A 239343-nucleotide genomic window follows, 5' to 3' on the forward strand; every position below is an offset into this window, starting at 1 on the left:
ACGCGTGCACTCACAGACACACATGCTCACACACACGGGCACGTCCACTCTGACGTGCGCAGCGCCCGCGTTACCTGAGGGTCCCAGCTTTGTGCGCATGCGCCCTCACGCGTTCTCACCTTTACCTCTGCCCCAGGCTGCGCCCTCCCGTGTGGGACCCCAGCTCGAGTGGGCCTCTCAAGGAGCCCGAGGGATGAAGGCACCGGGGGCCTGGCTCCTGTGCCTGCTGCTGCTGGGCCTGGCCCACCCGCACTCCACGGAGCTCTGCAGTGAGTGCCCAGACCCCCGGCCTGCCCTCCCACCCCTCCGCCCCGGGGTCACGGTGGGGGCCCGGCCGCCTCCTGAGCTGGGGCACCATCCTTGCTAAGTGCCCCAGGACTGGGGGCTCGGCCTCCTGCTCACCAGACCTCTCCCCACAGTGTCCCTGACATCTGCTCCCAAGGGCCCCTGCCCGACGTTCGGGGGAGGGGTTCAGTCCTCACCACCAGGGCAGCCTGGGGCTGAGGCCACTTTGCCCATGAGAATGGGCTTGTGGGGACAGGAAGGGAAGGGGGAGTTTGAATTCCCATCTCCCGAAGCCACCGCGCCCCCCAGAAACGGCCTGACCAGGCCCTCTGGGCGCCCCTCCTGTGCGGGCGGGTCCCAGCAGGGCCTGGCGACTGGGCAGCAGTGAGCTGAGCGCTTGCACTGGGCCCTGCCACCGCGGTTGCACACACCAGGGCACGTGCATTCACACACTGCTCTCTCTCTTTCCAGCCCCTGATATCAATCCTGCCTGGTACACGGGCCGTGGAATCCGGCCTGTGGGCCGCTTTGGCCGGAGGAGAGCAGCCCTGGGGGATGGACCAAAGCCTGGCCTCCAGCGCCTGCCCGTCTGCTTCCCCCTGGCAGGAGGCCCTGAGCCCTCCCAGGGTGGCTGACAGCTCAGCTCCTCCAGGAATAGCCCCAGGAGCCTGCCTCCAGCCCCCCGCCCCCTCCTCCACAGGCTACGTCCCCTTCAGTCCCAATAAAAGCAGCTGGCCTTGTTTACAAGTGTCTGTGTGGGGACAAAGTGGGAGGTGCTTTCCCTTGTGGGACGTTAGCATAGAGGACCCTTAGAGCCCAGAGGCTCTAGGACTTGTTCAGGGGCGCCCAGCATGGAGAAGGGAGGCTGGGATGTCCTCGGTCGCTGCAGCTCCTACCACCCTCCCCCAAGCCGCCTTGAACGGCTGCTCAGGCTGTGCACTGCATGAGGCCACCACGCAGGAGGCCCCAGAGGAGGGCAGCCCCGCCCCCCGGCCTGCCCTGCCCTCTCTCTGCCCCAGGACTTTTCCCCTCCCTGTTGGTACTCAGGGGAGAAAAAGAAGCACGGGTGGCTTGTTTCCAGTACTCTTAGGTTCAAGTATTTCAACCCCAGCTTGCGTCCCTTTCAAATCGCACGGGGACGTCCCTGTGTCCTGTCTCAGAGGGAACTCGCTTTGGCTTCGGGGAACACACAGGCACAAACTGGATGACTGGGCCCAGCCGCTAACTTCTCGGAGCCCTGGTTCCCACGCCTGAACCTGGGGCTAGTAACCACCCCACCTCACTCCTGAGCTCAGGTTGGTGCAGCCAACAAGTGTGGATGCTCTGTGAGCGTAAACCCCCTTCTCCAAGGCGCACCCCCTAGTCCAGCACTGGGGTGGGGGGCAGGGCAGGTTTAACCAGTTGCTTCTGAACCCAGAGCTCAGGGCCCATCAGGCCTCTGCCTGCAGGGTCCCAGGAGCCTGCCCGGACCACGGGACTGCTTCTGTCCATCCACACTCAGGAGGGCTCGGGATGCAGAGCAAGCCCACAGGACCCCAGACACCAGCCATCCCTGCTCCAAATCAAGGAAGGCGGGACACACTCACTGGCCAGCTGGAGGAGGCTGAGCTGGCCCAGACCACCCAAATGGAGCTGCACCAGGGCTGCCCCCCTTCCCAGCCACAGGGAGGCCAGAGGGAGGCCGGAGGCCTGTCCCCTCCCAGGGGAGAGCTCCCGCAGCGTCGGCACCTCCCCAGGGTGGATGCACACGGGGGAACAGGAGGGCGGCCAGGTCTGCTTCCAGGGCAGGCAGGTGCTGGGCCAGGGCAGGCAGCGTGGAGAGCCCAGGAAAGCAGTTTGGCGGTTCTTCAAAAGTTAAACCTGGAGTTAGCACACGGCCCCTACCACTCGTGGGTACATACCCCAGAGAGCTGAGAACCGGTGTTCAGATAAATACTTGTACAGGAATGTTCATAGCAGCACAATTCACAACAGCCAAAAAGGTAGAAACAACCCAATACCCATCGATAGACGAATGGATAACAGAACATGGTCCATCCACACAATGGATTATTATTCAGCCATGAAAAGGAAGTTCTTTCAAATGCTACCACATGGATGAACCTTGAAAGCATGACGCAAAGTGAAAAGCCAGACACAAAAGGTCCCACAGTGGATGATTCCATTTATATGAAAGGTCCAGAGGAGGCAAATCCATAGAGACGGAAGTAGCTTGGTGGCTGCCAGGGGCTGGGGTCTGTTCCATGGGTACAGGGTTTCCTTGTGGGGATGAAAGTGTCTGGGAACTGGCCCGAGGTGGTGACTGTGCTAAACGCCACTCAATCATACACTTTAAACAAAAGAGTTCACAGCCCCACATGACGCAGACATGGAAACATCAGTGTGATGAAGGGCTCCAGATTCCAGCCACCCAGTGTGTGATACCCTGTCAGGGAAGCCCCAGGAAACAAATATATCTTCTGAGCCCAGAGAAGTAGAGAGGTGGAAGATGTTATGTTTTCTACAAATTCTTATTATGAAAGTTTTCAAACTTACAAGAAATCACAAAAATATTATGATGACGTCTAATACCTTGCACTAAATTCTGCAATTCTCACTGTATTTACTTTCTCTCCCCACCACCTCCCCTTCTCTCTCTCTAACGCTTGGAAGTAAGCTGTAGACATCATATTTCCCCTAGAAATCTCAGCATCTTTCTCCTCAAACTAAGGACAATCTCCTACGTAACCACAAAATTATCACCATGCCTAAAACATTTTGTAATAATTCCTTAATATCATCGAGTTTTTAGTCCATACTCAAAAATCCCCAAATAAGGCAAGAAAATCTTAGTTGTCTTTTCTTTTTTTTTTTTGGAAGCCAGGCTCCAATCTAATCTCAAGGTCACCCTTAGTTATTTCTCGTCACTCCCGGATCATCTCATTTTGTCACAACATTGACTTTCACAAAGGCCTGGATGTGTTACCTTGTAGAACGGATCCATACGTGTGACCTGTCAACTGCTCCCCCACGTGCTGTTACCCTGTTCTTCTGTCTCCCCCCGCCCCCCCCCACTGTATTTCCTGTCATCTGGGCGGCGGGTCTAGGGGCAGAACTGGACTCGGTTACCACTGAGGGCATGAATGCTGTGTGTCTGTCCTACAGCATCATACCTGATGGTGGGCTCTGGGCCCCGCTCTGACTGGTGCCAAGTCTGGCCCTTTACGGAGAGGATCTCTCAACTGTAAAAATCTCTCGGGTTCCCCGTCTGCTCAGTATGCGATCCGCAGAGGTCCTGGGGACTCATGGCACTAGCCTGTTTCCCAAAGAGCTCACGGCCAGTGATGTACACCTACGGAATACCTTCTCTGGGATCAACTGTTATATTATGGGTTGTACAATGGTGATTCTCTAATTCCTTCCACATGTATGAGCGGGGTTCTTCTAAAGGACATATTTCTCCTTTTTTCTCCTTTCCTCCCTTTTTTTTTCTTTTTTGTTCAGCAACTTACAAATCATTCTTTTTTTTTTTTTTTTTTTTTTTTTTTTTTTTTTTTTTTGCAGTACGTGGGCCTCTCACTGTTGTGGCCTCTCCCGTTGCGGAGCACAGGCTCTGGACATGCAGGCTCAGCAGCCACGGCTCACGGGCCCAGCCGCTCCGCGGCATGTGGGATCTTCCCGGACTGGGGCACGAACCCGTGTCCCCTGCATCGGCAGGCGGACTCTCAACCACTGCGCCACCAGGGAAGCCCTACAAATCATTCTTGATGCTCAAATTGTCCTAAGTTTGGCCACTGAGACCTTCAAAAAGGGAATACATTTTAAAAGAAAAAAAATGGGGCCTCCCTGGTGGCACAGCAGTTAAGAATCCGCCTGCCGATGCAGCGGACACGGGTTCGAGCCCTGACCTGGGAAGATCCCACGTGCCTAGAACCTGTGCTCCACAACAAGAGAAGCCACCATAATAAGCCCACGCACCGCAACAAAGAGTAGCCCCCGCTCGCCGCAACTAGAGAAAGACTGCGCGCAGCAACGAAGATCCAACGCAGACAAAAATAATTAATTATTTTTTTAAAAACGGTACCAAAGGGGCTTCCCTGGTGACGCAGTGGTTGAGAGTCTGCCTGCCGATGCAGGGGACACGGGTTCGTGCCCCGGTCCGGGAAGATCCCACATGCTGGGGAGCGGCTGGGCCCGTGAGCCATGGCCGCTGAGCCTGCACGTCTGGAGCCTGTGCTCCACAAAGGGAGAGGCCACAACAGTGAGAGGCCCACGTACCGCAAAAAAAAAAAAAAAAAAAGGTACCAAAAAAAAAAAAAAGAAAAAGAAAAAGAATGGATTCCTGAGTCAGCCCTCTGGGCACAGGGGGCTCTTCCAGGGAAGTTGGAGGAGGCATTAAAAGCAGAGGGGGATGGGAAGGGTCACGGCTACAGGCAGGACAGCAGGGCTGCGCCCAGATGCTGCTTCTCATCCTCTCTGTGCTTCCTGCCTCCATCATGAGCACACACACTCACACATGCGCACACGCACACCCACACACACGCACGCGCACACACACCCCGGCTCATGAGAAGGGTTGGAGCAGCTTCCCTGGATGCGGGCGGGACGGTGAGCTCACCCACCAGCCTCCCCTGAGCATCTGCAACCCCATGGGCTCATCGCCCCCCAGGCTGTACGCCCACGCCCCCTACCACCACCTCACGGTCCAGGACGGGCTGAGATCAGGTGGGAGAAGCACTGACACAGAGAGAGGCTTCCATAAACGTCTGCGGTGGCCGGGGTGGAGGCTGTTTGTAGAAGAACCTGCCTTTTCTTTACATCACTGGGAATATCGGCTCCTATCCTCTCTTGGACACATATTTGTTGAGTGCCTGGCATGTACCAGACATTGTACCAGGCACCTGGAGCCCCACGAGAGGAAGGACAGACAGAACCCCTGCCCTCATGGCAGAACACCCCCTTATCTGAATATTAGGTCACCAGGAGGGCTCAAAACTCCCGGGGCTCAAGCCGCCCTGCAGACGGATTTAACCAGGGCTTCTGGTGGGCACAGGGTTGCTGCCTGCAAAGGCTCCCAGGTGATTCCATTGCAGGGCTGAGCCCCACCTGCCTCGTGGGGGAGAATGGGAGGAAAAGGGGCAATCACATCCGGCAATGGGGAACCCAGCTCCAGGATCACAATGCACCCCATCCCATCTTGGGGGAAGGGAGGGAAGCGTGAAAGGATGCCAGGTGGCAAGGAGTCAAAGAACATGTTTTAATAATAAATTCTAGCACAGTGTTACTAGCCTGGCAAGACGGGAGAAAAACAATCAGAAATGTGGGCATCCTACAAATATCATTATTTCCCCACTTCCTATTTCATCATGGATGGGTTAGATACTCCTCTGAAAGCCGTACTGTCAGCAAAGCAGCACTCAGGACGCAAACACCAGGGGCAGTGGGGTTTGCCTTCGGCGATGCTGGCGCGCCATCTAGTGGCCAGGGGCCCCCTCAGCCTCCCGCCACCTCCGAAGTGGGTCCCGCCCTTTGCAGAAGGGGTCCCAGCCCTGCTCCCCCAGAGTGGGGGAACAGACGGCGTGAGGATACAGCCTTACACAGAGGGGCTCACACCTCACGTACTTCACTACGAGGGAACAGTCGCATACAGAGCTTCACTGCAGTCAGAAACCGCAGGGCACACAGCACCAAGCTGTCAGGTTTCACCTGGAAATTGTCTAGGAAAAAAAACGTGTGAGTGCTTTTGGGACGTCCAGGAGCTCAGCGTCAATGGGGAAGGACGCTTTACGTTTGTCCTTCTGTTGATATAGAAGTTACAGTTGATATAGTGAAGCCATCTTTTCAGGGGGATGACAATGTCGTCTTATTTAAAATTTCATACAGGAGGGCCATCGGGCCTCTCTAAAGGCAGGAACGAGGTGACCACATGAGGTGTCACCACCAGAAAGATGTCCTGTGCCCACCTCAGCCACAGCCCGCCGCCTGGGGCCCCTCAGTATTTACTCACCATGAGCCCTCCTAGAGGATGTGCAGGAACAGACCCCCAGCTTACAAACTCACCGAAGACCACGTGATATAAAGTTAACCCTAAAAATGCATTCCAATAGACAGTAGGTGCAGACAAATAGTGTGTGATTCCACTTACACGAGGTACGTAGAATAGCCAGATTCATAGAGTCAGAAAGTACATTGATAGATTCCAGGGTCAGGGGAGGGGAGGTGGGGCGGGGGAATGGGGACAGAGTTTCCGCTTAAGAAAGTGAAAACTTCAGGAGATGGATGATGTGAGAACTGCACGACAATGTGACTGTACTTAGTGCCCCCGAACTGTACAGTTAAATGTGGTTAAAATAGTATGTTTTATATTATGTGACTTTTACCACAATTAAAAAACATTTGGAAAAATAAAAAGGACCACATGACAGAAATCGGTTTACTTTTCGGAGAAAAACTCATACGCGGTACAAGTTGCACCTGGGCTCCAAGTCTGAGTCCTGGCGCGTGTTGCACAAGCACCACTTCGCGTTCACAGCAAGGAGCAGAGAGGAGGGGGCCTGACTCCGCCACCCCCATCCCCAGCTGCCCTCCGTCAGGCACCGTCCCTCGGGGAAGCCTCACAGAGATACGGTGACGATGGCCCCAGCCCCGTGATGGTCACGCCATCTCTCCCTGGCACTGCCCCCTGCGCTGGGCCTGCCGTCCCCTCTCCCGCCTCCCAGGAGCAGGGGGGCCCCAAGCCCCCGGGCAGCCCCCTGCCCAACACCAAGTGCGTGCTGGGTGATTTTCCGATCTTTATTTCCCCTCTGACCATTTCATTCTCCAGTGTCCGGTGGCCAGGCAGCTAAGGGCAGGGTCACGCGTGCCCACCCCCCAGGACATCCGGGATTCAGTCGGTATCTGGTGTCTGAGAGGTGGAGCTGACACCCTCTGGGAGCCTTGGACACGGGACCCTCTCCTGAATGATTCCCACCAGCTTGGGAGATGGTTATTCTATGGGGAGGAGGCCCTCTTCCAGAGCCTCTAGGACTCAGGAGCAAGCCAGCATCGACGGTGAATCAGGATAAGTACCACAATCGACATGGAGCTGGCGGTGGCTCGCCCTGCGGACCAGTGGGTTGTGGGCTGGGCGCATCCTCCCCACGGCTTTCCTGGAGTGGCCCCTTCTAGCGGGCGCAGCATCTGCCCCACCCCGGGGGCGTCTCATTCAGAGCCAGCCGTGCATCTCCCCGCTGCCTCTGGCCCTCCTTCTTCTCTTCTCTCTGCAAAAGCTCTCGGGCTGTGGACGACAGAAGGAGAAGGACGTGGCCTGGTTGGGAGGAAAGTCCCCCAACCCAGCCCAGCACTCGCCTTGCACACGTGGCATCCCCCAGGGTCCCACCCTCCCTGATGTTTTCCAGGAAGCAGGAAACACGGGCCCTTGACTCCTGCCCACTTTCCAGGCCCTGGGGATGTTCTGCTGGGTCCCAGGTCGCCAGAGAAGAAGACCTGTTGAAGACCCAGTGATGGTCCCCCCACCCCCTGCTCTGGGGTCGGAGGCTGGTCACTCACCGACAGCACTGAAGACTTCAGTCACCTGGTGGTTCAGTTTGGCCGAGGTTTCCATGAACAGCAACCCCTTGCTCTCTGCAAACTCCCTCCCTTCCTGACGGAAACGGCCACGGAAAGCCCACATTAATCATCAGAAATTTCCCACGAACACTTAGACGGCTTCTAACAGGAAGACCCAAGAAACACCGAGAAACAATTGCACCAGCAGAGAACGTCATTCCTCAAGCTCTGTTTCTGGGGCTCCCAGAGAAGGGGGCCCAGAGCAGGGAGCAGGGCAGGGCAGGGAGGGAGGGTGCTCGCTGGCAGGGGAGCCCGGCACCCCCAGCGGGGTCCAAGGATGCTTTCCTTGGCGAGGTTCCCGCCCCTACCACGGCTCTCTGGCACCGGTGGGCTCTGAAGCCAAGTGAGAACAGAGGCAACATGGAAGCGGAGTGGGGACAGCCTGGTGGGAGCCCGGCCCTTCTCTGGGTCCCCCACCACCCTCCCACAGGGGTCTGGCCTACGTGGAGCGAAGGGTGTACGGAGCAAGGGCGTCTGGGAAACACCAGGGCTGCTCGTGTGGCTGAGAAGCGGAGAAGCAAGCGTTCATGGGAAGGCGGTGGTGAAGGAGGACCTGGGGGCCTCCCCGTGCAGGCCCCTCGCCTCCAGACCCTCCCAGGAGGTGCAGTGCTCAGTGCCTGACATTGAGCCGGCCCCTGGGGGCTGGGCCGGCTGTGCCCACAGCATGGCACCCAGCGGTGTCTACTTCCCCCACCCCCAGCCTGGCCCGCAGAGCTTTGCTCTTCACCACCCCCCAATGAGTTTCTCAGCCCTTTCCCAGACACAGAGGGATGGGGACATTATTACTTGTATTTTAAAGGACAGGGCGACCTGGTACAGCTGAAGACTCGGTGATTTCAAGTAGCTCATATCTGGGTCACATGAATGAAACTCAAATATCCCCCTTTGCCCAACTAGCTTGGGGGTTCCAGATGGGGTCATTTTAGGGGTTTGTCCTCAGGTCCAATGAGCCTCTGGCCCCTAAATTGCAGGTCCCCAGCCCTCCGTCTGCCAGTTTGTCCTGGGGGTTCCCCAGGATGGGAGCCACGGTTACCTCACCCCCCGTGGAATGAGCACAGCCAGTGCACAGATCTTGACTCCTAAATTCATTCCCCGACACTAGGAACCAGGGCTCTTTGGGGAAATGATTGATTCCAGGGCTGGGGCCAAGAAAGGACAAGATGACCCTGCAACAACTTGGTGAGCCAGAAAGGAAGGAAGAGCTCAAAGAATAACAGGGCAGGGTGACAGGGCCAGTGGAGGAGAGCGCTCTCCACGGCCAGATCTAGGAGCAGGTTTCCCCGAACCAAGAGAAGGGCATTAGTGGGAAAAATGATAAAATCTGCACAAGATCTGTAAGGAAGTTTGAACGGTTGTTTCCCGATTTGCTCGTTGTTCTGAGCTTATGTGAGATGTTAACACTTGGGAAAGCTTGGAGAAGGGCAGACGGCAACTTTTTGTGCTATTTTTGCAACAATTTTTGTAATTCTGAAATTATTTTAAGATGAAAAGCCCCAAAATCAATGTAAAAGCTGCACTGGCCACAGGTCAGCTTGGCCTCTGCCCCAGCCGAGGCACCTGCGGCTCCGGGGTCTGCCCCCCGACCCCCCGCCCCCAAGGCCCAGCTCAGTGGGAGCTCAGAGGGAACAAGAAGCCAGGGTGGGGTCTGGGGGCCCAGGGTCTACAGCCCAGGCCCCAGGGTGGCAGCTTCTGTGCAGTCTAAGCCATGGGGTCCCCCTCCCGCAGGCAGGGGTCCTGGGAAAGCAGAGAGGAGGGCCCTCCCGCCCCTGAGATGGGCCCCCGGCTCCAATGGGTCTCCCCACCCAGGCCCCGTCTCCCAACTCGGCCTGACCTGGGCTCCATACGCTCTTCCTAAATCACCCATCAGTTCCCCACCCCAGGGACTCAAGGCTGCCCCGGAATAAAGCCCCCAATCCCAACACCAGCGCTGGGATCTCTGCCTCTGAGCCCCAGCGCCTGCTCAGCAGGGCCTCCTCTGGCCGCCCCCTGCCCCCAGACTCCCTCCCCCTCCTGCTCTCCCCTCATCTGCCCCTCCTCCCAGAGCCTCTCCTAAAACCCACACCCACATACACACACGCAGACACCACTGTACACACACGTCCTGTACACACACACACACATGCAGACACCACTGTACACAGTCCGGTACACACACACACACACATGCAGACACCACTGTACACACATGTCCTGTACACACACACACACACACACACACGAACCCCTTGCTCCCTGCTTGCTCCAGGCTCTCATCGCTTTACAAGCAACTGCCTAGAGTATTTATTCTGCTGTTGGTCATTTTACAGAAGAACTGCAGCTTTTGGGTTCTCTCTCCCTTGCTCATTTCCTAGCAAAAAATTTGGATTTGCCCCTCATTTTTGCGGTACTTGGGCCTCTCACTGTTGTGGCCTCTCCCGTGGTGGAGCACAGGCTCCGGACGCGCAGGCTCAGCGGCCATGGCTCACGGGCCCAGCCGCTCCACGGCATGTAGGATCTTCCCGGACCGGGGCACGAACCGGCGTCCCCCGCGTCAGCAGGCGGACTCTCAACCACTGCGCCACCAGGGAAGCCCAGGATTTGGGCCTTCTTGAGTAGTTTATTGAATACAAAGAGAGAGATCTGAAACCCGCATTACTCAAAGAAGGAGAGAGGGTGGGAAGGGTCGTGGTTTCCTCGTGGAAACCGTTCCCTGCACTGCGCCCGCCCCTGCCAGCCCTCGGGAGGCTGCGGTGATGCTCACAGCTCTCCCCGCAGCCAGGAGCAACCACCTCTGGCTCTGACCTTCCCAGGAGAGACCAGAAACCTCTGCCCAGGAGGGAAACTGAAGTGGTACGTGTGTGTGTGCGCGTGTAGGGTGTGTGTGTGTATGAGTGTGTGGGCAGGTGGACATGTGTGTCCGGGGCCCCTCCCTGCTCCTACACTGGGGACATAGTGACCATCCCCAGGCCCACCTCCAAGGTCACCTCCTGCACCGGGGACATAGTGACCATCCCCAGGCCCACCTCCAAGGTCACCTCCCGCTCCGGGGACATAGTGACCGTCCCCAGGCCCACCTCCAAGGTCACCTCCCGCTCCTGGTCGAGGTCTGTCTTGTTGCCGACCAGCATCACCACGACTTCTCCCGGGCGGAACTCCTCCTCCAGGTCCTTCAGCCACTGCTGCGCCTTGCAGAAGGAACCCTGATATAGGAAAACAAGACCATCAGGCAAACCCGGTGGTCTTCCTCTGCCGTCCCAGGAAAGACAAGGCAAGCGTCGGTGGCTACCCTGCGTAAAACACAGGATCCAAGTGACCCACCCAAGGAATCGTGAGGGATGGATGGGGGTGCACTGTTCTGGGTACTCCGGGAGGACCACGGAGGGGCGCAAACCCAACCATGCAGCAGGAAGCAGGGCTGTCAGGGAGGGCTTCCTGGAGGAGGTGACCAACTTTCACTGAAGGAATCTACTGGTTGTCACGATTTTAACATAAAACGGCACGTGATCCAACTGGCCTTATGTCGGGCCCCAAGGGCTGTTCTGCCCCTTGAGCAGGGGTGGCTGGTCTTCCTCTGGCCTCGGGTGGTCTGGGCCGAAGGCAGCTCTGTCCCCACCCGGCCAGCAGGAGGCTGGGGGCTGCAGGAGGTTCCGAGTCAGACCTGGAGCTCTAGAGGCCTCTGCTCCTGGATGCCCTCAAGGACCACTTTGTGGGGAAGTGGCTGTCACCCAAAACCCTGATCCTAACTGCAGTGCCCCACAGACCCGGGAACGGGGCCTCTGCCCTGGGTCCCATGCAGCCCCTCTCCCCAGCAGCCATGCTGACCCAGTAGGCCTGCTCTCAGCACTGCAGGGGCTCCGTGCACGGCACTCGACCTCCTTAATTCCACCAGCACTGCCCTCTGACCAGAACTCCCTTCCCCCCACCCCCACCCGCCGCTCACATGCCTACCGCCACCTCCCTGCCCGGCCCTGCCCAACAGGGCTAATCCTGCTTCTCCCAACGTCTCAGCTAGAGCCTTCCTGCAGGAAGTATGGTGCCCCTCCTGTTAAGTCCCATAGAACCCTACCCTTCCCTGCTAGTGCACTAAGCATCTGCTCACTTCTGTTTGGCCCGATGATATTCTGTAGAGTGGATATGCAGCCAGGGGCTGTATCCTGTTTTCATAACACCCCCCTCACCAGCTCAGTGGGCACCCAAGGAATCGTGAGTGGTGGATGGGGGTGCACTGTTCTGGGTACTCCAAGAGGACCACGGAGGTGCACAAACCTAACTGTGCATCAGGAAGAGGGGTTGTCAGGGAGGGCTTCCTGGAGGAGGTGACTGACTTTCACTGAAGGATTCTCCACTGGTGCTCACGATTTTAACATAAAGCACCAGCACAGGTCAGTCACATCATGCCTCCAGAAGGTTGCGTCCTGGGAGGGCGGGGACACACCCAGGTGAGCCTCACCTTCCTGGTGACATCATACACCAAAAGCGCAGCATTGGCACCCCTGAAGTAGAGGTGGCAGACGCTGTGGTACTTTTCCTGGCCAGCCGTGTCCCAGATCTCAAACTTCAGAGACGCAGCCCCCAAATCCACCACCTTTGTGAAGAACGCACCTGAAACAGAAGCCCAGAAGGAGTTTTACGTGGAGGACGAGGTCTTTATCCACGGCTCAGCCTGGACCAGCGTGAGTCCTGGGCTCAGCAAACCAGCCAGAGACAGCCAGCCCTGTGCTTCCTGTCACCCTCAGTGGGGAAGGCTCAGCAAACACCTCTTCTAGAAGATGGCATTTTCCAGAAAAAGCAAAGAGTTGTAAGGAATTTGCTGCAGACCTTTGCAGATTCCACAGAGGCTTTGGGTGGGAAGATAGACTCTCAGGGTCCTATTCAAATCCTCTGGGCTATGTGTGGCATGGAAGGGTCTCTGACAACCAGGGTCACCCCGTGGGTGTCCAGCGAGGTAGCTGGCATGCTGACGGTCACACCAGCTCCTCCCCTGCATCCTTCCTGGTCTCCTGCTAACTCCCCGGCCTGATCCACAGCTCTCCTTGCTGACCTCCCTTCTCCACTGACCTCTCTGCTTGGAATCCTTCCTCTTCCCCACCTCCCTACATGTCCACCGGGTCTTTGAGTGTGAGCCCTCGGGGCAGTGCTGTGGCCCCCTTCCCCGGGAGTGGTCTCTAGTAGCCCCCCTGTGCTCATCACTCACCCACTGCACAGATAGACTTCTGTGTTCTCACCTGTCACCCCTGGGGACAGTGAGCACCTGGAGGGCAAGTTCTTTTATACATTCTTATCCCTGCTTAGTAAGTACACACAACGAAAGATCCATCCCCAAACCATTCATTCAACATATTGGGCAATCCACCTTTCATTTGAAGACTGTTTTCCCCTTAGCATAGCTTTCCAAAGTGTTGTGACTTTAAGATAGTTATTTACTAACACCAGGATGTTCTGTCTCCAGAATATAAATTGGTGCAGCCACTATGGAAAACAGTATGAAGGTTCCTCAAAGAACTAATAAGAGTTGCCATATGATCCAGCGATCCCACTCCTAGGCATATATCCAAACAAAACTATAATTCAAAAAGATACATGCACCCCAATGTTCACAGCAGCGCTATTCACAATAGCCAAGACATGGAAACAACCTAATGTTCATTGACAGATGAATGGATAAAGATGTGGTACATATATACAATGGAACATTACTCAGTCATAAAAAGAATGAAATAATGTCATTTGCAGCAACATGGATGGACTTACAGATTATCATACTAAATGAAGTAGGCCAGAAAGAGAAAGACAAATACCATATATCACTTATATGTGGAATCTAAAACATGACACAAGTGAACTATTTACAAAACAGAAACAGACTCACAGACATAGAGAATAGACTTGTGGTTGCCAAGGGAGAGAGGAGGTGAGGGAGGGATGGATGCAAACTAGTATATATTGGATGGATAAACAACAAGGTCTTACTGTACAGCACAGGGAACTATATTCAATATCCTGTGATAAACCATAATGGAAAAGAATGAAAAAGAATATACATATGTATAACTGAGTCATTTGCTGTACAGCAGAAATCAACTATACTTCAGTAAAATAAATTTAAAAAAAGATGTTCTCCCCCATAGCGTATGGGGTATGTCATATACAGAACTAGACCAGGGACTGGGAGGGGCCAGGGGCAAGACTCCAGGCAAAGCTTCTGCCCTGCCCAGACCTGGGCTGGGTTGGAAGCTTGTTGGGAGATTCTGGTAAATGTAGCCACAGGCTTGAAGTTAAATTTTTCACTCCAAGGCCAGTGTGTTAGTGTCCTGGGGTTGTCATAACAAATAACCACACAAAGGGTGGCTAAAAACAGCAGACATTTACTCTTTCAGTTCTGGGGGCCAGAGGTCCAAAATCAAGGTGTTTCCAGTGTTGGTTCCTTCCAGAAGTTCTGAGAGGGAATCTGTTCCATGCCCCCTCCCGGGTCCTGGTGGGGACCAGCAACCATCATTGATTGGTCCCTGGCTTGTAGATGCATCTCTCCCATCTCTGCCTCTGTCTTCACATGGCTACACCCTCTGCATCTTTGTGTTCTCCTGTTATAGAGACACTGGTCATGGGATTCAGGGCTCACCTGAAATCCAGGAATATCCTTAACTAGTTACATCTGCAAACACCCTTTTTCCAAATAAAGCCACATTCACGGGCACTGGGAATTAGGAGGAGGACGAATCTTTTGGGGGACACAATTCAATCTGCTACAGACAGAGAATAAGAGACAAGTCTGGGCTGAGATTTTTAGCATAGAAAGGGTAAGATCATGATTCTCTCTCATGAGAATCTAGTTTGGGGTGACTCCTAAATGGAAACCGCTGACCCACCCTCTGCCTGCCCATCCTGCATTTTTCTGCTTGTCCACAAACTTGAAGTCAGATACACTTCCTAGGTGTTATGGACTGAATGATTGTATCCTCCCAAAATTCACATATAGAAGCCCTAACCCTCAGCATGATAGTATTTGGAGATGGAGCTTTAGGGAGGCGATTAGGCTTACATGAGGTCATGAGGGTGGGGCCCTCAGGGTGGGATTAGTGCCTCTGTAAGAATGCACTCCCTCTCTCTCACTGTCTCTCTCTCTGTCTTCTTCACTCTGTCTCCTCTCTCTCTCTGTCTCTGTCTGTCTGTCTGCTCTCTCTCTCTCTCTCTCCCCTCCCTTCCATGCAAACACAAAGAAGAGGCCATGTAAGCACACAGTCAGTTACCTAGATGGCAGCTACCCATAAGCCAAGAAAAGAGGGCTCAGGATGAAACCTACTTTGCCAACACCTCGCCTTTGGGCTTCCAGTCCCCAGGACTATGAGAATAAACCTCTGTCATTTAAGGCACCCAGTTTGTGGTGTTTGTTATGACAGCCCAGCAGAACACCACACCAGGTCAAACAAAGCTGCCGTCTTCAGCTCAACAGTAGGACTGACAGCTCCCAGCTCATACAGGGCTACTGTCAGGACTGAGCAGGACAGAAGCTCCATTAAGACTGTTGAGGTCATGAGGGTGAGGGCCACGCCTGGGCCTTGGAGGGAAGTCTATCAGCTGCAACAAACTCTGTCGACTTGCTTCAACCTTAGAGATCCCAGCCTCCTCCTTTACCAAGAGTCAATAGTGCCCTCTTCCCAGGGCGGTTGTCAAACCCAGGAGAAAAGAGACGAGGTACAGGGTGGGGCACCTGACGCCCCTTCCTCCCCTCCCTCTCCGCTCTCCCAGCTCATTGTCTGGGAACAGCAGCCTTTTATCCACACCCTTTGTCTGTTTGTTATCAGGTCAAATCACACTTCTGCGTGTGCGATTTTGGTTTCATCCTAAAAGTCATCACTGCCAGGTTACAGGTGGGCATAAAATTCAGGTTTGCCTCCTTTGCTTAACAATCTGAGCTTCTGATATTTTCCTTTTCTACTCTGAAAACGATGGCTGGTGGTTGAGTTTAAATCAATGTAAAATCCCAACCGGTTTCCAAGGAGCGCAGGGTTTTCACACGGAGCAATGACGTGGCATGAGTGGCTGTTGGATATTCACAGACCACAGCACCTCGTCTCCCCTGGAGAGAGACACAGACCCCCCAGGTGGGCCCCTGGGCTGGTATCCGAAGCAAACTTCCACCCCCTACCCCGTGAACTCCTGGCTCCAACCCACAAAAGAGCCCACATGTACTACCTTCCTTGTTCAGAAACCCACTGACCACATTTTCTACCTGTTCACAGCTAAAGCCAAAAAGTGATTAAAAAATAAACTTCCTAGATATTCAAACAGACTGGGAGATTTTTCCTGAAATGAAGTTGGCAACAAGCTGGGGTGTGGGAGCAGGACCGGGCCCAGAACCCGGAAGTGTCCACGTTTCTAGAATACGCTGGTGGAGATGACACACCGGCACATTTTTACCAGACGATACTCTGAACCGGGGCCACCTGGCACTGCTTTATATGGCGACACAGGGCTCCAGCCTCCTCTGGCCCCAGCACAGACCTCAACACAGGAGCCCCAGCGGTGGGGACACTTGGGGATGCTTCCGGCCCCCTCCCCAGCCTCTGGAAGCGGGTGTGCCTTCCACTTGCTGAGCTGAACGGACCCCCAGTGGGCAACGAATGACAAGAGAATTCACTGGGGGTTGTTCTTCAACTTGCATTCTGTTGCCCCCAATTAAAAGGTGTCTCAACTAAATGTTAACACAAGGAAATGTTTTGTTTTTTGACCTTTTTATTTAAATAAACGGCCAATCCTGCTCACTGAAGCCCTCTCCGCAGCGCTCTCTTTTCTGTAAAAGTCACGAGCTGCTTCCTGGTGGAAGGGAACACGACATGGGTGACTTCTCAGGGTCACCTGGGCTCCAGCAATGTTTCATTCAGCAGGGAAGGGAGGTGGGGAGAAATCCAGTACCTTGCGCACCTTCGCTGCCCCAGGCAAGGCCCAGCTGGTCCAAACTGGCTTCTGCCAGCAAATCCGAACACGAGCACTAGATGTCACCACCCCTCCAAAGATGTCACTAAACCATGCAGGGGAGGGAAATGGGCCAGAATGTCCCCTGCTGCTGCCCTCAAGATTCCAGGATGAGGGGTCCGCGGGAGCTCAGTGGGATCTTCGGAAGCTCTTGGTGCTCCAAGCCCCCAGCCACCATAAGCGCTTTGGGCAGCTGCCCACCTCCCCTGCCAGCCCCTCTCTCAGGTGGGCCTGGTGGGCTTTTTGGTGCTGGGGCAGCCAGGAGTTCAGGGGGTTCTGGTCTCCTCCCAGCAGGCCACGCCCTCGGGAGGCTGTGCTCAATTCTACCCTGGCTCTGCTTTGGGTACAAGAGTCTGTCACCGCCTGTCACAGTTACGGCTCCAGCTTCCTCTGGAAGGACAGGTCTTGCCGCAGGGCGGCTGGAACCCTGTCTTGGCCCAGGCGCTGTTCTGCAGAGCTGTGCCCAGTGCTTGTGTAACCCTCCACTGCGGGGCCACTCCACACACTCACCAACAGATCCAGACCCTCTGGAGGGGCCCAGGGACCCCCGCTCTTCCCCAGGGCTGGAGTGTCTTGCAGCTGGCCTGCGCTGAAGGCAGCACCACCAAAGACGTGCCAGGCCCTGGTCCCACCCCTGCGCTCGGGAGTGTGAGGGTGGCCGTCTGAGGAAAGGGGGCGGCAGGAAAGGGTGACAACTGAGGCCGAGCAGGACCCTGTGGGGCTCCTGGGCACGGACGCCTCTCCACGCCCCCCACTTTTGTTTGCAGGGAACAGACTCCAGCCCCCATGACCTTCCCTGAGTTCTAAAGCGCAGATTCGAACCGTTGCTAATCAGGGAAGGGAGGGGATGCAGAGACAAGGGAGGGGCAGCCAAGAAACAATAGAGCAGCCTTGGGGCAGGGCCCTGGTTCCGCCTCAAGGGTTACACATAGGGATTTCCCTGGTGGCACAGTGGTTAAGAACCCACCTGCCAATGCAGGGGACACGGGTTCGAGCCCTGGTCCGGGAAGATCCCACATGCTGCGGAGCAACTAAGCCCGTGCGCCACAACTACTGAGCCTGGGCTCTAGAGCCCGCGAGCCACAGCTATTGAAGCCCGTGGGCCTAGAGCCCGTGCTCCGCAACAAGAGAAGCCACCGCAATGAGAAGCACACGCACCACAACGAAGAGTAGCCCCCGCTTGCCGCAACTAGAGAAAGCCTGCGTGCGGCAACGAAGACCCAATGCAGCCCAAAATAAAATAAATAAATTTATTTTTTTAAAGGGATACATATAACAATATCTTTGAGCTCCTTACAGAACTAAAACCCCCAACAAATAGATGTCAGCATACTTCATTCCAGAGAAGATCACGGTTTGATAACCTCATCAAGAGACCACCTGAGGCCACATTAAAGGAGCGCAGGCCCTGCATACACCCTGATCCTCATCAGCAACCCTGGCCTTGAACCATTGTTATAAAACTCTTCACTAAATCTTCCCGGCTTGGGACTCGCAGTTTTTGAGGGCAGGAGCCTGCTCTCTCCCCCTTTGCCTGGCAAAGCAATAAAGCTATTCTTTTCTACTTCACCCCAAACTCTGTCTCTGAGATACAATTCAGCACTGGTGCACAGAGGTCGAGTTTTCAGCATCCCAACCCTAAGTCATAACGTGGTGACCCGTGACTTGACATCCTTGGTCAACCTTTCACAAAGCCCTCCCCCCCACAGAGAGGACTGTACATCCCATTTTACAGATGAAAGCATGGCGTTGAGAGCCTAGGCCCTTGCCCTCGGCCGTCCCCTGTCCGCTCGTTTGTAAGTTCAGCTCATATTTATCAAGGGCTTCCTGCAGGCCAAGCCCTGAGCAAGGCACCACCAACTTGTTCCCCCAGCTGCCCCTGGGGAGGAAGTGAGGGCCCTCATTCTTATCCCCCATAAAGCCAAGCCGTAGTGAGAAAGCAATGGGCGTGTCTGCCTTCAAAGGGTTTCTGTACAACACAGACTGTCTCCCTTAGATTAAAGGGATACTCGTGGTCCATTGCCTCCTCTGAAAATTCAGGGAACTTCCCTGGCAGTCCAGTGGTTAAGACTCCGCACTTCCAAAGCAGGGGGCGCAGGTTCGATCCCTGGTCAGGGAACTAAGATCCCACATGCTGTGCGGCGTGGCCAAAACAAAAAACAACCAAAAAAGGGAGGATGTCTGCTTTTATAATAATATAATAATTATCATAGCATAATAATTAATAAAATCACATAGAATATAATACGTGAATAAATATCATATTATAATAAATAATATTATTTATTTATTTCTATAATAATGTAATAATCCTTATAATATCCCCTGCAAAGGTCACAAGGTGTACAAGGCATGTGAAGTAGGCCCAGAGGTGTATGTGGCGGAGACCGTCATTCCCACAGGGGATTTAGCTCCTCAAAGCAAAGGAAGGCGAACTCATCTCTATGTCCCTTATATCCAGCTCAGTGGCTGGTACCTAGTAGGTGCTCAATAAATAGGCTGGTGGCTGATTGAAAAAAGGACTGCTAGACTCACCTAGAGGGCTGCGGGCCACAACACCCTCCCACGGCAGCCCAGGAAGCCAAGGCCTAGGGCACCAGCCCCAGGGCAGAGGCGGGGTCCTGGGGAGATGAGCCCCGGCCTGGGGGAGGGGCACGGGCAGGAGGAGGAGGGCCGGGGCCAGGCAGAGGACCAGGAGTGGAGAGGGCGCACCCTGGCCTGCCACCCAAGAAAAGGCCCCCCACCCTGACCCGAGCCCAGGCTCTGTGCACCCTCCTGACCCTCGTAGGACCCCTGAAGAGAGCAGGGTGACTTGGACAGCCTGGGGAGGGTGACAGCTTGGCCCCCGACTTGCTGGAGCTAAAGGAAGCAGTGGAGGTGACTGGGGTCGGGGAGACAGGGCACCCCACCCACCGCCCACAAGCTGCAGCGCGCCGGACCTGCGGGTTTTTCGCTTGGGAGAGTTAGCGAACTTGTCTGCGTTCCCCTTTCCCTCCCCAGAAATACAGAACGCCAGCACCGCCCGCAGGCTCAGCCTGGCTCTGTGTTTATGGGGCCTCTTCTGCCCCACAAGGTAGGTCAGAGTTGCAGGCCTCCCTGGGCCCACTGAGCTAAGTTCTCAGCTCACAGTGAGTCCCCAGGCCACTCCATGCCCGCTGGAGCCCACCCCCTGGCCGCCCACTGCCTCCCAGGATACTGGCTCTCAAGCAGGGGTCCTAAACTTTTGGGGGGAAGTTCCCTGTAGTAAACATTTTAGGTTTCGAGGGATATACTGTCACGGTTGCCAGCAATCAACTCAAAGCCGCCCTTCCAGAGGGAAAGCAGCCACAGAGGATACACAGGCATGAGCGGGGCTGTGTCCCCATAGAACCGTATTCGCAAACACAAGTGAGCCTGTGAGCCGTGGCCTCAGACCTCGGCCTTAGAGTGAGATCCAACCTGACAAACCGCCCGGTCTGGTCCCTGCAGTCTCCCTCCCCTGAGTTGGAATCCAGGTTCACACCCAGGCACACAGCCCTCGATATCCCAGCTTGGCCTGGCCCCCTTCTGTGGTCTCTGCTCTCAGCGAAACCCACCTTGAAGCCAGACTTGGCACTTTGTTGTATTTTTTTAAAGCCCAGTCTGATATCACGGGTGGGCGGTGTCAGCTTTCCCGCTGATGGAGAAGAGGTGGCCCTGCGTGCCCCTCAGCCGGCCTGGATCCACGGTCTTTACCGGCTCTGCCCGCGTTCCCGTCCTGGGGCCAGACCTTCACCCTCCCTCTGCCCTGCTCACTGCTATTGCTGGGGGCCTGGCCCTGGCAGATCCCTTCGGGCCCCATATTCCTCAGGGACTATGGTTCCTGTGAACCACCCTCCTGAGAGGATTGAGCGCCCCCAAGGAGTTAATACCGTTTGCTGAATTTTGTGCTTTGTTTCTATGTTGGTGTGTCTGCTTGGCATCTTAGAGAATCCTCCACACCTAATGTGGGCCTGCGACAGAGGCCACACCCAACAGATACTTGCTGAGTGAGTGAATGAATGGATGAGTGAATGAATGGATGGGTGACTGAATGAATGAATGAGTGGACACAGAGAAACGGAAGGCTTATCCATAGCGGAGTCCAAATTTCAAACAGAAGCTTTCGTTCCCAGTGAGGTGTCTCTTCCACCATGACGGCTGCCTCCTGAGAGGACTGGCACAAAGCACACTGGGTTTCCCTATTTTAGGGGGGAAGTGGGGCTTTTCACCCCCAGACAGGATGTGAAGGAGACCAGTTGTCCACAGATGCGCCAAAGCCCCTCCCCTCTGAAAGCCATGACTTGCTATCCTCTTTAAGCAGTGCAGTGAGAGGGGCCTCCCTCCCTGTCGTCCCTTCCTACAGCACCCACCCTATCCGCCAGCCCAGAGCAGGTGGGTAAGCCAAGTCCAGGCAGAAAGGGATCAGCGTTAGCAGCAGAGCAACCAGCCAGGGTGAGAGGCCGGCTTGTGTAGGGGGCTGAGTGGCAGAGCCTGGGGGCAGGTTCTTCTTCTGGGCTCCCCCCTCCACCAGCAGAAGCCCTCACACACCCAACTCTTTGGGGCCAGAAACTCTGTCCCTGATACACTACCCGCCCCCTCCCCGGTCCCCGCAGACTCCAGTTGAGCTGAAACCTGTCTGAGTTCTGGATTCCATGTGCATGCCTGCCTGGGGTGGACCTCATGCCCTCCCTGCACATGCCAGGCACTGCCCGAGGCTCCAGGAGAGCCTGGGAAATTCCCAGGTGGCCTCGTCCCCAGGTGCCCCACATGTGGGTCAGCAGCCCTGGCTTCCCCACCAGGAGATGAAGGAAGGGTGCCCTGTCCCGTTACTTACATCCCACAGTCGGCAGGATGCTCTTGAAGTCATTCTTCACATACCGGAGAGCCAAGCTGGACTTGCCCACAGAACCACTGCCCAGGAGAACTAGCTTGAAGATGCAGGGCTGGCCCAGGGCAGCCCTGGGCCGGGAGGCCCCATCCACCTGTGCCATGCCCTGCAGAGAGACAATGATGGACGGGGGCTGAATGTCAGATGCCAAATAATCTCAGCAAGGGCACCCCCAGGACGCTGCTGCCCTGGCTGAATACAGACAGCCTTGAATGGAATGGAGCTCCAAGTCAGAGGCACCTGGCTTGCCACTCTGCACCCCATCTCCCCTTCTGGAAAGTGGGGTGAACAATAGCTATAATATACGCCTGCTGTGAGTGACTGAATGGATGGGTGACTGAATGAATGAATGAGTGGACACAGAGAAACGGAAGGCTTATCCATAGCGGAGTCCAAATTTCACACCAAAGCTTTTGTTCCCAGTGTCTCTTCCACCAGGATGGCTGCCTCCCGAGAGGACTGGCACAAAGCACACACTGGGTTTCCCTATTTTAGGCGGGAAGTAGGGGTTTTCACCCCCAGACAGGGTGAAAGTGTTGTGAGGTGCTTGGAAAGCGAGTCCACGGTGCCCGGCAGGGGCCAATGCATATGAACGGCTTCGTATCTACAAAGTAGTGATTGTGTGCTAGTCATCATACTGGCTCACTGTCCTCTTTCCACCACCTCTCACTTTTGAAAAACCTATGACTTATTCCAAAAAGGTTCTGAAATACCTCAAAGGTACAGCACTCTCTCAGTTGTGGTTCATGGATTAAAATTGATGTTTCAAGAAAATCTGTTTACAAAAAAGCTTGGTGTTTCAAGGATCTCACAACATTGCAGTCCTTCCCACTGTATTGAAAGCCTCAGAACCCACAGTGATAGGCCCTGGAGAAAAATGGCTCTGTGATCAAAATTAATTGGGGCAAACGCTGCACATGTTTTCATTGTAGAAAATTTCAGGCATGCACCAGAACAGAGAGGAGGGAGGTCGTTCTGGTGGACCTCAGGTCTCCATCATCCACCTCCACAAGAATCAGCTGTAGCCAATCTTGTTTCACCCACATCCCCAAAGCCCCCTTCCTCCGAAGATTAGTTTGAGGGAATTCCTAGACATCCTATTAATTCTCCTGCAAATCTCAGTTTATGTACATGCATCCTCTTTTTCTCTGTAATTTATTTGTTGAAGAAATCAGATTGCCCTGTAGTTTCCAGTCTGGATTTTGCTGATTCCATCCCTATGTTGTCAATAAATGTGTTCCCTTGAACCCTGATTTTCTGTAGCTTGGTGGCTCAGAACAGAAATCTGATTGGATATAGGCTATCTTTTGGCAAGAATATTGTCGTGAGTGTGGTGTGCATTTCCTCAGGAGGCAAATAATGTCCGGTGGTCTCTTTGTGATGTTAGCAGCCATTGAAAACTGTCCCTATGTCCACTGTCTCATTAGGGGGCTGCAAACTGGTGGCATTCTACTGTTATCATTTTGTCTTTGTCTATTATCTGGATTGCATCTAGAGAAAAGCTTCCCCTGAAAAATACCCAAACCCACCTCAGAGCTAGCCCATCCAGTGAACAGAGCCTCTCCCACCTTACTGCAGTGGGTGGGAATGGAGGAAGGGAAGGAATTTTGAAGAGGGAGGGAGAAAAGAGAGAGCAGTAGGAAGCAGACCCTGTTCCCTCGCTGTCCCCAACAAGCAGCCACAGCCACAGACTGGTCTGGTCTGCCCTGCGGGGACAAAAGGAAAAGAATCGAGTTTGGGATCAAAGTTTAAAAACAAATAGGACTGAGTCCTAAATACCAACAAGACTTTCTAAACAGAAAGCAACTGGAGTTACAGGGTCTGGCAGAGAAGGGTTCACAGGCCCATCCACTCCCTGGCGAAAGGGACACAGCAGAGCTGAAAGGTTATTGGAAAGCATGTCTGGAACCCCATCTTCAATGGGATGCTCTCAAGTTTCACCATCGGGGATGATGCCTAATTGTGTCAACGGATGACATCCCGCCAGGGCACCCTGCAACTTCCTCTGCATCCTGCAGACCCACAGCTGTCCCGGGGGTTGGGGAATGGAGTTCTGCAGGGGTCAGTCCTCTCTCCAGAACCCACCACCCATGCAGGAATTCAAAGCAGTCTTTCTACAGATTTCTGATCCACTGGTAGAAATTAAACTCCAAGGCAAAATAAAATAAACACCAGGAACAAATGGGGGCGCCCCCCCAAAGTGGCTGGCCCTCCAGGGATAAAATGACAGCCTATGATTCAGCTCTACAGGCCAAAGGGCAAATCAGAGTCTGGAATGAGGATTGACACCGAAGGAAAGATAACAAAAAGTGGTTGGCTCAAAGTTCAGAGGTTGCTGGAGCTGCTTATCTGTCAACCCCACTGCCTAGTCATCTGGGGAATTTGCCTTAAGGTGAAGCTGCTACATCTGCTCTCTTCTCTCTGTTCACCTTGTTGCAAATCCCTCTCCCACCACAGCCTCCTCTCTGGTCTCACAGCTGCCACCCTTACCCCACTCCCTCATCCCCGATCGTGTGTCCAGTCCCCATAAATAGCAGTTCATAAAAGAGAGAAAAGTCTCTGCATCGTGGGGCCTACAGCTCCCTGTTCCTCTTCTTGATGGAAATGATCTGTTTCCAACTCTACCTTAATTCGTAGAATTATTTTTTTCTTGGTTCTCTCTCTCGCCGGGCTATAACTGCTCACGAAAGCAAGGACAGTATCGACTGAGATTACAGTAGGTGCTCAATAAATGTCTCGTGCATATCCGTGGGGATGGCCTAGCAAGTCATAGCCAGACAGACATGCTGTTTCCACCGCATAATTTGCACGGCCAGTCCAACCCCAGGGAGCTTGTCAAACAGTGGGCTGGGGGTTTCCCTGGTGGCGCAGTGGTTGAGAGTCCGTCTGCTGATGCAGGGGACGCGGGTTCGTGCCCCGGTCCGGGAAGATCCCACATGCCGCGGAGCGGCTGGGCCCGTGAGCCATGGCCGCTGGGCCTGCGCGTCCGGAGCCTGTGCTCCACAACGGGAGAGGCCGCAACAGTGAGAGGCCGGCGTACCACAAAAAAAAAAAAAGTGGGCTGGGATCTCTGCAGAAAGAGAGACCAGATGAGGGGCATCCAGCAGGTGCTGGGACCAGCTTCCTCCAGGCAGCTCAGCCCGAGTGACCAAGAAAAGCAGAAAGTTACAGGTTTAAAGGCAACCCCGCATTCAGATTCAGACAACGTATTCAGAGGAGGCTGCTGTAACAGCACGTAAAACCTTGACCAACTTAAAGTGGTTTTGCCTCCTTAAAGAGGTGGGTTGACTAATCAAACCCGGAGTTACTGTACAGAGACAGCACTGCGCATGCGCAAGGCGGGACCCCACGTCTCCAGGATGACCCCAGAGCCAAGAAGCTCCAGACTAGGGAACTCACAAAGAATAGAAATGTTGCCACCAGAGCCCTTTACGAAGGACAGGTCCTTTAATAAGGAAAATCTGGCTTCCAGGAGCGCACGCGTAGCTTATAGGGACTGATTCAAGACTAGCCAGTTCGCTTCCAAGTTTAAAATTCCCTGAAACCCTTAAATTTTGCCCCAAACGTGGATTGCAGAGACATGTTTGAGAGCCTTGCCGGTCGACCTCGAATTAAAGCTCTGTCTTTTCTCAAAAGCCAGTGCCATAGTGTTGGCTTCTATGCTTGTTGGGCAGGGAGCCCTTGCCCTACAACACTGCGGGGGAGGAGGGGACCAAGGCTAATGGACCCGCCATCTCCACCAAGGAGCAGGTGACCGTGCTCGGGGCCCCTGCACGGCTCGGCTGCACACAGGTTTCTACTGAAGCGGAGCAAGAAGCCTCCGGGGGTCCTGGCGTTACCCCACCCTACAGAGAGGCCCAGCAGCTTCTCTAAGAGAAAGATGCAGGAGTCCAAGCCAGAGCAGGCTCAAGGAGGAGGATGGGGGCTGGGGGAGAGATGGACTGGGAGCTTGGGATGAGCAGATGCAAACTATTATATATCGGATGGATAAACAACAAGGTCCTACTGTATAGCACAGGGAATTATATTCACTATCCCGGGATAAACCATAATGGAAAGGAGTATGAAAAGGAATGTGTATATATATATATATATATATATATATATATATATATATATATATATATAATTGAATCACTTTGCTGTACAGCAGAAATTCACACAACATTGTAAATCAACTATACTTCAATAAAACAAATTTAAAAAAAATTTTTTTTAAAAGCCAGAACAGGCTGCCTTCACGTCCACACTGGATTCACCAGGCACGAGCATCATTTCAGTCACTTACAGAGGCAGCGGGACCTGCGCTCCATCCACACCAAGAACCGCTGGTGCAATGAGCCTGCCGGGGAGCCGCTGGCCTGACCTCATTGTCCAAAAGACGGTCAGCTCAGTAGCAAGCCCTCACTTATAAACCACTTTTTTTTTTTTTTGGCCTAAAGTAGAGAAACAGAGAATAGAGTGGTGGTGACCAGAGGCTGGGGTGTGTGTGGGAAATGGGGTGATATTGGTAAAAGGGTGCAAACTTCAGTTGTAAGATTCACAAGTACTGGGGATCTCATGTACAGCATGATGATTAGAGCTAATACGGTATTATACACTCGAAAAGTATTAAGAGAGTAGATCTTAAGTGTTCTCACCACAAAAAAGAAATGGCAATTACGTGACAGGGTGGAGGTGTTTTTGCAATATGTAAATGTACCCAATCAACACGTAACATACCTTAAATTTATCCAATGTTTTATATATGTCAATTGTCTCAATAAAGCTGGAAAAAAGGAACACTTTTAAGAATGGAATTCCCCAGGTTTCTGTGCCACCCCAGGCTAATACCTTGTTTCTTGCGAAAGTACTTAAAGCACCTGCTTAGAAGCAGATATTCCACTGATTTGTGCTGTAATTTTACATAAAGAGAAAGTTCTAACACACCTACAGCAATTCTCAAGTATTTAAAGATACCCTTTTAACTTTTCCTTGCTATTTATGTGCACTAATTAATAAAACTCTCCTTAAGTCAAGAAAATCTTTAGCCCCAAACATGTCTGAATTAACCAAAATCGGTGGAGTATGAATAAACATACCATTACTATGATACCACATACAGGTGACACATCTCTTTATCTAAAAACATTATTTTTCAATAAATATAAACACATAATTGTCAATATGAAAAAAATGAAATTACCCATAATCCCACACCCTTAATACAACAAGGGATAGTATTTTGCCTACTTTCTTCTAGTTTTTTGTGTAAGAATCTTAAAAACAAACAAACCATCATTTTAACATAAAATTATGCATCCTACATTAAAAAAAAAAAGTAAGACATATCAAGGGCGGTTTTCCACATTACTGCCTATGTTGTAGATACATTCGACCTATGTGTGTTTAATGACCTCATAATACCCCTACAACGATTCCAATTTCCTGAACTATTTCTCTGTTACTGGATTTTTACTTGGCTTTAATTGCTTTTTCTCTGTAATAAATAAGACTGCAGTAAGCATTTTCATGTATGCGTTTTCGTGTGATTACACATTGATTAGAGGTTGAAGCCCTCTGTTCAGAGAGGGCTCCAACTGAAAAATGTGACTCCTGACTCGGCCCCTGGAATTTCATGAAGATAGGGTTACTGACGTGTCTCTAAACACAGAGATGATCTCAAGAATGCCACGTTCGTGATCGGGGCCAACAGAGACACCCTCCGGAGCATTTCGGTTTCGGGTTTTTCATTTCTGACAAGCTCATCTCCTTGCACCAAGGGAAAAAGGAGAGATTGCAAGTCCAAACCAGTCTTCCTGGGGGAGGGTCGCTCCAGGGAAGCATCTGATCTGCCGAGTCCTCCTCCAGCTCTCCCCGCCCACCCAGGCGTGTAAGGAACGCAGGGATTACTGTGCAGTTGTTTACTCTGAGGTCAGTCGGTAGCGTTGGGCATCGTGATCCGTTTGAAATGGATTCCTGTAAGGGCTCCTGTTCATTACGTTCAAGCCTTTAACTGGATTTTCCCAGAGGCCACTCTTTAAATAGGAATCTCCTTCCAGGACCCTGACCTAGCAAGCCATCGGGACAAGCAAGGACACCTCTGGTGCTCAGAACACACTCCTGGCTCTTCACTTCGCCCTTTTGATTCTGTGCACTGGGGCTCGTGCACAGACACACGTCAGACACAAAGGTGCAGGCACACATGACACACACGGATACACTGACACCCACAGATACACTCACACCCACATACATGCACACAGACACAAATACACACAGACACACAAACAGACACCCATCGATATTCGCACACACACACACACACACACACACTCGACAAAGCACGCAGAAGCTTAAACAATGACTCACCTGTTCCCCAGGCCTGGTCACTTCCAGTGAGCCTGACACCCTGTCATCACCGGGTCCCACAGGGCCCCTACGTGTGTCCCCTTTCTCCCCGCTTCTGGCCAGGGGAAAGTTTTGTTCCCTCAACAGGCGGGCTGGGGCGTGGCCGTGGCCCCGGGGCCAGGCAGAGGCTCACAGAAAACAGGTGAGAGGCCGCAGCCTCGGTCCAAGGCGATGCCCAGCCCCCTCCCCCAAGGTCAGGCCTCCTCCCTTCCCAAGAGGCTCTCAGGGCAAGGTCCGCCGTGGTCAGGTGGTCACCTGGGGCAGCGGGAGGCTGGACCTTAATGCAGGCGCTGCGGGTGCACCTGGGCACCTGCCGGAAGTCGCGCTCCATCCGGTCACCCAGCTCCACCTGAGTTTCTCAGTTTTGTTACGAGTCGCATTTCAATGCTCATTTATTTCCCTCTGCTTCTCCTTCGAGCTGTGGGGCTCTTTCTTGCGCTTGAAACTAGTAGCCCAGAAGAGAAGGAAGTATTTGGGTCAAATGAATTCATTCCTGCCACAAACAGCTGGGCGCCTGCTCTGGGGGCCCTGAGCCTGGAACCAGGGGCAAGGCAGGGTGTCCTGGTCCTGGGGTCAGACCAGCCCATCCTGCCTGGATGCTTCGGGGGGTGCTGTATTTCCCTGATGCCTTCTCCCAGCAACCTGACTGCATCTCCCCGGAGGTGGGAGGGTCTGGGCACAAGAGAGAGGGCAGGGGACTTTTTCCTGGTCCTTCCAAATTCTTCACACGACTCTAGTTGCGGAATTTCCCGCCTCAGCAATGATGGAATAGCCTCTTTGAGATGAGATTTTCAGAGTCTCCGAGCACTGGGGTAGGGGGAGCCAGATGCTGAGAAAGGTAGAAATTTGGCGGTCACGAATCTGTCTGCAGACGCAGTGTGCAGAAAGCTGGCTTTCTTTATGTTCTCATAACTCACCTTGATTTCAGTGAGACACGCTCTGTCAGCTCCGTGGTTCCCCCGTGCCCTGAGGGGTCCTGGGGTCTTCTGTGGGAGGGGACACCCGTGTAGGTTCCAGTGGGGACTCCCTCCCACCATCCCTCCAGGGCCAGCTTCTCTCGGCTGCACCCGCACCACCCTGGGGACAGGGGTTCTTCCCCCACACAGTCATTTCGTCCAGGGTGCAGCCACCTCCCCGGGTGCCAGCACATAACTGTCCTGTCACTTTGGAGACTGAGAACCTCTCTCCCCTTTTGAATGAGCTCCTCATCCCCGACCCGCAGACCGGGAACCAAAGGTCTGGGTGCTGACCCGCTGCTCTGCCCAGAGAACCCGTGTGACAGAGGGTCCAGCTCTGATGCAGGTGAAGGTGCTTTTCTCTCACGGGGATGGGCGTCCCCCCAGTTATCGTGAAGCATCCACCTTCCTGCAGGTTGATAGGGGCACAAAATGGGAGGGAGCTGTAAAGATCAGTTTTGTGGCAGGAATGCAAGAGACAAAATAGTCAATAACCAGCGTCTAACACCCCAAATGGGAGTTTTGCGCCCGCAGTCAGACAGTAGGTTTGAAAGCCAGACCCTGCTCAAAGAAGAGGTTTTGGGGTCCTTTCAAAAGCTCCCATGTGACTCTCCAGCTGCCATGGATCATGTTAGGGAGGGTCCCAGCTGGAGGGCAGCGGAGGAGATGGGGGGGGACGGGGACACACAGGCCCCCTGCTCACAGCCGCGCACACGCCCTCCCTGCCCACCCTCGAGGGCAGGGGCGTGCAAAGATCCTGGAGAGGTCTGGGGAGCCCAGATACGCCAGGGGGGCAGCTGGAAACCCCTAGAAGAGCCACTCGTGTCAGTCTTCTCTGCCCCCTCCCCCTCCCGACGCTGCCGTGAGGTCTCCGGTCACCCTGCCCAGCGAGGTCCCCAGCGCCCATCTCGCAGAGGAGCGGGAGTAGAAAGAAGACATCTGGGAGAGCGGGCATCTCACCCAAATCCTCTCTGTGACTGCGGGAGACCAATGTCCCTGCACTGGACACAAGTTGAGAAGCCCTCCCTCAATTTTCCAGCGGAAGAGGCCTCGCAGAGAACTTCTGGTTAATCGCTATGAAATAAAACTGCATTAAGAATTCTGTGACCTGTGGCCCCAGAACCCTCAGTGACCGCCCCAGGGGAGGACGTGTCACTCCCGGGCGCAGAGGAAAGAGCCCCAAGTTCATGACGCTCCCACCACAGCCTGGAGCAGAACCAACCCAGCACTCTGACAGCCTCGGGGTGGATGGGGGCTCGGGGCCCGGGTGCTTGTCTGTCAGCCTGTAACAGGCAACCACCAACACGGTCGCCTACGACCCACGCTTATTATCTCACAGTTCCCGTGGGTCAGGAATCTGGGCACAGCCTAATGGGTCCTGTGCTCAGGGTCTCACAGGCTGCGGTCAAGGTGTCGGCAGGGCTGCATCCCTTCTGGAGCCCAAGGTCCACTGCAAGTTCATGTAATCTTGGTGGAACCCAGTCCTTTGCTGTTGTAGGACTGAAGTCCCATTTTGCTACTGGCTGCCAGTCAGAGGGCACTCTCAGCTCTTAGAGGCCCCCATAAAAGCGACAAGCCCCCAGGCGCTCTCACACACGGCAGCTTGCTTCCTCGAGGCCATCAGGATCTCTCTCTGACTTCCAGACCCATGATCACAGGCCTCACCTGATTAGGTCAGGCCCACCGGGCACAATCTCCCTTTCCTTCACTCAGAGTCAGCTGATGAGGGACCTTAGTTACATCTGCAAAAAACCTCTTCCCCTTTGGCATGTACTATGACCTAATCTCAAGGTGGCATCATTGTATCCAGGCCCTGGGCACCCTCAAAGGAGGGGATTATCCAGCATGTGGACACCTGGGGTGGGAATCTCGGGAGCCATCTAGAATCCTGTCTGCCTCGGATCCGAGCCGGAGCACACAGAGGGAGGGCACTGCTTCCCCCACCAGGTGACGCAGAGGGAAAGCACACCACTGGCAGGTGGCGAGAACCACCCCCGGGGCCTGGACTCAGGCCAGTCCCAAACAGCCGACCTCTTCTCACCTCGAAAGGCCCAGGGGCACCATGAGAGGCCAGGACTCAGATACTCAGGAGGGCCTGGGGGCTGATTGCTTCTGTGGTCTTAGGGTCACCCTGCACAGCTGTCATTTGGGTGGGTTTTTCCCTGAAACCTGTGGGTTCCTCCTGCAGAGACCTTGGCAAGTCACTCCCCTCTCGACACCTGTTTTCTCACCTCTAAGGTGAGGGAGTTCCCTTCACCTCTGGCCTCTGTGATTTGGTCTCAGGGCACAGAGAGCAAAGCCAGGGGCACTCATGCTTAAATCAGAGGAGGCTTTCCCGTGAGGTTGTGTGAGTGAGGCTCGGGGACAAACGAAGTCCCTGGTGGGGAGGATGGAGACTTAGAACACAGACCTTCTCACCCCACTGAGACCTGCACCCCAGAATTATCACTGCTTATGGTGGAAATTAATCAAAGACGGTACATAAGCAGCTTGCTTACGTGACCAAAATTAATATTATTTTTATATGGCTGTACCAACTTTTAACTTTCTCTCTTGGCATTTGTCAACTTTCCTGTATTGACATTAACAGGAAGAATTTCCACCGCACCAATTAATCAGGCCACAGATTCAGACACGTACACTCATGGGCACATTCCCCCTTCAAAAGAAATGCAAAATTACAGAATTTTGGAGCTGAAGGGGCCCCTGGGGACTATCTGGCCTGAGCACCCAGTGGCTGAAGAACCCAGCAACAGCCCTGCTGACTCATGTCCCAGTCCCTGCTCAGATATCCACGGTGGATTCTAGATTCTAGGATTTGAAATCCTGAGACAGTTCAAACATCAGCCTTTTGTAACTTCCCGCCTGTTTGTCCTCCTGGGGTCACTTGGTGAATGCCTGACCCACTGCTGCATAAACATTTCTGAGATTTTTGAAGCTGTTATCAGGGCTTGTAACCAACACTGCCAACTGTCCGCCCAGACCTCCTTGTAAAAGGACCCCCCATGGCTCAGATGATCAACACAGCTTTCCAGTAGATGTGCCCAGTGACCCACTCTAGGGATTTGGGGGAAGAGGCGCCTCCTCTTCCTCCTTGAGGCCGCCTTGCTGGGCTGTAGCTAAGGATCGATCTCATAGTGTGATAGCTATCTGAGGTGCAGATCTTCCAGAATGTTCTTATCTCCTAAGGCCTTTGAGATAAGCAGGAATGACCTCCAGCCTTGCCCCGAAACCTGCACCCTCACTTATCTCAATGGAAAATTCCAGCAGGGGTTTCTGAACACCAAGTGAAATTCCTCAGCTCAACAATCAGTTCAGTGCATGGCTGCCAGCCAGACTGGGCAGAGCAGAGGGGAGGAAAGCAAATGAAGCAAAGCCCTGCCCCGGGGTGCCCAGGGCTGCAGGGATGGGACAGGGACCACACCGAGGAAGGGGGCTGCCCTGGTTCAGACACGGTCCACAGGGGCAGAGGGCGCAGGCAGAGGAGACACCCCGCTTGGCCGGAGGGAAGAGAGATGGGTATTTCCAGGGGGAAATACTGACACACAGATGGACAGACGGATGAGAAACTTATGCACTGGCCCAGAGAAGGAAAGGCTTTCCCAGCCCCAGAGGTAGTGTGAGCACAGCGCGAGCCCTAGAACCCCGCACTAGGGGGCGCTAGAGGAGACCGCCAGCGAGTGCAGTCTGGGGTGGGTAGCCGGGGTGAGGGTGGAGAGGCCTTGTCCAATTCCATAAAGACTATAAACATAGCAAACCAGCGTAGGTACTCTTTATTGAGCACAGACGATGCACCAACACTGTGCTAAGTCCTTAACTCAGAGTCTCTGATTTCATCCTCATCCTCACAGCAACCCCAGCCTGTAGGCCACTCCCCAGAGGGCCCTCTGCTGGCCTCCTTCCAGCCGTGCCTTCCTCATGGGAGCGGAGTCCATGGAACCAAGCGACATGACTACTTAAAACCCGTGCCCCTGACTTCTAGATTCTGAGATGGCAGAAGTCCCTAGTAGACCTAAGCCCACTTCCCTGCAGGCCTCGGGGCTGGGTCTGGCCCCGCAAAGCAAACCACGCCACCAGTGTGTGCACCCAGGCCAGGAGGCAGCGGCCGGTGGGCAGAGGGGTTGGAGATGCAGAAAGACTTGATACATAAAGAACTCAGTCTGCTCCCAGATCAGGGATTGACATCCTGAAGCTGACACTGCCCCTAACCCCACCTCATTCAGTTCAATGAGTTACCATTTCCTGAATATGCTTGATAAAACATGTAACAATCTAACTGTACATCATAGCCTGGGGCTTAAGAACCTAGGCGTCATTTCTTGTCTCAGGGGGACACTATGTTTTAACTTCCAAGTACACCACTTGTAAATAAATGTTTTGAGTGCAGCTGCCAACGGGCGGAACATTTATTAGTGTGAACACATTTCCCATCCCATCTTTCCCACTGTATACCTTAGAGCAGCGGTCCCCAAACTTTTTGGCACCAGGGACTGGTTACATGGAAGACAATTTTTCCATGGATGGTGGGGGGTTGTGGGGGGGATGGTTCAGGCGGTAATGCAAGTGATGCAGAGCCATGGGGAGCGGTGGGGAGCAATGGGGAGCGATGGGGAGCAATGGGGAGTGGTGGGGAGCGATGGGGAGCGATGGGGAGCGATGGGGAGCCATGGGGAGCCATGGGGAGTGATGGGAAGTGATGGGGAGCCATGGGGAGCCATGGGGAGCCGTGGGTAGCGATGGGGAGCAGTGGGGAGCGATGCGGAGCAATGGGGAGAGATGGGGAGCGATGGGGAGCGATGGGGAGAGATGGGGAGCAATGGGGAGCCATGGGGAGTGATGGGGAGTGATGGGGAGCAGTGAGGAGAGATGGGGAGCGATGGGGAGAGATGGGGAGCGATGGGAAGCGATGGGGAGTGATGGGGAGCGATGGGGAGCGATGGGGAGTGATGGGGAGCAGTGGGGAGCAATGGGCAGTGATGGGGAGTGGTGGGGAGCCATGGGGAGCCATGGGGAGCCATGGGGAGCAATGGGGAGTGATGGGGAGCAATGGGGAGCCATGGGGAGCCATGGGGAGCGATGGGGAGTGATGGGGAGCAATGGGGAGTGATGGGGAGAGGTGGGGAGCAATGGGGAGCCATGGAGAGTGATGGGGAGTGATGGGGAGCAATGGGGAAACATGGGGAGCCATGGGGAGCGATGGGGGGCGATGGGGAGCCATGGGGAGCCATGGGGAGCCGTGGGGAGCAGTGGGGAGAGATGGGGAGCGATGGGGAGAGATGGGGAGCAATAGGGAGCCATGGGGAGCCATGGGGGGCGATGGGGGGCGATGGGGAGCGATGGGGAGCGATGGGGAGTGATGGGGAGAGATGGGGAGCAGTGGGGAGAAATGGGGAGGATGGGGAGTGATGGGGAGCCATGGGGAGCGATGGGGAGCAATGGGGAGCAAGGGGGAGCAATGGGGAGCGATGGGGAGAGATGGAGAGGGATGGGGAGCCATGGGGAGCCATGGGGAGCGATGGGGAGCCATGGGGAGCAATGGGGAGCGATGGGGAGAGATGGAGAGGGATGGGGAGCCATGGGGAGCCATGGGGAGCGATGGGGAGCCATGGGGAGCCATGGGGAGAGATGGGGAGAGATGGAGAGCAGTGGGGAGTAGCTGTAAATACAGATGAAGCTTCGCTCACTCACCTGCCGCTCACCTCCTGCTGTGCAGCCTGGTTCCCAAGGCCATGGACCAGTCCTGGTCCTTGGCCCAGGCGTTGGGGACCCCTCCCTCAAAGGGAATTCTGTCTTTGCCTTCTCTGCTTCCTCCCTCACCCTGCCTTCCATGGAGCCTATTTCCGGGCCAGCCTGACTCCAGGCCTTACGGGGCTGACTTGGGAAAGTGGATAGTGAGGCATGGGACTCGCAAGGAAGGAAAGAGGTAGGGACCCACCCCCTGCAGGGCAAAGTGAGCCAATATATCTTTTCCATACTTTGATTTTCAGCCTGTCTTCATGCTTAAAGTATATCTCTTAGAAATATTATACAGAGCTGAGTATTAACTTTTTGATCCTGTCTGCCTTCCAGTTTAGCGTCTGGTCTGTCTACCTTTAATATAATTATTGATAGCGTTCTGCTTAAGTCTGCCATCTTGCCAGTTTGTTTTCTGTTTGTTTCCTCTGTTCTTTTTCCTCTGTCCTTCTCCTTTTGATTTAATCAAGTACTTTTACTATTCTATTCCATCTTCTTTACTGGTTTTTTAAGTACATTAGATTGTATTTTTCAGTTCTATGGTTTCCATTTGGTTCTTTTCTAGAATCTCTAAATCTCTCCTGAAATTCGCCACTTCTTCACTCACTATATGCATCCTTCCCTACAGGTTCTTTACCATGTTCACCATAGTATTTTAGACTCCTTATCTACTAATTCCAACATATGGTTAGTTTGTGGGTCTTTTCCTACTGATTGGTTGTTTTGTGTTTTTCTTGACCATGGGTCACATTTTCCTGATTCTCCATATGTCTGGGAATTGTTATAGTGTATCAGATATTGTGAATGGTGTGTTGCTGAGATTCTGGATTCTTTTCCTTTGAAAAGTGTTGAGCTGATTCTAGAAGCCAGTTAAATTACTGTGGATCATCTTGAACTTGTGGAAACTTTGCTTTACACCTTGTTGGGGAGCTTGGTTTGCCTTTAATCCTAGGGTGAATCTTACTGCTGGCACGTAGTCTTTGTTCCTAAGCTGAGGCCCTTCTGGGGTTTCAGTGGAAAGTCTGAGGGGTCCACCAGGCCCCTCTACTCTGCAGAACTTAAACTCTAAACTCACTCCCCCCTGCAGAAAGAGGGCAGCAGCTGAAATCTCTGCTCAGCTCTTTAAACCTTACAGGCATTGTTTTCCTCTGGGTTTCTTGAAGCCTCACCTGTGTATGAGCTCTTGAGGGGTCAGTTAAGGATTTGAGGAGCATTAATATGCAATATTTTGGACCTCCCTTCTTTTTAAGATTTCACCTCTGCATCCAACAACAGCAGAATACACATGTTTCTCAAGCTCACATGGAACGTTCACTGAGATAGACCACATTCTGGGTCATAAAACACATCTTAACAAATTTAACATAATAGAATTCATATAGTGTCTGCTCTCAGACCACAGTGGAATTAAAATAGACATTAATAACTGGAAAATCTCCAAATTCATAGAGATTAAACAACATACTGCTAAATAACACATGAGTCAAAGAAGAAATCACAATAGAAATTTCAAAAGATATTTAACAAGATGAAAATGAAAACACAGCTTATCAAAATTGTGGGGTGCAGTGAAAGTAGTGCTTAGAGGGAAATTTATAGAATTGAATGCATATATTAGAAAAGAAGACTGAAAATCGATAATCTAAGTTTCCACCTTAGAAACTAGAAAAAGAAGAGCAAATTGAATACAAAGTTAGCAGAAGAAACAATGAGAGCAGAAATCAATGAAATTGAAAATTAGAAATCAATAGAAAAAAGTCAAAGAAACCAAAAGCCTCTAGCCAGGCTGAGAAAAATGAAAGAACAAATAAGTCACTAATATTGGAAATGAAAGAGCGGACATCACTCAGATCCCATGGATATTTAACAATAATAAAAGAGTGCTATGAACGACTCTATGCCCACAAATTTGGTAACCTAGATGAAATGGACCAGTTCCTTGAAAAATCCAGTGTGCCAAAACTCACACAAGAAGAAATAAACAATCTAAATAGGCCTATAGTTATTATAAAGAAGTTGAATCAATAATTAATAATCTTGCAAAACAGAAAGCTCCAGGCCCAGATGCGTTCACTTGTAAATTCTACCAAGCATGTAAGGAAGAAATTATACCAATTCTCTACAATCTCTTTCAGAGGATAGAATCAGAGGAAGTACTTCCTAATTCATCCTATGAGGCCAGCATTATCCTAATACCAAAACCAAAGATATTACAAGAAAACTACAGACCAATATCTCTTCTGAACATAGATGCAAAAATCCTCACCAAAATATTCTCAAATGAAATCCAACAATGATAAAAAGAATTATACACCATGACCAAGTGGGATTTATCCCAGGTGTGCAAGGCTGGTTCAACATTCAAGAATCAGTTAATGTAATTCATCACATCAAGACGCTAAAAAAGAAAAATCGCATGATCATATCAGTAGATGCAGAAAAAGCATTTACAAATTCCAACTCCCATTCCTGACAAAAACTCTCAGTAAACCAAGATTTCACCCCTCATTTTCCAGCCACTCAGGCAGCCAAACTCCATCCTCCGACTTCTTAGACCTGTAAGTTCTAACTGCCCCTCCCTGAGCAGACCAGGAAGGGCCCTCCCCCTCTGAGGAACGTCCCATTCACATGGATCTCATCCAGATCAGTTCCCTTCCTTCAAGGGTCAAATCCCCTGCAGTTTTTGCTTCTCACATCACTCTCCAGTGTTCTGAAACAGTGTTTTACGTTTTATCCATTATCGTTGCTTTTGGGGGGAGATTAGTCCAGTAAAAGCTCCTGCACAGTTACTAGGACTGGAATTTCCCCTGGAGTCACTTTTTTTTTTTTTTTTTTTTTGGCAGTACGCGGGCCTCTCACTGCTGTGGCCTCTCCCGTTGCGGAGCACAGGCTCCGGACGCGCAGGCTCAGCGGCCGTGGCTCACGGGCCCAGGCGCTCCGCGGCATGTGGGATCTTCCCGGATCAGGGCACGAACCCGTGTCCCCTGCATCGGCAGGCGGACTCTCAACCACTGCGCCAACAGAGACGCCCTGGAATCACTTTTATAAGTACCTTTAGTTGTTGGATTGTATTTGTTTAAGGGGGAAACCAAGCTGTGATTGGGCCATGGGGTGCTGGGACTTAGGTAGGTTAAACACCTATTTATGGGGACTGGCTCCATACACAGACTCCTTCACTGAAGGAGAGTTGAGACACTTCCAGAAACTGCCACTGAGAACGTACGTTTTTCTGGGGAGTAAACTGGGAATATGTACCTATGGGCTGGACAATAATACAGCCTTTGACTCAGCTTCTTCCCCACACGCAGAAAGCACCTAGGACCCGGAGGGCAGAATTGAGGAAACGATTCAGTTCTTTAGTTCATCGGCTGATTTTAGCTACACTTCATGCTGACAGTAAAATTACTCACCCTCCTGCCCAGCCGGCTGTGATGCACACAAGGCAGCCTTGGGAAAACGCAAAGCTGACAGCGTAGGAAGTGTGGAGGAGGGGCAGGAATTCAGCTCGATTTAGATACACGTGTGAGACGTGAGCTCCTTATATCTAAGGGCTGTCTGAGCCCCAGGCTGTTGGGCTTCCTTTCCTTTTCCGGTGGTTCCTCAGCTTTCACTGAGATTCCCTGGCTGACCTCCCTAAGGAAGAGGCTCTGGAATAGACCTTCTCAGCACCCACTTACCCCTGACCCTCCCAAGCTCAGAGGCTCATTGGAGGGGTCACATTCTACTCCTGAGGAGCCTTGGGTGGTGTGACCAACAGCAGAGGCCACAGGCTGTTGTGCCCACGTTCTCAGCCAGGGCAAGCAAGCGGGCGAGGCAAGGGGGACTCAGCCAGGATGCTCTTGGTCATGTCCAGAGGCAGCCAGGCAGGAGTAAAGGAAGATCCAGACATTGGGAAAACGCATCTCCCATAAAAAGTGGAGAAATAGCACTTTGTCCACCCAACCTTTGTGTCGGCCGATCGGTTCCCTCTGAGGCTGAGAGAAGGAAGCTGTTTCAGGCCTCTCCCCTGCCTCGGGGGGCGTGCTGCAACCTTCGCCATTCTTTGGCTTGTATTATAGAAGCATCACCTCCATCTCTGGCTCCATCCTCAGGAGGCCTTCTCCCCGTGATTGTGTGTCTGTGTCCAAACTTCCCCTTTGATAAGGACACCTGTCATATGGGTCCATGGCCCACCCTAACGAACTCACCGCAACCTGATGACCTCTGTAAAGACCCTCTCTCCAAATGAGGTCACATTTTGAGGCGCTGGGGCTTAGGACTTCAACATTTGAATTCTTGAGGGACACAATTCAACTCATAACACCTTGGACGTCATAAATACTCATGAGAAGGTCAACCAACGTGCTTTTGTGTAGGTCTGTTTCTGTGAAAAGCAATTCGGGCATTTGCCCCAGGCCTGGTCCTTTGGGGGTTCCTGAATCAAGAAGAGGCCTTTGGACTCCAGACGACTGTACTGCGTTGAAGAGTGTCCCCCAAATTTGTGTCCAAGGAACATCAAGGATTCCCAGTAACCACCGGAAGCCAGGAGAGTGGCATGGAACAGATTGTCCTCAGAGCTTCCAGAAGGAACCAACCCTACCCACACCTTGACTTCCAAGCCTCCAGGACTGTGAGACCACAAATTTCTGTTGTTTTAAGCCCTCCAGTCTGTGGAGGTTTGTTACATCAGCCCCCGGACACCAGTACAGAACTTAGCCCAGTGCAGTACCCGTGCCCTTTGGGAGGTTAATAGTCCGACACAGAACATCAGGCCAGTCCTGGAGTCTTCCGGAGCACAGCCCTGAGTGTCTGCACAGGTCACACTCTGTGATACTAGCCCCCCGTTAGACCCCCACCTGGGCCCCAGGTGACAGAGGCTGTGCACAAAGTTTACCCAGCAGAGGTAATGCTGGTAACACGGATGCACACTCACTATGTTAGCTCCAAGTGACTAAGACAGTTTAGTCTCTGGTTAAGCATTTGGCCACAACAGCAGAAACCAAGAAGGCAGGCAGAGAGAAGGAAGAGGGCAGTGGAGTTGTGACAGAGCGGCACTCCAGAGAGGCGGCCGACTGTAATTTGGTCCCTGGAACGGCAGAGAACCCTGAATCACTTCAGTCCTGCTCCCATGAGATCTGCTGTGTGGCCAGCATTCCCTGCCACTGACATCTTCGTCACTCTTAACAGCTGAAGAATTGGCAACACAGAGTCCCTGCCCTGCTGGCTGAACGCGGAGTGGCGGGCGGTGGTGTAGGCTGAGCTGGTGCCGCAAAGCCCCGTGGGAGACAGGGGGCACCGGGCACCAGGCACCAGGCACCATGCACCGGGGACCGGGCACCAGGCACCAGGCAGGGGTCCTCGCCTGGAGATCACCTCCCCAACCTCCAGCAGGGGTGGGGCTCCCCATGGCCGCCCAGCTCCCTCCACCCACTCTGCGGACAGGGGAACCCCCGGAGCAGTGGGGCTCCCACCTCTCACCCCTGAAGCTGCAACCTCCCCCCGGTAGAGGCCAGTCTAGGGCCCACCTGTCCTCCGCCTGGCCCTCCCCACTGAGGAGAGAAAAATACAGCTCGGCAAGCACAGAGAGAGGTTCAGGGCATGGCCTTGGTGTCTGACAGACTGGGGTTGGCGATTGCTCTAACCTTTGCTGGTTGTGTGACTTTGGCAGGTCACATGAGCTCTCCGAACCTCAGTTCCTCCATCTGTAAAAGATGAATAGGTCCAGTGGTTAGGACTCCGTGCTTCCAATGCAGGGGGCAAGATTTCACACCCTGGTCGGGGAACTAAGATCCCACGTGCCGTGCACAGCGACCATAAATAAATTAATTAATTAAAGTGCTTATTCTTTAAAAAAAAAAAAAAAGAACAAAGTTGGGCCTTAGCCACAGGAAGTTGTGAGTACTGAAATATCAGGTTTGGATAAGACCCAGCACAGAGCCTAAAAAATGCACTCAAGAGGGGATTTTTTTTTTTTTTTTTTTTTTGCGGTACACGGGCCTCTCACTGTTGTGGCTTCTCCCATTGCGGAGCACAGGCTCCGGACGCGCAGGTTCAGTGGCCATGGCTCACGGGCCCAGCCGCTCCGCGGCATGTGAGATCTTCCTGGACTGGGGCACGAACCCGTGTCCCCTGCATCGGCAGGCGGACTCTCAACCACTGCGCCACAAGGGAAGCCTAAGAGGGGATTATTTTTTTTATATTTCTTTTTTTTTAATAAATTAATTTTATTTTATTTTATGTATTTATTATTTTTGGCTGCATTGGGTCTTTGTTGCTGCACGCGGGCTTTCTCTAGTTGTGGCGAGCGGGGACTACTCTTCATTGCGGAGCACGGGCTTCTCATAGCAGTGGCTTCTCTTGTTGCAGAGTACGGGCTCTAGGCATGCAGACTCAGTAGTTGTGGCACACAGGCTCAGTAGTTGCGGCACGCAGGCTCAGTAGTTGTGGCGCACGGGCTTAGTTGCTCCGCGGTATGTGGGATCTTCCCAGACCAGGGCTCGAACCCATGCCCCCTGAATTGGCAGGCGGCTCCTTAACCACTGTGCCACGAGGGAAGTCCCGAAAGGGGGTTTTGAAAACAGTTTTTTTGGTTGCAAGTTACCAAACCAATTCAAGCTAGCTGGAGTAAAAGGAATTTTATTAGATAGCTACTGAGGTTGTTCATGGAAGCGGAGGGCAGCCAGGCCTGGAACCAGTAAATGAAGAGCTGTCACCCCCAGGGGGTCCTCTCTGCATCCCCCATCTCTTGTCTGCTTCTCTGCACTCACAGCAGCCCGCGGTTCTGGAATTGACAAGGGACCAGCCCTGCCTGACCGTCAGTCTCTCCCCCTCTTCTTCCCAAAGTCCCACACGGTCACCCAGAGCCCATCAACGGTTGAGGAAGCTGGAGGAGGTGGATGAGGGTGGGGGACCGTGAACAAACATGGTGGAAGGAGGAAGCTCTGAGCAGAAGGGGGCCTCATGAGGAGGACGGGTCCCCTGCCGAGTGATGGCTGTCACATTAATAATTACCATTAAACTGCCCCACACGGCCTACAAACTCCAGAGCACAACAACCAATCTGCTCTCGTATTGTTTCATCTCCTCAGAGCAGGTGTGCCTAAAATGCATGCTGATTCCAGAGAGGAAATATGCCCGAGCCTGTCCAGAAAGCCACTGCTATGGACTAAATATCTGTACCCCCGTGAAAAATTCATGTGTTGAAACCTAATCCCCAGTGTGATGGTGTTGGGTGGTGGGGCCTTTGGGAAGGGATTAGGTCATGAGGGCGGAGGATTAGTGTCCTTATAAAAGAGGCCCCAGAGAGAGCGCCCATCCCCTCCACCCTGTGAGGACACAGTGAGAAGATGACGGTCTTTGAACCAGGAAGCGGACCCCACCAGCCACTACACCTGCCAGCACCATGATCTTGGACTTCCCAGCCTCCAGGACAGTGAAAAATAAATGCCTGTTGTCTATAAGTCACCCAGTCAGTGGTGTCCTCTTGCAGCCCGAATGGATGGAGGCAGCCACAGAAAGCTCCAGTGAGGCACCCAGCTCAGTGGATGAACCTCTCTGTTGCAAACTCTCAACTGGAAGAGCCCTTGGCCTCCGTCTTGTCAGACTGTACTCTGTTATCCCCAAAGTGGGCTCTGTGAATTCTAGACCTGTGATGTGTTTCCAGGGCAAGGGTCCAAGGTCAGATGGGTTTGGAATGACTATTCCCTGCAATCCCTTCTCGGAGACTCAATGCCATCTGTACACAGAAGACCCCGAGAAGCCCCTGTATTGCAACCTGTTCAACTTTGTTTAAACCAGCATTTCCCACATTTACTGGAGCCCATACACATTTTTCATGGAGCAGCTATTATCATGCCTCGGAATTAGTGGTCCATGAAACACACATGGGGGAAAACTCGCCCAGCCCCATACCAGCCCCTCCTCGGGGGGGAGAGGAGTCCTTTGGAGGCTCTCCATGCTGGCCAAGGTGTCCCTGTCCTCCCTTGGGGCCTGAGGCTGAGGAGGTCCTTCCTTCCTTCCATTGCACCCACTCCTGTTCCTCGGCCCCCTCGCCCCGGACAGTCCGCTCTGCTCAGCTTCCTCCCATCACGAAGTTCTCCCAGTTGCCTTCTGGATGCTTTGCCTGTGTCCCACTCAAGTTTACTTCCTGAACTAGACCAAACTCCCGAGAGCAGTCCGACCAACACAAGACGAAGCGGACACATCTCTTCTCTTACACAGTAGATCTCAAAACTTATCCTTCATTCTGTGCTTACCAAAAACCTTCCCGAGTCCCCAGAACTGTGTCAGAAACCTACAGGGTCACCAAGAAATACCCTCGGGGAGCTTCCTGTGTACTGAGGAGGCCAAAGAAAACTTCACAAAGTTCAACAACAATATAAAAAGTAAATTATTCATGTCAGCAGTACAATACAGGTTGCAATAAGAATAGAGGGGTATTCCTGTCCTGCCCCTAGGTCCTTGAGGATGTGGGGAGGGGGAAGGGTAAGCTGGGACGAAGTGAGAGAGTGGCATGGACATATAGACACTACCAAACGTAAGGTAGATAGCTAGTGGGAAGCAGCCGCATAGCACAGGGAGATCAGCTCGGTGCTTTGTGACCACCTAGAGGGTGGGATAGGGAGGGTGGGAGGGAGACGCAAGAGGGAGGAGATATGGGGATATATGTATACTAATAGCTGATTCACTTTGTTATACAGCAGAAACTAACACACCATTGCAAAGTAATTATACTCTAATAAAGATTAAAAAAAAAAAGAATAAATGGGTAAGGCCCCCAAGAGTATAAAAGATAATCAGAATCATCAAAAGCACACAGTGCCCACCTCCCCACCCCCATGAAAAGTGCAGCAGATACATTGGAACAGGTGCCAACACGGAAAGTCAGGCAGGGGAAGGCAGATGTCTGATCTGACTCCGTTTCTCTTTCTTCCTCCCCAGGTTTGCTGTGAAGGATTCTTCTCCCTAAATACTGCGGCCTGAGGACACGGTGAGTCTCCCCAGAACATGGCAGAGTACGGAAGACACCTTCCCAGGAGGCAGGATGGGGCGCAGAGGCTGCGGTGAGACTCCACAGCAGACGATTCTTTCCACCAGGAATGGTAGCCATGGAAACCCTGATAACCACAGGAGACGCTGTGATCGAGAGTGAGGAAGGGGGTCTCAAGGACACCGGAAAAGGACCGCCTCACCCTGGGCTCCACCACAGGATGGAGGGTTCCCGCTTGCCTGTTCCCAGGGGACATTCGATAAATACTTATCCAATTGGTGAGTGATGGAGTGAACGGTGGGTAAGTGAAAACCACAAAAGTCAGGCTTCCCCCCTGAAGCAAGGCCAAGCACAGAATTAAAGGGCCACGTGAATGAATGAATAAATGAATGAATGAATGCCCCATTGCCTTTAGGAAATGAAATAATTTGAATATGGAATACATTTTGATAATTTGAAATAAGTTGAATGGATGGTTTCCTCCCCAGCCAGTCTACCCAGAAAGACAAAAGCAAGTTCTTGCTCAAGCCTGGGAAGTGGGAAGTTGATGATGTACCTTCACACATACACACACACACACACACACACACACACACACACACACACACACTCTTACTCACACAAGCAGACCTGTGGACACGTGGCCCTGCTGGTCTCTTCTTTGTTCTCTCCCGGCTTCGCAGGGCCACATCTTTGTGCCCTTATCTGGGCCTGTTCTGGAGGCCTTCCCTCCTTCAGCGATTGGCCCCGACCCAATCCTCAGCCCTGTCCCGCCTCCTCCGGCCCTGCCCCTCCTGCCCATGGCCAGAGGCCTTCCTTCTGGGGAGCTGGCTTCTCATCTCTGTCCCATCAGGGCAGCCAGCGGCTTTGGTCAGCAGCTGAGGTCTGGTGCTGAGCAAGGATCCTGAGTCCCCTTCTCCGAGTAACAAGACGGCGGTCCCTGGAGAGAGACAGAGATGGCTGCAGAGCAGAAAAAACAATTCAACCTTTGCCCTTCTGAGTTCTTGGCTGAGGTCCCTAAAATAAAACAGTAACAAGAGAAAAACAAATAGAAGTTTATTAACATGTTTACCTCACACATACGTGGGAGATCCCCAGGGAAAAAATAAGTAACTCTTCAGGGGGCCTCAGCCACCAGCTTAAATACCATCTTCAGCTAATGACACAAGAGAAAAGGTGGGAGGTTCATACAGGAGATGAGCAGGTAAACAGAGTGAGGTTATTATGCAGCTCTAGGCTGTGCCTTCGCCATTGATACGCGTTTCCTGTGATTTAGAGTCATCCTCTATTCCTGGTACAGGGAAGGAGACCCCCTTATACATGGAGATATCCTTTACACGTGTAGATTTCACTTACAAAAGGGCAACTTCTACTCTGTTTGCTGAGCTTTCCCTGTGTCTGCTGTTTCTCAAAATAATCAGCTCAGAATAAGCCTCAAGCCAAAAAGGCATATTTGGGGATAGTGCATCCTGCTACCCTTTGAGGTTTCACACAAAATATTCCCCTTCAGGCAGTGAAACCATGGCCCAAGAGGCCCGTGTAAAAGCAAGGATGCAGCTCACAGCCTCCCTGCCTCGGCTTTCCTTGGATACAGCTTCTTCCCATGGGAATAAATCCTATCCATCCACAAAGCAAGTGCTCCTTCCTGATTTTCCCAGCGAGGTGCTCCGTTGGAGCAAAGCGATTTTATCCCTCCTTTTGCCACCTTGAGACCCACTGGAGACAGGAACGGGGTCTTGCTCATCCTGCTCTTTCTCCGGCCTCTCTCTACTGCACACAGTAGGTGCCCTGATGTACATTTCCAGCGTGCTGGACTCTGCCAGGCTCTTTGCAGGGCTGTGATTTCATTTAATCATCCCAGAGATGCTAACTTGCATTGTGATTAGATTTTACTGTGAAAAAAAAAAATTTCCTAAGAAGAAAACCATATAACCTTTGCTCTGCTTGAGGCAAAGCTAAATTTTACAGACTGCTTGTAGCAAATTTTATAAACTGTTCTTTGTCTGGGTTAGAAAGATATAAAGAACTTAACTTGAGCACAGACTGCAAATGAGTAAGTGGTAAACTATTTTTCTCTTATGTTCCTAAAATAGCCCGAGTGCCGGCACAGAGAGCTTCATCTTGGCCCAGAACCCTTGAGCGCTGTTATGGTGGAGAGTAAAACAAGGTAAAGCTCGGGACCCTCTGGAGTGTTTTCAATTGTTCGGCGTTATCTTCATGTAGAGAAATTTCCAGTGAATTCCTCACAAGAAAGTCTTCAGAACACTATTCAGTCTAACCAAAACTTGGTGAAATGTTTGTCCTATTTAAAAATTGGCAAATCCAGCATACAGTGTACTCTTAAAAGCTACTGCCAAAAATATGGCGAGCATCTTCCTATAATAATGAAAAAGATCTGAAACATCTGTGCTCAATTTCCGCTTTGGAGGACTGGAGTTGAGTAGTTGATAAGGATGATGTTTTGCTCGTAAATACAGCGATTCCTCAAGGGGAAAAGCTACACTCACTAACTGGTCCATGTAAGTAGTGGAGAAACTCGGTGACTTCCTACTCAAGATGCCTCACCAATAAATAAGCTACAAGGATATATTGTACAGCATGGAGTATGTAGCCAATATGTTATAATAACTTTAAATGGAGTATAATCTATAAAAATATTTAATCACTATGTTGTACACCTGAAACTAATATAATATTGTAAATCAACTATACTTCAATTAAAAAATAATTAGGCTTGGCTGCAAAGCAGAAGAAAACAAAGACCTCACCAAATGTACAGATGTATACAAACTGTCAAACACTGCACAGGTACCAGCCCACGACTATGATCACCTGTGCGGTACCAAACAGAAAACAGGGCAGATCAAACACAGCCTGGAATTCCATGGCTCTGCCCTCCAGGTTACAGATGCTCAGTGACCACAAGAACAAAAAAGCTCACAAGGAGAAAGGACCATGGGAAATGGGAAGAATTGGCAGGAGAGGAATAAAAGGGGTGAGCTTCACGATTCCTTTCACAGCTGCCACAATGAGCCGAAATGGACCGTGAGAAAATCACCTTTTGTTTCCATGTCCTGATGTTACCTGCGGTCCTTCTGCAGGAAAACAGCATGCCAGTGGGTACCTGAGACCCCACAACAAGTAATAGGGGAGAAATAGATGGAACCTCCCCAACCTCTTAAACCCTCCCAGGAGACAGGTGTCAAATAGGCTGACACCAAATATCCCTTCACAGCGTCTCTTTTTATCCAGCATCTCCACATCCTGGAGGAAGTGATGTGTAGTCAGTGATGGACAGTCAGCGATGTGTTAGGTTATGGTCTTTCCAAAAGCCATTACATTAAAACCATGAGTTTAATATGATGCCTAAAGGACAAATGCTCTCTTCTGTTGCCTGCTCATGTTTTCATTGGTTTGGTTGTTTTCCCATCATCATTTCTTTAAATACTCTTTTTTTTAATTGTATAATCAACACATAATAAGATGCACAAATTTTAAGTGTGCATGCTCTTGGACGTGCATGCAAAAATTCTACGAGTTGTGACAAATGCTCACATGCACATATGTAAGGTGACCAACTGGTTCCAGTTTTCCTGGGACTATCCCTGTTTGAAATCTGAAAGTCCCACGTCTCAGGAAGCCCCTTATGCCCAGATAAAACTGGACAGTTCATCTCTCTATGCAGCAAACACCTCACTGAAGATATAGAATATTTCCATCACCCCCAAAAGTTTCCTTGTGCCCCTTTGTAGTCAATCCACTCACCCTGCAAAGGCAACCACTATTCTAATTTCTAGCGCCATAGCTTAGTGTTGCCTGTTCCAGAATTTCATATAAAGAGAACCATTCGATATATACTTTTTTGTGTCTGGCTTCTTTCACTCAACATCATGTTTTGGAGCTTTATCCACATTGTTGCCTGTATTAGGGGTTTGTTAGTTTATTTTGCTGAGTAGTAGTATATCTATAACTATAAGTTGCTTATCTCTTCACCTGTTGATGGACATTGGGTTGTTTTCAGCTTTGGGCTATTATGAACATTCTTGTGCATGTCTTTTTGTGGACATGCTTTCATGTCTCTTGGGGAAATACCAATGACTTGAATGACCGGGTTACAGGGTAAGTTTCTAAGAAACTTCCAAACAGCATTCCAGAGCAGCGATACAATTTCATACTCCCACCGGCAACGAGTGAGAGTCCCAGTTGCTTGACATACTCAACCACATGTGGTCTTGTCAGTCTTTCCAATGGTAGAATTCCAGCAGATGTGAAGTGGTATCTCACTGTGGTTTCATTTTGCATGATAAGCATGTTCAACAGTTTTCCTATACTTTTTGGTCATTTGTAGATCCTCTTTTTTTTTTTTTTGCCGTACGCGGGCCTCTCACTGTTGTGGTCTCTCCCGTGGCGGAGCACAGGCTCCGGATGCGCAGGCTCAGCGGCCATGGCTCACGGGCCCAGCCGCTCCGCGGCATGTGGGATCTTCCCGGACCGGGGCACGAACCCATGTCCCCTGCATCGGCAGGCGGAGTCTCAACCACTGCGCCACCAGGGAAGCCCACCTCTTTTTTTTTTTTAAACAAACAATTTTTTATTGAAGTGTAGTTAATTTACAGTGTTGTGTTAGTTTCAGGTGTAGAGCAAAGTAATTCCGTTATACATATACATATATATATTCTTTTTCCAATTCTTTTCCATTATAGGTTATTACAAGATACTGAATATAGTTCCCTGTGCCATACAGTAGGTCCTTGCTGTTTATTTATTTTATATATAGTAGTGTGTATCTGTTAATCCCAAACTCCTAATTTATCCCTCTACTTCCCTTTCCCTTTCAGTAACCATAAATTTGTTGTCTATGTTTGTGAGTCTGTTTCTGTGTCATAAATAAGTTCATTTGTATCATTTTCTAAGATTCCACATATAAGTGGTATCATATGGTATTTGTATTTCTCTGACTTACTTCACTTAGTGTGATAATCTCTAGATCCATCCAAGTTGCTGCAAATGGTATTATTTCATTCTTTTTTATGGCCGAATAATATTCCATGGTATATATATACCACATCTTCTTTATCCATTCATCTGTCGATAGACATTTAGGTTGCTTCCATGTCTTGGCTATTGTAAATAGTGATGCTATGAACACTGGGGTGCATGTATCTTTTCAAATTAGAGTTTTCATCTTTTCTGGAATATATGCCCAGGAGTGGGATTTCTGGGTCATATGGTAGTTCTATTTTTAATTTTTTAAAGGAACCTCCATACTGCTCTCCACAGTGGCTGCACGAATTTACATTCCCACGAACAGTGTAAGAGTGTTCCCTTTTCTCCACACTCTCTGTATATCTTCTTATATAAAGTGTCTGTTTAAGTATTCAAATCTCTTGCCTGTTATTTAAATAACTTATCTTTTTCCTATTGATTTGTAGGAAGTCTTTCTACATTCTGGATAGAAGTGCTTTGTCACATTTACATACTGAGGATATTTTCTCCTAGTCTGTGCCTTGTGTTTTCATTTTCTGACTGAAGTTTTTATATAAGCAGAAAATTTTAATTGTGACAAAATCCAATTTATCAATTTTGGATTTGATGATTAGTGCTGTTTAAACACTGTCCAGGAAATCTTTGCCTACCTCAAGTTTTCAAAAACATTCTCCTAGATTTTCTTCTAGAAATTTTACAGCTTTAGCTTTTAAGTTTAGGTCGAAAATATTTCATGATTTAATTATTGTGTAAGATGTTAGTTAAGGGTCAAACTTTATTTTCTCTCTATATATCCAGCGGTTTTGGCTCCACTTACCAAAAAAAGATTTTCCTTTCTTTGCTGAATTTTCTTGGTGCCTTATTAAAATCAAGTGACCACCGTGGTAGCCTGAACCCCTGTAACCTGTTTTTTTAAATGTCTTTTTCTCTCTGTCCTTCAGTTTGGGTAATTTTACTGACCATTCCTCAGGTTCACTGATCCTTTCTTCTACATTATCCAATCTATTGCTAATACTATTCAAAGATTTTTTAAATTGGAAAGCATTGTATTTTTCAGTTCTACAATTTCCATTTGGTTCATGTTTAGAGTCACCAAATCTTTCCTTAAATTCCCTATGTCTTCTTCCATTATATCCATCTTTCTCATAGTTATTTTATAGTACTCCTCTGCTAATTTCCACATCGAGGTCATCTGTGAATCTTTTCCAATTGATTATTTTTTTCTTGACTGTGAGCCTCATTTTCTTGATTCTTCTTGTGTCTAGTAATTCTTTATTGTATATTGGACATAGAGGACATTACATTTCAGAGACTCTGGATTCTATTGTCTTCTTTTGAAGAGTGCTGAATTTGGTTCTATCAGGGAGGGAAGTTACCTCAACCCTTCATAGCACCTTGATCTTGTAGAGACTTGGTTCTAGGCTTTGCTACAGCATGTGTATTTTGATTTTCCTGTCATAGCCCTTAGTCCTCTAATGTCATCTTACTATTAAGGCATACTCCTTCTGTGGTTTCCATGAAAGGCTCAAGGTGTTTGCCAAGCCCTCTAACTTGATAGGACTTGAATTCCTAACTTTGTCTTCCTAGCATGGGACAGCTGTTGAAATCTCTGCTCAGTTCTTCCAGGCTTCCAGCTTCCGTGTGAATTTCCTGGAGTTTCACTCCACACACGCATTGTTCAGGACTCAGCTGTGGTTTCTACATAAGTTAGTATGCAGATCTTGAGGCTTAACCCTCTCTGCATCCCTTTTTCTGGAATTTCCTCACTAAATTGCCAGCCGTACTTGTAGTCTCAGACACTAACATCTATTCCCAATCCAATAACTCTTGAATTCTTTTCCCAGTGCACCTTGAGGACTGGAGAATATCCTCTGGGGAAGCAGATGTCACCTTTTACTTCCCTTAGTTCAAAGGTTGTAGCCACTCCAGTCTCTTTCTGCTTTGATTACTCTTCAGTGGGTACTTTTATATTTTGTTTGAGGTTTATAATGATTATTGACAGGAGGATTAGTTTGAGGTAAGCTTCCTCTCCATCACTAGAAGTGAAAAGTCCTTATTTTAAAAACCAACTGAATTAATAGTTAATAAATCCCATGTGAAGAGAAAATTGGTATCAGTGTCAGTCAGTGAGTATTTGTAGCATTTCTCTTGCACAAATAAAAAGAAAATTGGTCTTCACGTCCTATTTTATATGGCACCATGTGAAAGGGCTCTTTATTCAGTCAAGCCACGAACATTTTCTAAACACCCATGGACCCATGACCCTGAATAAGGCTCTCTTGGGGGATGAAAAGACAATCCTGGGTTTGGGGCTCAGGAACGCTATCCCAAGAGTGCTGCGGAGAGCTGACTGAAGGGGTTGGCTAAGGAGCCGTTCTGTGTGCAAGAGGACAGCCACTCTCAGCTTTTCTCCCTGGAGACAAGCATGGCATGTAATTATCCTGAATGTGACGTCCTCCTGCCAAAGCATCTCATTTGTGCAAAATTCCTGCCACTCGGTAGCACTCAGTGGAGGTAAAATTATTATGGTAATAACACTTATGGCCAATAATTTCACAAACTTCAGCATTTTAACTATTACTAGTCATGAATTACCAGTAACACATTTGACACCTATTGGGAATCTCCAGAATTACTGCAAAGGCTACGATGGAGCCATTCTGAAGTTTGGAGTGTGCAACGTGATGGAGTGTACTTCGGCAGGTTATTCTGGCTTTGGTAGTTAGGAAGGCTCCAATAGGGACAGCACAGAGTGGGAGCTCTGATGGCCCATGGATGGACTTCAAAGTATCACCCTTTAAAATTGTGCTCTATTTCCTGTTTAGGTACCCTTTACTTTCTTCCTTCATTTTTTTTTTTTTTTTGGTGGGTGAGAGTAATCCACCTTTATCAGATTATTTTCAAAGGAGTTCACAATCCTCCCAAATTTAAGAATTATTGATCTAGAAACCAGACTTCTTTTTATCATGAACTCAATCACCAAATATTTTAAAATACACCCCAAATTTTATATATTTATGTGTAAATTATGTTATAATCTATTTTCATCTGTTATATCAGGGCACAATATCCACTAAAAATGAGGTTAATCATTAATAATAGGAAATGTAAATTTGTGTTTCAAATTGTTTGGGATGATTATTCATTGTTCTCATCATATCTAATAACCTAATATTGAGACCAATGAAGAGTTCCTCCTGAGTTAGAAATATGTCTCTCATTCTCTTGATTGTCTGTGATTTGGGGGAAATATTTTCTTGAGAATCTTTTAAATCCTTTGAAGTCATTTATCTACCCTTTGAGTTTTAGTTAAAACTAGATTATGTAACCCATAAATCCATTTCTTGTTCATGCAAATACATCAAAATATTCTGAAAATGCTCTCATGAGAGAGAATGCCATTAGCAGCCCCTGGGAGTACCTTGTGTATCATTATGACATGACCTGTGACCACTTAAAGTGAGGTTATAGATCATACATTAACATTTGATCTATAACATTCTTATTTTTAGTTTAAAATACATATTAATGGAAGTTCTAGTATGTTTCTCCCGCACCCCAGTGTATTGTCTCATGCACCCAACCCTGGAGACCTCAAGTTCAGGAGATGATTTACTGCAAGTCACCCACAGGTGTGGCAAGGTGAACCAGGTACAGAACATCATGAAGTCAGCAAAGATGCGGAAGGGGGATAGGGATAGAATCAATCAGAGATGAAGGATAAGATAAATTTAAAAATCCAACATGATTCCAAAGTGTTAACTCCAAGAGACATGAAAACATAACTGGAAGTGGTGGTATCCTGGGAGAGAAGAGGCATTTAGAATGACAAGATTGGGTTGGGTGAAGGATCAGTCCAATTTTCTGCTTTGAGATGCTGAGAGAGGAAAGAGACAAAGGCCAGCAGGCCACTGGAGACAAACTATTAACCTCCCAGGCGTGGTGGCGACCCTGACCTCAGCCAGCTCCCCTCTGGGCATGCTTTTGGCTTCATGTTCTGTCCACTGCCTTTCAAGCCATGCTTGTGAGTGGTTGTGATTCTCCCTAGCCTTTCTCCAGCTGTAATCCAAGGGAGGTTTTTCCATCCTCTGTTAATTGGAAGAGCAAGGCTGGGACATGAGTGAATGATGTTTGAACCACATGGAAGGCTTTCTCAATGGACCCCAGTGAGTCAGCTCACGGCCATGTGACTGTCCTTCAGAGGGCCCTATCAGAGCAGCTCTGAGTCACCCTCCAGCCTGGGTGACTCCTCCAGAGATGCCGATTAACTTCTTCCCCCAGCCGGCGCACAGGCTTGCCTAATGAGGTCCCAAACAAAAGGAACACTGTGTCGGGAGTGGAAAGTCCACGTGGGGTCCCCTGTGTGGTGCCCGTCACCGAGGCTGCCTTCACGTATTCATGGACCCTTCCTGAAGGGCATCTGTATCTTTGTGAAGAGCCTCAGTACCAGGCTTGGAGATGAATATATTGATTCTCTTGCCCGGGACATCAGACTTCTGATGTGGCTTCTCTGAAGTAACCCCTTATGGGTAGTATAATGACCTGGAATAAGAAAAGGGCCACATGGGAGGGGCTAGGTGGTGCTGGTGGCACAATACAGTCTTCTAGGTAGAAGCAAGTTCGTGGACTACCATGCAGGAGAGGCTGAGAGTCCAGAGCAAATAAAAAAGCCACAGCTTCTTGGTAAGCCTGTGGCTCAGCCTGGTGGATGGGGTCTTGCAGGTTTCTGTATCCTTCAAGGGACACCCCAAGAACAGGTGACAGCCACAAAGCTGCCTAATGTCCTTGCCCACCTCCCCACGCCCCAGCGGGAGCTGCTGCCCTATTCACTCCAGACCCAGGCCTTTGGGGAGAGGAGCTGGAGGACCACTTATTGATTGCCTGTGTGTCGAGCCCTGAGATACATCTTTACATGGACGGCCCCCACACTGACAATGCAGCTATCACATTTCCATTTAAAGGCAAGAACTGATTCCAAAGGGAGAAGCAGACGGTTGTAGAGCACGTCATCAAAGAAGGAAGAAGCATGAGGATGGTGGTTCAGGAGGTCATGACATCATGGGACCACCTGAGGACCAGCAACATTGGTTCTGATGATTCCCAAAAGATTGGCCTTTCCCAGATGTGGGTGGCTGATGGGGGAGAGATGGGAGACAGAATTCACCCTAGTGTCTGAGAACACAGTGTAGGGACTGAACTATTCAGAAATACCTCCAGTCAGTCCCTGAGAGAGTGAGTCCCCTGTCTCTGTACAAAACCCAATTGGGATGGTGAGGAGGGGGTTGGGACCTGGACTCAGTCCCCAAAGTCAGCCAGACGCTCTCATTATGATTGAAACAGTGGCACATTCAGTCCCCAGTGAGGGCGGAAAGATGAGCAAGACAAGGTCGGTTCCTACCCTCCTCACATCATCAGATCAGCACAGAAGAATTCAAGTGCTAGAATAGTCACTTGATGTTCTGAGGAAGACCAGTGAGGAAAGTAAGGGGCAGCCTGGAGAGTTGGGAAGACTTCCTCCAGAACGGAGACGGGTTAAGACTGGTTAAGACTCTGCACTTCCACTGCACGGGGCATGGGTTTGATCCTTAGTCGGGGAACCAAGATCCTGCATGCCACGCAGCGCAGCCAAAAAAAAAAAAATTAAAAACAAAATTTTTTGAATTTTATTTCATTTATTTTTTATACAGCAGGTTCTTATTAGTTATCCATTTGATACATATTAGTGTATAGATGTCCATCAAAAAAGAAAGGAGATGTTGGAGCTTGGATGTGGCTTTGGAGGAGGAGTTCCGGGTCTCTCAGGTAAGTCCTGAGAGAAGAGCGGCTCTGTGTCCTTTGCCGTTCTGCCACAGCTTCCGGCTGCACCTGCCAGGCAGCAGGTGTGGGGGAATGAATGAGTGAAGCCATGGGAATGAGCCTGAGCAAAGACAGAGTCTTCACCAGGCATCACGGGCTGAGGGAGCAGCGAGCCTCCAGCAGGGCTGAGGGCAGAGCAAGAGATGGTCCTCCAACCAGGACCATGTCACCTAAGGAGTATGGGGTCCTAAGTGGTGTCATGTGACATGGAAGACTCAATCAACAGGTATTTCCTCAGTCCCTCCGCTGTGTCATGTGTATGAAAGCTCCAGGAGTACAGTAATGAACAAGGTCACAGCCCTAATACCAACTGCCCTGTCGACCCACCCCACTGAAGTCCACTCAGGTGTCCTGAGCAATGGAACCTGGTTCCTCCCTCCTGTGTCACTCCCCCGCCATCTTTTCCCTGCACTAAACCTCCAGCATCCTCCTCTGCCACTGCCGGGTCCCCTTTCTGTTCCCTCCTCCATCCAGCTCCCAGGTTACTTTCTAAGAGCCCAAACCAACCTGGTCATGTCACTTGGTTAGAAATATACAAAATGTTAACTGTACTCATCTCTAGGGGAAAATCACATCAGGATGGCCCTGCCCTTCCATTCTTCCCTAGCCACATTAAAGACCTCCCCATACCCCAAATATACCACTAACTTTTGGTTACTGTGCTTCGGCCAGCGCATTTCTTCTTCCTTAATTCAGTACAGACAGCTAACAATTACTCCGGTGCTTACCCTGGGAAAGAAGGTAATGGCTTTGTAAACCTCACCTGATCCTCCTATTCAATTTTAAATCCACCTTTAGAGAGTGGAAGGTAAAGCTCAAGTAGTCATTCCCTTTTCAATATCTACTTCTTGAGAGCAGCTGATGTTTCAGACCTTTTCCTAGAAGCTGGGGACACAGGAGTGAAGTGGCAGGTCCCGGAAAACACGCCGGTGAAGAAGGAAACGCCCACATCAACACGGGGGTTCTGAACGTGCTGTAAAGCTCAGGGGGCTGGCGAGATCCCACAGAGCGGGATCTGACCTCCCCTGAGTCTGACCCTAGAACCAGCTTTCACCCATCTGTGAGGCCAGACCCCACTTCACCTGGGGCGCAGGTTTGAACCACGTCCCTGCACCCACCCCTGGGTGCAAACCCCTCTCTGCAGCCCAGTCCCTCCCCGCGAGCCCTCCAGCGCCCCCCGATGAAGTGACCGCTGCCCTGGTGAGGTCAGCCCACGATTACCAGGGGGGTCCACCCTCCAGTGTCCCCCGCCCCGCCGGCCCAGACCCCTCCAGGCATCTCGAGCTCCACCTTCCCGCCCTCCCGCCTCCGAACCCTCCGTGGTCCCTTGCCCCCTGTCCCCACCGGCATCCCAAGTCTTCATCACCCCGACCCCTGCGCCCACGCGCCGTCGACCCCCAGCCATCCCAAGTCTGCTGCCGTTTCCACGCTCACTGTCCCCCAGCGTCCCTGCACCCCACTCGCATCCCCAGCCCTTGTCCCCGCGGGTCGCCGGCGTCCTGGTCCCCGTGTCCCGCCGCTCCGGCGTGACCTCGCGCCCCCAGCCCCAGTTTCCACCGGCACTCCCAGTGTCCTTGCCCCACGCGTCCCCGCGCCCCCGCCCCCCAGCCATCCCAAACCTCCCGCCATCTGCATGCTCACGGTCCCCCGGCGTCCCCGCGCCCCCAGCCCCCAGCGCCCGCGTCCCTGGACCCCGGAGTCCCAGCGCACCCAGCTCCCCGGTGCCCTCTCCGGCGCGTCCCCGCGTCCCTGCTGTCCCCGGCGCTCGAGTTCCCGTGCTCCTCCCACCGGCGGCCCCAGCCCCTGTCCCCCGCGTCCCCGCGTCCCCGCGTCCCCGGCCCGCGCCCGCTGACGCCATGACGCCGCGGCGGAGGGAGGGGCGGAGCGGGGCCCGGCCACACCGAGAGGGGCGTGGGCGGCGGGAGCCACGGTCCCGCAGCGCAGCGGGCGACGCGGCCGGTGGACATGGGCACCCAGGGCTCGGGGCGCAAGCGGCTCCCCAACCGCGAGCGGCTGACGGCGGAGGACGACGCGCTGAACCAGATTGCGCGCGAGGTGAGCGGCGGGGCCGGGGCGCGGGCGCTGGGAGCGCCGCCGTAGCTGTCAGGCATCCGTCTGTCCGCTATCCGTCGGTCCGCCGGCGCCGCGGACGGGGCGCGGGCCAGGCCGGGACCTCGGTGGGCCGGGCGCCGGTCCTCCGCCGCGGGGACAGGCTGGCGGCACCGACCCCTCCCCCCATGTCGCCAGCTCCCTTTGGCCGCCGCCCCCCCACCCCGCGCAATGTGGCCCCGGGCCGGCCGGGTTGGGGGGCGAACGAGAGCCCCGCTGTGTTGCGCCGCATGGTGAGAGTGATGTAGGCCCGACCCTGGAGGCCCGAGGACAGTCCCCGGAGGCCACATGGCCCTGGAGAAATGACCCGCTCCTGTCGATAACCAGTTGTCGTCTCAATTGACACACAAGGTGCAGCTTGGGCACGAACCGGGGTCCCCGTGAATCTTGTTTCTGGACCGCGTGCAGACGGGTTCAGGCACGCCTAGAGGTTCTCCTCAAAGTTTCCCGGGCAGAGTTTATTATAATTGTCGGTGATGAACTTGAAGTGTGGCGAACAAAAGGTGCACCGCCCGCGTAGCTATACAAGTGCCTTTTTCTCCCACAAGGATTCAGCCTTCAGGTTAAACAAACGGTGATGTTGGCAAAGATGCCCAGCAGATTGGTGGCAGGAGCTTCCCTGGGAAGGGGCGTGATTCCTTGGGCCCGCAGTGGACACGCTTGTTTGTTTACAGTGTACCCTTTGGTACCTTTTGAATTGTGCGCCCAGTGTGCTCACTATAGAGCATGTATATGCAGAGGCAGTGCCACCTTCCTGGTACCCTCTCCTCCAGGTGTTGGAGTGTGGTGGAGTTTGTCTGCATGTCATTATTATCCCCTGGAAAAAAGTCCAGGCGATTTAGGTTGAGGTGTCTGGTTGCCTCAGTCAGCTATTTATGGAGGTCTACTCTGTAACCCGTTCTTAGGTGATTTCGCTTTTATGGACACATGGCTGTGAATCAGTATTTGTTGACTACTGGATGAATGAACACTTTTGTTTTTCTCCCTATGCGAAGAGAAAGTCTTTCCAGGAAAACTCCTATTCACCCGTAAAGCCCACGGTAGATTTGTGTCCTCTGTGAGACCTCCTACACCACCCCGTGGCGGCAGTCTCCCTGCCTTCACTCGGGTTCCACTAGCTCTCACTCCCTGCGCCTGCTGTGGTAGTCACGTGGCCTCAGCATTATTTGTTCACTGGTCTGTCCCCCGTAGAAGGTGACCACCAGGCAGGCAATGTCTTACTTTCGTATCCCCAGAGCTCAACACAGAGCCAGGCACATAGTAGGTGCTCCTAAGTCTCTGTTGCATTGCCTGAAAAACAAAAGAGGTACAAGGCACTTACAGTACATTTGGCTAAATACAGACTTTTATTTTTATTTATTTATTTTTTTGTGATACGCGGGCCTCTCACTGTTGTGGCCTCTCCCGTTGCGGAGCACAGGCTCCGGACGCCCAGGCTCAGCGGCCATGGCTCACAGGCCCAGCCGCTCCGCGGCATGTGGGATCTTCCCGGACCAGGGCACGAACCCGCGTCCCCTGCCTCGGCAGGCGGACGCTCAACCACTGCGCCACCAGGGAAGCCCTAAATATAGACATTTGCTAAATGTAGTAGCTTGAACATAATCCCCACCCCCTGTGAGGACGGCCCTTTAAGTATGTATTTAAACATAAAACCAAACAGGTGTTCTCTGGGAGGCCTGAGGTGACACGACCCGTGAGCCTTGTCTTTCTGGCAGTGGTTACGGTCAAAGGAAGGAGAATGAGGGTTCCCTAAGTCCACCTCGTATCTGCTGGATTGTATAAAAACAGACAGAAACGGAAGGCCAGGGGCTGCTCGGGTGGACAGCCCTGAGGTCCTGAGTAACTGGGAACCCGCGGTCCTGCCTCCCAGCCAGGGGACGCAGTTGGCGGTGGCCAATTCAGACGTGGGCATCGGACCTGGGCTCGAAACTATACAGAGCTCCTCGTGAGCTGTGCGATCCTACTCAGCCCCCTCCCAGCCTCCATGTTCTCACCTGGAAAATGGGGAAGAAGAAATCCCCGAGGCTGTCAGGATTAAAGAAAGTGAGTAGCAGACATAAAGTAACTAGCTAAATGTGAGGGCTATTCACGCCCACATCCTTCCAATAAAACCAGCCATAGATGTGGCTGTTCCAAGTGCTGAATGGCATGTATCTGTGGTGTTGGAAGGAGCTGGTGCAAAACTTTATGTTTTACTACAAATTGAATTCTATTTCCCAGCTGTGAAACTTAGAATCACTATTCAAATGGCAAATATCTATTCAGCATGAAGTTCTCGAGAGTTCTTATAAAAATTAACAAAATCGTCTTAAGTTCCGTGCTTTCGTGTTTGCTCATTGATTCAGCAGATACATGCCCTCCAAAGCCCTGTCCTAGGGAGACTGGGATTCAGGGATGGACCTGAAGAGCATCCGCCCTCCAGGAGTTGGGGTCTGACATAGATCAATAACAAAAATAGAAGACAGGAAGAGATCTGAGATTTATAGGATATTGTTCCCTGAAGGTTTCGAAATGAGAGAGTTACAATTTATTAACAGGACTAAGACAGGCAATCAGAGGAGGCCTCCTGGGGGAAGTGGCATTTTGAGTTAGTCTTGAAGTGACAGAAACCCTGACCTGGACTGGCCTCCACAAGGGGAAATGATTTGGCTGGAGGACGGATTCCCGGGCAGCCTCACCAGCGCGGTGGCCCCTTTTCTCCATGGCTCCTCTGCAGCTGGCTCTGCTGCGCCGTCCTCTGCGGGTGGCCTCATCCTCCGGCCACCTTGCTTTCGGCAGACTGGCTGCCGCGTTCCCAGGCCGCCGCTCCTGAGCCCACACCCCTTCTCTTCCGGTGGCTCCGTCCTGAGAGCTAGAAGCATCTCCCAGGCCGCCCCTGAGCCGAGCTCTGTGACCAGGACAGTGGACTCAGCGGCGTGGCAGTGGGGCAGAGGGGGTTTACCCATCCTGGAAGTGGGGGGAGTTGGCCTCCCCCGAAGCACTTGGGGAGGTATGGGGGCCTGGACAAACCCAGGAGGCCTTAAGAAAGTGGCAGGGGGTGGGGTGGACTCGGGTCAGGCCCCCTGGAATGTGCACTCAGAGGATAAGTGGAGAATTCCAGGCAGAGGTGATGGAGTCTGGGACGGGGAGCCCGGAGCGGCCAAGGCAGGGCCCTGCTGGAGAGCTGGCTTCCCTGCTGAGGGCTTTGGACTCTCTGGGCAGGAGCGGGAAGCAGGAACCCAGTGGAAGCGCTGCATTTATATTTCTGCAGTTAGTTTATGGTTTCACTCCAGGCAAGTTTATAGTAAATGGAGTTGTAACTTTAAAACACTGCAGCTGCCTTAGCATGAGCAGCTTGTCTCTCACTGTCTTGTCTGAGGCGGGATTCAGGCAAGATGTTTTCAGGAAGAAGGTCCAGTAAGCACTTTGAGAAGCTCGAGCAGCGTTTCTCACGTCCCAGGGAGAGGTGCTTTGAAAGCAGATATATTTTTCTCTCCCAGCGCCTTGAACATTCTGCTGATGAGTTTTGGTAGCATCCCAAACCTCTCATTCAGCGCTCTGCTGCTGACTGAAATGATCTTGCTCTCACAATGCCCGAGGCAATTCAAAGTATTCCTCTCCAGTGGAGAAGGCCTTTCCAGCACACAGGAAGTCGGCTGTGCAAGCTGTGCAGGCGGCATTAGATGGTCCTCGCGGCGAGCCTAGCATCCTCTCTGCGGCCGTGAACGCTGGTCGGTTTCCCTTCCTCGCTCACAGCACGGAGACCTCCCCCATGACTGTTTCCCGTGGCCTGCTCTCCTAGGTGGTCCCACTGGGACGCTGCCCTCTGGGCCCATGATCGCCCCGGGGACGCTGGTGCACCTCCCAGATCCCCCCCCTGTTGGAGGGTGTCGACCCCTGGCCTGTGAGTGTGGCTGTTCTGGGCTCATGGCCCCCCTTCACTAGAGAAGTGCCCATGGCAACTGGGTGGGGTCTACTTTGCAGGGGAGGGGGTAAGACCTCCCACCCCAGGGGCAGCCCACAGCGATTGACCCCGGGATGTGAGGACACAAAAAGCTCCACCCGCAGCCCACTTGCCTCCCAGTGGAACCAACTCTGTGGTGCAGTTCACACTCCAGGGCTCCCCGGGGGAGGGCCCGAGGGCAGCCTGAGTCCACCTCCTTCCCTGCCCCATCTGCCTCCGCACACCCCCCTGCCGGCCGTGCTCCCTGGTAGATCACTCACATCCAAATCCCTGCCTCAGGCTCTGCCTCTGGGCACCCCAACTTAGGACAGTCTCCATGTCTCATTCTGGGTGGTCCCATGAATAAAGGACATTCTAATCCTAAAGCCCCCTTTCATTTGCTGTCCCCCCACCTCCCGTCCTTCCCAAATAGTGCCCACAGATCACCCTGTCTTGAGGGACCCTGACTCCTTTTCTCCTCAAGCCTCAAGGCCATTCGAGGGCCAGTCTGGGGGTTGGGTGCACAAGCCCTTTTGCAGGGTGGCCTGGAAATCTGGTTCAGTTTGGGCCTCCACTTCACCTTTGTCCGGCCCTCAGCAGGCCTGGCGCCTCTGGGGTCACGCAGTCCGGGAGGGAGCCCAGCTGGTGTGACACGCTGCTGGTACCCTGGTGCAGACCCTGACCTCAGGTGAGATCACACCGGCGTTTACAACACAGGCTTGTTGCTGCAGCCAGTTTCACTTCATTTGAACCATCACCTTCATACCTTTTTTCCCAGTGAATTTGCTTTTCTGAGGCTGGCTGGTGGATGCAAACCTGTCAGACACTGACTGGAGGGTGAAATCCGGCGTGGCCAGTGGTTTGGGACTGGGGGTGGTATCAGGGCCCCACCTTCCAGGTGGGGAACAGGTGAGGGGCATTCAGCACCTGGCACTGCACACACCGCCCTGCCCCAGACTCTAACACAACTACCAGGCCCTTGCCTAGTGGATCTTCCTAAGACAGCCACACACATCTTGGTGGATCAATAACAAGTATTAGGAATGTGAGGAAGCAAGCGTTCCAGGCGGATTTTTATCACAGTCTGAGCTGTCAGGGGAAAGGCAAGCACCGTGCCTGTGACCTTGGGCTGTTTCCGTGATTCCCGACAAGATGGTTCTGGATGGAGTTGGAATTGGAAACTCAGGGGTGGACAGTCCCACTGGCCCCCGATGCCTTCTGGGCCCCACCCCACAGCTATTTCTGTCATAGGGCCAGCTGTCTCCCTCTCCCTTTTCTGGGTGAATCTTTAGTGACTCATGGGTTCAGTAGTCAGGACTGTGAATGCATGTGGAGGACCTGAAGAGTCTGCTCGATAGAATGGAAATCAGAAGGCCTGGATTCTAGTTGAGCCAGTTAACCTGTGAGCCTTGTCAGGGTTCAGGAGGGGAAAGGGGAGAGATGGGGACAGAGGTTGCTTTTTTTTAAAAAAAAATATTTTTATTTATGTATTTATTTGGCTGTGCCGGGTCTTAGTTGCAGCATGCAAACTCTTGTTCGCATGTGGGATCTAGTTCCCTGACCAGGGATCGAACCCAGGCCCCCTGCATTGGGAGCACGGAGTCTTAGCCACTGGACCACCAGAGAAGTACCTGAGTTGCTTTTAAGGCCTAAGGTGTGCCAGGTACTCCCAGAAACTTCACCCCTGTAATTATATGATATCCCATCAGAAGAGTATAGAGTATCTCTATTTGACATAGAGAAAAAGGGTCCTAGATGCTAAGGTCATCTGCTGACTAAGAGGTGCCAGTTCATCATCCAGGCTGTTTCCTGGGATCAGTGTCTTGGCTCCAGCCAAGGCCCTATTCCAGGTGGTGCCCTGAAGCCAAGCTGACTTGCTTCCCATCTTGGGGACTGTCATCCCCAACTGACCTCTGAGCCATCAGGCATAACATTTCATGGGCGAGTCCCATATTCTTCTCTGCCTTACTGTGTCTTTTTTTTTTTTTTTTTTTACTGTGTCTTCTTTTTTTCATTCTTTCATCTTTAAAACTTAATTTTTATTGAATTAAAGTAATATATGTTTTCACCCTGGTCCCATACTCCAGGCCCTTCTCCACACAGCAGCTGGTGGTCCTTTTAAAATATGTCAGATCGTGTCATAATGGCTTTTCATATCCCTCAGTAAAAGCCAAGCTCTTAATGGCCTTACAAGACCCTAAATGATCTGGTAAGTAGCTCCATGTCTGTAAATAATATGCATATGCACTATTTATTGGTTTTTCAATTTTAGGTACTATCTGCTGGCCCCCTGGTTTGAGGATGCGGACTTGGGATCTGTAGGTCTAGCTCAGGTCCTCTCCCCACCTTTCTTTCTCCTTATCTTCACACCGTAGTTACATTGTACTTTTAGGTTAGATCAGTGGTCACTGGCAGAACAGTAGGCTGGTTAAGAGTGTGGGTGCTACGGTCAGGTTTCCTGGGCTCAGTTCCTGATCCTTCTACTTGTTCCATGACCTAGAGCAAGTTACTTAACCCCTCTGTGCTTCCGTTCCCTCCTGTGTAAGATGGGACAATTTTAACAGTATACTTCTCACAAGGTGGTTATTGGGTATATGAGGTATTTCATGAAAGGACCTCAGAAGGATGACTGACACATGCTCAGTAAACACTAGTGGTGATGGTGATGTAACATGATAGTGCTAACTGCAGAGCCACGTAGTATACTATAACATTTTTCCTTGCACAACTTTCCGCTTTTTCTGGGGTTAATTCTTTCTCTTTCTTTTTTCCCAACTGCTCATCTCTCTGCATATCTATCATACCTAATTCCTCACAAACGTTTCAATAGAACCCCTCACAATATTATTTTCTATGTGATTAAACAAATGTATCAGTTCCATTTTATTCCCTCCTGGAAATCTACCCCCTGGAGAGCTCTGTCCTCTAGACCCACTCTGCTCTGAATGCTCTCAGGATTTGCTTCAGCTGCCGTTCCCTTTGCCGCCATTCTGAGAAGTCCTTTTGCCACTTCTTTGTTGTTGTTGTTGCTGGATCCGTACTAACTCATTTTGCTGGAGCACATCCTTCAGTAGCTTTCTGAGAGAGAACGCCTTTTCTAAGTGCTTGCATGTCTGAAAATGTCTTTATTCTACCTTAATACTTGATAGTTTGTCTGAGTATAGAGTTCTAGGTTAAAAATAAATTTCCAAAGAATGACAGAGATTTCTATGTATTCTTTGACATGATTTCCAGCACGTACTGTTAACTAAAAAAAGCAATGTACGGAAAGTGTAGATAGCATGCTGTCCCTTATGTGAGAAAAGCTGTAATTTGCCTGCATTTACAGAAAGAAACACTGGCAGAAAGTATAGTAAAAGAAATGTGGAGATGTAAGTGGGAGCAGATTTGTTAAGTGTAACTTTTCATACTCTTTTGATATTTGAACCATGAGACTGTGTTACCTATTTGATAAAATAAAATAATAAAAATCAAAAAGTATAATTAACACTATTTTCTACCACAATTTTGAAGACTTTTTTCCATTTTATTCTAGCTTTCAGGATTGCTTTGAGAATTTGATGCCTTATATATTTTCAGTATCTTGTATAATATCTGGTTTTACACTCTATAAGCTTTTAGGATCTTCTCTTGATCCTCAGTATTCTAGATCTTATTTTTCCATTTATTAAGCATTCACTGGGTTCATTCAATCTGGAAATTTGTATCCTAAAATTCTGGAAAATTTTCTGAAAATTGTCCCCTTCCCACCATCTTCTCTGTTCTCTTTTAAAGGAACTCCTGTTGTTGGAAATAACTTCCCTTTCCCCCTCATTTTCTAGCTTTTTATCTTTTGGTGATACTTTATGGGTGATAACTCAACTTTATCTTCCACTCCTTCTACTAAACTTACCTGTTCTATATTTAATTGCTAAGATTTTTGTTTGTTTGGGGTCTTTGTTCCATTTTTATAGCATCCTTTTTGATTCACTAATGCAGTACCTTTTCTTATCATTCTGAGGAATATTCATTTTTGGTTTTCTGGGTTTTCCTGAAAATTGCTTTTGTTCCCTACATTATGGTCTCTTTCTTTTTGCCCTTTGTGTGCTGTGGCCTTTGTTTTTCATCTTGGAGCCTTTCCCAGATGGGTGGTGATCCTTGGATCCATTCAGATGTGAGAATGAGGCACTAAAAAACTGTGAGAACAATTTGAGCAAAGGCCAGGAGGGGAGATGCCAGAAGATGCGACCAGGACGCCACCTGGGATGCAGTGGGGTGGCTGAAGTGTTGGCACCAGACGTTAAGTCGTCCCTCAGGACACTGGCACACAGCCTGGACTTGAATCTGAGCCCCCTTGTCTTCAAGGCCAGTGCCTTCCAGGCCAGGGTCAGTGTTGGGAGGAAATGCTGCTTAATGCTAACAAGTCAAACCTCTCTAATTTGGTACCTACAGATAGAGTTTTGTTTTTGATTAAGGGGGTAGAAGGGATTGAGAAGAAAGTTGAAAAATAATCTGAGACATACCAAGGAAGATGTAATGTCCATACAGCCCAAACAAGAGAACTAGTCATCACAGTGCTCTTTTACTGAGAGTGGAATCAATGTCAAATTAGGTGAGCAAACAAAGAAAGTTATAAAAAATAAGATTTTCATAGCTTCAGGCATCAAGGATAATTCATTTATTTTTTCGGAAAATTCTCTAAGGTGTGAGATATACTCTCCATGAAACAAATACAGAATACCTGGAGAGTTTAGGTAGGCAGAATGTGATATGGTCTTGGCAGTGGGTAAACCCCTGGATCAGCAAGTATGGAAGCGCCAGAACCGTCCAGAACCTCCACTGACGTATTATATTGCAGTGTTTCCACCCACTTCTTGGCTTGGGGGAGTGAATGAAAAATCACACAGTGGTCATGATAATATTTCAGCATAAAGAAACCAGGAGATCTAAAGTTGCTCATTATGCTTTTTTTTTTTTTTTTTTTTTTTTTTTGCGGTACGCGAGGCTCTCACTGTTGTGGCCTCTCCCGTTGCGGAGCACAGGCTCCAGACGCGCAGGCTTAGCGGCCATGGCTCACGGGCCCAGCTGCTCCGCAGCACGTGGGATCTTCCCAGACCGGGGCACGAACCCGTGTCCCCTGCATCGGCAGGCGGACTCTCAACCACTGCGCCACCAGGGAAGCCCGCTCATTATACTTTCAACCTTCCTCACATAAGTTTATCAGCTTTTCCACCCTTACCCTTGATTGCTTTTTACTGTTCACCTTCTTTTGTGACGTCCCTTAGGCACATGAGAAGATGTGGAATTTTCCAAGTTGACACTCAGAGAGATGGAATTTCCATGTTGATTGAACAACTCATATGACTCCACCCTGGATGCCCTAAGATATTGCTTGAAATCACCCAGATATACTTTTAAGTCACCCAGAGCAGTGATGGCCAGTAGGGCTTTCTGTGTTGATGGAGATGTTCTGTCTCTGTGCTGTGTGTCACGGCAGCCACTAGCCCTGTGGAGTAATTGAGCACTTGAAATGTGGCTAGTGCAGCTGACAAAGTGCATTTTAAATTGTACTTAATTTTAATTCCTTTAAAGTTAATTAGCCACTTATGGTTGGTGGCTGCCATATTGGACAGCACAGCTCTAGGGTAATGACTTATTCTTTGTTGAAATTTGCTGTCATAGAGGTGTGCTCTATAGTGCAGAAGGTATTGAGTCTCATGATAGGAGAGGAGTGAAATGGGAATGCAGGTGCACAGGGCTGGCGTCCCACAAGCCGGAAGTCAGTCCAGCGTGGGGAGGAGGTTCGGGGCAGTGGGAGAAGCACAGTCAGCCTTTTGAAGTCGTGTGTCTGTAGGCAGGTTAGCGTATCTGAGCCTCCTTTCCTTTGTCTGTGACAGAGGAAAACCATTATCTGCTGGTTGTAGTAATGAGCCGTGCCGGGAAATGCAGAGAATCTACCAGGTACCTGGTAGGTGCTAACCCAACGGTAGTTATTTTCTCCCTTCACCTCTACCAAGGGACACCAGTTCCCTGATGGACTGGCCAGGATGTGCCTCAGGAACTACTGATGCAGAGGCAGGGGTGAATCCCTCCCTCATAAGTTGAGGGCTGGAATGAGAGGCGGAGGTCAAGGGGAGAGAAAAGGGAGCAGTCTGTACAAAAGTTGTGAGAAAAATACAGGAAAGACAATCTCCTGTGTGTCAGGAGGACACAGGCGGCCCTTGGGACTGGTTCAGTGAACTCAGAATAAACGCACTAACGGCAGTTGCTTTTTATACACTCAGTAGATAAGTATTCTTTAGTGTCAGACCTCTGTGGCCTTTCTTATAGTTTAGAGCTTATTACAATTCTTTGGCATTTAGATAGAAAGGACCCTCTGTTTTCAACAGTAGTTTTGCTTCTTGGCCTTGAACTGAAGAACCAGTAGTAAGATGCCATCAGATTTTTCGAGCTTCTTCATTGTCAGGCAGCCAAGCCTTGCTGTCGTGCCTCTGGTTACCTTCCTGGAGATAACGGGCCATTTCACCCAGGCGCTGTCCTGCACCATTTATCTTTGGGCTTATCTGACCTCTCAGAAGGTACTAAGTTACCTGCCTATTTTTCACCCATGCCTGGAGCCAGCTCCAGAATGAAATGGCCACATGAGCTGGGATGAGGTGGTGGCCACGCAGCCTTCCAAATCTTCATTCCAGTTTCTCAGGTTTTTCCTCTTACTTTTAAGTCAGGGTTTCTCAGCCTCGGGATTACTGACATTGGGCCGGATGCCGGGAGGTTTCTGTACATAGTGGGGTATTTAACAGCATCCCAGGAGGCAAAATGGCCCCCTGGAGAACCCTTGTTGTACGTTCCCCATCTCCACTGGGTTTGTACCTTAGCTCTGAACTGCACGCCTCATCTCCAGAAACCTGGATCCTTTGCTCTCAACTCTTGTCAGTGGCTGCTCCCCAGGAAGGCAAAAAGTACCAGCTGACCAAACTACATTCTCCTTGGAGCTTCCCCACTTAACCCTCCCGGAAATTAGTGGGAAGGGCCTGCGTACTCTGGAAGGCCATGGTGGAGCTGTTTTAGGAAAAGCTGTGCAGACTCAGGAAGCTGGGACTTCAGCTGCAAATTTGGTTACACTTTGCTGTGTGCCAGAGGGCGCTTGAGTGACGGTGGCGTGGGAGCAGCGTGGGGAGAGGCTAAAAAGGGGGGGATGGAATGGACCCCGGATGGCAGGCCTACGGAAGATGGGTTGACATGAAGGTGGGGGCTGGTGAGAGGGGGTCCTTTGCGTGACATCCTATGGGCCCTCGTGGCTCCCTTCTGCCCGTCGGAGACACCCGTTTTCCCCCTGATAATGGGTGTGCTCCAGGCCGGCCAGGCCAGCGTCAGGCCCGATTCCGTTGGGACCACAGAGCGATGATGCAGGCCACCAGGCTGTGTCAGTTCTGTGTTGTCTTTCTCTCCAGGAAAAGCCCCAGGCCGACGGCTCAGGCGTGCTCCAGGGATAACAGGGCCATGGTGGCATCGTTCATGTGGCCCTCCCGTGAGCACTTCCGAGAGCCAGCTCTGCCAAGAGGTCGGGGGGCCACAGGCTTGACCTTCCGAGCCAGCTAGGGTCCAGTCCCCACAGCCCACGGGCTTTGCCTGGTGCCTTCCGGCTTCATTCTGGGGAGTCAGCAAGAGGCCTCCGAGGAAGGAGAGACGCTGCCGGGCGCTGCCTGGACTCAGCTAAGCACATCTGCCTGTGACCCCGCCATCCTGTAACCCTGAGGGTGGCATTTCCATACGGACGCCCACCGCCTGGGAGAAGGAGAGCAGCCTGGGAGAAACGTCAGGCCAGTAAGTGGCCAGGCCTGGGATGATGCTTCTGGTGGACTTGACGTGCCCAAAAGGGCAGGGACAGGGCAGCCCCCCACAGCCAAGGGAGGGGGTCCAAGCTGCCACCTTGTTCTTTAAGAGCCAGGAGGTCTCTGAGGCTGGGCATGACCGTAGCGCACCCGCCTACATCACCTGCTCATGCAGAATCCCAGGTGCGCTGCAGGTGGACGGACAGGGAGGACCCCACTTCAGCCTCACCGCTGGGGGAGTTCTGGCGGCCCATTAAAACTCCAGACCCCCTGGAGAGGCCCCCCAGATCACAAGGGGGCTGGGTGTTGAGCAACACGAAGACCAGTGACCAGCACAATTCCACAAGGTTAAAATTGTCCCCGTGTCTCCTAAGAGGCATGTTGCTTTTGTCATTCGTAGCTGAAATTGTTAAAACAGATGACCAGACCTGGGCCCTGTGAGGACCCCACTGCGTGCCAGGGTCTTTGTTGCTCACGCTCAGCAGGACACCTGCCTTTCCTTGCTGCTTGCTCTTTAGAGAGTTCTGTACAGCCTCCATCTCCCCGTTCTTCCTGTTCGCAGGGAAAGAACCGGAAAAATCAGCCGTCCCAGTGGCTCACCACCTCCCCCTCCCCCCCCCACGCCCTCGCCCATCCCGGGGCTCTGTTCCCTCTGGATTCCCTTGGCCCGAAGGCCTGTGAGTCACCACTGAGGCTGCGGGGATGAGACAGGAAGAGACTGTTAACCACGCTGATGTTCTGTGTTCCATCATATTCCCCTCCCACGTTTAGACCTCCTGCTTCTGTTTATTTATTTGTTATTTTTTATTTTATTTATTTTATTTTTGACTGTGTTGGGACTTTGCTGCTGCACGCGGGCTTTTCTCTGGTTGCGGCAAGCGGGGGCTACACTTCGTTGTGGTCTGCGGGCTTCTCGCTGCAGTGGCTTCTCTTGTTGGGAGCACGGGCTCTAGGCGTGTGGGCTTCAGTAGTTGTGGCACGCGGGCTCAGTAGTTGTGGCTCGCAGGCTCTAGAGCACAGGCTCAGTAGTTGTGGCGCACGGGCTTAGTTGCTCCGCGGCATGTGGGATCTTCCTGGACCAGGGCTCGAACCTATGTGCCCTGCAGTGGCAGGCATATTCTTAACCACTGAGCCACCAGGGAAGCCTCCTGCTTCTGTTTTTATGTACAGTTTGTGAAGGAAAATGCACACATACAGCATCCCTCTCATTCTTTGAAAATTCAGCTTTAGGATTCCTTTGAGTTTAATACATCTTTTTTTTTTTTTTTTTTTTTAATTTTAATTTATTTATTTTTGGCTGCGTTGGGTCTTCGTTGCTGCACGTGGGCTTTCTCTAGTTGCAGCGAGCGGGGGGCTACTTCTCGTTGCGGTGGCTTCTCATTGCGGAGCACGGGCTCTAGAGCACAGGCTAGTAGCTGCGGCACACGGGCTCAGCTGTTCCGCGGCATGTGGGATCTTCCGGGACCAGGGCTTGAACCTGTGTCGCCTGCATTGGCAGGCAGATTCTTAACCACTGCGCCACCAGGGAAGTCCCTAATACATCTTTTTTACTTAGACTTTTGTTTTGTGAATAGTGTCACAGTTTTAATCTATTTTTTCTTTCCTAAACATCTTTTCCTACTTTCCCTAAACAGCATGAGGCAGATAATGAATTATCCTGAATACAGGATAGAGTGGGGAGTTGCCTTGCAGTTTAGCATTGTGCTCTATACTAGCCTGCTTTTTAAATACGATTTAATATAGAAAAATGTAACAGGTAAAAAGCACAACATATTATATACATCATATGTTGTACAATTATAATTAATTCTGTTTATACTGTTCTGTATTCAACTTTTTAAATTTTGAATTCTTTCGGGTGAGGGTACACCTGACCTGTTAGAGGATTTCATGGGCATTGTTTAGATGATCATTGTGCTCCCTGTCTCGGGCCCTGGCCGCGTTCCATGGTGGATGATTCATTTCTTCCAGAGACGTATAAGCAGGCCCAGCTCTGCCGCCAGCTGGATCTGGGACGTGGGTCCTTTGCTGTCTTGAAGCTTCAGTTCCTCAGCTGTAGGATGAGGACGGTGGTGGTTGGGAGAACCCACGAGAATATATGCCCATCAGCAGCCGAGGTCTGGGCCTCCCTCCCCACAGAGGTCACTTCCTCTGGGAAGACCCAGGCCTGCCTGTCTCCCACCCTGGGCCTGAGACGTGCATCCTTCCCAGTGTCCCCAGATCCTCCTGTCTCATGTGTCGGCTGGGTTGCTATGTCCTTTTCTCGGCTCTCTCCTCCCCGGCAGACTGTGTGCTCTCTGGGGGCCGCGCCTGGTCCAGTTGCTAGTGAACCCTGCCCCTGGCACACGGGAGGCCCTCAAGGACAAAGAAGGGCCCTGGACTCTTCAACCTTTACTTGGACTTTGCAGTAAGTGGTGTCTCTTTGGCTCTGTGCCTGCTCTTGCATTTTGCCGAGTTACCTGTACAGGAAACCAGCAAGGACCACTGGTCCTCATGGGGTGGAATCAGGTCAGCCTGCCACCCAGATGGGTTCTGGTCCCTTGAGGACGTTCACAGAGCTCTGAAACAGTAGCTGTTAAGTTATTCAAACCTACTCTGGGTGAACGAAGCACGCTGGGCTGGAACTGAGGGTGGCTGATTGTACCTTGGATCAGCGGTTATCAAAATGTGGCCTCCAGACTCAGTATCAGCACCCCTCGGACCCGTTAGCAGTGCTGCTTCTTGGGCCCTCCCACACCCAACTGAGTCCAAGCCTTGGGGTGGGGCCCTGCTCTCTGTCCTGAGAGCCGTCTGGGTGGTTCTGATACACCCCAAAGTTTGAGAAGCTCTGCCTTCGATAAAACGATGCAATTAGTGAGTCTGATTAGAGAGGTGAAGAATGCCCTTTACACTAATATTCCCAATTAGAATAGTAAGGCCTTTTCCTCCTCAAATGCCTGAGGAGTCAATGGCTTGTTTCAGTAACAAATGTGAATATTATCATAACTTTCAGGCTGAGTGAACGTGCTTGTTGAGGAGCTGCCCCCTCTCACAGGCTCCCCTCCCATCTCCCCTCCTCCTAAGAGCCTGGCTGCGGCCACCAGCCCTGAGGGTCAGCCTCCTGGCACACAGCAGATGCTCAGTTACTGGGGTTAATGGTGAGTGAGTGAGTGAACAAATGAATGGATGGATGAATGAATGGATGGATGGATGAATGGTTGGATGGATGGATGGATGGATGGATGGATGGATGGATGAATGGGTGGAATTAGCCCTACTTCACAGTAACGTTTGAAAATACAGATTCTTTTGAAACTAGAACAAGATTATTAAATATCTTTGATGGTCGCTTGGGTGTCAATGAAGATTTTCCAGAAAGCTATTGCTAGCAGGATCTAATCTGGCAAGGTGTTGACTCGGCTCCTGAAGTGTCCATTCTGATTCCCCCCACCTCCACCTTGGCCGGTTTGGGCAGTGACCTTATCCACCGTTCATGTAACAGGAGCTGGAAGGAGAAATAAAGCAGAACTTTCAATCCTTTCCTGATCACGCTTACAATCGTTCCCTCTTCCAACTCCTCCTTTTTAGACTTTTCCCCCTCATGTTTCTCCATTGACTTGTTTTGTGAGGTTGGCATTTGGAAATAATCTTTGAATGATCTTAGTGGTGGCCTTTGGACAGCACGTGGGCCATCGTGTTCCACTGCACGTTGCCAGTGCCCCGAGCTTGCACTCCCTAAAAAGACATTCATTGTGTCCAGGGAAGCTCTGCTAAGGTTGGTGGCACTCTACCAGGGGCTGAAGTAACTTGGAGCAGGTTTGTAGAACATTCTCCTGTGCGGTTTCCCTGTTGGGCAGCAGGGTTTGGACTAGAGGAATTTAGGTGTATTCATATACCCTGCCAGGTGCAATAAATAGCTGTCTTTGCCTGACCTTAACCTCACCTAAGTGCTGTGGTTCTAAAAAGCCTAGCACACACCAGGAGGAACTGAAAACATTAGGAGGAGAGTGATGCCGGTGTAACATGTCGGAGGCGGGTTGGGCATGCAGATGGAAATTAAAACGATTAAATGTTGGAGATGTGCCTTGTAAACCAGAAAGCTTAGCTAGGCTGACAATTAAAAGAAGGCATAACCTGTTCTAAGCAATGTTTTGTTTACTAAACTACAGACTTTGTACAGATTGCCCAGTTTTTTGACTAAAGTCTTCTTTCTGTTCCAGGATCCATTCCAGGATCCCACATTGCATTTTGTCATTGTGTTGCCTTTGTCTCTTCCAATCTGTGATGGTTTCCAGGCACTTTTGAAGAGTGTCAGCTATGCATTCAGTAGAACGTTCCTCAGTTTGGATTTGCCTGATTAGACTGAGGTTGTGGTTTGGGGAAGAGTTCAGAGGTGCCCTTTGGCTCATATCACCTCGGGGGCACATGATACCAGCATGACATCCCTGACGACGTCAACCCTGATCTCTGACCTAAGGTGGGGTCTGCCCGGTTCCTCCACAGCAGAGTTACTGTTTTCCCTTTCCCTGCTCTGTCCTCAGGAAGCAAGTCCCTAAATCCAGTCCATCTCAGGGGAGGGGACTTCTGTTCCACGTCCTGGAGGGAGGGGTATCAAAGAATGTGTGGTCCTAGGTTGAAACCATCACCGTCATTCGCAAATTCGGAGAGCGATACTTTGATGCTATGCAGATATCCTGGGTCACCCTAAAGCTCATCGGTGGGTGCGTCATTCTTTTTTAAGTGTGAATAGAAAAAGCGAGTTATTTGGTGCATCCGGTGAACTTGAGAGTAGGGACCGGGAAGCCCTGGGTGTTGTGGCACCTGACCCGGCCTCTTCCTGGCCAAAACCTATGGCCTTTTCTGCTTCTCCTCGCTGTGGGGACGCCGGCGGGGTGGGTCTCTGGGTCTCCAGCCCCTTTGAGTGTACTGCTCACTCACTGCTGTGGCCTGGATATGCCGACACCTCCCTGCCCCACACCCCGTCCCCCTCCTCCCACCTCCCACCAGAAGGGACGTTTTCCAGTTTTCATCTCCATCTTCCAGTTTTCTCGCGGTGCAGCCAGGAGAGGCCTTGCTGCCTCCCCAGTGGGGATGAGATATGCTTGGGAAGATAATTCTTTCTTTTTCGGAGGGGGTAGGGGGAGACTAAAGTGTGGGTCATTACTGAATGGAGGTCTTACACGACGAATGGAAAGAATAATGATTTTTTCATCTTAACTCACTGTCACTTTTCATAGTCGAGTCATTTATTGCCTAGTTTGAGACGAGATCTCAGTTTTTCAAAGCACAAGTCTGGCCTAGAAGTGCTCTTGAACATGTGACATTGTAAAGAAATCTATACGCGGAAAACAATCACCTTCAGTCAGCTGAAGCTCATTTTGCAGTTAAACCTAAATACCTGAGGTTCAGTGGACATGTTTTTTGCTAATTGTGTTCCCTGCTTTTCTACTGTTAAAGTGAGCAAAGACTTGAGGGGAAAAGTCTAGTGGAAAGAAGGGAAAACACAGTACCTGTCTTTTAGAAATTATCTTAAATAACAATGAGCCATAGAATGTGAGAAAAATCAGAGAAAAAAATTCAGACCAGACTATTAAAGACGAAATGTCTAAATGGCAGAGAATTATAAACCTTTCCCTAGAAAATGTCAGCGTGAAATCCACACAAGTCAGCGTTCATCAGATTCTAGGGAGGGTTCGGAATTGCAGTTCTCCCTGAGCTCTGGCCTAGCTCTTCATCCTGTGATACGGTCCTTTTCTTCTTTTCCTGAGGTTGATTGCTCATTGCGGGCACCCTTGGTAGTAAGATCAGAATAACAACAACAGAGGGAGTGGTAGCAGCGTTTACTGAGTGGTTAATACCCCTTGATTAACTCACTAGATCTTCAGGGTGACACCGTAAGGCCGCGTATAGACTGAATGTCGGTCCCCACCCCAACCCCTGCCCCAAATTCATATGTTGAAGCCCTAATTCCCAGTATAGCTGTATTTGGAGATGAGGCCTCAAAGGAAGTAATTAAGATTAAATGAGGCCATAAAGGTGAGCCCCTGATCCTATAGGGCTGGTGTCCTTGTATGAAGAGCTCGCTCTCCGCGTGCACACAAAGAAGAGGCCACGTGAGCACACAGGAGAGGGCGGCCGTCCACAAGCCAGGAGGAGAGCCCTCACCCTTAGCCACGCTTGCTGGCACCTTGATCTTGGACTTCTAGCCTCCTAGAACTGTTGTTTAAACTGTTGTTTAAGTCATTTATGTGGCTTTTTGTTATAGCAGCCTGAGCAGACTAAGGTTGGTAATATCATTCCCATATCAAAAGTGAAGAGACGGTCGTAGAAAGGAGAAATGACTTGCCTTATCCATCTGTTGGTTTTTCCTTTACTTCTCATCATTTTGCTTTATGCATTTGGTGAAATCTTCAGTTTATAAAGGTTCTCAACAGTTATTAGCTTAATTGTAAACCTGCCCAGTTATAGTATACTAGTATTTTCCATGTTTGACTTTTTTCACATTGAATTCTCTTTTCTTTAGTGTTAATAGTTGAAACCCTTGTGTCATCAGGATAGGCTAGGTTTCGATGTGGTAACAAACACCGCAAGCCTGAGAGGTCTGAAACGACAGAAGTTTCCCTCCTGCCCACAGTAGACACCCATCACAGGTCTGAGGGGCTCACTGTGGCCTCGCAGGGACACTGCCCGATAGTGACTTCCTTCCCAAGGGCTTCTGCTGTCATCACAGCAGTGGGCGGAGGCCACAGCGACTTGTTCACTGGCTCTTAACACCTCTGCCCTGAAATGGCACATGTTTCAGGCACAGGCGGCAGGGAGCGTGCTGAATGGCTCCCCTGGCTGATGGGACGGCCTCTGTGCAAAGCAGAAAAGGAAGGAAGACCCACCCCACAGGTGCGCTGCTGGGACAGGAGAGGGCCCCTCCCCTTAGGTGGGGCAGCCCCCAGGGTGTGTGGCTGGGTGGGGGGCAGGGGCTGTGTGGGGCCCTGGTTCTGAGCATGTTCTGTCCCTTAAGACAGCGCCTGGGAGCACCACGCGGGGAGCTGCTTCCAGTCCCCTCAGCCAGCGTTTCGTTAGCGGGAGGGCCCCCCGGGCCCGGCCCTGGCCTGCGTCTCAGCTGAGATGGGATGGGCCTTTGCCTCTTCTCAGCCTTCACAGGAATTGTTAGGAGCAGTCGGGGCTGCTGCCGAGACTGCCTTTCAGACTCTTCTTGATGTAGAAGCCACCTCTGCTTGTTGAATGTTCCAGAACCTGGGGGAAGAACTTACTGTTTTCCTTGATATTCTGAAGTACTGAGGGCTGCCCCTGACTACGGCAGCGTCCCAACCTCAAACTGAGCCAGTATCTGAGGACACTGGTCGTTTTGCTTTGTTTTGCTTTCTTCGTTTGGATTGTAACATTGCCCTCATTTTGTTCCCGTGTTAAAGTTACATTTGAACGACTTAATGTGCGTGGAGGCAAGCCCTGAGCCTGACCTTTTCCTGCATGTCCGACGTGGCACTTGTGTTTTAAGATTGCAGGAGCCTGGGGGCGGCCATGACTGTCTGGCACATCTTCCTGGCACCTGCTGGCTCTTTCCTGATGCCATAATTCTCCTCTTTCCCTACTTTAGGGATTTTCTTTTCTGAAAGCATGTGGCAGCTCACCAATGGTGTCCAGAGTGCCCACCACAGGCTGGTATAAAAGACACCTTTCAGGTACTTCCCTGGTGGTCCAGTGGTTAAGACTCTGCCCTTCCAATGCAGGGGGCCTGCGTTCTATCCCTGGTCGAGGAGCTAGGATCCCAATGCCACCAGGCTCAGCCGAAAAAAAAAAAAAAAAAAGACACCTTTAGTTCAGAAGACCTGAAGTTTAATCTCGCCTCTCAGGATATTTGCTTTGTGAACTTGGACAAGTCACATGACTCCAACTTTTCTTTGCCTCTCATGCTTTCTGTTGATGAGCTACTGAAACCATTTTTCCTAGAAACCACCTGTGCCCCCATCACCACCCCAGCTGTGTAGACCCAGGGAGGAATTATCTGGAGAGGGTCCTCACCAAGCAGGAAGCGATGGCAGGCTGCCATGGAAAGGAAGGAAAAAGCACTGAAATCAAGCAGTTTATTACCTCTCCCCTCATTTTCTCAAATTCCTGAAAGACTCACATCTTTTCAGGATTTTTTTCTCTTTCTCCCTTCTGGGTACCACATTGCCATGAGATACATCTGTTCCGCCATTCTGGCTGCCCCAAAGGGATTCTCAGAACAGTCAGGACTGAAAACAGAGAGGAGGCTGTCACCCGTTGCCTTACTTCTGTGGTCAGCGGCGTGGCTGCCAGGCCCGTGGCTTCTGCAGGAGCTGGAGGGGAGAGCCAGGGCCACAGTCTGCGAGCATCCATGGCCCCCACTGGGGACCCCCACTTAGCTCAGAGCTGGTGGTAGACAGCCCGGCCCCGGACCAGGTCCCTCTCTCCCCATCCATGGAATGAGCACTATTTAATTAGCTGTACTCAGCTGAGAGCGCGGTGATGGTAGATGCAATTATGGGTCAACCTGAGGGCATTCTCCATATATTTTTAGATTTTATTTTCAAAAGGAAGATGGTATTTTTCAGGCCACCGTTGATAGCGGACTGCAAAGGAGCTTGACATTTTTTACTTTTCATTTTATTTATTCCTCTGTTCACTGTCTCCTTTCTCCCCCTGTGGAATAGCCACGGGGCTGGTATGAACCCTGGGTTGTCTTTTTGTTCATGTCCCTGTTGCCTCAGGTATTCACTCCTTCTCTGACCTGACAAACAAGTCTTGACTAGCCCCTGCAGGTACAGTGTGCTGGGGCCACAGAAGGAGAAGACGTGGTGCTTACCTCAACAACCTCACTTACAAATAGCCCTCCGGCCACTGGGCTGATTTTACTGATCACATCCACTGTGCTGGAGACACAGCAGTGCTCGGGCAAAGTCCCCACCCCTGTAACCCTAAAGATAAACTTCCAAACTGGCAGCTCTGCAGCATGTCAGGGGTTGAAAGGGCTTTTCAGAAAAGCAGGAGGAGAGGTGTAAGGAGGGAAATGGGGCTGCCCTTGTGATGGCTTATCGGTGGGGGGGCTCCCTGACAAGGCATTATCCCAGGTAGACGGAACAGCAGGTGCGAAGGCCACAGCTTGAGAGCAGGCCTGAGTGGGGAGGCTGTGGCGCTGAGCACAGTGCACCCAGGGAGAGAGACAGCTGGGGGCTACCTCCTGTGGGGCCTTCCAGGATGTGGTGAGGCTTGAGTTTTCTCTCCTCGTGAGATGTGTGGCTGTTGGACAGCTCCAGTGGAAGACGGCCTGCTCTGGCCTGTGTCTTAAGAGGATTCTTCATGGTGCCACGTGCAGGACCACCGTGGATGGCCGTGCAGTTTGTGCACCGCAGAACCCCAGGGCACACCCTGCAGACCGACTCTTGTATGCATGGCCATCACCTGCCTGAGCAGGGCTAGCCCTGCAGGAGGAGCAGACAGGAGGACGTGAGGGCAGAAGCAGGGACCAGGCTGGAGGCAGTGACCCAGGGTGAGAGGTGATGGTCGCTGAGCCAGAGAGGAGCAGTGGGGGTGGTGAGAGGTGGTCGGATTCCACATGCCTGTGCAGCCCAGATTGGCCATGGGATAGGTGAGGAAAAGAGACACCAAAAGGAGACCCCAGGGATTTTGCCCTGAGCGACCAGAAGAGGGATGCTGAGGTCTGACAGAAACCAGTCTGGGAGCTGAGTACATGTCAGTTTTAGGGGGGAAGACCTAGTTACCTCTCTTGACAACTCTGCTCTCCCCCACATGCTCCTCTGAAATGCTCCCCGGGTCCCTCTGGGGTGTGGATTTTTGATGCAGGGAACCCAGAGGTTAACTCATGGTCCCTAAGGGGTACATTGACGTTCATTTCTACAAGTTGTATCACACTCTTTAAGTTGGAGGTTTATAAAAATGAATTTTAATGTAAAAAATTTCAAACGTACCCCAAATTAGGGAGACTAATACAATGAGCACCCATCCATCCATCATCTAGATTCAATAAGATTTCACCATATTTGCTTCATCCAGCTTTTTCTTTTTTCCTTTGCTCATAATAAGCAAATTCCAGATACTGTGTTGCCTCACTCTTACACACGTCAGTACGCATAACTTAACAGCAGGAACATTTTCTTATGTGACCACAATGCTTTCACACATGGCAAAACTGACATTAATTCATTGTATCATCTAATACCCAAACATAGTAAAAATTTATGATTTTTATTATCTCAAAAATATCATTTTACAATTAGTTTCTTCAAATCAGGATCTACACATAGTCCAGCATCAAGGGCTGCCCCTAAGCATCTTTTAATCCATGGAAGCTCCCTTCTCCCCACCATGTTCTTTCAGAAACCAAGTCACTCGACCATTAGCCTATCCTACAGTCTAGATTTACATTCTTTCTAAGGCACTGAGCCTTGAAATCCAGTGCCTTTTGCACTGGCGGCACACTTGTTTGGTAGCTCACCTGCCCAGGAGCCACCTGTGGCGAGGTGCATTGGGCAGCGTAACTCAAGGGGCTCCTCCAGATTCTGGCAAACCTTTCCCTCATAGGTGGTGCTGTGTGCTTCCTGTTGTGTCACATCGGGAGTTCCTCACTGGTGGTCCCGCTTTTAGTGATCTGTGTGTATAGGTCCTTCCACTGCAAACTTGCCCATCCAAAAAGCTATGGGGCTTTCACTTTCTGAGATGGGGAAAACTGAGAAATCAGGGAGTCAGGAGTTGATTTTTGCACATGTAACATCTGAAAATCTTATTTGACATACAACGGGAAAGTAAACGAGGCAGGTGGATGTGAGCTTGGAACTCAAGAGCAAGATCTCAGCTGGGGATATAAACTTGGGAGTCACCAATGTATTGATGGTGTGAGTATAGATGACATCACCAAGGGAACAAGGGCCAGTGTTGAGAGGTCACTAAGGTAAGGAACCAGCAAGGCAGGCTGAATGCTATCCCAGATGCCAAGTGAGGAAACTATCTATAGAAAGAAGGGATCACCTGTGTCAGGTAACACCCATGGGTTGGGGAAGGCTAGGGCTGAGAAGTGACCATTGGATTTGGAAGTGACCTTGATGAGAGCTGGTTCGGTGGAGTAGTAGGGGTGGACACCCGATTGGAGTAGTTTCAAGAGAAAAGCGTCCCTTAAAAAATTTAACATAGAATTACTTTATGATACAGCAATTCCACTTCTGGGTACATATCCAAAAGAATTGAAATCAGTATCTGGAACAGATATCTGTACACCCTTGTTCATAGGAGCATTATTCACAATAGCTAAGAGGTGGAAGCAACCCAAGTTTTCATCAAAGTATGAATGGATAAACAAAGTGTGATATATATTTACAAGGGAATATTATCCATCCTTTAAAAAGAAGGGAATTCTTCTCAGATCATCCAGACAGAAAAATCAATAAAGAAACACTGGCCTTAAGCAATACATTAGACCTGATGGACTTAATAGATCTATATAGAATATTCCAGACAAAAGCAGCAGAATACACATTCCTTTCAAGTGCTCATGGAACATTCTCCAGGATAGATCACATGCTAGGCCACAAAAGAAGTCTCAATAAATTTAAGAAGATTGAAATCATACCAAGCATCTTTTCCAACTATAATGCCATGAGACTAGAAATCAACTATAAGAAAAAACCTGTAAAAAAACACAAACACATGGAGGCTAAAAAATATGCTACTGAATAGCCAGTGGGTCACTGGAAGAAATCAAAGAGGAAATTAAAAAATACCTGGAGACAAATGAAAATGGAAACACAGCAACCCAAAATCTATGGGACACAGCCAAAGCAGTTCTAAGATGTAAGTTTAAAACAGTACAAACCTTTTTCAGGAAACAAGAAAAATCTCAAATAAACAACCTAACCTTGCTCCCTGAGCCATGCTCTGTGGTTTCTAACTATACCACAAAGCTGCAGTAATCAAAACAGTATGGTATTAGCACAAGAACAGCTACATAGCTCAATGGAACAGAATAGAGAGTCCAGAAATTAACCCACACTTATATGGTCAATTAATCTACAACAAAGCAGACAAAAATATACAGTTGGGAAAAAACTACTTCTTCAATAAATGGTGTCAGGAACACCAGCAGCAACATGCAAAAATATTAAAGTGGACTACTTTCTCACACCATATGCCAAAATAAACTCAAAATGGACTAAAGGCTTAAATATAAGACCTGAAACCATAAAACTCATAGAAGAAAACATAGACAATACTCTCTTTGACATCAGACTTAGCAATAGTTTTATGGATCTGTCTCCTCAGGCAAGGGAAACAAAAGCCAAAACCAAAAATAAACAAATGGGACCATGTGAAACTGAAAAGCTCTTGCATAGCTAAGGAAACTATCAACAAAACAAAAGCCACCTACTGAATGGGAGAAAATATTTGCAAATGGTATGTCCAATAAGTAAGTGGTTAATATCCAAAATATATAAAGAACTCATAAAACTAATATCCAAAAAACAAACAACCCAATTAAACAATGGGCAGAGGACCTGAATAGACATTTTTTCAAAGAATACATACAGATAGCTCCAGACACATGAGAAACATCACTAATCAGGGAAATGAAAGTCAAAACCACAATGAGATACCACCTCACACCTGTCAGAATGGCTATTATAAAAAAAAGACAAGAAGTAACAAGGGTTGGCGAGGATGTGGAGCAAAAGGAAGCTTTGTGCACTGTTGGTGGGAATGTAAATTGGTGCAGCTACTATGGAAAGCAATCTGGAGTTTCCTCAAAAAATTAAAAATAAAACTACCATACAATCCAGCAATTCCACTTCTGGGTATTTTTCCAAAGAAAACCAAAACACTAATTCAAAAAGACATATGTGGGACTTCCCTGGAGGTCCAGTGGTTAAGACTGCACTCCCAACGCAGGGGGCAGGGGTTGGATCCCTGGTCGGGATCCCGCATGCCATGTGGCACAGCCAAAAAAAAAAAAAAGACATATGCACACCAGTGCTCTTTGCAGCATCATTTACAATGGCCAAGATACGGAAGAAACCTAAGTTTCCATGGATAGACAAATGAATAAAGAAGAGGTGGTGTGTGTGTGTGTGGGTGTGTGTGTGTGTATATATACACACACATACATACATATACACACAATAGGATACTACTCAGCCATAAAAAAGAATGAAATCTTGCCATTTGTGACAACATGAATGGATCTAGAGGGTATTATGCTAAATAAGTCAGAGGAAGACAAATCCTGTGTGATTTCAGTTAAATGTGGAATCTAAAAACCAAAACAACTGAACAAACATAACAAAATAGAAACAGAGTCATAGATACAGAGAACAAACAGGTGGTCACCAGAGGGGAGGGGGATGGGGGACAAGTGAAATAGGGAAGGGGAATTAAGAGGTACTAACTCTCAGTTAGAAAGTAAATGAGTCATAGGGATGAAATGTACAGTGTGGGTAATATAGTCTTAAGTTTGGAAAAAAGGAAGGAAGTTCTGTCACATGCTGCATCATGGATGAACCCTGAAGACATTATGCTAAGTGATACAAGACAGTCACAAAAGGACAGAGACTGCATGATTCCACTTATATGAGGTAGAATCTAAAGATAGGAAGGAGATGGTGGGGGCCAGGGGCAGGGGGAGGGCGAGGGGGAGTTGGTCTTTAATGGGAAGAGACTTTCAGTTGAGGAAGATGAAAATAGTTCTGGAAATGGGTGGTGATGGTTGTACAACAACGTGAATATACGTAATGCCACTGAAGTGTACACCTAAAAATGGTTAAGATGGTAAATTTTATGTTATGTGTATTTTACCATAAAAGAAAAGAGTGTAGGGAGAGAGGGAAGTTGAGGCAGGATCGGACTGCAGGGGCGAGGTGGGGAGTGCCAGATGGGAGGTGGGTATGGGAAAGGAATTAAAAAAGAGAAAATGGGGGTCATTCTGTGAAGGAGTTTAGCTGTATAGAAGATCGAGGGCAATACATTAAAAATGTACAAAGTTAAGGAGAGAAAGGGATCCCTTTGGGCCACTTCTCCATGGTGACCTTGGAGGCAGCAAAAAATCCAGTAAACTCTTGATTTGGTATAATTTTCAGGCCAGGCTAAATATGCTTCCAGGGAGTGTGTCTACAAACAGATCATACCAAAAAGATTATATAAAACAGATATCTCTGGGGTGATGGAAATGTTCTAAAATTAGTGTGGCGATGGTTGCACTGCTCTGTAAATGTACCGAAAATCCTTGAATTGTACACCCAAAGGAGATGACTGGTGTGTGAATTATACCCCGGTAAAGCTGTTCACACACACACACACACACACACACACACACAGAAATGATCGTGCTTCCCTGTAACCCGCCCTTGTGCCTTATCCACAGGCACCCTGTCCGTCGCCCCCATTTGACCAGGAAGGGAAGGTGGTCGTGGGCGGTGAGCCTCCCCTTCTGTCCGGGTCCCTTCACAGTCTTAGGACTGGAAAACGTTCTAATCTAGATGTGTGACCTCATCAGAGGCAGCTCCCTGGGGACCTGGCAAGTCTGCTCCACTTCTGGGCACCCACGGTCAAGGCTTCCCCGCAGTCGGGGACCATCAGAACAACGCCAGCCGATGACAGCTCTCGGGTGTCAGCCACGCTCACGGGCCGTGGGGTGGGCAGCCCTTGGGGAGGCTTGAGGGTGCGCCCGGCTCCTCCACGCCTCCGGCCTGTCACTCGGCCTGGCGCAGTGCTCTCATTGCCCCGGAAGCAGCAGTGGGGTCAGCAGATAGGAAAGCCGGGCCGGCGACCTCAGGCTTTCCTGAGTCTCTGTCTGTCTGCAAATAGCTCTGAGCCCAGCTTTTTGTTTGAGAGCCATTCATCACCTCATTCCTTTCCATTCTGTCACCCGGCCTGCGGATGCCACGAGGGCGGGCCGACCCGGAGGTGCTTCCTAGCGGGGAGGCACTTGGGCTCCGTGACTTGGTGGAGAGCAGCTGTTCCCGCCAAAGTTCTGGCTCTAAAAACGGTGCATAAAGCATCACCGAGCTCTCCGCTCAGATCAAACAGGGCCAGGTGACAAGTGCTCTCCTAGATGCATGGCATTAAATCAAGCCATCATAATAACTTAGAGCTGGAAGGGGTCTTAGAGATCATTTATTTCCAGCCCATCTCCTTCATTTGAAAAACAAGACTCAGAGGGCCTCAGGACTCGCCCAAGGCTACACATCGATTCGCTATCAGGACCCAGACTTGCTGCCAGGTTTCCTGGCAGCTCTCCCGGGCAGGGCTGACCTCACCGCATCAGGCCTGATGTCCCCTTCTTACTATATTTAAATGCTTCGGTGAGGAGGTGCTTACAGTTCTTTAGCCCCAACAAGGCCTGTCTGTTCAGGGAGGAGATCACGTACACGTTCATCATTAGAGCAACCTGACAATTTTAGGAAACGGACAAATGGCTGTGACATGCAGTGGCAGTTAAAATCTTAATCTGGAATGAAATTACTTCAGATCAAACTTTAGATCGGCCCCAACAGTGGATCGAGTTGTTATCGAGTGGATCTTAATGTTTTCAATTTATTTCAGTATTTATAATATTTAGTTGGTTTCAGTTTACAAGTGACTTTTTTCAATGTTAAGGGTGTCTGGCACATGAAAGGCATTTTAAACTGTTAGTTATTCTTTTACCATGTGAGTCAGTAGCTTAGAAACCAGCACATGGTGGCTTGAGACGTGGCCCCTCTGGGAGGGTCACTCAGCCAGGGGTGCTCAGAGCTGGGGGCGAGCCCGGGCTGGGGCGTGGACATCTCGGACGACTGAAAAACTATTTTTGTGCCCAGATTGACTTAGGAACTACTATTCTAGGGCACAACAAAAATAATTTTTTGAAATCGCAATTGCCTAGCAAGGTTACAGTGATTTTAGAAGACTCTCCAGGCCACCAAAGCACATGGGGAAGGTTGTCTAAATCTAAATCCACGGAAGCTGATCTGCTTGCTTGTGTTGTGATTGTATGTATATAGTTCATCTTTTTAACCTCATAATATGATTTAACCAAAGACAGTTCTGTGTATTCCCTGTAGAAAACATACCAGCTCAGTGTTGATTGAAACCCAATCATATGAACAAAAGGAAATCCAAAGATATTTTTTTATCTTTTTTTTTTTTTTTTTTTTTTTTTTGCGGTACGCGGGCCTCTCACTGTTGTGGCCTCTCCCGTTGCGGAGCATAGGCTCCGGACGCGCAGGCTCAGCGGCCATGGCTCACGGGCCCAGCCGCTCCACGGCACGTGGGATCCTCCCGGATCAGGGCACGAACCCGTGTCCCCTGCATCGGCAGGCGGACTCTCAACCACTGCGCCACCAGGGAAGCCCTTATATCTTTTTATATCCAAAAATATCCAAACCCTCAGTTGAAATAATAAAAGACAAAACAAGAGAAAGACTACTTTTTTCTCCTCAGATTATTATTGAAAAAACCCCATAATTCCAACAGGGCAGGCATTTCTTTCTGCTCTCTTCTTATTTTCTGAAATGTAAGCTCTTGCTTCCCACTCTGAGATTTATTCATGCAGTAGACTGTCAGTTTTGTTCTTAAGGTTGTTTCTCTCTTGTTTCCTTTGGTTTTTGACCTTGACTCCCTGGACCTGTAATTTGTGTGTAGGGATTGGGAAGATGGGGAGGAGGAAGATCTACCTGGCATGAATTACCTATGTAGCCTTAAAAAAAAAAAAAAGACCAATTTTTGGTGGCAATTGTATTATATATTAAAAACCAAATAAAGCAAAAATTGCCTAAGCAAATCAGTGCGACCTACATAATTTTCCCTTTTGGTTGTTTGAGATTGCAGCCTTCTTTTGTATGCAGTTAAGGGTTAAAGTAAGAATAATTAAAGGAAAGGTACTAGCTATTATACTGGGCAGGAGTGAGGCATGGATTTTTTTTGGGGGGGGCATGGATTTTGAAATCTTTGAATAGATTTACTCAAATTACATTTATGCCGTTTTTGGGGGACGAAGTTGAGATACATGGTTTATTATATTATTGAAATATTACCTTCCAAGATCAGTAAAATGACTAATATTTATTGAGCAACTATATGTACAAGACTTTGGCTAGATTTTGAAAACAGTGGTTCTTGGCTGTGGGCCTCAGACACCTCAAAGCCACAGTGCTCAGTACTTCTGTATCGACACCAAGCATTGTGGAGGACAGCAGCAGATTTCTGATGGAATATCCATCCAACACACGTATGGTTACTTATTCGTAAATTATACATGCACTACCACAATGAAAGTTAATTCATTGTACAGTACAAATAAAAATAGAAACTAAAAAAGGATGAGAAAAAATATAATGAGAAGAGTATGCATTTCACTTTGGAGAAGTAAGCCTATAGGACAAAAATAAATATGCCTTATACCTGTACAGACTTTTACTTTTTCAGCATTTGTAGATGCTGCTGTGATTAGTAAGACAGGCAAAGGAGATTTAACATGCAAAATTAGAATCTCTGAAGAAGCCAAAATAAACAGAACAGCATAAATATTTCAAAATATAAATTAATAAAACATCTCAGAAAGAAAAGAAGATTTAAATTTACACTGTGACCCAGAAAATAGAGTCATAGTACAGTCAATACCAAGACATAGTCTAATAAAGTTTCTAGACAGCCATAATAAAGATTTCCACGGGAAACTAGGCAAAAAGATCAAGTCACACATGAGGGGAAAAGTATTCATGCTGGCCTCAGACTTCTCCATGGTAACAATCAAAGTAAAAGACAAGGGACTTCCCTGGCGGCTCAGTGGTTAAGAATCCACCTGCCAGCGCAGGGGACACAGGTTCGATCCCTAGTCTGGGAAGATCCTACATTCCGCGGGACAACTAAGCCTGTGAGCCACTACTACTGAGCCTGCGCTCTAGAGCCCGCGAGCCACAACTACTGACCCCACGTGCCACAACTACTGAAGCCCACATGCCTAGAGCCCGTGCTCTGCAACAAGAGAAGCCACCGCAATGAGAAGCCTGCGCACCGCAACGAAGAGTAGCCCCCGCTTGCCCCAACTAGAGAAAGCCCGTGCACAGCAACAAAGACCCAACGCAGCCAAAAAAAAATTTTTTTAAAAACAAAGTGAAAGACAGTTGGAGTAATAGCCACAAAGCTAAGAAAAGGAAGGATGACCAAGAATAGTATACCCCAAACTGTCATTCAAATTTGAGGAGGAAAAATGTTGTATTTGTTTATATATGCATAGAGTTTCTCTGAAAGGATGTGTACGGAAATAAAATCCCAGTTTTGAAAATGCAAGAACTCAGGAATATCACTCCCATAAGCCCCTCTTGAATAAACTATTAAAGACAGTGTCTTCCATGTAATGTTGCTCAATGGAATCACCTAGAGATCCTTTACAAATCCCTGTGCCCAGGCCACACCCCACACTAATTAAGTCAGGTGCTCTGCTGTTGCCACCGAGTTGCTGGTATTTTTTGAAACCCCAAGTTTGAGAATCAGTGCAACCAAGAAATAAGTAAAACACTACACAAAAGAACTGGCAGTGAACATTGTACCCATTGAGCTGTAGAACTAAGGTTAAAACCAGTGTGGAAATGCTGTGACCAACAGGACCACCTGAAAAGCGATTACAAACCATGCAAGAATCCAGTAGGTTGGTTGGCTGTAAAGTACTGCACCGAAATCAGTAGCCTCCATATAATCATGCAATGACCAGTTAGAAGCTATAATGGAAGAAAAGGCCTCATTTAATAGCTGCAGAATACATAAAATACCAAGGAGTAAGGTTAACATCAGCACAGTTTATGTGAAGTCATCTTTAAAACATTACTTAGAGATGCCAAAGATTTCAATAGTAGGACAGGCATACTGTGTTCTTCAGTGGGATGACTTAACTTCAGAAAAAGATCAAGCCTCCCACATTAATCTACATAATGGCAGTTCCAATCAAAATAGCAATAGGATTTCTTTTGGAACTAGACAACCTGATTCTAAGATATGTACAGAAAAATTAGCAATAATAATAACCAGGAAATTCCAAAAAAGTAAAATTCCTAGGGGGATTAGCCTTAAGATATTAAACACATTATAAATCTATAATAAATAAAACTATATGGTCCTGGGCATACATCTCAGAACAGGCAGGTAGGTGAGGTACAAAATAGGAAATGCAGAAGTAAATAAAGAAATATATGGCAAAAGGAGCATTTCAAACCATTGGGGAAAGATAGATTATTAAATAATTGCTTGGGCACAAATGGCAAATTATGTGGAATAAGATTAAGTCAGCTAATGCTTCACAACTTAAAATAAGAAAATCAAAGATTTAAATATAAAAAAATGAAACCATAAAATTACAAGAAGAAATAATGAGAGAATTTTGAAATAATATTGGAAAGCCTTTCAAAGTAAGATACAAAACATAGGAGTTACAAAAGAAAAGATGTTTACATTTGTCTTATGTAAACGTGAATGTTTACATGTATTCATTATGGTGAAAGCCAACATTAAAAATAGATCAAAAGAAAGTCAAACAACAGAAAAAAATATTTGCTACTTGTATCACTAAGGCTGATATTCCTGATACAAAAAGAACTCCGAGAAGTTGTAAAGACCAACAATATAAGAGAAGAATAAGCACAAGAAATCGAGGCCACTCCCGAGAGAGAACCCCTGTCTCCATCTTTCTGGAAGTCAGACACCCAGCTCGTGATGTGGGCTTGGACCCTTTCTGTTGCATCCCCAGCCCAGGCACGGCCCTGGCGCCCTGGTATAAAGGAGGGTTGGTATTCAGCTGTCGGGCTGCCCTCCCCAGCACCCCCTCTCTCCTTCTGGATCCTAGTTGAATCTGGGACTTGGCCGCTCACTCTTCCTTACCCCTCTGTCTTGCTCTGGGCCCCTGGTCCACCTGCAGTCCCTGCCCAGGGGACGTTGCTGTATGGGTGCCTCTGTCCTCACCCATGGTGCCGTCTTTGGCCTTCCTGCTGACCCTCTCGGGCAGAAGCAGAAGAGTGATGAGGATACCGACGGCCTTGTCGCCGTCAATGGGATTTTAAAGTGAAGCTGAGGTCTGTGACAGAGACATACCAGTCATGGGGAGTACATCCAGCGTGCCCTGCCCAGGGACAGGTGCAAAAAGAAAGATGGCAGTGTTTCTCTGTTTTCTGAGTCCACCATCTGCAGTTATATGGCCAGGCTGCCTGGCAAAGGCTCTCCCGACCCAGGTACCTGTGAGTCCCCAGAATAGGAGTCACCAAATTCCTTTGGGCAAAATATAAAATCTATCTGAAGCCTGGTGTGCCCAGGGCAACATATGACAGTGTGTTTGTATCAGTGTCCTGAGGCTGCCATAACTGCCACAAACTGGGTGGCTTAAGACAGCGTAAATTTATTCTCTCACAGTTCTGGAGGCCAGAAGCCTGAAATCAAGGTGTCAGTGAGGTTAGTTTCTTCCGGAGGCTCTGAGGGAGAGTCTGTTCATTGCCTCTCTCCAGTTTCTGGGGGTCACCGGAACCTTGGGGTGCCTTGGCTTGTACACACATCCCTCCAACCTCTGCCTCCGTCTTCACAGAGCTTTCTCCCTGTCAGTCTGTGTCTCTGTGTTCAGGCTTCTCTCTTCGTATAAGGACACCAGTCATCGGATGAGGGCCCATCTGCATCCAGGATGACTTCGTCTTAGCTTGATTGCATCTTAGCCCATTTCCGAACAAGGGCACGGTCACAGGTTCTGGGTGGACATGAATTTTTGGAGGAGAGTATGCAACCAGGGACAGTGTCCTTAAGTGTCACATGTATGATTTTGTTCTTCGGGGTTGAAGTGTGTGGTGTGTGTCCTGTGCTCTTAAGGCCTTCAGCAAGATAAGGAAAGACATTTTTTTTCAGGCCCAACTACGGAAAGTATTTTTTTCCTTTCTCTTGGGACTTGAAGATGTATAACCATAGGTCATAAGCTGACCTGAAATACTTGTTTGTTCTGCAGTAAAATCCATTAATAATACCTTATATCTAGGACAGTTTTATGCCCCCTTTCTCCATCTGGCTATTTATAGTGAAACCTATTTTCTCTGAATTAAGATGCACTGGTTACCGTTAACACCTGGAACTGGTTTAACTAAAATGACTAGAATTTTGGGCTTTAAAACATGATTGATAAAGATTGCGGCCAACCTGTAAGACAAGGAGGGAAAGAGGTGAACAGCTTGACTTCTGGGCTTGGGGGAGGATGGTGCACTGTGATGGTACCATTTATTCAGACGGGGGAGCCAGTGGGTTGGTGGGGCAGGTTGGGGAATAGGGAAGAGTTCAGATGCCTTCTGAAAGTGTTGTGTTTGAGGTAGCTGAGGGCTGCCCGAATGGAAAGATCTAGCAAACGTTCAGACACATTGGCCTGCGGTTGGGAGTCATCTCATTCAGGGATGGTCCGAGCCACATGGGCCCATGAGGTCTCCTAAGGAGATCAGGAGAGTGGGGTGCTGAGGATGGAGCGCTGGGGGCCTTGGACGGACAAAGGGGAGCTGAAGCTTCACCTGGCACACACCAGGAGCCAGGGGCAGAGGAGAGTCATCCAGACTCGTGAGGGAAGCTGGCAGTGTCTCATGCTGCAGAAAGACCCAAAGGGGCACAAGTAGAAGAATGTCACTGGGACCTTGCGGTAGGGAGTTCCCTGATGATCTGAGCCTGAGGGTTCAGTGAAGGAGCACGGTGGACTGAACCTCAGGGGTCCAGGAGTGGAGATGGAGGGGCAGAGATCAGGGTCGGGCTTGTGGCGGGGACCCTGGATTCCTATCCTGCATGGTTCTGTCCCCGGGTGTGCCTGCCATTCGCCCACCCAAGGCTTTGCTGATGGCTGCTCTTCAGTCCCAGACTCCACTGCCGATCCCCTGGTCCAGTTACAACGGTTCTGCCCCGAGCTCTGAAAGCACCTTGGTTTTCAGACCAGTTTGCTGCTTCAGGCAGCATCCCCTGCATCTCCTGTTGGATACTCAGACCTACTGTCCCCACAAGGATCACTTCAAGGCAAAAGGCTGTTCTAGGAGCTGAAAATCTTGTTAAAAATCATGACTGGACTTTACCGAGTGCTTGTTACAAACCAGGCCTTTTACTTTCACCTTCCTGCCAGTGCTGTGCATAGGTGTGGTCAGGGGAAAAGAAAAGAGACTGACAGGTCGCTGGCCAGAGGGTGGGCACCCCTCTTCCACTAACAGACAGCCCTGTAGGAGCGGATGTCCAGGGGCTGGGGTCTGGTGATGAGACAGCAAGTTCAAGGGCATCACTGCCGCCTTTGGGAGAAACAGGCTGCGTTCTGTACAAGGTTCAGAAGCTCCAAGGAAGCTAGGCTTCATTCTATTTAAAAAGGAACTTTCCAGCAAATAATGCTGCTCAAAAACTGAATGGACTTCCTTGAAGGTGTGAAGGTCTGGTCTCTGGGAGTGTGTTTTGCTGCCTTCTTTGAACTTTTTTGTTCGAATTCTAGAATTTTGAGCATTTTATAGAATTTTAAAATTGATAAATTCTAGAATTTGATAAAATATCATTTTATAACATAATCATTCTAAATGCACTTTTTCTACCCAGTAGCTTCATAGTGTTCTATCTATATTTACCACAGTTTATTTCCTTCCGCCCCTATTTCCCTCTGCTATAAATAATATGGAGAGAAACATTCACATTTAATCATCTTTGCCTGCATCTCTGTTCGTGGCTGGAAGTGAAATCACTGGGTTCAAATGATGTGAGCATTTTTTGGAGCATACTGATTTTCATGCCCCCTTGATTTAGTTTTCCATTACCTTGCAGAGTTTCATGACAGCCAAGAATTTCCATTCATAAAATTGCATGTAGGGTTTTTTTCTGGAAACTAATAAACGATTTGAGGGTTATTATCAGCCCACTGCACTGTGCTGACGCTGAAAGATTTTTAAGTTTCTCACGTATCATAAAGAACGCATACAATTTAAATTATTTATGAAACATTTAAATAAGCTTCTTACTGTTAAATAATGCAGCATTTCTTATTGTGGAATAAACTATTTACTGATGCTTTTTGAAGTTAACGAAACTAAAGTCTAAGGGTTTCAAATAAACATTAAGGTAAAATACAATAGTAATTTAGTTTAAAAAGAAAAAATGCTAATTTTCTTATTTACTGGAGTGAGTTGTTCTCCTGATGTTTTTATATTTTGAAATAATTTTAATTTAAGAGCCTGTGATTTTGAATAAAACATACAAATAAAGTAATCTCTAATCTACAAAACATAGGGATCCTGACGTTTCTCCCAGACTTCAGAGTCAGCATGGGAATCCACTCTTCTCATAAGAATGAGTTGGTTCCCAGAGATAGCTGCAACTCAAAATATCTTAATCTGATGCCTTACGGATTATCAGCACAACATTTAAAGGAGGGTTTTTATGCTGAGCAACTCATTTCCTGCCATGAAACTGCCAAAAGGTACTACAAAAACAAAGCACACATATGCTCTTTTTAAAAAACTTTTCTTTTATATTGGACTACGGTTGACTTACAATGTTGTCTTAGTTTCAGGTGTACAGCAACAAATATATGCTCTTTATAAACTTTGTTAGTATTAAAACTCTGTAGAAGCGATCTTGTGTGTTTGCAGAGGGGGATTGTTCGACATCCTTCAGCAGGCTGAGTTGGCTGGTGCAGCAGAGAGAAGCCCCCAAGCCTGGGTAGGTGACACCATCTCCCTGCGGCAAGGGGGGCAGGCAATCCTTACTGTCCAGAAGAGCTGGGACAGCGGCCCATTCTTCCCCTGGGGCTTGACTTACAGGACTGCCTCTGACGCAGGGTTTCCACGGCAACTCCCCTGCTGCTCCCGTGGCCCCTGACCCCGTGTGTCTCTGGTTCAAGGTTCAAAACACCCAGGCGCCAGGGCCTTCCTGGTGGAGCAGCCCGCAGGGTCCGGCCACACCACTGACCAGGCACATGACTTGGGGCAAGTTATCTCGCCTTTTTTTGCCTCCACGACCTTACTTGGGAAATGGCTGTAATTCAGGGGCTGCGGTAAAAATTAAGTAAGAGAACCCAGGCACGCGACAAGCTCTGGAGTCGGACTCCTGTCCCCCACGTCGAGCACTCGGGCAGGCTGTCTGTGTAAGGACATCGCCACCGCCGGGGAAGCAGGGCAAGCAGGGCACAGCCGTCGTTACTGCTGTACAGGTACTGGGCAGTCCCTGCTGATCGGCACTTTATTCCTCCGGCCCCTCTCTGGGCGCTGGGAATTTTCTCTCTTCTGGAGACGGGGCGGGCGGCGGGGAGGATGGGCAGGAGGCCTGCGGGCGGGAGGCAAGCCCGCTGCTCTGCGGAGGCCACAGAGCTGGCGGAGAAGCGGTCTTCCTGACGTCATACATGGGAGCACGACTCGTTCACGCGCCCGTCGCCGTCCGCTGTGTGGTACCCACGGTTTCCACCTGGGATTGACCCGGGCCTGAATCCACCTAACCAGGAGCCGGGGAGCCGTGTTCGTGACACCGGACTGGCCTCTCAGCCTCCCCTCCTGCCGTTTGACCCTCCGACCATGTGTTTCGCGCCCCCGCCCCGGTCCTTCTCCTCTGCCCCGTGCCAGGCTGTTCTCTGTGCCACTCCGGCCACACTCACGGCGCTAACACCCCTCACGATGTCTCCACGTCCCGCCCTGACCCCCCTTTGAACTCGGCCTGACGACCCGACATCCCCAACCCCCAACTCTGAGGCTTTTCATCTCCAACCAGCCGCTGACCCTCCGGTGTCTCGCGTCCCTACGCGTTCACGGCCACCTGAGCCAGGACCGCCCCCCCATGTTCCTCCCACTGTGGAGCTGTGAACACGGCCTGGCTGAGGCCTGCTCACCTCACGTGGTTGCCTTGGTAGCTTCCTGGCCTGTGGGCTTCCCAGACTGACCCCCGCCTCAAACCGGTCTTCATCTTGGTGTCCTAGGGATCCCTAGCAAACACAGACCTCACGCCACAGTCTCCCTCTTTACCACCCTTAATGACGCCCTGTAGCTTCCAGGGTAAAGTTACAAGTCTTAGGATAACACCAGGGGCCTCTCAGCCTCCTCTCCACCCCTCCCCCTCCCCCTCCCCCACAACACCAGGGGCCTCTCAGCCTCCCCTCCCCCTCCCCCTCCCCTCCCCTCCCCTCCCACATCTCCCATCTCTCTCCCCCAGCACCTTGCACTGCAAACGTACTGAGCTGCCAAACAGTGTCTCCCATCCCTTTCCATCCTTCTAGACTCAGTTCGCCCTTCCTCCAGGAAGCCCTCTCTGACTTCCCCAGGCTGGGGTGGGAGCATTCACACTCACCGCATAGTCTCCTGACAGCATTTATCCTGAAGTTTGGTTTACAACAGGTTTTTGGCTGAATAAATGAAGAAATTACCAACAAAGCTAATAGTTGCTGATGAAATGTTTAATTTATTACATTAACTGTAATACATGTTTATTATAGAAAATAATAAGGAAAATTCAGACAATTATATAATATAAAAATTATGCCCCCTACTGTGACCAAGGATAACATTTGGTTTTATTCCCCTCCGTTCTTTTATCTATGGATGTTTTTGAACATAGTCTCAATTGTATATTTGGAAATACTGCATTCTTTATTGTCTTTCTTAAGGAAAGAAATTAGTGCAACCTTGGTATCAAATGCTCTGAAAAACGTTTTAATGGCCACAGAATATGGCACTGAGGGTGTTCCATCATGTCTTCGTTTTCCTGTTGTTGGACTTGGAAAGGTTTTTTTACAGGTTTTTTTTTTTTTTCTCTCAGTTGTGAGTAACATTTCAGTGAATGTCTTTAAGAGTAAATAATGTTTTGTACTTCAAATGATTTCCTTAAATTAGAATATTAGAAGTGCAAATATAGATTTTAAAAGTGAAAACATGTGTGAGAACCCTGATATTTGTTTCCAAGCTGCTTTCCTGAAAGGCTATATCAGTTTACGTTGGCATCTGTGTTGTCTGAAAGAAAGTGTCTTCCTCACCACAAGATTAAGTGCTGTGATTATTCTTAGCCTTTGTAAATTTGAGAGCTAAAAGCTGGTGGCTTTTTTATTCTCCGTTTTTGGAAGTTCTTTTTCAAATTGCCGAAACATGTCTTGGAGTATTAGTATTTATTTAATTTTTTTTTTTTGGTGATTTGTAGATTGCTTATTAACCCATTTCATAGCTATTGCAAATACGTTTTCTCAGTTGAGATTAGGAGCTGAACATCTGCCTCATTGCCTGAAAGAAACATGCCTATCCAGGTGCTTGATAGCCCTAAAATAGGTTCTCCACTGGGCTTATCTTATAAGATGTTGAAGCCGTCACAGTACTTTGATCAGATGAATGAGAGCAGAAGGTTGGACTTAAGTGGGACCAAAAAGATGACTCCACCTCTGGTAAATGCATACGCGCACACTCCTCTCTTTAAAAGTAACACAATCCCCTTAAACACCGACTGGCTGTTCCACCACACTGTTCCCTAGGAAACAGTTGCTGACGAGCAGAAGCCTACAAGTTCTCCTCAGCTTCCACCCCTGTGTGAGATGTGTCTGCTGGACACAAAGCCTCGCGCACCACTGCCTGGAGAGTGGGCTTGAGTCAGCTTCTGGCAGGAGATCATGAGAGTCTGGACAAATCTGAATATTAGACACCGAGCCATTAACAAAAACCAGCTGGGAGGAGTACGTTTCCTGTGTTCTTGGACACTTGACAAATGGTGGGTAGATGGTTGTAATTCCAAAAGGGAAAAAATAACGCATTATCTAAGGATGATTTGTCAACTGGGTTTTTTCACTGAGAGGAAAAAGCCTGAAATGTCCCCAGGAAAGCTATTTGCCGCTGTTATAACACAACTGGCAGGGCAGAAAGCGGTGTTGTTGAAACGGAGATTGCTCTGTTCTAGGTGTGGCTACTTGGCCGTGTGACCTTGGACAGGTCACTTGTCAAGACTGGAATAGTGACATCTGCTGGAAGCAGCGACCAGGCCAGATCATGTCTGGAGGCCCCTTCCAGCTGTGGTTTGAAGAAAGAAAGAAAACATTTGTCCGATGGAGACAGGGATGGGATAGGAAAGAGCCAGGACTATGGGGCGGGCAGCACAGCTGAGCTCCTGGTGCGGCCGTGCGGTCTTGAACCTGTGTCAGCTGGAGTCCATCACTCAACCCCCAGCCACGGTTCCCGCACAGATGCCCGGCAATAATAATACCCACCTTTCAGGGCTGTTGAGGCTTAAATGAGATAAACCCGTAAAGTGCCAATGCAGCATCTGACACAGCATTCAGAGACCATCTGGTGAAGGTTTGGGGACCACGTTCCTGCTGGTTCTGCATCCTGGGCTACATCCGGCTGCACTGCCCCCTGGTTACAGGACCTTGATGAGCCACTCACCCCATCTCTGCCTTGGTCCCACATCGGAGAGTGGGTTCCTTTCTCTTGATGGGGCTGTTGTGAGACATAGCAGAATAAAGCATGTCAGGCATTTCAATAGCATCTGGTACACAGTGTTATCACTTGTTTTTGTCATCAGCCTCATGGAGAAATGTTTCATTTGAGAGTCCAGCGGAGGTGCTGAGCGTAGCACACGGGTGCCAGGGGGGTGCTTACAGCGAACCTTCCCCTTCCAAGGTTCCCGTCCACCCCCTTGTTGTATCTGAAGAGACTCACAATATCTTCAGGTCGTATATGGAGAACCAGTCCATTGCATCCGAAAAGGGTCCCGGGATCCTGAACTAAGGGAACCCCTTCTGGTTCACGTGGCGATTGTTGCTGTAACACCAGTATCCCCCTTTGCAAGTGATGAGCAGTGAGCTTGTGTCGGCTCGTGGTGTCAGCCAAGGACCGTGTAACAACGTGCACTGCTCACATACCCTGCAAGTGGTAGTGGGTGGTTCCAAGCTGCCATGCAGAGGTGCAAATCCAAGAGCTGGAGACTTTTCACATCAGTTCGGGCTCTGAAGCACTTAGCCTCAACCTATGAAAACAAACCAGGCACCGCCCATGGTCCCACGAAAGCTATTTTTTTTGTCACACGTCAGAAACCCAGTATGGCACAGAATAAATTCTCTCTCGCTGTTGGACACTTAAGTCAGACACTTTCCAATCAGAGGTGAACCACTGCAATGACATTTGTGTCGAGTCTTTCGTATTCTCACGACAACCACAGAGAAATGCGTCAGGAAGAGCTGGGGGCAGGGGAAGGGGCCAGTTCAGGGAGCCCTGCCAAGGTTCAGGGGCTGCAGTGGGCCTCCCGCCAGCTCCTTGCTCCTTCCCTGTACTTCCGTGGTCCCCTCGGAGAAGCTGGCCAGCTGGCCAGGGGGCTAGGGCCCCTGCTCAGTACAGGCCTTACATGTGTCTGGGCATGCGTGTGCGTGTTTCCCTTGTGAAATATCTTAGATCACCTCTCTAAGTAAATTACAGTTAGAGTGACATGAATGACCGGTGTGGCAACATTTTTCTTAAGGTTTTTTCACTGTTCACCAAGTTGAGAGTTTCTTCTCATTCTAATCTCTGCAGCGGTGTGAATGGTACTGTATTAGGTCCTCACAGTTTCTAGAAGTCTATGGAAGCCCACCACAAGCAGCTCAGTCTCAGGACATATAGTCACTGATGGACCCTTTACAGAGGAAGGGTCAGTGCCCTCCATTTCTTGTCTTGTTAGTGACTTTTTTTTTTTTTTTAAAGATGTTGGGGGTAGAAGTTTATTAATTAATTAATTATTTTTTTTTGGCTGTGTTGGGTCTTCGTTTCTGTGCGAGGGCTTTCTCTAGTTGCGGCAAGCGGGGGCCGCTCTTCATCGCGGTGCACGGGCCTCTCACTATCGCGGCCTCTCTTGTTGCGGAGCACAGGCTCCAGAGGCGCAGGCTCAGTAGTTGTGGCTCACGGGCCTCGTTGCTCCGCGGCATGTGGGATCTTCCCAGACCAGGGCTCGAACCCGTGTCTCCTGCATTAGCAGGCAGACTCTCAACCGCTGCGCCACCAGGGAAGCCCTTGTTAGTGACTTTTTAAATGTGGTAGACAACATAAAACTTCTTAAAATAGAAATGGAAAATGTGGTTCTTAGGCAACAGAGTTAGACTTTTGTGTTCAATGAGAAATTTCAGATTTGAAAAATAAAAAATTGATAGAAATCAAAGATTTAAAAATTCTTAGGTATCCATTATGATCATATTACTTGTTCAAACTGGAAAGCAGAAAATTTTCTGTACCTGCATAACACAAATTTTGTCTTGCCCTTTAAAAAAATTTGACCTAAATTTAAGTTCGTTTTATATTTGGTTTATTATTCTGGTTGTTCTAAGAGAATACCTACTTTATCATATATTGAAATAAGACCTTACAAATATCTTAGAATTGATGATATATATTTTAAAATATTTCCCTTAGCTTGAAACTCTAAATAAAACCTTGCAATGTGATTTACCTTGTATTTTCAAGTATTGCTATAGATAAGCCAGAAAATACTTTCAGTGACTCTAGTAAATAGTTACAGTTTTTCATTTCTTCATAGAGCATGATGAAATGCTTTTACAGTCAGTGGAATTGTTCAAACTTTATAGATTAAGAGTAGACTTAGCAATGCGTGTATATTCCATCTGGGGGACGGAAGAGTGATCTTGTTTCTATATTCACTAAAACTCTGACATAAATGAGCTTGTTACCAAAGTTCCTCAGCTGAGGGTTGGGTCCTCTTTGATTACAATTACCGTTACGTTTTTATAAAGTGGAAAAAAAGAAACATGGGGATTCTGTCTCAAAGGTTTGAAGTCAGCACCAGGCGGCAGTCTTCTGTCGCTGGTCTGTGGGATTTAAGGGCAGTGGTTGAGTGGCTGGTGGCAGGACGCCAGGCCGGCATCTAGAATGTTTGGTGATGTCTGGGAGTTTGCCCTTTGCCCGGCTCTCAGAGGGAAGCCTCACAGGTCTCACAGGAGGACTCTCCCTCCCCACCCCTCCCTGCTTGGAATTACGTCTTGTTTCCTTAGAAACACAATGCTGTATTTTCTGTCTGCGTCTGTCTTCGTATTTTCACTGAATGTCATGGCACTTACCATGACAATTAATTACTTAGTTGGCAATTATTTAACATCAGTCTTTCCCCCGGAGGTGTGGCTGCTCCTTGCTCACTGTTACATCCGTGGTCTCTGACCCGTGGCAGCCCTCACCCACACGTGATGACTGACTGAATGAGTGGATGAGAAGACTCTGCAGCAGTATGGGGGGTGGGGTGGGCACTGGGGACAATTCTGATCATTCTGAGGAGTCACGCTGAGGCCGGGTTAAGGCAGTGGCCCTGGGGGCACATCGAAGTGACATTAGGAGAGGAAGCCGACTTGGTGATGCACTGCCGGCGGGGGCGGGGAGAGCACCAGCCTCGCAGGGGCGGGCGTTTACTGATGTCAAGACCTGGCAGCACGTTTAGTCCTTACAACGGCCCCGGAGGTTGTGACTGTTACTGCCCCTCCTTCACTGATGAGGGAACTGAAGCCCAGAGACATTAGAGAAAGCCTTCTCAGGAGGCACTGGCTGGTAGTGCCCCCTCGGAGGAGGAAATGCAGAGGAAAGACCCTTGGAGGTGACACAAGTTCCGTTTTGAATACGTCTCGAGCTTGAGGTGACTTTGGGACCTCCGGGTAGAGATGTCCACCTGGCAGGTGGGCTGAAACTTGGATAAGTCAAGAGAAAAGAAATAGAGACCTGGTGTTGGGGGACATCTGGGTCACAGTCAGAGTGGTGGGGCTGAGAGGGGACCTTACAGGAAAGAGCTCTGAAGACCACCCAGGAATCCATGTCCCCCAGGAGAGCGGGTGAGGATGTAAGCACAGTTGTGTGTCTACTTTATTTTCTGTGGCATTCAGAAATAGGCATAATATGATCAACGAAATGCAAAAATTACTATTTACTATCTGCAGGATGGTTGATAATATCAGTTAGAGAGATGCACCAAGGCGTGAATTTGCGGTAGTATTATTTTCCCTTTCAAAGCATAAAAAGAAACCTGGTATCAATGATCAATCATGTGATCATGTGATCAGTCATGTGACTTTTTTTTTTTTCTTTGCGGTACGCGGGCCTCTCACTGTTGTGGCCTCTCCCGTTGCGGAGCACAGGCTCTGGACATGCAGGCTCAGCGGCCATGGCTCACAGGCCCAGCCACTCCGTGGCATGTGGGATCTTCCCAGACCGGGGCACAAACCCGCGTACCCTGCATTGGCAGGCGGACTCTCAACCACTGCGCCACCCGGGAAGCCCAGTCATGTGACTTTTTTAAGCAAAAATTAAGGAAGAAAAAGAACTGTATTCGACATCTTGAAATACCAGAAGGATTCTTAACTTTGGGTCCAATCGTCCTCCAAGTGTCTTTGTTTAGATTTCAAAGGATCCCTGAAATTGGATCGGAAAAAAAAAGCAGCATTACCTCCAATTATGAATGTAGGCCCAAAACTTTAGAAGTGTGTGTGATTTCATCACCAAGGACCAACTATTTTTATGTCAGTTTTCGGTGGTTGCAGACAGCTGTGGAAATGTACAGGGCCGTGTCGATATCATGGTGGATATGAGCTCTTGTCACTCAGTACACTAAGAAAGAAGCTCGTATTTGGGCTAGTTATTAACCTGTTGCCTCTCTGCTCCAAACCCCGCTTCTTCCCAGCCCTGTGATGCTGGGGCTGGAGCCCTGTTACACACCTCATCTCCCCGGGCTCTGCCCAGGCCCTAGAGGGCAACTGTGAGGCCAAGGAAGGAGACAGGACCCACTCCTCCTTGTCTGCCTCCTGTTTCTGTGAGCATCACCCCAGCAACGGCCTCCACCCAGGCAGCCGCGGTCGGTTCCATTTCTAGTATTTTTCATGCTCTCAGAAACCACCGTCATGGAGCCGCATAGGAGATTCTGGAGCACAGTGCCTTCCGAGCCTTTGAGGTATGCTAACCGAGACCTTTGTTCCCCCAGCCCTAGCTGTTCCACAAAGTATTACCTCTGTGTTACCCGAGTCCCCTTTGCCTTCTCAGTCATCCAACACCTGTATTAAATTGCTCCTATTAATAGAACTGGTGTAATTTCCTTTTTTCCTGTCTGGACTGTGATTGATACGATATATCACAATTTAAAAATATATTTTGATAATATGCTTCAGAATAATCACTTTCCTTTGTAACCCTATATACTTTGTTTTAAGCATTTAAAAATACCATTCTGGGACTTCCCTGGTAGCTCAGTGGTTGGGAATCCGCCTGCCAATGCAGGGGATGTGGGTTTGAGCCCTGGTCCGGGAAGATCCCAAGTGCCGTGGAGCAACTAAGCCCGTGCACCACAACTACTGAGCCCGCGTGCCACAACTACTGAGCCCGCCTGCCTAGAGCCCAGGCTCCGCAACAAGAGAAGCCACCGCAGTGAGAAGCCCGCGCACCACAAAGACGAGTAGTCCCCACTTGCCACAACTAGAGAACGCCCGTGTGCAGCAACGAAGACCCAACGCAGCCAAAAATTAATTAATTAAAAAAAATACCATTCTGAGAATGGCCACAGGCTTCACCAGCCTGCCAGGGGCATCCATGGTACAAAAATAGGAAAGAAGTGAAAGTGGTGGGCAGCCTAATTAATTTCAGTTTCCTTTTAGGTTTAAAAGCCTCTAGGAACAAAAGGCATAAAGGTTTTTCTTTTCATTCTTCCTTTCTTTTCAAATAAAGTTACAGAGAAAAATAAAATTCTGTGTTATTTTCCCCCTTTAAAAGTAGTACATGCATAACAAAATAATCATTGGAAAATAGAAGGAAACAAAAAGCATTATAACATAAAGACAACCATGGCTCTATTTTGATTTATTTCCTTAAGGTCTTTGTTGTTGTTTATTTTTTCATAGATGTTATTGGTGTGTGTGTGTGTATTGAGTGTGTGTGCACTCAACATTGTCATAAGCATTTTGCATTCTATTACATACTCATCATAGACACCATTTTTATAGCCAGAAGGGATGCCATAAAGTAGATATCCCAAGGTCGATTTGGCCACTTTCTTACAGTGTAAAACTTTTAATATAAATTATTTTTTATTGTGGTAAAATAGACGTAACATAAAATTCACCATCTTAACTATTTTTAAGTGTACAATTCAGTAGGATTAAGTACACTCACACTGTTATGCAGCCATCACCACCACCCATCTCCAGAGCTCTTCTCATCTTCCCAAATGGAACCGCATCCATTGAACACTAAATCTCATTCCTATGTCCCCTCCAGCCCCTGGCAACCACCTTCTACTTTCTGTATAAATTTGACAATTCTAGGTATCTCCTGTGAGTGAAATCATACAATATTTGTCCTTTTGCATCTGGCTTATTGCATAATGTTTTCAAGGCTTCATCCACATTGAAGCATGTATCGGAATTTCCTTTGTTTAAGGCCCAGTAATATTCCATTGTATGGATACACCACATGTATTTATCCATTCAGTGGACCCTCAGGTTGTCTGACATTATTAAGCCAACATGAAACCTTTAGCGCAGGCCCCTCGGGAATGCTTGCTGGTGACCACCAAGAGGCAGCCACTGGCGTCCGACCCTCTCCCAAGTGTGTCTGTGTCTCCCTGCTTTCTCCCGTTCTTCACTGCCTACTCCCCTTTGCCTCCTTCCAGAGATAAAGATGCTGAAAGACAGAGATAGTTCTATTACATTTTATTTTAATTTTTTTTTTTTTTTTTGCGGTACGCAGGCCTCTCACTGCTGTGGCCTCTCCCTTTGCGGAGCACAGGCTCCGGACGCGCAGGCTCAGCGGCCATGGCTCACGGGCCCAGCCGCTCCGCGGCATGTGGGATCTTCCCGAACCAGGGCATGAACCCACGTCCCCTGCATCGGCAGGCGGACTCTCAACCACTGCGCCACCAGGGAATCCCCTTAAATGTATTTTAAATAACTGTAGAATATTAGAACTGAAAACTTTGAATATTTTTATTCAAAACTCTCAGTTGCTTCACTGTGGAACAATTTCTTCTTTTTCAAAAACTGTACCATAAGAGAGTCTCTTTGCCCAAAAAGAGAAGTTCCTGGGCTTCTGTTGCCTAATTCCATTCTTTGCAGACACAGTCCAGGCCAGCCATCTGGGGCACAGCTCTCAACCAGGCAGTGACTGGGGGCCTGAAAGACAATAACTGTCCCAAAGTTCAGGCCACTCGTTCTAGAAAAGTAATAATGGCTTTGCTCCTACTAGAGCCTCACGACTTAGAATTCCAGTTAGTCTTCCAGTTCCGTGGGCTTAACAAGCTCATATATTTCCCCTGCACCAGTATGTGCCCTGCAAGCTGTGGGTTCCGGGCCGCAGAGATGCAGGCTGAGATAGAAGCCACAGTGGGGTGGGGCCGGAAGGCAAGAGGGAGGGGCCCTTGGTCTGGGACAAAAGTTAATTCCCACAGCCCTTTGTAAATGGTGACTGGTTACATGAGATTTAGGTGAAATGCGCCTTGGAGTACTTTTTAACATTGTGCCTTTTGTAAACCAAGCGCTATGCTCACAGCCAGCATTTTATTTATTTAAATACTGATTATGAATAATCACTCATTTAATCCTTATAAATGGTATGAATTGGGTGCCATTGTTACCCCTATTTGACAGATGAGGAAACCAAGGCATAGAGAGGTTAACTGGCCCGAGACCAACAGCAAGTTCTAGGCAGGGGTGTGGCTTCCTGCCCACGCAGTGTTGGCCCCAGAATCTGAGTGTCATCCCTCCACAGGGCCTCTCCCTGCAGAAAACAATTGTATGGTAACACTCACAATAATAAACTTTTCACTGACTTCAGTACTAATCTTCAAGTCGCTTTGCCTGTTTATCTTTTATTGGTCAAAATTAGATTGTGGCCTTTAGGCAAGAGTGTCTTGTTCTGAGACTTATAATTTCTTTCCTTTCAGGGGCTTTATCAGGTGACTGACAACAAATTCTCTGTTTACTTTCTAGGCAACTTTAATGCTGTTTAAATGCTAATAAGGCTGGTGTCCTGTCCTGTATTATTACAGTGCAAGCACAAACCCACAAAGCTGCTGAGTCCTTATTACTTCCCTAATTGCAGAGTATCCAATTTAAGAAGAGATGGCAGACCAGGGCTACTGTAACATTATAATGATGGGAGTTCTGATGTTCAGACAGGATAAAGAAATCCGCAATATAACTACTGAAAAGGAATAGATACAATTTGTAACTACTTGCAGATAATGTACATAGCCAATCCAAAAAAATCAGTCTAAAACAGAGTTCAATGAAATAATTTGTGATGATATAAACAAAAATCCATAGCAGGGGGGAAGGGTGAGGGAAAGGGATAGTTAGAGAGTTTGGGATTGACATGTACACATGGCTATATTTAAAATGGATAACCAACAAGGCCCTACTGTATAGCACAGGGAACTCTGCTCAATATTATGTAGCAACCTAAATGGGAAAAGAATTTGAAAACGAATAGATACATGTATATGTATAACTGAATCACTTTGCTGTACACCTGAAACTAACACAACATTGTTAATCAACTATACATAAAATAAAAAGGTCAAGTTAATTAATTAATTAATTAATTAAAAGAATATGTTCAGGGAACAAGTTTCCCTACTTCCAAAAAAAAAAAATCCATAACATTCCCATATGCCACAATAATTTTTTTAAATAACGGCCAGAAGATAAGATCCCATTCAAAAGAGCATTTAGGAATAAAGAAATATGTAGGACCTATATGAAGGAAAGTATAACAATATACTGAAGGACACAGATTAAAAAATGGAGAGAGAGATACCTTGTTTCTGAATTAGAAGACTCGGTATTAAAAAGATGTTAATCCATCCCAAATAATTTATAAGTATAACGTAATTCAAATAAAATCCCAGTGTAAGGGACAAGGTTGGCTTAAAGTTAAAAGCTAACTTGGAAGAATAAATAGTGAGACCGGCCAAGAAATTTTTGCAAAAGAATAATGAGGGTGATTTTTAACTTTTTTGTAGCCTACAGGTTCTTTGTTCAAACAAAATCCTACTTCCCTGTTCAAACACTTTCAGTGGGTCCTTTACTGCCTCCTGAATAAAGTTCAAGTTCCTTAAACTATTATATAAAAAAAGAGCATTCAAACAATATCTAAGGGTATTCTGAAAAGCAATAAAATTCCCACGAATCCATCACTTAAATAGAGCAGCTCTTTCGTTTACTGCATTTCCTTCCAGTCTTTGTCTACATTCGTACATTTGTACAGAGTTGTATTCACAATACACTTGTCTAAGGACCAACGATGCCAGAAGCTTGGTTCTGGCCAAAATAAGCCCAAAATTCTGGGCTTGGAGGGGGGAGGTTCCAGAAAGAGGGCAAAGCTCCAAGTGCTCAAAAATGCAGATACTAAAGCCTTAAACCTAATCCGAGCCAATTAAGTGACTCGGGACTCTACCTATGGTTTGTCTAAACCTGTATGTAAATTGTAATTCCAGAGTCTCTTATCTGCAGGAAAACTAATCTGTGTTCTTTAGAATAACAAGCAGAGTGTGTGGCAGGTGCCAGCCTGGGGTCCCACCGTTTATCTGTCACCTGCCTGGTGGCTGCGTCTCTCCTGTGTCACATGGGAAGCTGAAGAGGTCACAGGAGTTGCCGGAAACTACAACCTAGTAAGCGACAGAGCAGGGATTCCAACCAGCTTTTCTCCCAAACCGCTGCTTTGTAGGTTTGAGGACTTTTGTGCTGTGTTGACTGTGCCGGCTGCTCGCGCCCCGGCTCTGGCTTTGCGCTCCATCACTTGCCCCTTTTTGATTGGGCCTTCCCAAAGGGTCAGGAGGCAAAACTCAGTTCTTCGACCACTTACAACGTTCTTCCTTCCAGCCCACCTCCACCATTACACCCTTGGTCTTGGCATGACTGTACCACATCTGAAATCTCAGCCTCAAACTTCCCACCCTGTGGCTCCTTTCAGTGTCTGGTGCTGACTTCCTTCCTGACTACAGCACCCAGCCCTGCTTTTGAGTTCTTACTTGAAAAAAAAAGAGGGCTATGGACATTAAAGAACGTGTTGAAATATTTCTGTCTTGATCATTATTTCTGTGCATGTTTAGCTGTGTATTTGTTGAGGTGACTTGTCTATGTAAGTTGATAAATCAGTGTCCTTCTACAGTGTGAGTGCCTTGGATGAAGGCTCAAACCCTCTAGATCAGGGGTTCTCAACAGGGTTTTCTTTCCCTCCCAGAGGACATGTGGCAAATGTCTGGGGACACCTTTGGTCATTCAGGTGGGGTGCAGTGTCACTGGCATCTAGTGTGTGGAGGCCGGGGATGCTGCTAGTCATCCTCTGATGCACAGGACGGCACCCCAGCAAAGAATTATTTCACCCAAAATGTCAATAGTGCCGCTATTAAGAAACCCTGCTCTATATTTATATTAGAGTTTCCTCATAAAGTCTCACCCCATATTTAATACAAACGCCTCAACAGAAGTGGGGATAAGAGGAAGGGGCTTCAGTGTAATCTGACTAACTAAAGTCAAACCCACGGGTCAGAAGAGGCTTTGGAAAATCCACAATGGGCTTAGGTAACCACGCCCTTCCATTAAGGTAGGCGAGTCAAAGCTGCCCAGTGAGGTGGCGGGTATAAAGGTGCCTTTAATTGACCTCTCGGCTGGCACTCAGAGGTGACGTGGTCAGGAGTGGCTATTTGATCTCCTGTTATTCCAGAATTTCCACTCTCACGCTAAACATGTCTCTCCAGAAGGCTATTCTTCACTCGTCCTTAAACTTGATCTAAAATCTTCATTTTTCAAAGGTGAGGCTTTTATGTTCTATGTTAAGTCTGCTGGAAAGATATCTGGTTCATACGGATTGATGATAAAAAGGTGCCCATAATCTGGTACTTTCCTGATGACTTTTCTTTGCCCTTTGTTTCAGGGGCTAAAATGCAGAAGGGAAAACCCTTATTTTAGGATGTGGGCATGTGTTTTTAGTGCTGTGCTAAAGTGTGTTACAGTCTTTATTTTCCTTTAGGAAAATTCATTTTCTTAGAAGGATTATTTTAGGGATGCTCTTTCAGAAATTTCTGTACCTTAGGTTGGAAGGTTGCTTACTTCTGATATTTTTGTCCTGAAGTCAGGTTGTCTTCAAGTCAAGCTGTTTAGTAGGAGTGCCTGGATTTTAAACCTTTGAATTCACCCTATGTGCCCTCAAATTTCCCTGTTTGCTATGGGTACTGTTTAAATTTAGATCATAAACTCCTGTGTTCCCCACACTTCCTTTCTGTGACTGACATTTGTCAATCACATTTGTAGCCTGATTGATTTCTGGATTTTTCAGCTAGCAGGGTAAAGATTTGTTTCATGGCTCTGATTGTTAGGCACATTCTATCTCTCCTAGAATGTTAAACTCATAGGCAAGATTACTAAGGCCAGAGCCAAATAAATTGGTGAGAATCTAGAAGAAATTTTGCTTCTGTTTTTTAACCATCATTTTATATTCCTAAATATATTTTGAAGCATTTCATTTATTTCTTATCCGTGGGGTGTTCTGTTAGCTAGTGAATACAGTTGTTGAAAGTAAAGCCTATTTTCCCTACTTTACTATCTATTTTGATCAAAAGTTTTTGTTTGTTTGTTTTTTTCGGTACGTGGGCCTCTCCCGTTGCGGAGCACAGGCTCCAGACTCGCAGGCTCAGCAGCCATGGCTCACAGGCCCAGCCGCTGTGCGGCATGCGGGATCCTCCCAGACCGGGGCACGAACCCGCGTCCCCTGCATCGGCAGGCGGACTCTCAACCACTGCGCCACCAGGGAAGCCCAATCAAAAGTTTCTTAAATGGACTATCTGAGTGCATATATAGATATTTTTTCTTTGCATTAGGGTTGACTTAAAGTCTTTTCCTATGTGATTGAGAAATATGTAATGGATTTGAGTTGTTTTGTTCTCAATATTTTTAGAAAATAATTGGGTGATATTTGCAGTGTGTTGTATTCATGAAAAACAGAACTGGTTTTCCTAAGAGGTGCTTTATTGGAGGTGTTTGTGGCCATTTCCTTGGGCACAGTATATGGTGGGGGGTTTCTGTGATCTTCTGGTCTGGTCTTAAGGGTCAACAGTTCTGAGGAATGGATTGAAAAAATGGCTACATCCCTCCCCCCTCCAAGATTGCTATGGACTTATTGCTGGACACTTTTGGAGATGAACTTAATTCCAGGGTAAAATAAATTAGAAATTATTTTAACTGTGGACAGATTTTACCCTGTGGCAGCATTATTGGGCCTTCTGGAGCCCCATGGAAGGGCTCTGGGCTCAGGTACTGAAAATAGCATCACCCTGGCTGGACCAGAGGTGGCTCTCTGGTGGGTCCTTCAACCTCTGCTCCTCCCACCCTTCCTCGTCCCTCAGTTCTGTGTCCACAGTCTCTGCACCAGGACTGTGCTTCTTGTTATCTGTCCTCTCCTGGCTACTTTGGTTTTCTCATCCCCATTTAGCTCAGAATCAGGCCAAATCCTGAAAGTCCAGAAATGCCCTCACCACTGTCCCTTAGTCAGCAGTCTCCCACACGCCCACCCTGTTTTGGCTCAATCTCCTTTAACTCCCACTTTCCAGCCTCCAAACTGGCTCAAGTCTCTTCCATCCTTAAAAACAGATGGACACATGAACAAATCTCTTCCCACCCAAAACCTTCTTCTTGATTCTGTCTTCCTCCGAGGCTGTAACGTGCCATTTATTTTGTGTGCACGAACCATTGAAAATGCTTAAATGTAGAATTTCAATAAGAGGATACAATAGCTGGTGTTTTTCTAGTTGCAAATTAAAGGCTTTCTCGACCCTGCCCTCTTCACTCCATCTACCTTAACACCAGCATTCATGCCAGCCTTCTGAATAGTGGCTTCCAGAAGGCGCCTTTAATTTTCTGTTTCCCTGACTACCCGTTGTCTTTCTTGGCTTGTTCTTGACACTCTCTCATTCGTTAAATGTAGGAGTCCCCAGATTCCTTCCTTCAGCCTCTTTTCTGTTATATGCATGCTACCATTTTTATCACCACCTTAAACCGGTTCATACTTCTGGTGCCAAAGTGCCCGTTGGACACCTTCCTCAAGGCTTTCTACCCCACTTCAGGTTCAGGGCAACCAAAATTCAAGCTCATCACCTTCCTTAGAAAATCCAAAGGGATTTCCAAAATATATACAAAATGAAAAAAAGGTGTGGTGAATTGCTGCGTGCCAGGTAGTTATGCAAAAAAAAGAAAAAAAAAATCTAAAAGTCATGCCGTTTTAAAAAGAGAGTTTCTATTCTCAGTTGCTACCAAAAATATAAAATACTTAAGATCAATGAGAGTTAATGATAACCTATCAAAATCCTGCATTTTCCTGGGAGAATCATCCATCCATCCATCCATCTGTGAGGTGAGCACCTGCTCCCATTTTGGAAGAGCCCACTCATAGTCTCTGGGGAGAGTGAGGACTGAGTCACAGGCAGCAGTGAGTATGAAGTATGTGGTTGTAGGACACCCAACACAGGGTGGCTGCTCCGTAAGCAGGAGCTGTTTGTATGCTAGAAACGAGCTCTCTTGCTTTCTAGCCACTCTTGACCCCAATATTTCTGTCCACTGGCGGCAGTCAGGACCCAGGCCCAAGTGTCAAGTTCACCGTGGGCCTGATCTGGGCCGGCTGACTGTGGGGTACAGTTTTCTCTGTGAATGGCAGGCAGGGACTGGCTCCCTCATTTGATGTCCCTACCAGTGCCCTGGGTCTTACCAGGAGAGCGAGCTACGGCCTGGACCTGGGTACGCGCACTGCTTTGCCAACACCCTTGGAGCAGGAGATGGGGTTCTTGGTCCAGGTTCAGCCCAGGGAGACAACCTGTCTGGTGACTGTCTGTTCCCAGTGAGGATCCCTGGGGGGCTGGGGGGAGGGGGCACCTCTGTGTCAGGCAGTGCACCAGACGCTAAAGACTTGGACTTTTAGCAGGGACTTGGGTTAAAAACCTGACTTCAGGGCTTCCCTGGTGGCGCAGTGGTTGAGAGTCTGCCTGCCGATGCAGGGGACACGGGTTCGTGCCCCGGTCCGGGAAGATCCCACATGCCATGGAGCGGCTGGGCCCATGAGCCATGGCCGCTGAGCCTGCGCGTCCGGAGCCTGTGCTCTGCAACGGGAGAGGCCACAACAGGGAGAGGCACTTGTACCGCAAAACAACAACAACAACAACAACAACACCTGACTTCACTCTGCCAATGTGCATCTGTGGACAAGTTATACAACCTTTGTGGGCCTCCGTGTGTGTACACCTGCCTAGACCTCGTTTTATTGTACTTCACTTTATTGTGTTTCAAAGATACTGTTTTTTTTTTTTTTTACAAACAGAAGGTTTGTAGCAACCTTGTATTTAAGAAATATGTTTCATAAGGCTGTAGGTGCCATAGATGGTGATTCCTCTGATGGGTCTGGACAAAGTCAATTAAAAGCCTTCTAAAAAGGAGTCACCATTCTACACACCATTAAGAACATGTGTGATTCACCAGAAGAGGTCAAAATATCAGCATTAACAGAAGTTGGGGAGAAGTTGATTCCAACTCTCATGGGTGACTTTGAGGGGCTCAAGACTTCAGTGGAGGAAGTCACTGCAGATGTGGTGCAAGCAGCAAGAGAGCTAGAATTAGAAGTGGGGCCTGAAGATGGGACTGAATTGCTGCAATCTCATGATAAAGCTAATGACTGAGGGATTGCTTCTTGTGGATTTGCTATGAAAGTGGTCTCTTGAGATGGAATCTGCTCCTGTGAAGATGCTGTGAAGACTGTTGAAATGTCAACAAAGGATTTAGAATATTTCATAAACTGAGTTGATAAAGCAGTGGCAGGGTTTGAGAGGATGGACTCCAAATTTTGAAAGAAGTGCTACTGAGGGTAAAATGTTATCAAACAGCATTGCATGCTACAGAGAAATCATTCGTGAGAGCAAGAGCCGCTCGATGCAGCGAACTTCATTATCTTATTTTAGGAAATCGCCACAGCTGCCCCAGCTTTCAGCACCCACCACCCTGATCAGTCAGCAGCCACCAGCATAGAGGCAGGACCCTCCTCCAGCAAAAAGATTATGGCTTGCTGAAGGCTCAGATGATGATTAGCATTTTTTAGCAATAAAGGTTTTTTTTTGCAGCACGCGGGCCTCTCACTGCTGGGGCCCCTCCCGTTGCGGAGCACAGGCTCCGGACGTGCAGGCTCAGTGGCCATGGCTCACGGGCCCAGCCGCTCCACGGCATGTGGGATCTTCCCAGACCGGGGCACGAACCCGTGTCTCCTGCATCAGCAGGCAGACTCTCAACCACTGTGCCACCAGGGAAGCCCAGCAATAAAGTGCTTTTAAATTAAGGTGTGTACATTGCTTTTTAGACACAATGCTCTGGCATGCTTAAAAGACTACAGTGTAGTGCAAACGTAACTTTTATATGCTCTGGGATGCCATAAAACTCGTGTGACTCCCTTTATTGTGATATTCACTTGACTGCAGTGGTCTGGAGCCCAGCCCACAATGTCTCTGAGGTGTGCCTGTGTAAAATGCTTTGTAAACTGACAGGTGCCGTGCAAATCTGGGTAGTCACTTTATGAACCAGCTTTATAATATGAAGTGGTTTTTATATTAGTCAGAAGGATCCATATAAAGTTATAACATACATGTAAGCTCACTGTTTGTAGAAGTAATATAGAGATGTTTATTCTGCTGTAATCAGTATGGCTAGGGATTCATGTTCATGAAAAACAACTGTTGTGGCTGTGATGTGGAAAATGGTTTTGTGTGGGTTATTAACCAGGGGTGCAGCCAGGAACCACTCTGCCCTCCCCTGCCTGCCCTCTGCCTTGTGCTACATCCTGGAAGGGTTTGTCTCCGTTGCTCTAGCACTTAGCACCAGCCACAGCAGGAAGCAAAGCTAGTGAACCCAGAAGCAGCCCAGCACCATGAAGACCAGTAAACCAAGTTTGGGTGTGACCCCAAAGTGGTTAAATGTTGTGGCATTTGCTGGTTAGCTATGAGTCTGAGGTTCCTAGAGCAAAATTAGATCATTCTGCTTCCCTTTTGTTCTCTTCTAGGGGCTCCCTTAAGGAATTAAGTTCCTGCGTGTAATCTTATTGCACATCAGAGAACTGCTTTTGAGATTTTCGACATTACACTTCTGTTGAGAGGGCTCAGAGCACCACAACCATGGTGGCTTTTAGGAATGCCCGAGACAGAGCTTCCACAAAACCTAAGGTGCCTCTCAGGACAGAGTCCCTGGGTTTAAACAGTGACTGGGTGCTTGCAGGTCAGTGACTGCCCAGCAGCTTGGAAGGGGCTGGAAATAGAGTCCACCTGCTAGAAGTGGGATCTTGACCTAAAGAAGGGAACGCTGAACCTGTCATTGACCTCACAGCTCTTTATATAAAGACCCTGGGCCCACACTGGTGCAGTCCGGATGGATGTCCACCCTCTTCCTTACGCCTCCCCAGCCCGCATGCTGCTCAGACCATTCAAAGGCGCCCTGGGTTTCTTCCGCCAACCTCTCTGAGGATGGAAACCTGGGGCTTCTTTTTTTTTTTTAACATCTTTATTGGAGTATAATTGCTTTACAACAGTTAGTTTCTACTGTATAACAAAGTGAATCAGCTATACATATACATATATCCCCATATCCCCTCCCTCTTGCGTCTCCCTCCCACCCTCCCTATCCCACCCCTCTAGGTGGTCACAAAGCACCCAGCTGATCTCCCCGTGCTATGAGGCTGCTTCCCACTAGGTATCTGTTTTACATTTGGTAGTGTACATATGTCCATGCCACTCTCTCACTTGGTCCCAGCTTACCCTTCCCTCTCCCTGTGTCCTCAAGTCCATTCTCTACATCTGCATCTTTATTCCTGCCCTGCCCCTAGGTTCTTCAGAACCATTTTTTTTCTTTAGATTCCATATATATGTGCTAGTGTACGGTATTTGTTTTTCTCTGACTTACTTCACTCTGTATGACAGACTCTAGGTCCATCCACCTCACTCCAAATAACTCAATTTCGTTTCTTTTTATGGCTGAGTAATATTCCATTGTATATATGTGCCACATCTTCTTTATCCTTTCATCTGTCGATGGACACTTAAAACCTGGGGCTTCTTGTCTGATTTCTTCTCACCTGACACTCTTAAGTGGTTTTAGTTTTGTCTTCCTCAAGCTAAAGGATTTAGATTATTCAGCCGAGTGGTCTTTAGAGCTGTGTGCACTGGGGTAAAAATATACTAGTGCACGTCCATGGCTTCCGTTCTACAAAATGTCACTTTCTTTGACTTCCGTGTGGACTTTCCCAGCACCAAGTTTGTAGGCTCCAGTCACTCAGTAATCATCCTCCCAAGTGGCCTTGCTGAGTTTAAAAAAAGGGGGGGCTTCCCTGGTGGCACAGTGGTTGAGAGTCCGCCTGCCGATGCAGGGGACACGGGTTCGTGCCCCGGTCTGGGAAGATCCCACATGCCGCGGAGCAGTTGGGCCCGTGAGCCATGGCCGCTGAGCCTGCGCGTCCGGAGCCTGTGCTCCGCAACGGGAGAGGCCACAACAGTGAGAGGCCCGCGTACCGCAAAAAAAAAAAAAAAGGAGGTGGAGACTGCCTGGGAAGGGGCTTCCTAAGGGGCACTTTTCACTAGAGAGCTACTTATGTCAAAATGAACAGAAGGCAACTAGACCCTCTACACTTTGTTCTGGGGCCCCGGGGTCTAAGTAACACCAAGAAGTGTGAATTCAGCACCACTTTAAAATACAGACTGACATCTCCCTACAGCTGGGATGGGTCTGAGCCATCTTCACGGTATGGCTGGGCTGGAACACATGTCAGAACATAGAGGCCTCTCATCTAGAAGGATGTTAGCAAAGCAGTTTTCTCTAATTTGCTACTGCTTAGTAGAATCAGAAATCTCTTGTGCCTTTACTATCACTATTTTATTGTTGGTATTGTTCGTTTGTTCCTGGAAATAAAACTAGTCAACCAGTTGCTTCTTCCTCCATCATAGCATCCTCCAGCCAGGCCCTCTCCCAGCTTTTGTGGAGGCTGTGCGTTTGGTGTCTTCTCTGGGGCTACCCACAATCTCTCCCAGTCCTCAGCCATTTAAACCTGTTGTTGCCCAGCTTCCTTCCTGCTGCGGAGAAGGGCAGGAAGGCCTGGGCGCCTGGAGGCCAGGAGAAGACAGCGGGCTGAGGGGCAGCAAGGCGGCTCCCCTGACTGTGCTCACTGGGGGCCCTCCCCTCCGCCCTGGGCACTTTCATTATCACTGTCATGTTTCAGATGAGACTCGAGACACAGGGGCTACATAGCTTAGTCATGATCCCACAGTAAGTGGCAGAGAAGAACTGAGCCCGATGGTGTAATTCCAGAGCCACGTAACCCCTTCCCTGTGTGGTTTTCATAAAACTGGTAAGTAGCCATTGGACGGCCACCTGGGAGCTGGGGAGGGTGCAGGTGTCTACAGGCACTGCCCTGTGACAGTCAGGACAAAAGAAGCCTGTTCCTTGTGCCCTGCTCAGGGAGATGTGGTCATAAGGTTCCAGGTGGCAAGTAGCTCTAGAATTTGCTTATCTAGATCAGAATATTCAAACTGAAGACTCCCAGAAGGCGATTTTATTAACTGGCTATCATTCTCATCTGTGGAGCTCTTAACTAAAATCATCTTTGCTTTCCACCAAAGATTCCCTAAGTCCCGTACTTGTTTATGTAGAACAGCTTAAAATTATTTTTGCCAACCAGTTTAACTCTATAGAATCAAGAACTGTAACGCACTGACATATTTTAAAAGTGTTATAGCAAGAAAACAAGGTATTAAAGGTATGCATTTCAATCTTTGAAAATTATTCTTGCCAACCTAACGCTGCTATCCAACAAGGCTTGGCGCTGTGTTCCAGCTCATCAAAGTGGAAACCTGCTGTTTCTCCCGCAGAGGCCACTTTGGGTCTTTACTCGGCCTTGCTTTTCTGCTGTCCCTACTCTCTCCTAGGTTAGGACCTCGGTCCCTCAGAACCTTCTCTGTTCCCCACCCCCCTACGCCCCCCAACACATACACCCTTCCTTCCAGAACCCCTGCCCTGAAGCCAGAGCGGGAAGGCGAGTGCACACGGGCCTTGAGCTAACGTGTTACCGAGGAGGAGGTGAGTGGGGCAGAGTGGGGAACTGGGGGACTGTAACGTTTAAATGTATATTTGCGGTCTGTCGAGGATTTCGCTGGAGCCGCCTTTGCAGAGAATTAGGCCCAGCCGCTCTATTCTTAAGTTCTCGTTTCGGGGGCGGGGAGGTGATCTTTCTGAGAACGGCCTCCGAAAACGTGCCCCCAGGGCATGGGCAGGAAGGGCCCGGGGCCGCCTGGACGCAGGGTAGGAGGCGGGGCGGGGCGGGGCGGGGGGGCGCGGAAAGCTTCCAGGCGCCACAGGCAGCGGGCTGGGCCAGGGCAGGTTGGCATTCCGATGAAAATCTGCGTCGCTTCCTGCCCGTCGCTTCTGCTTCGCCTGGCGAGGTCAGGAGACGTTTCGTTGCTTTGCATGTAGAACTGCTAAAGAACGAGCGACGCGAGTTCCGCGGCTGGAGGAGGCGCGTGCTGGGCGGCCGGGGCCCCGTCCCGCCGCTGGACGCTCCTCTCCACGCCCTCCCCGCGCGGCGCCCGGCAGGGACCTCGGATCGGCCCCTGCACCGCACGACCTCCCGCCGGATCCCTGGCCGGTGCAGCCCCCCGGCTCTGAGACGCCGCATCCGCGCCAAACCGCGTTCTTCTGCCGCCGCCTGCGGAGGGGGAGGCGGGCGGGGCCGCACCCGGCCCTCGGATGCTTGCTCTTACCCCCGCGGGCCGCGCGGTGTGGTCGCCCTGGAAGCCGGCCCTTTCTCCGGGTGACGCGTTAGCTGGGCACCCCGACCAGCAGGTGCCGCGGGGCTCGGGCGAGGTAGTCGCGTCCTTAGAAGCTCACTTCGGCCTGAATTTGGAGAACACCTTGGGGCGGGAGCGCAACACCGACGGCGAGGGGGCCGGGGGCGGGGTCTGAGAGGCAATCCGCCCCGCCCCCGCTCGGGCCCCGCCCCCGGGACCCCGCCCCGCTCTGGCTCCTCCACCAGAGGACCCCGCCCCTCGCCCAGAACCCTCCCCCGCGCAGGCTCCTCCCCAGGGCGACCCAGGCCACGCGCGGGCGCCTCCCCACTCCTCCCCCGTCTTCCGAGGCCTCCCGGCTTGTCCTCTCTCGGAGGGCGGGTGGGCGGCCGACGGGGCTGTGGGCGGGGCCGGCTGGGGTCTTTTTTCCCCCCCGCCTTTCGGGAGGGGGGCGGAGGAGGGCTGGGTGGTGATTAATAACCGCGCCGCTGGGGCGCGGGGAGGAACGCTCGCTGAGAACGGGGCGGGCGGGGTGCGTGGTGGAGCGCGGGCGGGACCCTCGTGGGTGGAGGGCTGGGGGCGGCACCAACTGCTCTTCTCCCGGGTGCCGCCACCCCAGGCCCGCGGGCTCCCGGGCTCCGTCACCTGCGCCCCGCCCCTGCGGCCGCACTCCAGCCCCGGAACCGCGGAGGCGCGACCCCGCCTTGGGAAGGGCGAGGTTCCCGTCCCGACGCGCGGATTTGTGTCCGGGCAGTAGCCCCGCCGTTCTCGGCATGTGGCTGCGCTGAGAGCCGGCCCGCCCGCGGATCCGGGGAGCCGGGCGTTGGCTCCCTTTCCCTGCTGTGTGAGAAGGTGGACCTGCAGCCGGCAGGATGACCAACCCTGCGGCCGCGCAGAACCAGGAAATAGACTGTCTGAGCCCAGAAGCTCAGAGACTGGTAAGAAGAAAACACATTTTCGAAACTTTTGGTTCTGATTGCCAGTGTTTGGTCGTTGTTGATGTTCTAGGAGCCAAGGGCAGGCGGCACCTTCCGCCGCAATCATCTGTGCCCGGGGAGGTGTGGGGCTGCCTCGCCTGGCCGGGGACCCCCTTAAACGAACGTCCCCACGCGAGCATGGGCGGGGGGGTGGCCTGCTCTCGGTTCAGTTCGCGGCTCGGTGTGCACTGTCCCCCCCTTGCGCCCTGGAAAGCACATTTCCCTGGGCAACGCCCCTCAGCAGGACGGAAAGGAACTTCGTCTGTTCCCTTCTGCCCGCAGTTACGGCCTTTTGACGGGCTCTGCCCAGCTGCGTGACTCGGCCGTGGATCCAGCCGAGGTGTGAGACCTGCGCGTGGTCTAGAGTTTCGCTCAGAACTGCTAGTTTGATGTTTTACAAAATACAGCACCTATAGGAACTGGTGCCCAGAGGCGGTGCCCTCACTTTGAGGCTGGCACCCCCAGTGGCTGGGTGGCTTGGAGCACTTACCCTGCGCTGGGCCTTAGAACTAATGGGTTGCACCCGGTTTCTCTAGTTCCCCCAAGGACCCCAGTTCCCAGATCCACTCTGGCTGGTCTCCTGGGGTCGCCGGGTCCGGAGGGGATCCTCCCTCTGGGGGATTTTGCAGTTATCCGGCTCAGCACCCAGCGTTGGAACCGTGGATGTGGGAGTCGTTTGGCATTAAAATCGGGCAGGGGGTGAGGTGGGGAAGGTTTGTAACTACCGCTTTTCACGTGGCTTGTGGTTGATGATGGATGGGAATATTTAAAGGTGAAAGGGCGTAGTCTGGAAAAGAAGCACATCATTAAGTTAGTACTACAGACAGGGAGAGAGAGACCCTAGATTTCCACATTATCCGGCCTGTGTGGAACCTTGATAAAAGTGTGAACCCCAAATAGTCACTCCTTCACCAGGTAGGAATTAATCACCTACTGGGTGTTTGTGGAAGATTCAAGATGAATAAGACTGCCCTGCCCAGAGCTTCCCGGTCAACACCAGAGAGGGGTGTAGAAATAGATTCTGAGGAATACACACTTGAAAATTACACTCCTTGCCGAGGACAGGTGGGTGGATATTTTTCAGGTCCTCCTTAGTGTGCTCCTCTGACCTGACATAACGTTCCACCCCTGGACCAGACCTCTGGAGCTGGTTTCTACCCCTTAACCTACCTGGGAACCTACAGAGAGATCCTTGAATCACCATCAGGGAAGGGCCCTTAGGAGAAAGAAGGATGGGAATGCCGCTGAGAGATGCCCAAGCTCCCCAGGAGCCGCCTGGGCAAACCATACATGGCAAGAACAGGCTGATGTTAATCCTGGGCAAGATTTGAGCTCAGAGGAATGAACTGCTGGGCAAGGAGAAGAAAAGAGTGACCATGGAGAACAGGATGTGAGGAAGGGAGCGCCAGGCCGTCAGAGGCAGGAGTAGAAATAACACCTGTCACCCGAAGGCGCTGGCTGCACGGTCTCATTAACCCTTAACTTAACCCTGGGACTGGATCTGGTTGAGATGCGTCACAGAGATGCTGCTGGGAGTTGGTGACAGGAGAGACCGGAACAGCTGCTGATTGAGGAGGTGCTCGGTGGGCACAGCCCACCTTCTCCTACCCCGAGTTCCAGGATCCAGTAAGCTCTGAAAATCAGAAGTTGTTTCTCTTTTTTGTAAGTTGTTAACAGTGATAGGAGGCTATTCGCGGCCCCCAAGTCTCATCTTATTGTAGGGATCTGTGCCAAGGTCCCCAGGTCCCATTTGGCTGATGGGAGGCTATTTTCAGTCTTTATTCTTCTTAGTGTGAATATTCGTACATTTCTCTGCAGCCCTGTTAAGGTTCTTGACTAAGGGCTGTTACTCTGGGTTGTTACAGAATATATGGTGTATGCATCTTGTTACCTTTCTAAAATCCAAAAATGTTGAATTCTGAAACACATTTGGTCCTAGGGGTTTTCAGTAATCAATTGTGAACTTGCTCAAGTAAATAGCAGCAAAAACTTTTTTAGAGCAGGACTGTTTTTTGAGGTTAATGGTTGAAAAGGAAACCGTTGGGCTTCCCTGGTGGCACAGTGGTTGAGAGTCCGCCTGCCGATGCAGGGGACGCGGGTTCGTGCCCCAGTCCGGGAAGATCCCACATGCCGCGGAGCGGCTGGGCCCGTGAGCCACGGCCGCTGAGCCTGCGCGTCCGGAGCCTGTGCTCCGCAACGGGAGAGGCCACAACAGTGAGAGGCCCGCGTACTGCAAAAAAAAAAAAAAAAAAGAAAAGAAAAGGAAACCGTTGCTGAAGGACCAGTGGGGTGGGGTGGGATGTGTCAGAAGGAGTCGCCCAGCAGCCATCCTGGGCGGTAGTGTTCCAGCGGAAGAACGGTGGGCATTTCAGACTGGCTTGTGCTGGCTTGTGTCCTGTGCCCAGAGACCCTGTGTCCCGGGAACAGGGGTCTCCAGAGGAGGAGGAGGGCCGGGGCCACCTGGGTGTGAGGCCAGAGCTCGGTTGGCGGGAGGAGATAGATTTGTCCAGCTTCATCTCACGGGGCAAAGAAAAAAGCAGGATCCAAGCAGGAAGTCCAGGCTCCTTGCAGGAGAGGACAGTGTAGATACCATGTTTCTTTAACTTTTGTAACTTCCCCATGTTCGTGCCGGGTTGTGTCACCTCTGGTCGTTTTCCACATACCGATTAGCACTAAGTCCTCACAGATGGCCAGCCCCATTCTGAGAGAGGCTGTTAGGGTAGAACGTGGACCCCCGAGTCTCATCTTGCTGTAGGTACCAGTGCGCAGGTCCCCAGGTCCTGGTGGCCAGGGGACATGTGGATGAACGGGGGTGGGTGAACCCAGTGCTGGGGGGCCGACCCTGCTGGGCTCAACAGGAGACCTTTGAGCACTGGAATCATGGTTTGCTTTAGACGAATCATTTTCCCAAACAGTTAAGATATAAAAACAGTAAGTTAGGTCTTTTCTGATAATAGTAAGAGTGTCCCACTAGGGCAAAGATGGAGACGCAACTTCCCTTTTTCTTTATGGGTTAGTTTCTGTTCAGCCTGAGCTAATATCAAAGTAGTGGAAGCCTCCTTAGCAAACTTCTTGTAAACCCTGCGTCTACACTGCCACTTACAGTGAGCACAGGAAATCGAGTTATTTATAGCGGCTGAAGTGTTTTCAGGCAAAGTTGATTGGTGTATTACCTGATTAGAGTGAGGTTCTTATCTGGTTTCTACAGAATTATGAGGCTACATGTTGGTGCGATGTGTTTGCTCCTCAAAAGGCAATGTTCAAGAGGAAATTCTTATCCCTGAAAAATCAGGCTGTGTGACTCAGCAAAGGAAATGTGTTTTTTTTTTTTCCAGAACCCACAGACTTTATTTATTTATTTATTTATTAAACATCTTTATTGAAAGGAAATGTTTATGACTAGTTACTCATGTGCCAGTGTTTCCAAAATATCTGATCATATTTAAAAGTTTTAATCTTGGAGCCCCATTGGCCATAAGGTTCGAAATACTAACCTGTTAAGGCAGTAAGCCTGTTACATCTCACTATATGTTAGACGTGGGTCAGGGAGAAGAGGAATTTTTATTACTTTACTGCTTTTACTCCGGGCCACCCAAAGTTTACTCTGTGTGTGTGTGTTTTAAAGCAGCTTATTTCCATATTTTCATGGAATGGATTTACCAGAACTTTCATTATTCAGACAGTCTAGATAAAATTAAGTAAATGAACTTCTTCTAAGTTAAACAAAGCACAATTTTGACTACATCCAAGATTAAGTGATTCAGAATTGCCATGTGCTTGATTGCATACCACCACTAAAATCCCCTTTCTGCACCTCATGTATTCATTTGGAGGAGGGCCAGAGTTTCAAGTGGTTTTCTCCTTAGTACTGTAACTTGACAACTTTAAAGCCATATAAATAGTTTTGTTTGGACGCTAAAGTACAACTACTCTAGTTGTAGTTTAAATTACTGTAAGGAAGATTGACTTTTCATTTTAACTAAAATGTTTCATTTATATGTTTGTGTAATAGAGCTTATCAAAGCGACATCATTTCTGATCCTCACATCTGTTTTATTATCTCTGGCCAGTGGATGTGTAATCTTCCCGTGGGAAGAGAAGTAGGAGTGGGCTTTTGTTGTGGGTGGGTAGTCTCCACCTGCCTCCTCTGAAATTTCCCCAGCACTCTTTCTCCTGGTGAGTGCTTCAGCATGTTTCTCTTCTCCTGCTGCTTTAAACCTCCTGTGAGCTGAATTCACACTGTCGTCATAGAAGACGCTGTGTAGGTAGTAACAGTAGGTAGCATCTCCCAAACCCCTGCCGTGTCAGCCCTGTTAAGTGTTTTCTGTAGAAGTCTTCCCTTCCCCCTTGCATAACCTCAGAGGTGGTTTGGTTATTTCCACTTACACATAAAGAGAAAACGGAATCAGAAAGTTCAGGGGACTTTCCCAAGGCCACACAGCCAGCAGGCAGTGGGGGCCAGTTCAGACCCAGCCCTGCTGGTTCAGAGCTGGTGCTGATGATGTCACCACCATACACGATGCTCGGGCAGGGTCTGGCAGGCAGTCAGCGAGCATCATTGCTCTTGCCAGGCTCACCTGGGGCCTCACAACCCCAGTATCAGGGCTGAAGGGTTTCTTTTTACTAAGGTAGCCTGTTAGGACACAAGACCTTGCTCCGGAGTGCATACTGAGAAGTCTTCATTTCATTAACGTTTCCTTTCTATTTCTGGTAGTTTTTCAGGCAAAAGAACACTCAATGAACTGTATTTTTTTCTAAATAAGGAGAGGAATAGTAGAAATGACAGAGCTGCAGAAATTTTTATTTTTCTCTTTTTCATACTGTACCCACTTTTTAGCTGTCACTTGCGTCAAGCCACGCTGGGAGCTGCTGGGCAGCAGCCTCATTCCCGCGTGCTGTACAGCTCCTCACCACCATCCAGACAGACGAACTTGTTGAGGATGGAAATGACGCCTTCTGGCTCTTTCCTAGCTGGTTCCAGGAGAATCACTTGAGCATAGGAAAGGCTGTTGTGTGCTGCCTACATGGGAAAGTGTGGAGCTGCTGGAGGGTCCAGCCTTATGCTGAGAAGGAGCAGTGTTAGTGTTTTGTGTCACCTTAAAGGTGTGGAGTTTGCAAGGAAGACCCTGAGTGGAGCAGGTGAAGTGAAGGGTGTGGAGCCCAGAGGCATTGGCTGGAGGGAACCTGTCACCTGGAGAGCTGCACAGGTGAGGCCAGGCTGCTCTTACCTGCCACCCGTCGGTCCTGTCGGTCCCACACAAGGTTATTTGTGGCCATCACGCCCTTGCTTGTAACTCCAATATGTTGAGTCTGTTGAAGGAAGTGTGAACATCACTCATCTCAGAAAAAAATTTGAAATGTATTAACAACAAGAGGAGAATTTATTTGCATGGAAGATACTGTGCACTGTTTTTATTCATCAGCTTGAGTGTGGGTCGTTGTTAAGCCAAAGATTGTGTTGTGAAGTTTGAATAGGTAAAGGTTATTAGTCTGCTCTCGATAAAGGAACATGAATAATTTTGTTCCTGATTAAAATGTTTGTTATTCTGGTATGTTTTTCTGAGAAGCAAAGTCAGGAGATTTCCAGTAGCAAAATGGGGAAAGAGAACTCGATGGACAGTCTCAGGGTGCAAAGAATTCAGCCCAGCGTAGAGACATAGCATTTCAGAGGCAAAGGGAGCACCCAGAGATCACGTCACCTGGTCCCCTTGCCCCCGGTATTGAGGGCTAGTGTTCAAAAGTGATGCAGTTTGTCCAAGTTCACATAATGGGTCAGCAACAGAGCCAGCGCTGGTAGCTTGGTCTCGAGACCCCTCTCTGGACAGTCTCTGTCTTTGGAAACTCAGGGCCCCGCTGAGAACACCACAGCCACAGCCGTGAGAGGTAGCTTTTCCACCTGGTCCCCTACGAGCCAGCCCCTCACAAGCAGTGACGTAAAGTGGCCTTGCAAGGTAAAGGCTTCTTTGAAGGCTGCTGTTTTATCATAAAATTCCATGATCATTTTACAGTCCATAACTCATCTGATTTGATTTTGATGGAAACATAGTGTTTTAAATAACCAGTTAAACTTTAGTCCTTAACTTTATGTCCTCCAAATCGTCAAGTAAAATTGATAATGTGTCTTGTTTATTCTGTGGCTTAAGCACTGGCCCCCAGACCTGTGCCCTGAACCTGTGCCTGGGCTGTTTCAACAATCATGGCTGTGCCGTAGAGGGGTTCATTCCCCCCCATCCCACCCCGAAGTTTTAAAACTGTGGTTTGCAGCTCTGTCAGACCCAATGCCCCTTTTTGATAACAAGCTTTTAACATCCTTATTACTAACCTGAAATGAAGTTCCTAGGTGGTAAAATCTCCCTTCACACATAATTTCAAGTCAATATAATGTTTTAACTGTAACATTAAAAAGAAATAAAATGAAAGTAAATTGCAGTGATAGAATGTGAATATTGAGAGTAACTCTTGGGAAGGTTCTGAACAAAGCCATGTATGATCTTCCCTTGATTTCCATGCAGATTGCATTCCTGGAATATTCAGTGTATGTTAAAACTACTCAGAATGTATTTTGAATTTATAAGTGAGTTGGAATGAATTTGTAGGTCTGAAAGTTATAATGTGGTTTTTCTATCTGCCTGAGTAGCCAATGGGGAAGTTCCTCATTGTGCGGGCCTGAGTACAGGATGGTTGGCATACCACACCCTGCCCCTAAATGCCATTAGTCCCCTCCTCCAGTCACTGTGACTTCCCAGCACCGCCCCCAACAGTTCCAGAATGCCCTCTCAAGCGTTGGCACTTCCCCCATTGACAACTGTCATCCCAAAGTGCCTTCTTCTCCGTGGCCATCATAATTACAGTCATGGCTGTAAAGAGCAGGCCCCCTCGTGGGGGAACTTATTGTGATTGCCTGAGCGAGGGGTTTGGAAAGATGAGATGTTGAGAGTGGAGTAAAATGCACGTGGCAGCTGAGGGACACAGGGGCCGTGGACACATGTGGTACACAGGCCAGGATCGCCACTGTTTCTGAGCTGCCAGCTGGTATACGCTCCCTCTCCTGTTCCTGCCTGTGCAGGAGAACACATTGCCCAGTCTGCTTGGTTGCTTTGAATAGCAAACCATTTTTAGAATCTACTGCATAAGAGGAGTTGGGGGTTTACATAGAAAACAAAAGTTGGTAGCGGTTGCCGCTTCCTGTAGCAAAGTCAACTCAGGAAAATCATAAAGACCAGAGAGGAAATAAATAAAATAGAGATTAAAAAATAGAAAAGATCAATAAAACCAAGAGCTGTTTTTTTAAAAAGATAAACAAAATCAACAAACCTCTAGGCAGGCTCACCAAGAAGAAAAGAGGGAGGACCCAAATAAACAAAATAAGAAATGAAAGAGGAGAAATAACAACTGAGACCACAGAAATACAAAGAATTATAAGAGAATACTGTGAACAGTTATATGCCAATGAATTGGACAACCTAGAAGACATGGACAAGTTTCTAGAAACATACAGCCTGCCAAAACTGAGTCAGGAAGAAACGGCTAATTTGAACAGACTGATTACTAGAAGTGAAATAGAATCTGTAATTTAAAAAAAAAAGAAAAAAACCTCCCTGCAAACAAAAGTCCAGGACTAGATGACTTCACTTGGGAATTCTACCAAACATACAAGGAAGAACTTATTATAGGTATCCTTCTCAAACTATTCCAAAAAAATTGAAAGGAAGAGGGAACACTCCCAAATTCATTCTGTGAAGCCACCACCACCCTGACACCAAAACCAGACAAAGACACTACAAAAAAAACAAAATTGCAGGCCAGTATCTTTGATGAATATAGATGCAAAAATCCTCAACAAAATATTAGCAAACTAAATACAACAATACATAAAAAGGATCATACACATAATCAAGTTGGATTCATTCTGGGGTTGCAAGGATGGTTCAACATACGCAAATCAATCAATGTGATACACCACATCAACAAAAGGAAAGACAAAAACCACATGGTCATCTCAATAGATGCAGAAAAAGCATATGACAAAATTCAACATTCCATTCATGATAAAAACTCTCACCAAAGTGGTTATAGAGGGGACATATCTCAACATAATAAAAGCCATTTACGACAAACCCACAGCCAACATAATACTCAGTGGTGAAAAGCTGAAAGCCTTCCCACTAAATTCAGGAACAAGATAAGGACGCCCACTCTCACCACTTCTATTCAACGTAGTACTGGAAGTCCTAGTCATAGCAACCAGACAAGAAAAAGAAATACAAGGTATCCGAATTGGAAGGGAAGAGGTAAAATTGTCACTATTTGTAGATTAGATGACACTCTATATAGAGAAACCCTAAAGTCTCCACACAGAAACTGTTAGAACTAATAAATGAATTCAGCAAGGCAGCAGGATACAAGATTAATACACAGAAATCTGCTGCATTTCTTTACACGAGTAAGGAAGTATCAGGAAGATAAAGTAAAAAAAAATCTTGTTTAAAATCACATAAAAAAATACCTAGGAATAAACTTAACCAAGGTGATAATAAAAGTTATCTGCTGGGGCTTCCCTGGTGGCGCAGTGGTTGAGAGTCCACCTGCCGATGCAGGGGACACGGGTTCGTGCCCCGGTCCGGGAAGATCCCACATGCCGCGGAGTGGCTGGGCCCATGAGCCATGGCCGCTGAGCCTGCACGTCCGGAGCCTGTGCTCCGCAACAGGAGAGGCCACAGCAGTGAGAGGCCCGCATACGGCAAAAAAATTATCTGCTGAAAATTATAAAATGTTGATTAAGGAAACTGAATATGATTCAAAGAAATGGAAAGATATCCCATGCTCTTGGACTGGAAGAATTAATATTGTTAAAATGGCCGTACTACCCAAAGCAATCTACAGATTTAATGCAATCCCCATCAAAATACCCATGAGAGAATACCCATAGAACTAGAACAAATAATCCTATATGGAATCAAAGAAGGCCCAGAATTGCCAAAGCACTTCTGAGGAAAAAGAACAAAGCTGGAGGCATAACCTTACCAGACTTCAGACAGTACTACAAAACGACAGTAATCAGAACAGTGTGATATTGGCACAAAAACAAACATATAGACCAATGGAACAGAATAGAGAGCCCATAAATAAACCCACACACTTACGGTCAATTAATCTACAACAGAGGAGGCAAGAATATACAGTGGAGAAAACACAGTCTCTTCAACAAGTGGTGCTGGGAAAACTGGACAGCTGCATGTAAATCAGTGAAATTAGAACACTCCCTCACACCATATACAAAAATAAACTCAAAATGGTTTAAAGACCTAAATATAAGACATGACACCATAAAACTCCTAGAAGAGAAGAACGTAGGCAAAATATTCGCTGACAAATTATAGCGATATTTTCTTAGATCTCCCAAAAGCAGTCTCCCAAGGCAAAAGAAATAAAAGCAAAAATAAACAAATGGGAACTAATTAAACTTAAAAGCTTTTGCACAACAAAGGAAACCATAAACAAAAGGAAAAGACAACCTACGGACTGGGGGAAAATACATGCAAAGGATGCGACTGACAAGGGCTTAATATCCAAAATATACACACAGCTCATACAACTCAATAAAACAAACAACCCAACCAAAATATGGACAGAAGACCTAAATAGACATTTCTTCAAAGAAGACATACAGATGGCCAACAGGCACGTGAAAAGGTGCTCAACATCACTAATTATTAGAGAAATGCAAATTAAAAACACAATGGGGTATCACCTCACACCAGCCAGAATGGCCATCATTAAAAAGTCTACAAGTAATAAATGCTGGAGCGGGTGTGGAGAAAGGGGAACCCTCCCACACTGCCGGTGGGGATGTAAGTTGGTGCGGCCACTATGAAGGTTCCTTTAAAAACCAAAAATAGAGTTGTCATATGATCCAGCAATCCCACTCCTGGGCATATATCCAGAAAAGACAAAAACTCTAATTCAAAAAGATACATGCACCCCAGTGTTCATAGCATCACTCTTTACAGTAGCCAAGATATGAAACAACCTAAATGTCCATGGACAGAGGAATGGATAGAAGATGTGGTATATATACACAACGGAATATTACTCAGCCATAAAAAAGAATGAAATAATGCCATTTGCAGCAACATGGAGGGACCTAGATATTGTCATACTTAGTGAAGTCAGACAGAGAAAGACAAATACCATATGATGTCACTTATATGTGGAATCTAATAATAATACAAATGAATCTATGTACAAAACAGAAACAGACTCACAGACTTAGAAAGCAAACTTATGGTTACCAAAAGGGAAAGGGACGGAGGGAGGGAGGGAGAACAAATGAGGAGTTTGGGATTAACAGATACTAACTACTGTATATAAGATAGATAAGCAACAAGGATATATCTTACAGCACAGGGAATTATATTTAATATCTTGTAATAACCTATAATAGAATACGATATGAAAAAAATAACTGAATCACTTTGCTGTATACCTGAAACTAACACAACACTGTAACTCAGTTCTACTTCAAGAAAAAAAGGAAAAAAAAAAGGCAAGTCAGGAAAGGGATTCTGTATCACAGCCTCATGGTTCCTTTGCACTGTCTGCAGCATGTTGTAAAACACTTTAACACGGGGCTGTGTGTGTTCACCAGCGACTCTTGAGATTTCAGCCTTGCCCAACAGGAGCTGTAGTCCTTCCTCATTCCCAGGAACAGTCACACGTGGAGACAGAGGGCCCCTGCTTGTTTCTAAGCAGAACCAGTTCTTTGACACACTGCAGGCTTCAACTGCATGATATTCCTATTATATTCACATGAGTGAACCTTAAATACATCCTTTAACTTTTCCCAAGAGGTTACAAACTACAGTGGTAACATATCACGTGGCCTGAAGAAAATTCTGCCATCACAGAGCATTAGGGTCACTGATTTGCACGTCAGTAATGAGTAATAAGTCTCCCCGGGCTCTGCGGGGCAGACTGGGAGCGGCTCCCAGAGCATCATCTCGGTGCCTTTCCAGGCTCCAGGGCTTTCTCCTTCTAGGTGGAGGAAATGATGACGCAGCTCAGGCCCATTTCTCAAGAGTCATCCTAGAGTCATGGCTCATAAACCCCTTCCAGGTTCCATGTAGAATTCTGGAACCCCAGGAGAATTTAAGAACAGAATAAGAACTTTTTCTGGGACTGCGGGGTGAGAGGTCTTGGGATATAGAATTCCACACCATGCTTGAATCCCAGGAAAGCTTCGATGCTCAGGAAGTATGCAGACAGAGTCAGGACTCCGGAAGTCGTATGGGGCTTTTTAGAAAGCTGTTGAGACTACGTCCTGGGCACCTCTGTCGTCTCCAAGCAGGCAGGACTTCGGTTCCATCAATGTTTATCGCGTTTCTGCTTTTCGAAGATCATGATGTGGAGCTGAACGGCTAGGAGCCACAAAAGGATACAGATATTATCAGAGCTCTTAGAGCCCCCGACGTCACTGGAATTGGGGTGCAGGGTACTGGGGGCGGTGTGTGGTTGCTGCACCCTCGGGCAGTGTCCACCACTGCTTACAAAACCTCCAGCACAGACAGGAGGTCAGGGAGGAAGGAAGCTGTGCAGGGGCCGGGCTCGGAGGGCAGGGCACGCCTCACCTAGGGCGTTCTCCTCCCGTCCTGGCGCATAACTTCTCTTTTAGTTTTGCTCAATCCCCAGGCCAAGCAGGGGGCTGTCCCTGAGTTCCCTGACCCTGAAGAAAGGAGCAGCCATTGTCTCTGGATGACAGTTTTATTGCAGCTGGGAGTTTCTGGTGCTCCGAGCAGGAGGCCCGTCAGGGTCACTGCTAGAAGAGGTGTGCATCTGTTTATCCGCTGACTTTTGTGTCCCGCTCTGGTAGAATCCACTTCTGCTCTGTGGTCCGATCTAGAACTAGAGCTGATCAAGCCCTCGGCCTAGTGCAGAGACCCATCACCAAAGTAACTGCTGTTTTTGCCGGTGACGTTTTCACATAACCCTCCAGCCTTTCTCCAGCCCAGCCCGGGTCTGGGCCGCCGAGAGAGGGCATTTCAGAGAGAAGCATCACTTTGGTTGTCTGCCTCCTCAGCCAGCCTGTGCACCCCTGTGGCCGGACCCTTGGCCAGTGGCCTTCGTGCTTCCACCCCTGGACCTGCAGGGTGCTGTAGGGCTGGTGTCCCAGACCCTGGCTGGGTGCGCCTGGCTGTTTTTAGCCATTTGTTTAGAAGGCCCTGGGGCTCAGACTCGTGCTTCTTTGTGTGTTTTTAGCATCTCTCAGACCATACGTATCGCCTTAGTGTCAGAGCGTGTTGTCTTATCTATCTCTGGTAAAATAAACTGTAAAAGTGGAACTTTGGAATCAAGGGTTCAGCTTTTTAGAATTATTAGGAGGCAACTTTGGTGATAAAAGGAATCTTCTCTTCCCAACCATCTCCACCGTCAAAGGGTGCCTTGCTTGAAAGCCCCGTGTCTGTAAAGCTCCGTTTATGAGGTTCCAGGTCAGGACGGTAGGATCCTGGGTGACTGTGCCCCCTGTGAGGGGGCTGGGACTCTGGCGTGCGTTCCCCACCAACACTGGGCGGTCCTGAGAAGGCCAGGGAGCCCGCATCTCGTCAGAGGAGGCCTGGCTGGGTCAGCGGCTGTCTCCCCTCCTCCCTAATCCTGGAGGTGCGCCCGATGGTGAGGGCCGGGGGGGGGCAACGCTGCAAGGGTTTTTAGCGAGGGCGCCAGGCGACCTTCTCGCAGCAGTGAGCTTGGCCTTGGGGCTTCTTCGTTTCTTTCCTTCCCTCCCTTTCTCTCCCTTTCAGCCTCTGCTCCCTTCCCCCACCGCCTTCCTTCCTTCAAAAACGTTTGCTATTTAGTATGAACAATGTCAAACATACCCAAGCGGAGATGGGATAACAGAAAGCAGAGGTCGTCGCACTGAGGGGGAGCAGCCAGCTCCCTGGGGGCGGGTTGAAGCCCAGACTGGCTGCACCCGAGGCCCCGACTCAGCGGGTCTGGGTTGGGGCTGGAGACTCTGCATCTTTCACAAGCCCCAGGGGCTGCCGCTGGGGCACAAGGGCCCCGCTTCCTGCCACCAGCCCCACAGCTGCCAGCCTGAGGCCACTTTCCCCACCTGAGCGAGGTCGTATCACGTCATCCTTGAATGTCTCAGCGTGTATCTCAACAAACATGCTCTTGGACCAAAAAAGGAGGATTTGGGGTCCGGAGCAACGCCTGTTCCAGAGCCCCTTTCGAGGACAGTGGGCTGAGGGACGAGCCGCTGGACGGGCCCGGCCACCAAGCTCTGGGTGGGAGCGCGGCCCTGCCAGCACCGTGCGGTCACAGCGAGCAGGCCCGGGGCTAGTAGCCAGTGGGGGACCCACGGACCTTGACCTCCAGTGGGAGCTGAAGGACGACGGCTGACAGCCATCGCGGGTGGGGGGACGGGGAGCCTGTGAAGCCTCGTTTCCCAAACCTTGCTTTACAGCCCTGTGCATTTTATCGTTTGTACCCTAAATGCCATAGGTCCGTCTCCTTGGCTCCATCCTTGCCCCTCGGCCACTGTAATCTCCCTTGAGGTTGGGAGCGCGGCGGGGAGGGGGTCAGGGTGGAAAAATGCCCCACCTCCGAGGCCGGAGGCGTCAGCAGACGGGTCGTGTGCCTGGGTTCGGGTTTGGGGGAGTGGCATCCGTCGGGGCGCGGGCTGGCTCCTGGGGCCGCGTGGGCCTCCTTGGGACCCTGGGCTCCTGACGTTCCCTCCAGGGCCCTCTCGCCTCTCCGCCCGGCTTCGTCCTTGGCACGTGGTTCACGTTCTCGGGCTCCCCCCCACCCCCCCCGCTCAGAAGCAGCCTCTCCTCACTTCCCGGGCCTCACGCCGCCCTCCCCACCCCGCTCCTGGTCCCCACGTTCAGCCAGAGCCACGTTTCTAAAGCGAAAGTCAGACCCCGCTGTGCTCTGCCTTCTTCAGACCCGTCAGTGGTTCCGCGTTCCTTCAAGATGAGGTTCCAGGTAGCGGGGCTGAGGCTGGCGCGGGCAGCCGGGCCCTCGGGACTCCGCCGCCCCGTCCTGGCCCCTTGCTGCCCGCCCCCTCGCCTGGCCTTCTCCTCTTTGCCCCTCGGCGTTGGCTTCGGGCTCCCGTCCTCCAGGACGCCTTCCCGACACCCGGACGGGTTACGTTCTCCTCCAGAGCAGCCCCAGCACGGTTTCTTACCCACCGTAGCACTTGTCACTTGTACGTGGTCCCCGAGAGCTTTGTGTGCACCCCCTGAGACTGGGGCCCCAGACTGCACGTTGCCAGTCCTTCCCCTGCAGTCTCGGCAGTGCTGCGAGGCTTGGGCTGGAGTGCTGATGGCCAGGAAGCTGCAGTCCCCTACAGGCGAGGGACAGAAAGTGAAAGTGTGCATTTGGAGACTCAAACAGTGTGACCTGGCTGTGCCCTCAAGCATGAGTTTATATTTTACAAAAGTGTCAGTCTGCAGCGGGTTTGTCCTGCATCACCGAAGCCCTGGCCAGGGGCACACCGACCCCTGGAACCGCTCGCCTGATGGTCAGCAACTAGAGGGCAGGGCTGGGCCTCCCTGGAAGTTTTGGGGGGAATGACCTCATGCCTGCAGGTCACCAGGGTGGACCATCGCTATTCTGTACTCTCCGTTCATTGGACGACTGATCCTATCACACATCTCCTCTGATGCTGTCTTAAATCAGCATCATGTGTGATGCTCTGTGTCTGGCTGTTTTGTGTTCTTGGCGATGTCGGCGTTTTGGAGTGAATTGCGTTGTCAGAGCTCTGTGTGGTTTTTCTTTTAGGCATCTCAGGTTGTGTTGGGGTTATTCTGCTGATACTGGTTTTGTGCTAATGAAGTTGGCTGTGCATAGGTTTTGTGCCCCTTCAAACGTTGGCTTATGTATCTGTTAGCTTTTAGCCAGAGTCCCAGAAGCAAGCATGGTTGTTACCACTTCCTGTGTTATGAGAGCCTTGTTCTCCACATACGAGTCATGTCAGAATCCTGTGAGATGTACGTGCTTCATATGGCGCTGACTGCAAGCATTTGAAACTGTACTGAATTATTTATCTCCTTTCCACATTCTAATCTAAGGTGAAGCTTGACCATATCGATCTGTCTTCAGGGTTGGCTAGCTCGTGTCCTCACAGGGAGCTTGTCCTGTAACTTGATTCATTCATGTGGTCCCTTTGTCAACCCAAGGCCAGGTCCCTCAGGTCGGGGGTTGTTCTCATGGACGGGACAGACATGCTGGGTGGACGTGAGGACCAGAGAGGAGGTGGGCCATGACGGGAGCCCTTTGCTGGTGGGTAGAGGCCCACCAGAGTAGCTGGGGTCTGATGGGACATGATTTTGGAGGCCTGCCAGTCTGGTGGGGAGGCCATCTCAGGTGGCAGGGACCACCTGCTCAGAGAGGTGGTCTCTTCGAGGATCTTTGCTCCGGTCCCAAGAGGAGTTCAAGCAGAGGAGGGGGCTGGCCGGACAGACTGGGGAGGAGGTGGGCGTGCAGGGGCTCGGGCTCCTTAGTCACAGAGGCACCCACGTGTGAGCAGGAATCATCCCAGGCCTCACCGCCTCGTGTCAGTCGTCTGCTGATGCGGGACAGATACCCACAAAGGTGGCAGCTTAGAGCAACACATGCTGATTATCTCACAGTTCCCGTGGGTCAGGAGTTTGGGCACAGCCTACTGGGTCCCTCTGCCCAGGGTCTCCCAAGGCTGCGGTCAAGGTCTCGGCCAGGCTGCATCCGTTCTGGAGCTCAGTCCTGTTCCCGGCTCACGTGGTTGTTGGTGGCATTCACCTCCTGCTGTTGGACTGAGGTCCCATTTTCCTGATGGCTGTCAGCTGGGCCGCTCTCACTCTTTGTCATGCGACCCCTCACAGGCCCTCTCGCACGTGGCAGCTTGCTTTTGCGAGGCCGGCAGGAGTCTCTGTCTGACCTCCAGGCCCACTTTTCCGGGGCTCACCTGATGAGGTCAGGCCCACAATGGAGCTCTGTTTTGATGAACTCAAAGTCAGCGGATGAGGGACCTTCATTACTAGTGCGTTTCTCTTTGCAGTATAATGTAACCCAGTCACAGGAGTGACATCTGTCGTACTCACCGTTCTGGCCACACTCAAGGGGAGAGGAGAATGCAGAGCATGTACCGCGGTGACGGGAATCTCGGAGGCCACCCTAGAATTCTGCCTGCCACACACCTCTCTCCCCTGTACCCCGCTGGCAGCCCCTCCTTCTTCCAGCCTCTTTCTCACTTTCTCACTCCTCCACCCCCATCTTCTTCCTCCATGCCCTCCCTTCTCTTTTCCTGAATCCCCTCGCTGTTCCTCACCGCCCCCTCCCCAAGCTGATGGGCTGTGGCTGCCTGGTCCACACCGGCTGAGAACCTGGGCCAACAGCCAGGGAGCCCAGGAAGGGCCGGAGAGGCAGCTGCACTCAGCGTGGACACAGACCTCTTCCCGGCCCGTTGATGGGGCTGTAGGGAGTCAGTGTACCCAGATGTCGGTCTGTCAAAGCTTCCCCTCCCCTCCCCTCCTCTCCCCTCCGTTTTGGCTGGATCTTTTTATAGACCCTGAGCGAGTGGCTCATCACACAATGTAACATGGGTTAGAAAATTGAAAATGGCAATGAGGTATCAAAGTTCTGATGCAGTTGTGATTTTTGACATCCTTGATTCGAAGGACGTGGGCTTGGGTTGATAAAGAAACCACATGGGGCTTCCCTGGTGGCGCGGTGGTTGGGAGTCGGCCTGCTGATGCGGGGGGCACGGGTTCGTGCCCCGGTCCGGGAGGATCCCACATGCCTCGGAGCGGCTGGGCCCGTGAGCCATGGCTGCTGAGCCTGCGCGTCTGGAGCCTGTGCTCCACAGCGGGAGAGGCCACAACAGTGAGAGGCCCGTGTACCGCAAAAAAAAAAAAAAAAAAGAAACCACATGAACGAAGCGTGTTATAGAATAAATTCCTTATGAGGACATTAGCTAGCTAATCTTTGACAGATCAGCTGTGGTCAGTTTTCAGCTTAGATTAGAACTTAGAAGATGAATTTGTAGTTCTGTGCAATATAATTGTGGGGTGAGGGCAAGGGACATCCTTGACATGAGGAGCCACGGTCCTGGTGGGAGCCTGCGGTACAGGGTGCCTGGCCTTTGGGAAGAAACTGGACAACAGGACATTTGGGCCACCTCACTGCTTGCTGGCCCCAATGACCACATCAGAAGCACGTGGCCGTCTCCGATGGCCCCGTTTTTAAGATGACCTAGGGAACAGCGAAAGCTGTTAGAACTGTTGGAAGAATCAGAAGTGTATTCCCATAAAAAATTAAGTGGAGGGCTTCCCTGGTGGCGCAGTGGTTGAGAGTCCGCCTGCTGCTGCAGGGGACACGGGTTCGTGCCCCGGTCCGGGAAGATCCCACATGCCGCGGAGCAGCTGGGCCCATGAGCCATGGCCGCTGAGCCTGCGCGTCCGGAGCCTGTGCTCTGCAGCAGGAGAGGCCACAACAGTGAGAGGCCCGCGTACTGCAAAAAAAAAAAAAAAAAAAAATTAAGTGGAAAGGATGGATTTGTTTGACACCAGAAAACCTGGATCCTGGTAGCCTTGCACCGTTCACCTCACTGGGCCGTTTTATCACCTGTGATAATGAATAAGCTCGAGATTTGTAGAATGTGAAACCAGGTTCAAGTGCCACGTCCGACAACGTTGGCTGGTCCTGGTCAAGCGTTTTAGATGCTCTTGAGTAGAATAGGGCAAATCAGCTGCAAGTTGACAGGTAGTTAAATGGAGCCAGATTTTGTTTTAATTTAACAGCTGGAACCACTCTGCTCTGGTGGAAGATGTCTTGCTTGAGAAAAGATGGGCTTCCCAGTGCTCAGGTGCCTGGGGGGCAGCGGGGAGTAGTGAGGGGTGACTGGACAGGAGTTCTGGAAAGCAGGGGCAGAGTCTCAGCCCTGTGACCTTGGACAGGTCTGGCGGCCTCTGCGGGCCTCTGCTTCCTGGTCTGTAAAGGGAGGGGTTCAACCAGTGACCTGGGGTCTTGTCCAGCTCTAGTGCTTTGCTCCGTGCACTCATCTGTCATCGCTCCAGAGGAAGGCAGACCGCCCAGCCCTGCCACTTACGGGCTGTGTGACCGTGGGCGCCCTACCCTCCCTGTGCCCTAGTTCCCTTGTCTATTAACTGGGTGTGGTAACACCATCTCCCCAGTAGGGCTGGTACGAGGAGTCCATGGCATAATATACATGAAGCCCTCAGAATAGCACCCATTGGCATTTAGTAAGGGGGCAATAAAAGGGAGCAATCGTGACTACTGTAATGATGGTGACTGTGATTCCTGGACCCTTTTAACACTTACAAGTCTGTGTTACTATGTATTAACCTCTGAACAAGAGCATCATTGTTAGCCGTGTCCTGGACAGGAGCCGCTGGTCTGTCTCCTAATGCCATCTCCGGGTCTGTTGCAGGCGGAGGCCAGGCTGGCGGCAAAGCGCGCGGCACGAGCAGAGGCCCGAGAGATCAGGATGAAGGAGCTGGAGCGGCAGCAGAAAGAGGTAACGCCGGGCTCCTCGTCGGTTCTCGCGGGGCGGTTCCTTCCAGGCAGAGCGGGCCCGCGCGGGGGCACCTGCCCCTCTGATGTTGCTCTCGATTTGAAGGCATCTGTGCCTGTGACTTTGGTTCAAGGTCAGGCCAGGGCATGGCGTAGCATGCGGATGCCAGATGGCCCATCCTGGACACTCAACCTGTCGGATCCTGGGACGAGCCTCCGCACAGAGCACTTGCCCACGTGGATCTCCCCGGCCCAGCCTTCTGGCCGGAAGGAACCAAGAGACGCTGGCTCTGGACTTGAGGTTCTAACTGTTGAGCTAGAATGCCCATCCTCTGAATTAAAATGTGAAAGAAGAACAGGTTATTATTTATTTAGGCTAACCAGTCTCATTTAAAATACTTCCCCTGTGGTTTTTACACTTTTTCATAGGTTTCATGAGGCCTGAAGCCTGTGTGTGATACAGAGAACAGAATAAACACTGGATGAAATAATCAGGAAAGAAACTGCCCTCCTGGGAAGGTGGATATTAATGTGTTTACGCACCTGTTAATGCTGTTTGCTACTTTCTTTCACCACCTTGAGCCGGAGCCAGAAGCCACGTGGGCAGCGTGAGGGCTCTCTCACTCGCAGTTCAAGGGGTGGGCTTTCCTGTGACCTTGAAGTCCACGCAGCGAATGAGCGACTCCCTCTCCATGGTCTCCGCCTTCTCCCGTGGACCTCGGCCTCGCGGGGTCTAGGTAGCAGCCGTGCCAGGCCCACGTGCCAGGCCCACCGGCGGCTCTGCTTCTTTGGAAGATTTGAATGTATTGTGTTGGAGAGGCAGCCAGCTGCTTTCCCCAGGGATGATTTTCATACTGAGAGTCTGGTTTGGTTCATGTAGCCAAATTTTCAAAGTCGAACCAATGTCTTAAAACTTGTGAGGTCTCAGATGAAACTCTGGATTTCCAGTTTCTCATAAAACGACTGCAGTTTCTGCCAGGTTCCCAAGGTCACGTTCCCTGTAGAGGCGAGGTGCTCACTGTCGTCCCCTGCCTGACTGCGGGGTTTGCCACTCTGCGTGGACGTGTGTACTCTGGGGGAGGGGTGTGGCCAGGCTTGAACTTGAGGAGGAAACCTCTCCCACGTGGCTCCGAGAATCTGTTGAAGGTTACTAGAAACTCAAGCCCAGGGGGTTAGTTAGGAGAGTCATACCTGGGTCCTGATGACGGGAGGGTGGGGGCCACCAAGGTGGCCCCCAGAGTGATGGGGATGGAGGGGACATGTCCCTGAGAGAAAGGCCACACAACACGCCAGCGGTGATGTTGGGAAGTGGCCCGAGCAGAGGGGCAGCCACACCTCGACCGTATTTTAGGCATCACTTGGGGATGTGATGAAGAAATACTTCTATGGGGAGGAGTATTTGGACTGGAAGTTGGAGAAAAGGGACAGGTGGTGTTGTTTTGTAGATCTTTGTCACTTAACCTGTCTGAGACAGTGTCACCTGGGCTTTAGGAATCACCCTGACGGCAGCCAACAGCCGGGCACCAGACTCTGACATAAAGAGTACTCGTTGGAGGCCACCTAATGGAATAGTTCTCTTAGCCTGGACTGGTTTTTAAGTTAGAGATTTGATTGATTGATTGGTTGATTGATTGAGCCGAGCCGTGTGGCTTGCGAGATGTCAGTTCCCTGACCAGGGATCAAACCCGGGCCCCAGCAGTGAAAGCGCCAAGTCCTAACCACTGGACCGCCAGGGAATTCCCTAAGTTAGAGATTTTAAATAACAAATTGATTTTTCAAACTGCCTGGCATCGATGTCTGTTTAGAATATTCCTGTCTATTCAGTAGCTACTTGCAAAGCCCCCGTGTGCAGGACACTGCCAGCCCCTCCCCTCTGCTTTGGAAACCAACTGGCAGGGAAGCTCGGGGGTTAACGCAGTGGCTTCATCACAGTTTGCAGGGTGAGGCTGCATTCTCCAGAGCCAGCAGAGGCTCATTCCTTCCTCTGCTTCCCCTGCTTTCCCTCCAGCCCCCAGTCTTTTTTATATTAAGGCCTTAAAAGAGCTGTAAGAAGAATTTTTCAAAATACATTGTTGCCCCTCCAGGATTTGCCACATTTGACTGAGTGGCCGCCTGGTAGTGTTTCTGGTGGCCTGGTGGCCTGTGGCTGTCCCCTCCACTCTGTTGTTGGAGCTGGACTCGGGAAAGATGACCTTGACCTGTCAGGGGGCCTGCCTTTGGTTTTGTTGGTGGTGTTATCAATGATAATCATTTTATCATTTGTCTCACAAGTGAGAGAAAGTTACTCTCACAAAGGTAAAATTTCTACAAAATCAAGGCCAAAATGAATTACATAGTATATACATACATTTCTATCTTCCAAGTTATAATATATTCTAGCCTTAATTATGGGCAGAATTGAATTAAATATATAGTTGATAACATAAGCAGCCTATTACAGAGTTCTTTGGCAGAAGTTCTTGATTTAGAAAATGAAAGTTAAGAGGAATTTGGCTAAGTAAGAAACCACTTATTTGAAGGGCCTCCTTTCAAAGCAAAGCACCCTTTTCCCCCTTGGAGTTACAGAAAGTCCCCTCCCATTGCATTTAATTCTGCAGAGTGACCTGCTGCCGAACTCCTGCACTTCGGTTGCAATATTTCAAGTCGCAAAACTGCAGTTGCTAGGGCTTCCCTCGTGGCGCAGTGGTTGAGAGTCCACCTGCCGATGCAGGGGACACGGGTTCGTGCCCCGGTCCGGGAAGATCCCACATGCCGCGGAGCGGCTGGGCCCATGAGCCATGGCTGCGGAGCCTGCGTGTCCGGAGCCTGTGCTCCGCAATAAGAGAGGCCACAGCAGTGAGAGGCCTGCGTACCGCAAAAAACAAAAAACAAAAACAAACTGCAGTTGCTACCCAAAGATGGGAAACTAAGTCAGGGCCATTTAATTTTGGTATCATCAAATGGGCATTGGATGTTGGTGGGGGGAGGGGGGGACCGTGTGGAGGGTCCCCCGCCGCCTGCCGCGCCAGGCACAGCCCTGCCCCTCACAGCAGCCTCGCCAGGCCGTGGGAGCCCCACTGTACTCTCAGGACAGGGGAGCCCGGAGGACTGAAGTAACCTGGCCTGGCAGGAGCTGAGATTCAAGTCCAGCTCCTGTGCAGCGTGGCCTGCCCTGGGGTGTCTGGTGCCTGCTAAGGACCTCAGGCTTTGCAGAGAAAATTTGATTAAAACCTGGGAAATCTGATTTAAAATGCCACAATTTGCCTCACTCGGTCAGACACACAGTGTCGTTGGTTAGTAGATGGCATTAGAATCTTGAAATTCTTTTTTTTTAAATTTATTTTATTGAAGTATAGTTGATTTACAGTGTTGTGTTAGTTTTTGCTGTACAGCAAAGTGATTCGGTTACACATATACCAACATTTTTTCATATTCTTTTCCCTTATGGCTTATCACAGGGTATTGAATGTATTCCTTGTTGTTTATCCATCCTCTATATAATAGTTTGCATTGAAATTCTTTATTCTTGCGGTAAAGACACTTGGGTGGTTGACAGGGATGAAAATGTTTTGTCGTGATTCAAGTTCCATGGAAGGTCTCACACAGAAACAGTTTGCTAATTGGGTGCCCTCAGCATTCAGCCACCGCGGAGATGCTTTCAGACGTGGGAACATGTTTCCAGGGACCTTTCTCAGGATCAGGCCGTGTGCCTGATGGCCCAGCCCCACGCTGTGAATTATCTAGGTGCAGAATGACACCCTGGGTGGGAGGCCTGTATCGGTCAGGCAGGAAGCAGAGAAAGTAACTCCGGGCAGCACGGTGGGTGAGTGCAGACCCTGGACGAGGAAGCTGCAGGTGGGGAAAGCCAGGACGGGCAAGAAGGCCCCGTGGGTGATGAGAGTCAGATGGCGGAGGCCTGGAGGATGGAGAGAGGGCCCTGGCTCTGCCCGGTGGTTTGTATCGACGTGTGATCCCAGGAGCACTGACTCATACAAAGGACAGTTTTGCTATCATAAATTCAGTGTGCTTGGGACAGAAGCGCATTGCCATTTAAAGCGTATGTCTGCTTCCTCAAAACACATTTGAAAGGTTTAAAATAAAATACACGTATCTTTTATTCGTAGTCAGAGAGATCTGGGGTAGGGTGGGGGGCCTGGCAGGGACCTCCTGGAGCCCCTGGCGTGTGGCGGTGCCGGGACTGGGTGCTGTCAGTCTAGAGAGGGGTCTGTCTGGGTTTTATTGACAGGCGAGGAAGACGGACCTTAATTAGACAGTTTTCCCAGAAGCTGAGCGAGTGGCTGGCCAGGATTCAGATCTGGACCTGGAAAAGCTGCCAAGCTTGTAGTCTTCCCAGTACATCCTCTGCCTCCAGATCAAGTGTATAACCAACAGCGAAAACAAAGGGCGGCGTCAGCGTGTTACCCTTGGGATTAACCTCGGCAGAGAGCACGCTGCCACTCGCCACCAAGGCGGGGGAAGATCCACGAAGTCCTCGGCGTTTTGCAAGCAGACGTGCACCTTGAAAAACAAGTTTTTTTCCTTGGTGCTGATTCAGGGCTCGTCATATAAACACAGAACGGACCTTTGTGTCCGCTGAGTGTTACCGAGAACACGGGAGCAGCAGCTGTTCGTCTAGCTGATTCTTGACGTGACCCGTGTCCCGGGCTGGGGGAGTGGGCACAAGTGGGCCCGTGGGTGTGCATGGGCGTTCGTGTGCACATCTAGAGAGAGGAGACAGACAAGCTTGCAGGTTTGGGGACGCGCTTTTAGGACTGAGGTTGGTGTACAGACAACATCCCTCGGTCTCCCCTCTGCATATCACATCTCCGGGCCTATTATTAGAAATAGCACCACAATCTGAGGTTATACAATCTGATAGCCCAGGCACTGGCATTTTAAGTTGTTGATTAAGTGGAAATGAATATGCTTTGGAAGACCCATGTTTAACTAGTAGGGTTGATATTTTGGTGTAAAAATTGAGAAACACAATCCCTGTTTCCACCGGCTGGTGAGCCACCCTACCTCTGCACAGGTGCTTCTGAGCAGGACCAAGGCTTTCCTTAACAGGGAGGTCAGCTCGGCTGCAGGCAGACGTAGGCTGTGAATGCCTGGAGAGCAGTGACTGTCGCTGGGGGCTCAGGAGGGCAGGAAGCTGGCCACACCACTGGGGGGTGTCAGAGATGAGTCGTGGTTGAAGCCACACTAGTGCCTGGGACCCTCCAAGGCCAGCATGAGAGTGCGCACAGAGGAGAGGTGAGAAGTGTCATCAGTGCTGCAGGAGTGTAGACCTGTCATCAAGCCCCAGCAGACCCTGAGGACATGGGGGCCTCGAGCCGGCTGCAGATCTATCCAGATGGCCCAGGCACCCCAGCCCTCCTAGCCGCCCACTGCACCCTCCAGAATGGTTCTTTTCACCCGTGCGGATGGTGAGAACCAACTACATTGGCTGTGCTTGGGGGCTGTTTCAAAGGATTATGAGCTCCTTTTTAATGGATTTATTAGGGAGAATATGTAGATATTTGGGAAATCTGAGTGAACCTTTTACTTTGTTCGAGAACCTACACTAATGGGAAAAAAATGGTGGTATGATGCCCAGGTGATCTCATGATGATCAGAGTGTATCTCTTGTTGCTACTGACCTGATAAACATTTCTGTTGGAGGAAAAATGTTCAGTAGTCATAGTGTTGAATATATTGATCTGCGCTCACCCACGTAGGACTAGAAACACCGAGTCTCAAGTCTTGTAGTTGTGGCAGTGCCTTGGTCAATGCCTGACTCAGTCAGAGTTTTGTTGAATGGATGAATGAATGTATGGGTGGAGTAGACATCTCAGTCTTACCTAGAGATTACTACAAGATTAGGAGAAAGCTCTAGAGCAAACTCATATGTCAAGGCATGATAATAAGCTTTTCAAATTTTTTTCAGTTATATTCCAGTGATCACTCCATTTGGCTGGAATTTTCCTGGTATTCTGTTTGTATCTGTTGAATTTTCCACGTATTCTGCATCAGAATCAGAACGTGAAAGCCTCTTTCTTCACTCTGTGTGAATTTGACCAGTTGACTTTCCAATTAAATTTCTGTACTTTTTTATTAAACTTTGATCACGGTGAAAAGAAATTTTAAATTGAAGATGAAGTTCTTTTTCCCATTAACGGTAACAGGTTATACAAACTTCTGCATTAGAATAGTAGCAGGATTCTTGTAGACTTGTGTGGACATGCCTGTGTTTCACCAATATATCTAAAATAGAATGTAAAATCTGTTATGAAATTACTGATTATTTCAGTGAGACTTCAAGAGGTTTTTTTCATTCATATTTTACCAGTTTTCACCTTTTTTCCAGTATGGCTTTTATTCATATTTCTAGGTACTTACAGAACCTTTCTTTCTGATGTTTATACTTCTGTAACTGTATTTTATATTTCTTTCCCAATTTCTTTTGCCCTTCTCTATAGATCTATCAGGTTCAAAAGGTAGGCTCTTCCTTCTTTATTTTCTAATTTGCATGTACTCTTTTTCCCTTGCCAAGGACCTGGTCACCTTTCAGAAATAACACCTTTGATTGAAAACTCATCCAAGTTCTTACTGCTTCTTTTACTGCTTTATTTATGAATCGGTTTGAACAAGAACGCCTAGGTCCCCACTTCAGCCCACATGCAAAGCAGCCGTCAGCACACATTTCTGTGTACTGAAAGCTTTTCCCATCTCCCTTTTCTCAAGAAATTAGAAAATTGTTGAAGAAGAAAAATTAACTCTAAGACAAAATAAAAATCACACCTCAGAGTTTGGAAAACCTTTTGAAATCAGATATTTAAAAAGAAAGATTATCCTCTCATATAATTTTATTAGAAAGGGTTTAAGCTATCAAGGCATATTACCATACATTAGGAGATTATTACATACTGATTTAAAATCTGAGTAAAAAAAGAAAATGATGATATAACAGTAAAATCCAACAGCTTAAAATACACCTGCCTTCTATCCCCAATATTCTCTGTTTCCTAGTATTTTGTAAAAGCAGCTGAGGTTTAGAAATAAATGCACTGAGCAGGCCAGACACAGAAAATAAAGAGGAAAACAACCAAGTCAGTGACTCCTGATCCAGCAATAAAGAAGGAAGGAGTAAGCGGTTCCCTGAGAACTTATAGAAAGTGTTCACGGTGAGTCTTTCCCCAGAATGAATTGTTGTTACTTACGACACCTGTAATAGCTCCATTTTTACAAATTTATTTAGTTTATAGATAAAGAAGGACTATATTTGTCTTCGAGAGCAACCAAGAAAATCAAAACAAGGCGACTTAATTCCATAGGTTAGAACGTGCCGACCCTTTAAATACCCTATATCAGTAACTTTAAAATTCTGTTTTTGGATTCCTTTACCAGCTACAGTTCCAAATTGCCTTTCCTTCCTGCCCCCCTCACTCTGCATAACTACTGTCCCCCAGAGTGTTAAGAAACCAGTTAAGTAGGTGCCAGAATCTATTTGGACTTTGTTAGTTTTTGCAGGGTCCACTTGGAAATGTATATTGAAGCTAGAGTTCCAACCCATACACAGAGAATCTAGGTAAGAATTTCATAGGTAAAAGACAAGGCTGGGAACCATCGCAGTATCCGATGGAGCAGGACATAATTGCCTAAAACCTAGACAAGGAACTCCTATCTGGTCATTTCCACTTTGATTCATTCCCATCTGGTGCTGGATCGAGATTATTTTCCTTTTACCAACTCACCAGGGATACACCCTTAGAACTTTGTCAGAATGGTCATTTGTATACAAAGTACAACCAGAGGGAGCACAGGAAGCCCTCCATGGGAAAACAGATACACATTTTTATCATAAAGACGTGTCCAAGGGAAGGGAAGGCTTTCCTTGTCACTGAGACTCAGGAAACGGAAAAGGAAGCAGTAAGTCTCTGTCCCAGCCCATCAGCTACATCCATCACGGTTTCTCTCCTACGGAATCAAAGCTGTTTCTGAAAGTCAAGCACTTCTGCGTTCATCTGGCTTTTGCTTCCTTCTGCATGACTCGCTGGCTAATCATAGCAGTTTACACGTGCAACATCGTACACTTTCTAGAGTTTGCTGTCACTGCCAGCTGTTAACACCAGGACTGCTCGTTAACCGCACTTACTGTTGGCAGGGGTGTCCTCCCTCCATGGAATGGCGTGGAGATGCAGCTGTAGAGTTACAGCAGCTGCTTATAAGGCCACCTGTGGACTCGATGAAAGACTTTAAATACTGATTCTTATTTTTGTCCTAAAAAGAACAATAGGTAGAATGCAGTATTTGATATGGGTATAAAATTGGCCAAAAAGGGAAATATGGAAATAGAAAATCGGATAACACAGACTCCTTTTGGAATTTACTTTTTGTCAATTTCTATAGGCCCCCTCCTTTTTAAAAACCACATTTTCCTTCTGTCTTTGCAATTAAGCCATGAGATAAAGGAGGGTTGATGGCATCAAATTTTCATATCTGGAATTTGACAGTGAGAGTGGGTGGGACTAACATGAATTGAACGCAGAATAGCTTTAAGCCGTTGCATTTCACTGAAACTGATGTTAAAACGTGACTTTAGGAAGTGTTTACGTTTATTTCCTTTCTCGATTTATAGTCTAAGGAAAGGAACTTACAGAAAAAGATTTGGCTTATGTGCTCCGGATCTTAGGGCTCTGTATTGTTTGAATTTTTTAAAGCATCGTTACATTCTCCCTCCTGATTTCCTTCTTCCAGTTTTCTACTTGCTGCCACCTCTAAGAGAAAGGGACAAGGCCATCGAAGAGCCATAAATATATATTAAATCTGGCCGCCCTTCAAAATAAATGGAACCTAAACCACACCTAGCAGCAGCCTGTTTTGGTAATTGTAAAACCATGTCAAAAATTGTCGTATACTCTAGCATCCAGTTTTTTTCTTCTGATTATAAGCTTTTCACGTGGAAGAGGAAAATCCCATCTGTGTCATACAATAGGGAGGTTTGGATGGTTGTTTCTTGTTTTTCTTATTGGAAATTGAGGGAAAAGTGAGGAGGACAGCAAAGCCCCATTATTTGAGAGTCTACCTGGGTTCCCACCTGAATTTGGAATTACTGTATTTAGTAACAGTAGTAGCCACCCGGAATCTGCTTTTCTGTTTCTAACTTGGGCCATTGCGGTTTAGACAGGCAAGCTGAAACCATGGAGGTGTTGGCTAAAGAAAACACCAAGCAGAACTTTTCTTGCCTGGGCCAAGACCTCTTCTGCAACAGCCTGCTTGGTCATCTTGCCATCAGTGGCATGTTATAAAGACGTCCACAGCCTAGAAATTCTCGAGGGCCTAAATTTAACATGGCTATCAGATAGCTGGAGCAAGGGTACCAGAAATCTAGGGGCAGCACCCATTTCTCCCCCTTTCCTCTGGTGTTCTCATTCCTTTTGTAGCAACACGGGAATGGCTTTGGCTTCTCTTAAATCATGCTTTATTCCCGCAGTACACCTGCTCTGAAGGCAGGGACAGCTTTACAGAGGGGCTTGAAAGCTGCTGGGCTCAGTTTGAGTTCCTGGTCTCTACAGAGGCCACCCCCTCGCTCCAGGACTGCTTCGTCCTGGGCTCTCTTGTCTTCCCCCAGGGAGCGGGTTGGGAGGGTCTGTCTTCACAGGCTCACAGGCTGCGTGGGGGTCAGAGCCTGACCATGTGCTTCCCTGCTTTGCCTTGGCATGCTACCTTGACCCTGAGGCTTGGCAACGGTTTGGAAATGCATGTCAGAACAGTGTCCTATGCAATTACCTTTGCACTTCTTGCCTAATTTTCTTTCCCTTCTGTCTGTAGAAATATTATGGGCTGGATACAAAGTGGGGCGACATCGAGCAATGGATGGTAGGCCTTGAATCTGATTTTTAAAAGCTTAAATGGTTTGTAATTGGATTCTTCCGCAGTTTAATTACATGGCTAGGTCCCTGTTGCACCCTAATTTGATACTGAGCGATTTCCTGCTGGGCATGCTTGCATCTGGCCTGGTTGTTTACATCCCACGTGAAGCCTGGTTAGAAGGTGCCCTGGCCAGGGTTGGTGTCAGGTCTGTTCAGTAGCGGCTGACTCCTGTAGCTTCCAGGCCAGCGTTTGTGAGGGTCTCCACCCCGACCATGACCCCGATCTCCTCTGCAGTGGACTCCCCACCAGGGACACTCAGGCTGGGCGTGTGCCCCCGGCGCGAGAACCTTCCCATGAGCATCCAGTCCAGCCAGCTCTAGTTGGAATCCAGGGGGATGCGTGATGCTGCATTTCTTTCACTCACGATTGCAGTCAGCTGCCCGGTCACCCCATTCCGACCTCTATACTTCGCTGCTGGGTACCTCCCCCCCAACCTCATCCGCTGTGCCTGAGAAACCACTGTCCTCTGGTGAGAAAATTCCTTTACCTTCTCACCCTGTTTCCTGGCACGACTTAGCTGTCCTCCTTAGTCGGTTAAGAGCTGGCCCGCCCCTCACGATACCCCTGTCCTTACGACCCTCCCAGGGGGAGATCTTGCCTCCTGGCGGGAGGTTCTAGAAGAGGGGGATTCCAAGAGCTGTCCACTGGTCCCGAGGGAGCACAGCTTCATGCCTTCTCTCATGAATTCATCCACCTGAGCACTCCCCACCTCTTCCTGTCCTTGTCACCTTGCTGACTGGCCTCATGGACATCATCACGTACCTGTAGCATTTGAGAACCTGACCAGTATGGAACTGTCCTATTAGGTGTCCCTTACACATAAAATAATCTAAGGGAGTATAAAATTACCTAACATTTAGAGATCTGTGTATAATATAAAAGAAAACAGTTGTTGAAATATAAAGAGCACACAACTCCTCTATTTAAAAAGTTATTAACTTCAACCTCTGTCACGTGTAAACCATCATTCTAAGTGTATATGGCACAGGCAGATGTATGTTTATCAAATCGTAAGACACCGTTAAAAGATGTGTCAGTGTTTTATATACCACTGAGAAAGAAAAAAAATTTTGCTAATTATAATCGTGAGCAACTTTGATGATAAGATATGCCCCAACTTCAGAGACGTCCAGATGCAAAATGGAGCACTTCAGAATGCACAAAATATAGTCGATAGGGTGGCATCTGAATTGGGTCTCTTACGAAAATGATTTCTCTTCCGATTCCTGAAGAGAAGTGAGTAAGGTTTTGAATGTAAGAAGAAAAGTAGGCTGATTTAAATGGACCACATTCAATTCGGAAAAAATTAAGACCCTGCTTTTCACTCAACACGCACTTGTTTTTAAAGCCAAAATGAAATATGCCGATTATTTGTGTGCTTAAGCCCCCCACCCACTTTTAGAAGAAAACATTTTCCCCCAGTGGTTTAATTGAAGCCTTTAAGCAAAAGCAAAGAAAATGTTTGTTTGACATTTATATCAGAAATACTGTATTATGGAGTATCTAAGCCTTCTCCTGTGTCTGCCCTAACCTTTCTGTGCTGTGTCCTCTGTTGCTTTGGTAGGAAGACAGTGAGCGCTACTCCCGTAGATCCAGAAGAAACACGTCGGTTAGTACCGTATTCATTCATTACCTCGGCGTTTTGACTGAAGTCTGATTTGCAGTTTTAATGGCTGAAATACATAAATTGTCTCTCTATCCATCTATCTATATATGTATATACATCTATCTATAGATCTGTATCTATATCTATATCTTAATGATACTTATGAAAGAAATTAACTAACACTTATACTGTTACCTAAACAAAGACTGTGAACTCAGCTTTTAGCATTGTGACCTGACTTTGGTGAGGGGAGGGTGTTTGAAAATTTTCTGAGTATTAATATATTCATGACAGTTTTAGTGCTTTTTTTGTTATTGAATACCCATGAATAATTTGCAGAGTAATATGCATTAAGCTACATGTTTGTAGGTTACCAGCGAAGTGAACAGCATCACTGTAGTGAAATTAAAGTCATGTTATCCAGAAACAGTCTTCTGTTAAACAGAGGTGCACAAACAAAGCCCTTCTGGCGAAAACCCAGGCTCACGTGCACTGAGATTTTCAGAGGGGCCTGATCTGCCCCCCTGCCATGTGTCGGCTCAGCCGCTTCCCCGAGAGCTGGTCATTGGTTTCTCTGTGTCTGTTACAGCATCGCCTCATGGTTGTTTTCATCCTTTCTTTTTACTAGGCGTCTGATGAAGATGAGCGCATGTCAGCGGGTAGCCGCGGAAGTCTGAGGGTCAGTAACCAGGATGGTGGAGTTTGCATGGTACAGTCTGTGTCCACGTCCCTGGCCCTTCCATCCCTGCATTCAAAGTTCTTGTTCATTATCCCTGTAGCCTTATAGTCAGTATCTAACTAAGGTGCTTATTTAAAATCTGTTCAGTGATGGGATGTTTCTTTGTGATGTAGAGATTATTGATACGCGTGAGCAGTTTTGTTGTCTTTCTCCCCCGAGAGGAAGTCCTCATTTCTTCATGTTGGTCCACATCACAAAGCTGCCCCATTTAGAGTAAGTTGCCTCATTGCTAGCGCGGTGAAGGGGAGCATGGAGGCTCATTCTGCCCTAATGGAAGTCCACGTGCTCGCCAGCAAATTGGAATCTCAGTTAAAGTAACTACAAGTTAAAGTAACTGTTATTCAGTGATGTTTCCCATAGCTCCTTGAGAGCTGCTGTAGGCTGCCGGTGGAAAACCGGAGCACACTGAATCCATCCAGCCTGGGGCCTCAGGAGCCTTTCCTTTCATCAACTATAATGAAATCTCTTCATCACTGACAGCCTGATGGTTGATAAACACAAATACACATTTTTCCTTAAACCTTCCAAAAATCTTCATAATTATACTTGAAAACATGGCATGCTTTGGGAAGTGAAGTAGAGAAAAACGTGTTTTGCTTAGTCCTTTAAGTCAGTGAATTAATCTGAGCGTGTCAGTGTAGTTTACCACTGGATTAAAGCTGCATCTCTCTGCTGGTAATAATTCGGTCTCAACGCAGCCACTCCATTTTACTGAAGGACTGTATGGGGCACAAGGCTTGTTTTTAATCACCGTGGCAATTAAATCGTGATGTAACTCCTAGCCTTCTTATATACGCACCAAATGTACATTTAATTTAGCTGTTTATAACAATAAACTATAAAGGTGATACAGGCAGCCTTCCATATACCCAGGTTCTGCATGATTCAACCAATCACGGATTAAAAATATTCGGAGGGAAAAATTCCAGAAAGTTCCATAAAGCAAAACTTGAACTGGCAATTATTTACATAGCATTTTACATTGTATTTACAACTATTCATGTAGCATTTATATCGTATTAGGTATTACAAGTAATCTAGAGATGACTGAATGTGTACAGGAGGGCGTGCGTAGGTTATATGCAAATACTACGCCATTTTATATAAGGGACTTGAGCATCTGCAGATTCTGGTATCTGGGGGGGTCCTGGAACCAACCCCCCGCAGATAGCAAAGGATGGCTGTACACTGTCGCTTTGCTGTTAACAGTTGTCATTGTCCTGAAGGTGCCAAAAGCATATCCATCGTGGTTTTACCGGAAAGTTACAGTTCAAAGGTGAAGTCAGTTAAAGAGCTTCCTTGCTATTTGAAACTTTCTCCTTAGCCATGTAGTTGTAACTTCCTCACATACCCTCTGACATGATTCACGCAAGAGGAAGTAAGATTTATGTAACCTAAACATTATCAATGCAAAACTCAGTTTGCAGAATCTGTAGACAAGGGTCGGAAATTACAGCTGTCCAGCAGGCACAGGAGAAGGTCGGGTCCTTGAAACCAAGTGAAGAAGTTACCTTTTCAAGGAGAAGGGGCGTGATCGTGTGAGCACAGGACTCACGTGACCACTGGCCAAGACGTTGGTGAGCTTGACAAGGGCACTTTTGATGGAAGTAGTGAGGGCAAAACCTGACTGTTTTGGGCTCAAGAGAGAAAAGGAGAGAGACTGGAGAAAGAACCCAAACTCTCTTTCAAAACAGCATTTTCCATCTGCGATCCTCCTTGAAATTCAAGATTTTGTTTGTACTTGCATTTTTCTAGGAAAATAATGTCACTTTCTTAAGATTCTCAGAGGGTTCCCTGATCCCAAAGAGCTTAAAACTATTGTATTATTAGTGGTTGTTTGGGTGTTTATAGCATTTATATCATTTTCAACGATTTTAACCAGAAATGAGCTAAATTTCTGTGCTGGACACCATTCTTTGCCAAGATACAAGCCTATTTGTTTTAGGATATAAAAGTTTATGGAGGAGCTCCACAATTAGGGTGCTGAGTAAGAGACGGGGAGAAGGTGGAAAGTCAGCAGTGGATGGGTTTTCGTCGTTAGCCGGGTGGCGTGCTCCCCTGCTGTTTCCCGTGATGCACTTGATCTAAAGAAATAACTCTTGTTAAAAATCACAGACCTTGAGAACTTGGATCCTGGGGATAAGCGTCAAGCCTTCTCATTTTTACAGACATAGAACAAGCCCAGAGCAGCGAGGAGGCCTGCTCAGGGCCAGGGTTCTGTGATAGCGTCAATCCCAAAGCCCCTCGGGGGCCCGGAAATGGCCTCTCCTGGTTGGTGGGCAAGCAGGGTCCCCACTGCGCCTCCCCCGCCAGGGGGGCTCATCTCAGTCCATCTCTGCGTAGGGCTGTTTTTCATCTTTTAATATTTGGAAATCTTTCGTTTGCAAAGTTCAAAGACCCTATCTTTTATCTCTTGACTTTCTCAAAATACAGGCCTTCAACTCCACTGACAGTGATGATCAACCCTTAAAAATGGAAGAAATTTTTTTTTCTAGCGTTTGTTTGGACATTCTCAGAAAACCTAGATTTAGATATCATTAGTACTTAATTTTCTTTACTTAAAAATTGAGAGTGACACATCTGTTGACCTTTTGCCTAATATAAATAGAATGTTTTAGGTAGAGGAGGAGAAAGGATTGCTCAGACTGCTTGAGATTCCATGAATTAGAGCAGCATCTGCCATGGAAGTTTTATTTAATGCTAATGGATTTTATGGTGATGCTAATGTAATTGCGTTTGTAAATACATAAGAGATCCTAGAAGTCATGAAAAAAATTTAATTTCATTAAGATTTTCAAGATTGCCTGTTTTTTGTTTTATGTTTCTGTTATGCCTTACGTAGCTTTTTAATTGATTTTGGGCAACTCTTTTCTGTTGTTTTTCTCTCCTATCCCACCTCTGACAGTCGCAGCCTGACGTGGAGTACGGGGGTCCCTACGCTTGGGTGAGATGATTGGGCAGACATGTGGCCTGATCCTAATCGTGTTGCGTGGGAGATAATAACCTGTGGCTTTCCACTAATCTCATGAGCATTTGTATACCTTTGTTTTAAAAGACACACATGCCACGCACCTGTTCTTACCTGGGGACTGAGAGCCGGAGGGCAGGTGCACACACCACAGTGAGCTCTCTTCTTCCCAGGGCCTCCTGGGTACAGCTCTGACCCTCATGGGTGGGTCTGGAACCCAGGTGTGGGTGCTTAACCATCTCCCGCACCCGGCGGCCTGTGAGCACCGCTGTCTGCCAGGCTTTGGGGTAGCAGCTGCAGACACCAGATGGGAAAGATGGTGTCTTCTTCAGGGAACTCAAATCAGATCAAGAATTCCCAAGCCTCTACATTTCCTTTAAAAGATTGAATTTAAAGTCATTTTATCTAATGAAAAATTTATTATTTTCTAATCTGTATCCTTTCACATTAAATGTCCCAGATGGCTCTTTGGCCAGAAAGTGCTCTTTGAGAAAGACCCCAAACCCAGTAACAAAGACGAAGCCTTTAGATTTAAATTCAGAATTTCCCTTCTTACACCCATCTAGAAGAGTTTGTATGCCTTATGCTTTCTGAAAACCTGTAAAGTTAAATTACACTAAAAGGAAGAAAAATGTAATCTCACCAGCATAAATCACACTCAGCATTAAAGTGACTCAGCACTGAAATTATTATAGCGGATTATACACTTCTTCACTTGAAGCACTTTTTCCAAAAGGATTTTGTGCTTCATTCATTCCATTGCATTGAAAAAATATCTAGCAAACTCTGGTTTTCAAAATATATTTTTACCCTTAAGATGATAACTAGCAGGACCATACATCGGCACAGCACACTTGTCCCCAGAGTCTCCCAGTGAGGCTGCTGTTCTCCACTTTAAAACTCAATTGAGTGCATCAAGGATTGCACGTCAAAGCTTTGATTTCGCCTTTCTTATTTTGTTTCCCGTCTCTAATGCCCCTGAAGGGGCTCTGTCTTTTGACTCAGTAGAATACCTAAAACTATGCATTAAAATAATAACAGTTGCCGTTTGCATGGTCACGCATGAAGCTGGTTATGCTTTGACAGACAGCATGTAGTCGTTAGCATTCTGACTGGTCACCAGTTACCGTCCGAATAACTGGTTTTGATGGGACATTTATTCTTATACCTTACTTATCCTCTTTTAGAAAATGCTGATTGGTGAATGTCTTTACTTTGTTCTGTCTTAGAGCAGTGCTTCTCAATGTTACTATATGTAAGATTCACCTGGGGAACTTGTTAAAATGCATATTCCCAGGCCTCTGGGTATTCCGATGTCCTGGGATGGGAAGCACGCCCCGTGACCAGGATGCAGGTGGTCTGAGGAGTGTTGGACAAAAATGGTGTAAAACAAAGCTAGGTGAACATCCGAGACCTGACTTAAGATGAAGGTGATATATGCCTTCTGTGGACTTTTTATTCTAATGTTGTTACAGTTAATTTCAACTCTCCTTATTACCCTCTTATGCCACTAAAAACAGCTCCACCCATCTGAATTCAACACAGAAAAACTACCCAAGAGGAGAAAGTTGGTGTGTTATTTAACAAGGTCAAAGTACTTCTCACTACAGAGATGTTGTTGGTGAGGTCTACAGATTTGGGAATACGTTGTAGGGATACATTCTCCATGACAGAGTTTCATTACAACAGAAAAGTGTGGATGTTCCACAAAGCCTTCAAAAGAAGGGTTTTTCCTGCATTTTCGTGGAAGGCCAGAAGAGAAAGGGACAACTGAAGGAGGGCACTTGCTCTCCCAACCTTCACCCACCCTCTGCTTTACGCTGCAGGCTAAATAAGAGAATGAGAAGATCAAAAAGGAAAAATCGGGCTTCCCTGGTGGCGCAGTGGTTGAGAGTCCACTTGCCGATGCAGGGGACACGGGTTCGTGCCCCGGTTCAGGAAGATCCCACATGCCGCGGAGCGGCTGCACCCGTGAGCCATGGCCGCTGAGCCTGCGCGTGCGGAGCCTGTGCTCCGCAACAGGAGAGGCCACAACAGTGAGAGGCCCGCGTACTGCAAAAAAAAAAAAAAAAAGGAAAAATCCATCTACAGCAGTGTGTATTTTATAAGCAACAGTGGAAAGCCAGAGGGTTTATATATGTAATACATTTTTCTTCCTTATTTATTAGCAAGGTAAAAATCATCTAAAATTGATTGATGTTAGCCTTCAATATTAATTTTTTCCAGAAACTAGCTTCTAAACAGATACCAAAGGAATAAGACTGAGGTCTGAAATATACAAGTCCTTGACGTGCAAGATTATTTCTCTCGAGAGAGAAAAAGAAATTAGACTGAATAAAATTCCTGCCAGTCGCCAAAGGTTTTTTACTATCACATTTATTTCAGAAATGTTTTAGGGCTTCCCTGGTGGCGCAGTGGTTGTGAGTCCGCCTGCCGATGCAGGGGACACGGGTTCGTGCCCTGGTCTGGGAAGATCCCACATGCCGCGGAGCGGCTGGGCCCGTGAGCCATGGCCGCTGAGCCTGCGCGTCCGGAGCCTGTGCTCCGCAATGGGAGAGGCCACAACGGTGAGAGGCCCGCGTACCACACACACACACACACACACACAAAAAAAAATGTTTTAATGTACTCATAGTTTTAATTTTTAATTCTGAAGGATTTCTACATACTCTTTTTCATTTAGAAACTTCGAATAGACTTGCTTTTGAATTGTAACACAAGTACACAGTTTTATAGTCAGGGTTTCATGAGTCTGGATTTATAATCTGCCTGGAAATCCATATATTTATTCTTCATCAACGTCACAGCTGCATAATATGTGCTGAACCGTCTCCCCTCCCCCGAACTTTTAACAAGGAAACGTATCCTGTCCTTCCTCGGTACCAAGCACTTACGCATACAGTCAGCACTGATCTGGGCACTCATTTTAATCAGCTTTAATCCTCACAGTGGCCTTGTAAAGTATTTATTACCCTGCATGTTTTCACAGCCAAGGAGGTAGAGGTTCCAGTGGATTAAATAACTTGCCTAAAGTCATATGACAAAGCTTCTACTTGGAATCTCGACTCAGGTCCATGATCCCCTGGCATCTCCTTCCATTTTTAGCATTTGTGGGGACTGCTCCTCCTTTTTCTGTCTCAGGAGCTGGTTATGTCCCTGACACTTGGCAGCTCTTATCTTGAATCAGCAGAAATTTCCTTATAGATGAATGAGAGCAGTTCTAGAGCCCGAGCTTAGGCTGGGAATCGGGAAGAGAAGGGAGACAAGCCTATGCTTAACTGAATCGTTCTCTTTTTTTCTGGAGAACAAAGTATGAAATCATGAAATATGTGCTCAGATTTCACTTTGAAAAATAAAGTAGGAGGACTGGATGAATGAAAAACTGATAGAGAGGATATACTGCCATGATAGACATTTTTTCCATGATGAACATTTGCATCTATAAATTGAGTAGAAGCTCTCTCTGAATCTTCTGAATACAGTTTCATGATGAGCCGTGGTTTTTAAGGACTTCACGCTGAACCAAGAACTCAAGACAAATTGACTCAGGTGGAGGTCATCAGCCCACGTTGCCTGGCATCCAGGCTCCTCACGGGCTGGGATTCCCGCATCATCAGCACAAAACTAGAACCAAAAACTGCCGAGGAAAGCAAGGGCACCCAGGCCCGTGCGCCTCACTCTATGGGGACTTGGCATTTCCTCCCGTCCCCTAGTGAGTGCCCCATAGTCGCCGGTGACACTAAGAGGGTGATGTGATCCGCCTACGGGGCTGGTTTCTCCTGAGGCGCAGTCGAGCAGATCAGGAGCGTGGAGGCAGCGGGGGGCCTGCCGGGATGTGTGCTACCCTGGCCGTGTCCATCCGCTCGACTCCAGAAACTCACTTCATACCCGGCGAATTCTTCCCTGCTCGTCTGTACCTGTGTCTGCATTTGTATACTGATGTCCGTTTTTCTCCTTTTCTTCGCTGAAACAGACAAATGGTTATGATGGAGAATTGTATGGATCACAGGCCCTGAATAGAAGATCTGGCAGGGTTAGTAAATTTGCATGACACAAAATTCAAACAGGTTGCTGCAAAGCTTTTTTAAAATATCGCTAAATTTAGCTTCTTTGGTTCTTTCCTGTGTTATACTAGTTGTGTGTGTGTGTGTGTGTGTGTGTGCATGATAGAATGAAAACTAATGTTTTTCAGTTGGTTACCGATGTTAGACTGTTCGTCTTCTAACATTCTAAGTGTTAAGGTAAGAGATGGACATTGAAAGGAATCTCTTAGGTATTAAAAGGTCGAATTAAGTACTAGCTCCTTCATTATTTTATTGCCCTGGGTGTATGTGTGTAATGTGCATATGAAGTGTATCCCACTCTCAAATATACTTAAGTTCAACATTTCCACTGTTGTCCACCTCTCTCATTGGTAATTTCAAAGACACATACCCTAGAGCCTGTGTTTTGCTGAACAGTGATGCTCGCAGTGCTCACAGCTCCAGGGTAGGAAGCAGAAGAGGAGCTGAGGGATGCTGTCCCAGGGGAGAGAGGAGAAGAAGTGAACCAATAGCAGGGCAGTCGGGAAGAAGTGGGGGAGGTCTCAGGGTTTCCTAAGGAAGTCATTGGGGATTTCAGGTGGTTAAACCAGATACATTTTAATTCAGTTTCCTGACCTGCTGCAGATCTCTTATACATTAAATTATCTAAAATCTTCCTGTTCCTGCATTTGCTTCATTTATTTTCTTGTAGTAATAAATTTTACTAGCTATATAAAACAGTATTTCTTTTCATTTGCCTTAATTATATTAAGCAATATCATATATACACTTAAATTATATTTTCAGGTTTCAAAGGGGTACCGGGACACCCTCTTAGCGTTCTGAAACTGGCCAGTCAGGTTTTACCTTCTCGTTCCTATTAAGGATTGCATACACTTCTGTTTCCGCTAAGCTTTTCTCATTCCAAACTAAAAAATCCTCCCAGTTTAAAGGCTGTGTCTTCCTCTTTATGTTGCCTTTTGCACTGACAGCCTTTGGACTTTCTCAAGCTCTGTTACGTTTTTCTTTAAGGTAATACAGCACTCCGGGGACAGAAGCAAGCAACATCCTTTCCGTTCTTGCAGGATGTTGACAGTTTTGCTTCCTGTGCTCAGCAGCCCTGAGGGCTGTTTAGTGCTGGCTTTATAGGACAGGAGCTCTGATGGCTTCCCACTGCTTGTTGGGGTTGAATTGACTACTTTAGTAACTAACTTTTCACCCTAAATGCATAGTTTCACCGTATTGATCACAAAGAGTCACAGTTCAGAGTTGGAAGGTACTTTAGAAGTTCTTTAGTCCAACTTCTACCCAATATTACATTCTTCTCTAGAGCATCCCAGACATGTAGTTGCCAGCATGTCTGTGACCATACAAGGTGGCATCAAGCTTTATGTTGTACATATATCCATATATTTTAATCTTTGATTTTTATGTTGAAATGGTAGAAGTGTGCCTTACGATTTAGTTAAGATTAAGTAATGCCTCTAGAAATCCGATGCAAAAGAACTTGATTTTAAAACTGTTCACCACAGAGTGAAATTGGATATAAAATTGATTTAATAAATAATCGAGAAATACTACATTGGCCAAAAAGTGCGTTCGGGTTACAAAAACCCAAACAAAGTTTTTGGCCAACCCAGTACAATGACTGAAGGAGCAAGCAACGTACTTCTAATGTAGCATCTTATATAGGAGCAGAAAACTCCAGGAACAGTGTAAGGATGGGCTTGGAGAAAAATTGGATGGGAATGAGAAATTTCATAGACGTCAGAAGTACCAGCCTGTGGGCAGGAACAAGATGCCCAGACTGATGATGTTTGATTCCTCCCTGGAGCTTCAGGGCTGAGCTGTAGCCCTCAGACGTGCTGGGCTGAGGAAAGAGTGAAAATTGTGCAATAAATGGCATTTTAGTTACCTAAGAAGAGATGTCATATGGAACGTCTAGACTCAGGTTATAGATGGTCCTTCATGAGATTTAGCAAGGAATTACAGATAATAATAGCTAAATTTAAATATAAATAGTTAAATAATGATAATAGTTAAATCACACAACCTCACTGAGATACAAACGCTGAAAAGTGAAACACAGCGTAGAACCCCTAGTGGTTAAGGGTTTCTGCTGTAGTAGCGGGTATCAGTTCTCTAGCTGCCTCTGCGTTCCTGGAGTACTAATACTGGTTTGGTTGTGTCATTCCATATTTGCTTTTTGACCGGGACAGGCGGTGCTTTGGGGAGCGTACGGAAGTGCTCATCACTTACCTTGTCTTCTTTGCTGCTCAGAATTCCAGCTAGGGCGGTGACAGCAGGTTCTCTGCTTTGTCATCATCCGAGAGGACACCTTGGTTGGTTTCCATTTAACTCTTTCACACCCTCTCTGCAGAAACTGCAGGTTTTGTAGCATGCAGTCCTGTATGCGTAAAGTCTACTCTCCTTTCTCTTTGAACGTCTATTTTATGAAGTTTCATTGGGATAACTGTTAAAGTCCATTTTGGGGTGGTGATTAACATGGTATATTTACCTTGGATTTAGCCCACTCTCTTGCATTTGAATTCAGATTCAAATGTTGGAATACAAATTGTGGTGTTGGGTTAGGTACGGTGAAAGCAAGTATGTGGCTGTTTAGTAGTTGGAATTAATCAAAAGGGAAAGAAGAAAGCCCTGAAATTCTTTCCTTGAGAATTCTTGAAAGCAGAATTACTTTGCAGGGTACATGCATACTTGGGGCAGTTTCACAAGGATGGAATAGACTTGGAATGAAAATCAAATCAAATCCAAACGTCCACACAATAACATTCCTTCCCATACTTTAAGAACATACACCAATCTTGATAGGCAAATATTTCTCAATTATTTAAGAGCCCTAATAGGTAAGGCTTGTTTATCCTGCCTCGGTGAGATTTGTATTCACTCAGCAAATATTAGGGAACTAGTTCAGGTAGGGAAGTCACAGAGACAAGCAGGTGAATTAGATCCGCCGGAAGCATTTACTTCTAAAACAGAATACAGACCCCCTCCCCGCCCCCCGCCCCTCGCACTAGTACAGAAACTGATTTTGCCAGGAAGTGTCATAACAAAGAACGTCAACGGAATCTTAAAGAATACGTAGGGGAAAAGAAAGAATAAATAGAAACTAACCAGGTAGAGCCACAGTAGTCTCACCCTAGTCCTCCCTTCGTCCTCACCCCTGTCGTGCCTCAGCCCCGCCCCCAACTTTCTACTCCTGCTGCGTGGGGAGGGCGGAAGGGGGCGTTCCAGACACTGCCGCAGCTTCTCCGTCTCCCCATCAGCTTGCCCACGCCCCAGACTCCCCCCCGCTGCCCCCCATAATAACAAATACACCAACCCTGCCTTCCCCTAGTATGTGAACTCTGGCTGAATATAAGATCTGGTAAGCACCAAAGGATTGGCGGGTTTTGACACCTTGAGTCTTTTGTGTATTGTGTGCATTTTCTTAATTCAGCGGGAGATTTTGCTTTTGAAAAGAGCACTTCGTCATTCAGAAAACTTTACTTCCAAGCGTAGATACTTTCTGTAAAATAGAACATGGTGTTAGTTATCTAATACTTGGATGTGAATGTATTCACCAAAATTAATTGACAACATGGCTTCTACCCAAGGGCATTCTCCCAACCACTGGAACAAGTTTCAGGGTTTGTGTTCAAATATTAGAAACTCCCTGCCCACCCCAGGATTCCGCTTGCCTGCCCCTCAGGTCATTCTGGTGCACCTGATCCTAAGGCATAGGAACGACAGGCACAAGTTACGGGGTCTCGAAAGGACGGGGAAGTGTCTTAGGGTGCCACCAAGTTACCTGAGCAGAGCTACTTCATCCCCTTAAAGGGCTGCCCTGGGTTTGTGTGATCAGTAGAATACTGCTGACATGGAAATCTGAAACAGCTAGCCTCCTCTTCAAGGGTCCTTTAATGTGGATAGAACATTTTATTTGGGGAAACCGCTAATTTATATAGTAGTATTCCCCAGAAATCTCGTATAGACTGTTGGCCTCAGAAATGTACCACTGAATCTATCATGTGTTCTGTGAATACTGTGAATACTGAACACATGTGCATTGTGTAAATACCTAAGCAAGCCCGAGATCATCTCCAATGAAATATTTTATTACGTAGAATAGAGGTCACTATCTCTGCAAATTCCTGATTTTGAGTTTTTCCCACCAAACTGTAAAAATTAGAATTTGCATTAGAAAGACCTTCAAAACCCCACTGACCTTGCTATCAATTCAAATTAATGCAACCTGTTTTTGCCTCTGTGTAGACTCACAAGTCCTAATTTAGTCCCAGGTAATAGTTTTGTCAGTTAACTGGACGGTCTTTATTTCCTTCCCCTCATTCTCTCTTCCCGGCAAGTGCGTGTCCTTTACCGATCTTGTTGCAGAAGTCAGTTTCGTGTGAATTGATGCTGCCTTTGAAATGAAATAAAGCTGTGAGCCTTTTTCCCCTCCGGCCCGTTTTCTCTGATTACAGGGACTTTGCCGCTCCGACTTCGGGCTTCTCAGTCGTGGCCTTGCTCCCAAACCCCCGTCTGCCCAGGATGGAAACCGGGTCTGTCCTCCTTTTCACATCATTCTTCCCTCTCCTTTCCTTCTGTTGTCACTTGAATTGCTGATTAAATGGACGTGGATACTTCAGCCTCTCCCATGTGAAGTCCAAAGAGCAAAAAAGCTCAGTAGATGTTTCAATTGGCTTGACTAACTGGCTAAGACTTTTCTCATCCTTTTAAAGCAAATCCAAAATCATTTAAGACCTTACAATTTTTTTTAAAAAGGAGTTTAGGGAAAAGGAGGCTCTATTAAATGTATATTTTCAAAATCTCAAGTCCAAAAAATTGGTCTCTTGGGTCTCTCCTCCTTTTCCAGCAATTGTTCCCCATTTGGGGTTTCCTTTGTTTTTTAAAAACACATTTTTCTCCTGTAAATGTATCCAGGAAGCAATTTGGAAGGCTTTTGTGCATAATCTAACTCCTCCGTCTTGGAAAGTGGGGAGAACAGCGTTATTCCTCCGGCTCGCTCTCCGCTGTCTTTCCTGTTTGTACAAGGCCACCCCCGAGGTGCTTGGCCTTTTTAGCTCCAGGTATAGGAGTCCTGTTCTCGTAGGAGGAGGTTGGAGGCCGAGCTCCAAGAACACATCACGTTATGGAGGTTGAACTGCCACCTCCCTGCACTCTCGTGTCCCTTGCGTTGCTGAGTGATTCATCCCTGTTCCTGCATGTTCCCTGACCGGCTTGTGCGCCCCCTGCCCTGGGCTCTCCGTGGCCTCTGCCAGTAAACAGGTTATGATGCTCTTCGGAGGTGAGGCTCAGGTCACACCAGCGAGCTGCCCTTGTGTTCCAGCACACCCCGCACAGGCTCCGTCTCTGTTCGGGTGTGGGTTCCCCTGTGCCAGGGACGTGCCAGCCCTGGGCAGCTGAAGCCCCCCTACAGCTCCTGTGTATCTTGGAGGCTGTTGCTGGGATCCTCTGATAGAAGCAAACAGGCTCTTCCTGCCCCACTGTTGCTGTGGGGAAGTCTGTGTATTAACACCCCCAAGTGCTTTCTTCACCTGGGATTTTGAGTCGTGGGTTTGGGCTCTTGCTGGTGTCGTTGACATTGTCACCATTCTATCTCGCTCCCTGACCCTTTCTCCTAGGAATGCCTGAAAAGAGATGCCCGAAAGTAGCCGTATTTCAGAGGTTCTGGGGAAGTTCACTATGTTTAAAGTTAAAAATCATCTCATGTTTATTTTTCTTGTAAGTGTGGGTTTCTATCTATCAGAGGTACTGAAGGCATGGTGCCTTTGTGGACTTCTTTTCCTTCTAACAGCCGTACAATAACTTGGCTGTCATGATCACCAAAAGCATCATGATTACCTTATCACTATTATTTGTTGCTGTTTTTTCAAGGGTTTAAAAACCTGCCATTTGCTTTCATCCTCCAGCCCTCCTATATGTACGGCGCTGCCCGGCCGGCTGGGAGTTACCGGGTGCGTGTGCTTCCCACAACCCCTTGCCCGCTCCTGCCCCCTCCGCCCATCACCCCCCCCACTCCGCCTAACCGCCCCCCCCCGCCCCTCAGCGCGCATGCGCGCCCCTCCCCCACCGAACACCTGCTCTGAGTGCGGTGGACTTACCTGTTTGCAGCCCTTCTGGGGGTGAATTACCCCTTTCTGTGGAGTTTACACTTGCAGCCCCCTTTGGCCAGATCTGGGGTTTATTTCTCCCGACAGTTGACAATAGCTGGGGAAGACACGTGTTTGTATAGGATTGTTAGCGGGGATAAAGTATTGGCAACATTTACTTAATCTATTGGCAAAAAAGAAAGATAGCTTTTGATTGCTTTGGTAACCTTAACAGATACTACTCCATTATGTTATATTATCTTGGAAATTTCCAGTTTTAAGTACCAGGTACTTATGCCCTGCAGGAAACTTAAGTATTCAAAGTAGCTATACTCTTATTGTTAATAACTTTCTGAATTTCCATCAGATTGCACACTTATGAATTAGATGTATAACCGGTCCAGCAAACCCGCTGTGTCCTCAAGGAGAAATAGGGGAAATTAAAGTTCCATTCATGGTATTGTAAGCTCCTGTGTACCCTCATTTACCCTTAGTGATTAATTACATAGGATTTTCGAGTTAATGAAATGTTCTACTCTCTAGTTAGCAATTCTTAAAGAATTATAAAATAATTGAGCTATAATCAACATGCTATTTTTATTACAAAGTCACTTCATATTGGAGTAACTTTCTAAGCATCAGCTATGAGGATGCCATGAGAAAATTCAGGATATTTGAACTATCTGCTCGTTTTAAATCTAGATTAACAAGTTTTTACTTAGCAAGGAATATTTTTCAGAGTCATAGATTTAAAGGAGATTCCATTGCATGCCAGTTGGTTGACAGCAACTAAAACTTCTCTCACTTGGACTTTTGCACGACCCTGTTTTTTTGCTGCACAGTCTTTGCCTGTGGAGGTGGTTTTGAGCCTTTCCTGCATGTCTTCCATTGTGATGTTTTTCAGGACGTGTTCCTGGCATGTGTCACTCTTCCTTAGCTTACATTTCAGTGTTTCCTGGGTGACGATGGAGAGAGGAAAGGTGTCCTGTCCTGACAGTCTGTTTTCGTCACAGGCGTCTGTGTCGGATGAGAGCAGTCTCGGTGGGGCTCGGCGGAGCAGTGCCTGCGGTTCCCACGCTGTAAGGCGTTTTCTGTGTTTCCCGAGCTTTCTGCCGCATGACCCTGGGGTGACTCTCAGCACAGCTTCAGCCCTGGGAGATAACTAACCAGCGTTATAGGGAGGAAACAGTGTCTCATCCCAGTTTTCCATGATAATAAGGGTCATGGATAACGTAAGTCATATAGCCTTTGGTGGTTAGTTTAATGTCCTCACTCATCAGTTTATGTTGAGGTCAAAGGGAGAATTCATCTTAATTGAGTTTCATCTGCTCTTTGCCTGCAACAAGGGATGAAGTGATCTTATAATAATAAAAGGAGTCAAAGAGTCAAAAGGGAATTCAACAGGCCACAAAGTATTCTCACCTCTGGATGATGGAGGAAGATGAACAAATTTAAGGACTAGAATATTACACATAAGGAATTTCCTTTTTGTATTTTGTTGTCTTTTCACCTCTTTGAAGGATTGGAAGTGATAGGGTTTCTCAATAAAGGTGTAGTAGTTGTACAAGAAATACTTGTTGAATGAAAAAGATGAGTGAATGAATGAAGGATAAAGGTAAACAAAATGGGATCAGCCCATGGAAGTGAGGAAACTGATTGACCTGTCCTGAGGATCAGTTGAAACTGGGCATTGGACCCAATCAGCCCTCCCCAGGGGCGGACGCTTCTGCATCCTGAGGCTCCTGCACAAATCCTAGAAAGATGCATCCACGCCCCACATGAACTATGATGGCTTAAGAAATACTTGAAAGTGCTTTTATAATTTTGCTTTTGGAAGTAATTGACTACTTAATTAATTGGCTAAATGATCCAGCTTTATGATTTATTATATTTCTCCAGTCATGAATATTCAGGAATTCTTATGAAGTAAGCCAGGGTAGCCTACAGTTTTCTTCAGAATGTAGTTTTTATAAATGTTAATTATAATAATTGATGTAACATGAGTTTTAAAATTTTTTATTGGGGTATAGTTGATCTACAGTGTTGTGTTAGTTTTAGGTGTACAGCAAAGTGAATCAGTTATACATATGTCCACTCTTTTTTAGATTCTTTTCCCATATAGGCCATTACAGAGTATTGAGCAGAGTTCTCTGTGCTGTACAGTAGGTCCATATTAGTTATCTGTCTTATACGTAGTGGTGAGTATGTGTCAGTCCCACGCAGCATGGGTTTTTGTTGACATCTAATTAAACACTTGCATTGAACAATTTTATATTGCATAAAATTTTAATGCAGTGGAACCCGCTATATTAAATCTTTTTCCAAGTTCTTAAATATTTTTGTAGGCCCTTAAAAATCTCATAAACCATACCTAATGGATGAGATAGTTCAGGCCTATAGGACGGATAAAATGCAACTAAATGATTTTCTTTTATCAGTCAGAGGCAGCAACCTAATTCTTTAAGAGGATGGATCTTCCCAGGCACCAAAGCAGAACTTCTAATGTCCGGCGGGATGTACGTCTCATAGATTCTCTTTAAATGTTGCCTCTGTAGATGGACTTTTTCAAGTAGCTGATTCCTGACCTTCGGGGCACTGTGACTGGCATCGCTGATTGCTCTTTTGTGTAGCAGTTATTTGGTGCTTTAAACCCTCCCGTAGGAACTGCCTGGGAGGTATGGCTTTAGGGAGTTAGGAAGTAAAAGGTCTTCTTGTCCCGACAGCAGAATGCCTAAAATAGGGCTCACGTCCCTGGTCTCACACCAGCCTGAAGAAATAAAAGAGAATCAAAAGATATACTTTTTCTGCACCTAACACTGCACTCTCTTGCAAAAGGAGCACAGCATGCGTTTGCTGGATTAAACGGGACACATTGAACCCCAGGATAAAATCCCTCAGAAGAGATCTCTGGGCCATCAGCTGTGTGCCAGCCACAGATCAGCAGGCCTGGTGGGAGGGAAGGTTCACTGACCTCTCATCCTTTCCCATCTCCACCCCACCCCCAGCCCTCAGGATAGCCCTGCAAGGGGATGCGGAGTTCCCCACGCCCAGGAATGCTGTCTCCCCAGGCTCTCTATGCAGCTAGGAGCTGTGGCCGCTGACAAATACACATACAAAAATGTGAGGACACTGCGCCTTGGGGGTCCCTCCTGTCCTGACTTGTAGTACTGTGAGCTGAGTCCAGGCTGACCCCAGGCCTGCCCAAGACAGTCCTGAGCCCACTTTCAAAGACTTGTCCCCATCTCCATTCTCCCAAGAAATTAGCCTCAGACACAGTATGTGTTTACAATTAAAGGACTAATTACAATTACAGTTAAATGATTAAATGACTGGTTCTTGAAAGCAGAACGGTTTTGCTTCAAAACCTCTCTATTCGGTACCTTCCTTACCATTAGTAAGCTGTGTGCATGTTGTAGGAAGGACTCTTGGCCGTGTGTGACGTGACCTTCTTAGTTCTGACCCTCTGGGAAGCGGTCATCACCACCGATGCCAGTTGGTCCAGGAGCCGTGAAAGTTGTTTCTAGCAGAAAGTGACAGCTTGAGAAAAGCCCAGCTTGTATTCTCTTGCATAATCCTCAGAACCTGTGTGGTCAGTGTCTCTACTTCATGACATAGATGACAAGATATGTAACTTTCGCAAGGTCTCATGGCCGATAAGAGATGGACCCTGGACTCAGATCTTGCTATTGAATAACTTACTTCAGCCCACATTAGCCACGCTGACTCCAGAGTATGGGCGACTTCACAGGTGCCACATGGACCACAGTGACACAGACTTTACACTTACTCTTTTCCACATGATCAAGTCAGACCGGATGATCTTGAGACTCAGGAGTTGGGGAAACTTGGGTCAGAGATAAACCGTATTAACAACAATCTGTCATATCTCAGCACCACAAACCAGGACTCGAATGACCTAGGATACACTAGGATTTGTCTACAGGAGGGAGTCTTCCTCTCTCTTGTGTCAGCAAACCCGAAGGCGAAATACTTCTGCTTTAAAGTGCTGACGTTAGGTGTTTTCCTTTATTTTGAACAATAAAGCTAAAAGGTGAGCCTAGTAATGCTGGTAGATTTCTTGTATGTGCCATACATGACAGTGATTCTTACAGTGTATGTACAGCTGTATTACCTGTGCATCTGAAATAGCATCTTACACCTAAGTGTAAATACACAATAAATATGTATCCAACATAGGAATGAGTCCCGGCAAGATGGGTCTGGGGAATTCGCTCATCTTGACCAAGGCTATTTACAGCCTAAACTTGAAATGGTTCATTCAGCAAGTATTGCTCAAGTACCTACTGTGTGCCAGGCCTCGTCTGGTCGCTGGGGATTCAGCAGGGAACAAAATAGACACAGACTCTGCCCTGGGGAATTCCTCTCTGGTGGATAAGCAGGCAAACTGAGATGGTATTTACGATAAGGATCTAGAGCACCCCTGAAGGTTTGTGGCCCGTATAACCTGCAGTAGGAATGGTGCCTGCGGGTCTCCAGGGGGCCTGGGGGCAGGGAGAGGACAGTCCGCACAGGCCTCGAAGACCAGCTTCTCAGTCGGCCAGTGCCTGTGGTCCTAAATGGTGTTCGAGTTCCGCCTCCCCTCCCACCCTCCCCCCGCCCTGCCTTGTTCAAGAGGAAGGTAAGATTTTCTTTTTAAGGTCTCATGAAGTGCTTTTATTTTATGATATTCTTCAGATAGGTACATACTTTTTTTTAACATCTTTATTGGAGTATAATTGCTTGACAATGTGGTGTTAGATTCTGCTGTATAGCAAAGTGACTTGTAGTGAGGTGGATGGACTTAGAGTCTATCATACAGAGTGAAGTAAGTCAGAAGGAGAAAAACAAGTACCATATGCTAACACATATGTATGGAATGTAAAAAAAATGGCTCTGAAGAACCTAGGGGCAGGACAGGAATAAAGACGCAGACGTAGAGAATGGACTTGAGGACACGGGGCAGGCTTAAGGGGAAGCTGGGACGAAGTGAGAGAGCGGCATGGACATATACACACTACCAAATGTAAAATAGATAGCTAGTGGGAAGCAGCCGCATAGCACAGGGAGATCAGCTCGGTGCTTTGTGACCACCTAGAGGGGTGGGATAGGGAGGGTGGGAGGGCGGGGATAAGGGGTATATGTACACATATAGGAAGGTAAGATTTTGTTGTTATTGTTAAACTGAAAATGCATTTAGGGCTATCACAAATGTGAATACAAATCGAAGTTAAGAGGGCATAGCCTCCAGATACACGAGTTGCTGGTGTTTTCCTTTACTAGAAGAGAGAAAGTTTAGGTAGATGGGTAGACAGATGTACACGCAGGCCACCAGATAGAAGGTCTTGTGGCACTTTAAAAAGCCTTGCCTGATTTCGTATTAACCCTAAATCTTATTTTGTATTCACCTGCAAAGATAGTAGAGGAGCAAACTTTTGCATTTTGCCCCGAAGCCAGCCCCGCTTGTCTGGCTCTTCAGTTTCTGTGCCGGCAGGTAGCTCACGTTCTCAAGACCTGTCTCTTCCACATCGTGGAGGCTTTTCTGCGCCGAAACCAGGTGTCCTCCACACCCCAGCTGAACAGATGCTCTGTGTTACTTTCTTCCTACTAACCAAGAAATCTGTGTTCTTTTGATAGTGTGATTAAGTTTTGTGTTCTGAGTGGCCACATGTCGATGCTGGGAAGACACAGCCTCCTTTCCCAGGGCCGGCCAGCGGCCACACTAACCTCTCCTTCCTTTCTGGGCTGCGCCTGGCTGGCCTCACAGCTAACCGGAGCCTTTGTCTCGTGGCCTCCGTCCTCCTTGCATCTTCGCTGACCTGTTCCTTTGTTTCCGTCTGCGTGTCCCGCGGCCAGCTGGGTGGGCAGCCCTCGGAGCACAGCGGCCACTTCAAGTCCAGCTCCCGCAGCTCCTCGAGAGGCAGCTCGGCGCGGGCCAGCCCAGTGGTGAGTGGGCCTCTCGCCCTTGCTGCCGTCCACTTCCTCCCTTCCCCGCCCCCCACCCCTGGACCCTTCACTCCTCTGTCCCGTAAGAAGACCCCCTGCACCTGCAAACGCCTGAACCGGGAGAAAGTAGGAAGGCTTTCCATGATTTATTTCAGGTCTAAGCAAAAGCAGGATTGGGGAAGATGCTTCCAAATTTAGAAAATGACTATTCAGTGAGCTGAGAATTGCACTGCTCAGTTTGCAAAGGACCATCTAGGAAGCTGCTGACAGCGCTGAAGAGATGGCGGTCTCACTGGGAGATGGGAACTTTGCGCAGTGCGGGAGAAATGTAGCCGTGTGCCTGGATGCGTTTTTTTATGATTTAAAAATTTGAAGGCTCTTTTTGTATCTGTCCCAGTTAACTTATCTTTTTTTAATTGGGGTGTAGTTGATTTACAGTGTTGTCTTAGTTTTAGATGTACAGCAAAGTGAATCAGTTATACATACACATGTATCCACTCTTTCTTAGATTCTTTTTCCATATAGGCCATTACAGAGTATTGAGAAGAGTTCCCTGTGCTACACAGTGGGTCCTTATTAGTTAGCTATTTCATATATAGTAGTGTGTGGATGTCAGTCCCAATCTCCCAGTTTACCCCTCCTTCCCCCGCTCCCCGCTTTCCCCCCTGGTAACCATAAGTTTGTTTTCTACATCTGTGACTCGATTTCTGTTTTGTAAGTAAGTTCATTTGTACCATTCTTTTAGATTGAAGGGTTCACTTTCAAACATTTTGTTTGGAACGTTATCTGTTATTGGAGCCCAACCGTTTTTAGGATAAAGCATCGGCCTGCGAGTGCCACAGCGTCCCTAGCTCTGTTCCATCCCCCACTGTCCTGTTGGTCCTTTGTTCAGTGCCTGTGAAACAAACGACAGAGCTGCTCTCCTGTTTGTCACCCGGCCTGAGATGACCCAAGTTCTGCTTCAGAAAGCAAGGGGTCCTGCTACCTAGTCTCCATCATTTAAGTCTCATTATTGTGTGGTTTTCCCATGGTCTTTGGTATTTTGGACAGTTTCACTGCATCTGATGCTTTGTATGAGGCAACTGTATTGTTCTCTTGACCATAAGGGATTGGCAGGGCACATCTGCCCGGGGGACATTTGGGAAGGGGGGCTGACACAGTGACCAGGGAAGGACGTCCAGTGGACAGGGGCTGGGCTGTGTGCCGAGCGGTGTGCATGCCAGCCCTGCACCACGGGGGCTGCCACACCGAGGGCCAGGACCCCTCCTGATAGACCCTGGGCAGAAGGCGGCGAAGACGGGCAAAGTTGAACTTGGAGCTTGACTGTGGTTTGTAACTCACTCACACAACACCACGGTTAGACGCCTCGATGTCTAAACTTCAGGAAGTGTTCCTGGTCATCAGAGAAGAGGCCGTGGGGCTGAGTCGCCCACTTGCACACGTGCACCCATGGGGTGCTGCTGATTTGTTTTTGAAATTAGATGCAGCCTTTTAAAGCCAGGAGGCTTCACACCAAATGCAGACATCTGCTTCTTCTGGCGACGCAAACAAAGGGATGGATCCCTTTTGCAGACTGAGCCCGTGTTGCTGAATCGGGGGCCTCGGTCCCCGCACGCCTGCCCTGCTTTCCCTGACTCCAAGGCCAAGACCAGAGCCATTCGTCACTGGGCTTGCCCTGATGCTTTCCTGCTAGTAGAGAAACGTTCTCTCCGCCATTTACACATCGTGGGTGAGAAAACAAAAGATAGATGAGGCAGGCGAGTATTAGAACAGGAGAGCCTGTTTCTCTGTGGAATTGAGAGCTGCCCCCCTCGCCGCCCAGCAATGAGGGGAATAGGAGAAGCCGCTTCCTGACCGCGCTCAGGTGGGGCAGGAAACGTGGGGTGATGGACACCCCACAAAGTCCACTGCTTACTGCTCCAGCCAGGACCAGTCAAGCAGGGGAGAGTAAGATATCCAGCTGTTCCATATCATGTACGTTCAGTGTTCAAAACCTGGCGAGTCGCTCCTTCTGCACGTGGCCGACAGGACTGAAGCGCAGCGTTTGTGAACTGAGGGATCCCTGCTCCGAGGTCAGCAGCCCCCGTCTGAGCGGGCCTACCTGCCTGCCTCTGCCTTCGGCCCTTGCTTGCGTGTTTCCGATGCAAGTCATCGGTGTTTTCCCACGATAGATCTGACGTGGAGAGCCGCTCGTCCTCAGGCGTAATGCTCGCTCTCTGGCACTCACTTTGGGGAACACGAAAGTTCACAGTCATCAGAAGAAGCTGAGGCCTGACCCCTCCTGGGCTCCCTGCCTGGCGCAGCTCAAGCGAAGCAGGGAACTGGGAGCCCGTGATGGTCTGATGTCTTCGGGTTTATTCGGGCCTCAGGATGAAGTCACAGCATAGCAACGCAGTCTAGTTCCCCGGACGGAAGAGACTGAAACCAGATACGAATTCCTCTGTCATCTGCTTCCTAAATCTGACAACAGTTTACTCCTGCAAAGTGAGTTTAGTGGACACGAGAGGTGAGCGTTCATCGTGCCCGTGTCCCTGGGGCCTGAGGACGAGAGGCGGGGGTCTTTTGGTAACTGGGGGGCCTGGCAAGACCTCCGCCACCGTCCCTTGGTCCCTTGAGAGCCCTGGGTTTGCAAGAGCCCCAGGGGCTTGACTGAGCTGATTTTTCAGTTCATTACACACAGGTCATCGGTTCCGTCTCCTTTCTCCCCTGACTCAGCTGCTCATTTACAAAGGTCGACTGACTCAGGTTGGCACGGTTAGCGAGCAGAGGTCAGCATCCGGGCACCTCACGCAGGTGTGGGGCGTCAGAGCTGAGGACGCCTCTGGGTGTGGCCCTCAGAAGGCAGAGACACCTGTGTACTGCACAGGGCACTTCCACGCAGTTATGGTGGCTCCCGGTCATCTGAAGGATAGAGCGCGGACAGCGTTCCTGGCCTCTGCAGAGAGTCTGGAGGACAGAGCTGAGTGAACCCTCTGCTCTGTGCTTCCAAACCTCAGTCCTCTTCCACGGAATCTGCCCCATTTCTATTTTCTGAGCCTGGACAGTCACACCCCTGGAAAGGGCTGGGAGTTTGCATTTTGGGCTTGCGAGACGAACAGTGTAAGCGGATGCATTTGGCCTTGTTGATTGGAAAGAGACCAGGAAACTTCTGCTGAGACTCCCCTGGTCCTCCTGCCTGGGAGGGAGGAGCTGCAGGGACGGGCGGTGCCCAGGGAGAGGCCCGTGGGGTGAGTGACCCTCCCCTCCTGGCCTCTCCGAAGGACGCAGAGCAGGAAGGGGGCAGGGAGTTCCAAGACCCAGGTTAAGATGTCACAGCTCTCATTCCTGGCTGGGGACACCTGGCCAGGCACACAGACTTCCTGAACTCCACCTGGAAAGACGAGTAATGATATGCTTGAAAAACAAAAGCAAGAAAAGATTTGGGTCGATAACCTGCTTCTCCTGGGCGAGTTTTCCAGGGCTGTGAGTGTTGTCCACTATGGCTCGGGGAGAATGATCCTGGTGATCCATCAGGAATATGGTTCTAGGGGGTGGTACGGGTGAGGGCAGGGGGCAGGGGCCTCTCCGGGAGGAAGTACAAGCCGGGGCAGGGGCAGCCCTGGGAGGCTGTGGGTGTGGGATGTAGGCCGGTGCCCCAGGGGGCGGGCGAGGGGCGCCCTGTCCAAGAACAAAGGGAACTGATACCTTGCCCCACTTTGAGAAAGTAAAGGTGCCTCGGCGTCCAACGATGCGAAGTGTGCCCCACCCCCCGGCTCCTCCAGCTTCGCGGGGAGCGGAGGGGGTGCCCGCCCCACCTCAGAGGGGCATACGCTATGGAACCTCATCTCAGTTTTCACGTTCTGTAGGCGAGCCCTATTTTCTTCTCCAGAATCTTCCTCTTGAGGAAGTTGGGGTCCGTTCACTCAGCCAGTGTTTATCGAGTGTTCTAGACACAGGGTTGCAGTGGTGAGGAACACACCTGCTCCCCTCACAGACCCACAGGCTGGAGAGGCAGACGTCAGCAAATGGGCGCAATACAGTTTAGAACCCAGAGCACGGGCTCGAGGGAAGAAGGCAGGATGCCTCCAGGGAGCTGGACTCGGGCGTCTGGGTAATCCAGGCCCGGAGAACAGACCGGCAGAGGGCCTCGCCTAGAGGGGCCGACGCAGCTGTGTCATCCAGGCCTCTGAACCCAGCGAACCTGCCGGGTCACGGAGGCACAGGTCAGGGGTGTCCTGCGTGGCGCCCAGGTTCACGTGCCAGTGTGTTTTCAGAGAAGCATTGGTGGTGAACAGGAATCTCAGCCCCATCTGAGTTAGAAAAACAAAAGACTGTAATGACTCAAGTTCTGTGTCGTGGGAAGAGTTGGAAGCAGGAACCAGGTGGAAAAACAGATCTTGAATTATAAATACAGGAGTTCAAGGACCAGTCATTCAGGATGAGGTCAATATTATCGGATTTAAAACCAGAAATTTCCATTCTGATGGTAGCCTCCACTGCTGTTTATATCTGACGGAAAATTACCCTTAAAATGGGTGTTTTCTGAGCAGCGTTCAGTACTGTCACTTGGTTTCTCGAGGGGGACCCCTGATGACACTGCTTCCGTGATCCCATTGCCCATCTGGGGCTTCGGGCACCGTGAGGAAAAGTCCCTTTGTCCCTGGCCCCCTTGCTAGGGTCTTCCCACGCCCACCTGCTGTACTCTGTCTTGAGGAAGGCGGGCAAGCCAGGTGGTGATACGGAAAACTTGGAATTTGAAACCTCACCAGACGTTATATTTAAGTGGGCCTAAATAGTATGCTCCCTTAGACACGATTTTAGAAGGTTGGAATTAATAAAACATTTAACGTGCTACGTTAAGCGTTTGTTTCTGAAAGGAAGAGTTGCCATAATTTAAAAGTTCACAGAAATTTTTTGGAAGTGACTACCTCCCGTAGATTTTAAAAGATGCCTTTTTATACACTCCATTGTGATTCTAAAATACTGGTTTGCATGTTTCATAAGCCTGTTACTATAGAGTGTTCGCACTGACCGAAAACGTTTAGTACTGCTCGGTAAATGAGAGTAAGAAGGCTAACAGGCTGCAAGGTCTGTGGCGCTGCCGCCCTTCCTCGGATAAGAAGGCGATGTCCCCGAGGTCCTGTGGCTCGTCCCGGGTCCCGTGCTGCCGTGGGCTGCAGCATGTTGGGGCACGTGTGGTCCACTGCATGCCCTGGGTCACATCATGCAGCAGAAACGACAGTGTTTAAAACCCTTCCATCTATTCTGTTTCTTTGTATATTATTTTCAGAGATAAAGTACTATGCTTTATGTCAAATTAAACTCACCGTCAGGGTTACTTATCTGTTCCTTTGTTGGGGGCAGTGAGGGGTGCCCTGCCTGACCAAGGCTCCCTGGGCTGGTCCCACTCCGCTCGACGCAGGCTGCCATCTAGTGGCATCCGGTGGGGCTGCAATGGCTCCATGCTGCTGCGCGGCTTTTCTCCCTCCCTCCCTCCCTCCCTTCCTCTTGCCTTGCCTTGCCTTCCTTCTTTCCTTTCCTTCCTTCCTTCTGTTTTATTGAAATATAGTTGATTTACAATGTTGCGTTAATTTCTGCTGTACAGAAAAGTGATTGTTACACATATTCTTTTCCACTATGGTTTATCACAGGATATTAAATATAGTTCAGTTCCCTGTGCTATACAGTAGGACCTTGTTTATCCATTCGATATATCGTAGTTTGCATCTGCTAATCCCAAGCTCCCAGTCCATCCCTCCCCCAACCAAAACTGCACCACTTTCCATGGGGCTCCGCGTACTTCGTAGGTTGCAGGAAGGCTGGCAAATACACGTGTCCCCTGTCATTCAGAAAACAGACAAACGTCAGTCACCCTGATACGTAAAATACAGATTGGAAACAATAGTCAAGCATAGATTAGCTATAACTCTCAATGAGAGCTTAATTTTTCCCTGGTCTCTACTTAAAAACATGTCCTGAATTTTCACATTCTGAGTTCGTTGTCTATTTCAGAACAAAGGCTTTTTTCAGACTACTTTTAAACTAAAGAGAAAGCTATGGTTTTAGGTTTTTTTCTCCCTTATTTGGTGTTTTGCAAATTACGAAAGCAGTGTTTGTGTTTATGGTGAAACAATGCAGAACAAAGCTATGCTAAAGGCCCCCAGGAAACCAGTGCTTTGGGGTCTGGTGTATAGTTCTTCTCGTCTTTCTCACAAGAAATACTACAAAAAAGAAAGTGGGGGCCTTCTTTTATGGGCACGGATATCTTTGTAGGTGAACATAGGATTTCTGGAGCTTCCTTTCTCTAGGCAATATTTATCTGTTGCTGATGAACAGTCAAGAAAGACACTATTTAAACTGCAGAGCAAAACAGCAACAGGCTTCTCACGGTAGCTTGATGGTCTGTTCAACTGAATCTTCCCTTTCCACCAACAGTTAAATTACCCTCTTTATTTTCATCTCATTAATATTTGTTCTGCAAACTAGCTTATTCTAGGGAATAAAGGCCTTGTGTCCAGGAGATCTAATGAATGGATTCTGCAGCAGAGCAAGTGCTGGACAGTTAGCTTTTCCATCGTTGTTTGAAATTTTCAGGAATATTTGTATTCCCAGGTGGAGAGGAGACCCACACTTGAAATGCTAAAATCATCCTCATGACTCAGAACGTTGGTCGGGGGCTCCCTGGGGCTCTGCCAGGGAGGAGGAGATAGAACCGTCTCAACTGTAGGCCATCTACAGATGTTCCAGAATATCTAGTTGGGCTGGTGTGACATGCACATCTGAAAAAATATAAATACATAAGTTGACACACACTAAACACACGTGCCAACAAATGGCAGGCGGTGTGCAACATGGTAGTGAGTGAGCTGTCTTTACCTAACAGGCTGTGACTGCCACATCGAGAGTGAAAAAGGATGCACGTGGCCAAGAGTGCCTGGAAATCTCCTGTCCTTGGAGGCCAGCCGGCTGTGGCCCAGTGGAGAGGAGAGTCCTCTGGGCGGAGGCAACGCCAGAATCCAAAGCCCCACCCGCCCAGGGGCTTATTTAGCAAGCTGGGAGTGAGGCCAGCGCGGGTCATCCCGCTGGCCTGGGGGCTGCAGCTCCTTCACGCCCTGTCCTGAGGACAAGAAGGAGACTGGTTAGCTGAGAGTAGAAAGTTCTTGCTGAAGACCCAGGTGTGAGCTGGGTGCGTGACACCAGGTGCAGTGGATTTGGAGCCAGACCCGGGGGCAAGATTGGATCTGTCGAGCAGAAGACCCTTGAGCTTGACTCTCCTGAGCTCAGAGCTGGTTTCAGAAGTTGCCTTCTTTTGAATTAAGTATTTTGTATGATTCCATCTGATCCCCTTGGTCGGCTGATTAGCTCTCACACTTTGCTGTGTTATTCTAGCGGTTACTTCAGGCATCCTGCCCTTGGAAAGAAGGTTTGAGGAGCGTGAAGGAGAGAAGGTGGCAGTCAGTGCGCCTTCTTGGTGGGGGACAGGATGGTGAGGCTGTGGGCATCCAGCCCAGCACGGGCGCAGGGTGGGCAGAGGACAGGAAATGCTCATCTTTACAGGAAACCGCCGCCATTACGGCATCCTGACCTGTGCTTAGCGCCTGCACCCACATGCCCTGTGCATGACGGCGTTGTGGGCAGTTGACCTGTTCATGAGCCTCTCTGCAGCGGCCTTGGACCCAGACCCGTTAGGATTTGTCCACCTACGGTCTGGGTGGTCTGTGGCGTAAGCAGTCAAGGGTGACTGCAGGGTCCCAGCTCACTCATGAGGTCTCCTGAATCAAAGATTTGATCCCACCCGTCACGGGCATCTTCAGTTGACTCCCTGGCCATCAAATTTAAGAACCTCTGAGCTACAGGAGGTGGGATTGGAGGCATGTTGGGAAAATCCAGAGAGTCTGGAGACAACTTGGTGCAGGGTTCTCTCGCCCTCTGGGACCTTTCCCATGGGCTTTCGGAAAGGAGCCCTCAATGTGCCCCCCAAAAAAAAAGAAAAAAAAAAAAGAGAAAGTTGGCCTTTCGTTGGATGCTAAGCAAAGAAAGAAATAGCACCAGTGCAGCCTCAGACTGTTGACCCCAACAGACCCTCACAGGGCAGGGGTCTCCCATAGGGTTGAAGCAGATGTGCTGTCTTGGGGCTCCACAGGCTGCTGGGGGTCCCGCAGAGACCCCTGCTTGCAGGAGGGAAAAGAGAGGATTCAGAGACAGTCCAAACAGGAAAGATTTTGAAAAGCCAGATTCTTGGGGTCCCCCTTTTCACCCAGCAAATTCTCCTGTACCGTCACCCACCCCCAGCCAGCTCCCCACATCTGGGTGTCTGTCTCAAAATGTTTAAACTAGAATTTTCACATTGACTCAGTTACTCAGAAGCAGTGGAAAAGCTGCAGTTGGCTCCACTGCTTTCTCTTGCTTTGGAGACCACGTTTAGTGATAGTCAAACTTAAAACTCTGTGTGGTTGCGTCTTCCAGCCCCCAGAACCCTGGTCATATTCTCACATTCCAATCATAGTAACTGTGGTGGGTGAACGAGGCTGGTGCCTGTCCTGTCCCACACTGTGGCCTGCACACACGTAGAAACTGGTCAAGTCATCCTGTTCAGATTCAGTTCATTCACAAATCATCTTCCTGTGGAAATTGTGGAAGTTGAAAAACCACGCGGTGAAATTCAACCAGGCTCACTGAGCTGCCCGTGGGCCACCGCTGTGACACCAGCGTATCCGAGAGTCTCATGGCAAAAGAGTGTTCAAAATCACAAAGGAAGCTGATGCTTTATTTTATTATTATCTTACCCCCTAAATCCAGATTCTCCGTTTAATGCTTTTAAGTATTTAATATTTATCCATTTTCTTCTCCAGGTTGAAGAGAGACCAGAAAAAGACTTCACAGAGAAGGTAAGGAATTTCTGTAGAGCTTTATATTGTGTCATCTATAAACTATGAGGGTCCCGAAATGTATGGATGAAACTAACAAGAAAATATATTGCTTGATCTTTAATAAAGAATTTCACCATGGAATGAACGGGACTAGTGGGTGGCTCACCAGGCAACACACAACCTTTAGGGCCCCCCGGGAGGGGGGGGTGTCATTTCCAGTGTGTGTGTTAAACCTGCAGAACAGTGAAGGAATTCACAATGGGCCCAGCCATGGAGCTTACAGTTAATCCAGACAAACCCTGAGGATCCGTGAGGCCCCTCGAGATGAACCCCTTTTTGTTGCTCACCATAAACCCACCGAAGATTTTTCCAATTTGGAAAGTGAATTCAAGTAAAGGTACCATCATAGTAGACTAAGAAATAATTTTGGTTTGGGCTGAAATCCCATTTGCTGTTTGCCACTTTGTAGGGGTCTCGTGGCCTGCCCAGCCTGTCTGCAGCCACACTGGCCTCCCTGGGTGGGACCTCCTCTCGAAGGGGCAGCGGGGACACCTCCATCTCCATTGACACTGAGGCCTCCATTAGGGAAATCAAGGTAAGGCTCTCTACTTAGGCATGACCTAGAGAAACCTGTGAAAATCAGTCTTCAAGTGAAATAGGATTTAGTTTGTAAAGTTCCAGCTCCTTCTTCTCAGTCTGGTCTCCCCTCCTTCCCATTAAGCTTGGTGTTCTAGTAACAGTCGGGCCCGGCCCGGTTCTGGTTCCTGCAGGGAGCCGCCCCTGACTTCCCCGCCCCGGTAGGGCCAGCACACCTGCGCTGGGATCCCTCAGCTCCCCGGGCACACCTGGGCGAGACCCCTCACCACGCTGCCCTGAGGTGCTCAGCCACCTCTGTACACAGAGCAGGAGTGGACATGCCGCCCACAGCATTGGAAGGTGCTGGACACAGATTACTCGCTGCCCCCGACAGGTACCACGCCGCCCCTCGCGCATCCCCGCCCTTTGTGATATGCGTAATATGCCTTCAGTAGACCCCATCATAGTATTTTAGTGACTCTTCCTTCTCCTACTGGTCTGTGGACACTGTTCTCTGTTGCATCCTCAACACTGAGTGTGTGACAGAGAAATAGGCCTCTGCTTGTTAAAGTAACTAGGGACGTTGCATCTGAAAAGGAGGCTGTGCAGAGGGAGGGCTGAGTCACCAGACCTCCTGTCCTCTGGAGAGAGCGCCAAGGCCAGGGAGGCGCTTCCGGGTCAGATTGGGCTTCATTTACGGACAAGCTTTCTAGTAATGAAAACTGGTGAAAGGGAACAAGCTTCCGTTGGTGCTACCTGAACAGATGGATGACATCTGCCAGGGAGGCCAGAGAAGAGCTTAAGCATCAGGACCAGTGGGACTAGGTCCCCCTGCAGACGCCTTCCAACTCCTGTGCTTTATAAGAACGATGTTTTGACTGCTGTTCCTGAAATGTCCCTCCCTGTGTGGTCCCTCAGCCTCCTGCAGCCCTTTGGTCATCCTTTCCCGCCTTGAAGTAGAGTTTGCTGCAGTCGTAATCTGTCTGGTCTTGGGTTGTGAGCATGATTCAGTCGTTCAGTAAGGATTTATTGCAACTCCAGCTCACGCCAGACACCAGACCCTGGGAATGTGGCGGTGAACGAGACGGGAAAGTAGAGTCCTTGGGCTCTGTAAGGGCAGGGACAAGACTTTGCTGATTTCTGTCTTCAGTATCTTACTGTATGTAGCACAGAGCAGAACTCAAAGAGCTTGAATGAACTGTTAAATGTGAGTAAATTAACGTGTTCCATTTTCAGAAGCTCATTTGCCTGTTTTATAAAATTCTGTAAGAATATATGAAGACACATACCTTTGATAAAAACTGTGTGAAAATATCATATGAGATACGCCTAAATTTTCATCTTTGTAGTGTTGAAATTCATCTTATTTTCCTTTTAACACTTAAAAAAGTTAAAAGAAGATTGCTGCTCCAACTACTCAAATAAGGAAACCGCCCAGAAGTAGAAAAGAATCAGAGGATCGCCTCTCCTTCTCTGTGGTCTCTGTCCATTTTTCCCTTTGACATCATTTGCCTTTTTTGCCATTTCCCCCAGGAACTCAATGAGTTAAAGGACCAGATTCAGGATGTAGAAGGCAAATACAAGCAGGGATTGAAAGAGATGAAGGTACCAGCTTACGGAAGTGTGGACTCATGATATTAACCCAGCTTAACTTTTAAAAATCCTACAGAAGGCATTCAGACTGCATGCTTGCTCTAAAGAGGCCCCAGACTCTAGACCTCAAAGTGGCAGGAAGAGGGTGTGTGCTCAGGGTGTTCCCAAAGGCAGCTTTGAAACCAAGACTGGAGAACTGTAACTCCTCGTTAGCAGATGTTACTAACGTGTTTCCTGGTGCATGTCTTGGACTCACCTCCCCACCACACCTGGCTTCAAACCAGTTTCTCATTTCCCACAGAAGCATACCCTACACTTGAAGAAGGGTTTTTGGTTTTCTTCACTTTCCGCAGTCCTTACTTACAAGGAGCGCTTCAACTTAATTTGCTTCTCAAAACACCTGATGTCTCCTGATAAGGAAGTTCTGTTGCTGTGCTTTTGAAACACACAAATTATTTGCATACTGTGCCATTTTACTAACCGAAGCAATGTCTGAATGTGTATCTTCTTGGATTTATTTGAGTAAATACACGGTACTTGTAGAATGTGGAATTACTGCATTGTGCCGACCAGGAAATTAAGTTGCCAAGCTCCCTGGAAGTGAGGTGGGGCGTCAGGGACTTTATTCTCTGGCTTCACAGGGCAGCTCGGGCAGCTCATGAGTCTAGCAAGAGATGGTAAATCTGTTCCTTCCTTTTCAGCTCCTGAGAAAGTACCCCCAAACCAGTCTTGAGTTCAGTATCCCAGGGGCGCCAAATCACATGACTAATTAATCAGTTTCCTATTTGTCACCGCTCTTTAAAAAGGGGGGGAAAATTAAGATTCTGGCTTTCAACTCCTACTGGAGTTGGAAAGAGAGCCATGGAAGCAGCACAGGAGTCACTGGTCCCACCTGAAATCCTTGCCCTGGTTTGCAAGTGCAGGCGAGGGCAGCGCTGGTCTCTGCAGAGCCTCCTGGGAGCACCTGACGCACGCCCGACCCGCCAGTGCCCGCCTTTCTGTAGCTCAGGGTCCTTGGCACCTGGGATGCTGCTCTCTGTTCTCCCAGAGTCGTCTCCCGCTGGTCTGTGCTCCGGGATCCACACGCTGCTGTACTCTGTTGCCTGCCCTGCCGGTGTGTGAGCCCCTGGGTTGAGGGGGCACGTTTACTTCGCAGGCCTCTTTCCCTGGTTGTCTTTTCAAAGGAATGAGCTTTGTCTCTCCAGGACCTACCCGGTGAGGCCTGTGTACCTTGTTGAGTTTTCCTATGGGTTGAACATACGAACTTCCACTTAAGCCTTTCCTGGTTCATAAGCCCCAATGGGGACAGTGGGCCGCTGGTGGCAGGTGTTGCACTCCCCCTCCCCAGCACTGGCTCTGTCCCAGGTTCTGGTCACGTGTCTTGAGTGGTTACTTCAGACAGCTCTGTACAACGGGCTACAGAATCAGATTCCCACAGCCAGGGCTCTGCTGCCTCTGTGACCAGAGCCCCTTCCACGCAGCGTCCGCCTTGTCCTAATGACTGTCAGTTATCTTCATCCCTACACACAGTTAATAACTAATTTCCTGTGTCATGAGAATTGGAGCAAATTGAAAAGGGAGACTTTTGGGGCATTTCACATTGCCATGTGTTTCTTCTTCTGATTCATTTGCTCTAAGAAATAAAGTCTAAATTTAGGGCTGCGTTTTTGGAGGTTTTGTTAAAAATACTGAACTAATCTGTGTTTTTGTTACCTTACTGCAAGTTCAAAAACATGACCTATTTTCTGCAGGACTCACTAGCAGAAGTTGAAGAAAAATATAAGAAGGCCATGGTTTCCAACGCTCAGCTAGACAATGAGAAGACAAACTTTATGTACCAGGTCGATACGCTAAAGGACACGATGCTGGAGCTTGAAGAGCAGCTGGCTGAGTCCAGGCGGCAGTACGAGGAGAAAAGCAAAGTATGTGCTCATGCGAGAAAGAGGGTGGAGTGTATATATGTATAAATGCTATGTGTAAGGACGGAGAATATATAGATATATAAACGGTGTATGTAAAGATGGGAGATGGGCTTCCCTGGTGGCGCAGTGGTTGAGAGTCCGCCTGCCGATGCGGGGGACACGGGTTCGTGCCCCGGTCCGGGAGGATCCCACATGCCGCGGAGCGGCTGGGCCCGTGAGCCATGGCCGCTGAGCCTGCGCGTCCGGAGCCTGTGCTGTGCAACGGGAGAGGCCACAACAGTGAGAGGCCTGCGTACCGCAAAAAAAAAAAAAGAAAAGGAGAATATACATGTAAATGGTATATGTAAGAATGGGAGAATATATATATACACCGGCATATGTATATAAATGGTATATGTAATTATAGTAGACTATATATATATATGATATATGTAAGGATGGGAGGATATACGTATGGTGAAAGTAAGAATGGTAGAATATGTGTATGTGTATGTGTATATATTTGGTATATGGTATATACATGTTATACATGTGTATGTATATATTTGTGTGTGTGTGTGGTTTTTTAAAAAACGATAGTTCTCCACTTGCCCTGGAAGCCCAAACATATAAGAATAAGAATACCATGCTCTTTGCTGAGGGACTTGCAATATTGGTATGCACAATTTCAGTATGTAAACTAGAGACAATTTTACTAGGAGGACATTTGTGCGTTTTGCCTGTAAGGTAAAATCATAACCTTGAAAAAACCTGCCTACGAAAGACCCAGCATGCTTGGACAAAGCACAATTAGATGCTTCAAGATTTTCCTGTTAATATACATTTCTTCATTCTTATTTTGTTATCTCAACACCAGAGAGAAATAGTTGCAAGTATCAAGGATTTTAAGAAAATTATATTCCTTTGTTTTCTGCTGATTGGGAAAAGACACGGTTACTCCACTTGAGAATTAAAAACCTTCATTAACCTCAGAAAAGGGTAGAATCTTATTTGGGCTTTCATTAAGAACCACTGGAATTAATATGTTAACTTACGATATCAACAAAAAGCATGAGCATGTGTTGAAATTAATGACAGCAGGCTGATTTGGTGAAGGCTGGGCTTAGCTGTTCTTTGTGAGACAGCAAGGAATACTTGTTTTTCATGTTTTAAGGAATTAGTTGGTTTGTCAAATCCTAGAATATTATCCAGTTTTTCAGAGTTGCTGAGATAAATAGAAAATTTAATTTGTGAGTATCATTATCTTTTTTTTTTCTAACTAGCTATATCCTCTAAATCCCGAGGGTTAAAGCCAAATACCATAACAACTCAAGGGCCTCCTTCTTTCACTACTGTAGTTGAGTTAGAAGCTAAAGAAGAATTTTGTCCATGAAGTTCCTGATAACTGACCTCTGAAACAAAGGAGAAACTTTTCATGAGACCTGATGTCATGAAAGCTTTCTTTGAAACTAATTCATAATTTAGGAGCAGAGAGCATACTCTGAACCCACTTGTGTGGAACAGTACTGTAATGCATTCTAAATACTCCTAGAATGCCCTCATTTAGGCATCAGGAAGTAGACCAAGAAGCCCCAAATCTAATTCCAGAGAAATGGGGTGATCCTGGAATGTTGACCCAAGGTGGGGACCATGGGCGAAGCAAAGCCTGACAGACATGTCTTTGTCACAGCTAGGAGGGTCCAGTCACTCCCAGACTTCAGGAAGTGGGTGAGCACATGATGCCAGGGTGAGCTAAGGTCAAATCCCTTCTAAAAAACTGGTAACGAATCGAGGGAAGGTGTTCCCTGCTGTTCCCTAAACTGTTGGCAGCTAGGTGGGCACCACACCATCATTAGGCACTGCACTCCTGTGCTGAGCTGAGTGGGAGACCAGAAGAGCGTGTTGCCCGGGCGCAGGGATGAGTTTCATGCAGGGAAGGGTTGGACTGGGGGAGCGGCTTTGTGCTGACAAGGGCTTTGCTTCCCCCGCCTGTTTCTATTTTGTCTCTGAGGTACAGAGCTGACCGCCTACTGTTAGTGAGATAAACTTGCCAAGGTAGACCATCCCTTTTTGCCCCAAAGAGTATTCATCGGCGTATTTCAAACTCGGATGATTTTATTACCACTCTTTTGCAAAGCTGCCTCCTCCAGGCCCTCAGCAGACAGCCTGGGGGGCCTTCCCAGGGCACGGCTTACCTGTAAAAAATCGGGTCATACTGTCAGCTGCATCAACTCCTCAGGTTAATTTTTTTTTTGAATTTTATTTTATTTATTTTTTTATACAGCAGGTTCTTATTAGTCATCCATTTAATACATATTAGTGTATACATGTCAATCCCAATCTCCCAATTCATCCCACACCACCACCACCCCTGCCCCTTTCCCCCCTTGGTGTCCGTACGTTTGTCCTCAGGTTAATTTTACAGTAGATCGTAGGGGTGTCTTCTAGAAAATGCAGAGAAACTGGTTCATGTTGTTAAAAAGGCCTTGAGGGCTTCCCTGGTGGCACAGTGGTTAAGAATCCACCTGCCAATGCAGGGGACACGGGTTCGAGCCCTGGGCCGGGAAGATCCTACATGTAGCAGAGCAACTAAGCCCGTGCGCCACAACTACTGAGCCTGCACTCTAGAGCCCGCGAGCCACAACTGCTGAAGCCTGCGCTCTAGAGCCCGCAAGCCACAACTACTGAGCCTGCGTGCCACAACTACTGAGCCTGCGCACCTAGAGCCCATGCTCTGAAACAAGGGAAGCCACCGCAATGAGAAGCCCGCGCACCGCAACGAAGAGTAGCCCCTGCTCGCCACAACTAGAGAAAGCCCGTGCGCAGCAACGAAGACCCAGCACAGCCAAAACTAAAAACAAAAAAAAATAAATAAATTTATTTTTTAAAAAGGCCTTGAAAACTGTGATGACATGGTAACAGGTGATTTGTTCCAGGTAAAGGTAAATCATAAGAACGTGAACTAGAGTGACAGAAAAATGTGATTCCACGGGAACTTGAATGCTCTCCTCCTTTATAGGAATTTGAAAGGGAAAAGCATGCCCACAGTATCCTCCAGTTTCAGTTTGCTGAGGTGAAAGAGGCCCTGAAGCAAAGAGAAGAAATGCTTGAGGTGAGTAGTTTTTCCTGTTTTTCTTTTCTGTTCTTTTTTTTTCTTTGTGTGTGACTTAGGAGCATCTTGTTGGGTCATTACTAGAGCTATCAGTTTTCTTGAAAATTGAGTTTAGGCAAATTCTCTATGCCTTGCTTGAGGAGACAGTTCCTTTTATTAGTGAAGATTCTCATTCTTTGGTGGTTTTCTATTTGTTTGAGGGGGTGTGGCAGACCGAATCCTGCCCCCCAAGATGTCCATGTCCTAATCCCTGGAACTGTGACTACGTCACCTTACTCAGACAAAGGGACTTTGCAGATGTGATTAAGTTAAGGACCTTGTGATGGGAGATTATCCTGTATCATCTGCATGGACCCAGAGTGATCCAAAGGGTCCTTGCAAGAAGGAGGCAGGAAAGTCAAAGGCAGAATAGGAGATGTGACCACGGGGGCAGAGGTCAGAGCCACGTGAGGAAGGGGCCACAGACCAAGGACTGTGGGCACATCTAGGAACTAAAAAAAGGGGGAAATAGATTCTCCCCTGCCCCGAGCCTCCAGAAAAGAGGCCAGGCCTGCCCATGCCTTGGGGTTACCATAAGACTCATTTTGAACTTCTGAGCACCAGAACTGTAAGAAAATAAGTTTGTGTTGTTCTAAGCCACTGAATTTATGGTAATTTGTTACAGCGACAAAAAGAAACTAATACAGGCTTGATTTTTTACTTTTTTAATTTGGTTAGAACTCTAGTGCCTGTAAGTGAGAATTTCACTCCAGCTGGTTTTCTTCCTACACTTGGAGCTGGGGAACAGGACAAGGATAAAGTCCCAGCATCCTGAGAACGAACTTGGGATCAGTGAGGAAAAAATGGTGCTGGGACCTCCAAGGGCGCTTGCTGGCTCAGGGGTTGTCTACACTGCAGAGTTTCTTCCCATTTAACCCTGTATCTGCTTTCTTTCTATCTGTTCCTATTCTTCAGGAAATCCGACAGCTACAGCAGAAACAGGCGAGTTATATCAGGGAGATTTCTGATCTTCAGGAAACAATAGAATGGAAAGACAAAAAGATAGGGGTAGGATTCTCAAGTCTTTGAAATCTGTTCAAGTGGGCAGTCTGCTTAGCAAATTGAATGCTTTCAGAATCTTTGGTTTGCAAAAAGGCTTGTATGAGTTTGCATGTGACCCCCGTGGGACACAAAACGAATAAAAGAGAGACTACACGAACTTACCCAAATGGACATTAACTCCAAATTGGAAGTGGACTTCCAACGTGGAGATTCTCCTTTGGTCAGCATTCCCGGGCTCCCTGCCTGCCTGTGAGCAGCCAGCGGCGTAGAGATGAAAGGAGTGAGGAAGGCACGCTGGGCAGGTTCATGCGTGGAGGCTCAGACCTCCTGGAATTCCCTGTCCCCTGTTGCCTGGGCTTTTTCTCCAAGGGCTTTGAGGAAGCTGCAAGGTGGCAGGTGCTGTGCCTCACGCATCCCCACCTTGAGCCTCCCCAGGGAGATGTCAGCCCCTCTCCCTCCACAGGGAAAGAAGAGGCAGCCCGTCTGCATTTAGGAGTGACGCGTAGGGAGAAAGAACACGCTTAATAAAGTGACGGCTGTGCTCCGCGATGCCAAATGGCTTCCAAAACACGGGCGACTCACTCCACACGGCTCTGATAACAATCTCTAGATGCTGAAGCAAATGTCAGCGCCTTTCCATCGTGAAGCTGCACCTTGCCTTCGTTTTGATATGCTCACCGACGCTTATTTAAGATTTTGTGTGCATGTCTGTGTGGGCGTTGTGTTTGCTTCAGGACCACTTTATGTTTATCTGTGACAACAAACACCGAGAATCAACGTACAAAAATAGTCTAAATTCCTAAAATGGTTGTCACTGGGGGGTTGTAAACGTTTCTTCTTTTCCTTTATGTATCCCTCACTTAAATGGGTGCATGGCTTCTGTTCCTTCTCCAACTATGCCGTGAAGCCGCAGACGAAGCCAGGAGAGGGTGTAAAACAGAGAGCATACTTCAGAACGTTAAGGTCTTTCAGGGAGCATGCACAGCGACGTTTCTTGGCTGGCGTAAACTAAGTGCAGAGCTTAACACTGCATTGTGTTTATATCTTTAAGCAAAGTCTGTCGAATGCCCTGCCGATGTTAGCCTTTTACATAGTAGAAGCCTCCTTGCTAGTCCTGCTTCTGAAGTCGTCTGCTCACCTGTGCGAATCTTCTCTCTCTTTGCTCCGCTACACACTCAGGCATTAGAGAGGCAGAAAGAGTTCTTTGATTCCATAAGGAGTGAACGAGACGATCTTAGAGAAGAAGTAGTCGTGCTGAAAGAGGAATTAAAGGTACGAAGCCAAAGTACAGTTTTAAAAAATCCAGGCGACAACAGCAAATTCCAGGATTCTCAAGGACGAATGTGTGTGGATAGTGGTGTTCATTAATTTTATGTCGTTGATTTTAGTTCTATGGTTAATAACATCAAATCTTGGGTTACCTGACCCCAAAGAGACATGTGAAGTCAGCGTGGATTCCGTGGGGCTGATTGTCTTTAGATACTTATAGGCATATCTGATCTTGAAAGCAACTCTGATTTCCAAGAATTTTTTTTGGTAGGCTGTCTAAATTTTTTCTCAAACTCACCAGTAAATTCTCCAGGACGTTACTCCAAGTTAGAGAATGTATCTCTTTCTTATATTAAAGTCTCGAACATAAGGACCTCTGTAGCTGAACAGTGGCGTGGCTGACGCTAGTTCGGCTTGGAGACCCCGAGGACGGTAGGAAAGTTCTGTCTGGACCATGTCAAGGGGTCTTCAGCTGCTGGCTGGAAACTGAGTAAAATAAACCAACGGCCAGCAGCGGGGGTCAGAGCTCGGGGTGGACTCTCGGCACCGAGGAAGGCGGTGGTGAGTCTAGGGGGTATGGCCCTGGGCTGGTGCATCAGCCAATGGAAACATCCATGTCAGCTACTCATAATGAAGGGTCAAGGCCAGAGCAGTAAGCCAGCAGGGAACAGGCTTAGGGCTCAGATTCACAGTACTTCTCCTCGCCAGGGTGTGAGTACAGGGCTGGGAATTCCTCCAAGCAGAAGAGAACGAGTTATGGGCGGCAGGAGGGCGTAAGAGAGGGGGTGATCCCGGGTGAGGGGGGCATCCTGGCATTGTGAAGCGTCACTGGGTTTAAAGTGTTTTGCTGTGTCGTGAGCACGAATTGTATTTCTTTTGAATATAACAAACCTTCCAGCCAAGTTTCATCATTCCTTTCAGAACACGTACATATTTCGCCGTCCTTTTAAAGAACACAGCCGGGGTTTTAGAGGTAAAGACCACTTTATAGTGATTTGCTTGAGGCTCCACTTTCTGGCAGCCTACAGTGAAAAAGGATGCCCGAGGAAAGTGTTTTGTCACCAGCACATTAAGACGTGGCTGGGATCATGTAAGGAAGAAGGACCCTGGAGGAAGACATCCCAGATCAGTGTGTGTTGATAGAATATTTACAGGGGTGGAGCCTAGCGCTCCTCTGTCTCTGTAGAGTTTTCCTCTGCTTAGGGAAAAATAGGGGTTTTTAAAATTATTATTTATAAAATAAAGTTTAACCTAGTATCACTTAGTGAGTATTACGATGAGCCTGTTTTTATTCCCAGAAACATGGAATAATCCTAAATTCAGAAATAGCTACCAATGGAGAGACTTCAGACCCTCTAAATAATGTTGGCTATCAAGGTTCTACAAAGATGACGAAGGAAGAGTTAAATGCCCTCAAGACAACAGGGGATGGGACGCTGGGTAAGTACTTGTTTTCCTTTGATCCTTGCATCTTCCGGTCAGCACTGGTTCACCTTCCATGCGTTGGTGGAGTTGATGTAATCATCACTGATCGATTAACAATCACCCAGCATGCCCTTTGTTCTGTCACTGCATGGGAACTTCCTTGTCAAACGATGCCATCACCCACGTGTGCTGTCTGGCATGTACCTCTGTTCAGTGCTCACCACCGATGGCTTAAGAAGACATTTCTTTTGCTTCTCAAAGCTGCCAGTGAGACGGTGAATACAAGGAAAATAATCTCAAAATTAAGTGACCGTGTTGACGGTTCTGTTGTATTTGGTTTTCTTCAGTTATGTGCCAAACACGGCGTTGTGACTTATTCTGTTACAGAATTGTCAAAAGATCAGAATAGCAGAGCCGTAAAGTAAGTTAGTTGACTGTATTTGCAAGCCAGTGCTGCAAATCCTGTGCACCATTAAGCTTTTGGAGAGTCTGAAGTGCCTGTGGACAGCAGATGGACAAGTAGCCCTGGGTGGTGGGGGAGACGGACGGGGAGCCCTGGGTGGTGAGTGTGGTCATTGCGGAGGGCTTTCCTTACCAACAAGAGTCTGAAAACGTCTGCCCCTTTGTCAGAGGTGATGTTCCTTTGTATGTCACATTTTTGCTTCTGAAAGAATGTAAATTGGGAAACCCAATATATTGTAGGAATATTTTACACAGTTTTCAAATATCTGAAAAGATTCACCAATTAATATTTGTTGTAATATACTTGGCTTTGGGATAAACCTTCTGCATGTGGTGGGCGGCCTGAAGTTGTAGCCAGCAAGTAAGGCCTCGCTTGCAACCATTTCCAGCTTTTCACAGTGAGGCTGGGATAAGGTCAGGGACCATGGCTGTAGTTTCCATTTGGAAGGTTCTTCATGGACATGAAGAGGACCTGTAGGCCCCAGCTTCCCAGGACTGGCTTTCCGGGAAGGTGCCTCATTACCCTGATGACTATTCAAGAAACACAGCTCTTTTCGTTGTGTCAGAGTTGCTGAGGGAAGATAAACTGATGAATGTCCATCCTACCTTTATGTTCCCTACCTGAGCAGCTAGAATTTATCATGCTGCTCTTGTTCAAATATACATTTTATAAATCCTTGATAACTGTTGTGTAATGAACACTTAAAGAGCTAGAAACGTCGGTTTTGTAAGTGGTCTCCATGTGTTTTTGTTTTTGTTTTTGTTTTTGTTTCGGTACGCGGGCCTCTCACTGTTGTGGCCTCTCCCGTTGCGGAGCACAGGCTCGGGACGCGCAGGCTCAGCGGCCATGGCTCACGGGCCCAGCCGCTCCGCGGCATGTGGGATCTTCCCGGACCGGAGCACAAACCCGTGTCCCCTGCATCAGCAGGCGGACTCTCAACCACTGCGCCACCAGGGAAGCCCTCCATGTGTTTTTTGATCACATATCCCTGTAAAGAATTGCAGGAACTTCCCAAGATATATGTTTATTTTTTTATTTATATTTGTGTAATATTTAGTTAATATAAAATGTACCTTATAAAACGTATGCAATACTAGAGATTTTTAAGGGGTGAGGCAAAGCTGACTCTGAATAGAATCCTGCCGGGCTCTCCATCTTCCTGGAGACCGCTGGTCGTAAATCACCGAGCTTTTACTTTCAGCATCGTGGTGGTAGCTCATATGCTGCGATGTTGTTTGTGTGGAGAATCCAAAATGTAACTGACTGTAACTGTTCATTCCAAAGCAGCAGCAGGTTCTTTCATTCATAATTCTTTGATCGCTGATTGATTTACATCTAATTAAGCGGTCTCTTGATCTGAGACGCTCCCCTCCTGCTGTAACCGGCCCCCTTCCCTCCAGGAAAGGAGCAAGGTGTTGAGGGCACGGGCTGCTTCCCCAGGAAGACAGTGATGGGGGGGTGGAGGGTGGAGTTCTTTTTACCTCTAGGAGCTATTTCAAAAGTGGCTTCCCTTGAGATTGACCTTGAGGCTGAGTTTCTTAAGGTGAACTGAATGTTTCTTTTAAAAATTATTTGAAAGCTGCTCTCAGAGCTGCGTGATATTCGGTGCAGTTTGACAGCTGGAAGAGTAGGAGTGGGGTCCCCGTGTGCATCCAGAAATGAGAATGGGGACCACGAACCTTCCGTCCTTCTGAACCCCCTCATCTTGGAGAGTTTGGCTGCCTGATCCAGAGCTCTTTCTTATTTGTTAAAACTTAACTTCACCTTTGAAAGTCAGTTCACCCCAGGTGGCACCAGCAGCCACTCTTGCCTTTGACACGGTGGCAGTGGCCTCCGCTGATCCAACATTTGCTAACGCGATGGCTGCTTTGCCGCACAGAACTGGCAGAGGCTTCTGTCCGCGTGCTTCTCTGATGGCTCTCTCTCTTTAGGAGCGGGGTTGGCTGGGAAAGAGAACATGTGTTTACGTTGTAATATATGTTGTGTGGTCAACCACATCATGGGGTCCCTTCAACTTTCTCAATGGTCTTTTAGGAAGAGCCAATGAAGTGGAGGTGAAAAATGAAATGGTGGAGAATGAGGGGAAAAGAGAAATCTTGCAGAACACTGAGCAAAGACAGCCCAAAGAGGACCCAGGAAAGGACTGTGTGGACACAGAGGTGCTACATCCTGGTGACACTGCCGAGGACCAGAAAACCTCTGAAGACAGTGCCCCCTCCCCGGGAACGTTAGTCAATTCTGAGAACGAGGAACAGGTTCAAAGCCAAATTCTGGAGGACACTTCCTTCTTTGAAAACACAGAGCAGGTTGAGTCAAGTGAGGTCATAAACAGTGAACTAGATGGTGAAATCCCAGGTCCTAGGATTGAGCAGGGCAGCAGTCATGCCTTGGATATCAAAAACCAAAGTAAAGAATCTGCAGAAGAGTGGGAAAAAGAAACACAGGAAGATTTTGAAACCAGCTTGGAAGAGATGAGCATAGAACCACGTCAGGAGGCTGCTCCTTTGCACATACCTGAGGTTGGAGGGGAGAGCAGTGCAGACCCTGGGGAGCAGGGCGGGAACCCCACAGAGGCTGTGCCGGAGGCAGGGCTCACTGGGTTGGGGGAGCAGGTGGGCACAGTGGCCTCAAGTCCTCCAAGGGGTATCGATGACACAGTGAGTCACCATGAAACATGTGAGGTAGATGCTCCAGAAGGCTTGGACCCAAGCTCAGGGCATGATTTAGAGAAAGAACTCACCAACCAGGAAGTAGCTGAGCCCAAGGAGGTCCCAATTCAGAGCACAGAGGTAGGTGGGGAGAGCAATGAAGAGGAGGGTAAGGGAAGAAAATTAAGGGATGAGAAACCAACCAAGCTGGAAGTCCAAGCCATTCCTTGTTCTCCAGAAGCCAGAAGCAGCCCTCAGGAGGTGCCAGGTCCAAGTACGGTAGATGCTGAAAGTGAACCCCTAGATGTGAAAGAGCCCGATGAAGAAAAGAATGACCCACAGGGAGAGGCACTGGATTCGTCGCACAAGAAAACGAAGAACAAGAAAAAGAAAAACAAGAAGAAAAAATCACCAGCACCTGTAGAAACCAAAGATGTTCAGAAAGAGTTAACATTTCAAAACCCAGATTTCAGTGAAGTGAAAGAAGAGCAGGTAAAGTTTACTGACAAAAAACCAGTTGTAGAAGCACAAAATGAGGTCACTAAAAACCCAGAACAGAACACTGTGGTAGGAAGCAGTAAAAATGCCGATGGTCCAGAAAATCCTAAAATTGGGTTGGATGGAGGACTTAACCAAGGCGATTCTGGTGTAAACACTAAGACAAGGAAAGCAGTAGCTGATGGAGACACGTTGGATTTTGCCGATAATACAGTTCAGTCATCAGGCACCAGTGCCAGTAATAAAGAGTTAGAGGAAGGTGCTGTAAAAGATGATGCTGAAGAAGATGGCACCGCTCCCAGCCGTCCTCCAGGTCCAGACAGTGAGGAAGCGCCAGGCAGCACCCTGCTCCAAGATGAAGGTCCCTCAAAGAACATTAATGATGCCTGTCAAACAGAAGGCACAGAAGAGCATGTGACATCGGAAAATCTAGGTCAGACAGTCAGGAAGGTTCCAGATAACAGTGGTCTAGAAAATGATGACGTGGCACCAGCAGGCGAGGTGGGGGACTTTAATTCAGAAAGCAGGGAGGAGATGAGAGGTGGACACGGGAAGGGCAGAAACAAAGAGGACTGTACCTTGTCGTAGGTTGAGGTGGGGTCTTGGGGAGGGACCAGGACTGCACAGCAAGTCCAACCGTGAGAGACTCCACCGGTGAGACCCAGAAAATGTTCTAGATTGGTATAGATGCACCAAATGACAATCCACCACCAAGTTATCTAATCCTTGAAGCTATAGACTGTTACCTGTAGATTTCTGTTTCATCACTAAGGTTATCACCCAGATGAGAAGGACACTTCTGTTATTGGAGTTAGTTCTAATGGAGAGCATTCCAAGAGCATCAAACAGTAATGTACACTGTTTTATTTCTGCTTAAAATCAGCATCAAAATATTTAGCTTTTGCCTTAAGCTGATATGAATGTGCATATTCTTGACCAAATGTATCAACATCTAATTGAAGTGACCAAATAGTATCCTGAGATTTCCACATTATGAGTATGCTTTAAATGAAGGTGTCTCATTTACATATATGTGCTTTCATATTTGATCTTGATATGTATAATATAACCTGTATGGTATTTTATTTAAAAAGTGCATAAACGGCCAAACAGCTTATAGGTCACTGAATGATGAGATTTGCATGTTAGGACAATAATTAATCATGTTAGGGATAGCAAATAAACATCTTACAGCACTAGGGATAGCTTACTTGCCTTTACCTCATATAAGTATTTTATCTCAGACCAATACTTTTGGATATCATTCTTGAGGATACCTGAATTTATTTTATAGGCGATTTTGACTTCATGACAATTATGTACCAAAGTCATTTTATGCAAAGACTTCTTTTTTTTTTTTTTTTTCTGGAAGAGATACATGTTGTAATTGCATTTCCTACTGCAGTATTTGGCTAGGGAGAATCATTTCTAAAATTTATTTTTTTAACCTTAAAATTACTTCTCTTTGTATTTGTCTAATCATTATTCAGTAGAGCAAGACAAAAGGATGCTATTCTTGTGCAAACTTCTGATTAGACTCTTAACAGGATATTTTAAATAGTTGAATCACTTGGTATTCTGGTATAAATATTTTCATTTGTTGTTTTTCAGTATATTCTTACCAGAAATTTCTTGTTTTGATCTTCCTGAACAAGATATATATTTTCTATATAAAGAAACATTTTAAAAATAATTGTAAAGTTAAATTAAAAACCATTATAGAATATTAAAATTACAGAGGAATGTACAGTTTGAATGCTGTTGACACTTTATGAGATCATATGACTTTGTATTATTGTTACAAGACATAATTGAGTGCAAAAATGACCAATACCTCAACAAAATTTGAAATAAAAACATGTTACAATTTTACAAGCCTGTGATCACTCTTGTGCTACTTGAATTCTGACTGTGGCTACATAATATCATCTTTAATCTACTTTTATCTACCTCTGGGTTGCTAATTCCCAATTGGGGTTCTGTGGAGGCCTCATGCGTAATATCCATCGTCAGTAGTGAATAGCTTCTCTCCCGGCGTCTAGACTGGGACTAGTGTTGGACCACCCTTGAGTAAGATCTTTCCTCATAGAATCTCCTGTGGTCCGTGGTTCTGATGAAGAGCCCAGTTGAGAAAGGTCTCCATCTTGTTGCTTTGCTTACAGGTGCCAATACTTAGAATGTTTTGAAGAGAATGATGAGAATTTCAAATAAACATTGACTATTTCTGCATAAGTGTCCTGAAGCAGAGGATAGTGGGACTGATCAGTTCTCTCCACTTGTGCCATATAAATAGAAAACTGTGGGGCTTGCTAGAGAATCAAGTCCAAGGGCTGCAAAGGACTTTAAAGTTGGTATCTCTAACTTTAGCAAAGCTGCGTTCATACCGGAATGCACATTGGGAAACAGCTCTCCTTCCTACTTTTAAAGGCCTCTGGGGAAGTGATTCAACAGCCAAACTCACGCAGTGGTGAGATCATCAAACCATTTTAAGTTCTTTCCTTTCTTTCCCATGTTTTTCAGCAGCACATTTAAGGGCATTATTATAGGCTTCCCATCCCTCCAGCCAGCCAGCCAGCAGTCTCAAGTGTCCATCCCTCATTTAATCAATAAACACGTACATCACTTCCTATATGGCAGGCGCTCTGCCCATGAACAAGCACGTAGGACCCAACCTCTAGTGGAAGCAGCAGAGAATTGGAAAGTCAGCAAAAAAGAAGGTAAGGACTCCGAAGGGCCAAACCATCCCTGATAATCTAAGAGCCTTCATTATGGACATCAGTTACTCTGCTCCGAGGGCGAGATGCTATTACAGCCCCACACAGTAATTAATGTGCATGTGAAGGCCCCTGAATTATCAAGAAATGGTTACCTTTGGTATATTCAGTGTAGGAAGGTGTGGAAGTGTATAAGGCCATTTGGAAAGATCGCAATGTCAAACAATTCAGACTCAGAAAAGAATCAGAAGGTGACCTGTCAGCCGCAACCCCAGAGGAACCTGGACCACTGAGGTTTCACTATAATGCAGAACAGAGAAAAGCATCGATCACTGATACTTTAGATCAAAAAGCTGGGATATTTTTCAACCCCAAACCAGAACATGCCTACTGTATGTAAAATGTTAATCTTCCTTCCAAAATATGTAAGTATAACTATGAGTTTCTGTAAAAAATAGGGAAAGGTAACTGAGCATTTTGAATTATAGGCTATTTTATAACATACAAAGGTTGGGAAGCAGTAAAATTTTTGAAAAGAGTGTTTAAGAATGGGATATCTTGCATTGACTACTTTCTATAACATTGAGTATTTCCAATTAATGGAAAACCTAATGACCTGAACGTTTAAATTTCCACTGTCACTAGGACCCTGGAATGCTGCTTCTGGGTGTTTAGACAGTTTAGGGTTCCTGTTTTCCATTGACAGATTCCTTTTCTAGGAGACCGCCTTGTATGACATGCCACCATGGCCATCGAAACAAGGGAACACAACAGTAAGATTCATTCCAAATGTCCGGGCTCCAGAAGGAAAGGCAGGGGCGTTTGTGAGCATGCTCCATTCAGAATATGTGCTTATTCAGTGTGCTGACCTTAATCAGGGAGGACAGTCTTTCAGGAGAAAAACTCTTTCGCCCTCTCCCTTTCACCCTCTCTGCCCCTCTTACATCAAAGACGAATGAATTTTTTGAGACGTGAAAGGCTTCAGCTGTTCTGCTGAACTGAAGCAGCAGCTGCTGTAGGGAGTTGCCATCTGTACAGACCTCTTCAGCAGCCTGTCCCTGTTCTGCCTTTTACGGGAAGGAGGGGCGATCCTGGTGTGGGAGGCTAGCCCTGGGGAAGTTGAAAACTGACCACATGGATTATAATCAAATTAAGTCAGTGCAAGGAGGGAGCAGAGAAAGGACCACACTCAGTGGATTTCCTGAGATGTCGGTCTTCTGATCATTATCTTTGCGAATATGGAGGGAGGTGACTTGCTCTGCAATGGGGAGAGGAGGCCTGAGGCCCAGGATTGGGTGAAATTAACCCACAGAATGAAAATTATCCTGCTGATAATATATTATGATGAGTAAGCTACTTAGCCTTACTGTGTCTCATTTTACTCTCTGAAAGTGGGGTTAGAACCTGCCTTTTAGAGTGGTGGTGAGGATCAGACCCAGTAAAGCACTAGAGAGTAAGTGCTCAGTGACCATGGTTGTTGCTGGTGGTTGACCTTTACAGCCTGGACAGACGCGGTCACAACACGCAAGCCCCTCTGGAGCAGGGCTGGGGGGTCCCGGTGCTTGCTTGCTGCCCCTGTGACTGACTGTATGGCCTTGCCACTTTGTTCCTTGTTTTACCGGTCTCTAAAGTTCACACCAGAAAGTGTGGTGGAATTTAATATATAAAAAACAGATTTTAAAAAAATGTAATCCTTTAACAACGTTACTAAAATAACTTTAATTGCCAATTGATTTGAACTTCCCAGTGTAAAAGAAAACTCTGAGTTCGAGACAGTGTGACTTCATTTTCTTTAATGCTTATCATTTGGGTGTTAGAGACCAATGATGAGCAAGGCTGCTTAGTGAGTATAGGTTTGCAGCACTCTTGCTGAGTATCACAGTAATTGCCAGTCATGCACCACTGTTCACTTCACAGGTTAGACTTGTTGACTTTTAAGACTGTAAAAACAGCAGTACTCATCTTCACTTCTTTTTTGAATTCTTTTTTTATTGAAGTATAGTTGATTTACAATATTACGTTCGTTTCGGGTGTATAACATAGTGTTTCGATATTTTTATGGATTACACTCTATTTAAAGTTATTATAATATAGTGACTGTATTTCCTGTGCTATACAATATGCCCCCGTAGCTTATTTATTTTACACATAGTAGTTTGTACCTCTTAATCCTCTGTTCCATCTTGCCCCTCCCTCCTTTCTTCTCCCCACTGGTGACCACTAGTTACCATCTGTGAGTCTGTTTCTGTTTTGTTATATTCATTCGTTTGTTTTATTTTTCAAATTCTACATATAAGTGATAACGTATACTGTCTGTCTTTCTCTGACTTATTTCAGTGCTTACTTTCTTTATAGCAAACAATTTTGCTTCTCTCTTTTTTCCAGTTTCCTGAAACTATTTAGTTTTAATCTTCTCCACTTCTGCTTTAAAGTTTCTCTTCCTTAAAAGTTCCATTTGTCGCTCTCCATTTTTCCTATTTTCACTATAAGACTAAAGGTCAGATTTTTTTTTTTTTTTTTTTGCGGTACGCGGGCCTCTCACTGCTGTGGCCTCTCCCGTTGCGGAGCACAGGCTCTGGACGCGCAGGCTCAGCGGCCATGGCTCACGGGCCCAGCCGCTCCGCGGCATGTGGGATCCTCCCGGACCGGGGCACGAACCCACATCCCCTCCATCGGCAGGCGGACTCTCAACCACTGCGCCACCAGGGAAGCCCGCGCTTGTTTTTTATTGTTAGCACTATTATTACATTTTAACAATTTTTTTACTTGCTGTCTAAGATATTTGAAGTCTTCTAACAGAAAAATAATAATAAAATTGTAAATAGATATGTGAGCCTCAAATCACTTTCTGATATATTCAGTGTTTCTTATGATGCCTGTGGTTTTTGTATATAGGAATATAAAATATACAAGATAAAATGAAAAGTGATATTGAATAAGAGAGCCAGGTTTTCAGTTTATTTTTAATTTTTATTTCAGTGTTGGGTGCATTTATGGAAGGGACAGAATAAAGCACCTGTCAGAAGCAGTTTGTATGGAAATTAGAACGGAACTCAGAAGGATTATCAATGTATCTTATGCGTAACATTTTCTATTTTCATTTATTGTGTTATTGTGCCTTTCAAAATAGCAATTTAGGATGTTTGGAAACACAGTTAGCGAAAACACGTAACTTGGATTAGAATGTGGATAGATGATTTTTTAATGAAAACAAAGGTGCGTTTCGTATGCATTATTTCCATTTCACACGGCTAATCAGAACCTGGGCAGTGTGAGAGCACTGCCGCCTCGGGAAGAAGAGCCTCCGGCCAGGAGTCCGGTCTGACTCAGAGGGCTGTGTTGAGGAAAACAGTGGGTGCAGGGGCTAGGGGTGCAGCCCTGGGGCTTGAGGAAAGCTGCTGGGCCTGGGTCCTCATCTGTAGAAGAGGGACGTGTCAGCAGTGCCCACCTGGAGGGCTTCGCGGGAGGTGGTGTGAGTGGCCGGGACAGCGCCTGGCACACAGGGCGCAGCACACGTGAGCACCCGCCACCATCACGTCGTCCTGATTTTGCCCTGAAACTGGTGTAGGATTTTGCCCCTAAAATCCTCCCTGGGTCTTGGTTTCCTCTCTGTACTCTGGAGAATGTATTACTCAATGCCCCTTCAGAGAGTTGTTTGGGGGACTTCTAGGTGCTTATGTATATGCAAACTTCTGTATCTGGGGTGGGAAGAATGACAGAAACCTAAGTTATTGCTGCGTTCTTCCTCAAAAGAATAGCAGCAAAGCGGGTTCCCAGATGTGCTCTCAGCACACTTAGGGTTCACAGGCAGAGTCAGAACTCTGACACTGGTGAGTCTTTGGGAGAAATGAGGAAGATCCACACTCGTGGGATGGAAACTTGGGAAGTCAAGGCTAACGAAAATGCTGGTGATATTGGATCCCGATGCTCAGTGTGTTTGTACCTTGCTAATGATGTTAAACCGTGAAGCCTTGTGAGATCTTGTGTTGCAGTGTGGTTTGGCCCTAGAGCTCTTGCATGCTAACCCAGAGTAGAAGACTAGCCTGTTTGCATGCAGCCGGATGCTGCCCTGACGAGACAAGCATGTGTGGGAGGTTGCCGCAGTTCACCCCCCTTGGCTGAATTCCTCCCCCGTCCTGTCTGTGGCCTCATTCGCTGTGGTACGTGTGTAATACCTTCATCATCAGTTTCACTAACCCCAATGCTCCTTCTTCAGTTTAGCAGTCTGCTGAAAGGGGCAGTCCGTGGAGTCACCTAAACCTGTATCTTTCTGATTTCTTTAGATATTAGGTTGAAAAAGCTTGTTGATGAACGGGAATGCTTATTGGAACAGGTAACGATCTTTTTATTACTTTACGAGTTCTGGAACGGGGCGCCTGAAACCGGGAACCTTCCCATTCTAGCTTCTTGCTTCATCAGGAAACCCCTGATGCATCGTGGCTGAAAATAATTACCAAGCCAACCAGTGTTCTTAGTGTTCTTACCCAAGTAAAACATCAGAAATCATATCAGATTTAGAGAGGATGTCCCAAAGATTCAAGGCCTTGGTCTGAATTTGGTCCATGCTACATGAATTGCTGCTTAAAATAAAGATTTATGTAGAAGGCCTTGATTAAGCATTGAGTGGCAAGGGTGTTCCCCAGACATTCCAACACCCTTCCTCTTCCACTGGCCTGTAAAAGCCACTTTTGTAATCTCTCAGTGGTCAGCACCCCTGTCCAGCAGGTATTTCTTTGTTACAGCTGATCCAAGTTGTTTCAACTATAGTTTACCTTCCTTGATCTCTTCTGCCTCAAGAAATACTACACAGTTGTCCTATTTGGTCTTTTTCGTATGCAGGGTAGTATTAAATTATTCCACAATCACTTTCTAAGGAAGCTCGATTTCTCTCATTTTCCCACGTAAGCCTAATCAAAGGTATTTGCCTCGCTTTTTACAAGATTTGAAGATTTCTTTCAAAATTGGGTAAGGCACTCAGTGTGGTGGGAGGATTCTCATGAAGTGCCTGTGATCTTTTAAAAACATATGTCCATGGTAATTCTGTACTTGTGTTCTTAAAGCAGCATGCACCGATGGTTTGTATGTCACTGGGGGTCTGCTGTGCTCCTGTCGGTGTGTGGGGGGACTTCCAACAAGTCCGCAGAGATGAGAGGTTCACAGAACAAGGGCTGGGAGACACCCCATTACGTAGCAGAAGATTCCACAGTCACGGCTGTTAACTGCAATTCCAGCTACTCTATGTGCGTGTGTCTCTCTCAGAGGGAAGAAAGCTATGTAGAGGCCAGCTCTCTGCAGGTGGCAAACCTACAACCTGTTTGGGTTCTGTTGGGGACAGCACTGCTGTGCCTGGAAGGCTCCAGGTGGCCCTTCCTGGCTTTTTAGTGAATAAAGCAAAGGTGAATCGTGCACTGATTTATGAACTTGTAGATAAACACTCAGAACTGTTTTATGGAAAATCTCCTCCTGAATTCGAGAGGAACTTCAACCTTAGAAATAACTTCTCGCCCAGAGTTACAAAATAATGCATGCCTGTTACAGTAAATAGAATTCCATTTTCATCCTGTATACTACTATTACTTTCTAAGAAGAGTACTAACTGGCACAAGGTTTTTCATTTATTTATTTGGGTTTGTTCCTTTATGAAACGGGAGAGACTCCCCCGTCTTCCTGGTGGATTGTAATGTCTTACTACATTTCTCTCCTGCTTCATTACGGAACCCCTGTCTCTCTGGCCCCTTTGAGACACACGAAATAACTGCAAGGCAACATCGGATTGTACTTAGCGGGTGTGGGCTTTTACGTTACATGCAGCTTCCTTTCTGATAGGCTCTCGTCTCATTTAGAATAGAGAAATTAACGTGCTTTATTGGTGGATGTTTTCAGATTAAGAAACTCAGAGGGCAGCTGGAAGAGAGACAGAGGAATATCAGATTAGACAGTCTGCACCCGGAAGATGGGGTCTTACAAAACGGGACGGACGTGCATGTGATGGATCTACAAAGTAAATGTCAATCCTCGTGTAGAAGAAATCCCTTTGCCATGCGCGATTTTTATTGTACAAATGCGGGAGGAGAAAAACTATCGTGGCAAGGAACAGCCGGTGTTCCCAACGTCCCCCCAAAAGCCCTGAGTACAGAAGCACAAAGATGTTTCCTTGTGGGCTAGAACAAGGATGGGCAGGTGGGCAGAGCAAGGATGTTTCTGTCTGAGCCTAAGAAACAGAACAGGTGCCACCAGCTGACGCACTGCTAGAAACCACGTTTACTACGCTGAATGCAGTCTTTGGATCTGCTGGTTGTATGGGGAAATCGGAAGGTATTTTTCTGTGCCAGTAAACTAGAAAGAAGCTTACGGGGACAAAAGCAGGCCCAATCTCTCTCCCCTTCCCCCTTCCCCCTACCATTTCTTTGCCTTCTTTGCTCAAGGGCGCTCTCCCTGCTGCGGAGAAAGAGCGCCTCCTCAGTTGTGAGGCCACAGGCCAGGACTTACAGATTGGCAAGACGATTATAAAGTAAGGGCTTGGTTCCCAGTAACTATTGTTTTAACATTTTCAAAGCCCAAGAGCTTAACAGATTTTCCTTCTCTTTCAACCTTTAGGGGATGCCAACAGACAGATCAGCGACCTCAAATTTAAACTTGCAAAATCTGAGCAAGAGATAACTGCATTAGAACAAAATGTACGTGCACACTTGTAAGCAATCACTGGCCGCCCAACTGAGGATTAACTGAAGTTTTATTTGCTAGAAAGGCTTGAGGGCTGAGGACAAAAGGAAGCCGAGAATTTTAGAACCAAAAAAGGTCCTAAGGGGGATAAACAAGGCAGCAAGTCTCTCGTGTATTTCCTACAAGGAGAGGACGTGAGGAGGGAGAGGTCATAACTAGGATCTGGGCTGTTATAATCGATATTAATCCTTCATAAACACAGTTAGTTGCAGAAAGTACCTAATGTGGTTAGGGTTTTTTTTGACAGTTTGTTCTTTAAAATAAAAATTAAAAAATCGGTTAATTACAAAACGCTTCATGCAGGGATGTCCCTTTTGCCTGGATTTTCCCTCTTTCCCTCCCAGCCCAGCGGCTCGCTCTGGTCCCTAGATTTGGGGCGCTCATGCCTCCAGCGTGCTGGGCCCTGGGACCGACTGTGTCCTAACTGAAGGGAGAGATACAAGCAGGTACTGTTACCCCCTCCATTGTAGGTATATGTGGCTGGAACTTTTATGGAATTTTTGTAGAGACGAAGATGAGAAGCGCACCTAGAAAGCGACGCGTGTTCGGAAGCATGCCTTTGAGGGCAGGCTGAGTCTCTGGCCGCAGATGCCACCCCAGAGCCGCCTTCCGTCACCCTGCTCTCTGAGCCCCTTGCCTCTCTCCTCCCTTTCCTGCTTCCCCACCCACCAACCCTGGGAGAGATTAGACTGGAGCTGAGGTCCTGGTGGAGCCGTTGCCTCACCAGCCTGGTTCTGCTGGATCGACCCACATCGGGGAGAGATGGTGTCATGGGATCTGCACTGCGGGAACCACACTTGGGACAAGGGTCAGGGAGGAAATGAGTCCCTGATAGGTGTCAGTACTGGCTTGCTCATAAATATGAACCAATAGCTTGCGTGGCTAGAACCTCTGTAATAGTCCCAAATGCTAGATCATAACTATTGTCATGGTGTTTTCTCTCATTTTATTAAGTTATACCTTTTGATCTCAAATATATAGTAAAGCAATCGGGGAAAGAAAACAGGCCTATCAATTTATACACATGATTTTTCCTTTCCTTTCAGGTCATAAGGTTAGAAAGCCAAGTATCACGTTATAAATTGGCTGCTGAAAATGCTGAAAAGATAGAAGATGAACTTAAGGCTGAAAAACGGAAACTTCAAAGAGAGGTAAATTTTCTAGGCTATTTCTAGGAAAAGAATGGGTAATGATATTCTAGTTGGGAGAGCAGAGGGAGGATTTACCGCCGGGAAATCTGCGGCCGAATCATTCATTGTCACGTCTGCCCAAACCTCTCTGAAGGGCTGTGCTCACACCATAAAGGAAATTGTAGTTCAGCCAATTAGGAGCTTAGGGCCAGAATCACCTGTCAGTGGTTTTTCTATCTATGGTGATTGCAACTATCATGCCACCATCTTCTGGCTTCTGCTAAGAAATCTGTCATTCTAACTCTTCTTAGGTGATCTTTTTTTTTCCCCTCTCTAGCTGCTCTGCCATTCTCTTTGCCTTTGATTTTCTACATTTCATTCTAATGTGTTAAAATGTGGGTTTACTGCTATTTGTTCTGCTTGGGATATGTTGTGTTTCTTTGATCTGTGAGGTCTTTTTTCTAAATAAATTTTGGAAAGTTTTCAACCACGATCTCCTTCAGTAACTCCTCTTCCCTAGACTCCCCCTCCCCCTGGGACTCTGATCAGAGGATACCAGATCTTCTCATGGACCCTCTGCATTTCTCTACCATCTGTCTTTTCCATTTCCCATCTCCTTACCTCCCAACGTTGCATAGTGTACAGTTTTTGTAGATCTTCCATTTCACCTCCTTTTGTTTCGTATTCTCATTCCTGATTGTTTCCTGTTTATGGTTCCTTTGTTGATTGCATCCTTATTTCTTTAAAGGTTTCATACACAGCTGTTCTGTTTTCCACACTGACGACTGAAACACGTTCAGTCTTTGGGGTCTATTTCTGTTGTTTATTGCTTCTGTTGACTCAAATGGTTTGTCCCACCATGTGTTTGGTGTTTTATGAGATTATGCTTGATTTGAATTTATATACTTGAATTTATACTCCAGGCCTGACTTGGGGAAATTTCTACAAAAAGGGCTTCTGCTTCTGCTTCTGCCTCTGCTGGTGAAAGGCAGGGCAGGGCCGTTTAACCTGTCTCAGGACCCTGCCCACCCTCCTGGAGGGTTTTGGATCAGAAGCAGAACTGTAGACTCTGTTCTAATGATGCATGTCTCCACAATCACAGGGCTGTGAACCCCCGCCTTAGGGCACCTCCACTCTTCCTCACTGCCTGACGGTCCATGCAGCTCTCTGCTGTTGTGGCTCCTGCTGTGAACCCCAGGCTCTGTGGCCCTGGCCCGGGTATGATCATCCTGGCCTCAGGCATTCCCACTTTGGTTTCTGGCTGCAGAGCCCTAGCACCCAGCTGCCCAGGGCTGTGGGGATCACCTCCCGCAGCTGGTCTGGCTCAGCTCTTGTTTGTTTGTTTGCCTCACCTTCTGTGAGACCATCAGGATCCCCAAGACTGTGCCCTGTCTGGGGTCTAACTATTTCAGAAGAGGAAACTTCCCTAGTTACTCATGAGGCCAGAATCTTGTGCCTTGTGTTCCTTTTTAAATTAAGAAATATACGTATACACACGTGTCGGTATATGTGTATTTTTAGAATCTCGGTGGGTCTGGGTCGTAATTTGTTTTTCAGTAGGCTTGGAATCCAAGCTCACTGCCTTTTGCCTTTATTTCCAGCTTCGCTCTGCATTGGACAAAACAGAAGAGCTTGAGGTGAGCAATGGCCACTTAGTGAAGCGTCTGGAAAAAATGAAAGCCAACAGGAGTGTCCTCTTGTCCCAGCAGTAAAGGCCAGTTCTGAACAGGAAATGATTGGGTGGATGGAGAGCATTGTTTCGCACGCTGTTCTGTTGCTGTCTGGGAGCACTGCTTCTTCCCCTGCCTCTGAGAGAACACCCCCGGGGAGCACCCAGCTCAGCCCCGGGACCCCCAGCAGCAACCAGATGCCTCTGTCTGCAGACCGCAACCCGGGCTGGGGCGGCCGCTCCGAACCTGCAGGCCATTTAATAAGCACACTGGGCCGTGGAGCTCTGTTTCCGACGGTGCAGCAGCCTCTTCACGCCATTTTAAATGGTGATCAAAGTAAAGATGAAAGTGGGACTTGAGTTTTCTTTTCATGTGTCTTGCTGAACATTAAGGGGAAATGTTTCAGTGTTGGGACTTCCTTTTGTGGCAGAATCTACAATTTGAGCGACTTCAGTAGTATCTCTTAGTCTACGCTTTTCATACACAAAACACTGTGGAACCACAAGCCATTACCAAGCAAAACTCTTTCATTAGAAACAAGGGAATGGTCTAGAAGTAAAAGTGACCTTAAGAAGACTCTTTACAGGCAAAAATGAAGCTTTTCTAAGGGATTTTTGCATCAGTTCAATCAAAAGAATACTTTTTTCCAGGGTAATTAGGCAACAGCTTCACTGAAAATGACAGCTTTTCATTCGCGTTATTGAATCCTTATATTTGGAATTGAAGTTGTTAACTTCTTTTAAAGAGTGTACTGTTGGAAAAATTAAAAAGTGAAATGTTGAAAGACTTCAGCAATATGGTTTTTATTTTTTCCCACTGAGAAATATCTTTATTTCATACTAATTGTTCTGTATATTTTGGATCATCTTTTGATTTTTTTAGCATATCAAATCAATGCACTTTTCTTTCTCTATTTAAAAAAGGTGTATTCACAGTGAATAAGAATAGAACACTTATAAGAATCAGCACTCTTAGAATAAAAAGTAAACTGAAGAAGTTACAGACCAGAGTAGAGGCAGTAACTCCGAGGACAAAAGTAAAGGATGTTGGGCTACTTGCTGATTTTCAGTTACTCTTTTGTATACGTTGGGTTTCACATAAGGCTGGCTCAGCAGGCCAGCTTTTCAGGATATTAGCAAGTGCAAACCAAGATAACATCATCCATAACTATACCCATTGTGGACTGCTAGACATGAATTGGAATATATAATTATTCCATTTTCCTTAATTATATATAATTAAGAGAACATTCCCAGCAGAGTGCTAGAGGTCACGAAGTTCCGTCCCCCAGCACTGTCTGGAGCTGGGATACACAAAGCTGCATGTCACTGGGTAAGAGAAATTCGGTCTCCTCGTGCCGAGGATATTCAGATCTTCTTCTTGAGTGTTCCGTACATAAAACTATCCAATCACTAATCCACACGTCAGTGCCACAGACCTGCTATAGCTGCTGCATATTCAAAAAACCATGTTTGTATGTGGAAACCTACTCTGCATTAATCCCAGGACAGCTCCAACTCCCCACAGGTTTCTATATTTACCTAAGATTTGTTAGAACACATTTTAGGATGATTGGTTTCAAAAGACTTAGTTTGAAATTCTACTTAATGAGCATTAAACGTTCCAAGTTGTTTCAAGAATGCAGTGCATCGGTCTGCTCCAAAAACAGAAGCCACCCAGTAATTGGAACAGGGAAAGTGTGATATAAAGAAAGATTAACTCATAATAGGGGATTCACTACTACGGATGAAAGAGGATCTAAAGAACCCGAGAATGTGACAAACTGTGACTGAGACCTCATTGGAGGGGTTGGGGCCACTGCTCACTAGGGGCAGACAGGTTACAGGGTGACAGAGGGCTGACATCAGGAGACAGGAAAACTTGGGCCGAGACTGGGAGACTGGGAGAAATTTTGGTTGAGGGTAGCACCACCAGGTGACCTGAATTGCTCACCACAGGTGCCCCGTGAACAAGGAGGAAGAAAGCACAACAGAAGGAACCAGAAAGAGGAGCTCCTGCAGTGACACTTCCTGCAGTGTCCTTCCAGCCAGCAGAAGAGAAACGTCTACTCCATTGTCTTACCTCTAACGTTCCTTCCACATCTTAATACAAACATGTTTAACCAGTGAAATATCCATCTGGCTCACAAATAACACTAATGACAGCAAACACTTATATATCATTTAGACATGCCTGGCAGTTAGTTAGATGCTTTTACATATTTTCACTCATTTGATTTTCATGAAAACCCTAAAGAGGTAGATGCTATTATTAAGTCCATATCACCGATGAGGAAACCAGAGCCTAGGGAAGTCTCACAGTTGGTGAAGAAGCGACTCTTGCTTGTCTCACCAGCCCTGGGAAGATGGTGTTTCTCAAATCAGTGGCTCGGAAGGAAGTCAAACCTTTAGTTTGGTACCCCTTGTGCCAATCCTTACAGACACAGCAAATCCATGTTGCACAAACTTCCTCATCCAGAGGAAGCTAGAACACAATTTTTAAATTTCTTTCATAGAATAAAACTTTTCCTGTGGCTGTTGGGAATTTGTTGCTGCTTTTTTCATCCCTGTAACCCAGCGTTTCTCAGCCTCAAACCACTGACGTCCTGGGCCACATCACTCCTGGGTGCTGGGTGTCTGTCCTGAGCATTGTAGGATGTAGAGCAGCATCCCTAGATATTAAAGGAAAGAGTATCAAAGAATTTGTGGACCTATTTTTTAAACCATCATACTATGTATTTGCTGAAAATTTCTCTTAATATTGTCATTTATTTATTTATTTATTTATTCTTTTGCAGTACGCAGGCCTCTCACTGTTGTGGCCTCTCCCGTTGTGGAGCACAGGCTCCGGACACGCAGGCTCAGCGGCCATGGCTCACAGGCCCAGCCGCTCCGCGGCATGTGGGATCTTCCCAGACCGGGGCACAAACCCGTGTCCCCTGCATCGGCAGGCGGACTCTCAACCACTGCACCACCAGGGAAGCCCTTTAAACATTTTTATGTAACAAAGCACGCTTTCATTTTGCTCTTCCCAGAAAACTGAAATCAATATTTATTATGAAATTCACACCACACCTCCTCCCAGTCTCTTTTTTTCTTTACTTTTTCAGTCATAGTACTAGCTTCTACATGTCCACTCGATTCTGCATCAGTAGCATGTCTTTGTTTTAAATCTAAGTTTGTCCATGCTTATTTTAGAATTAGAAAAATAATTTAAGTATAATTAAAACAAACCGGGACTTCCCTGGTGGTCCAGTGGTTAAGACTCTGCCCTTCCACTGCAGGGCACACGGGTTCGATCCCTCTTCAGGGAACCAAGATCCCACATGCCACATGGTATGGCCAAAAAATAAAAAAATAATTTAAAAAACCTAAGCATTTCAATTTACTTACCAAATATGATTTAATATGTATGAATGTAACTTACGCTATCTGCATGGAATAGTCAAATAAACACATTGAAATATTATAGGAGTACCTAGGAAAAAATCATTCGCGCAGAATCAATCTCTTGACACCTAGCAGATGGGTTCATGTGTAATAATAGAAATGACCCCCATGCCTGAGATGCACACTACAACGTAACAGTAAGATCTTACCTGATGCAACAGTGAAAGTGAAATGTAGTCCTCCAGAAACAGTAAGTCAAAGAGGAGGGCTTAGGAGTTCCATTTAGGCCACATCAAGTTTGAGAAGCTAATGAAACATAAAAACAGCTGTGGCATGGAGTAGTGAGTGCTTCCCCGACCACCCTATTTAAAATTGCCAGCCCTCAACAATTCCCATTCCCTTTTCTGATTCATTTTCCTCAAATTATCACTGTCTATCACACAAGAGATTTTGTTTTATTTACCATCTCTCATCCTCCACTGGAAGGCATCCTGCATCCCTCCAGGATGGCAGAGAACTGAGCGTGGAACTCGCGGAAGAGACCCAGGTTGGAGATGTAGATTTAGGGGTCATCAGCAAAGAGGGGATTTTCTAGACTTGCCTAGGGAGAAAGTGTAAATAATTAGAGGGCACAGGAAGAGCTAAGAACAACCTGACAGGGGTTGGGTGAAGGAGGAGGGCCCAGCAAAGGGCATTGAGGAGGATCAGGAAAGGGTTACTTAATGAGAGATTACAAAAGACAATAAGCAGAGTATAGAAATACAAAATCCAGTTCAGCTTACAAAGCCAAGTCTTCTGATATAAACTGAATTCCTTGTCCCTCTCCCACTCCCCAGCCCCAGCTGCATGATTCTCTTCCCCAGATCCTTACCACTACAAAGGCAGCAGCATCCATGCCACCAGCCTAGTCCGAAGCCCACGTTATTTTTGACCCCTTCCTCTCCCTCACCCACCTCCACTCTGATCTCAAGCACACAGCTCTATCGATTCTACTTACAAAATACCTCACAAATCCATCCTTTTTCCCATCACCATAGCTATTCCTCTGGACCAGGCCATTATCATTGGCAAACTACCCTTGCCGGGTCTTCTCTGTTCAGTGTCCTTCACACCTCCAATCTATTCAAATTTTTAAAAATCTGATTATGTCACTACCTCCCCTACATCTACAATCATGTTTAATCTTTGCAATAATCCATTGAGGTGGGCACTCTCACTGCCTCCATTTTTATAACTAAGGTAACCGAGGCACAGAAAAATCAGGCAACTTGCTTAAAGGGACACAACTATGAAATGGAGGACCCTAGATTAGAATTAGCAATAGGATTCCAGCCCGCCCCTGTAACCATTCTGCTCTGCTGGGAGGTCAAAGTCTCGTTCAGCACCAGAGGTTCAATGCTTACAACAGTGTCTGCTGCACAGCACTCAAGAAATGGTAGCACATGTTGCTTTTTCATTATTCTACTACTATTACTATAAGTCCAGTGTTTCCCAACTATAACTACTAATTCCTAGGAATATTAGTAAAGAGAATTCTATAAATAAATATTCTTCGGTAACACTCAATTATAACACTCAATAGGTTTGCTTGTTGAGGAGTATTTACTTGTGAATGTCACTGGGATTCCTTAAGAGGGAAATGGACTAGGTACAATTTCCCAAACTGTTTGATCATGGAACCTGTCTTTTTTTTTTTTTTTTCAGAGCCTTCTGGGACCAGGACTCTGCAGAGCACAATTTAGGAATCACTGTTGTAGCCACAGGGTCAGGCACAAGTGTGTGGGTTCCTAGCCTGAGTCCCCTGCTCCCAAGTCGGCCTCCAGATGCAGCCCAGCATCCCTTTCCATGATGCTCTTCAATATCTTGACACTTCACAGTCCAGAGAGAAAGATTCCGTTCTTCCCCTACTACAGAAGGCCCAGAAAGTTGCAAATTTGGGTGTTTAAGGCTCATCTCTGCTTGAGAGGACCAACCTCAAGGGTCTTCATGTGTTCTTCAGGTGTTAATGTGTTCACCACGTTACAAGCCCATCAGCAAAACCATAGCTTAATTTGCTGAACCACTCACTCCTCACTTTTTGCTTCATCAAAATTTCCTTGTTCCACCATTCCTGTTTCTTTCAGAGCCCTAGAGGCCAGTTATCCAAATTTATGAAAACAGATGATTTTCCCAACTTTCAAAAGGAGAGTAACATTGGGGATTGCCTGGCGGTCCAGTGGTTAAGACTACACACTTCCACTGCAGGGGGCCTGGGTTAAATCACTGGTTGGGGAACTAACAAGACTGATTCTAAACCTTTCATAAATGAAAATATGTTTCTTGTTATGTTACTAACTTTGATCACAGCCTTCATCATGTTTTTGACCAAACTCATGACAGTGTTTATGAGAATGGGGACAGAACAGAGGATACAGACAAGTTTCATGGTCTACTACCTGCTACAGCTCCATCTTACTTAATACAGATGAAAAGTGATAAATAAAATGTAAAAGTCAGGTTCTACAACACAGTAAAAGAGTCATTCAGCAAAATCATGTCACGTTTGTAGCCTCCAAAGTGAGGTTCTGTGAGAAGTAGGTTTATAGGGAATTTCTATTTTCTTCTTTACACTTTCCTGAATTTTCTACATTAAATGCATGTGACTTTAATAATGTTAAAATATTTAAAAGATATAAAAAAGGAAATGTTAAAATAATCAAATCATAAAAGGCACGTAAAGGGGTTAGCAGATGTAAGCTATTGTATATACAATGGATAAACAACAAGGTCCTACTGTATCGCACAGAGAACTATATTCAATATCCTATGATAAACCATAAGAAAAGAATATTATATGTATAATTGAGTCACTTTGCTGTAGAGCAGAAACTAACACAATATTGTAAATCGACTTTACTTCAAAAAAATAAGAAAAGTAACCACTGTCCTGACTTTAAAAAAAAACAAACAAGTAAAAACTACTGTGTAAATACCATTATTCTGAACCTGAAATGGGGTTAAAATCACTGCATTAAATCACAAAGAGATTGACAGATTTCATAAAAACGTCACACTTCACATCCAAACTATGTCAGCCCCCAATCAATTATGTAAGAGCTGCCTGGCAGCAAACGCAGTGCTTCAGGCTACACACACAGACACCAGAAACTACCAGAAGCAAGGACCCCACTGCCCCAGGGCTAGTGGGGAGTATCTGGAGATGGCATCAAAAAACTAAGATTTTAATGCAACCTGAAACGATTTTAAACAACATGATTTAAGCAAAAGTCAAAATCCATGCAAAAAATTCATGATGAAAAAAGTGAACATTTTTCAAGACAGGATAACAGTCCGTTGAGGAGCCATGTTAGAGCCTGAGGCAGAAGGAAAAATTAGGAGTGCTGATGGGGCTATTTTGTCCATCTTGGATTTTTCATTACTTTTGATTGCCTTCAACGACTGCATTAAAATATCACTTATCTTGATTATCGAGATTTTTGACGCCCCCTTAAATTCTGCGCCCAAGGCAAGTAAATGCCTCATTCTCTCACCCTAGCCCGGGCCCTGCTAATGATATTGTAAAAGACCCCTCGAGGGAGGACACGCTGTGTTAGACAGGAAGAAGGGACACGTGTCGGGTGGGGACAGCTGTCCAAGGAGGGCAGCCAGGGCCGGCTGTCCGGACACTGTGGGCGCGGGACCTGGCGGGCGCCGGGCCCGAACCAGGGGCCAATTGGACCCCTGCCGGCGGTGGCGGAGAGCGCCGCCCAGCTTTTTTCCTCCAGTGGCTTTGCACAGCCGCGCCGTCCAGACGGGTCGAAGGTCACGGGTCGCGGGCTGCAGAGCAGTTAAGGCCTCTCTGGGAGTCGTTGCGAGCTGAGCCCGCGGGCCAGACGTCTCCCCTCCCCCACCACGGGAAATGCAAAATCCCAACAGGTGACTCCGTTCGCGCCCGCACGCCGGGCCAATCACAGAGCCGCCTCTGTGCGCGCCGGCCAATGGGAGCGCCCCGCCAGGCAGTGGGCGGGCCGCGGACGGCCGTTACCCGGCGGGACCCGCGGCTGCACGAGGAGTGCAACTCCCTCTGAGGCGGCGGCCGAGACGGGACGCCTCACGGACGGCGGCGGCGACATTGCGGTTCCGAGGTACGACAAGCGGGGAGTCGGGTTGGCGGGGCGGGCGGCTGCGGGCAGGCTAGGGCGGAGGCCGGGAGCGTGGGGATCGGGGCAGCGAAGCCCAGTGGCGGCGAGTCCCCGCCAAGGGCCCATCGGCGCCGAGGGCCGCGCGGCGTGAAGGAGGCCAACGAGGCCTCCTCCAGCGGATCCTGGAAGGGGAAGCGGGCAGGGTCCGGGGGCACCGCCGTGGTCCGCAGGGTTTGCGCGTACGTCGGGGGCCTTGGAGTTCCAGAATCCCCCAATGTGGTACCTTTGCGTTCGGTTCCAAGCGGGTCCCACAGCCTCGCTTCGCGGGCGCCGGGGCGGACTTGCGCGTCTAAAGTTCTTTTCGAGCTGCGTTGCGGGACCTGACGTTTATTTCTCCGGGGAAAGGCGGGAGTTCACTCACGCGTGTATGGTTGCGACAAATACGAATGGGGCCTGTGCAGCGGGCGCGGGGTACGGCAGCAACCAGCCACGGTCCAGAGCGAGAAACGGACGCTGGACATTAGTTAATTACCCTGCTATGTGGGACGGACGGCAGAAGAGTGGGGTGTTTTCCAAACTGGCGGACGTTCCTGATGTTGTGTGGAGGGCCAGGAAGGTTTCCCTAAAAAAACGGATATTGGGGGTGAGGTCTGAAGGTTGAGCAGTAATTGTAGGTGGTTGGGGGGCCGGGGTGCGGCAGGCGGTGGCCCAACCTGTGTGAGGAAGCACGGTGGCCGGTGCATCTGGAGCCCACGAAGTGCCAAGGTTCCTGCAGAGCCCAGGCCCTCAGGGCGTGGTGGGGGGGGGGGTCTTGCAGACGGTACTAAAGCTTTAATCGTTATCCAAAGAACTGTGACAGTCTGTTGCTTAGTTTTAAGCAGTGGGGTGAACTGACCAGATGTGCATTCTGGAAAGATTATTCTGGCCAGGTAGGAGGTTATTGCCCGGATCCATGTTAACAGTCAGTGGTCTCTTGACCAAGATGCGTCAAGGGTTAAAACTGACAAGACCCGGTAGGGATGAGGGAGGTGTCAGAGGGAGGAGAGCAGCTTCTGGTTTGTTTCCGGGATTGAAAACACCGGAGAGAATCGTTTGAAGAGTGAGAGCTGGGAGAGCAGAATAAAAAGGGTTATATGCCTGGGAGCGGAATTGCTGGATCACATGGTCGTTCTGTATGTTTTTTTTTTTTTTTTTTTTTTTTTTGAGGAACTGCCAGATTGTTTTCCAGAATGGCTGTGCCGTTTTACATTCCCACCAGCACTGTAAGAGAGTTCCAATTTCTCCATTTCCTTGACAGTACTTACTCTCTATTTTAATAGTTATCCTAGTGGGTATAAAGTGGTATCTCACTGTGGTTTTGATTTGCATTTACCTAATACGTTGAGCATCTTTTCATATGTTTATTGGCCATTTGTATATTCTCTTTGGAAAAGTGTTTATTCAGATCCTTTGATCATTTTAAACATTGTGTTGTTTGTCTTTTTGTTGGACTTGTAAGACTTCTTTGGATATGCTGGATGATAGACCCTTATCAGATACATGATTTGCAAGTATTTTTTTTTTTAATGCTTAGCTTTTTTTTATTTATTCATTTATTTGTTTATTTAATTTTGGCTGTGTTGGGTCTTCGCTTCTGTGCGAGGGCTTTCTCTAGTTGTGGCTAGTGGGGGCCACTCTTCATCGCGGTGCGCGGGCCTCTCACTATCGCGGCCTCTCTTGTTGTGGAGCACAGGCTCCAGACACGCAGGCTCAGTAGTTGTGGCTCACGGGCCTAGTTGCGCCACGGCATGTGGGATCTTCCCAGACCAGGGCTCGAACCCGTGTCCCCTGCATTAGCAGGCAGATTCTCAACCACTGCGCCACCAGGGAAGCCCAAGTATTTTTGTTATACTAAAATTTTTCCTTTTGTCAAAGTTCTTGAACTTGGGTGTCTTCATATTTAAGAATGAAGCTTGCAAAACATTGAAGGTAGATTTGAATGCAGAATCAGATGTGAATGAGGCTCCAGCTTGTAAAGGCATATAGTAAAGAGATTTGCAAAATATGGTTTTCTTGCTAATTTTTTGGAAAATATACGTTTTTTAAATTGAAAGTGTTACTTATATTAAGTAATGGGTTTATGAATAAATTTAAAATTTTTGTTTTACTTTCTAATATAAGTATTAATAGATATTACCAACATAAACAAATACTCCTGGGGGTTTTCAGTACTTTTTAAGAATGTGAAGAGTACCAGAGTCCAAAAAGTAAGAAAACCCCTTATCTATTTTAATGTTAGTTATTTTGATAAACTAGCTTTCTTTATACCCAGTCTTTATTTTAAACATTTACCTGGCATTCCTAGAGTAGAATCTTTACTGACTTAAATAAAATCTCTTAAGCCAGGAGTTACAAACTTCCAGTTTTTTTTTAATTTATTTTTATTTTATTTATTTATTTATTTTTATTTTTGAGTCTTCGTTGCTGTGCATGGGCTTTCTCTAGTTGCAGCGAGTGGGGGCTACTCTTCATTGCGGTGCGTGGGCTTCTCATTGCGGTGGCCTCTCTTTTTGCAGAGCACGAGCTCTAGGCACATGGGCTTCAGTTGTTGCAGCACGTGGGCTCAGTAGCTGTGGCTCGCGGGCTCTAGAGCGCAGGCTCAGTAGTTGTAGCACACGGGCTTAGTTGCTCCGCGGCATGTGGGATTTTCCTGGACCAGGGATCGAACCTGTGTCCCCTGCATTGGCAGGCAGATTCTTAACCACTGTGCCATCAGGGAAGTCCAAACTTGCAGTTTTTAAATGTAGTATAGAAGTCCATAAATCCTTTAAATTATATGTGTATGTATGTGCATTTTCTCAGACTTTTATCAAATCTTCAGTAAGTCCATAACCCCAAACGTTAACAACTGCTAGCCAGTTTTAGCGCAGTAAAAAATAAATAAATAAAAGGCTGTTAAGCTCTTGATATTGGGCCAAATCTTTTCAGCTACCAGCTAAAAAGAATTTCTGAAACATTAGTTGAAAGTTGAATATTTCCAGTCCAGATAATTCCTAAGCTTCACATCTGTATATCTATTTCAAATTGTTATAGGCCCTTGAACTTACTATGTATAAAAATGAACTCGGGCTTCCCTGGTGGCGCAGTGGTTGAGAGTCCGCCTGCCGATGCAGGGGACACGGGTTCGTGCCCCTATCCCGGAAGATCCCACATGCCGCGGAGCGGCTGGGCCCGCGAGCCATGGCCGCGGAGCCTGTGTGTCCGGAGCCTGTGCTCCACAACGGGAGAGGCCACAGCAGTGAGAGGCCCGCGTACAGCAAAAAAAAAAAAAAAAAAAAAAAAAAAAAAAAAAAAAAAAAAAAAAAAATGAACTCATCATCACCACTGCTCCCTACCCAAAATCAAAATAATATAAAGAACAGAAAAGTATTCTTCCTCCTAGTTTCCTAGCTCAATGAGAGTACCATCAACAATAATGAGTTCACTTTTATACATAAGTCTAGTTATCCTGTCCCTTCTTCTTACCCTTCTCTAACCTTGGGGCCGTCCCATATTTGTCCCCTTAGGTTGAGGTGCTTTGTTCACTTCCCTGCTCCTTAGTCTAGCCAGCCGCTATGTGATCTTCATGATTTAGCTTAGATAGATGTCCTTTCTTTATAGGCTTTTCCTTACCTTTATCAATGCAAGCATGCTATATTATTTCCTACTTAATTATCTGTGAAATCCAAAATTTTAGTTTTTAATTGCTTTTTAAATACAACTCTCAGTTTTAAAAACTCCAGATGCATTTTGTGTGTGACACTATATCCTTTATATAAAAATCTAATACTAAATTGGTATGATAATCAGTATTACAGCTAACGCCTCCTTGCTCTTCTTTCCGATCTCAGGTTAAAGGTTAAAGGACATTTTCTCATGAAGGCCTTAGATTAGGTTAGGTCTTTTTATGTTTCCCTAAATCTTCAGGTTATAGAAATTTCCTATTATTTCTGGCCTCCAAGTTAGACTCTGGAATCTGTATTTTTAAAGAGTGCCCCAAGTGATTCATATGTCAGGCAAGTTTGCGAAAAGGTACTCTACAATAAGATTTATGTGCTCCATTCCCATCCTCCCACATGACTTTTGGGAATTGCTTATTTATTGTGTGCTTATCATTAACTGTTAGGGCAAGAACTCGTGTCTTCAACACTTAGCATATGACTTAACAAATAGGGGGTCAGTCATTATTGAATAGTGTATTAAAGAATGATTCTGTAGAGAAGGGTGTTTATTCCTGAAACTAGAATGTAATTTCTTGGTAATAGGGTAGTTATGTGGTTAACATCATTAGAAACTGCCAGTTTTCCAAGATACGTGGTCTTAACAATTTGTATTCACTTTAGCAATGTATGAGTTTCAGTTTGTTCACATCCTCACAATATTAGGTGTTGGTTTTTTTTTTTTCCATTCTAGTGAGTGTGAAGTGGTATCTTGGTGGTTTGAATTTGCACTTCTCTGTTGACTAATGATGTTGAGCACTTGCTTATACACTTAAGAGCAATTCATATGCTTTGTGTTATGCACATGTGAAGTAAGTGTGCAACTGCTTTGTCCTTTTTTTTTTATTAGATTGTCTTTTTTTAGAAGGTTCTATTTATGCAAGTTCTTTACGTAATCTATGTAAGAGTCCTCTGTTGGATATATAAATTGTGAATAGTTTCTTCCAGTCTTTGGCTCGTCTTTTCACTTTTCAGTAATGAGCAGAAGTTTTTAAATTTTGCTGAAGTTCCAGACATAAAAAGGAACGAAACTGGGTCATTTGTAGAGACGTGGATGGATCTAGAGACTGTCAGACAGAGTGAAGTAAGTCAGAAAGAGAAAAACAAATATCGTATATTAACGCATTTATGTGGAACCTAGAAAAATGGTACAGATGAACCGGTTTGCCTGACAGAAATAGAGACACATTTGTAGAGAACAAGCATATGGACACCAAGGGGGGAAGGTGGCGGGGGGGCGGGTGGTGGTGGTGGGATGAATTGGGAGATTGGGATTGACATATATACACGAATATAAAATAGATAACTAATAAGAACCTGCTGTATAAAAATATAAATAAAACAAGATTCAAAAATTCAAAAAAATTATATTTGCTGAAGTTCAAATTAACAACTTTTTTATTAACACCTTTTGTGTTCTAAGAAATCTTTGCCTACCCTAACGTTGTGAATATGTTCTATGTTTTCTTTGACAAATTTTATAGGTTTGGTTTTCACCTTCAGAAATATGAGCCATCTCACTTTTGTTATTGGGTATTATGTGAGGTAGGGATCCCAGTATTTCTTTCCCCTTGCAGAAATCTAATTGTTCCAGTACCATTTATAGGATATGCCTTAGAACTTCCTTTCCACATTGAATTGAATTAATGCCTTTCTTAAAAGTCAAGTGGCTCTCTTTCTTGCCTCTCATAATATGTTCTTTAATCTATTAGTTTAACATACTACACTGCCAATACTGTAGCTTTGTAAATCTTGAAATATGTGTCATGCAAATTGCTTCTTCTGAATTGTTTTGGCTATTCTAGGTTCATTGCATTCCCGTGTAAGTTTGCAATCAACTTGTCAACTGCTACCAAAAAATCTTGCGATTTTGAGTGAAATTGTGTTGAATCTATAGTTCAATTTGTAGGGAACAGATCTTAACATACTGAGTCTCGATCCAACAATATGGTATATCTCTCTCCATTTATTTAGTTCCTCCTTAATTTCTCTCATCATTGTTTTGTAGTTTTCAATATAAAAGTCTTGTATATCTTTCATTGCATTTAACCACCAACTGTTTCATGTTTTTTTATGCTTTTGTAAGTGGTACTGTTTTTAAGTTTTCATTTTCCAATTGTTTCTTGCTGGAATATAGAAGTGCACTTGTGTTTTGTACATTGACTTTGTATTCTTCAATCTTGCTAAATTTGCCTATTAGTTCTAGTAGTTTCTTTGAATATCCCTTTGGTTTTTCCCTGTATGTTATCATATGGTCTGTGAATAAAGACAGTTTTACCTCTTTTTTTCCAATATGTATGCTTCTTATTTATTTATTGCACTGGCTAGGACCTCTAGTACATCAGATATAAGTGGTGAGAGAATAACTGTGTTGTTTTTGACAGAAGTTATTGAATTTTTCACCATCAGGTATGATCTTAGCTTTAGGGTTAATTGGGGCTTTTTTTTTTTTTTTTTTGCGGTACGCGGGCCTCTCACTGTTGTGGCCTCTCCCGTTGTGGAGCACAGGCTCTGGATGCGCAGGCTCAGCGGCCATGGCTCACGGGCCTAGCCGCTCCGCGGCCTGTGGGATCTTCCCGGACCAGGGCACAAACTCGTGTCCCCTCCATCGGCAGGCGGACTCTCAACCACTGTGCCACCAGGGAAGCCCGGGGCTTTTTTGTATGTAGATACCTGTTATTAGATTGAGAAAGATCTTTACTGTTTCTGGTTTGCTGAGAGCTTTTACCATGAATTGGTTCTAAGGGTTTTAGTTTTTTGTTTTTTAATTTTTTTAAATATTTAGTTAGTTATTTAGTTAGTTTGTTTTGCCTGTGTTGGGTCTTAGTTGCGGGATCTTTGTTGCGGCATGCGGGATCTTTCATTATGGTGTGCATGCTCTTCGTTGTGGCATGCGGGCTTCTCTCTCGTTGTGGCACGTGGGCTCCAGAGCGTGTGGGCTCGGTAGTTTGCGGCACGCAGGCTCTCTAGTTGAGGCCTGCGGGCTCAGTAGTTGTGGTGTGTGGACTTACTTGCCCTGCAGCATGTGGGCTCTTAGTTCCCCGACCAGGGATCAAACCCGTGTCCCCTGCTTTGGAAGGCAGATTCTTTACCACTGGACCACCAGGGAAGTCCCTGATTCTAAGTTTTAATAAATGTTATCAAATTCTTTTTCTGCATTTATTGAGATGATCATGTGATTTTTCTCCTTTATTCTCTTACTGTGGTGAATAACATCAGTTGATTTTCAAATGTTAAACCAACCTTGTATTCCTGGGATAAACTTCATTTGATTAGAATGCATTTTTCTTTTTATGTGTTGCTGGATTTGTTTTGCAAAAAATTACTTTAGGATGTATGAGTCTTTCTACATAAGAAGTATTGGTTTCTTTATTTTTTACTTGCAGTGTCCTCAGATTTTGGTATCAAGATATTACTGGACCTATAAAACGGTGGGAAGTTGTCCCTCATCCATATTTCTCTAATGGACTTTGGTTAGGATTGAATTCTGACTGTATTTCTGCCTCAGTTGATTGATAGACTTCATCAGTGAAACCATCTACATCTGGAATTTTCTGTGAGGAAAAAATTTTAATTACAGTTTTAACTTCTTAAGAGATATGGGACTATTCAGATTGTTTATTTCTTCTTGCATCCAGGTTGTATTTTCATGGAAGTATGTTCAGGTTGTAGAGTTTATCAGATCATGTTGTTCATTATATCCCCTATTATCATTTTAAAATTTGTAGGTTCTGTAGTGATGTCTCCTTTATCATGCATGATATTGGTAATTTGTGTTTTCTCATTTTCTTAGATAAGTTTCATGAAGGGTGTATACATTTTATTAATCTCTTTTAAAAACTTTGGATGTGTTTTTTATAATTATTTTTTTAAATTTACCTCTCTTTTCTTTATTATTTCCATCCTACTTTCTTAGGATTTAATTTTGTCTAATTTTTCTAGTTTCTTAAGGTAGATCATTAATTTTAAATCTTTTTTCCTAACATAAGTACTTAACACTGTACATTGCTCTGTAAGCACTACTTTAGCTGCATCTCAGAAATTTTGATGTATTGTATTTTCATAATCATTTAGTTCAAATTATTTTCTAACTTCCATTGTTGATATATTCATTTCTCCATGAATTAGTTACAAGTGTGTTGTTTAATTTCCAAATATTTGGGAAGTTATTGTCCTTTTTGTTATTCTTAATTGTACTGTAGTCAGAAAACATAACTCTCAAGCGTAATGAGGTTTCTGGCCATGATGAAGTAATAGACTGGTTTTACCATGTTGCCATAAAACAACTTGAAGACTAGGCCACGTGTGTGTAACAACTGTTTTCAGACGGATAATGGACAGTACAGGACTGTGATTTCTCAAAGAAAGGAAACCTGCAACATGAGCCCTGGGGTAGCCTGACTTCCTGCCCAGAAGAACATTGCAGACCATGGAACAAGGAGCTTGAGATTCCAAGCAAAGCAGTGGTCACCTTTCCAAGGGCCGGAGAAGGTGGATGTCCCAGTTCAAGCAAATTCACCACCTCTTTGCTCCATTCAGGCCCTCAACCGATTGGGTGAGGCCCACTTGCATTGGTGAGGGTGATCTTCTCTACTCTGTTTACCAATTCAAATGCTAATCTCTTCCAGTAACACTCTCACAGGCATACCCAGAAATAATTTTTTTACCAGCTTTCTGGGCGTCCCTTAGCCCATTCAAGTTGACACATTAAATTAACAATCACAAGTTCACCCCTTGTCAACTTGGCACCCATAGGCATTTCCTTAAACCATGCTGAATCTCCAAATTAAGACAATTACAAGATCATAATTTCACCTAATACGATACAGCTATCATGCATACAACTGAAAATGTGCTAATCCCTTGGCCCCAGAAGAGGAGGTAAAATTTAGCGTGATTTTACTCTTCTCTGTAAATGCTGTTATGTAAAGTTGACAATGCTTAAATACTGATAAGGTCAGTACATTTTATGTTACATAATAAGGGAATAAGAGAGGAAAGGAAACAAAGGTATTTACTTAATAGATGTATATATACATATATATATTCATAGCAATAAGGAGGAGATACTCATTACAATTACAGTCCTCATTTCTGTAGCCAGTCACGTAGTTGTAACAGGTATTTATAACTGCGTTCTTCTACTACCTGTTGTGTATTCTTTTTACCTGGGGGATGACCCAAACCTTCATTCCTGAAGGGTCCGGGCCTTAGTGGTCCTGACTAGATTGGGTTGTTTTAGTTTTCCATTTACCATAATCACAGGGCATGGTAATACTAAGAGACTCCCTAGGGAACCTCCTGTATTCCACAGATATTCTTCCTTACCTCCATTGTGAAGTAGTCATCCAGTTTCCCCTTGGTAGTCAGGATTAGTCACCCTGGCCAACACTGTTACTCTCTTCTTTGCCTGTTGATTCAGAGGCGTGAGGAGCCCAAAGTGTCCAGGTGGCAGTCTGAACTTATAATTCAGTGGAGTCGTGTCTCCTGGTGGAAGCATTCCTCTTGAGGCCAGCAGAGCGTAATGTTGTGGAAACAGGAAACAAAAATTTTGCTAGTAGATTATTGCGGGTAATATTGAATGGTGCCACTCCCATTTCCAACCCCTTTATTCCTGGTTCTCTGAATCCTGGGGCTATGAGAGGAACAGCACCGTATATTGGATGCTGATTTAGAGTATATGCCACCTTCTGGAGAACCTTGCCCCAGCCTTACAAGGTATTGTCACCTAGCTGGCACTGAAACTGAGCCTTCAAAGGGCCATCCACTCTGCTGTTAATCCAGTTGCTTCAGGATAGTGGGGGACATGGTAAGGCCAATGAACTCCTTGAGCACGGGCTCACTGCCCCACTTCTTTTTGCTGTGAAGTGAGTTCCTTCGTCAGAAGCGTTACCGTGTGGAATACCATGGCAGTGGATAAAGCATTCTCAAAGTCGATGGATAGTGCTTTTGGCAGAAGCATTGTATGCAGGGAAGGCACATCTGTATCCAGAGTAAGCATCAATTCCAGTAAGGACAAAACACTGTTCTCTTCCATGGTGAAAATAGTCCAGTGTAATTAATCTGCCAACAGGTAGCTGGCTGATCACCCTGGGGAACGGTGCCATACTGGGGACTCAGTACTGGTCTCTGCTGCTGGCAGTTTGCCACACTGGCCTTGGCGAGGGGAAGTCCATGCTGCTGAGTGCATGCAGAATCTCCATCCTGGCCACCACAGTGGTGCTGCTCATGAGCCCACGGGGTGTTGACATGGTAACTGGGGAAAGAGACGGACTGGCATCGACAAAATCTATTATCCTATCCATTTGGTTATTAAAATCCTCCTCCGTTGAGGACACTCTCTGGTGAACATTCACACGGGACACAAATATTTTCACGTCTTTTGCCCATTCAGAGAGGTCTATCTACATGCCCAAATTTCTTCGTCACCAGTTTTCCAGTTATGTTCTTTCCAAGCTCCCGACCATCCAGCCAAACCACTGGCCACAGCCCATGAATTGGTATATAATTTCATGTTTGGCCATTTCTTCTTCCAAGCAAAGTGAACAACCAGGTGCGCTGCCCAAAGCTCTGCCCACTGGAGAATTTTTCTTCGCCAGTGTCCTTCAGCGATGTCCTTGAGGGGTGGGGGCTGGTAATGCTGCAGCTGCTCACTTGTAGGTAGTGCCTGCATATCACACAGAACCATCTGTAAGCCAAGCCCCAAGTCGTCTCCTCTGTCAGCTGATCATAGGGAACTCCCCATGAGTCCATAGGTGCAGCCTGGGAGAGAAAAGGCTGTGTAGCAGGAGTGGGGGCCATGGGCATTTGGGTCACTTCTTAATGTAACTTATTTGTGCCTTTAGGGCTGCTAGGGCCTGATCACATATGTATATGTACCAGATCCACTTGATGATGGAAAGTTGCCGTGCACACTGGGTGAGTCAGATAACACACAGTTCGTAACAGGCAGCTCAGGTTGCATGATAACTCAGTGGCCCTGGGTCATGTGTTCAGTCTCCACCAAGGCCCAGTAGCAGGCCAAGAGCTGTTTCTCAAAAGGAGAAGAGTTATCTTTGGATAATCTCTGCAGTCCCTCCAGGGATGTGGCATTGCTTTTATTTACTATTTTCCTAGGTAGAGGCAATTCTAATGGTCCCACTTGCCCTTTCCCACCATAATAGCCCTCCCTCAACAGGTCAGAAAACTACTGCAGGGATTCTGCCAGCTGCTCAGTATGTCTCTCCCAATTATGCATTCTGGAACTGAGAAAATAGCCACAATATGGGTTCAGGGACCCACTGGACGCACTGTGAGATGAACCTGAGCTAAAATTCCATTGATCACCTGACCTCCATAAGCCCCTACTCTGACTGGAAGGCCACAGTGATGTTTTGGGTCTCGTAAGATTAGTGTCAGTTCAGAGCCAGTGTTCCTGAAAGGTGTGGTTATTTTCTTTTTTTTTTTTTTTTTTTTAAGTAAAACGAAAATTTATTTCTTGGATAGGGAAAGGTTTTAGAGATAAGTAGTTCAATGCTGATATGGTAAGTCTGTTCCACAAAGTCCTCAGAGATCCAGCACCTTCTGTGTGATTGCTCATGCATATGTAGCTCCATTACCAAGGTTACCTGCTGGCTCAAGATAGCTGCTCCAGGTCCAGCCATCATGTCCACATTCATTTTCCATCACACAGTACTCTTGAATTTCTCCAGCAGGCCAAGACTTTATCTATCTCGAGGCATTATCACATCTCTCTTCTGCCTAAAATGTTAAGCTACTAGTGTTGGAGGGTCTCCCGCAGAGGTGGGGGGTGGCTGTGGCTCACCACGGGGACAAGGACACCGGCAGCAGAAGCTGTGGGAAGCACTCTCTGGCGTGAGCCCTCCCGGAGTCCCCTGATTATTTTCTTTTCCCCAATGTACAGTTTACCCTGGTAAAAGGCTTTAGGGACCATTTAGGGAAGAGTATTGTTAGTGGTGTATTTGGGGTTCTTCCTGAAGAAGATCCAGCCTCCCCTTCATTCAGGGGCTTCTAGGTCTGTACACTGACACAAGTCTGGGAGTTGATTGAGGGGCCGTCACTCTGTTTTTATGACTCAGGTTAGAGTTTTGTTCACTTGACCTAGAACTTTTTTGCTTATACAGATGAATTAAGAATTTAGTAGGCTTGATAGGAATTGTTATAGGATAAATCTTGATGGCCTGTTCAATTTTTTGTATTGTTGATTCTCTGTTTAGCTTTTTCTGTAAGTTGTTTTTTTAAAAAAATAAATAAATTTATTTATTTATTTTTGGCTGCGTTGGGTCTTTGTTGCTGTGTGCGGGCTTTCTCTAGCTGTGGCGAGCGGGGGCTACTCTTTTATTGCAGTGCACAGGCTTCTCATTGCGGTGGCTTCTCTTGTTGCAGAGCACAGGCTGTAGGCGCACGGGCTCTAGAGCGCAGTCTTGGTAGTTGTGGCGCATGGGATTAGTTGTTCTGCGGCATGTGGGATCTTCCCAGACCAGGGCTCAAACCTGTGTCCCCTGCATTGGCAGGCGGGTTCTTAACCACTGCACCACCAGGAAAGCCCTCTGTAAGTTTTTTTAAAAATTATTTTCTTAGAAAATTGGCTATTTTGGTTAAATTTGCAAATTATCCATTAAAGGTGTATATAGCAATTTCAATTTTTAAAAGTACATTTTTATGTCTTGTTAAAATGCTTCTTTTCGACTGGTTTGAGAAAAGCATGGGTCGCAAGTACACATTGGGACCCTGCCATTAATGGAGGGGAAAAGCGGGGAGACGCCAGCAGATTCCATCCAGTAAGCTGGTAGGAAGCCTGAAGGCTTGATGGGATTCCAGTGTGATAGGAGGCAAGGACATGCTTCAGATACATCAGAAATTCATCTACACGTGGAACAACTCCTACAGAACACCTACTGAACGCTGACAGGAGACCTCAGACCCCCCAAAAGGCAAGAAGCTCCCCACATACCTGGGTAGGGCAAAAGAAAAAAAGAATAAACAGAGACAATAGGATAGGGACGGGACCTGCACCAGTGGGAGGGAGCCGTGAAGGGGGGAAGGTTTCTACACACTACAAGCCCCTTCGCGGGCGGAGACTGCAGGTGGCGGAGGGGGAAAGCTTCGGAGTAGCGGAGGAGAGCACAGCAACAGGGGTGCGGAGGGCAAAGCGGAGAGATTCTGGCACAGAGGACCGGTGCCCTCAGGCACACACCAGCCCGAGAGGCTTGTCTGCTCGGCCGCCGTGGCGGGCGGGGCTGGGAGCTGAGGCTCGGGTATCGGCTTTCAGTCGGAGCGCAGGGAGAGGACTGGGGCTGGCGGCAGGAAGAGAGCCTGAAGGAGTTAGTGCACCACGGCTAGCCCGGAGGGAGTCCGGGGAAAGGGTCTGGAGCTGCTGAAGAGGCAAGAGACTTTTTTCCCTTTTGTTTCCTGGTGCGCGAGGAGAGGGCATTAAGAGGGCTGCTTGGGGAAGCGCCGGTGACAGGCACGAGCCGCGGGTAAGGCACGGACCTCGGAGACGGGCGTGGGCCGCCGCCGCCGCCGCCGCCCGCCCGCCGCGGCCCGCCGCCGCCGCCCGCCGCCGCCGCCGCTGCCGCCGCCGCCCGCCCGCCGCGGCCCGCTGCCGCCGCCCGCCGCCGCCGCCGCTGCCGCCGCCGCCGCGGGGCCTGTGTGCGAGCGCGGGTCACTGTCCGCCCCGCCTTCCGGGGGGCCTGTGCACCCCGCCACTGCTGGGGTCCCCGAGACCCGGGGACGGCTTTCCCGGGAAAGCGCACGGAGCGCCACGGGCTGCTGCAACGTCACGCCGGCCTCTGCCGCCGCAGGCCCGCCCCACACTGCGCGCCCCTCCCTCCCCTCTGCCTGAGTGAGCCAGAGCCCCCGAATCAGCGGCTCCTTTAAACCCGTCCTGTCTGAGCGAAGAACGGACGCCCTCCGGCGACCTACGCGCAGAGGCGGGGCCAGGTCCAAGGCTGAGACCCGGGAGCTGTGAGAGCAGAGGCAGGGAAATCTCTCTGTGCAGCCTCGGAGGCAGCGGATTAAAGCTCCACGGTCCATTTGATGTGCCCTGCGTCTGTGGAGTGCATGAATGGACAGCGAATCATCCCAAATTGAGGAAGTGGACTTTGAGGACAAGATTTAAGACTTTCCCCCCTTTTCCTCTTTTTACAACGAATTATTCCAAATTAAGGAGGTGGACTTAGAGAGCAAGATTTCAGACTTCTCGCCCTTTTCCTCTTTTTACAACGAATTATCCCAAATTGAGGAGGTGGACTTGGAGAGCAAGATTTTTGATTTTTCCCCCTGCTCTCTTTTTGTGAATGTGTATGTGTAATCTTCTGTGTAAGATTCTCTCTGTATAGCTTTGCTTCCACCATATGTCTCAGGGTTCTATCGGTCCGTTTTTTTTTTTTTTTTTCAATAATTACTTTCTAATTTTAATAACGCTACTATATTTCATACTTTATTCTATTTTACTTTACCTGCTCTTTCTTTTTTTCCTACTCTCCCTTCCTCCCTCCCTCCCTCCGCTCCTCCTTTCCTTCTTTCTTTTTCTTTCCTCCCTCCCACCCTTCTTCTTTCCACTTTCTTTTTCTTTCCTTCCTCCCTCCCTCCTGTCTTTCTTCCTTTCCTTTCTCCCTCCCTCCCTCCTTTCTTTCCTTCTTTCTTTCCATCCTTCCTCCCTCCCTCCCTCCCTCCTTTCTTTCTTCCTTCCTTCCTTCCTTCCTTTCTTCCCTTCTTCCTTTCTTTCCCTCTCTCTTTCTTTCTTCTACTAATTCTTTCTTTCTACTTTTTCTCCCTGTTACTCTGAGCCGGGTGGATGAAAGGCTCTTGGTGCTGCAGCCAGGAGCCAGTGCTGTGCCTCTGAAGTGGGAGAGCCAACTTCAGGACACGGGTCCACAACAGACCTCCCAGCTCCACATAATATCAAGCAGCGAAAATCTCCCAGAGATCTCCATCCCAACACCAGCACCCAGCTTCAGTCAACGACCAGCAAGCTACAGTGCAGGTCACCCTATGCCAAGCAACTAGCAAGGCAGGAACACAACCCCACCCATTAGCAGAGAGGCTACCTAAAAACATAATAAGGCCATAGGCACCCCAAAACACACCACCAGACGTGAACCTGTCCACCAGAAAGACAAGATCGAGCCTCAACCACCAGAGCACAGGAATTAGTCCCCCCCACCAGGAAGCCTACACAACCTACTGAAACAACCTTAGCCACTGGGGTCAGACACCAAAAACAACGGGAACTACGAATCTGCAGCCGGCAAAAAGGAGACCCCAAACACAGTAACATAAGCAAAATGAGAAGGCAGAAAAACACACAGCAGGTGAAGGAGCAAGATAAACACCTACCAGACCTAACAAATGAAGAGGTAATAGGCAGTCTACCTGAAAAAGAATTCAGAATAATGATAGTAAAGCTGATCCAAGATTCTATTTCCATGATCCATAATCTTGGAAATAGAATAGACAACATGCAAGAAACAGTTAACAAGGACCTAGAAGAACTAAAGATGAATCAAGCATCGATTAAAAACACAATAAATGAAATGAAAAATACTCTAGATGGGATCAATAGCAGAATAACTGAGGCAGAAGAACGGATAAGTGAGGTGGAAGATAAAATAGTGGAAATAACTGATGCAGAGCAAAATAAAGAAAAAAGAATGAAAAGAACAGAGGAGAGTCTCAGAGATCTCTGGGACAACATTAAACGCACCAACATTCGAATTATAGGGGTTCCAGAAGAAGAAGAGAAAAAGAAAGGGACTGAGAAAATATTTGAAGAGATTATAGTTGAAAACTTCCCTAATTTGGGAAAGGAAATAGTTAATCAAGTCCAGGAGGCACAGAGAGTCCCATACAGAATAAATCCAAGGAGAAATACACCAAGACACATATTAATCAAACTGTCAAAAATTAAACACAAAGAAATCATATTAAAAGCAGCAAGGCAAAAACAACAAATAACACACAAGGGAATCCCCATAAGGTTAACAGCTGATCTCTCAGCAGAAACCCTACAAGCCAGAAGGGAGTGGCAGGACATAATTAAAGTGATGAAGGAGAGAAACCTGCAACCTAGATTACTCTACCCAGCAAGGATCTCATTCAGATTTGATGGAGAAATTAAAACCTTTACAGACAAGCAAAAGCTGAGAGAGTTCAGCACCACCAAACCAGCTTTACAACAAATGCTAAAGGAACTTCTCTAGGCAAGAAACACAACAGAAGGAATATACCTACAATAACGAACCCAAAGCAATTAAGGAAATGGGAATAGGAACATACATATCAATAATTACCTTAAATGTAAATGGACTAAATGCTCCCACCAAAAGACACAGAGTGGCTGAATGGATACAAAAACAAGACCCATATATATGCTGTCTACAAGAGACCCACTTCAGACCTAGAGACACATACAGATTGAAAGTAAAGGGATGGAAAAAGATATTCCATGCAAATGGAAATCAAAAGAAAGCTGGAGTAGCAATTCTTATATCAGACAAAATAGACTTTAAAATAAAGACTATTAGAAGAGACAAGGAAGGACACTACATAACGATAAAGGGATCGATCCAAGAAGAAGATATAACAATTGTAAATATTTATGCACCCAACATAGGAGCACCTCAATACATAAGGCAAATACTAACAGCCATAAAAGGGGAAATCGACAGTAACACACTCATAGTAGGGGACTTTAACACCCCACTTTCACCAATGGACAGATCATCCAAAATGAAAATAAATAAGGAAACACAAGCTTTAAATGATACATTAAACGAGATGGACTTAGTTGATATTTATAGGACATTCCATCCAAAAACAACAGAATACACATTTTTCTCAAGTGCTCATGGAACATTCTCCAGGATAGATCATATCTTGGGTCACAAATCAAGCCTCGGTAATTTTAAGAAAATTGAAATTGTATCAAGTATCTTCTCCGACCACAATGCTATGAGACTAGACATCAATTACAGGAAAAGATGTGTAAAAAATACAAACACATGGAGGCTAAACAATACACTACTCAATAACGAAGTGATCACTGAAGAAATCAAAGAGGAAATTAAAAAATACCTAGAAACAAATGACAATGGAGACACGACGACCCAAAACCTATGGGACGCAGCAAAAGCAGTTCTAAGGGGGAAGTTTATAGCAATACAATCCCACCTTAAGAAACAGGAAGCATTTCGAGTAAACAACCTGACCCTGCACCTAAAGCAATTAGAGAAAGAAGAACAAAAATACCCCAAAGCTAGCAGAAGGAAAGAAATCATAAAGATCAGATCAGAAATAAATGAAAAAGAAATGAAGGAAACGATAGCAAAGATCAATAAAACTAAAAGCTGGTTCTTTGAGAAGATAAACAAAATTGACAAACCATTAGCCAGACTCATCAAGAAAAAAAGGGAGAAGACTCAAATCAATAGAATTAGAAATGAAAAAGGAGAAGTAACAACTGACACTGCAGAAATACAAAAGATTATGAGAGATTACTATAAGCAACTCTATTCCAATAAAATGGACAACCTGGAAGAAATGGACACATTCTTAGAAATGCACAACCTGCCAAGACTGACTCAGGAAGAAATAGAAAATATGAATAGACCAATCACAAGCACTGAAATTGAAACTGTGATTAAAAATCTTCCATCAAACAAAAGCCCAGGACCAGATGGCTTCACAGGTGAATTCTATCAAACATTTAGAGAAGAGCTAACACCTATCCTTCTCAAACTCTTCCAAAATATAGCAGAGGGAGGAACACTCCCAAACTCATTCTACGAGGCCGACATCACCTTGATACCAAAACCAGGCAAGGATGTCACAAAGAAAGAAAACTACAGGCCAATATCACTGATGAACATAGATGCAAAAATCCTCAACAAAATACTAGCAAACAGAATCCAACAGCACATTAAAAGGATCATACACCATGATCAAGTGGGGTTTATCCCAGGAATGCAAGGATTCTTCAATATACGCAAATCAATCAATGTAATACACCATATTAACAAGTTGAAGGAGAAAAACCATATGATCATCTCAATAGATGCAGAGAAAGCTTTCGACAAAATTCAACACCCATTTATGATAAAAACCCTGCAGAAAGTAGGTATAGAGGGATCTTTCCTCAACATAATAAAGGCCATATATGACAAACCCACAGCCAACATTGTCCTCAATGGTGAAAAACTGAAACCATTTCCACTAAGATCAGGAACAAGACAAGGCTGCCCACTCTCACCACTCTTATTCAACATAGTTTTGGAAGTTTTAGCCACAGCAATCAGAGAAGAAAAGGAAATAAAAGGAATCCAAATTGGAAAAGAAGAAGTAAAGCTGTCACTGTTTGCAGATGACATGATACTATACATAGAGAATCCTAAAGATGCTACCGAAAAACTACTAGAGCTAATCAATGAATTTGGTAAAGTAGCAGGATATAAAATTAATGTACAGAAATCTCTGGCATTCCTATACACTAATGATGAAAAATCTGAAAATGAAATCAAGAAAACACTCCCATTTACCATCGCAACAAAAAGAATAAAATATCTAGGAATAAACCTACCTAAGGAGACAAAAGACCTGTATGCAGAAAACTATAAGACACTGATGAAAGAAATTAAAGATGATACAAATAGATGGAGAGATATACCATGCTCCTGGATTGGAAGAATCAATATTGTGAAAATGACTCTACTACCGAAAGCAATCTACAGATTCAATGCAATCCCTATCAAACTACCAATGGCATTTTTCACAGAACTAGAACAAAAAATTTCAAAATTTGTTTGGAAAAACAAAAGGCCCCGAATAGCTAAAGCAATCTTGAGAACGAAAAACGGAGCTGGAGGAATCAGGCTCCCTGACTTCAGACTGTACTACAAAGCTACAGTAATTAAGACAGTCTGGTACTGGCATAAAAACAGAAAGATAGATCAGTGGATCAGGATAGAAAGCCCAGAGATAAACCCACGCACATATGGCCAACTTATCTTTGATAAAGGAGGCAGGAATGTACAGTGGAGAAAGGACAGCCTCTTCAATAAGTGGTGCTGGGAAAACTGGACAGGGACATGTAAAAGTTTGAGATTAGATCATTCCCTAGCACCATACACAAAAATAAGCTCAAAATGGATTAAAGACTTAAATGTAAGGCCAGAAACTATCAAACTCTTAGAGGAAAACATAGGTAGAACACTCTATGACATAAATCACAGCAAGATCCTTTTGGACCCACCTCCTAGAGAAATGGAAATAAAAACAAAGATAAACAAATGGGACCTAATGAAACTTCAAAGCTTTTGCACAGCAAAGGAAACCATAAAGAAGACCAAAAGACAACCCTCAGAATGGGAGAAAATATTTGCAAATGAAGCAACTGACAAAGGATTAATCTCCAAAATTTATAAACAGCTCATGCAGCTCAATAGCAAAAAAACAGACAACCCAATCCAAAAATGGGCAGAAGACTTAAATAGGCATTTCTCCAAAGAAGATATACAGACTGCCAACAAACACATGAAAGAATGCTCAACATCATTAATCATTAGAGAAATGCAAATCAAAACTACAATGAGATATCATCTCACACCAGTCAGAATGGCCATCATCAAGAAATCTAGAAACAATAAATGCTGGAGAGGGTGTGGAGAAAAGGGAACACTCTTGCACTGCTGGTGGGAATGTGAATTGGTACAGCCACTATGGAGAACGGTATGGAGGTTCCTTAAAAAACTACAAATAGAACTACCATATGACCCAGCAATCCCACTACTGGGCATATACCCTGAGAAAACCATAATTCAAAAAGAGACATGTACCAAAATGTTCATTGCAGCTCTATTCACAATAGCCCGGAGCTGGAAACAACCTAAGTGTCCATCATCGGATGAATGGATAAAGAAGATGTGGCACATATATACAATGGAATATTACTCAGCCATAAAAAGAAACGAAACTGAGCTATTTGTAATGAGGTGGATAGACCTAGAGTCTGTCATACAGAGTGAAGTTAGTCAGAAAGAGAAAGACAAATACCGTATGCTAACACATATATACGGAATTTAAAAAAAAAATGTCATGAAGAACCTAGGGGCAAAACGAGAATAAAGACACAGACCTACTTGAGAATGGACTTGAGGATATGGGGAGGGGGAAGGGTAAGCTGTGACAAAGCGAAAGAGAGGCATGGACATATATACACTACCAAACGTAAGGTAGATAGATAGTGGGAAGTAGCCGCAGAGCACAGGGAGATCAGCTCGGTGCTTTGTGACCGCCTGGAGGGGTGGGATGGGGAGGGTGGGAGGGAGGGAGATGCATGAGGGAAGGGATGTGGGAACGGATGTATATGTATGACTGATTCACTTTGTTATAAAGCAGAAACTAATTAAAAAAAAAAAAAAGAGAAATCTAGAAACAATAAATGCTGGAGAGGGTGTGGAGAAAAGGGAACACTCTTGCACTGCTGGTGGGAATGTGAATTGGTACAGCCACTATGGAGAACGGTATGGAGGTTCCTTAAAAAACTACAAATAGAACTACCATATGACCCAGCAATCCCACTACTGGGCATATACCCTGAGAAAACCATAATTCAAAAAGAGTCATGTACCAAAATGTTCATTGCAGCTCTATTCACAATAGCCCGGAGCTGGAAACAACCTAAGTGTCCATCATCGGATGAATGGATAAAGAAGATGTGGCACATATATACAATGGAATATTACTCAGCCATAAAAAGAAACGAAACTGAGCTATTTGTAATGAGGTGGATAGACCTAGAGTCTGTCATACAGAGTGAAGTTAGTCAGAAAGAGAAAGACAAATACCGTATGCTAACACATATATACGGAATTTAAAAAAAAAATGTCATGAAGAACCTAGGGGCAAAACGGGAATGAAGACGCAGACCTACTTGAGAATGGACTTGAGGATATGGGGAGGGGGAAGGGTGGGCTGTGACAAGGCGAAAGAGAGGCATGGACGTGTATACACTACCAAACGTAAGGTAGATAGATAGTGGGAAGCAGCCGCAGAGCACAGGGAGATCAGCTCGGTGCTTTGTGACCGCCTGGAGGGGTGGGATGGGGAGGGTGGGAGGGAGGGAGATGCATGAGGGAAGGGATGTGGGAACAGATGTATATGTATGACTGATTCACTTTGTTATAAAGCAGAAACTAATTAAAAAAATAAATAAATAAACTTAAAAAAAAAATGCTTCTTTTCTCATTGCTGGCTTTTGTTTCAGTACTGTCAGTGAGATTTGTCTGATATTATCTACTTTAATTCATTTTTCAAAGAATAGCTCTTGGTTTTAGTTATCATTTTTACTGTTTTTAAATTGGTCACTTTTTATTTTGTCTTAAATAATTCTATTCTCAACTTTTTGAAATAAAGACTTTAGTTCTTTTCTAGATTCTTGACTGCTTATTAAATCATTTATTTTAGTTTTATTGAATAATAAGAATCTAAAGCTGTGATTTCTTTTGGCTATAACTTTGGGCAGGTCCCATATATTTTGGAAGTCCCGTGTTCTCATTGTCATTAATTTTTTTTGCACTGTTAATATTAAGTGTCTAAATCAGGTTTCAAAGCTAGACAGACTGTCTCCAAGGAGTGAGTTCTTCTGCTTTATAATGTCTTCTCATTGTAGAACAGGGAGAGTAAACTTGGGGATGTGTTCAGGATCATCGATTGAAATAGTTCATTGAGAATTAGAACAAAATCATTTCTTTTTTTTTTTTTTTTTTTCCAAACTCATCAGGAACCTTTGTAATACCTGGTCACCAGAATCCCTTGACAAGTACTTCAGCTTTTTAGGGGTGTAGACAGTCATGATAACTAGAGGCCAGAAGGCTCAAAATGATTTTGTGGGTTGGCTGCACATTTCTTCTGCTGGTCTTCTCTGGGGTCACTCGTGTATCCATTAGGGTGCCTTGGTTTTCTGACAGGTGTCCAGCTTGGGCTTCCTCATGTAGCAGCTGGGTTTAGAGAACCATTGTCATTAACATTTTAAAAGCAGATTTATTGAAATATATCTCACTCATTTCAAATGTACAATTCAGTGATTTTAGTCACTTTATCAAGTGGTGCAACCGTCACACCATAAGTCAGTTTCAGAATGTTTTAATCCCTCTGATAAAATCCCTTATGCCAATTTACAGTTAACCCTTCCTGTGCTCGCTTCAGCAGTACATATGCTAAAATTGAAATGATACCATTAACCCCTCTTCTCATCCCCTGTCCCACAAAGCCACTAATCTACTTTCTGTCTCTATAAATTTGCTTTTTCTGTAAATTTCATTTAAATGGAATCATACAGTATGTGATCTCTTGTCTGCCTTCTTTCATTCAGCATAATGTTTTTGAGATTAATCCACCAGTTTACATATATCAGTAGTTTGTTCCTTTCTGTTGCTGAAAGATATTTCATTGTAGGGACTTATCATGTCATTGGTTTTTAAAAAGTCTACAGTTTGTTTTGGAAACATTTTTGTTCTGGGTTTGACATAAATAGGGTCACATTGTAGCCTTTAGGACTCTGTTTTTTGGATTAAGACTTTTTGGGCAGCCTAACACGGTTTTTAAATGTTCCTTGGAAATTTTAGAAGAATATGTCTTGTCTGTTTAAATAATACAGTCTTTTATGTAGCTGTCCATGCCTTTAAAAAAGTTACTCAGGGCTTCCTTGGTGGCGCAGTGGTTAAGAATCTGCCTGCCACTGCAAGGGACACGGGTTTGAGCCCTGGTCCGGGAAGATCCCACATGCCGCGGAGCAACTAAGCCCGTGCGCCACAACTACTGAGCCTGCGCTCTGGAGCCCGCAAGCCACAACTACTGAGCAAGTGCGCCACAACTACTGAAGCCCGCGCACCTGGAGCCCATGCTCCGCAACAAGAGAAGCCACCGCAATGAGAAGCCTGCGCACCGCAACAAAGAGTAGCCCCCGCTTGCTGCAGCTCGAGAAAGCCTGCGCACTGCAACAAAGACCCAACACAGCCAGAGATAAATAAATAAAATTAAAAAAAAAAAAAAGTTATTCAAATGTCTTACAAGTTTTGTTTATTAGGCCTTTGATATTAGAATCTTTGACTATAATTATACTTTGTCAGATTCTTGTTTTTCTAATAGTTTTTAAAATATGCTGAGTATAATAACAGTTCAATATTTATACTTCTTCTAGGATATATGTCCTTGAGTGATGCAGGCCACTGAAGTGGTTGAGACAGCTTCTGGTAAAGGCTACCACAGTAATGGAAACATCCAGAAAGGTGAGAAGCTAGTCCAGTTGGCTTTATTCTGGGTGGAAAGAGGTATTAAATGTAATTAGACTTGATAGTTCCCTCTCCAATGTTGCTACATCTTAAGCCTTCCTACCAGTAAGGTAAGATTCAGCATGTTTTTATCTTGACAGATGACTCAGGTGATTTTTGGTAAATATGGGCCACCTACATAGGATCTCTCAGGTAAATGGAAGATTTAGGAGAGAGAAGGTGAGCCAGAAGAGAGGGTTTCTGTCCAGGCAGGCTTTCAGGAACTAGTGACAGGTACAGTTGCCTTCAGGGTAATAAGTAGAAAGTGGGCAGGTTGACCTCTGCTACCGAAGTTGTGTATGTTTTTTCTTCACATGGATCTAAAATTTCTCTTTCTGTCATAATGGTAGAAGAGAGAATAATCAACAAGGGCATAAAAAGCAAGCTGACTAACCTTTATATGCTTATGAATACATGTATGTAACTATTAAGAGGACTTTAGAATGTGATAAAAATGCTATTTCAAGTCAGACGGGAAGCAGTGGATTTTTCAGCAAATGGTATTAGGACAACTGACCATCCTTTTTGGAAAAAAAATTAAGTTAGAGTCCTACCTCTTGCTAGAGAGAAGCATTAATTCTACATAGCGTGAAAGGGCTAAGTGTTAAACACATACACCCACACAAAGAATTGGAAAATTATAGAAGAATACTTTTATAATCATGTGGTAGGGAAGGCCAGAGAGACAAACCCAGAAGTCAGAGAATTAAAGACTGATTAATTTAACTAAATAATCTTAAAGCCCATGGCATGACAAAATATTATAAAAAGTTAAAGGATAGCCAGTAAACTGGGGGAAAGTCACTTAGATTATAAATGTGAAAAACAAACACCTAGTATCCAGAATATATCATGAACTCCTATACAAATCTCTAAGAAAAACACAGTCAGCACATGAGTTTATAATTGTATCTGACCCTACTCTCCTTAGCACCAACCCCATATTTATAACAGCTTATTAGACATTCACATCTGGGTGTTTTATCTCTAACCTTAAACTCCACTTGCCTGGAACTGAATTCATTATCTTCTCCCTCCACCTCCCTCCCCAGCCCCTTGCTTTTCCTCTTCATCTTCTAAATCTCCTCTTCATGAAGCCCCTATCTCTTTAGCACCAGATATTCCCATTCATCTGTAATACCAAGCTGTAACCCTTAGCATTATCCTAGAAAGATATTTAAGCAGGTGGTAGCTAATTGATGAGTCATGAAATCAGCCTAGCTGATTGTGATCAGCTTTTTTTTTTTAATAAAATGAAATAGACTAGAAAATAGCAGAATACTTTGGACATAATTGGAGTAATAACTGTTTTGTAAAATTTTTGTTTCACTTATACAGACACATATATGCTAGATCTTGATATAAAACATGTTTCTGATTGTGTTCTTAAAGAAAAAAATATGTATTTGAAAGCCACTAATCTCTTTCTCCCTTATCTACCATTTCTAATTGATCACCAAGTCTTGTCAGTTGTGGAACTTTTATACTAGTCTCTTCTTTTCCAGTCCCATTTCTGTACTCTTGGTCTGTGTCCCTTCAGTCTCCCCCTTCAAGCCTTCATTCTTACTGTTGCCAGAGGTGTCTAAACTCAATTGCATTCACATGACTACCCTTTTAAGAAGCTTTCAGTGGTCCTCCATGTTAGGATAAGAACCAGACTCCTTAACACCTCATCAAAGGCCTCTTTCTGTTCACAGCTCTTTTCACTCCCTTAGAGCTATTTCACTCCAGACAAGCTGGCTTATAATTTCCTGAAACTGCCATGTTTTTTTCACCCAGCTAACTTTGTAGTGCTGTTTAATTTGCCTAAAATAACTATTTTGTTTCAAAACACTTTTTAAATGTACAGTTTTCTCTGACATCTACTTCTCCTTTCTTAAGCATTTACCTGCTAATCAGCAGCATGGCACAGCACCCATGTCTTCGTTGTTGTATTTCTGCAGTGCCTAAGGTTGATGTTAGGACACTAGGAGGCACCCAGAGGTTACAGAGGGAAGGACTGCCTCCTAAATGGTAAATGCTTTGCCACCGAAAGAGCTCGAGGAGAATCTTAGCTCCTGTCTTAGTCAGCTGGGGCTACTGTAGCACAATACCATGGAGGTGGCTTAAAGAACAGATATTTGTTTTTTCCACAGTTCTGGAAGCTGCAAGTCCAAATGGGGCTGCCAGCATGGTCAGGTCTTGTAAGGGCTCTCTTCCTGGCTTGTAGATGGCCGCCTTCTTGCAGTGTCCTCACATGGGAGAGAAACAGAGAGCAAGCTCTGTGGTGTCTCTTCTCCCATAAGTGCACTGATCCCATTTTGAGGGTGCCACCCTCATGACCTCATCTAGCCTTAATTACCTCCCAGAGGCCCCGTCTCCACATGGGGAGTTAGGGCTTCAGCACATATGAATTTTGAGGGGGACATAGTTCAGTCCATAGCAGCAACTATTTAGGGATATTTGTTATGGATAATGTAAAAAGTATATTCCTACATTGGGAAGAGCTTAGGCCAGATTACATCTAAGGTCTTGTGTTTAAATTCTGTAATGTTTCTGCTAACATTTTATCCTTTTTTTTTTGATCAGATGAGCCTTCTAATCATAAGAAAAAAAATTTTTCATCTCCTAATGGTTGTAAAGAAGCCAAATTGACTTTTCTTGATTATGACTGGGATTCCTTGGCATTAGAAAAAAGAGCTAATGACAAAGAAATCAGCAATACTGACAAAACAGAGTTATTGAAGCCATCTTTTACTGTGAGTCCAAATACTAAGATAGAGAGTACTCACTCTCAGTCAAGTGAGTTTGAAGGTAGTATTGACAACGCTTTCCTGAATGAAACCTACTCTATACGTCATTCAGAGTCAAAACTGAAGAACGAAAGTCTTATTCATTTAAATTCAGAATTAGATTATGAAATGCAGAAAAGAAAGGAGGTGTTTTTTGATATTTTGAATCATCGAGGTAATAAGACTGTTGGCTTAGAAAGAATCTACAAGATTTCAGATGATGATTCTGAAGATGTGCAAAAGCGTGATCTAGATGATGATGACTCACAGCAGGAATATCACAGTGCAGAAGAACAAGAATACCTAAATAACCATTTATCTTTTGACCAAACGAAAGCATTAAACATATCTAATCTGGAAGTTTGGGGACTAAGAAGTTCAGGTTATGGAATTAATTGTGCTAGCAATCTAGAAAATAATCATGTTGAATTAGAAAGTAATTCTAGCACCTCTTTAGATTCAGCTGATGTTTATGGACAAGAAGATTCACCTCATGTCTCCAAATTTCAGAATTCTGTTATGTTAAGAGAATATCATGAACCAAAACATGGAAAGTGTATGGAACAAGACACTAGTTTAATGTACCACACAGCATTGGATGAAATTGTACTAACGAGTAGTCCTCTTGAACACCAGGAATCTCAATCTAAGAGTTGTTTCTTGAACCCTCAAAAAGCATTAAAAACTAAAATGTATACTGGCAAAGTGAAGTCTCAAATAACTAAAAGTAAAGATTTTTGTGGAAATTCAGTTGTTGAGAAAAAAATGTTACAGCACCTTGAAAATCCAAGCACATCACCACAAGACAAAGATTTAGAGACATTACTCCAGCCCTGTAAAGATTGTCAAACTTCCTGGACCTCTATTTTTGATGATTCAGTAATTTCTGCCTGTGAGTATTCACGTTACAAAAGCCTACAAAACACCCCTAACCCAGCCTTAGATTTTTCTGTTACTCTGCCAAGGTCTGCAATCAGGGATAACCGGGCAATAGAAGAAGGTAGCTCCCTAAAAGCTGCTAATGGCAATACCACAAATAAAGCATGCTTTCACCATGTGGAAGGACCATGTCCCGAATCAGTGACAGATGTAGCAAGTCGTACAGTCACAGTTAATCAAACAGTGGATGTTAGCACTGATTTTAGGGCTCGTTTCACAACAGGCAAGGCAACGAGCGCAAGATCTTCTGTAGTATCTACATCAAGCAGCACAGAGAGAACGATGAATAAAAAACAGTGTGGTGAGTGGCAAAGTGAGAGACGAAGTGTGGCATGTAACACAGATTGGGCATACAGTCAAGATAATGAAGATCCACAGATGGCTATGACAAAAGGATCTTTGGGGAAATCTGTCTCCGCTGACAGTTTAAAACCTAAGGGAAATTTCCTGAATAAGGTAAAACCAATATGATTAATAATAAAAATTTATTTGACTTTATAAAGAAGCACTGTAGGCTAATGTAAATATTTTGGTTCACTGAATTGTATCAGGGGTTTCTGAAGCTTTTGTGAGAAAATGCTGGATGAAGGAAAAAGGTGAATAGATTGCTACCAACTCTGTCCTTCTCTGTTGGCAGCTATTGCCACAAAGTCAATTAGAAGTTGGATTTTACGTCTTACCAGATACAACATGTATTATTGTTTGTCGTGTATGTCTAATTTGATCTTAAATCATGTTTTCAGGATTCCCTGGAATTAAGGAAAACATTTGATTTCACAGACTTAAAGAAACATTCTGAAAGGTAAGTCAGACATATAAGCTTGCAGATACGTATGAGGAAATAATCAAAATAGTAATTTGCTTTTTGTGTAGGTACTTAACCATATAGAATAGTAGCCAGGAGTGACTTGAAGAGATCATCTGCTTCGGCCATTTGTGTAGGTACTTAAACCATATTGAATAATAGCCAGGAGGGACTTGAGATCGTCTGCTTCAGCCATTTATTAGAACAATGTCGAATGTTAAAGCTTTCCACTTACTGAGATTCCAGTCTGAATAATTCCTTCAGAAAAACTCATGGCATCTTATCTTTATTTATCCAACCCAAACCCACACTGATTGAATTACTTTCGTTTTCTTTCATTTGATCCCCTGTAGTCCAAAACAAAATAGCACATTTGGAAAACATCATATATTTGAAGAAGTAAACAGATACTTTTACTGGGATATTTTAATCTTGATTTTAATTCGTTGTATAATTTACTTTGCATCCATGGAGAACCAGGTGGTGGGGGAGAGGAAAGGGAGAAGTCTCTGAGAAGTCAAATTGGTTTTCATGCTCTGAGATCATTTGCTTTTTCCTTCATTCATCCTTTATTCTTCTAATGAGTTTGATATGGTATCCAGTCCTATAAAATTAAATAGAAGAGTTGGTTTCCAGAGGCAGATGTATCGAGAATGGTTAGAAGTGGCTGGTATTAGCAAGGGAAGAACTATTAACATTCAAAAAGTAGTGATTTTGGAGCTTTTTGTTATAACAGCAAAATATTTGCTTATAATAACATAAACATTATTATCATTAAGAAAAATGTAAATTATATTTTCTGTTTAAAAGATAACATTTAAAAACAGTTTTCCTCCAGAATGTGTATAACTTTTAAAAATGCTGGCCAGTGCTTGATTTAGGTTGAAAAATCTGTTGATTCTAGATAAATTAGTACTTTACTTTAGAATTCTTTTCTTGGTAAAATAAAGTATGAATTTGAGACTTATTTACTCTCTTGAATTCTAAAAAGAGTATATTTATTTTTTTAAATAAATTTATTTATTTATTTTTGGCTGCATTGGGTCTTCGTTGCTGCTTTCTCTAGTTGTGGCGAGCAGGGGCTACTCTTCGTTGTGGTGCGCGGGCTTCTCATTGTGGTGACTTCTCGTTTCAGAACACGGGTTCTAGGCACGTGGGCTTCAGTAGTTGCAGCATGCGGGCTCAGTAGTTGTGGCTCGTGGGCTCTAGAGCGCAGGCTCAGTAGTTGTGGCGCACAGGCTTAGTTGCTCCGGGGTGTGCGGAATCTTCCCGGACCAGGGCTTAAACCCGTGTCCCCTGCATTGGCAGGCAGATTCTTAACCACTGTTCCACCAGGGAAGTCCTAAAAAGAAGATATTTAGCATTGACTCTTGACATCCTTGTTTTCTTCAGCCTTTCCATCTTTAGTAGAAATTGATTTAAACTTGACAGAGAAATGTAAGAAATTTTAAATCTGTTTCTGGAGGTATGTCATTAACACAGAAAAATATTTGGAATCTTACCTAATGCAATTTTTTAATTTCAAAGGGAACCTCAACTTTCTGAAGAGATGGAGAAGAATTTGCCATCAAAGTGCTGTCAGCAAATAATGCAGAGAGCCATCAAAGCAGAGTTGCACCTTTTAAATGTTCACTATCAAATGTGTCATCACCATTGCAGTGATATTTACAAACTTGTAATGGAAAATAGAGAAGGACGAAATAGGTGATTGTTAGGGTTTGTTTGTTTATTATCTGCTTTTTTATTGAGGTACAGTTGATTTACAGTATTATATGTTTCAGGTGTACATCATAGTGATTCACAATTTTTAAACATTATTCTCTATTTATAGTTATAGGTGATTGTTAATTTTAAAGCTGTATTATCCTAGAAATTTATCACTAACTTTGTTTATTCTAGAAATTTTCTTTAGTTTTGATTTTTAAAGGGCAGAAGAGGGGTGGATTATAACTGGGTTTGTTAACTGGCCTAGGGGTAATAGACTTTAAAAAGTAGTACATTTTAATTTCATGAAGAGGCAACAGTGCATGTTGGAATGATGAATCCAGTAAAAAGACAGATTCAGGGTTTCTTTATAAAGTCCAAGTTCAGATGAAGTCAGTTGGAGGGTCTTTCATGACATTCGACCACATTCTGTCTGGCTTATATGTATACCGAGGATTGCTTATCTTGCCCCTGGAAAAACACATCTTCTGTGATTCGTTTTCTTTTATTAAAGATTTAAAAGAAAAAAATTTAGGGATCTAGTAGAGTTAGAATTAAATGTATAATTTGACATTAGTTTTAAATGGGTGGCTTGGGCCTAAGTAATTTAGTTTTGTGAATGTAACTCTTGAACAGGAATTTATCAAGTAATTCTACTAAGAAAGAATTAGGATCAGCTCTACTGTCAGTTTTAGAAGACTTGAAACTTAGATATGTGAATTTGCAAGAAAAGATAAACAAGGGTATACCACTGGAAGAGCTGCCTCCACTGTCGGTAGAATCAAAATTATTATCTACCTTCTCTGCGTTTGCTTCCAGGGTATGTATTTATGTTTTAGGAATAAAATTTTTACTTCATTTAGACAGAAAACATTTTAAGCTAAAAGCTTTTTCTTCCCTTCTCTTTCTTTCCAGCTAATGAAAGAAGAATCACATATGTAAGTTATGTTTT

At 47.2% G+C, this 239343-nt stretch overlaps 2 protein-coding genes and 2 long non-coding RNA genes across 40 annotated transcripts; 1 reads left to right on the top strand and 3 right to left on the bottom strand.

The window, feature by feature from the left end:
- Window positions 1-5504: 5504 nt before the first annotated feature.
- RAB17 (RAB17, member RAS oncogene family) lies at window positions 5505-28290 on the bottom strand. 3 transcript variants are annotated; one of them, XM_081242372.1, is made up of 6 exons: window positions 28064-28290; window positions 21659-21818; window positions 12302-12453; window positions 10938-11051; window positions 7813-7906; window positions 5505-7540 (listed from the first exon to the last, which is right to left on the bottom strand). In XM_081242372.1, the coding sequence occupies exons 2-6, from the start codon at window positions 21813-21815 to the stop codon at window positions 7428-7430; spliced, it is 630 nt and encodes a 209-aa protein (XP_081098498.1). In that variant the 5' UTR covers window positions 21816-21818; window positions 28064-28290; the 3' UTR covers window positions 5505-7427. The 3 variants fall into 3 exon arrangements, with proteins under 3 accessions (XP_081098498.1, XP_081098497.1, XP_081098496.1); XM_081242371.1 differs by having other exon boundaries at window positions 10926-11051; XM_081242370.1 differs by having other exon boundaries at window positions 10875-11051.
- Window positions 28291-29357: 1067 nt separating this feature from the next.
- On the bottom strand, window positions 29358-44461 carry LOC308621675. Its single transcript, XR_014016494.1, has 3 exons — window positions 44380-44461; window positions 40413-40472; window positions 29358-29467 (listed from the first exon to the last, which is right to left on the bottom strand). It is a non-coding gene; the product is annotated as an uncharacterized lncRNA (long non-coding RNA).
- Window positions 44462-54397: 9936 nt separating this feature from the next.
- LOC308621394 lies at window positions 54398-56399 on the bottom strand. Its single transcript, XR_014016450.1, has 3 exons — window positions 56312-56399; window positions 55250-55330; window positions 54398-54610 (listed from the first exon to the last, which is right to left on the bottom strand). It is a non-coding gene; the product is annotated as an uncharacterized lncRNA (long non-coding RNA).
- A 93-nt stretch (window positions 56400-56492) lies between these two features.
- LRRFIP1 (LRR binding FLII interacting protein 1) lies at window positions 56493-202388 on the top strand. Of its 35 annotated transcripts, XM_081241655.1 has the most exons (24): window positions 56493-56656; window positions 134621-134707; window positions 141141-141158; window positions 144493-144540; window positions 146159-146203; window positions 146829-146879; window positions 149845-149883; window positions 153881-153940; window positions 159863-159907; window positions 161056-161121; window positions 165896-165985; window positions 174817-174852; window positions 175304-175429; window positions 176944-177015; window positions 178755-178925; window positions 181924-182016; window positions 182971-183063; window positions 184237-184329; window positions 185625-185766; window positions 196358-196407; window positions 197958-198075; window positions 198672-198751; window positions 199844-199948; window positions 201529-202388. In XM_081241655.1, exons 1-24 carry the CDS (start codon window positions 56567-56569, stop codon window positions 201637-201639), a joined length of 1929 nt encoding a protein of 642 aa, XP_081097781.1. In that variant the 5' UTR covers window positions 56493-56566; the 3' UTR covers window positions 201640-202388. The 35 variants fall into 35 exon arrangements, with proteins under 35 accessions (XP_081097781.1, XP_081097775.1, XP_081097754.1 ...); XM_081241656.1 differs by lacking the exons at window positions 56493-56656; window positions 149845-149883; window positions 159863-159907 and adding exons at window positions 115642-116157; window positions 158414-158491 and having other exon boundaries at window positions 165908-165985; XM_081241649.1 differs by lacking the exons at window positions 149845-149883; window positions 153881-153940.
- The last annotated feature ends 36955 nt before the right edge of the window (window positions 202389-239343 follow it).

This window comes from Mesoplodon bidens (genome assembly GCF_964165515.1).
Source record: "Mesoplodon bidens genome assembly, chromosome: 8".
NCBI classification, from domain to species: domain Eukaryota; kingdom Metazoa; phylum Chordata; class Mammalia; order Artiodactyla; family Ziphiidae; genus Mesoplodon; species Mesoplodon bidens.

Excerpts from the sequence above, each read along its gene's own strand:
- RAB17 (XM_081242370.1), bottom strand. The coding sequence starts at position 21,815 with ATGGCACAGGTGGATGGGGCCTCCCGGCCCAGGGCTGCCCTGGGCCAG. Across the intron at positions 11,052-12,301 it reads TGTATGATGTCACCAGGAAG|GGTTCCTTCTGCAAGGCGCA; the intron begins GTGAGGCTCACC and ends TTCCTATATCAG. Across the intron at positions 7,907-10,874 it reads AGCGGGAGGTGACCTTGGAG|GAAGGGAGGGAGTTTGCAGA; the intron begins GTGGGCCTGGGG and ends CGTTTCCGTCAG.
- LRRFIP1 (XM_081241628.1), top strand. The coding sequence starts at position 56,567 with ATGGGCACCCAGGGCTCGGGGCGCAAGCGGCTCCCCAACCGCGAGCGG. Across the intron at positions 161,122-165,895 it reads GTGCCTGCGGTTCCCACGCT|CTGGGTGGGCAGCCCTCGGA; the intron begins GTAAGGCGTTTT and ends TCCCGCGGCCAG. Across the intron at positions 178,926-181,923 it reads AGTACGAGGAGAAAAGCAAA|GAATTTGAAAGGGAAAAGCA; the intron begins GTATGTGCTCAT and ends CCTCCTTTATAG.